We start from the raw sequence: 277,616 nt of genomic DNA, 5'->3' as shown, positions 1-277,616 counted from the left end.
GTAAATCAACAGAACAGAGGGGGTTTTGCAGTGTAGGTATTCCTCTTTCTACGAGGAATAACTTCTTTTTGCGCAAGAGTGCTTTTTGCGCAAAAAGAGCCAATCGAAAAAAGCACAGGTGCTCTGGTGCCTATTCTGTGAATAGTAATCAGAGCTTTCTTTCAAGAGAGCGTCCATGCATGTGGACAGTCTCTTGCACAAAAGCGCATCACTTTTGCAATGCGCTTTTGTAGAGGGGACATGCTGTTGCGCAAGTAGTTTTTGCAGAAGATCTCTTCCGCAAAAATCTTCTTGCGCAAGAAGCCTGCAGTGTAGACATAGCCCAAGTAAAACCATAGGAACAGTGCATAGGGGCTCTAAGGGTATGTCTACACTACAGGCTTCTTGCGCAAGAAGCCTTTTGCGCAAAAGTTTTTGCACAAAATCTTCTTGCGCAAGAGCACATCCACACCTCAAAGCACATCGCAAAAGCCACGTGCTTTTGCACAAGAGAGTGTCCACACTGCATGGACACTCTTGCGCAAGAAAGCTCTGATGGCCATTCACAGAATGGCCATCAGAGCACCTGTGTTTTTTTGGATAGGGGTTTCTTGTGCAAGGGGTTTCCTCTGGAGCATCCACACTTGCCTTCTCGCACAATAGCTGTAGCACTAAAAGCAGTTATGCCTCAGAAAAGGAGGTTTACCTACTGCAGAAAAAGCCCTCCGTTCTGCCATTTAACTGCCCATTTAATTGCGCAAGAGCTCATTTGAGGTGTGGACGCTCCACAGGTTTTTGTGGAAGAACATCTGTTTTTGCACAAAAACCTTGTACTGTAGACTTAGCCTAAAAGTCCCAGTACAGAAATTGAAGGAAACAACCACAGGCTGTTCTTCAAAGATCCACTCATAAGGCATATATGTTTAGGGGCTATGGGCCTGAAGGTAGTGTCAGGGAAAGGCCACAGCATTTGCTGAAAAGATTCTGGGCAGTGCTGGTGCCATAGTTAAACAACAAACTGTTTTGAGGTTATGTCTAAATTATGCGGGAGGCTGTTCTGGCTCTCAGGCTATGTCTAGACTATAGGCTTCTTGCGCAAGAAGCCTTTTGCGGATGATCTCTTCCGCAAAAACTTCTTGCAATAGAGGGCGTCCACACTGCAAAAGCACATCGAAAAAGCAATGCACTTTTGCGCAGGAGAGCATCCAGACTGCCTGGATGGCTCTCTTGCAAGTAAGCAGTGATTGCTATGAACAGAATGGCCACCAGGGCACATGTGCTTTTTCCTCTTCCCTCTTCTTGCACAAAAACCCCCTCTTGCCCATTCACACACACCTTTTTGCAAAATAACTTTCGCAAAAAGCAGTTATTCCTCATAGAATGAGGAATACTTACATGGGGGGAAAAACCCTCTGTTCTTTTGTTTTACTTGCATAAAAATGCGCTTGAGGCGTGGATGCTTAGCGAGCTTTTGCACAAAAACAACTGTTTTTGGACCAAAATTCTGTAGTGTAGACCTAGCCTCAGAGCAGCCCAGAGTTGGAGGGCACAAGAGTGGCTTAAGCCATCAGCTTCAAATTTTGATCTGTGCCTCAGAAATTTAGTCTCATCCCATGTGTTCTTTGCTGCCAATGATGCCTTGATTTAGAGTACTATTAAAAAATAAACTTACAAAGGGACATGTTTCCAACATTCTCAGATGCATGATCAGATGGAGGATTCAGCCTTCTTTCCTGCTACAGCACTCTACAGACAAGGGTGCTCTGTCTCCTAATTTCAGAAGTGTTATCCTGGGTACTGCTGTAAGCTCTCCAGTATAGTGGCTCTAAGTTGATGGGAGAGAGCTTTCCAGGGTCCACGTGGTGGTAGCCATTTTTGTGGGAGAAGCTTTCCCACCAATAAAGCACTGTGTACACCAGTGCTCAAGTTGGTGTAAGTATGTCACTTAGGCATGGCTAATTCACACCTCAGAGCAATAAACATCAGCTTAAGAAGCAATATATCCATGGTCTTACACTGTGTAGGACTCTGGAAACTGGTTTATTCCTACCTCAATCACTGGTCTGCTGAATGACCGGGAGCAAGTTTTTTTTTCTTCTCTCTGTGCCTCAGCTTCTATATCTGTAAAATGGGGATGATGAAACCAGTCAACTGAATGTTATAAAGTGCTTTGAAATCTACTCATAAAACATGCCATGTAAGAGCTAGGTATTATGATATAGCATCAGGAGTTCTCTTGGGCTATTCTCTTCTACTTTTGTGCCAAGTGTGAGCTGTTCTTAAGTAAAAGAAGAGGGTTGTGGGTTTTTTCTAATTTCCATCTTTACAAACTCATAGTCCAATTCTGTGGCTACGGAGGTTTTACTTCACTTTTGTATCTTGACTCTGGGCTGCTCCAGGGACAGAAACAAGCCCTACTATATGTTAGAGCAGTCTCTGAATCACTGCAGAACTGCATTACTAGCCTGCTCTCACCACTCCAGCCCCTTGCTCCCAACAGTGCCGGTAGAAATGGGCGGGGGGGAGGTAGTATAGGGTGACTGACAGTAGCCCTATACTTTAACTATGCTAAGGGAATTCCTCCCCCAACCAGCTGTGCGATTGCTATTTGCAGCCAGAACAGCATGTAAGGGCCACCTCCCGAGTGAAAATGTCCCCTGGTCTGAGATTCAAGCTGAGTTTTTTCCATCTAGTGCCTCACCTCCCCTAAATATTCATTTTCTAGTGTAAATTGGTCCCTCTGTTTCCAAGTGGCTCCAGCACAACCCATGCAAGATGGAAGAAGGGGTTTACCCCGAGGTCACCCCAGTCCTCGGATTATGCAGTGGTGCAAGGCATTCCACAGTAGCCGTTCCTGCAATTTGCAAGTCCCACCTGACCCTGGGGAACAAGTCATCAAAAAAGGAAGTGGTGAGGCACCCAAGGCCATGGGCTGCTCCTTCCAACCAACATTAGCCTGAACAGTGAAGCCCATGCAGGTGAGTGGGCCCTGGCTTTCTAATGCATGGCGCAGATTGTGCATCCCACCTCGTCAGTGCATGCAACGCATTCGTATGCAACTAATCTGGAATGTAGACAATGAACATTTAGCCAAATGACAGATTGTGCATTCATGATTATTTACATTGTCCCAACCCATCCCACTAGCAACCATGTAATATTCTTGCCCTTGTTCTCCACGAGATGGCACTAGCGTCTATGTGACAGCTATAGTTATAAAACTATGCCCGCACATTTTATTTTATTCAGCCAAATGCATATAGCGCATTATTTTCAAAGGGAGTGGACTGCTAATTGCTAAAAACGTAACTGTCCAGCCCAAATAATTAGTACTAACATTGCATTCCTACATGCACTAGGTATGAACAAACCAGTCACATTAATCCAGCAGGGAGTCCTCTCCTTGCTCCTGAATTTAGTGTTCACAGTCTAATGTTTCTTTTCAGTTTTTTCATACTCTGCTGTCTGTTTTCGTTGCCATGCAACTGCCATCATATTGTTGTGCATGCTTATTAGCCATTAACTGTCTTTTTTTTTTTAATGAGAACATGGCAGTGGCCCTAAATGCCGCTTTCTCACAAAGAGCTACATGAACAGAGAAGGTTGTGGATTGCTTCTCTGTGTCAAATTGGTGAATCACAACATGGCTTAATAGGCATGTGTAAGCAAACAATACAAAGGATGATACATTAGCATTCACCCAGAGAGTCACCTAAAACCACTACAGACATGTTACTCGCAAAGAAGCTTCATGTGTGATGGGACAGTCAGTCACTGCATTCTCTTCTTCCATAATGAGTCACTCAGTCAAGCAGCAATTCTGCAATATATTTTTAATCTGCAGGAATGTGGAAAACTTGCTACATTTGTTAATTCAGTTAAAAATCTTTTCTCTTAATGATTAGTTTTCCATTTTTTCAATTGCAAAAGAACAAGCTGACTGCTTGATCTGCAGCAGGGTCTTGCTATCATTAATGTCAATGGGAATTTTGCCATTGATTTCAGTTGGTGCAAAATTGGGACTCCAGCATTTATGGGCATGTGACTAGTAGCCTACATTGGGAACAAATGTTTGTAGTATGCAATAAAGCTGTGAATTACGACTGACTGTACAAAGCAAAAATTACTACTAGTTCTCCCTGTGGATTCAATAACGTATTTTTTTCCTGTGTCCTTACCAGTTTTAATTTTTTTTTTAATTGAAAAAGATTAAAAGTTTAACAAGATTGCATGTGTTGCGAGGAACATTAATGCTGGTCCAGCTCCACTACAAGGAACTGAGTTTTAGTTTTTGTATGAAAATGCAGAACTGTGCTTTTAACTCTGTTTTCCGAGTTGAAAAAGAAGTTAGAGCAGGAAGGGTAAATATTCCCTGGTTTAGCTCTTTTAATGGAAAAATTTAAAACAGCATCTTTGTGAATAAAAGTCCAGAAGGCCCCACGTCTGGGCTGCGCAGCGCAGAGCAGACTGAAAGTAATACTGTTATGGTGAAAGGTGTTGTTGGCTGCCATCCTATGCATCTGAGCTATAGGCCACCACAGCCTGCACTAAAACTTATGTGCAAGCCACCCTTCATTCAGCCTAAATGGAAGAAAGAATTAATTCCTGCTATGGCAGAGGTCCTTCAACTGTGAGACATGCCCCCATAGGGAGATGCAGAGGAACGTTCGGGGGACACACTGAGGTCAGGGCCAGCCCCAATGAGGTACAGGGAGAGCACCACCCACTCTGCTCCTAACCCCAGGCCTCTAGCTGGGACCCCAGCTGCCGGCTTCATCCCCCACCTAAGGCTCCATTCCCAGCCCTCTCCCTGTCCCCTACGGTGGCCTAGCCTCAGCTCCCCTCACCCCCCTCATCCATATGAACTTCCTCTTGCAGTCCCTGGCTCTATTGAGTGGGGGGTACAGAGAGGGATAAAGGGGAGCACAAGGTAACAACTTTGGGGACCACTGCTTATGGATTAAGATAGCTGAAGCCAGTCAAGGCATTGGGCCACCTAGGAAAGCTGGCACACGAAGTAACTGAGGAGGAATCAGAGGATGTCTCTGGGCAGATTGCAGAGGCTGGGACTGAGACTTTGCTTGTTTGCAGATATGTTTGTGTGGGTGGCAGAGGGAGCAAAGCAACCAGAAAGCCTAAGAGGCGAGTGTGAGCACAGCCTGGCAGGCGAACAGAGTGGGACAGCTCCTTGAGGTGCAGGACTGGTGGAAAGGCAGACTTGGGGATCTCTGAGCAAGGAAACTGCAGGATAGTGCCTGTTCCAACATTGTTTAGTGACATGGGACTCTCTCTGAAAACAAACAGGATTACACCAACTTAGAAAATAAATTTCTTGTCCTAACAGAACAATGCAGCAAGGCCCCAAATATTTGCTAACATTTGAGCTAAAGAGACAATAGATATTAAAAAAAAAAACCTAGTAGAACGGTATTTTCATTGAAAAATGTATCAAAATTAAAAGAAAAGAAACAGAACTACAATACTACAAACACAATGGGCTAAATTCAGCCCTGGTGAAACTCTATTGTGAAATGTGAGCTGGTGCAAGGCTCTGGTGGCATTATATATGAAGGGCCTGATTGTCTTCTCATCTACAGTGGCGTAACTCCTCTCCCTTTAGCTTACCATCCAAGTGCCTGATGCAAGGCCTGTTGAAGTTGATGGAATGAATCCCATTGATTTTGATGTGCATTGAATCAGGCCCCCAAAAGCCTCAGATATGATCCTGTTCCCAACAGGAGTCGATGGGAGTTCTGTGGGGGATTGAGTTGCTAGTTTGGTCTCACTGAGCCAGGTCCTCAGAAACATCTTTCTGGGCAGGACCATCCTTAAGATTTATGGTGGCCTAAGCTGGACAGGTGGGAGGAGAGGAGGCAATGGGGCAGGTGACTGCTTTGCGGGAGGAGGGGCTGTCCTCAGGGCTGTGGAAGCCGGAGCAGAGCAGTGAGGCACGGGAATTAGAGAGGGTGCTGTAGCATCCCCACATTTTACTGGTTCCCCACTGCCACCAGTCCCCAACCAGGATCCTGGTCCCTCGCACTGTCCAGGTCCCTCCCTCCCAGAGACATGGCCCTGCTCCTGGTCCCAGCAAGGAGAAACAGGTGAACAACAGCTGGACACAGTCCATGGAGGCTCTGGGACATGATGTTGGCTGCTAGAACTGGTGCTGCCCTTACATTGCAGTCCTGTCTTGGCGAATGTGACCCTAAGCACAGGCAGCACATAACCACCTAGGGCATCATTACATTTGGGGCACCAGCTGTGTATTCTGCATATGCCTAAGGAAGGCCCTGCTTCTGTGCCTGACATTGCCAAAGTGGGCTTCGAGCCACTTTGACTTTCCTCTGCTCTCCTCGCTCCCATGCTGGGATTGTTGGCTTTTCCTGGAGTGTAACTTATTTAGATCACTTACATTGGCTGGTAATGGCAACTAAGAGGCATCCAGGAACTGGTCAGACATCATGGCTTCCTGGCTATGTCCCCATCCCAACGACCAGCAAATAAAAGAGATCGAAACCGCTTCCCCAGTCCTCCACCACCAGGCGAACCCTCAGCCACATATGAGCCAGACCAGAATCTTTACGTTACTGTCTCACTGATGAAGTCCATTAGGGTGTAATGCACCTTCAGTGAAGTCCCAGTCAGAAGTGGAGGGGCATTGGGATTTTTAAAATGCTGATGCTAGTCTTTAGGATGGAATGGAGGCAGATCTAATGTGGTAACTCCTGACCTCCTTGTGTCCCAACCATAAAGCTATCCCCTCACTGTTTCTCAAAGCCTGGTAGGGGGAGTATAAACAGATACTTGGTTATAGCTGTCGCCTCACCAATCACTCTGGAATGGCTATTGCCTCAGTCATTCATGATCATATTTTGATTTCTCTTTCAAATTAAACAGGTTATGTGGAACTTGGTTTTAGCATTTGTTAAATGGAAGCTTGATGACTGTACTACTGTTCAGATGGTCAATCAGGAAAAAGTCCTGCACAGACTGTGGCTACCATTCTCAGTTCAGTGTCATACTGGATATATGAGGTTGGTTTGCATACATGTCAAATGCCAATGATGTCTTAATACCACACTGTTCCACTACAGTTATATGTCACCTTGTCAAAATACTATTGGATTATTTCTTGTACATGTCTACTTGTGCTCAAGTGTCTTTGTAACCCTGAGTCTAACTGTACAGGGTGTCAGAAGGAAAAAATATAAGATCTCAGCAGCCTGGGACTCACTTCTGATTTCTGTCTTATGTGCCTAAAAGCTCATGGTTCGGGGTTTCAGCCAGTCACTTGCAGGGGTCAGATTTACTGCCCCTTCCTGAATATTTATATATAACATCTCCACCCTCTGCAGCGTCAAGGAAGTCCACATCTGGAGATGGGATGTGACACAGATGGGCCAGGGCTCTGAGAGGGCTCCAAGCACATTCTCTCTTTCAGATGCTTGGCTGGCTGGGTCTTGCTCCCATGGTCAGGATCCAACTACGGTTCCCTTTCCCCCTCCCCAGGTCAGATTAGCAGTGATCTTGGGAGTGGAGGTTGTCCTCCTATGTAGCGTGTGCCAGGGTTATATGGGTATAGCTCAGTCACTTCCCTGACATTGTGCAGGCCTTGGACATGGATGCACCTCAGACTCTCCTATTCTCTGCCTGTGGCACATAACAGTCTAGTCTCTTGTGGGCTGTAAGACTTTGGGTAATATCACTTGCTGAGTTTAGTGTGTGAATGCTGGTGTTGGTGGTTAGCTTAGCTGATCTGATGGCCCCTTTTGGCCTTAAACTCTATAACATGATAGATTTAAAAACCTCCAAAAGCACCAAAAGAGCTTTTCTATATGTGATGTCTTGTCTTCAAAGTTTGGCAGCTCAGGACCGTCTGGTGCTTTGTCTTCCCTTGGGAAACTGAGTAGTCACTTTCCAAATGTATAAAGCCTCCATTTAGGAGTAACAGTTAATTCGAGGGAAGGGTTTTGTATCGGACTACCGAGCCTACACACGGCAAGTTAAATTGGGCGACCAGCATTTTTAAATGGCGACTGACCGCAAATATGCTAATCAAGCGCGGGATATTTAAATCCCACGCTTCATTAGCAACTTTGGTATGCTTCATTTGCCTCCCTAGTCCGAATTAGGGGGCAAGTGTAGACATATCCTTAGGGTTTGCATAGCTAGGAGACTTAGTGGGACTGCAGACTGCAGGTAAGGCAGTTAAAGGTACTGTAATTTTCTACAACAGAATGCAACCAATACATCCATTGCAATGGGAATATTTTGGACATGATTAGCACCGTAGGGCTATGGTCCAAAGCCAGTGAAGTCAATGGGAATCTTTCCATTGACTTCAATGGGTTTTGGATCAAGCCCTAGATGAAGGGGAAGAGTTTGGGGATTGTAAACATGACGTGTGGCTATAAAGATTTGCCTCCACGAAACTGAATTGATTAGCAGAAGAATAGATACTTCTTGTTTGCTTCCCATCTTGTTCACTCTTCATCTCTTATTGGAAGAGTGGCATTACCATGCCATATTCTTTTTATTGTGTCACAGCCCAACTGATAGCCCAACAATGTGTGGTTTAATGACCCTATTGCCCTCTACTGGTTTTGTTAACTGGTAACGATTATTTGATGCTATAAGCATATGAGTGTGCTTGAAATGCAAAGTGGCTAATAAATGTGGCATATACACAGAAACTTTTTTGGCCAAGAATAATTTCAAATCAGGACCTGCTTGCATGGTGCAAACAAGATGACATAGCTCCGATGAATATGAAAAGACACTGGAGATGGATTGGGCACATGCTCAGAAAAGATGGAAGCTCCATCACAAAGATTGCTGTACACTGAACCCCTGAAGGGAAGCGGAAACAAGAATGACCCCAGACAACATGGCTCCTGACCATTGAAGTAGAAATGAAGAGCATGAATTACACTTGGGGCACTATTGAGAGGCTGGCCAGAGACAGACAGAAGTGGAGGACTTTTGTTGCTGCCCTATACACCAGTGGACGTGGAGAGCAATGATGATGATACACAGAAACTGAAATCTTGTGAAGGATTTGAATTTACAGGATGAATGAAGGGGATTCATTCGCCTCCCATTTTCATCAGTGTAACTTATTATTGTGGCGGGATCATTCTCAGCTTACATGGGTGTGAGAGCTGAATCAGACCCAGGCTTTCTTAGTTGGAAGCCATCCTTTGGATCTTGTGTACACTAAAGATTTTATCAGTATCCAAGCAGGCTAGTTATCATAGTTGTAAAAGCACTGTCATCTGAACTACATTAGAAAAACACAACAAGGAAACATTGACACTTTAAAGACCAACACATTTATTAGGGTATGAGGGCATAAGCTTTCATGAGCTACAACTCACTTCCTCAGGTACTAAAAAGAAAACAGAAAAGGAAGGGATACTGAGATCTACATTAGGGCACCCATATGGCTCCTGGGTTGTAAACATGGCTTAGGAGTGAAAACACTCGGGTCCAGATTCTCTTCTTACACCAGTTTTACATTAGTGTAACCCTAATCATTTGAATGGAGTTACAACAGACCAGTGACAGTGTGAGGAGCTTCTGGCTACTTTGATTTATTCCAACACTGCTCCCAATATACTATGACACCGGGGAGGGAAAAGGAGGGGGAAATCACTCTGTAGCCATCTGTACAATACTTACAATAATTAACTTATCATGCTTTTCTATCTCACAAGTCTTCTGACATTTATTAATGCTGTGAAGGACCTAGAGACCTTCAGCTGAGACGTGTGCATACAGTTAATGAAAAGTATTACTCCCATTCCTTTAATATATTAGCACTCAATCTGAACTTGCCTGACTTACCAGTTCCTTTCCTCCTGTTACCTGCAAGTAGCAGACGAAGTTATGAAAGCATGACAGTTTCAACCAACCTGCAATAAAATAAAAATCGACTTTATTTCAGCACATATCTGGGAATCTTGGAATAACCTTATCATACTGGTTGACCATTCGTGTATCATCGATTTTTAATGTAAGTTTCCTCTTGAAACGTAGGAAGTTGAAATCAGATGAATTGGAACTCATTAGTTCTAACAGATACCTGCAAAATAAGATGCATTAGATACAAGATTACTGAAAGAAAGTGAGGAAGCAAAAGCTCTTGCCGCCTTCCCAATGTACAAAAGTTAGGAAGGAAATTCATTTCAGGCTCAGTCACGGAGTTTATTTTTAACACTGAGAACCCAGCCAGAATAGAGGAGCTATGGAATATGGCAAGTATCCTCTCTCAGGCCAAAAAACAAAAAGCCTACAATAGCAGTGGGGCTATTCAAGTGGCTTCTGCTTCCTAATAGCCTCCACAGCCTGACAGATAGACTCAAACAGAGTCTAAACCTTTTCAGTCTCTTTCTACAGAAGTCTATCATGCCTCTAATTGTTCTCCTCGCTTATGTCTGAAGCCACTTTCTTTCTCTTTCAGAGCCTTTTTGAGCTCAGGTGACCTGAACTGACCCCATCAAAACACTATTGGGCTCTCAAACCTTTCAAGTCTACCTAGGCCCCGAGATGAGCAAAGCTACACTGATTTATGGGTTTGCACAAAAACCTGGTGAACTTTGCAGTCTAATGTGATAGCAGGTCACTTGCCATTTCCCCAGTTTCACTTTGAATCAGGGAAGGTGGGGGAAAACTGATCATTGACTGAAAGGGAAAGAGAGGATGAAGTGACAAGAGGTGCAAGTCAAAAACAAAGACGATATCCATGCAAATCCATGTGCATGGAATACCTGGGATCCTGCTGCTCTAGGTAAAAACCAGAACACAAATACAGGTTGAGCCTCTCTACTCCAGCACCCTCGGGACCTGACCAGTTCTGAACAAGAGAATTTGCTGAACCACAGGAGGTTAATATTGTCTAGCAGCATTACCAACACTTCCACTGTTTACTAGACTGTTAGACAACATTTAGAATTAAATTAGAGCTAAATAACAGCACAGAACACTGAGAGCTAGGACTGTAAACAAACTTTATGAGACTGCAGGAAACTTGTCCACCCCGATAAAAAGTGGACATTCAGCTAACTAAAATCATTCCAGACAACGGGGCTACGTCTAGACTGGCATGATTTTCCGGAAATGCTTTTAACAGAAAAGTTTTCCGTTAAAAGCATTTTCGGAAAAGAGCGTTTAGATTGGCACGGACGCTTTTCCGCAAAAGCACTTTTTGCGGAAAAGCATCCATGCCAATCTAAACGCGCTTTTGCGCAAAAAAGCCCCGATCGCCATTTTAGCCATTGGGGCTTTTTTGCACAAAACAAATCTCAGCTGTCTACACTGGCCCTCTTGCACAAATGATTTGCGCAAGAGGGCTTTTGCCCGAATGAGAGCAGCATAGTATTTCCGCAAGAACACTGACAATCTTACATGAGATCGTCAGTGTTCTTGCGGAAATTCAAGCGGCCAGTGTAGACAGCTGGCAAGTTTTTCCACAAAAGCAGCTGATTTTGCAGAAAAACTGGCCAGTCTAGACACAGCCCAGATGTTTCTGGATGGGAGAGTTCTGGATTAGAGAGGGTCAACCTGTAGCAGTTCCAGGAAACCAGCTCTCCAGTGGAGGGAAGGGTTAAATAATATCTGAAGAAGCTAAAGCTCTAAATTTTGGTGTGAAGTATAGAGTTGCATCATAAGGCAATGAGATACCCAGATAGTCTAGTGCAGTGATGTGACTGGTATAAATGATTAGACACATTGGACACCTATAGTGGGGCTGATCCCCAGAAGGTATAAATTGTCCTAACTCCATTGTTTTTCGTGGAGTTATGAGAATTTTCTCCAGAAGAGTAACTGTCCCGGAATTCTTGAAGTCCAGGTGACTACGGCACTAATGGGAATGGGTAGCGTAGGTACAGGAAGTGTTCACTATCACTCCCCTGCCGCCTTTCCCTTTATTGGACACAGTTTGTAGCTGTGTCCAGAGCCACCCTAGGAGTGAGGCTGCAGAGGCCCGCATCAGCAGTAGTGATGTCAGCAGCAAGAGACTTGTTGACAGGGCTCCATCTTGACTCCTTGCCTCTCGGTTAATATTCCCATGGGCATCACTAAGAGGTTGCAATGGGTAAGGCTGGTCGAATCAAGCCTCACTTAAAATAGTGAAACAGCCCTTACAGAGCTGGATCCTGCTCCCACTGACTTCACTGGGGCAGGAGCGAAGCCACAGTGAAATTCCATTGTACACAAAGCATTTCAGGCTGTAGCAACTCACTGATATGGGGGTTCCCGCATTCCTTACACAGTTTTGACACAGGCAAAACTCTCAGTGACTTCAGTGGGAACTCCAGATTTAGCTGATGGGGAAACAATGTGAGCTGGAGGGCACACTTTATTTTAAGAGGCTTTCACTTTATTTTAAATACTTGATTTTGCCAAGAAGAACTGAACTGGGATAATAATTTCTATGTTGCATTGTCCAAATATAAGTGACTAATTTAAAGTGACCAAAATCGACATATTTAATATGTGAAGACCTTCATGTAGCCATATTCGCCCATGAATACATGGCTGAATCACATTGTCAAAAGGACATTGGTTTGCTTTGTGCAGAGGTAGATTCTGAGATAGAGGGAGAATCTTAAAATGATTATTTAATCCAACAGGCAGATAATGAGTCTAAATGAATAATTATACCTCAATAATGAGGAAAAGACTGTGTGTGGGCCTGAATCTTCTTTAACATGTTACTTGAAAAATGACTGTATGTTCACATACAGCTATGTGGATTTACACTGAATTCCAGATTAAGACCATGACTTGCTGGGAAAAAGGACTGTTTAATGCCTCTCCCTGGCCAAAGGTAGACGAGATAAAATGGTTTGTCATAACTGGTTGACTACTTTTGTCTCCAAGTAATACTTGAAAACTAAAGACAACAGTGGTCGAATAGGAATCCAACAAAATAACAGCATCTTTCCTCCCCAATGATTTCATTATTTTATACACTGGATATATACAGCATCACTGAAATGCTACTACCTCTGGAATGGAGGACAGCAGCCAAGTGAACAACTAGTGGACAGCAAATGGCTTATTACAGGGAGTGTACAAGGGAAGTCTAAGCTAGTAACATTGATTCTTATGAATATTGTCACAGGACATTTAGGGTAGGTCTAGACTACAGGCTTTTGTCGACAGAGGCTTTGTCGACAGATACAAAGAGTGTCTAGACTACAGCTAGCTGCTTTGTCGACATGAGAGTATAGACACAAAGGACAGTGTAGATGCAATAACGCCTTCTGTCGACAGAACTCTGTCATAAAAAGGCGTTATTCCTCGTAGAACGAGGTTTACCACCGTCGACAAAACTGCCAAGTTCTGTCAACGTTATGTAGACGCAGGTATAGTTTTGTCGACAAAAATCTGCTTTTGTCGACAATACCCTGTAGTCTAGACACACCTTTAGGGCTATGTCTACACTCGCAGCTTCTTGCACGAGTAATATGCAAATGAGGCTAAGCATGGAATATCGCCGAGCCTCATTTGCATACCTAATGAGCCACCATTTTTTTCAGAAGAGGCTCTTGCATCTACACTGCCCCTTCTTGTGCAAGAAAAACCCTCTTGCGCAATGTCGTTCTTCCTGAAAAGTAATAGGTGTAACGGCACCGTAAAGAGCTCCACTGTCTAAGAGTAGCCAGGTGGATGGACAGACAGATACATATTTCTAAAATATATAGTAAGGATGTATCTACCTCAGGCAGTAGGAGTTCAGGCTGTTCTCTGTGTTATTTAGAGTGGATTTACTGAGGAATTCATGCAATAGAATAATTAAGAAGCCATTTCTAGGCTGTGATAATTTTGCATCTTGTAATGAATGGAAACTCTGCATCCACACCATAAAGCATTTGGGAGTAAGGCAATCTGGGCTGCAGTAGACCCTAATTATCTCTTTTACAGTGTTCTCATTAAAAGAGATACTTTGGCATCCAAGAACAGTGCATAAAGTAATGCAATATATTGCAAATGAAAACCTCTGTCTTGTCAGCCCTGATTCTGAGAGAACTGCTGGATAGTATATGGCAGAAAAATGCATAAGGGTGACTCCTATAAAGAAGCAGCAACTTCAGAGGTCTTATAAAACTCTTTTAAATACACACATGTATCTAGGTGGTGATTGGTGCCATGAGGGGCTCTGATCTTTTCCAGCCTGGCTTAAGATCACAAACAGCTTTGCTTCCTCCTGCATTGAGCCCGAGCTTCTAGTTTAGCTCTGAGGTAACGTCTGATGGGCAGGTCACTCTTATCCTTGCCACTGTCCTTACTAACCTTAATAATAATGAATGTCTCTCTTCTTCCCTCTGTCTTTTTAAGGGCAACAGCACAGGAGCAGATGCAGAAATCCTATTGAATCCTTACTTGCCTTGTGGGGAAAGCAGAAAAACATACAAACATGGAAAAAGAGGCAGAATGGCAAAGGAACAAGCAGAGGGGATTGAAGAGGGCAGTAAAATGGCAATTTTTATAGATTTGTGCAGCTTAAATGTGGATTCAGCCTATATCTTGGCCAAACAATGTACATAGCCACATAAATTCACTAGCATTAGACTATGCCTGATGCTAACCACTTTACAATAGTACAGGTGACTCCTAGTACCCCTAGGGCCAGATGGGGGCTGTGCCGGGGACAGGCGGTGGCCGGAGCAAGGCGATCGTAAGTGCAGGGGGTTGTAGGTCGGGCGGTTGTAAATCGGGGGTCACTTGTATCTGGTTCAGTTCCTGGATCCAGTCTTAAAACCCAGTGTCAATTATAATAAATTTATGCCAAGCATGGACATGATGAAGACCATTTAGCTAAGACCATCATATCTTTTTGTAAGGAGCATGGCATCAAAATCACTAATCACAAGGCCAGGAATATAATAATACAGGTAATATTTGGCTTCTAGGCAAGTTTTGTGTCATAAATCCACTGGCTCAATTCATTCCATGTTCAGTTTACCCAAGGCAGCAGAATCCAAAGGGGGCAGCCATGGAGTCCAGTGGCTACCACACTAGGCTATGGGTTCAAGAGACCTGGGACCTCCTCTCAGCTTCCTAAAAAATGTGCTGCATGACTTTGGGTAAATCACTTAAGACAAGATTTTTGAAAGTTATTACATGTTGAATCTCTCTAGGCCAGCACCCTCAAGACCTGGCAGGTGCTGAACTAGAGAATTTACCGGACCACAGGAGGTCAATATTGTCTAGCAGCATTTCCTAGACTTTCACTGCTAACTGGGCTCTTAGAATACATTTAAGGGTAAATTAGAACTAAATAACAGCATAGAACATTGAAAGCCAGGACTGGTGGTGGTAAACAAACTTTACGGGACCACAGGAGACTTGGCCACACCCATGAAAAGTGGCCATCCAGCTAACTAAAATCATGCCGGACCATATATATTGCCGGATCAGAGAGTGTCGGACTAGTGTTTTTGAATCTTTCAATTTTGGGGTATCCAAGGTGAGATACCTTCAGAGGCCAGATTTTCAGAAAGTCCTGGAGCGCCCACCTCTCAAAGGCAGCCCCATTAAAGGGGACTTACTTTGGGCACTCAAAAATGCAGGCTCCCAAAATCATGAGCGACTTAAAATCTTGGCACATACCACTTTGAGTCAATTTCCACATCTGCAGTAAGGAGCTAAGGAAGATAATGATCCAGTTTATAAAGTGCTTTAAGAATTATGGGATGAGAGCACTGCCTATATGCTAATTATTAGCTGGTATGTTTTGACACTGTTTCAGTTTTCTATGTCCTTCATACTCTCTATAATGTTTTTTCCCTTTATTTACTCACCAACGCAGGTGCTTTTTAAACCAGCTTGGCAAACTGTTTGGGAAACAAACACTTTTTAAACAAGGTGGTGCACTGAAAATGATGTCATGAGGTGGGAGATACATGTACAGGCAGTCCCCGGGTTACGTACAAGATAGGGACTGTAGGTTTGTTCTTAAGTTGAATTTGTATGTAAGTCGGAACTGGTACATATTGTAGGGGAAACTCTAGCCAAACATTTCTCCAGAGCTCAGTTTTATTCTCCCACACCTCACTTCCCTCAGGGTACGTCTACACTACAGCGCTAGTTCGAACTAACTTAGTTCGAATTAGTTAATTCGAACTAAGCTAATTCGAACTAACGCGTCTAGAACTAAAAACTAGTTCGAATTAGCGTTTTGCTAATTCGAACTAGCAAGTCCACATTGAGTGGACTCTGAACCGGGGTTAAGGATGGCCGGAAGCAGTGCCGGCAGGGCATAAGAGGAGGACTTAGAGCGTGGAGATGCTGTCTCAGACTAGCTGAGGGCTGTGCTTAAAGGGTCCCGACCTCCACCCCGGACAGACAGTTCTAAGGGGTGCCCCGCTTGCAAAGCAGTCCTGGCTTGGATTGCCCGGAGTACCCACACTGGGCACATCACACCACTCGGCCATCAGACCGGCTGCACTTGCCGCAGGCTGCCATCTGGGGAGAGGGGGTAATTGGGGGGCTGCAGGAGAGCTTCCACCCCCAGAAGCCCGCAGAGCCAGCCCAGTCCTCCCCATCGGGGGCTCGTACCCCATTCCTCCCTCACCTCCTTCCACTTACCCTTCCCTAGCCCCCCTTCTTATTGATGTACAAAATAAAGATAACGTTTCTTCCAACATTGACTCTGTCTTTATTGAAAAAAACTGGGGGAGACTGGGAAAAGGAGGTGGGAGAGGGGAAGAGAAAGGCTGGGAGAAGGGAGGGCAACTAACATGATCAGGGGTTGGGAACAGGTCCCAGATGAAGAAAGGCTACAGAGACTGGGACTGTTCAGCTTAGAAAAGAGGAGATGGAGGGGGGACAGGATAGAGGTCTCTAAAAGCAGGGGTTGGGTGGAGAGGGTGCATTCAGAAAAGTTCTTCATGAGTTCCCATAAAGAAGGACTAGAGGACACCAAAGGAAAGGAATGGGTAGCAGGCTTGAAACTAGTAAGAGAAAGTTGTTCTTGACAAAGCAAATAGTTAACCTGCGGAACTCCTTGCTGCAGGAGGCTGTGAAGGCTAGAATTAGAGCAGAGTTTTAAAGGAAGTGAGATCAAGTCATGGAGGTTGGGTCCATGGAGTGGTATTAGCCAGGGGGTAGGAGTGGTGTCCCTGCCCCAAGTTTGTGGAAGGCTGGAGAGGGATGGCACGAGACAAATGGCTTGGTCACTGTCTTTGGTCCATCCCCTCCAGGGTCCCTAGGGTTGGCCGCTGTCGGCAGACAGGCTACTGGGCTAGATGGACCTTTGGTCTGACTCAGGACGGCCATTGTAAGCTCAGGGCTCAGTGTCGGGGGTCTCAGTGGACCCCCTTGATTTTCATGCACACCTGGTCCTGGGTGGCCAGGCTGGCAGCTCTCCTGCCCTAGACGGCCACTTTCCTGTGCCTAGCGCGGAGATCGTGGACGAGGTCCACGATGTCCGCACAAGCCCAGGAAGGTGCCCGCCTCTTGCGGTCCAGGGCAAGCTCCCGGGAGCCGCCAGCCTGGTCCCGGCAAGAGGGGGTGGGCTGGGGGGCATCGGGTAGGTGGCTCTGTGCCGTGCCAGGTGCAGGGTCTGCTAGCTGGGTGGTGGCAGGCTTGCACCTGGCACGGGCACCGTAGCCAGCCCGTGCCCCTTTAAGGGGTCCGGGGCCGGGAGGGGGGCATAGAGTTTCCCTGGTGTTGGCCAGAGTGGCCACCAGGGAAACCTGGGGAGGGCTAGCCTCCCACTAGTTCGAACTAAAGGGCTACACAGCCCTTAGTTCGAACTAGCTAGTTCGAACTAGGCGTTAGTCCTCGTAAAATGAGGTTTACCTAGTTCGAACTAAGCGCTCCGCTAGTTCGATTCAAATTCGAACTAGCGGAGCGCTAGTGTAGCACCTATTAAAGTTAGTTCGAACTAACGTCCGTTAGTTCGAACTAACTTTGTAGTGTAGACATACCCTCAGTCCTTTATTCTCAAGCTGAGGTGTCTGCTAAGAAAAGCTGCTCCGCGTCTCCCTGGTCTGCTGGGGGGGTGGGCGCTAGCTTCGCGTCTCCCTGGTCTGCTGGGGGGAAACAGCTAGTGCGGGGTTGCCTCACCCCGTTTGTAAGTAGGGATCCGATGTAAGTCAGATCCATGTAACCCGGGGACTGCCTGTAGTTATAAAAGCCCCAGGAGTAATAATACAGAGTGCCAACAAGTCATCCTCCATCTGAGCCTGAATAAAAGCTTCACGTCATTCAAACCAAGGAAAGCATGAAAAAGCTGTGGTGTAAAACTGGAAATAAATTCTGCAAAGAATGCGCACTATCAGTAAAACACAGTAGTCAGGTACTGGGTATCTTGCGACAACTCAGTTCATTCAGGCCTCTGGATAATTACACTGTGATGAAGCACAGCAATCTGTTGATGATGACATGTAAATAGATATGTAAATGTTAGCAGCAGAACTGTAGTAAGGAGATTCTCGATGCTCGAAATAGCTTTGTCATTCACAGTAAGTATACAACAGGGCTAGCTCCTGGAGCATAAGTCCAATAAAGATAACATTTACATCAACTCAGGAGCTGGCATGACATATTGAACATGTCCCCAATTCATAGAGATAATATAAGATAAGAACACGTGGAGTCGCTATATGGTTTCATAACATGTTCATACACAGTGACAAAGATTATGATGCCCATTCCTACCAACAAATTGCAACCAAAATTTCCCAGCTCAGTCCCATTAAATGGGAGAGATTTTGCTACTCAAATCAACTGCATAAGCTGTTCCACCCCAGAAGTGGCCTGGGAGGCAGTGTGACTTCTCAAGCACAGCCCTCTGAGACACATTTGGGAAGGCCAAGACTATAACAGGGTTCAAAGAAAAATTAAATAAATTCATGGAGGACAGGTCCATTAGCCAGAATGGGCAGGGATGGTGTCTCTAGCCTCTATTTGCCAGCAGCTGGGAATGAATGACAGGGGATGGATGGATCACTTGAGAATTAGCTGTCTGTTCATTCTCTCTAGGGGTACCTGGCATTGGCTACTGTTGAAAGACAGGATACTGGGCTAGCTGGAACTGTAGTTGGACCCAGTATAGCTGTTCTTATACCTAGGGAAAAAAAAGGTTAACAGTATGTAGCCATTAAATAAGCATCAGGAAGGCGGGGAATAGCAAGAGTGGTTCTTTAAAAGGAATCCTAGAATTTGGAGATGGAACCAATTTGTTAACCATCTAGCCTGTCCCTCTGCCAATCAGTGTATTTTCCAAAATAACTTCTGTGGGGCAAACCTCTACTTTTTAATAGAATCAAGAGAATTTATTCCAGCCTGGTCTCAGAAGCTTTTCTGTCTCATTTTAATTAAATGAATCAATTGTTACTGAAGGCCTTTGAACCTCTGCTTGCCTAAATAAAGAAATTTAATAATCATTTCTCCAAGTTATTAGTCCAGAGATTCCATTGACATTTCTAGATATAACATTTGCTGCTTTAGATGAAGTTATGAATTCTGTCAGCAGATTTCTATTTGAGAAGGATTGGAGTCTCTAAGTCTCAGGGCTCTACACACTTCAAGGTTATACAATGTGTGAAACAGCTACACGGCTGCGCAGAGTGTGCAAAGTAGCATAGAAATGAGTGGCAATATTTTAACCTGATTTAAATAGTGTTCGTGGATCTTTAGCATTTCCATTATAATCTTCTATTTGTAGAAGTCTCTAATTCAGCTGTATGAATTTCAGGTAGATTTTCAATGGAAAAAAATAGAGGGAATATTGGTCCTGGGTCCCGGAGTGGGGATCTGAACCGATAATGCTCAAAGTAGAGCTATACTGAAGTATAATTCGCTGGAAAGGTGCTACCATAGGGGCTAGCTCTGCCAAGCCTTGCCCAAGTGAATTATTCATTGTCTTAAAAGTAACGTCTACCTGCAAGGCGAGGAACATAATTTCCCTTGCTGATGTAGACATAGCCTAATTGTCCACAACCTCACAGCAGTGACAAAAGAACACGTATAACACAGGAGCATATGCAGGGGGGTTCAAAGGGTGCAAAAGCATCTGCCATGGTCCCCCAAGTAAGCATCCTCTGGCTGGCCAGGGGAAGGCAGGAGCAGCACTCTGTCTGAGCCTCCCTCTCCCATGCTCTGAACAGCCAGGGGAAGGCTGGGGCTGATTTTCCCACTTACTTGGGGGACCATAAAGGATGCATTCACACCCTTGTGGTCCACATTTACAAAAAAAAAGCCCTCCCCTCCCCCAGAAATTCCTGTGTACGGGCCTGCAACAAGGTGTTCCAGCTCAAGATCTCATTATGACCAACTGTTGACATTAAGAATGTGCAATGAGGTGCTTTGGACCTAAACCCAAATGATTTCTACTAGGTCATTTGTTTTATATGCAAAATGATTTGCTTCCCAGTTGAAGACTAAGGTATATTGTAGGGATGTTAAATATCAGTTAATTGAAAAGTCTATTTAATCGACTAATTGAATAGTCGATTAACCTCATGAATTCTTATCGGTTACTCAACTATTCTATAGTTGCTGCGGGTGGGGCTGGCAGCCAGTGTGCTCCGGCCCCACTTCAAAAAAGCCCCCTGCCACTCTGCACTGCTGCCTCTGTATCAGAAGCAGCAGTGTGGGGGTGCCCAGTGGGAGCTGGTTCGCAAAGGGAGCCAGTTTAAAAACCAACTCCCCTCGCAGACTGGCTATCGGTCTAGAGACAGAACTGAGCTCCCAAACCCGGTGTAAGCTAGAACTGAGCTATGCTGCCTGCCCACCTGGCTCCTAATACACTTTAAATGTGGAGCTGCAGCGGGGTAGGTCCTGGACCTGGTATGAGCCAGGACTGGGACCAGCTGCTGGCCAGCCTGCTAAGAAATTTACTGTTGAGGGGTGGGACTCATAGACTCTTTGGGCTCGTCTACACTGGCCCCTTTTCCGGAAGCGGCATGTTAATTTCAGAGGTCGTAATAGGGAAATCCGCGGGGGATTTAAATATCCCCCGCGGCATTTAAATAAAAATGTCCGCCGCTTTTTTCCGGCTTTTAGAAAAGCCGGAAAAGAGCGTCTACACTGGCCCCGATCCTCCGGAAAAAAAGCCCTTTTCTGGAGGATCTTATTCCTACTTCAAAGGAATAAGATCCTCCGGAAAAGGGCTTTTTTTCCGGAGGATCGGGGCCAGTGTAGAAGCTCTTTTCCGGCTTTTCTAAAAGCCGGAAAAAAGCGGCGGACATTTTTATTTAAATGCCGCGGGGGATATTTAAATCCCCCGCGGATTTCCCTATTACGACCTCTGAAATTAACATGCCCCTTCCGGAAAAGGGGCCAATGTAGACGTAGCCATAGACTTTAAGGTCAGAAGGGACCATTATGATCATCTAGTCTGACCCCCTGCACAGTGCAGGCCACAGAATCTCACCCACCCCTCTTAGAATAATCCTCTCACCTATATCTCAGATATTGAAGCCTTCAAATACTTTGAAGGCCCCAAGATGCAGAGAATCCTCCAGCTGTGATCTGTGCCCCATGCTACAGAGGAAGGTGAAAAACCTCCAGAGCCTCTGCCAATCTACCCTGGAGGAAAATTCCTTCCCGACCCCAAATATGGCGATCAGCTAAACCCTGAGCATGTGGGCAAGACTCCCCAGCCAGACACCCAGAAAGTTCTCTATAGAAACTCCTATCATCCCTCCATTGACCTATTTCCCACTGATAATGAATGGTCAATTAGTTACCAAGATCATGTTATCTCATCAAACCATCCCCTTATCATAGAATCATAGAACTGGAAGAGACACCAGAAGGTCATCAAGTCCAGCCCCCTGCTCTAGGCAGGACCAATCCCATCTAAATCAACCCGGCCAGGGCTTTGTCAAGCCGAGACTTAAACAACTCTAAGGATGGAGACTCCACTACTTCCCTAGGTAACCCATTGCAGTGCTTCACTACCCTCCTAGTGAAATAGTTTTTCCTAATATCCAACCTGGACCTCTCCCACCACAACTTGAGACCATTGCTCCTTGTTCTGCCATCTGTCACTACTGAAAACAGCCTCTCTCCATCCTCTTTGGAACCTCCCTTCAGGAAGTTGAAGGCTGCTATCAAATCCCCCCTCACTCTTCACTTCTGCAGACTAAACAGACCCAAATCCCTCAGTCTCTTCTCATAAGTCATATGCTCCAGCCCCCTAATCATTTTGGTTGCCCTCCGCTGGACCCTCTCCAATGCATGTAGTTTATAGCATTAACCTATAAGCTTTTGCTTATCAGTTAATCAGTTACTGGACTACACTGTTACGTCCCTGGTATATTGTGCTTTTAAGGCACAGGGGGTGGTGTGCGGGTGTGCCAACCCTACTGCCACGGCCTTGTGTCTGTTTTGAGAGCTGCAAGGAGTGCAGCGAGAGCATCGTCACTGCCATCCCCATAGCAAGAATGCAATCTGTACTGTGCACTGAGCTGGGCCATTTCCACTGGCAGGTTTGGGGAGGTACACAGCTCTGTGCCCTCCTGGCCTTTAGAAACAACAATTGTTACTAGCTTACCACAGCTCAGGGGAGTTTAAAGACAATGGTTGTGCCTAACCTCAGTGCAGAGTTACAGTGATACTTTATCCTCTCACCCCTTCCTACCTATCGCCCCCCACAATAGACTGGACCAGTTCATCCTAACACTTCATAACCATCATATGATACATATATTCCAGGAGCAATCAGCGACTTTGGCTTCCCCCATTATCTGAGAAACTGAATCCATGCATGATAAAACCCCAGAGGCCTTTTTCCTGTTGACAGCTGAAGCAGTATAAATGCCACAATCTTGGCAGATCTGCCAACTCTCCCCACATGAGCAGTGGCTGTATCAGAATGTAAACTGTCCCAACGAGCTCCAAGCTCTATAATAGTGGATATAGCACAGCAGCAGGGAGACACATGATTATTTCTCCTGTTTCAGTCATGCAAGAAATATACTATTGCTCACGTTGTCTGCATAATTTAAAATTCAATACATTTTTTTTAAATTATTTTCAGCTGCTGGGAATTTTGAGAGGCATTTTTCTTTATACCTCCTGACACTTTTTCCATTATACGATCAGTCTCCAAAGAACTGAAATAAATAGTCTCCACGCAGGGTAACTGATCATGTTTAAAATTCGCAGTACCTGGAAACAGATGCATTCTGAGGGCAGGGGACTGGAACTGATGATCTCTTGAGGTCCCTTCCAGTTATAGTATGCTATGTTTCAAAATATATAAAAATTGATCACACTTTCTCACCAGCTTTTAGGTCTGATCTCACTGTAACAACATAAAGACGGGTTAAAATATAGTTAGCCCGCATAATAAGCCAACCTTTTGTCCTTCCTTTTTTGTACCTGCACTAATGCCATTGATGTAATTTAGTTGTCTGTCTATCTGATATGTTATCATCTCGTAGTGAGATGCCTAAATGACTGCACCTGCAGATAATTGCACCCACCAGACTGTGCCTTCAGTTATTTGCATCAGCAAAATGAAGGTGCAAATGAAGAGGTCATTTTGAGACTGGGAGAAAGCTCAAACCCTTTGTCTTCCACCACATACCTTCTGAAAATTTTTCTGCAAGATGCATGACATATTAAGAATAGTTAATGGAAAAGCATATCAATACATATTATGATGTAGCTCATTTGATGCTGGACTTCAAAAAAAATCAACATCACCTGATAACACCTGAATAAATGAGCAGCCCTTCTCTAGACAACTCCTCCCTCTTGAAAAGGAAAAATGTTCCAAAGATGTGCTAAGATCTGTTCCTATAGATGTTAGAATTTATTATTTGTATTGTACAGGCATTCCAGAGTCCCTACAGATATGGAGCCACATTGCCTCTACAAACACAGGCCCTATTCTGAAGAGCTTACATGCTAATAAAAACAAAAACAAAAATGAGTAGTCCTGTAGCACCCTAGAGACTAACAAAAATATACATGTAGTATCATGAGCTTTCGTGGGCACAACCCACTTTTATATGCTAATGCAGTGGTCCCCAACACGTTGTCCGTGGGCAGCACGGCTCCCACTGGGGCATTTATGTGTGCCCGCCGAATGATCTGGGCCGGCCCTGCCCTTGGCACCCAGCGCATGCGTGGTGCCGGCCCCAGGCGCACGACGCATAGGCGGCCACTGCCCCCAGCACACGGCACATGCGCGGTGCCAGCCACGGGTCCATGGCGCATGGGCGGCCCCACTCCTGTGAGCACAGCGCATGCGTGGCCCCGCTCCCTGACGCACAGCGCATGAGCGGCCCCACCCCCGGGCACCAGGCAGCCCCGAAAGGTTGGGGACCACATCTAATGTAAGTCATAGTGAATGTTATGTGGTCAGGAGGAAAGGGAGCGCATCAGTAAAATCATGATATGACATAAGCTAATGTAGCACTGGAATTAGAATTTTGCAACTAAGTCAGTTATAATAAATGTATGTTATAGCAAAAGGTATGGATTAAACTTAAACACAAGATGTAGGCCTCAGACAGGCCAGGCAGCTTTGTTAACTTAGCTCCAGCTCTGTTTGAAGTTAGCATTTTGAAGTGAAGAGATGGAATATTGTAATACATAGTGTCTGCGTCTAGACTGGCATGATTTTGCGGAAATACTTTTAACAGAAAAGTTTTTCCGTTAAAAATATTTCCACAAAAGCGCGTCTAGATTTGCATGGATGCTTTTGCACAAAAAGTGCTTTTGCGCAAAAGCATCCGTGGCCAGTCTAGACGTGATTTTACGCAAGAAAGCCCCGATGGCCATTTTATTTTAGCCATCGTGGCTTTTTTGTGCAAAACAGTTCTTGCCCGTGTCAGCCGATGGTCAGAGCAGTGTGTGTGTGTGTGTGTGTGTGTGTTACACCCAAGTCTTCAACTGCTGGGACACAAGGTCCCATTGCAGCAGGCAGCCTTAGGGAAGACCGACGGGTGCCCCACGAAGTTTAACATCCGTGTCTTTGACTGCTAGGACCGGGGTCCCTTCGCGGTGGGCAGCCAACAGGCTGACAGATGCCCCAGAGTTTACAGGGAGCGCTTATTACATCTCAGACTTTGACTGCTAGGATACATGATCCCTTCGCAGTGGGCAGCCTAGGGAAGGCTGAGAGATGCCCCTACGGATCTGTCCTCTGGAAGCGACACGATCCAAATGCCCAGCTCTGCCTGTATCTGTCCCTTATGACCAGCTGGAGTTCTTTTAAATTGTGCTTGGTTCTGTTACAGCAACTGAAGGAGTCAGGTTAAAGCTTAAACAGTTACAGGTTTATTAAAGAAGCTTATAATCATATGGTTACAATGGCTATTGCTCTATTTCTTAACTGCTAGCAAATATAGATCTTTAAAAACTGGTTACAAAGAAAATAAAGATAGAAAATAGAAGTAATGGTACCAAGTGACAGCTTAATCTTTAAAGAGCTCTAAATCTATGTGTACACTTAAGACAAAGGACACGTACAGGTACAATTTTTACCCCCTTCTGTGCCTCTCGACTCCAGCGTATCAGGCCAGGGCCTGTCCCTCAATTCCTAGGAAAGACGAATACAAGGTGGGTGTCCCCGTGGAACCTTGAGAGGCCAATCACCTAACCTGACCAGCAGATAGATGGTAGATTGACACTCAGAGTAAATGTCCTGCTGGACCCATCTTTATGCCCATAGTGGCCCGTATCCTCTTTCTTATCTAAGATGCCAAATTGTGTTGGTCCGTCTTTGTGACGCCAGTTCTTACAAGGGAGTTTCAACTTAATTTACACTTGTAAGAGAAATAACTAAATTGTGAGTACTGGACATTCTTTATTGGGCAGGAGATTCCTCCCCCCAGACGAGTGTGTGTTCGTATCAATATGGGTTTCAGTCAAGGGCACTCCTCTGCAGCCTCTGGGCCTCCTGTCAAGACTTCAAAGACTATGCTGATTGTACTGCTCTCTCTATGCCCTGTATGCTCCAGGCACCTAAGAGAGGGGCAAGCAAGATGGATGTTGCAAGGGGGGGGGTACCTGTCTGGCTACACCCTGTCTACACTGGCCCTCTTGTGCAAGTATTCTAGAAGGAAGTTTAATGTTTGAAAGACTTTGTAACTTTGATAAAGTGACTAGAAGTACCTCTTTGTTCCATGCTGCAATTGTGTAAATGTATTGTTTGTGTGAATGAAAGAGAGAATGTTTTAGGAGAGATAAGTGTGAAGGCTACTGCCTGCTCAGATGATCAGAGGAAGGGGCCGGAGACTCAGAAGAACCAAATAATCATCAACTAAGTGAAAGCACACTGAAGACGCAGATCGATGAACCCTGAAATTAGTGGCAAGCACCCCTTGATAGGGAACTGATAACAACTTTCGCCGGAAGGACAACACCCCCGAGAGGTCATCATCATATGGATATCAAATGACCGTGAGAACAATTTCTCCCCAATAAGCATATGTCGTAGGAAAATTGATTGTAATGCCGAGTGACTGATAAAGGCCTGACAAGGCAAAATGCTTAGACTTGCATGGAAGGAAAATCCTATAAAGGATGGGATGTCTTGTATGGTTCTTCGGGTTCTGTCCTGCTAAGAGGAGCAGGACAGTCCTGACTGACAAGAACCTGGCTCTTTTCCTTGCGCCTGACCTATCTGGCCAATCGTTTGGGTTGAGCAACAGACTGGTAACTATTCCATCAACTGGACATGTGTGTGTGTGTGTGTGTGTGTGTGTATGTGTGTAAATGCATATGCTACTTTATTATATTATCAATAAATGCAGCATGTTGTCTTATCCCCCTGAAAAAGGTTCCATGTGCTTCTTTTAAGCATAACACTAATAACATGCACAGCTTGATGCTTCAAGATCACTTCAACTGTTTCTTTTGTGTGAAAACATAAATAATTACGAGCAGTCCTTGCCAATCGTTCAATATACTAGTGCAAGACCAAACAATACAAAAGGCATGCAAGTAGCTCTGTCATCTTGGAATGTTACTAACCATACAGATTAATAAACACAACATTTGTAGAAGTAGAAAGAAAACTCAGGAGGTAAAACCTGACACTGCTGTCCTGTTATAATCGAGGTGGGACAGGAGGAAATTTCTTACAGTCCCTTGGAGCTGCTAACCCGAAGATAAAGCGATACACTTCTGGGATGGACTTTGAAAAAGATTCCACCGTTGAAACCATTCCAAAGGCAGAAACACTCTGATGCAAAATCAGTTTAATTAAATCTGGATTTAAGTATGAATTCATTGTAATTGTAGTCATTGTGTGGCCTCACTATAGGGCGGCACTAAGGTTGATTTGGTGCCTTAACTGTGCATTTCCAGGTTTTAAATGATTGTTTGGAGGGAGGGGAGGATAAGTTACACATTTCTTGCATTTTTTTTAAATCCCAGATCTGTGCTCTCATCTTTCACTTTAGCCTAGTATAGTTTATTTGTCCGGGATTAAATGAGTGGGATTTGGTGATTCTGAGGGAGGGCTAACAATCACCCTGTCAAGTCTGGCACAATCAGAATGAGGCTGGCTGTGTCTAGACTGCAGACTTCTTTCGGAAAAAGCATTTCCAGAAGAGATCTTCCAAAAAAACTTCTTCTGAAAGAGAGCGTACACACAACAAAAGCGCATCAAAAAAGCGATCTGCTTTTTCAAAAGGTAGCATCCACACTGAATGGACACTCTCTCACATTTCAGCTGTGATTACTATGGACGGATTGGCCACCAGGACACCTGTGCTCTTTTCTCTTTCCTCTTCTTTTGAAAGAACTCCCTCTTCCCTGTCCGCACATGCCTTTTTCCGAAAGAGCTCTTTCAGAAAAAGGCTTCTTCCTCATAGAAAGAAGTTTACCAATATCGGAAAAAACCCCTTTGTTCTTTCAGAGTTTTTTTGAAAGAACGTGATTGCAGTGTGAACATAAGTGACTTTTTATGGAAAAATGGCCGTTTTTCTGAAAAAACTGCATTGCAGACATACTCTGAGAAGGGTAGACTGGGGGCAGCAAGAACTAGAAGAGAACTTCCAGGGAAGAGAGAACCATGTTCATGCTGATTCTGAGATCTTTGGCAGGACTTTTCTCTGTGGGGTCAGGATGGAAGAAAGGCAGATGTGAAAGAACAAGGAGAGAAATAGAACAGTGATGAGTTTGTGATGTTGGCACATTCCCAGAGGGGATTTTGTGTATTTCTTGTAGGCTACATCTAGACTGGCCCCTAATTCCGGAAAAGTCATGCAAAGCAGGTAAGTCAGAATAGGGAAATCCGCGGGGGATTTAAATATCCCCCGTGGATTTAAACAAACATGTCCGCCGCTTTTTTTCCGGCTTGGGGAAAAGCCGGAAAAAAGCATCTAGATTGGCGTGATCCTCCGGAATAAAGCCCTTTTCCGGAGGATCTCTTATTCCTACTTGAAAGCTCAAGGCCCCCTGGCGGGGGGATCCTGGCCAGGAGGCCTGCATGTGGCAAAGCCCCACTGAGCACTGACACGCAGAAGCTTTTCCACTCGTCAGCTAAGCTCTGAAGTGATGGGAAGGAAGCTATTTCCAGCCTGTTTGCACCTCAGCCCTGCAGGCTCCACAGCAGCCCCCTGGGCATGGGTTTAGCACCCACTTCACACACCACCCCTATCCTAGATCCTGACTCCAAGAAGTGTGGTGCTGCCCTAGGCACTCTCCTCTGCCAAGCCACCTCTCTGGCTGGGGTCTCTGAAGCCCCTTCAGTCAGCTTCAATGGGCCCTGGAACACAAGGCACCCTTAGGGCTTAACCCCTCCCCTAGGCCAGCAGGTTCCCACCCCCAAAGGAGATGGCTGTGTAATGTGGGTGGCCAGCAGCAAATTGGAAATGCTAGCTGCCTTTCTATGGGCATGAAAGAAGAAGCTGCTTCTAGTCGCAAGGGAGCGGCGTGGGAGGGGACAGGCGCATGGGTGGTTGGTGAAGATAGGGCTGGGGGAGGGAAGCTCCTAGACCCACTCCCAGCCCTGCCCCTTCCACTGAGTCCCCGCCCCCACAAGAGCCAAGCTGCCTCCTCCTCACCATGGGGATCGTGGGCAGCATGCGTTCCTAGCCTCCCCGGCCCAGAGCACGGGGAAGGTGGGTTGTGCATGACACCAGCCTCCTAGTCTCCTAGGCTCTGGAGCACAGGGAGGGTGGGCACTAGGGGCAGCAACACTCTGCCTCCAGGATGCCTACAATTGGTGTTCTGGGGGCGGAGTGTGGGCAGGGCCAGGCTGGCAGTTTGGGAAGGCAGTGCCTTGCCTCGCCTAGGATACCTGATGCCCCTGGGCAGGAGGGAAGAGATGATCTCTGCAAAGACACTGACCAGTCATTCCTACCATCCACCCCCAGTCCCTGCAGCTGGAAGCAGCCTCCATCCCTGCAGGGAGAAGCTGCTTTTAGCCACAGGGAAGCAGAGTGGGATAAGGCAGGAGCATGGGTGGTTGGTGAAGGCAGCTGATGGCCTTGTTCTGCTTTGAACCCTGACAGAAATCTGGGGAGGAGGAGGGGCTGTGACACTTATATGCCCCCCACATGTTGCCTCGAGAAGATGTGGCATCAGGTACCAGGAGAGATGGGTTCATCCCAGGGGTCTAGCCAAGCATGGATGGTGGAGAGCACTGGGCAGGGAGGGTTGGATCAAGTTGGTCAGTCACTCTCATCCTCATGTGAGAGGGGTGTACGGGAGTGTGTCTGTGTCACTTCTCCCCATGCAAACCTTACAGATAAGAAGGCAAACAAAGACACACCAGCTATGCAGTGTTTTGTTTTTTACGAATGCCTCTGCCAAGTTGATGTTAATTTGAATGTTTGTACTGCATAGTTCCAATTGATTGCCATTGAATTCACTTGATTATGAATAATGTTACCAGGTGTCTTGTATTCAGCATAGAGAAATACGATCACTCTAGTCTAAAGCAGAATCTCAGTTAGTGGTAACAGAGCATACACACAGAGATTTCATCTCTTAGGATACGTCTAGACTACAGGGTTTTGTCGACAGAAGTTTTGTCGACAGATACTGTCGACAAAGCTTCTGTTGACAAAGAGCGTCTAGACTACATTCAGTTCTGTCGACAAAGCAAGCTGCTTTGTCGACAAAACCCTGTAGTCTGGACACAACCCTAGGGTACGTCTAGACTACATGCCTCTGTCTCCAGAGCCATGTAGATTAGGCTACCAGACATAGGAAAATGAAGCGGCGATTTAAATAATCGCCGCTTCATTTAAATTTACATGGCTGCCGCGCTGAGCCGACAAACAGCAGATCAGCTGTTTGTCGGCTCAGCGCGATAGTCTGGACGCGCGGGTGTCGACATCAAAGGTATTTGTCGACCACCCAGGTATGCCTCCTGGGATGAGGTATACCTGGGTGGTCGACAAATACTTTTGATGTCCCCACCCGCGCGTCCAGACTATCGCGCTGAGCCGACAAACAGCTAATCAGCTGTTTGTCGGCTCAGCGCGGCAGCCATGTAAATTTAAATGAAGCGGCGATTATTTAAATCGCCGCTTCATTTTCCTATGTCTGGTAGCCTAATCTACATGGCTCTGGAGACAGAGGCATGTAGTCTAGATGTACCCCTAGATGCAATAACACCTTCTGTCGACAGAAATCTGTCGACAAAAGGTGTTATGCCTCGTAAAATGAGGTTTACCAGCATCGACAAAACTGCTGAGTTCTGTCGACGTTATGTCGACAGAACTCAGCGGTAGTGTAGACGCAGGTATAGTTTTGTCGACAAAAGTCCACTTTTGTCGACAAAACTCTGTAGTCTAGACACACCCTTAGAGGGCAGTGGAACATCAGCGAGAATAAATGGATGCAGCTCATCAAATACTAAGAACACTGAGCCTTTAGTGGGAGCAGAACTACAGCTTGTTACAGGAGAAATTCAGGACAATGCTGACAGAGCAAAGAGGTATGAAAACCAAAGAAAAAGTCTCATATGGAGAATATGGATTTCTCCTGGGGGATGGAGGGAGATGTGAGAGAGGAAACAAAACTTGTCTACAACTCCCCTTGTTTTGTTCTGTCATTCTACCTTATCAACACCCAGAAGGGGGGACTCAAACTGATGCAGATGAGGGGCAGGAAGACCCCTGAATAAAGAGGAGCCCTCAGCTGCAGGCAAACATGCTGGAAGCTGGCTGTGGAAGTCATTGTGTCAGACAGAACACCATTGGGAAGAGCATGTGGTTGCAGGTACAGGTCAGAGAAGTCACCAAGCTGGTGGCAAGTTGATCACCACACAGTGTTTCCCCAGACTGAAAGTCATGCCTGAGAGTCTGCAAACACAATTAAAACCAAATAGAGTGGGGCGTGTTTGTGTGCCCTCCAAACACAGGTACAAACTATGTCCCAAATATGGTAAGAATTATTGCCATGCAGCGGCTGGGGCAGGGGATCTATAGCATGAATTCTGCACAGGCATAGTTATTAGAAAGCTAAAAAATCTCCAAAATGAATGTAGCAGGAAGAGTGTTAGAGACATGCTAGCTCCTCCCAAATAGGAAGTGATTGGCAAGCATGAACTGAGGCTGGGTGCAAGCGATCACCACTATTGGCAGCAATTGGAGTCTCTGGTCTTGTTTTCCTCTTTCAGCTGTTTTTTCTCTTCTGCTGTACTTCTCTCTGCCCCTGCCTGGCCCACAGAGAGGAAGAAGACAGAGGGGGAAAGACCCATCACACCATCTGGCCGTTCAGCCAGTGCAGTATTGTAACCTACAGTCTATCCCCAGCAATGGTTCAGTCATGTTTTAAATCACCCACATTAGGGGTTCCATGTATGCCACTGGCACACCGTGCCACAGTATCAGAGAGGCCACTGAAGTCAATGAGACACAATTCAACTAACTTCAATAGGAGTTGGCCTGGGCCAAGATACTTCATCTTTTTCAGCAGGATTTTCCTGGTATTTATCCTCAGTTGTTATTAATGTTCATTATGTCCAATATCCCACTAATTAATTCCCCTCCTTCATTCATATTACACCCATCAGAGATCTGCAGCCAAGCAGAACAGTGGTGGGCAACCAGTAGCCTGAGGGTCACATGTGGCCGATCAGGGTTCTACGTGTGGCCCACAAGACATTTTGTTTACTGTTGCCCATGGCATAGGATTCTGCTGGGGTCTGTCCATGGAGGCTACGTCTACACTGCGCATTGTTGTGCAAGAAAATATGCAAATGAGGCATGACGTTGAATATTGTCGCACCTCATTTGCATACCTAATGACTAGCCATTTTACAGAAGGGGCTTTTGCACAAGAAGGAGCTGACTACACTGCTCCTTCTTGCACAAAAAAACCCCTCTTCTGCAGCAGCCGTTCTGCCGCTTATTTTCAGGAAAGAACGGCTCCTGCGCAAGAGGGTTTTTTTGCGCAAGAAGGAGTAGTGTAGACAGCTCCTCTTGCGCAAAAGCCCCTTCCGCAAAATGGCGGCTCATTAGGTATGCAAATGAGGTACGGCCATAGTCATCGCCGCACCTCATTTGCATATCTGTTTGTGCAACAATTCACAGTGTAGATGTAGCCATAGGGTTTTTTTCTTACCAGTATTGTTGAAGCGACACACAGATAAAGCAAGGGTATGTGAAGTGAGGTGCATGCTGATTGCACAAAACACTGACTGTGAAAGCCATCTTCAGCCAATCAAAGTGATGCTGGCACACCTTGCCAATTCTAGGTACACAAGTGCCATTAGCAAAACTAGCCTGCCCCAGGAGATCATGTCGGTTACAACGATCTTGCAGCCCACTGAGATGAAGGAGGATCACTCATGTGGCCCACTTTCTAGCCTAGGTTGCCCATTGCTGAGGTAGAGTGTCCTCTCCTGGTCATCTCTTAGTTCTTTTGATCTTGTCTCATAAATTAATCCCTTCAGCTCATCATTGCTACAGCAGTCAGCCCTAAGGTGGGGTAGGAGGGGGAAGCAGGGAGCAGGTGGTGGTATTATAGCTTACCCTTCCCCTGTACCCTCTCTCCAAGTCTCTAACAGCTTTAGCGTCCAACCAGGGCTACACTCTCTACTGGCAGAGGCTGTCTGGGAATTCAGCACATCCTCTGCCCAGCCCCATCCTTGTCTTACAGCCTCATCTGGGGCTGTCCCAGATGGTTCTAAATCCCACCATGAGGAACCTCCATAACTGGTGCCAGTAGTGCAACCCACATGAGCCTGGTTCCTGTTTTCCCCGGAGCTTCTCCCGTCATCATGTTACTGGGCTCCAGCCCCAGCCAAGATCCTGCCAATCATAAAAAAATTGCAGAAGTTGGCAACACTCTTCACATTCTTTGATTTTTAAAAAAAATCTGAATGACCTGTCCTAGGCAATCCATGTATGGGACATAGTGACAACATTCTGGTACACCTTAATATTATACATCAATAATTTAACTCCGGCTTCAGAAGTCTCTGGTCTAGGAATATGTTGTTAATCAGCCCAGCCTCGCTGACAAGTGCTCTCATCTGGTAAACTTTTACACTGTTTCAATTTAACAATTAAGCTTTGCTGTAACAATGGTACCATAATACAATGTTTGCTTTCCATTCAGCAACAGTGAGATCAGAGAAGAGTCTGCTCAGCTTCAGTTGGCTGTGAACTAATGAACACAGACCATAATGATTATCCTGCAGGATCTATTTATCTATATCTGTGAATGGAATGCAGAGTGCAGGAGACAATGAGTTTGCAAGAAGCCAGGAAGCTGGCGAACTAATAATTACGGGAAACGAAACTCATTCACAATCAGGAGTGGCCCTAGACTAGCTGCCAGCAACTGGTGCCCTCGGCAAACCATGCAAACAGCGCCCCCACCTCCAAACCCTTCAACAATATTGCACCACCATTTGGTGCCCCATTGCGCCCCATTTAATTTGGCACCCTAGGTGACCGCCTAGTTTGCCTATATGGACGGGCCACCCCTGTTCGCAATCCTAACATGATCATTCAGTAACTAAACCTTGTGGAAGATCATTCAAACAATGGAGTAATATATTCTCCGTTGCAGTCTTAGAAGTCTTTAGAAATTAAAGTATCTTAAACTCTTAATATGAATCTGAGTCAAACCCTGAAGTCCTTATGAACTATTATTAATTATTATTATTATTAGTAGTAGTAGTAGTAATAATAATAATAATAATCTATGCACAATTTAGAATGAAGTCTGCCCCTTCCCTAGGAGTTCATTCCTTACACAGCAAAACTCTTTTTGGCTTCAAATTATTCCTTAGAAATACACGCACAGAAGGAAAAGAACTTGTGCAAATATGAAACAAAAATACCTTGGACCCACATTTCATAGGATAGCAGACACTGAGACGTGTATGGGAATGCAGGGCTCTTCTGCTGAGTCAGCTTGTACTCAAATGATACAATCCTGCTTTAAGAGTCAGTGTAGTTGGGCTGACTAATACTAGCAGATAGGTCCAGTGATCTCCAACCTGGCTATAAAAGAGAATACCTCTTTAGGCTAGAGTGGGAAGTAGAGAGCTAAGAACTGAAGAAGTCTTGGTAGGAAACTATTGGAACAACCAAACTCAAAGGGGGTACTTAGATTAAGTTTATGTTGTGTTAGGATTTTTGAGTTTCCTTCCAAAGGGCCAACTTTGATATGATCAGGGTCTGTGTGGTCTGTTGAGGATGGAGCAGGGATCCAGCACGTTCACACAGAAAAAAGGAGAAGCTGCTTTCAGCCAAAGCAAACCACCACCAAAGTCAAGCCTCAAAACCTGTAGAGAACAGAGACACCCCTGAATCTGGGGTGAGGGATGATGCTGGATCAAAGAAGCTCCACTGTCTTACCCCCCACGCCCCACCTCTCAAGTTCTGCGGGGACTTCCTGTGGAAGATGATGCTGACCCTCTCTGCCTCAGCTTTGTGCAGAATCCCCAACCACGGTAATGAAAACATCCTCACCAAAGAGTTTTCAAGCCAAGTACCAGCTATGCCTAGGCAGCACAACGGACAGAATTAAGCTCTCTTGGAGGTTAAAGAGTAACTCACAATTTGCCCTGTTTGTGCCCTACCTCAGTGGCTATGTGAACTTGCCTCCAGCACCTCTTATGATCCCATGTTTGCCTCTTTGTGTAGTTTGTACCTCTTATAATAGCTTGTTTGCCTCTCCTTCCACACATCTTTAGATTTCTTCTTGTTTGCCTCTCCTTCCACACCTCTTTCTGTGACCCTCTTCTGATATCTTGACCCCCATAAGAAGGTCAGGCCCCAGTTACTAGTGGGGTAAATATGTAGAAAACTGTAGTTACATTTTTTTAGACAATTCCATGCTGTATTTTTAGCTGGGCACTCTGGGGCTCATTTTGGATGTCTTGATGCAAGCCTGGCTGAAATTGCTGGAGACTGCCTGGCAGCATCTGTTGCAGCCCAACCCCCAGGCCCTCTTCCGGACCCCATTGGGGGTTGGGGAGGAGCAGCAGCAGCGCCCGGATGCCAGCGTGCCCCGCCGCATCTGGTGTCTGGACACCAGCAGCGACTGGTGGGACCACATCATCCTGGAACGCTGGGGAGACCAACAATGGACCCAGAACTTCAAGATGAAGAAGGACACCTTCCTCGAGCTCTGTGAGTGGCTCGCTCATGCTCTGCAGCGACGGGACATGCACATGAGGCCCGCCATTCCCCTCCAGAAGCATATGGCCATCGCCCTCTGGAAGCTCTCCATGCCAGATAGCTACCAATCCATGGCGAACCAGCTCAGCGTGGGAAGATCCACCATCGGAGCAGTGCTCATGCAGGTATGGCAGTCTCCGGCCATTGTGCCAGGAGGAAGGGGTGCAAAGAGGGGATGGGATGCCCTAGGGAAAAGGGAGGGGGGTGCAAGTCCCCTCCCTGGGAGGGTTTGTTCTGACCAGCCGCACTACGGACTGCCCTCAGAAGCCAGGATTGCAGGGTGGGGGTGGACTTGGAGAGTGGGGACATGGGGCAATGGCGGGGAAGAAGCACTGTCAGCCACCCTGGCACCCCAGTGACTCTCCGTTTTGTGTGTCTCTCTGCAGGTGGTCAAGGCCATCAATAGAGTGCTGCTTCGCAGAGTCATCCACCTCACAGATTTGGACACAGTCATCAGGGGGTTCGGCGCCCCGGGCTTCCCCAACTGTGAGGGGGCAACCGATGGGCCGCACATCCCCATCCATGCCCCGGAACACCAGGCCTCCCTGTACATTAACTGGAAGGGATATTTCTCTGTCATCCTGTAGGCTATGTCTGACCACCGGGGCCAGTTTATAGATATCAATGTGGGCTGGTCCGGCAAAGCACACGATGTGTGGGTTTACCGCAACTCCTCCAAGTGCCAAAGGCTGCACACCAAGACTTTCTTCCCCGACCACCCCATCAGGATGTGCCTGTGTGCCTGGTAGGGGATACGGCCTATCCCCTACAACCCTGGCTGATGAAACCCTACACAGGACACCTCAACCCCTCCCAACAGGCCCTTAATGCCAACCTCAGCAGGGCCCGCATTGTGATGGAGGGGGCGTTTGGTCAGTTTAATGCCTGTTTTAGATGCCTTCTCACCCTCCTGGACCTATCCGAGCGGAATATTCCGCACATGGTGGCAGCGAGCCGTGCACTGCATAATTTGTGCAAGAGGAAGGGGGAGGCTTTCCTGCCAGCCTGGATGGCAGAGGCCGACCACTTGGATGGCTTCTATGCACAGCCGGGAGGCCCATCAGTGGGCTGTCTGTATCCAGGAGGCCCTGTGGGAGAGCTTCCACTCGGAGGAGGAGTAGATTCTCCCTGGCGTGTCCCACTGGGGCTTTGTGCCTTATTCCACCCTCACGTCCTTCCACTTTACCCTCCCTAACTCCCCCTTCCTGATGTCAAATAAAAGTATGTGTTGTCAAAAAAAAATTTTTTTAATGACCATAACTGGGGTGAGGGGGGGAATAAGGGTGGAAGAGGGGAGGGGGAAACCTGGGAGAAGGGAGCTAGAATTTGTTACTGCTTCCTTTTCACTGGGGAGCCCTACTGGTCACAAATTAGACTGCAGCATAAATCATGTTGGTGCATTCGGCTGAAAGCTCTAACAGACATTCATAATAATACCTGCCAATGGCTTCCTGAGATTCAGCACAAGATAAATGTATCTGTTTCAAGCTTATTTCATTTTAATAGTTGCTCCCAGTTCTAAATAGGGTTTTGCTGTTTGTTTGGAAATGAGGTGCTCTAGATTACATGACTCATTCCTGATAGAAAAGATCATTTTATAGATGCCTTGAGTGACAAACCATGCTGAAGCCTGCACAGCTTTCCAGTTGCCATGTACAGCACTGTAAAAAGAAATCAGATAATTCATTGTTTTAATTAATTACATTAATTACTAACAGGAATTAGGTAATAGCTGACACTGGAATGACAGTGGCCATTCTGGAGATTTATTGAAGTCATTAAATAATAGATAACAATCAAGCCTAGAGGTTGCACTGGTGGCTCTGAATGCTGTATTCTGCGGGGTGGTTATGGTTACAATAAACCCTACTGAGCAGTATGTTCCTAAATGATGGGTTGCCCTCCTAATCCCATAAAATGAAATGTCATTGAAGTAACAAGAACACTTACATCTTCAAAGCACTTTACAAACATTAACTGATTAATCTCACATCCCTAGGAGGGTGATATCAGTAGCTTCCTTTTTATAGATAGGGAAGTTGAAGCAGAAGGGTTAAGTAATTTACACTAGGCCTCAGAAGGAGTCCATGTTAACTGAGATTAGCACTCAGAAGTTTATGGTACTGACTTGAGTGTTCGCTAGACCATATGTCCTTCAAGTGGGGGCAGTATATTTTAAATACTTACCTGAAGAACTATAATGTCCAATCTTCTTTCTGGCCTGCATTTTTACAGCAATCATCCAAAACAGTTTTAGCAGCTGTGACACGTTCTGTCCTGTGAAGAAATGTTCATTGAACACATGCAGGGGCACCTCTGCCTCCTCTTGTCAACATCTGCCACTACATTGTTTTCTTCTTGTGTCAGGTCATGAGGAAAGATGGGGAGGGCTCAGATCATTTCCCAGTGATTCTAGCACAACTGGGCTGATGTCCATTGAACGTTGTGCAAGATGAATAGGGAAATACCCTGAGAACCTGTATCTCTCATAATTACTGAAACTTCAGAGCTAACTGTTCTGGAGTGATTTTCAAGAAGGAGCTGCTGGGAGTTTAAAAATGCCTTGGCTGCCCTCCAAATTCACTGTAAGGAACAGTCCTGCATTTGTAGGGAAATGAACTCACTAGGCCACATTCACAGGGGTGTTTAACCATTAGGAGGAAACATTAATCAGTGTAATTTATATCTTCTTCCAGCCCCTTCAATGTGCATATTACCCTGTCTTAGAGCCCTTCAATACACAGATATCTCGTTTTATATCTGTGGGTCTCTGCAGATGCATATGTGGATGCAGATACCTGTGGCTCATTTTGTGGATATGGATGCAGATACCAATTTTGTACCCAGAACCCTGAAAATCTGTGGATATCCACTGTATATCCATAGGTATCTGCATCCATAGATGTGGATTGGATATCCATGGATGGTTTTTGCATATGCAGAGGTAATACCAATTTTGCATCTGCTCAGAGCTCTACTTAGATTCCTTTACACACACACACACACACACACACACACACACACACACACACACACACGTGTCATTTATCCCTCCCCCTCTCACTTCATCTCTGAATTTGTCCCTTTGAGTTTAAATTGATGTAACATATATACTAACAGGCTGGATGACAAAAAGAAAGGAAGGAAAGTTACTAACAGGGAGTTGTGAGAACATCTAAGTTATAGCAGGCCACTCCCTACTTTAATTTACACCACTTTACATCATGTCCCAGCTCCTTAGCATGTAGGTTACATGCTACTTGGAGTCCCTGCCCAGCACACATTTGTAAGCAAGTATCAGAGGGGTAGCTGTGTTAGTCTGAATCTGCAAAAGCGACGAGGAGTCCTGTGACACCTTATAGACTAACTGATTTATTGGAGCATAAGCTTTCATGGGCAAAAGTGAAGTGGGTCTTTGCCCACAAAAGCTTATGCTCCAATAAATCTGTTAGTCTGTAAGAGTATGTCTACACTGCCACCCTAGTTCGAACTAAGGTGGCTAATGTAGGCATTCGAACTTTCAATGAAGCCCAGGATTTAAATATCCTGGGGCTTCATTTGCATGTTCCTGGGCGGGTGCCATTTTTAAATGCCCATAGTTCGAACTACAGGCAGTCCCCGAGTTACGCGGATCCGACTTATGTCGGATCCGCAGTTACGAACAGGGATTTCTCGCCCCGGAGGACTGGAGCGGTGGGACACCTGGTCCCGCCGCCCGCCTCCTCCGGGGCGAGAAAAGCTGCTCCCCGTCTCCCTGGTCTGCTGGGGGAGCCAGCAGACCAGGGAGACGGGGAGCAAAGCGGCGGAGGACCCGGGGCCGGACCCGCGGCTGCTTCCAGATCAGCTGGAAGCGCCGCGGGTCCGGCTGGGTCCTCAGCGGCTTTGCTCAGCGTCTCCCTGGTCTGCTTCCAGCTGATCTGGAAGCGGCCGCGGGTCCGGCCCCGGGTCCTCCGCCGCTTTGCTCCGCGTCTCCCTGGTCTGCTGGGGGGGACGCAGCTAGTGCCCCCCCCCCCCCAGCAGACCAGGGAGACGTGGAGCAAAGCCGGGGGCCTGTGGTAGAGCAGGTGGGGCACTGCCGGTTGGTCCTGCAGCACCGCTCCTTGGCGCTACTGAACCAACCCGGCAGCACCCCAGCTGCTCTGCCCCAGACATCCTGATTCAGCCGCTGCTGATCAGTTTCAACAGTGGCTGAATCAGGATGCCTGGGGCAGAGCAGCTGGGGTGCTGCTGGGTTGGTCCAGTAGCGCCGAGGAGCGGCCGCGCTACTGGACCAACCCAGCAGCACCCGAGCTGCTCTGCCCCAGGCGTCCCCAAGTCAGCCGCTGCTGAAACTGACCAGCGGCTGACTACAGGAAGCCCGAGGCAGAGTTGCTCTGCCCTGGGCTTCCTGGAATCAGCTGCTGATCAGTTTCAGCAGCGGCTGAATCTGGATGCCAGTTCCGACTTACATACAGATTCAACTTAAGAACAAACCTACAGTCCCTATCTTGCACGTAACCCGGGGACTGCCTGTACCTGCCCACGGCTACATGCAGCACGGACTAGGTAGTTCAAATTAAAGCTCCTAATTCGAATTAAAGCTCCTTGCAGGAGGAATAACGGTAGTTCGAATTAGAAGCTTTAATTCGAACGTCCTAGTCCGTAGGTACTAACACAATGTAAACATGTATAACTTTTATCTCTGACCTTGGCCTCACACAATTTCTGTGGTTCAGAATTTCCTCCTTTCTTAAAAAAAAAGTAAAAGCTGCATGTTGTCCTTAAGAATAGGTGTTATCATGATGTGAAGCCATTCATACCAAAAGGAAAGGGAAGAATACGTCCATCTTATTTTCACTTGCCATCATTTAATTTGTCAATAAGGTTTTTCTATCCTCTACAAACCGATGCACTGCTTTTGTATTTTGTCACACCTAGCTTTTGCTCTTTACATGACAAATCTACTTCAGACACCGTAACAACAAGAAAAATGACTTTGAATAGGTGCAAAATAGCACAAGACTTCTCCTGGAAACAAAAGAGAGGTCGATCTACCTACCTGAAACATCTTTAAGCAATTGAGGTGGTTGAAATAATTCTTACAGGTTTTTTCTGAATTGCATTCCCATGTGTTCACTTCTTAGTGTTGACCACAAAGCAGGAAGAGAAAGAGGAAAATCATGCCAGAAAAAGAACTTTTCTTTCAGGAAAGAAAACTAACTTGGTGGTTTTTATTCTGAGGCAACTTCCTGAACAGCAATATAGCCTTTCCAACACAAGTCTTTTCATTAGCTTCAGTGGGCACTGGATCAGGCCTATGATAGATAAAAAAACAAACCCTTGCTCAGTTTATTGATCCAAATAATCCCATTTAAAGACATTGTGGAGTATACGTGCCAGTAAGGAAAGTAACATTTGACCCACAGCTGTACACTATTTTAAAATATTTGGACCATTAAGTGAAAAAGGTCTCTATGTTTTTTCTATATTCTTGACAGAAAGTGGAAAAAACTGCATAAAATATTGCTGGTGTATTTTAAAATCATAACAGTAAAACTCATGGTCATTTTCATGCAGCAGAAAAGGGTCTTCTAGATATGAGTACTATAGCAGTGAGATGCTTAATTCTAAATTGTATGCCATTGACTTTCAGTTTGATAGAAACATTATTGAATTTATAATATAGCACTTCACAGCAATGCGGTTCTGTTTGAAAGCAGTTTTTAACACCTCAGTTATTTTAGATATCAGCATTATCATGGGTCATGTCTCCCAAATACGTTTCAGTGCATTCCATCTCAGACACTGCATACTGGGAATTAAAAAAGTGTTCACATGAAGGAGCAGCTACAGGATCGTCCTTAAGGTTTTTGGTGCCCTATACAGCCCGAGCACCCGCACCTTCCATCCCCTTTGGGGGGCAGCCACTTCTGTGGGGCACGAACTGTGGGGAGTGGTGGGAAGAAAGTAGGGAGGCTGAAAGTGGAGCTAGCAGACTGAGTGGCATAGCTGGATGGAGCTTCAGGCTGGCAGAAGAAGGGGAATTCAGGTTTGGGGCTGGGAGACCAGGGTCCGGAGGACTGGGTCCGACAGAGCTCAGAAGTAGAGCAGGGGGCAATGGGACTGGGTCGGGATGTGGAGCAGGGGGCAGGAGGCCAGAGGATTTGTCCAACAGGGTTGAGAAGTGGAGTAGTGGGCAGAGGGCCACATGATTGGTCCAAAGAGGCTGATAGGCAGTGCAAGGGGCTCCACTGGTGCTCCAAATGTAGTGGTGCCCTACGCAGCTGTGTGTGCTGCATATGCCTAAGGATGGTTCTGAGCAGCTGTCATGCCTGGAGGATAGAGAAGTAAGCAGGGATTGGGAGTACTTGTAACTTAGGCTAAGTCTATACTGCTTCCTTCTTGCGCCAAAACCTATGCAAATGAAGCACAGATTAACATATTGCCATGCTTCATTTGCATAATTAATTAGGGGCTGTTTTTGCACAAGAGGCTTTTACACAAAAAGGAGCTGTGTAGATGGCTCCTTTCTGCGCAAAAACTCCCTCTTGCACAAGAGCCGTTCTTCCTCATTTTTTCAGGAAGAGCGGCTCTTGCACAAGAGGGGGTTTTTGCACAAAAAGGAGCCATCTACACAGCTCCTTTTTGAGCCAAAACCTCTTGCACAAAACTGCCTCTAATTAATTATGCAAATGAAGCACAGCAATATGCTAATCTGCGCTTCATTTGCATAGGCTTTTGCACAATAAGAAAGCAGTATAGACATAGTTTAGAGATAACTTCATAATGGTTAATCTGACTCTTAATTGGTGACTTTTTGTCTACATTCTGTCCAGTTCTGTGAAACAAACTATATTCTTGTAAAAATTTATGGCAAAATGTCCGAATGAGCAAAACACAAAAGTCAGCAGTAAATGATCAACGTATTAAAAGTTCATTGTAGGTTATACTTTGCAGTGTGAGAAATAACATATGAGTTGACCCTGCAGTCATTTTACAAAGCAAAACACCTGAGCTTTTTTCCTGAGCAAGGATTGCAAGAGCAGTACTACAGTTCTTTGTTTCAAAAGCCTGGTTATTTAGCACTCAGTCTTTCTTGTTATGATCCAATCTGGGACAACTTTAATAAGAACAGCATTGGGGTATCCAGCTCTGCAAGCATTCTGAACCTGTATTATCATTTATTAGATGGGAAAACTGACTTTGTTTATTGCAGCAGACTGCAAATCTCTAGAATTATTTTGGAAACATGGTGATACAGCCATTGTATGTCAGGAGTAGCAAGATCCCAGTTCAGTAGCAAGATCCCAGTTCTCTTTGCCTTTCTGATGTCTGTTTCTTTTGAAGTTGTTAGCTTCTGATGAGCTGTTCACTTGTTATTCAATTCTAATACCTTCAAGACTCCCAATACTGTACTGGTATTGTACAGTAGTTAGGAGATTGGCAGTAAGGATGCCTGGATTTAATTTGCAGCTATCCCACAGACTCACAGTTTCTCCATTTCATTGTCTTTGGCGTAGCTGCTGCCCACATGTCATACCTATTATGCAAGGCACAAAACATCAGAAGATGCCAATACATTACAGTATGCACCATTTGCAAATAGAGTCACCAAGGTGTTTGAGCACTGTGAAGAACAGCCCAGCTGGTCAAGCACACTTTACAAGAGATATCCTCATCTTCTAAAAATAAGTAAAATCAGGCTTTTCTTCAAAAACTAACTGCTGTCTATCAGATAAGAAGAACTAGGAATACCAGTTACCATAGTAGCATGTAACAGAGGGAACCATTTTACTATTCTGTGGTTTTTCAGGACCTAGCACGGGCGAGGGGAGCGGGGAGGCTACCCTATGACTAGGAATTCTAGACATGACAATAATACAAATGTTAAAAAATGATTAAAGGTAATGCTTGAAATGAAAATTCACATGGTACACAGATTTAGCAGAAAGGCTCTGTACATCTGGGTTCATGTTTGGATTATGTGAAATTAAAATGTCTTGCTTAGAATGTCACATGATACATACAGTGCACAGTCGGCATTAATCCAGATTTATATGTGGAAGTTCAGTGATACAATTTAAGGAATAGTGAATAAGTGTAGGGGTACATCACCCATCAGAAGGTTTACAGAGTTAGTTGTGGACAGCAGATATGCTAAGAAGTGGAGATTGCCCCTCAATCCATTGGGTTTTGGGGGTAGGCTCTCTGCAGGAAAATAGTCTGTTAATGAAGAATTAGGGCTACTTCCCTGTGTTCCACTCCTAGTGACTCCTAAACATTTCTCAAAGGCTTAGAGTGAACTTTCAAAAGGTGTTGCATAACCTATTATGTAACCTTTCTCCTGGGTAGCCTTGGTGGTTGTAGGAACAGTTACAATGTTGTCTTGAGATTTCAAAAATGCTTATCTTGAGTTTCCACCTAAAACTTTATCTTCTCCCTCATTGTAGGAACTTTTTACCCCCAATCACAGTAACAGATGTTTGCTCCCACTTGCAAGCACTCAGGAGTCTCTTGGAGGACTGTGAAATCATAAATCATTTCTATTCAGAAAAACAAGATACACATCTATTTATATATTTTAAAAATGAAATGAGTAAAACCCACACAGTATATGGGCCGGGCCAACCCCACAGTCCCAGGTATTAACTGCCTGGCTTGTCGGAACCCACAATTCTCATTCACAGTACAATCCCTACCCATCTCAGCTGCATTCCTAAATATCCAGTTAAACTGAATGGTGAGCAAATGGGAACCAGGAGGCAGCACTCCCTACTCTGCTGCCCTCAGTCTATAGAAGTCTGCACCATCAAGTCACACTCAAGTCAGTTGCTGCCATGTTAGTTCCATGCAATCAGCTTCTCCAGGCTCATTGCTTTTGGTCTGGGTTCTGTGGCGCCAGCTCCCTCGGGCCTGCTATCCGAAAGCACTTGATAATACATGCCCCAAAGAATGTTTTTTTTTCCTAACTGCTAGGTCACTTTACAGCAACCACACAACTGATTTCTATTATTCTGGATAAATGTTAAATTAGAGTTCTATTTCTAGTCCTTTAATTCAAAAGCTGTACCTCTCCCAAGTGGTCACAAGTGAAAATTCATAGTTAACATGATTGAGTCTGCGCAGTCTGTCTAAATTAAGTTACCATGCTATTCAATGTAATGAAGTCACTGGGAATTTTAGATATATAAGCAATTGCAGGGCAGGGGCCCCTGAAAGTATTTCACTAAAAGAAAAAGTGCTAAATGCAGTCAAATGTTAATTAGCAAAAGTGCCTACATTTTTAACGGTTTTAAAACTTGCTTTTTTGTTTAAATGAATGGATAAAAGAGACACCAAAAGGATTTCCTATCACCAAACCTATAGTATTATAGAAAGTCAGTACAAGTTTTGGTAAAAAGAAAAGAAGGAGACTGGCATTTTGTGTGTTCTCTAATCTTCAGAAAGAGTGTGGGTGAGTGAAACAAAAGCCAATGTGCATTTTGACATCAGAGCAGGAAAATCTTTTGTAGGTGACAGCACCTTCAATTCAGAGAAACAACACCCCTGGGCTATGTCTACACTGGTGGGTTGTCGCACCAGAAATATGCAAATGAGGCTAAGCATGGAATATCGCCAAGCCTCATTTGCATACCTAATGAGCCACCATTTTTGTGGAAGAGGCTCTTGTGCCAGAAGGAGCATCTACACTGCCCTTCCTGCACAAGAAAAACCTTCTTGCGCAATGCCGTTATTCCTGAAAATAATCAGCGTAGCCTCGAGGTTTACCAAAGCAGTCGACAAAAGCTTCCCTTGTCAACTGCAGCACGTCTAGACTGCCCCGCTGTGCCGGATCAGCTGATCGTTGGCACAGCACAGTGGCCATTTTTATTTTAATGAAGTGGGGATTATTTAAATCCCCGCTTCTTTGCCTATGCCGAATAAACTATTTTACATGGCTCCGTCGACGGAGCCATGTAGTCTAGACATAGCCTATCACTGACTGTAATGTAGTTTCTATTATTGCGCTTTGCACTACAAAACATTAGTTTAGGCCCAGCCAGTCAGTTTGAAGATATAGGGGAAAATAGCATGATGTAAGGTTAAATACCCACAAAACTGACTTTCAGGGTCTGCATTCATAACTTCGGGCTTTAGCCCTTTCTCTGAATTTATGAGGGATAAAGTACCCTCGTTCACACACATTTATACAATGATCAAATGAACTGTTGAGCCAACATGCTGGAAAATGTTCTGATACCTAGAGACTAAGCTGCTGTTGAGACTGAAGTTCAGATGCTGTTGAGATATTCAGGAACTGGAACTATTGTTGCGCCCTTTCCTCTGCCTCAAAATCTGTTCAGTCATGGGAACACACACCTTCCCTTTTAAACATATTCCGTCTTTCATATAAACAAACCCATTCCTCCTCCCTCCTGAACAAGTAATGCTTGCTTTCTTCTTCCCATCCATTTTTCTCTTTATCATGCCCCTCCCAGGCTGCCCATTTTTTTTTTCTGGAAGACAGAAATCAGACTGGAAAGTTAGACCAAACTACACCTGGATACCAGGAGCAATATGTTTTAATTGAAGTAAAGAGTGAAAAAATGATAGGGCAGTGTTTCTCAATGTTTTTTTTTTTTATAAAGAACCCCTGTGGCGGGTTTTAAGGGTGCGAGCCTCGCACCCCCGAATCCCCCCGGACTGAGCCGGCGGGCTGGAGTGGGGCTCCGCGAACCCACCGCCTTCCAAATGCCCAGTTGTCCCGCCCCCGGGGGTTCGCGGGCAAGTCCGGCCCCGGGTGCGATCACCCCTCGCCCCAAGTAGGGCCGAGGGGGTTCAGCGGACCCGGACCTGTAACGTCCCGGGCGGCCCCCGGCCGGGGGCCCGACCGGGGCTCTTGAGCCGTCCCTCTACTCTTTGTCCCCTTGCTTTGTTGCCCCTCTCCGCGGGGAAGGGGAGGGGTGTTGTGTTCGACCGTCGCTGCCTTTTGGGCTTGCGCCGAGGTCGGGGTGTGGGGGGGGGGGGGAGTGGGGGACCCGGGCCCGCCCTCACCACCGGGTCCCAGCCCGAGGCCCTAAGTGAGGTGGGTGCTTTAAGGCGCTCCCCTCACGGCAGGCGGGGCAGCCGCCCGAAACTCGCCTGCCCACGGGCGCCAAAACGGCCCCGCCTCGGACTCCTTCCACCCCCGATGCTCCGGCCCCCTGGGCCGGTGCAGAGTCGAGTCGCTTACCCCGTCGTAGCCGCCGGGTTCGTCCCAAAGCGAGCCTCCAACTGCCGGGGTCGTCTCCCTTGGTCGCCCGGAAGGCCGGGTGCTTGGGGTGCCGGGAAGCCAGGGTGGCTGCCCGCTCGCTTCCCCCTTCTTGGGCGTCCCGGTGCCCTTGTTATGGGCGCAGCCGGGTGACGTCGGAGCCGTCAGCCCCGCCCCCTCCGGCGGATCCCCGCGCGGCTCCGGCCGGAGCGTGCCCGCGGCTCCTGCCCGGGGCGCGAACCGAGGCGCCCGCGCCGGACGTCTCCCGGGCCCCCGGTGCTTCCCCCGTCCCCTCCGGCGCGCGCCCGCCCCCGCCTTTAGCCGCTGCGGGGCCGGCGGCGCCGCGCCGAGCGGCTTCTGGCCGTCCTTGGCCGCCGCTTCCTGTCGGAGCGGGGGGCCCTCCCCCGCTCCTAGTGCGGACCCTGCCGGGTCCGTCACACACCTCCCCCCTTTGGAAGGGTCGCCGTCCGGGGGGGGTCCTCCTATCCGGGAAAAGAAGTCTGCGTTAAGGTGGGTGGCCCCGGGTCGGTGCACTATTTCAAAGCAATAGGGCTGCAGGGCCAGGTACCACCGCATAATCCGCGCATTGGTCTCTTTCATGGAGTTAAGCCAGACCAGTGGAGCGTGGTCCGTCACTAATTTGAATTTATTCCCCCACAAATAGTATCGCAAGGAGTCCACCGCCCATTTTACCGCCAATGCCTCCTTCTCAATGGTTGCGTAAGCTCGCTCCCGGGGCAGCAACTTGCGGCTAAGGTATAAGATGGGGTGGTCCCCATCTGGTCCCTCCTGCGTCAGTACGGCGCCAAGTCCCACCTCGGAGGCATCTGTATAAAGAATGAAGGGTTCATCAAAGTCTGGCTGCCTTAACACGGGGGCGGCGGCTAGTTTTTCTTTTAGCGTATAAAAAGCCCGCTCCGCCTGCGGGTTCCAACGTACTTTGGTGGGCTCTGAATTTCGTATCAGTTCAGTTAGGGGGGTCGCCACCGACGCGAACTGAGGTACGAACTTTCTGTAATACCCCGCGAGTCCCAAGAACTGGCGGACCTGTTTCTTGGTCGCCGGGATGGGGTATTCCCTCAGTGCCTGCACTTTGCTGAAGATAGGTTTTAGCCTCCCCCTCCCCACCGTATACCCCAGGTAAGAAACCTCATGCTGCGCGAAGCGGCATTTTTTTGGGTTGGCCGTGAGGCCGGCCTTCTGTAAGGCTGACAATACCGTTCGTAAATGTCCCAGGTGCTCTTCCCACGTCCGACTATAGATGACGATATCGTCGATGTAGGCGGCGGTGAACTCGGCGTAGGGGGCCAACACCCGGTCCATCACTCTTTGGAAGGTCGCCGCTGCCCCGTGGAGTCCGAACGGCATCGTCCGGAACTGGAACAAGCCGAACGGAGTCGAAAAGGCGGTCTTCTCTTGGGCCTGGGGGTCTAACGGAATTTGCCAATACCCCTTAGACAAGTCCAGGGTCGATATGTAGACCGCTTGTCCCAGCCGTTCTAACAGTTCGTCCACCCTTGGCATGGGGTACGCGTCGAACCGGGATATAGCGTTGACCTTCCGGAAGTCTATGCAGAAGCGTGTGGAGCCATCCGCCTTGGGGACTAATACGATGGGACTGCGCCACTCGCTCACCGATTCCTCTATAACTCCCCATTGCCGCATCAACTGAATTTCCCGCCTTACGGTGTCCCACGCCTTTCGGGGGAGAGGGCGCAGAGGTTCCCGCACGGTTCGGCCTACCTCTGTGACGATCTGATGGACCCCCATCATGGTTCGGCCCGGGCGCGACGTGAGCGTCTCCTGGTACTGGTGGAGGAGGCTCCGCAGTTGCCCCTGCTGGGCAGGAGTCAGTTCGGGGTTCAGGCTAGCCTCTACGGGCCCCGTCTCGGTTCCTCCCCATGGTCCTAGGTCCTCCTCCTCGGACGGGGGTGCGATCAGCAGGGTGTCCCGGGGTACCCATTTCTTCAATAGATTAACATGAAAGAGTTGGGTCCCCTGGCGTCGGCCCGACAGTCTGATCTCGTAATCGACCTCCCCCACTTTCTTGATAACCTCAAAGGGGCCTTGCCATTGCGCCAGGAGCTTCGACTCTTTTGTGGGTAAGAGTAGCATAACCCGGTCCCCCGGTTGGAACTCCCGACGTCGCGCGTTAGCGTCGTAGTACCTGGCTTGGCGATGTTGGGCGTCTTCCAGGTTCCGTCGGGCGTACTCCCCCAGCCGGCTCAGCTTCTCCCGGAGCTGCGTAATGTACTGCACTGTCCCTCGTCCGGTAGAAGCTTGGTTCTCCCATCCTTCCTTCAGGAGGTCCAGAATCCCGCGGCACCGACGGCCGTACAGCAGCTCAAAGGGGGAGAAACCCGTGGAGGCTTGCGGGACCTCCCGCACTGCAAACATCAGGCTAGGTAACATCAAATCCCACCCCCGGGGGTCTTCCAGCACGAATCGGCGTAGCATTTCCTTGAGCGTTTTGTTGAACCGCTCAACTAATCCATCGGTTTGGGGGTGGTAGACTGAGGTCCTCAGCCGGTGGATTTTTAACATCTTGCACAACTCCTTAATGACCCTGGAGGTTACATTCGGGCCCTGGTCCGTAAGGATGGCCTGGGGTAGCCCTACCCTAGAGAAGATCCGGAGCAGTTCCCGCGCTAACGTCGGGGCTTTTGTGTTCCTTAACGGGATCGCCTCGGGGTACCGGGTGGCGTAATCGACAACTACCATAATGTAACGGTGCCCCCGCCCCGAGGGTTCCAGTGGCCCTACCAGGTCCATGGCAATCCGTTCAAACGGTACCGCCACTATTGGCATGGGGACAAGGGGGGCTTTTGGTACTCTGGCTGGGGCCGTCCTCTGGCATTCCGGGCAGGAGTCACAAAAGTCTCGCACAGCCCTGAAAATGCCGGGCCAGAAGAACCGCTGCAGGACCCGGTCTAAAGTTTTCTCCCGGCCGAGATGCCCTGCCCATGGGACGGCGTGCCCCAATTCCAGGACTTCCCGACGGAAGCGGGTGGGGACCACGAGTTGTTTCCGTACCCCCCCTGCGGCCTCCCTCGTGACCCGGTATAGGCGGTCACCCCATACCTGGAACTGTGGTCCCTGCGGTGCCCTCTCTTCGCCCTGCCTTTGCTCGTCAGGGGCACCCGCTTGGTCCCAGGCATGTTGGAGGGTGGGGTCCATCCGTTGCTCGGTCAGGAAGTCCGGCGCTGTCTCGAGCTCCAGGCAGATCGCTCGCTCCTTCTCTGCTGCTGCCGGCGTCAAGTCGCCAGCCGCCCCCTCTCGGCCTCCTTCCTCCGCCGGAGGGTCCTGTCCTTTTAGGAATAGCTCGAACCCGGGCCAGTCGCGGCCGATGAGGACGGGGTACGGCAAGGTTTTGGCCTTCCCTATCGGCCAAACCCGGTCCTGTCCCCCCCCCGGTCAGGCGGAGTTGGACCGTGGGGTACGCCTTCACGTCCCCGTGGACGCACCTCATCCACACGGGCTCGCCTTCTGGGTGTCCAGGGGGGACGAGGTCAGCCCTCACGAGTGTGACGGTGGAGCCCGAATCCACCAATGCCTGAACGGGGCGGCCCTCGAGCCACACTCGATGGACCAAGGGACCCCCTCTGGTTCCCCCGTCCCCTCGGGGCTCGGCCGCCGTCCCCTGGCTTAGGGTGCAGTCCATTAGGGGACATTCCCGCTTAAAATGCCCCTCCTGCCCGCACTGGAAGCAGGGCCCTCTTCCTCCTGGACGGACCTCCCGTGGCCCCCCTTCGGGTCGCCGTTCCGCGTCTGTTCTCTCGAGTGGGGGCCGGGGCCAGACCGGGGCCAACCGGGGGGGGGTATCGCGTCCCCTGCGCCCCCCTGATGAGGGTTCTCCCCCTGGAGGCTTCCCCTGGGGCCGGGACCCCCCTACCTTCGGGGTGGGCGGGTTGGCCCGTCCGGCGCCGCCCTCTTCCCTCTCCGCGAGGAGATGGGCTTCCATCAGCGTGACGGCCTCATTGAGCGTTGCGGGCTGGTTCCGGCGGACCCACCTTTGTCCGTCCCTCGGTAAAATGTGGATGAATTGCTCCATCACCACCATTTCTGAGACCTGGCTGCCCGTCTTGTGCTCGGGCTCTAGCCACCGGTTGGCCCATTCTTTTAGTCGCTGGGCTACCGCCCGAGGCCGGTCGCCACCTCTAAACATCTCCTGCCGAAACTTCTGCCTGCAAGTCTCGGGAGAGTGCCCCACCTGATCTAGAATCGCCTCGCGGACCTTCGGATAGTTCAAGGCGTCCGCTACGGCCAGGCTGCGGTAGGCGAGTTGGGCGGGCCCGCTTAAGTAGGGGGCCAACAGCGTCGCCCATTGGTCCGGCGGCCACCGGGCGGCCGTCGCCACCCTTTCAAAAGTCGTTAAGAATGCTTCTGGGTCGTCCTGAGGTCCCAACTTCGTCAGGCGCAGGGGCAAGTTGGGTCCTTCGCCCGATGTCCCCGGGGCCCCGGCCGGGGTTCCCCATCGCCTCTCCACTGTCTGCCGCCACCGCTCCTGTTGGGCTGCTAATTCTTGGATCAGCAGCCTCTGGTGTTCCTGGAACTGCGTGGTCAGCTGTTGGACTAGTTGGGCCTGTTGTTCTTGCTGGGCCTGGCGTTGCTGCCGCTGGTCCTCACTGAACCATTCGAGGAACGGTCGAGGCTCCATCGGGTCGCCCGTTCCTTCTTCGCCCCACGCGGGCTCGGTCGGCCGGTTGGCCTGTTCACGTTCGTCTATGGGGAGGGAACTACCTCGCTGCCCACATTCTCCACCAGTGTGGCGGGTTTTAAGGGTGCGAGCCTCGCACCCCCGAATCCCCCCGGACTGAGCCGGCGGGCTGGAGTGGGGCTCCGCGAACCCACCGCCTTCCAAATGCCCAGTTGTCCCGCCCCCGGGGGTTCGCGGGCAAGTCCGGCCCCGGGTGCGATCACCCCTCGCCCCAAGTAGGGCCGAGGGGGTTCAGCGGACCCGGACCTGTAACGTCCCGGGCGGCCCCCGGCCGGGGGCCCGACCGGGGCTCTTGAGCCGTCCCTCTACTCTTTGTCCCCTTGCTTTGTTGCCCCTCTCCGCGGGGAAGGGGAGGGGTGTTGTGTTCGACCGTCGCTGCCTTTTGGGCTTGCGCCGAGGTCGGGGTGTGGGGGGGGGGGGGAGTGGGGGACCCGGGCCCGCCCTCACCACCGGGTCCCAGCCCGAGGCCCTAAGTGAGGTGGGTGCTTTAAGGCGCTCCCCTCACGGCAGGCGGGGCAGCCGCCCGAAACTCGCCTGCCCACGGGCGCCAAAACGGCCCCGCCTCGGACTCCTTCCACCCCCGATGCTCCGGCCCCCTGGGCCGGTGCAGAGTCGAGTCGCTTACCCCGTCGTAGCCGCCGGGTTCGTCCCAAAGCGAGCCTCCAACTGCCGGGGTCGTCTCCCTTGGTCGCCCGGAAGGCCGGGTGCTTGGGGTGCCGGGAAGCCAGGGTGGCTGCCCGCTCGCTTCCCCCTTCTTGGGCGTCCCGGTGCCCTTGTTATGGGCGCAGCCGGGTGACGTCGGAGCCGTCAGCCCCGCCCCCTCCGGCGGATCCCCGCGCGGCTCCGGCCGGAGCGTGCCCGCGGCTCCTGCCCGGGGCGCGAACCGAGGCGCCCGCGCCGGACGTCTCCCGGGCCCCCGGTGCTTCCCCCGTCCCCTCCGGCGCGCGCCCGCCCCCGCCTTTAGCCGCTGCGGGGCCGGCGGCGCCGCGCCGAGCGGCTTCTGGCCGTCCTTGGCCGCCGCTTCCTGTCGGAGCGGGGGGCCCTCCCCCGCTCCTAGTGCGGACCCTGCCGGGTCCGTCACAACCCCTTTTAAAAAAAATTATACATACCCCCAGTTCCTATAGTTTTCAGACAAACACATTTTTTCTACTATTGCAACGCATTTGTTTAAGCAACTTAATCGTAGTTGGGCAGGCGATGAAATCTTTGGGTGTAAAAAGTACAAAAATAATAAAATGCTGTAAAACTTAAAACAAAAATTCAGTTTTCTCCAAATTTCAGTTGTGTTGATGTACCCCCCAGACTTCTCTCGAGTACCCCTAAGGGTACTCGTACCACTAGTGGAGAAACACTGTGCTAGGATACTGGCATGCACTCCCAGCACAACAGCTCAGAATTCTGCTCCGGCCTTATTGTCAGCTGCTTTGCATTTTGTACAGACAGTAGACACATACCCCCGCGCGAAGTGCAAGGGGATGCAAAATGCTAACAAATGAAAACTATAGCATTTTGTATACTTCTTTCTTATTGCATACATGTAAATGATCACTCAAATGGCAGAACAAGAGAGAATCAGGCCCTTCATACTGTGCAAATGGAACTGAGCTACTTTGCAATCAGAAAATATAAATCGTACAACTGACAGGAAGTAATTGAAAAGAAAAGTGCACTGTACAGCATGGTAAGAGTGTCCAGGGCAGCCCAGAAACCAAGCCAGGTGAACAAAAGACTGATGTAATCACAAGTCAGGGTACATCAGGTACGTTCATATGTCCGAAAGTATGTGTTCTGTCAGCTTTTTAAAGTATGCATGTCCTTGAAGTATCAGTGATAAGCAGCTAATCTAGGTAGGTCAATCCTTTGCTTCCCCTGAATCTATCAAGATACAAAATACATTTTCCTTGGTGAACTTACTGGGGTGTACCCACTAAAGCTCATGACCTATTACATTTGTTAGTCTCTAGGGGTATGTCTACACTACCCTCCTAGTTCGAACTAGGAGGGTAATGTAGGCATACCGCACTTGCTAATGAAGCCCGGGATTTGAATTTCCCGGGCTTCATTAGCATAAGCGGGGAGCCGCCATTTTTAAATCCCCGCTGCTTCGACCCCCGTGTAGCGCGGCTACACGGGGCTCGAACTAGGTAGTTCGGACTAGGGTGCCTATTCCGAACTACCGGTACACCTCGTTTCACGAGGAGTAACGGTAGTTCGGAATAGGCACCCTAGTCCGAACTACCTAGTTCGAGCCCCGTGTAGCCGCGCTACACGGGGTTCGAAGCAGCGGGGATTTAAAAATGGCGGCTCCCCGCTTATGCTAATGAAGCCCGGGAAATTCAAATCCCAGGCTTCATTAGCAAGTGCGGTATGCCTACATTACCCCGCTAGTTCGAACTAGCGGGGTAGTGTAGACATACCCTAAGGTGCCACAGGATTGCGCATTGATTTTAAAGTTACAGATTAATACAAGTACCCCTTTGAGAATTCTCAAGTTAAGGTTTGAAAGAATTTATGTCCCTCAGAATTCACAAATTTATTCATAGAAATGATGGATTTTTACTGGAATAGAAAAGCCACCACCCTCCCAAGGGCTTACATTTGTCTTGCCTGCATTGGAACATCAGAATGCTGTTGCTCCCTTAAATAATGTCTCCTTCAGCTTTAAAGATCCTCTTCCTGTCTGTTTCATCAGTCAGAGTGATTTTAACAGAGCTGCCTTTGTTGGCCACCTTCATTATCTTTCACATAGTCAGAGATTCTGTAACACCTTTCAACAGAACCGGGGGTTTTTCTGTAATATCTAACTTCAGGAGTTTAGGTATCAGATTATCCATTAATAGCAGCAAGTCTCACATTCTTTACCATCTGGGATTCCTGGCACCCAATGATTTCTAGCTCTTTTCTTCTGTTGGTAATTAATGTGTTTATTATTCATAAGGCTATTATACATTTAAGTGCCTTCCTGGTATTTTCATTTGTCCAATGTCTTTAAATGCCCCTTTAATAACACCACTGTGTCTTCAAAGAAATTGATTCATTGTTGCAGCATATCTCATTTCTGAGCAAACAGTAAAGTTACATCTCTCAGACACTCATTTGGTTTCTCATTTCCCTCACCCAAGCTACATTTTGTGGTGTCCCATAAATGGGAGAAATTGGTACTACAGGCAGTCCCCGGCTTACATGGATCCGACTTACATCGGATCCCTACTTACAAACAGGGTGAGGCAACCCCGCACTAGCTGATTCCCCCCAGTAGACCAGGGAGATGCGAAGCTAGCGCCCACCCCCCCCAGCAGACCAGGGAGACACGGAGCGGCTTTTCTCAGCAGACACCTCAGCTTGAGAATAAAGGACTGAGGGAAGTGAGTTGTGGGAGAATAAAACTGAGCTCTGGAGAAATGTTTGGCTAGAGTTTCTCTACAATATGTACCAGTTCCGACTTACATACAAATTCAACTTCAGAACAAACCTACAGTCCCTATCTTGTACGTAACCCGGGGACTGCCTGTATAGGTTAAAGCTTAGTTAGATGGCTGTTGATTATCTTTGCCAAGTATCTTTCTAGGGAGATTTACTGCATTCAGCGGTTTTTGTCTGGTTGTTTTAGTACAGCCTTGCCAATAATAAGGATTGGCCCTAATTTTCACAATTAGGGTACATCTACACAGCAACATTATTTAAAAATAACTAGCGTTATTTCAAAATAACTTAGTCCACATCAACACAGCAAGCAGTTATTTCAAAAGAATGTCAAAATACTGTCAAGCTGGAGGACTTCTTACTCCGACTCCTGTGAGCCTCATTATACGAGGAAGAAGGAAAATCAGAAGAGTGCTCTATTTTGAAATAAGTGCTGTGTAGAGGCTCCCAATTTCAAAATAAGCTATTTTGAAATAAGTTACGCAATTGACATAGCTTGATTTGTATAGCTTATTTCGAATTAAGCCCTGCAGTGTAGACGCACCCTCAGTGGCCAGCAGCCAGTATAGTCACCCCAGTGTAAATCCTGAGCATCCACAAGACAAGCAGCTATATGCATCAGGAGAGCTTTCCTCTGATTGAAATTGGAATGGACTCCACCAGTGCAATTTTACAGATTTCTTGGCCTTTGCTATGTTCCCACTACACCTGCATGAATAGCTGGCCACCAACTGCTGTAATGGAGCTTGAACTCAGTTTAGACAAAGCTTTAGGACTGGTCTACACTCAGCAAGGTGACATCCACCGGAGCCCCAGGGGAGGCAATGTGGGGAAGCCCAGCTCCGTGCCCTCAGAAAAGGTGGAGCCTCAGGTGGAAGAGGCGGGGCTGAATGTAGTCAGTCCTTAGTACCACCCAGAGTGTAGCACTGGGCCCTCCTTCCAATGCTCAGAGCTGCATGGACTGACAGAGCAGCTCCTGTGGCAATTTAAAGGGGCCCGAGTCTCCAACCATCACTGCTGCCACAATAATGGCGGCTAGGAGCTCCAGGCCCCTTTGAAACGCTGGCCCCTTGTGGAATTGTCCCTTAACACCTCCCTCCCCCATTGCTGGGCCTGCCTGCACTAGAAATACTGGTATAGTTATATTGGCAAACCTGCCAATGTAGATCCAGCTTATATTGGTAAGAGTGGTTTTCCCAATATAGATTACACCAGTTCCTAACATAAAATAGCCAGCAAGAGCCATAACTGTGTCTATACTAGCACATTTGCTGGTATAGAAATGCCTCACAAAGAATATCACCCCCCTAACCAACATTACAATCCCAGAAAAAATGTCTAGTGTGGCCCTGGCCATAGTTTTCTGCATGCTGTGGCCATAGGCAAGTTACCATATATTTGCTCTGCTTGGTATTGAGCTCTTCGTCATAACATCATTTATATAATTGTTCATTTGTTATGGCTCTTTGAACTTTAAGAGAAATAAGGCATCATACGCCCATCCAAGAATTCATGCCCAGGCTACAGAATTCTGCTAGATTCTTCTCTATTTCTTCCTTACCAATTAAACTTTACTAGGATCTGTGGCTCAAGGATCATGGAAACATTGGAGGAGACATACTTGACAAGCAGATCACTCCCAAACGTGCATCCTTACCACAGAAGTAGAAGTTTAGCACCACCAGACCTACTCCAGCCAACATCAATGGCTATTTGTCAGGATGGGTAGGAATGGTGTCCCTAGCCTCTGTTTGTCTGGAGGTGGGTGACAGCAGAGGGATCATGTGAGAATTACCTGTTGTGTTCCCTCCCTCTGGGGTATCTGATATTGACCACTGTCAGCAGACAGGATGCTGGGCTAGATGGACCATTGGTCTGACCCAGTATGGCCGTTCTTATGTTCTTAACATTAGAACAACCTTGATAGATGCTTCTAGCCTTACCAGACACAGTATGTTACTAGGATGCACTGACTAAGGAGAATGAGGTAAAAGAAAAAAGGTTCTCTTCAAACCTCGCCCCCAAAATCATTCTCCAAAATCTTAAGGTTCTTTTGAACTCTGTATATGGCTATAATTCCCTGGAGTTGGATATTTAATGCAGGCCTACAATAAGGCACACTCCATTCCCACGTTGTGATTTCCCAGAAACCTCTCTGACTCTGTAAGGTAAGGAGCAGCTTCATGTGAATTTAAGTAATCAGTAATGTTGTATTACAACACTGTAGGGCCAGCTCTAGTGGCCACAAATTCAAGCTCAATAGATTGAAAGTCATATCTGCAACTTGCTTCAGATTTAGAGTCTCTAGAAGCACATGAAAGCTAAGGACAGTGACCATAAGAACATAACATAAGAACGGCCATACTGAGTCACACCAAAAGTCCATGTAGACCAGTGTTCTGTCTTCTGACAGTGACCAATGCTAGGTGCCCCCAGAGGGAATGAGCAGAACAAGGAATCATCAAGGGTATGTCTAGACTACGTGGCTCTGTTGATGGAGCCATGTAAATGAGTTTACTAGACATAGGACAATGAAGCGGTGATTTAAATAATTGCCACTTCATTTACATCAAAATGGCCATTGCGTTGTGCCAATCGGCTGTTTGGCGGCACAACAGAGCAGTCTGGACGCTCTGCAGTTGACAACGGAAGCCTTTGTCGACCGCTCCATTATGCCTCATGGAATGAGGTTTACCAGAGCGGTCAACAAAGACTTCCGTTGTCAACCACGGAGCGTCCAGACTGCCCCGCTGTGCCACCAAACAGCTGATCAGCACAGCGCGGTGGCCATTTTTATATAAATGAAGCAGCGTTTATTTAAATCACTGCTTCATTTTCCTATGTCTAGTAAACTCATCTACATAGCTCCATTGATGGAACCATGTAGTCTAGATATACCCCAAGTGATCCCACCCCTGTTGCCCATACCCAGCTGCACCACTCCTACCCATCTTGGCTAATAGTCATTGATAGACCTAACCTCAATGAATCGATCTGCCACACACATTTCACAAGTACATGGTCAAGTCTGTTTTACAAGTTTTATTAAAATTACAATTACCCAAATTCTATAAATTAGGATTACAGGAATATTATAAAGACCTATGCACTAGTTACAAATAGAGTGCTACTCACATCCTTAATGATATTCTTAATGTCTGATAGGTGCTTTTCCAGCTGATCATAAGCAGAAGGATAGTTCCTGCTGGAGTTTGTCAAAGGAAACTCAATTTTCCTAATCAGTGCATCCTCTTTTTGTAATGTGATTCTGAATATACCTCATTAGCATTAACATGCATAGTGCACCCCACAGTTAGTGCATGTATTAAAATATGCAACTACTGGGTATCTTATAAGCACAAAAATACTCTTACTGTTAATTATTCACAATATCACTCATTGGCAAATCTTTTCCTGTAATCTTATGACATAGGGTCATTCTTTTGTCACTTATGTATGTCAATATTTATGTCCCATACCAGGCCTACAATAGCTGCTTATCTACCAGCAGGCATCCGCTTTCCTTGGCACTTTGGATTCTTGTGAGGGCCTGGTATAGGGCATAGATGTTGACCAGACTGAAAATCAATCCCTTCACCCAGACCCATGGTGAATTTTAACGTGATCTTGGACATGCAGGACTTCCTCAGGACAGAGAAGAGTCAGGTTGCCTCAAATGTCCTCAAGGAGATTACTGACCATCACTCCCCAGTGGGCAATTGATGCAACCACTACGTGAATGAGTCCACCACCTTCACCTATGTCCAGAAGGAGGAGGACACTCAGTCATACTGCTTCCAATTGGACTACGTTTACATCTCCTGCTTTCACATCTTGCAGGTGCACTCCTCCAGCATTGGGCCAGCCCCATTCCCCATTGTCACTAACTGGTGACAAGGACAGCCTTGCTAATGCCTGATTCTCTGGGGCCAGCCTACGGGCAGTTCAGTGACAGTCCCCTGGAGGATATGGGCATTGTGGCATTCTTCCAAGTGTTCTGGCTGGCCTGGCAGAGGCTTGCCCTTCCTTCGAGGCAGAAGTGTTGGGATATGGGGAAAGTCCATGGCCAGCTCTTCTGCCACAACTATAGCTGGTGGGTCAGGTGGAAGAGGGATGCAACAATAGAGCAGTTGAAAAGGGAGGTCTTGGAGCTAGGGATGTGCCTAGATGCTTGCCCTGGGGATCCATCCCTCTGCGGGGAGCTTCAGGATAAGCAGGACAACGTCTGGACACTGGACAGCCACTGAGCCCGGGGCACATCTAGCTCCCTCGGTAGATGGATTGTGGCTACTACCTCTTGCCCGGGGAAAAAAGGAGGGGGCCAAGAAACACATCACTCTGCCTCCTGGAAGAGAACAGCCCCCACCCTCTCCCCCTCACAGATCCAGTGGAGATGAGCAGAAAGGTCAGGGCCGCTGGGACAACCACCTTTCCCGACATCCAACTGATACTGATGGCTGTGAGGGCTAGACCATCACCATGAAGCCCATCCTCCATCTCCTCCACAAGAGGATGATGAGGTTGGTGCTTCAAGAGCCATACTTGCAGGTGGTCCTGTCAGGGCGTGGCAATGAAATGATCCTCATGGCCTACTACCTATCCACTTACCATCTAACAGACCTGGCATGGGCAGAGGACATCTCCACAGCAGCCTCCTCTGCCTGCATCAAGAACTCTGCCCAGGTGGTTAGGGACATGGCAGGTAAGCTCCCTTCCCCCTGTGCTCCAGGCCATCCAGTGAGGCAGAGGTCCATTGCTCTGTTTTTCCACTGCTCTATCTTTTAGGCCCACTGTCTCCTAGAAATGGCAATAGATGCACAGCCATGGCCTCTTCCAGCTCCTCTAGAACCTCATACTTCTTGGCTCCACTTCTCCTCATACCACTTGGTTTTCATATACCCTATCTGTAACCCCACAAAATCCTGAGCCATCCTCATCAGCCTGCTCTGGGCAATGGCCAAGATGACCATTTATCTCTCTATGAGGAAGCTGAATGGGGACAGTGCTCTGTGATTGTGGGGCCTCATTCCAGTCCCTAATTTTATCATGTATGCAGGCAGAGTTCCTCTGGGCAGTATTCACTGATTCCCTGGATGTTTTTGAGGACTAGTGGGCACTACCAGCGATTCTCTGCTCATTGTCCCCCTCTGGATCTCTGAGTACTTACCTCTGATCTCATTCCTTTTCATCTGTTACCCCCAAGAAATCAATGGAAACCTGGATTAGTGGCTCCTCCCCTTCAGCACAGCAGGGAAAGACTTCAGTTGTGGATGGATCTAGGGTCACCCAGACAAGTACTTCAAACAGTGTATAGCCATGGCCTAGTTGTGCCTGCTCCTTGTAGCGGCAGAAAGGGCCAGGCCACCCTAAAGGAGACAGGGAGCTGCTCATATAAGAACATAAGAACGGCCATACTGGGTCAGACCAAAGGTCCATCTAGCCCAGTATCCTGTCTGCCCACAGTGGCCAGTACCAGATGCCCCAGAGAGAATTAACAGTAGAGGCAACCATCAAGTGATCCATTCCTTGCCACTCATTCTCAGCTTCTAGCAGAGTCTTCTGGCAAGGAATTCCACAGGATGGCCGTGCACTGTGTGCGTGTGTATGTTTGAAGAAGTGTTTCCTTTTGTTTGTTTTAAACCTGCTACCTTTTAATTTATTTGATGACCCCTAACTCTTGTGTTCTGGGAAGGAGTAAATAACTTTTCGTTATTCACTTTCTCCACATCAGTCATGATTTTATATACCTCCATCATAACCCTCCTTAGCAGAGCTAAAAGTAAGCAGGTGGGCAGCTTTGGCAAGGGCTGGCTAAGCTGCAGCAAAAGCCAGCAGAAAGCTATTTAAAGAGCTGGCAGGGACCTGGGTTGCAATACGACAGTGCCTATAAGAAATTCTAAGTTACTTTCACTGCTGCCCTTTACTCATCTCTTTTCAAAACTGAAACTTCAGTCTTTTAAATCTCTCATTTGACAGCTGTTCCATCATTTCTGATGTCATTTGCTGTACTTTTTCCTATGCCAAAATATCTTTTTTGAGATGAAGCAACCACATCTGCATGCAATATTCAAGAGGTGCGTGTATCATGAATTTATATAGCAGCAATAAGATATTCTCAGTCCTAATATCTAACCCTTTCTTAATGATTCCTTACATTGTTTGCTTTTTTAACTGACATTGAGTCAAAGTTTTCAGAGAACTATTCACAATGACTCATGGGCTATGTCTACACAGCAGTGTTATTTTGAAATAACTGACATTATTTCAAAATAACAAAGAGCATGTCTATACTGCAAGCCATTATTTCAAAATAATGTCGATCTGGAGGACTTCTTACTCCGACTCCTGTAACTCTCATTTCATGAGGAGTAAGGGAAGTCGTCGGAAGAGTGTTCTTCAGTCGACTTCCTGCTGTGTAGACAGCTCTAAAAGCTGAATTAAGCTATTTAGACTTCAGCTACGCAAATGACATATCTCAAGTTGTGCAACTTAATTCAAGTTTTGCTCTGCTGTGTAGCTGTACCCCACGAGTTCTCTCTTGAGTTGTAATAACTAATTTAGCCCCCATCATTGTATACATATAGTTGGGATTATGTTTTCCAATTTGTATTGCATTGACTGACATTGAATTTCATCTGCCATTGTGTTACCCAGTCATCTAATTTTGTGAGATCCCTTTGAAGTTCTTCACAGGTTTGAACTTAACTACCTTGAGCAGTTTTGTATTGTCTGCAAATCTTACCACCTCATTGTTTATCTCTTTCTCCAGATGATTTATGAATATGTCACAACTTACTAAACCTTATTGCTTATTGATTACTACGTCTTCATGGCCTACTGTTTTCTGACTTGCTGTAGAGTGAATAAGGAAGGGCTAAATGCACTAAATCACTATATCACATATTTTTCAGTATGCAGACTACTTAACCATACAGCCATGCACCATGCAACCTGAGTTCCTTTAGGCAACAGGAGATATAAACAATTGTGCATACTGAAACTAATAACCAGACTTCACTGGAATGCTGAAAGGTCCCTGTCCTTAATGTCTATTTTCCTGTCAAATTTCAACTTGCTCCCTGCACCCATTGCAGCACAAGAGCTGTTCAGAATAGGGTTGCCAGATGGCTGAAAGAAAAATACCGAACACCCTCCTCCCCCCCCAAAAAACCCACTGGGAAAAAATGTTGTTGAAGGGAAAAACAAAGAGCGAGGGGGTGGGGGGGACCAAAGTTGTTGAGCAAAAAAACCTCTGAGAAACTGGATCACTGCTAGTGGTTACCAGATAATCATTTAAATAAAAATCCGGACACGCTTCATTGGGGCAGGGGAGGGGGCTGGTCAGGAAGGGAGCGGTGCTGGCTGGGAAGGGGGGGGCTGGAAACAGCTAGCGGGGGGGTGGCAACAGGGCTGGTCGAGGGAACTGGGGGGGCCAATGGGAAGCAGGGCTGGTCGTGGGGGGGGGGAGGTCAGGTAGAACAGGGCTGGCTGCAGGATATCAGGGGAGAGGGGACTGGCCAGAAGGAGGCACGGCTGGCCGGGAGTAAGGGGAGGCGGGAAGCACAGCTGGGTGGGATTGGGTGCCATGAGGGTGGCTGGGAGGAAAGGGGAGCGGGAAGTAGAGCTAGCGTGGGGCGTGGGGGGAGGGAGGGAGTGCAGCAGCGCTGGCCGGGAGGAAGGGGAAGCAGGAAGCAGAGCTGGCAGGGGTGGGGGAGGGTTGCAGCGGGCAGGGGCAGGAGGAAGGGGGAGCGGGAAGCAGAGCTGGTGGGGGTGGGGAGAGGTGCAGCGGCGCTGGCCAAGGGAGACAAGGAAGAGGAACGGGCCGGTGGGAAGCGGAGCTGGGGCAGGGTACAGGGGGGCTGGCCGGGGAAGATCAGGAGGGGAAGTAGGGGAGAACTCGCCGGCCAGGAAGGAGAGGGGTGAGCAAATTGGCCAGTGGGGAGCAGGACTGACCTGTGCACTTGCTGCCTGTCCCGTGCAGGGTCCCAGTGACGTACAAGCGAGGAGGAGGCTTCCCTGCCTCCTCACACTCAACCAATTGAGGGTTCCTGGCGGCAATCATGGCCCCGCCTCCCAGCTGGGACTCCCAGCCGCTACCCCGCCCACGCCAGGCTTCTGTCCGGTGCGCAGCTGGAAAACTCAGAAAATACCGGACATTGCACATGTCCAGTATTTTTCTTATTTTTTTTTACCGGACAGAGACCGCAAATACCGGACTGTCCAGTACAATACCGGACACCTGGCAACCCTATTTCAGAAAGATCTACAACTACAGGTTAAATCTCTCTAGTCTGGCACTCTCTGGTCTGAAAACATCAGTGGTCCAACATGATTTCAGTTAGTCAGATGCCCACTTATCATGGGTGTGGCCAAGTTTCCCACAGTCCCATAAAGTTTGTTTACAGCCACCAGTTCTGGCTCCCAGTGTTCTGAGCTGTTATTTAGCTCCAGTTTATCCCTAAAGGTCTTCTAAGAGCCCAATAAGCAGTGAAAGTGATGGTAATGCTGCCAGACAATATTAACCTCCCATGGTCTGGCACCAGTCAGGTCCTGAGGATGCTGGACTAGAGAGGTTCAACCTGCATTGCCTTTTCTTTTAAAATATAGGGGGTGAGCATTTTCCTAATCCTCATAAATAGCTGAGGCATTTTCACTTAAAATGTTCCAATGACATTTATCCTGGGGTAAGACTGGGTAAAGAAAAGCTCAGCAAACAGGTTGAAAGTTTCAGCAGGTAACACCTGAAAAAGGGGGTCTTTAAACAGAAATAGTTTAACTATCATACTTCCATCTAACACAAATGTATGCTACTAAGGATCTCAGTGGCAAGCTAGATGAAAAAGTTCTTATGTTAATGTTACTATATTGTGGTTACAAGTCTGAGGACCTGTAAATAAAATAGATCCAAATCTAGCAGTCCTAACTCTATCTTTGGGTATGTCTAGATTACAGGGGTTTTTTTTTTCAAAAAAAGTGGCCTTTTTTCAAAACAACTTCCCCTGCATCTAGACTGCTGCTGCATTCTTTCAAAAATAAATCGAAAGAACACGGAAGTTTTTTCAACCACGGAAAACCTCATTTTACGAGGAATAACGCCTTTTTTCAAAAGTGCTCTTTCAAAAAAAGGTGGTATGTAATGCAAACTGTGCTTATTCGAAAGAGAGCATCCAGACTTCCTGGGAGCTCTCTTTTGAAAAACCTGTTTGCTTTTTCAAAAGTACTGGTTGCAGTCTAGATGCTCTTTTTCAAAAGAGGCTTTTTCAAAAGTATCTTTCGAAAAAGCCTCTTTTGAAAGAGGCTTGCAGTCTAGATGTAGCCTTTGGTATTCACATGGCCTCCATTACTGTAGTATGTGTGTCCCCCACAATCTTGAATGTATTTACACCTATAGCCTTTTACTGGAGTGTTATTATCCCCAATTTACAGATAGGAAACAAAAACACAGAGACAGACACAAACTCTCTAACTCCCATTTAGGCACCTACATACTTTTGAGGCTATGGGCCTTCAAGTAACATGTGGAAGGTCACACAGGCTATGTCCACACTGCTGCTTTATATCTGCAAATTTTCTAAAGAGGCTTTTCTGAAATTTGGCCCATCTAAACTGGGTCAAATTTCAGGAAAACCTCCACCTTCAGAAAAGCCCTTCTTCTTCATGGCACGAGGAAGACAGGGCTTCTGAAAGAGCAAAAAATGTCAGAAGAGCAAGCACCCTGGACGGGGCGGAGTTTTTCTGGAATACCTCCAGTATCCTGAAAAAACTCCGTAGTCTAGAAATAGCCACAGAAAATTAGAGAGAAAAAGAATCTGCCTGGACCCTCATAGATTTCAATGGGAACCTACTCATTTTCAGGAAGCCAAGAGATGAGCGGTACTACCATACCAAATGAAGTCCCAAGTAAACAATTGCAGGTGTAATGCATTACAACCTGATGCGATATCTACCTGATGGAAAGCTTACACTTATGCTGTGATGTAAAATTTCATATGGATTCTTCTGAACCCCCTTTTTTATTCTGTTCCCCTACCAAAAATGAAACTTGTCTTCTTGAAGATTTATCTTCTTCTCTTTAATGAATAAACTTTAGTCATTCCTCAGACTTTCACAGTATGTGTGTGTGCATATAAACAGTACATATACAGATTTGAATAGAAAGAATACTACAGGTATTGGAACTCAGCCCATAGAAACGTCAAAGATTTACTGCTAGTGATGGTACTTGAATTACACCTTAAGTCTCCAATGCACAAAAAGGTCCCTTTTGTTAGAGTATTTAATGATTGCTTAGATTCATCAGCAAAGGTAATTTTGGCCTAATTAGCCTTCTAATTTATATGTTATCCCTTGTAGAAATATTCCCTCAGAAATTAATAAAAAGGCTTATAATATATGCTAATCACCATAATCTGATTTGTCTATAATTATATAAGTGATGGTAGAATCTAATTGGAAAATAAGAGTATTCTGGAAGGGCCAAACATATGTAAATTAGTACAAGAACAGCAGAAACAAAGAAAAAATTAAAGTAGATTTTTGAGTTAATGGAAGAATAGCAGCTTAGTGAAGAAGGAATATCAGGGTACTCAAATTCTTCTCAAGTTTTATACTTTTAGCAAAACTGATTCATAAATGTAATAATTCCAGTGCTGTCATTACAAATTATGAGTCTTGCAGCACATACCAGCACTGCAATTGAAAATTTCATTTTAATAGATGGCCAAAAGTATCGGAATGTTATTCACAAACAGCGGGGGGTGTAGCTGCATTGTTTTTACTTAGAAATTTCTATCCTGTTTTCAAATAAAGTCTTTCTGGTTTTAGAATTTCCCAGTGGCAAGAGTCATCTCACCACATCCTGAGGTTTCCTTTCACTTTTGAAAAATAGCCTGGGCTGATAGCTGATACAACACCACATATATTCTTATTTGCAATGGTTTCTTTTCCTCTCTATGATCTTAACCAAAATGACAGAAAAATAGCAATTTCCTATGCATTTATTCTTCCTTCCCTTGAAAAATGTATCTTGCAAAAACTCATGTCAAAATCTATCTGTGTTTCAAATATTGTGGTGTAATGTGATTTTTTACTGGGCAGATAGAAGGCAAAGCGGGAGGGAGTGCAGCTCCCAGACTCCCTCCCTGGAGCACCAGGGAAGCCGCGAGGCTGCCACCCCATCCCCTGGAGCTCCAAGGAGACCGTGTGGCTGCCACCTGCCCCAATACCAGGGAGGCTGGGGCCCTCAGTACTAGTAAGGGAGGGAGGAAGGAGGCTGGGTAGCTGAGGGGGGAGGGACTGTGGGATACAGAGAGACGTGATGACATCACTCTGTCATCCTGCTGGAAAAACTTTTTTGGATATAACAATAAGAATCCAGGAAACTAGTCAGTTTAACTTCTGTGCCAGGGAAAACAATGGAACGAGTAATTAAAGTAAATTAATTAAAGTAATTAATGCATTCATCTGCAAACAACTGGAAGATAACAAGTGATAGGTACAAGCCAGCATGGACTTGTAAAGAACAAATCATGTCAAACCAATCTGATAGCTTTTTTTGATAGGATAATAAGTCTTGTGGATAAAGGAGAAGTGGTGGACATGGTATACCTAGACTTTTGTAAAGCATTTGTTACGCTCTCACATGACCTTATCAATGATCTGGGGAAATACAACCTAGATGGTACCACAATAAGGTGGGTGTATAACTGGCTGGATAACCATTCTCAGAGAGTAGTTATTAATGGTTCACAAACCTGCCAGAAGGGCATAACAAGTGGGGTTCAACAGGAGTCTGTTTTGGGACTGGTTCTGTTCAATATCTTCATTAATTATTTAGATGATGGCATAGAGAGTACGCTTATTAAGTTTGCAGATTATACCAAGCTGGGAAGGGTTGCAACTGTTTTGGAGGATAGGGTCATAATTCAAAATGATCTGGACAAACTGGAGAAATGGTCTGAGATAAATAGGATGAAGTTTAATAAGAAGAAATGCAAAGTGCTCCACTTAGGAAGGAACAATCAGTTTCACACATACAGAATGGGAAGTGACTGTCTAGGAAGAAGTACTGCAAAAAGAGTTCTAGGGTTTCATAATGAACCACAAGCTAAATATGAGTCAATAGTGTGACAACTATTGCAAAAAAAGCAAATATGATGTGGAGGATGCATTAACAGGAGTGTTGTGAGCAAGACACAAGAGTCATTCTTCCACTCTACTCTGTATTGATAAGGCCTCAGTTGGAGTAGTGTCCTTGTGTCCAGTTCCGGGCAGCACATTTCAAGAAAGATGTAGAAAAATTGGAGGAGGCCCAGGGAAGAGCAACACAAATGATAAAGGGTCCAGAAAATATGACTTATGGGGCTGAAGCTGTGAGCATCACAGGGAGGAAGCCCTGAACCTTGATGTTTTCATGCACACACAGAGGAGTTGAATGTTTGTGGCTCACCATTGATGTTTTCAGTGAGTCAATGGCCCCAATACAAAAAAGGTTCCCTAGTCCTGCTATAAGGTCCTGTCTTCACTAGGGATGGCATTCTGTAGTTGTTGACAACTACACAATTAATTAATAGGCCTGGATATACTGATTAATCTTGTCACACGCATTCCTCCCACCGTGTATCAGAGGCAGCAAAGGGAGGGAGCAGGAGCTGGTGTCTGTGAGGACCTGGCTTAAAAAGCCAGCTCCCCATGAGCACTGGATCTGCCTGCCCCCCATCCATCATGGCACTGCTGCCTCTGATACAGAGGCTGTAGTGCAGAGTGTGAGGACAGTAGGCTGGAGCCAATACCCATGGGGAGTGGCTTTCAAGCAGGCTCCCTTCCCATGCCGACTCCATGCATCCACTTGCCCTCCCTCCCTTTGCTGCCTCATACAGAGGCAGGCAGAAGCCAGTGCTGGGGGGATACTGGGCTAGATGGACCATTGGTCTGACCCAGTATGGCCGTTCTTCTGTTCTTCTGTTCAGTGCCGGGGGGGAAAAGGGGTCAGGGGAGAATGGCACAAAGCAGCCTCCGTCCATGGTGTTACCAGATTTGCCCAATACTCTGGGGTATGCTCATCTATCAGGGTTACCCTTATGGGACTGGGGGCAGGTTAACAGTTCTATCAGTGTGCTGTTGGTGCTTACTTGGGGTCTCATATGGAGCAGAATTCTCCCTGCTGCCAATTCCCCCTCCCACTGGAGCTCTCCTGCAGGAACTAGGTTCCTCAGGATGGGGTTCTTACCACCTTGGCAACACACACAGACACTCACACCCACTAACAGAGCACGTCTGAGAGGACTGGGTACTCAGCACTCACAAGCTGACCCCCTCATATGTCCCTGGACTCAGCTGGCTGGGTTCACAGCAATGCCACACTGCACCCTCACGTGCCTTTGGACTCCGTGGGCCGGATTAAACAGCACTTTAAGCTGCCATCCTCATAAGCCCCCAGGTTCAGCACCCCCTATCCCCACTTTCACACCACAGTCATTCACTGGTAAACCACACGATGAGCAAACCCCACAGGATTTTGGGCACTACAGGGATCTTTTGCTTGGGTACAAGAAGCGTTGTTGCAGAGCGAATGGGGAAGCCAAAACAGCACCCCTTAAGGAAGAGTGAGCAAAAGAGAAAGAAAGAGAGAGAAGCAACCAGTTTAACAATGAAAGTGATTTATTTCTGAGTAGTGAATAGATATCAAAAGTTACAATATTAAAGCTAACAATTACAATATTAAATCTAAATTGAAGCTGATTACAAATGTTAGGTAACCATATAACAGTTTACACAGGGCAGGGTCAGGAGGCTATGCTTAGAGAGATAGTTGAGAGAGAGAAAGAGAGAGAGAGACCTCACCACTCCATGGAGCTTGCACTGAACGGGGTTCCCAGATGATGATGGTAGCCGGGGGTCCAGAGGGCAGGAGAAAAGCAGGACAGAGTCCCCAGCACGATCAGACAGGAGATGAGGAAGTCTCAATGGAACTGATGCAGTTTAAGTTCAGGTATCAGAACAATTTTCTTGGGGCAAGGATAGGAGTTTTATAGAGATAGTTCAAAGAGAAAGAGGAGAGACAATAGAGACTGATCACCCCTGGTTATGGGTGATGTTCCTTGAACGAGCTCACAATGCAACTTGGCAGTTTCAGTATTTTAGGTGTCAATAGGATCGTTACTAGAATTGGTCTGATAATGACTAATTTGGGTGTGAGCAGGCCTAGGTTCATTAGCATCTGGAGCAGGGATTTCCCATCAGGCAGTGCTTCTCTGCTTTCGGTGTCCCATAGTTCAGTACGGTTCCTGCCTTGGAAGAGCTGCTCTCCATTCTGTATGCTAATGAGATGTCCCTCTGTTCCATCTTTAATGCAAATGAGGCTGGGGTGTTTCCTTAATTATATCACCCTTGTCTGAAGCAGTTTAGGTGTGTCTTCCCCGGCCTTTTCATTGCTTTGTCTTTGATTCTAGCAGAGGCCTGAGGGAGGGGAAGGGTTTTCCATGAATGTCACTCCCTGACTCCCCAAGAGCACAAGGCTGACAGGTGACCATGTTCTGGTTCCCCAATAATCACAGAGCTGGTGGGTAACAATGGCAGGCCTGAGCTCCCCGCAGACAGAGGCTGTTCCATGCCAGAACAGCCTCTGTCCACGGGGAATTTGGACTCTCACGGACAGGATCTGCTGCCGCCCCACATTGCTGTCTCGTACCAAGGCAGCAGTGCAGGACAGTAGGCAGTTGGTCTGTGCAGGGAGCTCGTTTTTAAACTGGCTCCCCACATGGACCAGCTCCGCCGGCTACCCATGCTGCAGCCTCTGATAGAGTGACAGGGGGCTCCCTGGGAAATGGGCCAGGAGTGCACTGGCTGCCAGCCCCGCCCCCGAGGACTATCAAATAGTTGTGTAACCACTAAAATTTCATGCGGTTCCATGACTATTCAATTACATGCTATCTAATATCCCTAGTCTTCACTATTGCACTGGCACATCAGGGGTACGTCTAGACTACAGGCTTTTGTCCACAGAAGTTTTGTCGACAGATACTGTCGACAAAACTTCTGTCGACAAAGAGCGTCTACACTACATTCAGTTCTGTCGACAAAGCAAGCTGCTTTGTCGACATGGTAGTGTAGACGCAAAGGACAGTTTACATGCAATAACACCTTCTGTCGACAGAAAGTCTGTCGACAGAAGGCGTTATGCCTCGTAAAATGAGGTTTACCAGCGTTGACAAAACTGCTGAGTTCTGTCGACGTTATGTCGACAGAACTCAGTGGTAGTGTAGACGCAGGTATAGTTTTGTCGACAAAACTCTGTAGTCTAGACACACCCCTGGTGTAGACATGCTGTGCCGACAGGAGAGTGCTCTCTTGTCAACATAATGACTCTACCTCAATGAGAGGCACAAGGTATGTCAATGGGGAAATGTCTCCGGGCAATTTAGCTTGTTGTGGATAGAGCTTTAAGTTAAATGTAGCTTACATCACTTGGGGGGTGCCTTTTCCATGCCCCGAGCAAAGTTAGTTACATTGATTTAAGAGTAGTGCAGACAAGTCCTAAAGTAATATGTATATATTATATATACACATTGGTAGTCCATGGCTGACAATGCTGATGAGCCAATATAACTGCCTTCATGGAAGTAGAATCACCAATTGATTTCCTCTGCCCAGGCCACTTGAACAGTCTTTGCATGCTCACCAGGGCAAAAGGCTCATCAGCTGGTTTGGTCTGCTCACTGAAGCTGTTTCCCAGAGCAAGGCCACTGTTGCATGCAAATAGCAACTTGGAGTCACAGGTGATAGCTGGGTGTAACTGTCGATCAAAGTGGATGAACTACTTCCAATGGGTGCAACACAGATAGTGCTTGCTACTATTCCTCCAGCAGAGGTACGGCTTACACCCCATAGATCCCAAAGTAATATGCAAGTGTTACATAGGTATGAAATGTTGGGTCAGTTACATAGTTTACAACAAACAAGAAAAAGTGCAAAATGCTAAATGGCAAGAGTAATACCTTTGGGTATGTCTACACTACAAAGTTAACTCAAACTAACAGCCGTTAGTTTGAATTAACTTTCATAGCAGCTATACATACAAACCACTAGTTCAAATTTAAATCGAACTAGCGGAGCGCTTAATTCGAATTAGGTAAACCTCATTCTACGAGGAGTAACGCCTAGTTCGAATTAAGTAGTTCGAATTAAGGGCTGTGTAGCCACTTAATTTGAACTAGTTGGAGGCTAGCCCTTCCCAGGTTGCCCTAGTGGTCACTCTAGGCCAAACCAGGGAAACTTTTCTGCCCCCCTTCCTGCCCCGGAGCCCTTAAAGGGGCATGGTCTGGCTACAGTGCTTGTGCCAGTTGCAAGCCTGCCAGCACCCAGCCAGCAGACCCTGCACTTGGCACAGCATGAGCCAGTCACCCGCTGCCACCCAGCTCGCCACCTCTTCCCAGGACCAGGCTGGCGGATCACAGGAGCCTGCCCAGGGTTGCAAGAGGCAGGCGCCCGACTAGTGTAGTGCAGAGATCGTGGACCTCATCGATGTTTGGGGGAAGGCCTCCAACGTGCACGACCTCCACACTAGGCACAGGAATGCGGCCATCTAGGGCAGGATAGCAGCCAGCCTGGCTTCCAAAGGTCACATGCGAACCCAGGAGCAGGTTTGCATGAAAATTAAGTTGGTCCAATGAGACCCCCGACCCTGAGCCCTGAGATTAGAACATAAGAATGGCTGTACTGGGTCAGACCAAAGGTCCATCTAGCCCAGTAGCCTGTCTGCCGACAGTGGCCAGCACCAGGTACCCTTGAGGGGATGGACCGAAGACAATGATTTGTCTCGTGCCATCCATCTCCAGCCTTCCACAAACAGAGGCCAGGGACACCATTCCTACCCCCTGGCTAATAGCACTCCATGGACCCAACCTCCATGACTTTATCTAACTTCTCTTTAAACTCTGTTATAGTTCTAGCCTTCACAGCCTCCTGTGGCAAGGAGTTCCACAGGTTGACTATGTGCTGTGTGAAGAAGAACTTTTGCTTATTAGTTTTAAACCTGCTGTCCATTCATTTCATTTGGTGTCCTCTAGTCCTTCTATTATGGGAACTAATGAAGAACTTTTCTTTTTTCACCCTCTCCACACCACTCATGATTTTATAGACCTCTATCATATCCTCCCTCAGTCTCCTCTTTTCTAAGCTGAAATGTCCCAGTTTCTTTAGCCTCTCTTCATATGGGACCTGTTCCAAACCCCTAATCATTGTAGTTGCCCTTTTCTGAACCCTTTCCAAGGCCAAAATATCTTTTTTGAGGTGAGGAGACCACATTTGTACACAGTACTGAAGATATGGCGTACCATAGTTTTATATTTCCCTCCTCCTTCTTCCCCTGGCTTCCCCCTTTCAGCTCCCTCCTCTCAGGTTTCCCCCACCCCTCACCCACCCTCTCTCTTCCCCTCTCCCACCTCCTTTTCCCAGTCTCCCCAGAGGTTAATACCCCCCCCCCCCCAGTTTTGTTAAATAAAGAGAGTTTCTATTTTTGAACACACATGTCCTTTATTTTTTACATCAGGAAGGGGGGCTAGGGAGGGATAAGCAGAAGTAGGTGAGGGAGGAATGGGGCACGAGCCCCCGATGGGGAGGACTGGGGTGGCTCTGCGGGCTCCTCGGGGTGGAAGCTCTCCTGCAGGGCTGCCTGGATCCTGACAGCCCCCCGATTGACCCCCCCCCGGATGGCAGCCTGCAGCAAGTGCAGATGGGCTGATGGCCGAGTGCTGTGATGGGCCGAGTGTGGGCACTCAGGGCACTCCAAGACAGGACTGGTTTGCTGTCCCTCACTGAGGTAGACAAGCAAGCGGGGAACCCTGAGAACTGTCTGTCCAGGGTAGGGGTCGGGGTCGGGTCCCTTTAAGCACAGCCCTCAGCTAGCCTGAGACAGCAGCTCCACACTCTAAGTCCTAACCTGATGCCCTGCCGGCACTGGTTCCGGCCATCCTTAACTTCGGTTCAGGGTCCACTCAATGTGGACATGCTATTTTAAATTAGCAAAACACTAATTCAAATTAGTTTTTAGGTCTAGATGCACTAATTCGAATTAGCTTAATTCGAATTAACTAATTCGAATTAAGTTAGTTCGAATTAGTGCTGTAGTGTAGATATACCCTTTCATAGTGACTCAGAAAGAACTAAGAAAAATAAATGGGACATTGTGTGACACCACAATACAAAAACTTTACTAATTGCCTCTGTGTGCTCATGAAGAGGCTACAAGCAGAAGGCCTCATCCCATCAAGTTGATTTCTGGAAGAAGGAAATAAAAATAGTTAATGAAAAAAAATCATCTCTTTTGCTGTTTGAACTCTGACTGGGCTAAAGCTGTGTTACAGAAGCAGAGATCCCAGGGTCAACGACATCCAGTGCCGAAAGATTACCAGAACTCTCTCACCTTTTAAAACCATATGTAGTAAGTCATTTGTGTACATAGGTTTGCTTACTTTAACCTTGTAATAACTCTCATTTCTTTTCTTACTTAATAAATTCTTAGTTGTTTTACTGTTGGATTGACTATAAGCATTGATTTTGATGTGGGATCAAATTGACCTGAACAAATTAACCTGAAATAAGTGATTGGAAGCAATCTGAATCTTTTGTAATCTTTGGTGTGTAGTAAACACATTCCAATCTGTCTATGACTTCATGGTAAGATTGTTACAGTGTTTCAGGAGATCACCTTGGTTACTGGTTTGGTGAGAGCTAATCATTGGGCATACAACCAGTATGGGATCTCACCTTCCCTTCTTAATCTGTTCTCGGAGGTTGGCACTCAGAGCCGTAAGCCACTCAAGACAGTGTGACAAGCATCTTAACAGAAACTAGTTGCAACCCTAGCCCTGAAGAGACACTACAGCAGCAGCATAATATTGTTAGCAAAGATTATGTAGGTATCAAAGATTACTAAGATTTAATATTTTTGTAATTTGTTTTCATATGGTTGATCATAGCTGGTTTTTTGGCTTTGAAATAAGAACTGGGAATAAACTTAAAAGATAACAAATAGTCTTGCAGTACCTTGGAGACTAACAACATTTGTAAATGGTATCATGAGCTTTCGTGGGCACAACCCACTTCGTCAGATAAAACTGGGAATAAAGGAGTCTCATCTGTAAGATCTTTAAATTCCCAGAGGGTCAATTTCATCCCTCTTGTAATTCTACTTATTTCTGTGGAGTTACATAAGGGATTAATTTGGTCCAATGTATATCATGCTCTGATGTCTCCTACATTATGCAACTGCAAAACACCAATAGTTTTATTTTGAAGTTATTTCTGTTGATTAGCATGCTTGGATGAATCCAGACTTACAGACATTGACAATTGTCATTCCAAACAGGTTCAGAAGCAGAGTGGAGAAACATCTGCTAATCTTCGTAAGAGAATTGACAGCACAGCAAGGAGGGACTGGAAATTTGTTCTTGATCCTTTTTTAACCTACTGTGGCAGGCCCCGCCCGCCTGAGTCCCCCAACACCCTTGTAAGACAGTTTATAACTGGCCCTTTAAGCAGGGCTAAGGCCCTCCGGCCTGAGTCCACACAGTAGTTTATAACTGGCCCTTTAAGCAGGGCTAAGGCCCTCTGGCCCAAGTCCACGCAGTAGTTTATCGTTGTAGTGGGGACACACCCCAGGTAGGGGGACCCAGGCCCACCCTACTCCACCGGGTCCCAGCCCAGGGCCCTGTGAGCGACCAGGTAGTGGGTCACTCTCTCGGCGGGGCCATCCAGCCAAAACACACCGAGGTTCTCGGGCCGGGAGAGGTGGCTCCAGCTCCTGCCCTGGGCCACTTCCTACCTGGATCCCCGGGCTTCCTTCCCCTGGACTTGCCCAGCTGGCTGCGATCTCCAGACCAGCGTCCCCTCGGCAGGCAGTCTCCGGGTTGCACCACCTCGCCTCCGCATCCCGTCCGGCCTCTCCTGGAGTCCCTGGTCACAGCTGAGTGGGAGCTCCCTTCTCCAGTCCTTCTCCTTCGGCTGTCTCCTCAGACTGAGTCCTGGCCCAGGCTTTTATAGCCCTACTGCAGCCCGGGCATGTTTGGTAGGGCTGTGGGGGAGGGGCCTCTGCAGCCAGGTAACCCTGGCTGGGCCCTGTAGGTTCAGTGCAGGGCTGCCTTGCCCCCTCACACCTACATAGGGAACTTGAGAATCCTAAGACATTCATTCATTTGTTTCTTTCTCCATCAACAGGGAAAAAATGCACCATCGCAAAAAATTAAACATGAGCTGGTTAATTATTTGTTTTGAATAATTTAATTACAAATTCAGACCTTTTTTCATAAGCAAATCCATCCACAAGCTGCTCCTAGGTCTTCCCTGATATTTTTGTTATTTGTAAGTATTTGCAGAACAATGTGACAAATCCGTTTTAGCTAAAGAATTATTTGAAAACTTTTTGCTACAGTAATTTGCTATTCTTTTTGTGTGGTTGATCACCTAAGTTACATGGTATTGGTTTCTGCTCTCTGACTGAATGATTGGAACTTTTTAGAATAGGAGAAGAGCAGAATAGCAAAAAAACAGTAGAACCTCTAAGTTATGTGCACCAAATTTATGAACTGACTGGTGAACCACATGCCAACCAGGGATACAAAAATCAGGCAGCAGCAAGGATTCCCCCACCTCCTCCCCCCCCCCCCAAAAAAGCAAATATAGTATAGTACTGTGCTAAATGCAAGCTGTTTCCAAAAACAGAGAAAGTAAGAAAAATGATTTTGACAAAGTAAAGAAACTCTTCCATGTTTGTTTCATTTAAATTAAGATGGTTAAAAGCAGCATTTTTCTTCTTCATAGAAATATTTCAAGGCTATATTAAATCAAGATTTAGTTGTAAACTTTTTGTGAGAATAACCATAAGGTTTTGCTCAGAGATATGAACATTCCAGAATTACAAATAACCTCCATTCCCAAGGTGTTCATAACTCTGAAGTTTTACTGTATGTCCAGTACACATTTTCAGACAAATGAAAATTCATGGTGACATTCATGAAACTTATCAAACATTTTCATAAGCAGCTGGCATCCGTCAGAATACTGACAAATATTAGAAACAGGACCACAGCTAACCAAATGTATCACTTTTATTGATTGAGCATATTTCTAAACCATTTTTTTTAAAAAAAACCATACACTTCAAACAGCTCTGAAAAATATAGTATGATCCAAAACCCCTTGAAGAAAATGGAGAGATTCCCACTGACTTTGATGGGCTTTGAATCAGGCTCTTAATAATCTTATGGAGCCTTAATCCAAAGTAGCAAGAAACCTTTATGCACTTCAGTGAGGGTATGCCTACACTACAGCGCTATTTTGAATTAACTTATTTTGAATTAGTTAATTCTAAATAAGCTAATTCAAAATAACGCATCTAGACCCAAAAACTAATTCGAAATAGCGTTTTCTAATTCGAAATAGCGCGCCCACACTGATTGGATGCTGGATCGCATTTAAGGGCAGCTGAAACTGGTTCCAGCAGGGCATCAGGTCAGTAGTTGCTTTGTGTGGCTGCTGTCTGAGGCTATCTGAGGCTTGTGCTTAAAGGGACCCCCCTGGACAGCTGGTTCTCAGCTTTCCCACTTTCTTGCCTACCTCACTGAGACACAGCAAAGCACTTTCCTCTCCGCCTGCTTCGGTCGCTCTCCTTTGGGACACCGCAGCACTCGGCACCATGGAGCCAGAGCCGCCCCTGGGCACTCTGGTGCTCATGTTGAATGTCTTGCTGCAAGCCTGGAAGTAATTGCTGGAGGCTGCCTGACACCTTCTGCTTCAGCCCAGTCATCCACCTCACCGACCCGGACGCGGTCATCCAGGGGTTCGGCGCCCTCGGCTTCTCCAACTGCCGGGGGGAGGGCAATCGATGGGACGCACATCCCCATCCGTGCCCCGAACCACCAGGCCTCCCTCTACATTAACCGCAAGGGGTACTTCTCCATGATCCTGCAGGCTATGTCTGACCACCGGGGCCAGTTCACGGACATCAATGTGGGCTGGTCCAGCAAGGCACATGACGCGCGGGTGTTCCGCAACTCCTTTGTGTGCCAGAGGCTGCACTCCGGGACTTTCTTCCCCAACCGCCACATCAGGGTCATGGACATGGACATGCCAGTGTGCTGATGGGGGATGTGGCCTACCCCCTACAGCCCTGGCTCATGAAGCCCTACACAGGACACCCCAGCCTCTCCTGGCAGGCCTTCAATGCCAATATCAGCAAAGCCTGCATTGTGGTCGAGGGGGCCTTCGGCCAACTGAAAGCATGGTTTAGATGTCTCCTCACCTGCCTCGACCTCTTCCAGCACAATATTTCACACGTGGTTTACATCTAGACTACCAGGCATAGAAAAATAAAACGGCGATTTAAATAATCGCCGCTTCATTTAAATTTACATGGCTGCCACGCTGAGCCGATCAGCTGTTTGTCGGCTCAGCGCGGTAGTCTGGATGCACGGGGGTCGACATCAAAGGCATTTGTCGACCTCCCAGGTATGCCTCCTGGGATGAGGTTTACCCCCACGCATCCAGACTACCACTGGGGCCTGGGGTCTTACATTCCTCCCCCACCTCCATCCCCTTTCCCCTCCCTAACCCCCCTTCCTGATCTACAATAAAAACACCTGTGTGGCCACAAAAAAAGTCTTTATTTCACATAACTGGGATGGGGGGAGGGAAGGAATTAGGGTGGGAGAGGGGAAGGGGGAAACCTGGGAGGAGGGAGCTGGAAGGGGGAGGCAAGGGGAGTAAGGGGGAGGGGAAGCTCAGGGTTGGGGGTCTTGCTGGCTCTCCCATCTTGCAGCACTGTGGGTGTGGGAGTATCGGGGGGAGTGGGTGTGGAGGGTGGGGCAGGATGGACAGGGGGGTGCGGAAGAAGCGGGAGGGGGAATAGGGGTGCGAGGAGAAGTGATAGGTGGGACGGCCGCCGGGGCTGGAACAGCAGGAGGCAGCAATCAGTCAGTCGGGGCCTGCAGGTGCTCATGGAGGGCATGGCCCTGCTCCCGGAGCTCCCTCAAGCTCTCCCACCACAGCTGCAGGTCCTCTTGCACCCACTGCTCCTGGCTGTGGACCTGCCGTCCCTGCAACCGCAGCTGCTGCCTCTGGAACTCCTCTTGGTTGCGGGTGCGCCTGCTGGCCTGAGTTCGGGTGGAGGGTCCAGGTGGGGTGGTGAGTCCTGCACTCACAGGTGCTGCAGCTGTGGTGAAACAAGAGAAGTGGTCAGTTCTCCTTGAGGACACAATGGGTGAAACCCAGCCCCCCTCTGCAAGGCGAGGACGGCAGGTGTCCACATCATCACATACTGCTATCCCCGGGAGTGTGAGCTGGCCCAGGATTGCACCCCAGCCCCTTTGCTGCCTGCAGTGTGGTGGGGAGGGGGAGAAGGGAGATGTGCCCTGCCTCTGTGTAGAGGAGGCATCTGGAGGGAGGGCAGCGTGCAGTGTCTCTCTCCAGGGTAAGGTCCCTGGGCTCCTCCCTCCTGCCCCACCCTGCATAAGGGGACCGTGATGTCACTCACATGTGGAGGCCTCCCCGGCCTTGGATGAGGCTGCTGACGGGCTCTCCAGTTTGGCTCAGGGTTCCTGGGTGCAAGGCAGGCTCCCTGCAGGACAGGCTACTGTCGTCCTCCTCCTCCTCCTCTTCTGTGTGTCAGGGGCAGGGCCCTCTGCCCTGGGGTCAATGACAACCAGGGGAGCACGGACCATCTGACCCCCCAGGATATGGTCCAGGGCCTCAAAGTGAGGGCAGGCCTCTGGGTCAGCCCCTGGTTGGGAGGCCCTGGCATAGGCCTGCCGCAGCTCTTTAATTTTGCAGCACACCAGCTCTTGGGTCCGCATGTGGCCTCTGGTGGCCAGGCTGGCAGCCATGAGGCTGTAGACGGCCGCATTCCTGTGCCTAGTGCGGAGATCATGGGCACTGGAGGCCTCCCCCCAAATCTCAATGATGCCCACGATCTCTGCACTTGACCAGGAAGGCGCCTGCCTTTTGCAGCCCCTGGCAGGCTCCTAGGAGCCACCAGCCTGGTCCTGGGGAGTGGTGGAGGGCTGGGTGGCAGCGGGTGGCTGGCTCATGTTGTGCCAGGTGCACAGTCTGCTGGCTGGGTGCTGGCAGGCTTGCAACTGGCACAGGCACTGTGGCCAGAGTCTGCCCCTTTAAGGGCTCCGGAGTTTGGGGTGGAGCAGACGAGTTCTCCTGGTTGTGCCCAGAGTGGCCACCAGGGCTCCCTGGGAAGGGCTGGAGGCCCCCTAATTCAAAATAAGTGTCTACACAGCACTGATTTCGAATTAGCTATTTCAAATTTGGCGTATTCTTCGTAGAATGAGGTTTACCAAATTCGAAATAATGGCTCCGCTATTTCGAATTAAATTTGAAATAGCAGCTTGTATGTGTAGACAGCTATTAAAGTTAATTCAAAATAACATCTGTTATTTCTAATTAACTCTGTAGTGTAGACATACCCTGAGAGTTTTGCCTGAACAAAATCCGCACAATTAGGGCTCAATTTTTTTTATTTTTTTTTTAAACAGATTCATTTAAAGATCTAGAAATACATTAAGGCTGTATAAATAAAACATTATTAATAATGATATTTCATTATTAAATTCAAATGCTGCCTTTAGCAATCTCATCAGTGAAGACAATAAATATCTTTTGAAGTTAAGCATTTTTTTTTTTTGCTGTTGCAATCTGCTTTACCACTGAAACCTCAACCATGAAGGTAGCTGTGTATTTTTTTAAGACAAGTATGAAGTAAAATTTTCATTTCTTCAAAGACTAATCACACATCCCTAGGGATTCAATTGAATTGAATCTTATAAGCCTACAAAAACACCACACAGGGAGCCCAAACTTTGACATGCACCACAATTATAAAAATCTTCCTTGTGTCAGTCCCATCAAAGGAGGTCCACTCTATAAGTCCTTTCCCTTCAACATTATGAAAATGCAGACACAAAAGAGGCAGTGAAGTGACAGATCATGTGGGCAACTTTGGATGGCATTTGACATAGCTATTAATGGTCACATTGTTCTCCGTTTTACTGAACATTACCAGTCAGTCTCTGGAAAACATGCGCTGTTGGGAATCTGTTCAAAGCTTTTATCAAAGCCATCTTACAATGTGTGTTTGTTCCTTTGGAATTCGTTGTCACAAGCCCACCTTGAACAGCATCTCACATTCATGTGACTATGATGTACAGTTTCATGAGACATCTTTTTAAATAGTGAATGCAACAGTAAAGTATTTGTATGGCAAGCAATAGTGTTAAAGCTTGCACCCATAAACAATGTTTTCATCATGAAAGGACTTTCCAAACATTAACCAATGAATTGTCACATGACAGCTTGTGCAGTACCTATGTAAGTAGTTTATCTCTGTAACTAAATTTGTACCAGCAGTTAATCTACTAATCTTAATGCTCTTGAGTCACATTGTGATAAGATTTCCTCTCTGCAATCAGCACGCCAGGTCAGCAGCACAGGGCCCCAGCGCTGGCATGCTGCAGTGGTATGGAAGTGCTCCAGTGTTAGCACGCAGGAACAGTTGGGCAAGGCTCCAATACCAAGAAGCAGTAGTGGGCTGGGAAGGCTCCAGCAATGACGTGCAGGAAGAGGAGGGCATAGCTCCAGAGGGCAAGACTTCCAGTGCTGGCATGCAAAAGTAGTGGGCCAGAGCTCCAGCAATAGGGCCGTGAACACCCTGCTCCCACCTTGGGAGCAGCCACACAGCTGCCCCACAGATGGAACAGTGGAGTTAAGGCTGTGAACAGAAATCCTTGCCTCATTGAATGGTTCCTTTGCCTTTGTTTAAGTAGCAAGTCATCGTAGGTGATTTAGATATGGCCTAGTCAATCATAGGTGAAAATATTTTATTCCAGTAGCCTGCACTTCAATAAATTTTTTCCTCCAAGTGCTTTTCACTAAATAATCCTGACAATGGCCCTTTGAGATTCGTATTAGTATCCCCTCTCTGCAAAACTGAAATAGGGATTTTGAGCTGCTCGGCGTCAGAGCACAGATTAGGATTTAGAAGTTTGGCCCAGATCCACAAAGGCATTTAAGAATTAACAGAAGTTAGGAGCCTAAATCCCTTTGTGGATCTGTGCCTTTCTGCCCAGCTGTTTGTAGGCATGATGCTAGAAAACACCTCTCTTTCTCTCTCAATAAGGCTACGTCTAGACTGCAAGCTTCTTTTGGAAGAAGCTTTTCCAGAAGAGAACTTCCAGAAAAACCTTTTTCAAAAGAGAGCATCTACACAGCAAAAGCACAATGAAAAAGTGATCTGCTTTTTCAAAAGATAGCATCCACATTGATTGGACGCTATCTCACATTTCAGTTGTGATTACTGTGGATTGAGTGGCCACCAGGGCACCTGTGCTTTTTCCTGGAGGCCTCTTCTTTCAAAAAAAACCACTCTCTTCCACGCCTTTTTCCAAAAAAGCTTTTTTGGAAATCGACTTCTTCCTTGTAGAAAGAGGTTTACTGCTGTCGGAAAACCCCCTCCGTTCTTTTGACTTTCTGTCAAAGGAACGCAATAGCAGTGTGGACGTAAGTATAGTTTTTCTGGAAAACTAAGTGATTTCTGTGCTACCCCTTTACTTCACACTCCATAAGAGACCTGATCTTGATTTTTCAGGTCTGGCCTCTCAAAATTGAGCAAGCAGAGCCTAGGAAAGCCATAGACACAATACTGTTGATTTTGGGGTCTGGCCAAGCTACGATTGGTGCAGAATCCTACAAAGGACAGAGGTTGCTTTTACATCACCTTTGCAGCTCTGAAGTTCTGGGACCAGTGTAAATGAGAGCAGCTCAAAGAAAGGGCTCTCTTAACTTATAGTCATCTGACTGTGTTCCCACAGGGCCATTCTAACAGATAGAGTGTGGAAAAACTGCCTGACCCTCATTTCTCCCAGCTATGTCCATGTACTGGAAGGGAATTGTCAGCTGGCCAGATCCTCTTGCTCTCGGTCGCCTTTGTGTAACTGTCATAGCGAAAAAGGGCTGGAGTGGAACTCAGGGAATTGGGATTGTATTCCCAGATAACTGGAAGACAGGAAATATCTTATATCACTTAGCACCATGCCCTTATCTGTTTCCCAAATGGAACTGAGGGGCTCCAAAACATCTCTTCAATAGAAAGTTAGGTTACTAGCATACAGGGCTTTGAGGAAAAGATGAAGTTTATATAACTCTTAATAGGTATGATCTTCATTGACCTGAACAAGCACACAGATGACTGATCCCTGGGGGAAATACTGTGCCTAATATAATTTCTTCTTTAAACATGTGTCTAGCTTTATTAAGAACAATTTAATTCTTAGTATCAGAGCATGAGAAAATATCATAATCATCAATACAAAGTGCAAAATACTTGACAGCAATTTATTCTACAAACTTTTGATTTTCCTGTGGACCAGCCAGAGTGAAGCAGATACAATTTTTAAAAGACATCAAGATTTTCCTAATATTTATTCATAGAATAAATTACATATACTGCTGCCTTTAAGACTGCCAGTAATTTGATTAATGAAGACTTTACAGAGGTTGTGAATGTAGCCTGGAACTCTTGATTAGCAATCACTGCTACCCAAAGTTAATGATTGCTAATGATTTATGAGCAACTACTGCTAACCCAAAATGAGTTCCTGTAGCAACTGGATGAAATTATATAGGAAATTACTGTGCCGTGGTACACTAGATAAATTATTCCCCAAGTGCATATTTATAAAAGTAAACTGCACAAAGAAAGCAGCATAAACAGTTACCAGAACTAATCACTCCTGGAAATGGCAATCTTGTTTACATTTCATTCTGGGCTGTGAAAAGGATCGACATAATATCTCTGGGAAGCAGCATTCTGTTTAGTAGCAAGACTCGGCATTTGATAATTGGGGGTTAGTTTAGCACACTGTCTCTTGACTAGAAAAATGTACTTTTCATGTTACCCAATGATCTTCTAGTTCAGGGGTGGCCAAACTGACTGGCCCTAGAAGCCAAATATGATCATCTTCAGAAGTTTGAGAGCCAGAGCACTCTGAAGCCTGAGAACTAGCACAGCTAAAGCCCTGAGATGTGAGACCTTCCTCCCAACCAGACAGAAGCTTCTAGCTTACCACGCTAGTGCATGACAGAAGTTCAGATCTCTCTCCTCCACCTCAGTCTGGTAGGCAGAGAATGGGGGGGCTTGTGAGCTGCAGTTTAATAGTAAAAGAGTCACACTATGCTCTAGTTTTAAGGCATAACAGACTTCTGGTAACAAACAATTCTGTATTTTTCAGTTATAAAAGCAAGGGAATGGGAATAATTAATTTATCTTTCAGAACCTTATCCTGCAACAAGATGCAGGCAGATTAGCTTCATGTCCACCCGTGTGAAATGAGTCCTCATATTAAGATTGACTTGCTTTTAGCTCATTGTAGGATTGGGGCCTTTGACATTTATTCTATTTCAGCATTTTTGCACTAGCATGAGGTAGGAATGGCCTTATTTTACATCTTAAAGAAAAAACATTGTGTATGCAGGAAAAAATGAAGTAATCATAAATTAGAAAGGTAAAACTAATAACATGTTAACAGTAAAAGATGCGGTACTATTTTATGAAACACAAACCTACCACAAACATGTAAAGCTTTTTGTTATGTGGCTAGATTCTGTTTAACAGCAGAATTTTATTCCTGAGTGAATGGATGATTCACACGGAAAAAAATGTTCTAAATAGTTAGCATCTGCAGGCAAGCATTGTTACAACATGTACATTGTGGTTTCAGTGAAAGCAATTTGGCTTTGAAGTTGAAAGTGGGATTTGGTGAAAAAAAATCCCCTGTACTACTAAAATATTAGTCAATGTTTCAGAAATTAAATCTTGTTCAAAGAAGAAATATGGTCACTAGTTTCTTGGTTTCTTCTGACAGAGCCCTACAAAGTTTACTACATTGTGGCAGCATGTTATAACATAGTATTCTAGTTTCTGACTGTCTAATAATACAACACAGTTTGGGCTTGTCTATGTAAGCACATCTAAATTATAACAACCAGACTATTGTCCGTTCCACAACCCTGATGTCCTGGTAAGATTGGGTCCTGTTCAAACTATCAAAACAAAATTGTCCTTTAGCACAGTTCTACTACAGTGTTATAATAATTTGTCCCATCACAATAAATGTAATAGTGTAGCCTGTTGCAAAGTGGCTGTAAATAGCTCCATAAGTCATAAAACTGCAGTCATAGAGAAACACCAGATCACACAGAAGTTCAATTTATCATGTGGGTTTAGAACGCCCAGCTTCAACTGACATAATGCTTCTTTTCTTCTTTGTCCACAATATTAAGTTATTCAACACAGAAAGCTCAATCCAAATATGGTGCTGACTCAAACTTCAAAAACCAAGAACATATTTTGCTAATGGAAAGAATTTTAAGAAGCTTCTAAAAGGAAGAAGCCTTTTTCCAAAAAAGCTTTTCTGGAAAAAGGCATGTGTGGACACAGAAGAGGGAGTTCTTTTGAAAGAAAGAAGAGGCCTCCAGAAAATAACACGAGTGCGAGATAGTATCCAATCAATGTGGATGCTATCTTTCAAAAAAGTACATTGCTTTTTCATTGCGCTTTTGCTGTGTGGACATTCTCTTTCTAAATAAGCTTTTCTGGAGGATCTTCTCTGAAAAAAGCTTGCAGTCTAGACATAGCCTTAGAAGGCAAGAGGCGGAAACTAAAATCTGCTCCATTCATTATGGAACAAAGGGAATTTAAGGAAGCAGCATCTCTATGCTTCACTCATGACTTCCTGAGAAGCAATGTTTGTGGCCAGCACAAAGATGGGAATGTTCACAAACCTCTCACCCTTATCTCGAATGTAAGGTAACTCTCATTTCAGTCCAGCAAAAATTAGTTACTGGGAAATCTTGAATATAGGAGCCAACAGTTATTAACAGGTCTTTACTGGTAGCATATTTCTCCCTTTAGGGTATATAAAGCATCTACATAATCTATATCTTTGCACTTTCTGATATACTTTAACTGTATTACCAAATTTGTACTGCTACGTACCCATCAACGCCTCCTCCCCCACAAAAAAAGAACCAGACTCACCTGAAATGGTTTTGTTTGATAACAACCAAGATGTAAACACAATGTACAGATTTTCAGCACACAGGTGAAAGAACTTACGTCATTTTTCTGGTTAGTAACAAAGAAAGAACAGAGTTGCATGATAAAGGAGGAAAACAGCAGAAAACAGTGACTCATTAAGACCCTGACCACATGGTGCACAGAACCTGCCAACACAGTCAATTATAACTGATGGTTTACCAGCAGAATTGTAGCACAGAATATGATCAAATGTAGCTAGCAACTGTTTTTATCCTTATATGGATAGGTCCAGCAATGCTGCTTGTATAAACCCTTGAGAATCACTAAACCTGACACAAATACCAATGTGAATAAAGGTACTTTGACAAAGCCACAATCTCAGCCCCCAACTCTGGTAAGTGATGTATACTGTCTGGAGAGACTAGTATTTTGACATTTTTGGCTAGTATTTCTTTTGGCTGTATCCCAAATTAGGATTTAATCGTGTGCATTGCTGAATGCCTCCGATGAGATGTCAAGTGCCCTCAACTCCCAGTGATTCAAAGCTCCCTTTCTGGGCTTAAATACATGAAGATGTATTTAAGATGAAGGAAATACAGGTCCTCTTACCATTGTTCTTGTGGGAGTCTTTCCAAGTTTGAGCAAATCCAGATCAGACCTAAAACTAACAAGCCGACTCATGCTGATAGGAAAAATCCTGATTGCATGAAAATGGAAGTTGCATGCAATTCCCTCAACACCAGAATGGCTAAGTCAATTAAGGAAATGGCCTTAATTGGGATCCAGTCTTTGAACATGCCAGAGAATTAGGTAAAATTGGCAAGTCTGCAGTGACAACTATCATGGAAATAACTACAGAACAGAGCCAACAACAAGCCAGCCAAATGACTGAGCCACGAAGAAACATGATCTGAGCCTATTATTTTAACATTTATTTTGTACGCTCTACTAGAACTAACTGACTTTCATCTAGTGTATCCCGTATGCTTAAGACTTTTCCTCCCTACCACTTCCTGCTTAGGTCTCCCATGCCCCCACCCTCTTCCCCTTAAAACTGTCAGATATTTAAGCCCTAGTCTTCCCTGCATAAAGTGTCAAATACTCCATTTAGGCTGAATCCATAATCAGGTAACTCTCTAAAGTTAGTGGGAGGTTTGACTGACTACAAATGGTGTAAGGATCTTAGGATTTGGTCCAGTAATAGTATGTGCTCATATTTTACTAATATTCGGTTGTGCGTTAATAACCAGAACATTCACATGAAATCATTGCTAGACCCCTTTTTCAGCCTTCTCTATCCCCTGTGGGTCCTCTCTCCTCAGACTACATCTTACTTTGGATTATAAATTAATCAGGTCAACTTTTCCACCCACAAAGGGGGCCCTGCACTGCAGATCTCTTCCAGACAATACTGGGGGAGCACTGGCTGTCACTACGCATTTTTGGCTCTCGTCTCATGGGGGTCCTTAAAGGATGAAGAATCTTTGCACAAGGGTGACAGGTGCACTGTATACATATATGCTATGAGCACTATCCACATCCTCCTATCACCAATCCTGCCTAGCTGCAGATTTGTTAAGGAACGGGGTGAGAAACAGGCATCCAAGAACTGGTGTATAGGCTCGAAGAGAAAACTGATTGTGGATTGTAGGGGTTAGCCCCTCATTTCAAGCTGAGAAGATGGCTTCTTTCCTCAGTTCCAAACACACTTCACATAAGTTGCAGCAGATCCGATGATCAAAGCTTATCCTTTTCCTGAAATTTGGTTTTATTTGCAAAATAAATTCTCAGCTTTCTCCACAAGACAGAGAGAGAGAGAGAGAGAGAGAGAGAGAGCTAGAGAGAGAGATGGCCACTTGCACTTCCCTTAATGAACACTGGCAACACAGGCCAGTAAGGATCAACGACAACAACAAAAAAGTCTTTTAGAGGCAGCAGCATGGAGGGGAACAGGGAAGGTGGCTGCAAAGCAGCCTCTGTCCACAGCAGCCCCGTGCTAGCTGTGGACAGAGACTGCTCCGCAGCAGCAGGCCCTGTCTGCGAGGGATCCAACCTCCCCACAGACAGGGGCTGCTGCCATGGAGCAGCCTCTGTCCACTGGGAGCTCGTACTCCCCCCAAAGACAGGGACTGCTGCCACCCTCTGCTGCTGCCTCTAATAGAGGGGGGTTCCCTGAGAGTGAGGCTGTGAGCACACTGGCTGCTGGCCCCACCTCTGGGGACTATCAAATAGCCATATAACTGATACGATTAATGGGTTAATGGGTAGCAGGTTTAAAACTAATAAAAGAAAGTTCTTCTTCACACAGCATGTAGTCAACCTTTGGAACTTCTTGCCAGAGGAGGCGGTGAAGGCTAGGACTATAACAGAGTTTAAAGAGAAGCTAGATAATTTCATGGAGGTTAGGTCCATAAAAGGCTATTAGCCAGGGGATAGAATTGGTGTCCCTGGCCTCTGTTTGTCAGAGGCTGGAGAAGGATGGCAGGAGACAAATCGCTTGATCATTGTCTTCGGTCCACCCCCTTTGGGGCACCTGGTTACTGGCCACTGTTGGCAGAGAGGATACTGGACTAGATGGACCTTTGGTCTGACCCAGTACAGCCGTTCTTATGTTCTTATGATTTTTTGCAGTTACATGACTATTCAATTACACACAATCTAACATCCCTACTGTGTTGGACACCTGAAAATTTGGGGTACAACTGGGTCTTAATGTCCATCCACCTGCCTTTTCCTATAATTGTTCTGTGACTCTGCCTCCTCCAGAGAGGATCTAGTTAACTTAAAAGTGTAAAAGCCCACCAAACCTATAGCAAAATATTGAACCTGTGAAAGAGCCATTCTTGTGGCCATTTGCCAGGCATTTGTCATCCCTAGTAATATACTGTCTGTTTCTGAATGTACTGTGTTAGTCTACAGGACCTTAGTTTAAAGTGTGCTTTAAAAATATTTCATTGGTGTGTTGCTGAAGATTATAAAAATCACATCTCTAAAAAATCATCCCTTCATGGGCTGCCATCAGCATTGGGGCACCAGTTTTATAGAACTGCATAGAGCCCCATAAATCCTAAGCATAGCCCTGCTGAGAATTCTCTGAGGTATAGATGGGAACAGGAGATAAAGTTTCCTCCCTCTACTAGGTCAAATCCTGAGCTCCTGTCTCAGAATGCAATTGTGCAACGCTAACGAATGCGAGGAAGCAATTCAGTAATGAGAGAATCAGGACCTCAAACTGTGGGCCCAATTCAGCAAACCAGTTAAGCATGTTGCTAACTTTAAGCACTGGCTTAAATCTCATTCAAGTTAATGGGATTCAAGTATATGCTGAATTGGGGCCTTACTTTATCCCTACTCAAACAAACTCACAAGAACATCAATGGGAATTGTCCAGAATCACAAAAGCATAAACACTGAGATACTAGCATAGCAAGTTGTAGGCAGACAACCCATCTCCTCCCCCCCCCCCACACACACTCATACACACACACACACACACACACACACCCCTCAGAGTCTCAATGACCTGGGGCTTACCTAGGCACCAAAATCCATCCATAAGGAGTGTCTTGCTAGATAGGGCCTATAGATTTAGGAATCAAGTTCTTTATACTTATACCTTACACACTACTTAGACAATGGAACATAACATTCATCAGTGACAAAAGAAAGCCACAATTGAGACATTGTGTGTTATATGAAAATTAATATTTGCTATCTAGTGAATAGCAACAACAATGGAAGACACTGATTTTGGAACAAATGATAAATGCTGACATTGCAATGAAGCAGATACATTACTGCGCATGACCTGTAAATGCCATCCCTTCCCTTGCAAAAAAATTAAACCCTCTGGGAAGACATCCAAGAAAGATTACCCCTACTATTAGGGATTAATGTCAACAGAAAATCTAAATCATAACAAAGCAAAATGTTTTTTAAAAGCTATGAGTGCCAAAAAACTAAATGAAAGACTTTATCTTTTCCCAAAATAACAAACTAGTCTAATACCATAAATGGTTTAACAGTTCTGGAAATAATATTATTTAATGCCAATAATAATAGACATTTTTAATCAAATATGATCTGCTTACTGTAATTTACTATATATGACTAAGACAAAATTTAGTAAATCAAAAATGCCTGTGTCTAATCTACACATTCAATTATTTATAAGAATATTTTAAGAATACATAACAGTAATACCCTGCATCACTGTTTTCCATGATATGTTTATTCTTCCAATAGCTCTTTCTTTCTAAAACATGAATAAAGAATTAAACTGCAAAAATGGAATAGAAAAAGTGCTACTGAGGCAAATGAGAAAAAGCGAGACTTTATCTGAGTTATTCAAAAAGTTCAATGCCGTTAGATCTGTGGTATTTGGAGAAAAGGGGTTATTTGAAATTGTGAAAGTGATGAAAAGGATTATGTTCTAGAGCAGTGGTCACCAGCCAGTAGATCGGGATCTATCGGTAGATCTTGGAGCCTCTGACAGGTGATCAAGACTGATTTGACCAAGAGGCTCTCAAGTGCTGGTACTTCAGCTGCCCCTCCCCCCACTGCGGCACACCTCTTGTCCTTTGCCTGGGAGCTTCCTCCCACCCCGGGGAGCCTCCTGTTTGTGGTGCAGAGCAGGGAAGGGAGAGAAGGGGGCGCTGTCAGGGTGCCCCCACTTCCACCCTGTATTCTATCTCCACAGAACGGGGAGAGGGGCACAACGGAGCCTGGGATGGGGGGAGTTTGCTGACTGCTTTGGAGAGTGGTGCAGGGCCAGGGCAGGGGTGAGCCTACCTTAGCCCCACTGCACCACCAACCAGGAGCCACCTGTGGTAAGCAGTGTCCAGCTGGAGCCAGCTCCAAACCCCTGCCCCAGTCATGTACCCGCCTCTACACCCCAAACCCCTACTCCTGAGTCCCCCCAGACCCAAATTCCCTTACAGAGTCTGCACCCTGAACCTCTTCCTGTACCCCAACTCCCTGCCCCAGGCTCAGCTCAGAGCCTCTCACACTCCAAATCCCTTACCTAAGACCAGAGCCTGTGCCCCAACCCTCTGCCCCTGCCTGGTGAAAGGGAGGGAGTATGGGAGGACAGAGTGAGCAGGGGCAGGGCCTCGAAGAAGGGGCGGGAAGGAGGCGGGGGAAGGGTATTTGGGTTTGAGGTAGATCCTGGATTGCACTTAAATTCAAAAAGTGATCTTGTGCTTAAAAAGGTTGGAGACCCCTGGAGTAAGGGCTGGGGATAGCAAGTGATGAAGAAGAGGGGAAACAGAGAGGGCAGGGCCTCAAGGAAGAGGTGGGGTCTTGGGGAAGGGATAGGGTAGATCTTGTCTTGTCCTGACATTTAAAAAGTGATCTTGGGTGTAAAAAGGTCGGAGACCACCGTGCTAGATAGAGAGTGACGATCTAGTGCTCACTACAAGAATAAGAGGACGCAAACAAACTTAGACTAGGTCAGGCTCTGAATCTAGAGGCATCTCATTAAATACAATAAAAATGAATAAATTACAAAGGAGATGGAAAGCAACAGGAACAACGTATTAACAATTTAGATATTCATTAATGGATTTCAATTTCAAATTCAAAGGCGGGACCATACCTTTCCTGACCATTTTGATCTCTATACTACTTCTTTTTCTTTTAACGTGTGTTCTGAGATTACATTTGGCACTAGATAAGTGCTGTTTTAAAGCACTAGGGATATGTCTACACTACAGCGCTAATTCGAACTAACTTAGTTCGAATTAGTTAATTCGAAATAAGCTAATTCGAACTAACGGATCCAGACTAAAAAACTAGTTCGAATTGGCATTTTGCTAATTCGAACTAGCATGTCCACATTAAGTGGACCCTGAACCGGGGTTAAGGATGGCCGGAAGAAGTGCCGGCAGGGCATCAGATGAGGACTTAGAGCGTGGAGCTGCTGCCTCAGGCTAGCCGAGGGCTGTGCTTAAAGGGACCTGACCCCCACCCCGGACAGACAGTTCTCAGGGGTGCCCCACTTGCAAAGCAGTCCTGGCTTGGATTGCCCGGAGTACCCACACTGGGCACATCACACCACTTGGCCATCAGACCGGCTGCACTTGCCACAGGCTGCCATCTGGGGAAAGGAGGCAATTGGGGGGCTGCAGGAGAACTTCCACCCCCAGAAGCCCACAGAGCCAGCCCAGTCCTCCCCATCGGGGGCTCGTACCCCATTCCTCCCTCACCTCCTTCCACTTACCCCTCCCTAGCCCCCCTTCCTGATGTACTAAATAAAGGACAATTGTGTTCAAAAATAGAATCTCTCTTTATTGAACAAAACTGGGGGAGACTGGGAAAAGGAGGTGGGAGAGGGGAAGAGAGAGGCTGGGAGAGGGGAGGCCAACTACAATGATGAGGGGTTTGGAACAGGTCCCATATGAAGAGAGGCTAAACAGACTGGGACTTTTCAGCTTAGAAAAGAGGAGATGGAGGGGGGATATGATAGAGGTCTATAAAAGCATGAGTGGGGTGGAGAGGATGCATCAAGAAAAGTTCTTCATTAGTTCCCATAATAGAAGGACTAGAGGACACCAAAGGAAAGGAATGGGTAGCAGGCTTCAAACTAGTAACAGAAAGTTGTTCTTCACAAAGCAAAGAGTCAACCTGTGGAACTCCTTGCCACAGGAGGCTGTGAAGGCTAGAACTAAAACAGAGTTTAAAGAGAAGTGAGATAAAGTGATGAAGATTGGGTCCATGGAGTGGTATTAGCCAGGGGGTAGGAGTGGTGTCCCTGCCCAAAGTTTGTGGCAGGCTGGAGAGGGATGGCACAAGACAAATGGCTTGGTCACTGTCTTCGGTCCATCCCCTCCAGGGTTCCTAGGGTTGGCCGCTGTTGGCAGACAGGCTACTGGGCTAGATGGACCTTTGGTCTGACCCAGTACAGCCATTGTACAGCCCAGTACAGCTCAGGGCTCAGGGTCGGGGGTCTCTGTGGACCACCTTGATTTTCATGCACACCTGCTCCTGGGTGGGCAGGCTGGCAGCTCTCCTGCCCTAGACGGCCACTTTCCTGTGCCTAGTGCGGAGGTCGTGGACAAAGTCCACGATGTCCACACTAGACCAGGCGGGTGCCCGCCTCTTGTGGTCCCAGGTAAGCTCCCGGGAGCCAACAGCCTGGTCCCGGGAAGAGGGGGAGGGCTGGGGGGCAGGTGGCTGGCTCGAGCTGTGCCAGGTGCAGGGTCTGCTAGCTGGGTGCTGGCAGGCTTGCACCTGGCACGGGCACCGTAGCCAGACCGTGCCCCTTTAAGGGGTCTGGGGCCGGGAGGGGGGCAATAGAGTTTCCCTGGTGTTGGCCAGAGTGGCCACCAGGGAAAGCTGGGGAGGGCTAGCCTCCCACTAGTTCGAATTAAGGGGCTACACACCCCTTAATTCGAACTAGTAAGTTCGAACTAGGCTTAGTCCTCATAGAATGAGGTTTACCTAGTTCGAACTAAGCGCTCCGCTAGTTCGAATTAAGTTCGAACTAGTGGAGCACTTGTGTAGCGCCTATCAAAGTTAATTCGAACTAACATTCGTTAGTTCGAATTAACTTTGTAGTGTAGACATACCCTAGGTGAAGCATGTGCCGTGCTGTAGAGATTCATGCTGCCCCAACAGCCCATATGAAATGCTGAACACGGTACATCCGGCACGGAGTTATCATTTCATCTCAAACTGGGAATAGCAAAAATAGAAAAGAGCCAAAGAAGGGCAGAAAGGTGCGTGAGTAAGGCAGTGGTTGAACTCCCACACGAAGAGGGATTTAAAAGATAATGCGCTATAATGTGCCCTGCACTTCCCATAATGCAAGGACAATAGAGTGTTGGATGGAATTAAAAGAGAAATTGCGTAAAATGGATAAAAGATCATACTTTTATAAGTAAATACTGTATTGAATTACCCTTGACATTACAGTGGCAATTACGTAGTAAGAGGCAGGAAAAGGTTTACACTTATCTGAATATAAATGATAGCTGAAGGTAACGTTGCTAGAACCATTACAAAAAGCTACCACCTCTCCTCCTTCAACATCACCCACTGGAGTCAAGATGAATTTTGTCCCACCATATGCTGTTGTGCAATCATGCAACAGATTGAGACAGGAAAGTATTGATTCTGGTGATGCTAGGACAATTCACACCAGTAAAGAATTCGCCCCAGGATGCTGGACTCTCAGCCATTGGTCTGTTCTGGTCTTTTTATAAGAGCTAAACTCACAAAGGGGCATTAGCATTGCAATGCTGAGTGTTGCAGTGATTAACTTTTAGGCAACCCAGGGTATGACTACACTACATCAGACCCATGCCAGCTGACTTAGAATAAGATAAGAGGCTATTTAATTGTGGTGTAGATGTTTGGGCTTGGGCTACTGTCCGAGCTGTAGGACCCTTCTACCTCTCAGTACCCTAGAGTCTGGGCTCCAGCCTGAGCCAAAATGGCTGCATCACAAATAAACAGTCTCATAGCCCAAGCCTAAGAGCCTCAGTCAGGTGACTCATGCTAGCCACAGGTCTTCAATTGCAGTGTACACATATCCTAGAAAGTCATGGGGGTTCACAAAGCCTGAGTTAGGTGTTTATGCTTCCTGTACAATGAATGGTAATAGGTGCCTAAAAGGAGACTCTCAAAAACCCAGCATGTGTAGCCACTTAAACTATCCAGTGGGAGGGGTGTGTCCTAAGACCCACTCCATTCGGGAAGTGCAGCACCTAATCCTAGCCTGAAGGGAGGTGCTTATCGCTGTTTGGGATTTGTAGCTGAGAACTCTCTCAGGCAGAGGCAAAACAGGGGCCTTCATCATAACTTTAGGCCCAGAGGTCAGAGCCCTCATCTGGGATGTGAGACACCAAGGATCTAGTCCCTGCTCTGCTGTAGGACAGGGGATTTGCCACCTCTCAGCTGATGCACCCTAAACAGTGAGCTATAGGATACTGTGATGTTGGGAGTACCTTAGTCTGTCCCGTTAAAGATGTTTCACACTGGGTAACTAAATAGTCACTGTAACAGAGGGACTGGATCGTCCACTCCACCAATGAGTGACCTACCAATCAGGCTAGAGAGTCACTCTCTTTATGTCCCTCTGATAATTTATTTATCCCTCCAAGCAGAACTGCTGCAAGAGGAGAGATTCAGGACCTAGCCCAATCCAGAGCCCAGTGGCTCAGCCACTCACACAAGAGTCAAGTTCAATCCCCATTTACCTACTACCAGAGTGGTTATTGAAACCTGTGGTCTCCCACAGCCCAGATGAATAGTTTAACTGCACTAAAAGAAAAGGTCTTTCCCCCCTTCTCATCAGCTGCTTCGTGTGGAGTTAGATGGCCTCTGCATAAGCTTACTGGGTAAGACCTTGCAAGTAAGATAGGTGAAGGATCCCCTCTCCCCCATGTTTGTGAATTGCGCTAGGGCTCAGGCTTCAAGATACCTAGACTGAGGCAACAGTGTGCATGATCATAGACACAGAGAACTTTTACTGCAAAAACATAGGCACCTAGGGTACATCTACACAGTAGGGCTAAAGCTGAAATAAGCTACGCAACTTGAGCTATGTCAATTGCGTCGCGTAAGTCTAAATAGCTTATTTTGGCTTTTGGCACTGTCTACATAGCAGGAAGTCCGAGAAAGAGCACTCTTCCTCCGACTTCCTTTACTCCTCGTAAAATGAGGGTTACAGGAGTCAGAGTAAGTAGTCCTCCAGCTCAACATTATTTTGACATTATGTCAAAATAACTGCTTTTAGTGTAGACGTGGACTATGTTATTTCGGAATAACATCAGTTATTCTGAAGTAACACGGCTGTGTAGCTGTACCATAAGTGAATTAAGGCATAAAGTGCCTCTCCCCACCTAATACTGGGTTTCTAGCCTCTGTAGTAGGAGTGACATCTCCACAAGTGAATACAAAGAATATAACATAAGGATAAGAAATAAGAACAGCCATACTGAGTCAGATCAAAGGTCTGCCTAGCCCAACTGTTGGAAGTAACTAGTCAGTACTTGGTCCTGCCATAAGGGCAGGGGACAAGTCTCGATGACCTCTCGAGGTCCCTTCCAGTCCTAGTATTCTATGATTCTATGAAAATCATGAGTGGTGTGGAGAAAGTGAATAAGGAAAAGTTATTTACTTGTTCCCATAATACAAGAACTAGGGCCCACCAAATGAAATTAATGGGCAGCAGGGGAGTGCCCAGAACAGGTAATGGCAGTGAACAGAACAGGGAGTGAACAGAACAGGTAATCATCAAGTGATCACTCTCTTATCATCCATTTCTACCGTTTGATAAACAAAGGCCAGGGACACCATTCCTACCCATCCTGGCTAATAGCCATTGATAGACCTATCCACCATTAATTTTTCTAGCTCTTTTTTTAACCCTGTTCAAGTCCTGGTCTTTACAACATCCTCTGGCAAGGAGTTCCACAGGATGACTATGCGCTGCATGAAGAAAAACTTCCTTTTGTTTGTTTTAAGCCTACTATCTATTAATTTCATATGGTGATCCCTAGTAAGAACATAAGAACAGCCATACTGGGTCAGACCAAAGATCCATCCAGCCCAATACCCTATCTGCCAACAGTGGCCAATGCCAGGTGTCCCAGAGGGATTGAATTGAACAGGTAATGATCAAGCGATCTCTCTCCTGCCATCCATCTCCACCCTCTGACAAACAGAAGCTGAGGACACCATTCCTTACCCATACTGGCTAATAGCCATTTATTGACTTAACCTCCATGAATTTATCTAGTTCTCTCTTGAACCCTGTTATAGTCCTAGCCTCCTCAGGCAAGAAGTTCCACAGTTTGACTATGCGCTGTGTGAAGAAGAACTTCCTTTTATTTGTTTTAAACCTGCTGCCCATTAATTTCATGTGGTGGCCCCTCGTTCTTGTATTATGGGAACAAGTAAATAACTTTTCCTTATTCACTTTCTCCACACCACTCGTGATTTTCATAGAATCATAGAATACTAGGACTGGAAGGGACCTCGAGAGGTCATCGAGACTTGTCCCCTGCCCTTATGGCAGGACCAAGTACTGACTAGACTATCCCGGATAGACATTTATCTAACCTACTCTTAAATATCTCCAGAGATGAAGACTCCACAACCTCTCTGGGCAATTTATTACAGTATTTGACCACCGTGACAGTTAGGAACTTTTTCCTAATGTCCAACCTAAACCTCCCTTGCTGCAGTTTAAGCCCATTGCTTCTTGTTCTATCCTCAGAGGTCAAGATGAACAAGTTTTCTCCCTCCTCCTCATGACACCCTTTTAGATACCTGAAAACTGCTATCATGTCCCCCCTCAATCTTCTCTTTTCTAAACTAAACATACCCAATTCTTTCAGCCTTCCTTGATAGGTCATCTTCTCTAGACCTTTAATCATTCTTGTTGCTCTTCTCTAGACCCTCTCCAATTTCTCCACATCTTTCTTGAAATGCAGTGCCCAGAACTGGACACAATACTCCAACTGAGGCCTATTTTATATACCACTATCATATCCCCCCCCCTTAGTCTCCTCTTTTCCAAGCTGAAAAGTCCCAGTCTCTTTAATCTCTCCTCATATGGGACCCGTTCCAAATCCCTAATCATTTTAGTTGCCCTTCTCTAATGCCAGTATATCTTTTTTTGAGATGAGGAGACCACATCTGTACGCAGTATTCCAGATGTGGGTGGACCATGGATTTATATAAGGGCAATAAGATATTCTCCATCTTATTCTCTATCCCTTTTTTCATGATTCCTAACATCCTGTTTGCTTTTTTGACTGCCACTGCACACTGCGTGGATGTCTTCAGAGAACTATCCACGATGACTCCAAGATCTCTTTCCTGATTAGTTGTAGCTAAATTAGCCCCCATCGTATTGTATGTATAGTTGGGGTTATTTTTTCCAATGCTCATTACTTTACATTTATCCACATTCAATTTCACTTGCCATTTTGTTGCCCAGTTACTTAGTTTGGTGAGATCTTTTTGAAGCTCTTCACAGTCTGCTTTGGTCTTAACTACCTTGAGCAGTTTAGTATCGTCTGCAAACTTTGCCACCTCACTGTTTACCCCTTTTTCCAGATCAGTTATGAATATGTTGAATAGGATTGGTCCTAAGACTGACCCTTGGGGAATACCACTAGTTACCCCTCCCAATTCTGAAAATTTACCATTTATTCCTACCCTTTGTTTCCTGTCTTTTAACTAGTTCCCAGTCCATGAAGGGATCTTCCTTCTTATCCCATGATAACTTAATTTACAACTTAGTTCTTATGTTATAGGAAGGAGTAAATAACTTTTCCTGATATACTTTCTCCATACTCATCATGATTTTATAGACCACTATAATATCCCTCCTTAGTCTCCTCTTTTCTATGCTATAAAGTCCCAGTCTCTTTAATCTCTCTTTCTATGGCATGTATTCCAACCCCCTAGTCATTTTTGTTGCCCTTTTTCTGAACCTGAAAGGTTGCTTGAACACATACAATCCAACTACCAAGACAGAAGCACAAGAAAAACTGGTAGGTGAGCATGCTGGGAAAAACAGAATCATAGAATACTAGAACAGGAAGGGACCTCAAGAGGTCATCAAGTCCAGTTCCCTGAACTCGTGGCAGGACCAAGCACCATCTAGATCAATCTTGGTAGCTGTTTATCTAACCTGCTCTTAAAATATCTCCTGTGACGGAGATTCCACAACCTTCCTAGGCAACTTATTCCAGTGCTTAATTACCCTTTTCGGTACTTAAAAGCAGTTATGTCCTCAGTTAGTCTTCTCTTTTCCAAACTAAACAAATACAGTTCTTTCAGTCTTCTCTCATAGTTCATGTTTTCTAGACCTTTAATCATTCTTGTTGCTCTTCTCTGGACCTTCTCCAATTTCTCCATCCTTCCGGAAATGTGGTACCCAGAACTGGACACAGCATTCCAACTGAGGCCTAATCAGCACAGAGTAGAGAGGAAGAATTACTTCTTGTGTCTTGCTTGCAACAACCCTGGTAATGCATCCCAGAACAATGTTCACTTTTTTGCAACACTGTCACATTGTTGACTCATATTTAGCTTGTGATCCACCATGCAAGCCTGTGGCCTCATTGCCAAACTTTGATACTTAGTTGGATTTTCAAGAGTGCTTGAGAAGTTAGGCAACTCATTCCCATAGCACCCACTTGGAGCTAGGCAGCTAATGGACTTCTGAAAATCTAGAAAGGCACCAATCTGTATCTTTCAACACTTAAATACTTCCAGAATTCTGGGACTTGAGCTCTGCAGTGCCTGCCCCATTTGACAATGGGACTTAAGTTCTAAGTCTGTTAGGCACTTTTGAAAATTTTACCCAATATGCAGAACAGGAAGGATGAACCACATAATGTTGAAAGAGCAGTTGATCAGTACATCAGAGGTTCTATTGCAGAGCACCTGGATTGGCAGAATTCCTGTTTGAACTCAGAGATTGCACAAGTGAATAGCTACTTCTTGTATTTATCAACAAAAACAGTATCACCAACAATTAAAGTGCTTATCTTTTGGATGATTTTCCCAGTTTATATAGGGCCTGATCCTAAGTCCAGTGAAATTAGTTTCAGAAACCTTTGGTCCACAGAAAGTATAAACAATAAAAAGTCATTTTAGTCCATCTTGTTTTTATTTGCAATAAAAAAAATCATTGTACTTTGTATTATATTTCATAGAAAATGTCTGTGATTTAGCCAGAGCAGCTCAGTTTTGATTTTGCTACATGTTTGGCTAATTAAATAATACTGAATTGAAAAAGATATCTGACTGCAAGACAAAATAAAAGCAAAGTACATGTAAATAAATAAAAATAATTTAAACCTTGAATTTCAGAAACAGATAACTATTTGCTTAACATTCAAAGTTAATTATGTCAGAAGATCCGCAGTGACTGACAGATGTAAAATGGAGTATTACCGTCATAAGAGCAGTCTTGGAATGAAAGTTCCTGTATTATGTACAATGAAATTCATATGTTAAATTTAAGGATGTAAAAATAATACAAAATAGACTTTAATATTACAAAATCCTTTTTGATGGTTATAATTTTGCTCTTTCGCTGTTGATATAATATGCTGCAGTTTGTTCACATATTCCAGGTTTGTTAAATTCTCAATGTTGTCCATATAGCCAGTGGAGGAAAAATATCTGAAACTGCAGATGAGAAATAAAAACCAAAAAGCCGCTTGCTAAAGGAATGGAACTATAAGAATAACCGTTAGCACTTTATATCTTCAAAGTACCTTTCTGCATATGGATTTCATGATCTGGCCTTTCTTACTTAGGACTCCCATGGCCTCCTGTGAAGTTGGTTATTATTAGTCCCACTTTTACAGATAGGGAAACTGACAAAGAAATGGATTCAGGAATGTCCAAAACTCTCAGAAATCATTGAGAGTCTTCTGATTTTCTTCACTGGGTTTTGAATTAGACCCTGTGTTCTTGTTTATGCTAGGGTTTAAAGATATGTAGTGTTAGAACATGTTAGCTGAGCCATTACATTGGCTGAGCTAAAGCCTAGGCTTTTCGTTAAGCTTTAACTTGACTGGTTAAGCATGTGCCCTTTTCTACTCACAAAGTCATTTCTCTGCTCTACTCTGCGCTGGTTAGGCTGGTTAGTGAATGCTAGTAGGAAGGGGGAAGCTGTTCTAGATTTGATCCTAGCAAATAGGGAGGAACTAGTTGAGAATTTGAAAGTGGAAGGCAGCTTTGGTGAAAGTGATCATGAAATCATAGAGTTCACAATTCTAAGGAAGGGTAGAAGGGAGAACAGCAAAATAGAGACAATGGATTTCAGGAAGGCGGATTTTGGTAAGCTCAGAGAGCTGATACATAAGGTCCCATGGGAATCGAGACTGAGGGGAAAAACAACTGAGGAGAGTTGGCAGTTTTTCAAGGGACATTGTTAAGGGCCCAAAAGCAAGCTATTCCGATGTGTTGGAAAGATAGAAAATATGGCAAAAGACCACCTTGGCTTAACCATGAGATCTTGCATGATCTAAAAATAAAAAAAGGAGTCACATAAAAAATGGAAAGTAGGACAAATTACAAAGGATGAATATAGGCAAACAGCAGGGGCAAGATTAGAAAGGGAAAGGCACAGAATGAGCTCAAACTAGCTACCGGAATAAAGGGAAACAAGAAGACTTTTTATAAATACATTAGAAGCAAGAGGAAGACCAAGGAGAGGGTAGGCCCACTGGTCAGTGAGGAGGGAGAAATAGTAACAGGAAACTTGGAAATGGCAGAGATGCTCAATGACTTCTTTATTTCGGTCTTCACCAAGAAATCTGAAGGAACGCCTAACGTAGTGAATACTAGTGGGAAAGGGGTAGTTTTAGAAGGTAAAATTAAAAAAGAACAAGTTAAAAATCACCTAGAAAAGTTAGATGCCTGCAAGTCACCAGGGCCTGATGAAATGCATCCTAGAATACTCGAGCTGACAGAGGAGGTATCTGAGCCTCTAGCTATCATCTTTGGAAAATCATGGGAGACAGGAGAGATTCCAGAGGACTGGAAAAGGGCAAATATAGTGCCCATCTATAAAAAGGAAAATAAGAACAAACCAGGAAACTATAGACCAGTTAGTTTGACTTCTGTGCCAGGGAAGATAATGGAGCAAGCAGTTAAGGAAATCATCTGTACACACTTGGAAAGTGGCAAGGTCATAGGGAACAGCCAACATGGATTTGTAAAGAACAAATCGTGTCAAACCAATCTGATAGCTTTCTATAATAGGATAACGAGTCTTGTGGATAAGGGAGAAGCAGTGGATGTGGTATACCTAGACTTTAGTAAGGCGTTTGATACGGTTTCGCATGATATTCTTATCAATAAACTAGGTAAATACAACTTAGATGGGGCTACTATAAGGTGGGTGCATAACTGGCTGGATAACCATACTCAGAGACTAGTTATTAATGGTTCACAATCCTGCTGGAAAGGCATAACAAGAGGGGTTCCGCAGGGCTCTGTTTTGGGACCGGCTCTGTTCAATATCTTCATCAGTGATTTAGATATTGGTATAGAAAGTACGCTTATTAAGTTTGCAGATGATACCATGCTGGGAGGGGTTGCGACTGATCTGCAGGAAAGGGTCATAATTCAAAATGACCTGGACAAATTGGAGAAATGGTCTGAGGTAAATAGAATGAAGTTTAATAAAGACAAATGCAAAGTGCTCCACTTAGGAAGGAACAATCAGTTTCACACATATAGAATGGGAAGCGACTGTCTAGGAAGGAGTACGGCAGAAAGGGATCTAGGGGTTATAGTGGACCACAAGTTGAATATGAGTCAGCAGTGTGATGACGTTGCAAAGAAAGCAAACATGATTCTGGGATGCAATAACAGGTGTGTTGTGAGCAAGATACAAGAAGTCATTCTTCCGCTCTACTCTGCGCTGGTTAGGCCTCAATTGGAGTATTGTGTTCAGTTCTGGGCATCACATTTCAAGAAAGATTTGGAGATGGTCCAGAGAAGAGCAACGAGAATGATTAAAGGTCTAGAGAACATGACCTATGAGGGAAGGCTGAAGGAATTAGGTTTGTTTAGTTTAGAAAAGAGAAGATTGAGGGGGGACATGATAGCAGTTTTCAGGTATCTAAAAGGGTATCATAAGGAGGAGGGAGAAAACTTGTTCATCTTGGCCTCTGGGGATAGAGCAAGAAGCAATGGGCTTAAACTGCAGCAAGGGAGGTTTAGGTTGGACATTAGGAAAAAGATCCTAACTGTCAGAGTAGTCAAACACCCTGGATAAATTGCCCAGGGAGGTTGTGGAATCTCCGTCTCTGGAGATATTTAAGAGTAGGTTAAATAAATGTCTATCAGGGATGGTCTAGACAATATTTGGTCCTGCCATGAGGGCAGGGGACTGGACTCGACAACCTCTCCAGGTCCCTTCCAATCCTAGTATTTTATGATTCGATTTATTCTATGATTCTAATTTTTCAAATATGCTAGCCAACATATGCTAGGTAGCACAGTCCAGCGATGAATTTGTACTTGGAGTAGTAATGAATCAGTAAGTAAAAGTGGGAAAGAAAACACTAATAAAAGATACAGAAGATACAACGGGAAATATTGCAGGCCATAATTTTATACTGTAGCCAAAAAAGAACTGCAGTTTAGAGAAGAAAAGTAATGGGGAAAAATAGATAAAATCTCAGAAAAAAAAAGTTTAGTGGCACTAGTTCTATTTCTATTGGATTGGGTTAGAAAGAGACAGTTTTCACTCAAATGGCTCACATCTGTTTCAACTAAAGTGTGCTGGGCAGAATAAATAACACTGTGTGTGACTATAGTGAATGAGATTTCATTATGGATATACCAAATCCTACTTAAAATTCTACCAGCTAAGTCAATCTCTATAAACTTTATTTTTATACAAATTACTTTCACATTCAGGAGATAAACTTTTGGGAGGTGAGTGAAGAAAAGTAATGGTTGAGGGTAACAGAGTATAAATCAGTTGGCTGTTTATTAAGAATACAGGTAATGCACTTCTAGGACACATTAAGAGAAGCAGAGTACTGGGAGAATTATTCTATCCACACAAACAGCATTCAGTACCCCTGAGGAATATAGAAAATGCCTGTGCTGTACAGAAAATGTTTATACTTACTGACGCCAGGCAGCTGAGGTATAAAATTAGGTTTCATTTTCCACATAAAGGGTTTTTTAAAGCTACTATTAATAGAAGTATGGATTATTTCTTTTTATTATGTCCACAATATACTATTATCTTACTGTTCCTACTACTAAAATTCTCATCAATGGTTTTGTCATTGTCAATACACTGATCATCATAACCTTCCCCTGGTCAGCCTTCCTGCTTCTTACTGTGTCAAATTTAGGCTCCTTGTCCTCATCAACTAGGCCCTACATTCTCTTTCCATTACATATTTCTCTAATCTTATCTCCACACACACACCCATCTTGCTTCTTTCTACCACTTATGCTCCTCTGTAGTAGTCTTACATTTTTGCTTTTTTCTGTCTCCTTTTGCCACTCTTGCCTTTATACCATTTACTGTGCCTATAATATTCCCCCAGTTTTTATCCAACAAGCACCTTTCCTCATCACTTTGAGTCCCCTTTAAATTCAGTCTTTTCAAGCAATACTCCCTATAGTCACCTTGTCCTGAACACCTGTCTTTGTGTCTTATTTTATTTATACTATAACTTTTTGGGGGGAAGCAAGTGTCTCTACATGTGTAAAAGGCCATCTACTTTATGAGGAAATAAACTTTAATAAAATAAATAATAATAATAGTAATAATAATAGGATCCTATCAGTCCCAACCAAGACTAATACCCCATTGTGTGAGGCATTGCAATTAATTATTTTCGTGCACTTGAAAAATTGCCCCCCAGAATTACGTTTGTTAAACTAACTCTTCCCCTAGAGTGTTGGAAAAGCAAATACTACAGCTCTGTACTGATGCATGACAACCAAAATGATAAGCTAACTTTCAACAGAGGGAGAAATCGATCAGAAGCACCACAGCGTAGGCTCATGCTCCAAGCCCAATGAAATATCAAAAGCAAACCAACAACACAAAATAATAATTAATTCAAAAAAACATTTCAGTCTCAATAGTCAAAGATGCTGTTAGTAAGACAGGTGAGGGCAACCTTGTAGCTTGTATGGTTCTTATCTGAGGAATTTCTCTTTAGCTGAAGAGTCTTTATATCACTTGAAAAAACATTCTGAAGAAATCTTTTTAATGCTTTCCTCTCTTTTCTGCACTAGAGTTTTGTAGCTAGAGGCAAATGTACTGGACATGTTCTCTTTTGTCTTAAAAAATGAGGTTTGTGCACTGTTACACAGTGAATGTTATGTAACTAGGTCATTCAAAGTGGAGTGAATTGCTAAAGACAATTAATAAGCAAAGGCTTGAAAACAACTTGTCAACAGCACAGAGAAGTGGCCCTGAATGCCCTCATAGCTGTACTATTGCTGTGCCTGTGCTCATGTGCCAAGATGTGATGGTCATTGCCAAAGATTGTGCAGTGATGAGTGACCATAGCTTTCAGTACTCTTCTTTGATGCACAAGTAGCTTTTCTCAATATGTAAGATAGGGAGTGATATAAATTGTCATCCAAAGAAACCACACAAGAGAAGAGTGCAGCATGATGCAACTACTCAGTGGTACACAATCCATGGTGCATGCCTCCGATTAGGTGCACAGCTCCTACTGACAAAAAAAAAAAAAAAAAAAATTTCACTGTGGATTATATTGGCCTATATGTCAACATTAGCTAATTAACACACTGTGACATCTGCAAGCATTCAGTCTTGACATACTTTTCCTGTTGAAACCTGCTTCCTCCCTCCCCCACACAATATTAATGTTTCCATGGTACATTTAATTATTTGCACCATTAAAATAGATAATTAATTTGTAAAATAAGCAATTAAAATATCTTCAATTGTTATAATTATAATCTGTGTAACCCTTCTGCCAGTCAGAGTTGGTAGCAACAAGAGCCGGGTTCAGTCTTCAAGGGTACTTTTTCAACAATACAACACAAAACCAGCTCAAACTCCCACCCAGTGACCTGGGACAATTACATATCCTGCCCAGGTGCCTCTAAGAGGCAATACTTCCCCTCTCACAAGCACAGAGTGTGAGCGTAACCAAAAACTTTTAATAAAAGGAGGGAAGTAACTCAGCATTAATTTGAGAAAATACTGAGCATGGGTTCATAAACATAACCCATGAGCAAAAGATCCATCCCCAAGAAAACTGAGCAGTTTCCTTTTCCTTCAAGTTCTTAAGTCCAGCCACCCAAAAGTCCTCTTAACATTCCTGTCCCTTCTCTGCACCCCATTCACAGCCCAAGTTCAGACATTCATCTTCAGAGCTCACCTGGATGGAAGTGGGAGAATTAAGGAAGCACCTTACATGTTCCATTGCTCGGGCACTTGTTTGCCGCCCCACAGGCTGATTGGAGGATTCCACTCTGGCCCTCTCCACCAGCCACCTTGCTGACTATGCCTCTCTGCCAGCCACACTACTGGCCACTCCTCACTGCCAGCTGCCCTGCTGACCATTGGCCATCCTCTCCACCAGCCCCACTGCTGGCCATGTCTCTCCAGTTGCTGCATTGCTGGCATCTGGCCCCTCCTTTCTACCAATCATCCTACTGGCTGCACTTCTCCACCAGTCACCATGCTGGCCATTCACTGAGATGTCTTCAGCTCTCTTCCCGCTCCCGCTCTTAGTTCACAGTGATTTCAGCTATTAGTAAGGGACCCTCACTGCTGGCACATCAGAGACACTGTCCCAAAATAGGTCTAATACTTAGACCAATGATAGGCAACCAAGGCTAGTGAGTGGGCGGCATGAGTTTCCCTCCTTCATCTGAGAGGGCCACAAGACTGAAATCGGGCATGTGCACAAACCATGACCCCAAAAATAAGATTAAATACATTGCACTTGATTCTCCTTCTTTATCGTGCCTTTTCAACAGAAACTGATCCATTATTAGGGACAAATTCAATCATCAACAAAAGGAACATCAAGAAGGGGAGATAGTACATGGCTCTCACAATATTGTGTGTAATCAGCATGCACCTCACACATGCCTTTGCTTTAAATCCATGTCACTTCTCACATTGCCAGGGGCTGTAGAGCCCTCCCCTCTGTTCCAAGCCCCGCCCCCACTCCACCCTGAAACCCTCTCTTGGCCTCTTCCCTGCCTCCTCCCCCATCCCTTTTCCTTCCCCTCCATGCCAGCACATGTGGAGCACCAAGAATGACCGATTCATGCCCCTTACTGCTTCTCCCCCTCCCTCTCAGAGCTTGAATGCCATGAATCAGCTGATTTGTAGCATGCAGGCTCTGGGAAGAAGATAGAAGAGCAGGAAACAGGCATGAATAAGATTTATACAGTGCTCCAGAAGTGTGTAAGTAGGTAGGTCAGTGCCGGCCCCCCACCACATGTGAGAAGCACAGAGGGAGGAGATAGAGAGGGATGCACAAGCCATGCATAGAACCCCAGTGGGTAATATGGCCATCAGGTTGCTCACCACTGATTTAAGTATCAGTGAATTCAGCTCTACAGCCTTTAACAAGACTCTCAATTGAATCTAAATTAGCTCTTTTATTATACCAGAGAGAAAGGGTCAAATAATAACCACTGCCCAATACAAACACCTGTGTTCTTTCTCTCCCCTTCATTGGGATTTGGAACCCATGTTCCCCACCCAGAAAGTTCCATTTAGTTGAAGGTGAGTCTCTGCATTGGGGTATGCCGGGTATAGGTCTTCTGCCCTGGAGTCACACCACAACGATAACAACTTTTTATAACTCTAGTCCTAATAACAATTAGACTGATTTTGAAACCAGCCAAAAGCAATCATTTGGACAAGCAATCCCATCATGCTGAGCATCAAGGCAGGGTGGGTGTGCCCATGCAAATAAGCTCCTGAAATCCTCTTCCACAGCTCACCACTAGATGTCAGGGGAGAGCTCATTCAGGGTCTGCTTATACATATATGTAAGGCTTTAGCTATAGCAGGGAAATACAGTTATATGGTATATGATGCCATGGTACCATCATATGGTAGTTGCCACTAACCCTGCACACCAACTATACATGTCAGACAGCACAGACAGAGAAAGGGGACTGCTCCTCTAGTACAATCTTCTCCCATAGTAGTGGGATTTATGCCAAATTAGCAGCAGAGGCTAATGCTTCTTCAGTCAGCTTCCTGTGTGTGTATCATGTCTCCCCTATCAGCAGAGCCCCAAGAATGCAGTCATACCAGAGGACTAACAGAAGCATGACTACTGAGCCTGCTGTGCCATCAGGAAGCCAGAGAGAAGCAGAAGCGCAGCTGCTATGCACATAAAGTCTGATCTCCACTGAATCTGAATAATTCTTAGCCACATGCCCTCAATAAATATGGAGACCATGACCCCAGCCCTTGTTATATATGGATGCGGGGTGCAGCTGCAGAGACCAAAAGTCATCTTCCATTTTGGCCATCCCAGACATCAGGAGACAGAAAAGACAATAGCAGGCTCAGGTCATGGTTACTGTTTGATAACATTTACAAAAAAATGGAATTGTTAAATACATGCTCTCCAGGCTAATAAGAAGCACAAGAAAGCCCTTTCTGCATTGCCACCTATTCGGCTTTCCCAGGTAATTAAAGGCAGCACAGTTCTAGCCCATCAGCAGCCCTTGCATCTTTCAGCATACTGTAAAATCTCAATAATAATGCACTTTTTTCTGGGTTTTTTTAGCATCAAAGTCAGGGTGCGCATTATCTATAGGAGTTTTATTTTTTAAAATTTTAAACTCACCCTTGGCAAGCATGAGCTGGGCGGGCGGGGGAGGAGGGGCCGGTAGGCGCAAGCTTGGCACGCGGACAGCTGGGTGGGGGAGGTTCCCCCGGCAGGCGCGAGCTCGGCGTGCTGGCAGCAGAGTGGGGGATGCTCCCCCGGCAGGTGCAAGCTTGGTTTGTGTTTGCAGTTGTGCCTTTGAGTTGTGAGGAGCTTTCTAATCTGACTTTGTAGATTTGTTGTGCTTTGGAGTTGCTTATATGGTGTTAGAAGTATTAGCAGGAGGAATATAGGGGCAAATAGGATACTGTAAAATCTCGAATACAATGGGGATGTGCGTTATAGATAAGATTAGTTTATTCAAGAATTCTGATGTTTAAAAGGCAGGTGCGCATGGTACTCAAGATTTTACGTAAGTGTTCTCCTTCAGTGGGTTTTGACAGAATGGAGAATGTCCACCCTTCAATATTTTGTTACTATAAACTGAAAATTAAGGATTCCTATGGTCTACCTTTACATTCTGCTATGACATGTGTTCTTCATACAAATGTTATAGTAAGTTACCAACTATGGCTCTGATGTGCCTTCTCAAAGATTGAAGAGACAAGACAGTAGGTGATTCCACTAAGCTCCTCTATAGAAACTCCATGCTATTAAAACCCTATGATTACGAGAAGCCATGCTAGGGGAGAAAGGAGCTACAAAGCAGCCACTTACTTCAGTTTAGTCCCTTAGGGCCTGGCAGATTTCCTGCCAGAAATCCAGTTAGGGAAATAGTGCCACTCCCTTTCCATTACATCTCCTTAGACAGGAGAGGTAAGGGTGTGGTAATTGTGGAGGAAAGATAATGGCCTTATGGATTATAAGCAAGCCATGCTGCCAAAGAGGGAGGCTAAAGGAACAGGGTGGAGACGCCAAAATCCACAGAGATGAGGTATGATTTTCCAATTAAGTTTAGATTACAGTCCCCTGGCTTCTTCTGTGAGGTCCAGAGTCCCTCTCCTTTAATGGAAAAATGCAAAGGAAATTCCATTAGGAGAATCTCATGGAATTTAGAATGGAACTTGTGCTGCTTCCCAGGAGCACCTAGAGTTGGGAGGCACCTCACTACCATCTGCCCCTAGCATGAGGAAGCCTGTCTATGCTTCTGTAGTCAGCTCTCCAGCTCCACTGGAAACTATGACAACACTATTTGCTCTCCTCTAGGCCTCACAGGCCCCTTTGTCACAATACAGTTCAGCAATTGGCACACCCCAGTCCTTGGGCCCTCTGAGGGACTGCCAGGAGTGTCCAGCCTGTGGTCCACTGGACACTCAGATTCCCTGCTTCCACAGAAGTAATGCAGTCCAGCTTACCAGTTTCACCTCAGATCAACCCTCTGCTTAACTCACAGGACTTAGATATGTCTGTTGCAAAATGAAGTATAAGTTGAGCAAACAACGTGTAGCGATTCAAGTAGAAGCAAATACAAATGGTGGAAACAAATAGTTATAAAATAAAATAACATGCTTTCTAGAGCCTACACTTAATTTACAGGATACTCTCACATCTGTAGAGTATTGCTCACCCAAGATCTTTCCAGTGCTTTACAGCCAGGCTGGCTGTGACCCTCCTTTCGTGTGGTAAGCACACTGTCAGTATGCCTAGCAGGGTTGCCAGGTGTTTCATTTTCAGCTAGAATGCCCAATCCAAAAGGAATGCCAGTAGCTCCAGTTAGCACTACCTTGAGCTCCCCCAAACCCTTTACTCTTGGCCTTACCCCAGAGCCTGTATTCCCCAGCCAGAGCCCTCACCCTCTCATCACCCCTACCTCCTCCCCCAGTCTGGAGCCTCTTCCACACCCGTAACCCTTCATTTCTGGCCCCATCTGCAGCTCCATCTAGAACCCTCGCTCCACCTGCACCATAACCCCTACCCCAGCATGGTGAAGGTGAGTGGAGGGAGGGAACAAGGAGCAGGTCTCAGAGAAAGGGCAGCTGTAGGGCCTCAGGGAAGGGGCAGGGAAGGGTGCGACAGGTGTGTTCAGTTTTGTGTGATTAGGAAGTTGGCAAGCCTAATTCCTGCCAAGTGTAGCATTCAATGTCTCTCTCTCCTTGTAGTCCCAGATATACCAGACTAATCCTTTATCTTTATTCATGAACAGGGAACAATCCGCTGTTCATTTAGTCCCGTAAATTACCTCTCTTGAAGATCTCTTAGTATTTCTTTCATTCAGGCTCTGTCTCAGTATGCAAATAGGCACACAGTGTGAGATATACAAATGGCCACACTGGGGCTGTGTCTACACAGGTGCGTTCTTGCCCGAAAATGGCTGCTCTTGCGCAAAAACATGCTGCCTGTCTACACTGGCCGCGCATTCTTGCGCAAGTAAACTGACGGTGTACTGTAGGAAATCAGGGCTCCTTGCGTGAGAACTCTGACGCTCCCTCTCAGGAAGAAGCTCTCTTACGCAAGAGCTCTTCCAGAAGAGGCCAGTGTAGACAGGCAACATGAATTTCTTGCGCAAGAAGCCCCTATGGTTAAAATGGCCATCAGAGCTTTCTTGCGCAAGAGGGTGTCTACACTGCCATGGATGCTCTTGCGCAAAAGCACATCTCTTGAGCAAAAGCACATGGCAGTGTAGACGCTCTCTTGTGGAAGAGTTTTTGCACAAGAAGAGTTCTTGCACAAGATGCTGCCAGTGTAGATGTAGCCTGGGAGACTGTTACCTTCTGCCCGAAAAAAACATTTCCAAGGTACATTACCTCCAGGTGACCAGCCTTAACTCTAAGACAGTAACAACATACTTTTCAGTATAGCTACATAACTTCTTAAATATTATCCATTTACACATTTCACAATGAATATGAGGACCAGTGGGGTGCTAGGTCTCAGTACGGAACTCACATGCCTCCCTTTCATGAACTATTATGCAGATAGCTAACCTTGGGGATTCCTGTAAAACCCTAAGTACTCCTTCTGCCCTTTACTAGTTGGCACCAAGAGGGCCCCCCTCTCCTTTCCTACAAAAGCTTACAGTGGGTAGGTCACCTGCATCTCAAGGTCAGCCAAGGAAATTAGATCGGAAGTGGGTATGAGAGGAACTGGTTGCTAGCAAAAGAAGGGTAACACAACAGGCCTGAATTGGCTAGCAAAGAGATAATGAAACAACAAACACTTGGGATGTGCCCATGAAAGCTCATGATACCATCTACATGTTTGATTAGTCTTTAAAGTGCTACTAGTCTATTTGTTGTTTTTTAAGTTTTTCCTGTTACAGACTAACTCGGCTACCCCTCTGAACCCCTTCCCTGAGTTACTTTCTTTTATGTTTTCTGCTCTTACCAGGAGATGATACTAAAGGCAATGATGTTGCAGGGTTTGGACACGATATGAGGTGCTCAGATGGAGTGAGAGTGATGTCAGAAATAAATCTCATTGATATATTTTAGTTTGTCTTCTGATTTTTCATCTCATGCTAATCAGAACCATGTCAGACACTATTGTGTCACCAGGCTGGGCCCATCTCCAGCAAATCTCTCAGCTGTCATGCCACATTCTAGCAAACCTAGACCATTTCACCTTGATAGCTACTCTGTGTCTGCCATTGAAGAGCACTTCCCTGCTCTCCTAAAAGGGAGTCACATGCAGCATTATTGAAACAAGCTGTTTGGGACCTCAGCTTTAGTTCCACACTAATGAAATTTTGTCAGACAGTGACAGATCCTGTAAATCTCTGAAACCAGTTAAGCCCTCACCCACAGGTTTTTCCATGGCACAATCTGGCCCTGTGAGTAAGTCAACCTGTATTAAGAAAACCAAAGCTTTCAACCAAAATTGTGTTCCCTGCCAGGAGAGTGACGTCATTACTATTACAGGTATTAGCATTCTGCTGAGCTGGCACCTTAAATAGAGTTCAAGTTTTGCTAAGCTTTTCACAGATCTCTCTGAAAACCTCAGAACTTGCATATAATAATTTCAATATTTTGTTCAGCTTCTAAAGCACAATGACCCTGATAACATCAGCACCAGCGGTCTGCCTAGCACATTACTTCCCTAAATGTATTTAAGATTAGATACAAATTGTATGTTTCTTTCATCTTCTTTGTGGGTTTTTGATAAGTCTATAGAAACCTCAACCAGGATTTAAGCATTGGGTAGAAAAAACAAAATAAATATAAGACATCTGTCTTTCCAAGCAATGTATTATAAAGAGTTGCTTAAACAAGGAATTTCCCTCCACTCATGCTTCCTTACTAAGGAACTGAGCAATTCACAAGAATGTAATTCCTTCACAGCCCTGATCAAACTTAGATTAAAATGTTTTGAAACCTCACATCTAAGGATTGTAAAACAGTACCACCTATTTGCAGGCATGATTGAGAAAAATGGAGTCCTTGTGACAGCAGGTTTGTGCAGGGCCCTGCATGCATCAGGAGGTCACCATTTAAGTCAATGGGACTCCACCAAGGCATGAGGGCCACTGAGGAAAACAGTCTGCTGAATTGGATTCTGAGAATCTGATCCAAAAGTTTAAAAATGCCTCTTGATTTCTATGGGCTTTAGATCAGGCCATGCGCACAGATGTAGGTGAGCATTCGTTATCATTTAGAACAGGGCTACTCAACAAGCGGCCTGTTTGTCTGCAGCCCACGGTACGGTTTGGGTTTATGCAGGGCTCAACATGTGGCCCACAGGTGGGATCCTTTGAACATGGCCTCCACTGCGAACATGCTCCACAAAGGCGAGGCGTTCTCCAGGCAAGGTGAGCATTGAAAGATGCAAGCAGATAGGCTGGCTGGAACAGACCGGTACAGGCTGACAGTGTTTCTAGCGCCCCGGAAGGGAGTGTTGGGGCATTGTGGGAAGTGCTTTGTATTCATGTCTGTCACTGTGAAAGAAGCTATTTGTATAGATTTGTATATATATTTGCATGTATATGTAGCCATACTTAATTTGCGGCCCTTGGCATGTGTTCTGAGTATCATTGTGGCCCCCATGGCTTCCAAAGTTGAATAGCCATGATTTAAAACAAAGTTCACTCTTAAAAATAACCTTTTATAAGGAAAAAAATTTCAGCAAGAGTCAATGTGTGAATAACAAACTCCTCTGAAACTATTCGGCGTTGATTGTCATGCTGTATGTCATTCCCAAGGTCACTTTGCATAGACTTGAAATAAGGTCACAAATCTGACATGCCTTAGATGTTGAGAAGCATCAATGATCGTCATGTTGGTAATATACAGACCACAATAGAATTGTTTGCAGATTTGATAGAATTGTACTAGTTTGGGAATAGAAGATCATGTAACTCAGTAATCATTAAAAAGGTAAAAATGCTTGTCACTCAGTTATAATGATTTTCATGTAGGTGAAAGATATGTTAACAAACCAAGCTTATTACTCTCTAATTAGGAAAATTACATTTAAAAATGTAATTTACTTATACAGAAGCTTCCTTAGACCTATGTCTCTCACTAAATGTGTATTTTGCAACTTAACAGTTCATTCAAAAGTCACAAAAAAGGTAAACTCTATAATTATAGTGCCTATGCTTCCTTCGTGGTGTATTTGTGCAAATTTTGTGGCTCTATCATACTTTTGTTCTATAAATGAAACAGCTGGTTGAGACTTATGACTGAAAGGAGTCATGTAAAGAAAACATAATTAAAATGTATTCAAATGTTGAGAAGGAAAAAGCATTTCTGTTGAGGGGCAAATAAGGGTGACACAGCATAAATGGCTTTCTCCTTGCTTTCTCATAAATGCTGTGTAGAACTTCTTTGACAATCCCCCTTTGCTATGACCAGGTTTTGAGAAATTGAGATACTGACGATAACACTGAAAATTACTTGGCCTTTAAGGTTAATAGCAATGAAAAGCTCTACCTTTAGCTTTAAAATAATATTTCATATTAAGCAGGGAAAATGACTTACAAATGTTGTTATTGTTGTTTTACTGACTACAGTATTTCAGTATACACAATACTAACACAATACTACTTACATCAATAGTTCAAGATGCTTTGAATGATAACCAGCTCAGGTATAAAAATTAAAGGCTCATTCAGATCTAAAAAGAGAGAACCAGAATATCCTCCCCCCAGAAAAAAATAATAACAAGGAGCAGCAATAGAACAGCAAATTGACATTTTACATTACAGGCGGTCCCCGGGTTACGTACAAGATAGGGACTGTAGGTTTGTTCTTCAGTTGAATTTGTATGTAAGTCAGAACTGGCGTCCAGATTCAGCTGCTGCTGAAACTGACCAGTGGCTGACTACAGGAAGCCCGAGGCAGAGTTGCTCTGCCCTGGGCTTCCTGGAATCAGCCGCTGATCAGTTTCAACAGCAGCTGAATCTGGACGCCTGGAACAGAGCAGCTGGGGCGCTGCCGGGTAGGTCCCCGCAGTGCCGCACCTCGGCGCTGTGGAGACCAACCCGGCAGCACCCCAGCTGCTCTACTGCAGGTGTCCCCAAGTCAGCCGCTGCTGAAACTGATCAGCAGCTGATTCCAGGAAGCCCAGGGCAGACAACTCTGCCTCGGGCTTCCTGTAGTCAGCCGCTGGTCAGTTTCAGCAGCGGCTGACTTGGGGACGCCTGGGGCAGAGCAGCTGAGGTGCTGCCGGGTTGGTCCAGTAGCGCCGAGGAGTGGTGCTGCGGGACCAACCTGGCAGCGCCCCAGCTGCTCTACCCCAGGCGTCGGCGGCGAGAAAAGCCTGGTCTGCTGGGGGGGGCACACTAGCTGTGCCCCCACCCCCCAGCAGACCAGGGAGACATGGAGCAAAGCCGAGGAGGACGTGGGCAGCGGGACCGCGGCGCGTCTGGGCTGTCCCACTGCCGGCGTCCTCCGAGGCTTTGCTTTGAAGTAGGAATAAGACCCTCCGGAAAAGGGCACTTTTTCCGGAGGATCGGGGCCAGTCTAGACGCTCTTTTCCGGCTTTTTTAAAAGCCGGAAAAAAGCGGCGGACATTTTTATTTAAATGCCGCGGGGGATATTTAAATCCCCCCCGGATTTCCCTACGACGACTAGTGAAATTTACATGCCCCTTCCGGAAAAGGGGCCAGTGTAGACGTAGCCTATAAGCTTGGGCCAAGCATCGGCAGGATCCAATGTTATCCAGACTCAGGGTATGTCTTCACTATGCAGTGTTTACTGATAATGGTGTGAAGGCTGTGCCAACACATCCTTGTCACTAAAAATCAGCTTGTCTGAATGCTCTTTGTCCACACTTTTGAAGATCAAGGCCTCCTACAAGGAGGGTTTGTTTTGTAGACAAGAGAGCACTCCTGCTCATAAAGCAGCATTCACACTTTCACTTGCCTCAGCAAAACTTTGTTTATTATTGGGATGGAGGAGTTAAGCACCCGTGACAAACAAAAGTTTTGTCGATCAAGTGCAAGTGTACACCTACCCTGAGTGTCAGGGAAATAATAAAGCTCCCTTTGCATAAAAGCAAACAAACAACCCCTTTTCAAAGCAAATGAAAAAACCCCAACCAGCAACAGCAACAACTCACCATCCCAAACCTGCCTTTCACATATAAAATATTAACTTATAGGAGGTGGACAAAGCAAAATGGCACAGAAGCCAATTATGATTTTATCGTTACTTATAATACTGTAGCGACTGGAGGCCCTAAAAATGGTGTAGCCTGCCCCCAGTGTTGGGTGCTGTACACACATATAATTAAAAAGGCAGTTTCTTCTTTAAAAAGTTTTCCGCCTGCAAAGAACTCACAACTTAGCATAGGGTGTAAAAAATGGAGATGGCAAACAAACATAGAGGAGCACAATCACATTTATTCATATGAGCGGTCATGGGAGGGAATGAGGTTTGGCTGGGGAGATTCAAAGGAGTCAGGAAGGGAGGTGTCAATGATTGAGACAATGGAAGAAAGGGAAGAGAAGGAAGGAAGGAAGAGAGGTCCTAGAGCAGAAGAGTAGTCATTGTCATTGATAGTCTGGAAGTCACAGAAGGACTAGAAGACGGGATAGATGAGCAATCTTGAAGAGAGGTGGTCAGTCAGAAAATTCAGTACAGTAATTAAGAGAGTAGGAGACCTGAGCAGGGTTGCAGGTTAAACAAGGTGGAGAAGATTATGAGACAAGGTGCTAGGAGACCAGATGCCATTTTTAGCTGTACAAAGTTCTGAATTATACAATTTGCTGCTCCCTTTATATGACCTTTGATAATACAGAAAATCTCCATTTTTGGTCACTTGACTGGAAATTTTATGTCTCTCAACAGGAACAGCCAGAATCAACACAAATGTATTAAGTGGTGAGAAGTAAAACACAAGCAAAATGGGTTTTGATTCTGGTTTTCAGACAGTGATTCTACAAAATACAATGAATGCAGAGCTATACAAAATTCTCAGATATATAATACTGTTAATTTTTTTCTCTTGAGGATTTTCCTAGGTGTCAATATAGTCACTGATGTGTCGGACTTATGATTGTCTCCCTTTGCCCCATAGGTATGGCCCTATATTACATAATGACAAAAGATCAAAAGTGGGGAAACTTAGTATTGGAATTAAGACCATCAGCTAATGTACTCACTCCACTGTGCCTAGTTATTGTACAGGTCTCAGCATTTAGTCACAATAAGAGAAGTTATTAAAAACAGTGCCAGCTGGTTTCTGAATTTCCTTCTGCTAAGTAGTTTCAAAGACTCTTAACAGAACTTGTAATGTCATTTGATTCTAATTTAGATTTCCTTTGTTTATATGTATAATGGTCTTTAGAAAATTTTATCAAAAGAAAAAATGTCTTAGCATCTGGAGGAGACCCATGGAGAAGAGATAAATATCCTAACTACAAGCTAGCTTATGGTGGGATTGGGAGAGGGATTGGTCAGATCAGGGGAAATGTGTATTAGACATGATAAACAGAGTCGGCAGTAGCCAAGCTTCTGGCTCTGTCCCACCCCTCTTCTGGAGGAGATCCTTTCTCTTATTGCAGTCTCAAAGGAAGGGCATGAACGTCAGCTAAAAATTGTTTGTCTTTGTTTTTCCTTTTTTTCCCGAAAGCCTGTAGGGCCTCTAGTAACATGAATTCTTGCCTTTTTTTTTTTTTTTTTTTTTTTTTTGCTGCATATCTCTGTGGTAAATCACTGTGAGTGAGTCACACTACCATCTTTATTTAAAGTGAGAAACCTTACTTCATCAGGGAATAAGCAGTGAGTTTGATCATGGAGTAAACTACTAAGGAGTGCATGAGTAAGGTAGCAGAGTGTGTTGGGTCCTTCATCATTCATTGCAAGTGAGAACAAAAAATAATAACTGGAAAGGAAAATATCTGCAAGTCACCATCATAAACACAGGCAGCAACTTCTAAACACTCAGGCTACGTCTAGACTGGCATGATTTTGCGGAAATACTTTTATCAGAAAAGTTTTTCCGTTAAAAGTATTTCTGCAAAAGAGCGTCTAGATTGGCAAGGATGCTTTTGTGCAAAAAGTGCTTTTGCGCAAAAGCATCTGTGCCAATCTAAACGCACTTTTGCACAAGAAAGCTCCGATGGCCATTTTAGCCATCGGGCTTTCTTGCGCAAAAAAATAAGGTGCCTGTCTACACTGGCCCTCTTGCACAAGTATTCTTGCGCAAGAGGGCTTATCCCTGAGTGGGAGTATGAAAGTATTTGCGCAAGAAGCACTGATTTTGTACATTACAGTACAAAGTCAGTGCTCTTGCGCAAATTCAAGCGGCCAGTGTAGACAGCTGGCAAGTTTTTGTGCAAAAGCAACTGCTTTTGCACAAAATCTTGCCAGTCTAGATGCACCATCAGTGTTCTAGTTATCTCATTCTAATGGGAGAAGCCAGCTAGCATTTGTTCTCATTCATATGCCTGATGTTCATGTAATTTTTAATCTTATAATATGGACAATTTGTGGTCTCTGAACTTGCAGCAGGTGTTGTGCTTCAGGGCTTACACAAAATGGTGCTATCTGGGTTAATGCCAGTATCAAAAATGCCAATTCACTTTAGAATAATTATATTTAGTGTTTTGTAAGAAAATACCCACACATAAGAGCTTACTGAGAAAGTACTCCCTGTTCTGAAATAAGATAAAGAGCCCCTTTGTCTGAATACTCAGCCTGATTTGATGCTTTGTTAGTAAACAGAGCGCCGGGCAGGAGGTAAACCTGCTTCTTCCTGATCAGAGAAAACTCTACAGACAGGAATCAAAAACAATCAGCAGCCTAGATCCTGTTGATACTAAAGAAGAGACCATGTTTAAAACAACATTAAAACACAGTTCAAGCATGGCTGCCAGAGAACTGTTCTCTAAGGCTCAGTTTCCTCAAATAGCTATTTTGTGTCTTTTGAGTGCACCCGTTATTTCAAAATATAACAGGTTCACTGCAATCCCTCTAAACCTAATTCCATGAGGAGTAAGGGATGTTTCGGAATAGCGATTTATTTAGAAATAAGTGCTGTATAGACAGCGTCAAATTTTGAAATAAGCTATTTCAAAATAAAACTGAAATAAGATACAGAATTTGCGTAGCTCAAATGGCATATCTTATTTCGACCCACGGTGCAGTGTATACGCACCCTAACAGTTTAGTGTGGTGAGAGTGGTGTGGACAAGATTAAATACTACTAAAATAATATTCAAACCCTATTTCTACACTGATCAATATGGAACTACTAATTTAGCATGATATTTTGGGTTGCTGTGCTGAGAGGCACCATCCTTCAGATCCAATATAAGTAGGAAACTATGTCCACTTGTGGTCATTAAAAATCCTTTCGCATTTGTGCAAGAGTTTGTTTTTTTAGCTATGGTTAAGTTGTAACTTGGATATGTACTTTTCTATATAATTATTGCAGAGGATTTTTCACTTCTAGTCCATCCTGTAACTCAGAGGCTACATTCTGCTCCAGAAGTGACTGCATTTCAAAAGGTGGGTGAAGTGATCCGTGGCCATATGCATTTTATAAAACACCTTTGGATCCTTTCCGATGAAAGGTGTAGTAGAAATGTAAGCTTCTTTGTTTTATTAGAAAACTCTCTTCAGTAACAAGAGGGTATAGAAACAAAAGACAGGACTATGTAGCACTTTAAAGACTAACAAGATGGTTTATTGGATGATGAGCTTTCTTATAGGATACTGACTTCCAAGTGCAGAAAAGTGCTGCTCACACAATTATTTTCTCCCTAAAAACACATATATTTCTCAAAATAAATAAATAGGGGTTTTCTGCTAGACAGATTGTCTGCGTTCAGGCTCTTTTTAGATGTCCACTATCTTACTACCACCATCCTCTGAAGTGGGTGCTGAAGGATCAGTTCTAACGGCGCCCGAAACACTTTCTCCAGATGCTTACAATGGAGAAAGAAAAGCAGAGCGAAACGTGCAATCTGACATTGGTTTATTGTGGTCACTCCGATTTGCACTTGTAGGCGACAGTCAGTCTCAGACCAGCTAGTCATGCTCAGCTGTCTGGCACAGCCCTGGGGTGGGAGTGGGGAGAAAAGGGAAGGGGGAGGAAGGCGGGGAATCAAGGCCCCTCTCCAAAGCTACCTACACCCGCGCCATGCGCTGCCTTACAATACAACACAACCGTAGCCGGGCTGCTGAGGTTTGAGATCTAGCTCCCCCGCCGGCACTGCCTGCCCGGCCTCCAGGCTTCTGCCCCACCTCGGGGGTTGAGCTGAAACCTCGGGTTTCAAATAGTGCTGCTGGCTGGGAGCGGGGGCTGGCCGGGGCGGCGTGTGGGGCCGGGCTCCCCGCTCTAGCTCCGCCCCGGCCGCGCTGGGACCTTTAAACAGGCGCCGGGGCCGCCCTAGCGGCTGCTGCGAGCGAGTCTGGCCGCGTCCCTTGAGCGGAGAGTGCCCTGCGCCGCGGTGAGTCTCCGGGGCCCCGCCGAGCGGGGAGATGCGCTGGCCCCGGGCGCTGCGCGGGGCATGTGGCGGGTTTCCCGCGCACTCCCGGGCGGCGAGCAGGAGCCCAGGCGCGTCGCGGCGTTAATCCCGCCCGCTGCAGTCTGCCCCGGCTCCGCGCCCAGTCAGGGGCTGGGCGTGCAGGGCAAGGCTGCGGCTACCGGTCTGGGGGGGGGGGAAGCGTCAGGGCTCACACGAAAGTAGCCGCACCGTGTACGGGCCCTGCCTGCTCCCATCCGGGCGGGCTGTGGGGCTGTCCGCGGGACGCTGCTGCCTCTTGGCTGCGGTGTCTCCTTGGGGTGGTGCGTCCGGGGGGGGGGGGGGGAGCCGGCATCCAGCCCCCCAGCACAGGCACCTGGAGTGATTAGGCAGGGCGCTAAACTGGCAGTGAGTGTGTGACGTGACCTTCTCCGCCTAATGCTGCCACAGTAGCACCTGCACCTGGGGGTGGCTGGGTGGGTGCTGTTGTCTCAAAGGACTCTTGAGTAAGTGTCTTCCCTCCGCGCCCCCCCCCCCCGTTTCTACCATCGCCATTGGCTTAACTAGGAAAAGATGCATTTATTTGTCTCCTCCGCCAAATTAATTTCCTGACTATTGGTTCAATAATGGAGCTGTCTGTACATGCTTGGCTAATTAGTAGCTTGCTAGAAACGCCTTGAGCCTGATGCATGTCTTTTTGGATCGACTAGATGGCTACTTTTCGATGCTTTAAGTATTAATCCTATATGCCATTTAATTAGCTACATTAATTAGCTGGCAGTTTCTGTTGGAAGTAATGGTAGTGTTGTAAATGCAGAATCAGTGCCCACCTTGCTTGCAGGAGTAGTCCATCTGGAGGGTTTACATTTTGAAGCTTGAGATAACTGAAGAGATGAGTGGGCTAACATACCTAAGTTCCAAACACAAGCGTATGAATTAATTCATTTGCTATCTGTGGAAAAGAAGCTTAGGCAGCAGAATCTGTTACGAATGCCTTGGGAATGGAGGTTGTTGGTAACGCTGAACAAAACATTATGGCGTGTTTGAAAGTTTACAACTGATCGTTGACTTAAATACAGCTTGGAAACGTCACCATGCAGAAGAGAAAAGCTGCTTTTAACCATCTCACTTTAAACAAAACAAGCATAAAAGTTTCTTTATGTTAATATTTAAGTCTCCCTCTTTTCCCCCACCCCTTTTTTGTTGTTTGCTTAACACAGTGCTGTTCACTTCCCCCACTCTTGGTCTCCGCTGCTGCCTCACGGAGGACTTTCAGTTCCAAATGAGGTGTGTGGTTGACCGGTCAGGTCGTGACTTCAGGTTCTGCTAGAGTGAATGAGCGTGCACTAGCATTTGCAGCTTGCTTCTTTATGTTCCTTGCCAAAACTTTCATTTTCAGTGGATCTCTTTGTGACAATGGTTACACAGTACCCAATTTTGGAAAGGCTTGGTGTGGTCTCTCATTAAAGCCACTAGGAAAGTTAGTCCAGTAGGATTAGTATCTTGAAAGATGTTTTCAAATTAGCTGTCTTCATAAGCAAGGGCTCACTTCTCTGAAAAAGGTTTACTTCCAGAAATTAAAGTACACAGCAGGCAAAACTTGATTATGTAATTATTAATGCTGACCGTGCTGAGCAAGACTGTTCCTGCTCTAAAGAACTTGTGTGTTTGTTTTTTGTTTGTTTTTTTTGGGGGGGGGGGGGCAGAGAAGAGAGATAGGCATCTCATGCTAGAGCAGCTTTCCAGTGGAAACTGTAAATACAAAACACTTCTAAACACTAAGTAGTAAACAATTATTTCCCTATTCTAGGTTGCCATTCTATAAAAGCATCAGTGCTTTTTTTTTTTTTGTCGTTTTAAAAAAAAAAAGTGCTGGTACTCCAGGGGAAAAGGTGTTGAGCTCTGACTGGAGGTGCCGGTATTGCATACCAGGCTGTACAATACCAGGCTGTATGTCACAAAACAAGCCCTGGAAAGCACCATACAATTAGTTTTTTCCTGATGCTTTAAAAAAAAAATCTAAAAGCAGTACAACTTTTTTCAGGATCAAAGGTGAGACAGCTTTTTGAGACAGTGTAGTTAAGCTTTTGTGTCCCCCAAGTGTCAAAATCTGCCAGTCTGAAATGGGTTGTGCCCATGAAAGCTCATGATACAGCTATATTTTTTGTTAGTCTCTAAGATGCTACAGGACTGTTTGCTGTTTTCTGAAGGTGTCTTTTTGTTTTTGTTTCCCCCCCCCCCCAAGTTACAGACTAACATGGCTACCCCCCTGAAACTTTTGCCAATTTGTTAGGTTCCATGACAATGGTTGAACCAGCTCCTTGTGCTCAGTGAAAATATTTGCAGGGCTTGGGCAGAAGACAGTGCTCTTGTCCTGTAGAATGATAGAGAATGTTGTGAACCCACAGTTACTTGCATTATGGAGCGTATGATGGGTGAATCTCCATTAGTTCAGAGAGCATGCTAATTTTGCCATGCTTTTCTCAACAGGATTCCAAACAGCTATTGACCATTATCTGTTTACTAGTTAGCACGTTCGTTGGGTGTGCCATGGGGAGCTTGTACTAGTGCAATGGTTCCCAGCCTTTTTGAGCATACAGCCAGCCCCCTTTTTAATCTACTAGAATTTTAGACCCCCCCAAACAGTATAGCTATTTTCAAACATTCCATTACTTGATAATCATTTGCAATGTATAATCATGTTATCTAAACAAATATTGTAGTATTGAGAGAATGCAGAATGTCCAAGTTGAAATGTAACTTTGAGGTGCTAGATATTTACCAAACAAAATTGTATTGGATCCGCCAATCCATTTTTGCTAGTGGCCCAACTAAACCCTTCCCACCACTCTCATAGCTTTTGGATGGTTAGAGCTGGGTGACGTATTCATGTAACGTGATCATTTTAAAAAAAGAAAAAATGGTAAAAAGTGACTGACGCATTTATAAGCCGACTCCAGAGGATAGTCACAGCTTGCCAGCTTCAGCACAGGCTGAGGAATGTGCAGACTGCAGGGCATGGAGCCTCTCCGCTCCCAATGGCGGCTGTTGTTCCCAGCCAATGGGCACGGAGAGGCTCTGTGTCAGCAAGCAAACTCAGACTCTGCAAGCAAACAAATGTCCCAGCAGAGTCTGCAACACTTCCCAGGGTCACTTTCTAGCCCAGCAGGGCCAGCTACTGGAACTTTTTATCCACATGGAGTGTCTGCAGACTTGGAACCTGTCAGCTCCCAGTCCCTGCATTTGCCGTTCTGGGTCAAATGAAGCAGTGGCCAGCACATCCCTTGGCCTGAGCTGCTTCCTCAGCTCCTGCCCCCTCTATCCTCCTGCCTATCCATGGAGGATACAGCGAAGGGGGGCTCTTGCGGCCCAGCTTCTGCACCAGCACTCTACCGTTGGATGGGCATGGAGACTTAAGAGAAAAGGAAAAGAAAAGGATCGGCCCACCACAGCACTGGGAGGGGGAGAGGGCTGGAGCATAAACAGCAGCACAGCTGGTGGCAAGAGGATGGATGTTCATGAACTGCGAGCCTGGGCGAGAATCACCTGGCGGAAAGACCCAGTCCCACATCAGCCTGATAGTTACTTTTAAACTTTCCATGGACTCCCGCCCCTCCTCCTACAGTACCATTGTGGACCACCAGGGGTCCACAGATCACAGGTTGGGTACACTGTACTAGTTCATGCTTACAGGGCAGTATTGTGGTGATCATGCTAGTGTCTACATGCTTGTTAACCCAACTAGTTTGAGAAGTGGGGCAAATATTCAAAGGGAAAATATTGGGGGGAGAGGAGGGAGGGAGCACAGCTAAGCAAAAGAAACTAAAGTATAGAAATGTTGCATTTTCCTGGGGACCAGGACTCCAAAACCCAGCAACAGTTAGCTTGCAGTTAGGTTGTGAAAATAACTTGGTCACGAACAGTTCCATTAAGAGAACATTTCATGCTGTTCTATGTAAAATATTAAGTGCATGGGAATAGCTTCACTCCGTAAGTTCCTGTTGCTTTAATTTTATAGCTTCTCTGCTTCTGGCTGGCTCTTAAACATTGGCGTTTTGATTCTATTCTGTGGAAACTCCAACGGTTACTTTTAATGTGTAGATGATGTATAAGGTTCCTGGATGAGGAACTGTCTGGGAGGCATCACTCTATGCAGGTACTTCCTGTTGAGTGTACCCGCTTTTGATAGCAAAGAGGGTGTGGCACCTAAATGCAGGGTGCCCCAGATGTTTGAGGCAGCCCCACTGTATTGATCCCTTTGCATTGCATGGGAATATGGCTTAGCACTTTTCCACATGTTTAACATATTGCCTATTCACCATTCTAGCTAAAAAAAGTCTATAGATTTTTTTTTTTTTTTTTACCTCCTATGTCCTTCACTAGCTACATTGAGCCCTTACCATGGCTGAAGCTTTTGAAGTGTGAAAGTTGGCGTCCCCTCCCCCCCCAGACTGTCCCTTAGGCAATATGCCCTTTATGTGACTCCACACTGTGCATGTTTAAATGCAAAAAAACCCACAAGTCTAGTCTTCAATAAGAACCAAAGCTGTAAGGTTAGGTGCCTACGGAACTCTTGCCCAACACTAGGACAGCTGGTTCCTAGAACAATCACTGAGCAAGGGCAAACAATTCTTTTTAAAACCTTATTTTAAAAAGTAGAATGAAACCTCTCAAAACACTTGCATTATATTTATTAAAAAAAAAAACAAACACTTTCTGAATACTAGCAAATGCTGTCTGAACACTGTGTTCCCGTAATACAGAACTGGGGAATAGGAGGGATGTAGTATAGTGATGGCTTTCAATGTGGAGTAAATAACCACACCATTCTGACCAGAAGTGCAGGGTAGGGATGTAACATCTCATTTAATTGGTTAACCAGTAAAATGTAGTGTTTAACCAATTAAAGGAGAGGCTAGAGCAGGGGTCTCCAAACTACAGCCCGCGGGCCGGATGCGGCCCGCGAGGCCCTCTCATCCGGCCCGTGGAGACCTTTTTGTCTACGGAAAAAACTTTTGCATCAAGGTACCTTTCAATCTTTGGAACAACATACCTGTGTGAAAAAACATTTTCAAGAATGAAATACGTGAAGAACAATTTGAGAACAAACTTGTCCGATGATAATCTCAGGTCACTGTTGAGTTAGGGACAACAAATCTAAAGCCAGAAATGTCTGCTATTTTGGCATCCAGGAAACAATTTCACCATTCACACTAATACAGGTGTTCATGTGTAGTGTATCAATGTGTTATTAAATAATAACTGAATAAAATAATATTAAATAAATAATTAAAAACAACATTCATGTTTTGATTGTTTTTTATTTGGACCTCAAGTGTGTAGTCGGCCCCCGAACTGCTGTTTGATAGTTAATGCGGCCCTCGGGCTGAAAAGTTTGGAGACCCCTGGGCTAGAGTATGGCTGGGCTGGAGATAGGGTTGCCAGATGGTTGAAACAAAAATATTGAGGGCCCCCCAAAAAAAACCTGGGAAAAAATTGTTGAAGAGAAAAAAGGGGGGATTGTTGAGCAAAATAAAAGGGACTCCAAGACTTAAGCAAAAATAAAAATAAAACAGCATGTCCCCTCCTTTAAGAGTGAGTGCAGGGATAGGAACAGGGCAGCGGTTGAGCACTAAGACCCAGGGGAGTCATTGCTTCCCCTTGGTCTTTTTTGCTGGCAGCCATTTTGTGCCGGCAGCCTTGCGGAACAAGGTAAGCATGGGGTCGGGAGGCCAGGTGCTGAGTGTTTGTAGGGTTACCAGGTGCCTGGCATTTTCGCTTCCTGGCTGGGGAAAAAAATCGGAAAATACCGGACATCTTAGGTGTCCAGTATTTTCTGAATTTTACCGGACAGGAGGCAAAAATACCAGACTGTCTGGGTGAATGCCGGACACCTGGAAACCCTAATCTCTAAGCTGGAGAGGCCATTGTCTGCTGCATGCTTGGGCCTGCCACAAACAGAGGCTGCTCTGGCCAGGCTGGAGCACTCCATCGATCAGGGAGCTTTTGGGGCTGGAGCAACCCCCTTACCGCAGCTGGTGGGAAGGTGCTCAGACCCCCACCAGTTAACCAGAAACAGTTACTCTTTCACATCCCTAGTGCAGGGCATAGCACTGAGTACCTCTTGGCAATCACTTGCTGGAAGTTCAGGTATACACTTCTCTAATGTGGCTGCCAAGAACTCATGAAAACAAAATAGTTCAAAATTATAGGGTACCAATGGTACAAATCTCTGGAAAACTTAGTACCACATCAGTGGCTCTTGATTTCATTAGAGGCCTGCCTGAGCTAGCAGGAGGCTTATCAAGTTCTCTAAGCAGCTTTCATGAACCAGTGCGTCCTCAGTACCCTTCTAAGAACTGAAATCAGAACCCTTGTTTTTTTTACCTGTGGGGTTCTAATACGTAGTACTGCTCCTATTGGAACAGTGTAGATAGAACACATACTATCTTCCTTCTTAAGAAGGAGAGAATTGATCTTTAGGGCAGGATGACTTAGTGTTCTCCAGCTATCTGACCACACTTTGGTACTATATGAAGAACTGATCACCAGACTGCTTCTCGCTGACGTCTGTGGTCTGATCTCCATTGCAAGGGAATGACTTGTGAGGATAGCTCAAGGAATGTTGCTATTGCTGCTGTAGAAGCTCCTATGGAAATGTTAAAGGGAAGGACACTTGGTCTTTATTTCCTCGGGGCACCCACCTTCTTGAAGCACTACCTTTACTGAAGTTTGAAAGGCATTAGGGCTGCAGGGGGCAACCTAGACTAGTGAGTGGGCCCTCCTTCATATCAGTCAGCCACAAGATTGTCGTAACCAAGGGGGACTCCCAGAAGAGGGCAGTTCTGTTAACTGCGTTTGCAAACCTAGAATTTGTGGGATGTGCTGATTGAACCATAGTGGTGCTTTGGATGCAAAAGGAGTACACAGCTCTCGCAGTCAATGTGTGCAATCAGCATGCACCTCACTTCACATGTCCTTGATTTGTGTTACTTTAGTATTACTGGTGAGGAGAAAACTACGCAGATGGAAACCAAAAGAATCTGGCCACCTTGCATGTGGGCAACAGTTAACAAAATATCTTGTGGGTCAGATGTGGAACCCTGATGGGCTGCAGGTTGCCCACAGCTACCTTAGTCAACATCAAATTGTGACTTCATTTAAATTCAGTCCAGGTACTTATATGGCCTTTATGAAAGTACGGTAAAACCTGTGCTATCCGGCACTTAAATTGGCCAGAAAACTTTAGAAACCAGCATATTTCTAAGTTTGGGGGTGAGGGGGGGAAGAAGAGGGAAGGAAACTGGTGCTTTAAGCCAGATGTGCAGCACGTACTTGGGGGAGGGATGAACAGCTGCTCCGGCTGCCCCCACCATCTCTGCCCCCCAGCTTCCACCCACCTCACCAGGCTGTATCCTAACCTGCCACAGGGCTCATGGCCCTCCCTAACAGGCCACATCCTGGCCCACACAACACTGCTCCCCCTGGTAGGCCCTGTATGGCTTCCGTCCCCTTCTTCCCCTGATATCCCCATGCATACTGGATTAGGTCGTGCCAGTTTTCTGAAAATTCTGGATAACACAGGTTTTACTGTAGTATCTGTATCTTGTAATTCACAATAGATTATATCCTCTCAGTGACTCTGAGGAATGTCAGTGCTATCCCTATTTTACAAATGGGGAACAAAGAGATGGGGCAGATTAATCAGCTCTCCCAGGAAGGTTATGAACCTAGTTTACAATCCCTGTACCCCATCACTGAGGCTGTCCTTTTTACAAGAAGGAAGGAAGGAATATGCAATTAAATGGGTATATACAAGGGTTGAAATGTGAAAAGCAAAAGGCCGGTCAGGGCCCCACAGGGGTTTGGCACGGTTACAAGGCACAAGAAAGAAGCTTATTTAATAAACACAATTTTGACTTGCTCTGTTCTGAAGGCATATGAAGTGGGAAGGAGTCCCCTCCTTCACTCTGCAGTTAGTGCACAAGAGTTTGGAAGAGGAATGCAGCCTATATCCATCTTTCAGAGGACTCAGTTTGCCATGATTGATGTCAGCTGCTGTGTGGTAGCACAGCCAAGCACTCGAATAAAAGAAATGGAATCTTAATTTGTAGACTCCACAGTAATGCCAAGAATGACAAACAGTGGTGTCATAAAACAAATCTTACTAGCCTGCTTAGAATATTAGTTATTGCCATCCCATTGAGAAGTAATAGTGCCAAGCTCTTGGAAAAGTTGCACAAAGAAATATTTCTGGAATTAAATTAATGTGTCTCTCACCACCATAAATGGAACAGGTACTAAGCCACTTCTCTGTTAAATGGAACTGTTCTGTAAACCTCTGCTTAGGAATTCACTTAAAGTGACCCAATTTGAGTTAATCAGTTAATCTTGTTTTCCCACATTCCACTAGTAGCTGGGATTTTTTTCCTCTCTTGAGCAAAGGTCTCTTAGCAGTTCCTTAGCAACATTCCTTTGAGGGGCACAGTGTCACCATTTCAGGGTAACAGCACCTGTATTTCCTTTCTGTGATCCCTCCCAAGAGCACCCATTTAAAGGTTCCCACCTCCCAGCCCTTCTCTCTCCTGGGCAGAGACCTGCATCTCTGTCCTGTCTGGATTTATTTATTTTTGTAGACTGCACAGCTCTCTGATCAACACACTGAGCTCCCAAGCAAGCCAGCATGCCTAAAAGGCCAGTGCTTGTTCTTGGCATTCTCTGAGGACTGTGAACACTGTATATCCAGAGGTGATCTGTTACCACACAGCTTCTTCTCAGCAAGCCCACTTGCTCTTTTAGTAAAAACCTTAGCAAAAGCATATAATAATCTAAACTCGTGTTAAAGCCTACCAAAGGTCATCCCCATGTCTGTCTGGGACTCTTGTTAGGTATCAGTCCTTCAAAGCCCACCACTGGGTTTTCCGCACAGTTAAAGTTCTGATCTGGTCTGTAGATCAGGAACCAAAATAAAGACCCTGGGTCAGTGCAGGCTCAGTCCATTTTATCCTAAAGAAGGGATGTGGCAGTATAACCATGTTATTGGTTAAGTATTTAACCTGGACTTACTGGTTAATGTTCACGGTTACACAAAGGCTCCTGCCCTGCTCCTGGGGAGCCTCCCTGCTACTCTGCGCTGCTGCCTATGTATCAGGGGCAGCAGTCAGCTCCCTGGGAGCGGGCTTGCAGGCAGGAGACAATGCACTCTGGAAGCCAGCTTAAAAGCTTTCTCCGGATGAGTATTGGCTCCTGGGAAGCCAGCTGCTGCCCTGTGCTGCTGGTGCAAGTAGCTGTGACTAGGGATGTGAACGACTAGTCGACAATTAAATGCTTATCGTATAGTCGACAGGATAGTTGACTAGTCACCTCCTCTTCTTTCTCCCCCCCCCCCCCTTGCTGCCTCTATCAGAAAGAGGCAGCGGGGGGAGGGAGAGAGGGAGTGCTTCAAAGTGGCAGCACGGTGTGGAGTCCAGGGCCATATCCCGGAGTCCACATGTTGCTGCTGCTTTGAAATGCTGTGTGCAGCCTGGGACCAGATGGGAACTCCCAGCTGGCCCAGGTTGCACTTGGCATTTCAAAGCGGCAGCACTGTGTGGACTAGGGATGTTAAATCTCAGTTAATTGAGTAGTCAAGTAGCCTCATGAATTTTTATCGGTTAGTTGACTATTCTATAGTCCCCAGGGGTGGGGCCAGCAGCCAGTGCACTGCTTCACTCCCGAGGAGCCTCGTGCCACTCCTGCCAGGCAAGAGATGGTCTGTGAGGGGAGTCAGTTTAAAAACCAGTTCCCCTTGCAGACAGGCTGCCTGTTGCCCAGTGCTGCTGCCTCTGATAAAGAAGCAGCAGTGCGGGTGGCAGCATCCTGTCTAGGGGAACACCTGAGCTCCCAGAATCAGCATGAGCCGGAACTGAGCTTGGCTGCCTGCCCATGTGGCTCCTAATACTCTTTAAATGTAAAGTTGCAGCAGGGTAGGTTCTAGACTCAGCATGAGCCAGGAGTGAGCCAGGCTGCTGGCCAGCCTACACTAAAAATTACTGGTGGGGCAGAGGGGGAAATACGTGTAGTCTATAGCATTAACCTATCCGCTCTTGCTAATTGATTAATCAACTACACTATTACATCCCTAGCTTGGACCCTGAAGTCAGCTGGGAACTTCCCCACTGATCCCAGGCTCCATGCAGCACTGCTTCTTTGAAACACCCTAGGGAGCATGGAGCAGTGGGGGACTGCTTGAGTCCTCTGCTGGCCCCTGTGCTCCCACAACACTTTTTGCATTTGAAATGTAGCAACAGCCCTGGGGCTATTGCTACACTTCAAAGGTGGAAGCACCCTTCTCAACTAATAGAATAGTGGACGTAACTTGCATTGACTTCGATTAGCCAATGAATCGAAATTTAACATCCATAACTGACTACTGAGATTTTCAGCAGTTACATGCAGGGTGACAGGCAGCTCCTCCTGGCCCCTTCACTGCTGCCTCTGCATCACAGGCAGCAGCGTGGGTGGGGTGGGCGCAGGGTAAAATCCAGCTTCCCATGCATACCGGGAGCCTGCATGTAACTGAAGATTAACCAATGAGCTCAGGCTCATTGGTTAACTGTGTACACAGTTAACTTCACATCCCTATTTATAACCTCTGTGCAATCATCCCCACCATTCCCTGCATTGTTTTCAGTTTCTGAAGGGGCTGTGATAATCCTGACCACAGGGAAAGTCTGCAGTCCTTTGTCTACAAAGATATGTAAGCCATGCATATGTTTGATACAATATGGTCTCCCAAAGATAGTGACTCTGGCCAAGTCTGCACTGGTACTTTATAGCATGCACTGTGTGGCTCAGGTATGAAAAACACCTAATTTCTCCCCCCCCCCTTTTCCTTCCCCCTCCATGTCTATTTCTGAGTAGCACAGAACTTTTCAAAGGCTTCAGGAGTAGTTAGGTAGCCCTTGTGACTCTGTAAATGTTCCATATTGGTGCTGCAATATTTACACACAGCTAACATCCTTGTTGCAAAATTACAACATTGGTGGAATTCTGACTCTGCATTTAAAAAACTACTGGGACTCCATTGTGTTAGTCAGTATACAGTTATGGTCCCTGTCCCAAAGAGCTTGCAATCTAACTTTGGCTCTTGTTCAAAAAATGATAGTGAGGGAAGAGGCACAATGAAACAGCTGATTGTTTTATCTTAACCTGACTTTAACTCTGCTTTCTAAAGTGCTACTGTAGTGAGAGAATTAACAATGTCTTGATTACGAGTATCTTGATTAAATGTAATTTTCCAGACAACAGTCTCATTTGAGGAAACAATATCCATTTGTTCCACAGGTCTCCAACTGTCTCCCTTAGTCGCAGTGCTCTTCTGTCTCAATGAGAAATGTTTTCAGCAGTTAGCTTTTGGCATTCCTAGAAGTGCCATCCTAGCAGCACTAACTTACCTCTTTATGGCTGTAAGGGGTGGAGGTGGAGTCTCTAACAAATATTTAAGTATCAAACAAGTAACTGCAATGATGTTCCTACATTTTACTACAGCTTAGAACAGGACAAGAGAACACTATATGCTTGTCCTATTGGAGTTTGGGAGGTGGGCTGGTGTAAGCATGCCCACATCTAAAGGACCTCCTCCCCTCCCCCCAGCCTATGGGGAGGACCCACAGAAACCAAAATACCAAATGTTTACAGGGGACAAATTAAGGGGAGGGAAAAGGGGCAGGTGTGGAGGTTGAAGGGCTACAACAAGGGAACTGGACGGGGACATGAAGCAGAGAATCCTGGACAGCACCCACTGTCCCTCAGAGGGTTTGAGGGCCAGTGGATGCCGCCAGTGGAACTCTGCCTGGATGTGTGAACCAATACAGGAACAGAAATAGGCCCCACAGTCGCAGGCCCCTCCTTCAGCCAGCCTCTTTTCCCTGGTCTTCTAAATGGTTATACCCAGGAGCATGTTAACAAGGAGGTCCCATGACTCTGTGGGGCCATGATGGTGTGTGCATGAATTGATAGGTGAGGGGAGAAGTGCAGCCAGAACCTAACCAGAGGTTCTGGAGGAGCCAAAAGAGTAAGCTGGCACAATCGAGATAGACGTGCACCAGGGTCTCCCTCCTGCCACAGAAGGGGCAAGTGTTGGGAACGGGGTGAACCGTGCCGAATACATGCCTGTGCTCAAAGCACCATGGAGGATTCTTCAGCTAATGTCTCCAGCAGGCTGCAGAACCAAGGTGGAGTAAGGACTGGCCCACTGGGGCCTATATGCTTGGGATTGTCAGCCATTTTCTTACACATAATTCCCACTTTGAATAGTTAGGCTCACTACACATACCTGTTGGGTGAAGTTGAGATCTTGTGTCATGAAGATGCCTCCGAAACAAACCTCAGTAACCACTCAACTTCAGAAAAATATGGCCCTTAGCATAGGGAATTGCTCTCTAGTGAGGCAATTTGTGGCCTATGCCTTGGAAAATGGCATAGTCTCTGCAGAAAAACAAAATCCCACTGTTGGCACAATTGCTTGGCTTCCATCAGAGGAGAGGCACAAGATTAATGAAGCATAGAAACTGAAATTACATCCATCTGGGAGGGTGTTCATTCAAGGTACAGTAAAGCCATTATCCATGCAACTTTGTGCGTATCAAATTCATGCAACTTGAAGAATCCTGAACAGGGAATGTAAAATAAGGTTTTGGGAAGACAAATATGTTCTTTCCATGTCTTCGGTTAATGCACCAAACCATCATGTATACAACAATAGGAACCCAAATCTTCTAAAGATCTCTTGCCCTAAGTTTTACTCCTGCAGCATTAGAGATGAGCATGTGAACTATTTGATCCCATGAATCCCATCTGGGATGTAGAATGTGTTGTCACAATCTGACTACTTTGCTTTTTTTTTTTTAAATAGAGCTAGACTCAAAACAGCCAAAAATGAGGCAGAACAATAGCATTGTAGTAAATAGGCGACTACAGTTCCTAGCTCACAGGCTTCTTTGTTGTTGACTCTTTGCTCACAGAATTGTTAACAGGTGCAGTTCTCAATCTCTGTCTCTAACTGCTGTCTCTGTCTCTAACTGCTGTCTCTAACTGCTAGTGTATCTTCTACAGAGTCAAGATGCCGAACTGGGGAGGAGGTAACAAATGTGGTGCCTGTGGACGAATAGTCTACCATGCTGAGGAGGTTCAATGTGATGGGAGGAGCTTCCACAGATGCTGCTTTCTCTGCAGTAAGAATTCCTCATACGTTGCTTTTTGTGTAATGCAAACTCTCTTCAAAAAAGCATTCGTGGCTCTATTGCATGTCACACCTTACAATGGAAGAGCAAGGTGCTCTTCTACAAACTTCTCCCAAGGAGTTGCATAATAGAAACTCTGAACTGGCATTTGGGAAGCTGAATGGCAGTGCAAGCTGCCAGATTGCAGCCTAGTTTTGGGGTGCCCTAGGAATGCTATGAATGCTGTCAGACTTGGGTTAACTTGTCACACTTTCCCTTGTGCTTCCTGAGCATTTCTGTTAGTAGAGGGAGAGCTCATCAGAACCACTGAGGAAAATTGTCCCCCTCTGGCAGATACACTGGCATGGGAGAGTTCCTAAAGAGACTTGTTACACGGAGCCTAGGTCTCCTTTGCAACTGTAAGTCTGTAAAAGGCAATGAGCATGTTCAGGAATCAAACTTAAACTTGTATTCTGTTCAAACAGGTAAATGCACAGCAAGAAGGCTGGATTTATTTATTTATTTAATTGGGGGGGGGGGGGGGGAGATGCCGCTATGCAGAGCCAAGCTTCTGCCCAGAATCCGTTGGAAAGTAGAATGAGGCCTAAAGGAATACTCAAAGGACTTCTCCTTTGAAAGGCTCTTTAACCCAGGGCCATGTAGATTGTATAGCATATTAAAACATCAGTAGTCTGTCTGACTTTCTCACTAATACATGTAGCAGAGCTAAAATCCTTGGCCTAGGAGCTGTGGATTATTTCAGATGAATAGTGTTCCAAGTTATTCAGGCATCAAAACTAACTTTTTTTTTTTTCTCCAGATGGAAAGATTGTTTAGTTTGGGGGGGGGAGGGAGAGAGGTCATCATCTTAAACTCTCAAGCTGCCAGTCTAACACAATCAAAGTACTTATTGCAGATATGCAGTGTTACTACCCAGCTTTCTGGCCTTGACTTTCTGGGGTCAGAATTAGAGTTCAGATGTGGTTTATAGGAAACTACAGTTACAAACTGGAAGATTTCCAAATTAGCTTGCCACTAATAGTTGCAACATCCCATCTGTGTGTGATGGGATAGAGGTGTGTTTATGTTCCTTTTCCTGGTACTCTACAGCAGTTACAGCCAGTTATTTGGCTGTGGCTCAATTGGCTTAAATTCAGTTTTTACAGAAGTTTCTTCTATTAACGTGGCTGGTTTAGAAGTCACTCTTGAGTGAAGCCAAGGTAATGTTGAGTTTTTTGAGCTTAAACATAAAGGCTTAGTGTATTTAAAACTGATTAATTACTTCTAATGATTATAAAATGCCATGTATCAACTGTCTACTGACTGAATCAATGCGATAAACAAAGGTTTCTGTGAACTTTGAAGCTCTTGCAGTTTTTTCAAACTTAGGCTTTGTTTACGCTTAAAAGGCAGTGGCAGTACTTTAAACCACATGCTCTCCCAGCACTCTATGTAAACCACCTCCACGAGGGATGTAGCTAACAGCGCTGGGAGTGCAGCTCTCCACATTGAAGTCTGGCTCACACTGGCACTTTGTAGCATGGTAACTTGCTGCTCTTGGGGGGGGGGAGGGGGGAAATACTTGTTTTCACATCCCTGAGCCAGACCGTTACAGCGCTGTCCAGTGCCAGTGTGGATTTAGCCTCTGTCTTAGAAAACTGGATTGTAAGTTGGACTGTCAGTCCAACCCATACAGACATCAAAATGCTATGACCGAACAAAGAGCATTTGTCTCTTAACTAAGTGTAGTGTTTAGAAAAGGGAAGCAGAAATAGCTTCATTCCTTACTGATGTAACCTTGGACAAGTCTCTTAATTTTTGTCCCCAGATGTATCTGCATAATACATCTAACTTTTTTTCTTGCCTGGTAAAATGTTACTGTTTTTCCAGCAGAAATGAAGGCTAGGATGAAGTTCTGCATTCTTCAGAAAAGTAGGCTCCACCACTTGCAACAGAAAGATACCCAATAATTACATCATCAGCTACTGAAAGCAATCTGGTTCCTGGTTTTACAGTTCTAGCGTGGCATTTATAAAGAGTCAACAGAACCCCAGTATTACTAGTAGCATTACAAAAACATTAATCCACCTTGGATAAATGGGCAACCAGAAGAAGCTGTGAGGAAGCAGATTGTCCATGTTAACAGAGGGCTAGGAACTGTCAGACAATTAAATGGTTCTGCGCTGATACAGATGCTTGTTTTCATGTAACTTGAAGGAAGAAAGGAAACTGCTGACTTTAGTATCTGGTTTTTTTATAGCCTCATTAATCAAACTACAGCGAGTTTCCATTCTTTAAATGTCAGCACCATGAGGGTGGGAGAGAATAGAGCCTCTTTATGAAGCTACACATAATTCACCAATTCAAAAGAGAAGCTGCCTCCCTCTAATTTTCAGCAATTCCACAGTTCATTAGAAAGAACTGTGGCCAGGGAAACTCAGGACATCTGGCATTTGACATTTCTTGGTTTACTGCATGTGCTAGGGCTGAAAATGATCCCTTCAAACTTTCCTCCCCCCAGTGGTTTGTCGGAAAAACTTAGACAGCACAACTGTAGCAATTCATGACGATGAGGTTTACTGCAAGTCCTGCTATGGAAAAAAATATGGTCCTAAAGGCTATGGCTATGGCCAAGGAGCAGGCACACTCAACATGGACAGAGGCGAGAGACTGGGCATTAAGCATGACAAGTAAGTTCTGCTCTTCACTATCTGTAACTGCAAGATGCACAGGTGGTATGTGATCTTCATGTTATGCTAAAGATTCTTCATGCAGGATGTAAAAGGCCAAATGCATTTGTAGCTATGTGTTTGCTCCAAACACCCATCAAAATGCCAGTGTATTCTAGAACAGAATATTGATGTAGAGCCACTGTGCAGATCAAAGATGCACAGAACCCATGATGCCTGTTCTGCTGTCGTCCTCATGTAGCTTCCACTGATCTCCGTGGCAGTTACCTGTGGGCAAGGGCTTTAGGATCAAGTTTTTAATCTCTGGATTATTAAAAATCCTGTTGTGCTGTTACTGGCTCTATGCAAGTGTAAAGAATACTAAACATGGCTTGTGTAGTATTCAAATCCTACTTACTAGCTAATAGGCTCATACACTAAGCTTTGACAAGGTTGTGTTCTAGTTATGATTTAAAATAAAGGAGGATTTGCAGTTGTATAGAGATTTAATGTCTATATGGAAAACTTAATCCTGCTCTAAATTGAAGTGCCTCACTGCATTTCAGTCCGTCAGGTATAGCAACCAGTAGTAAGTGTGATAGAATTGGTTCTTTAAAGCAGGCCAGGTAAAAGTACTTAAAGATGTTAGAACCTGCTCAGAGTAGGAGTTTAGTATCCAAACAGCAAATACATAATTAGTATACACTTCTGATGATGTCATGAAATTCTTACCTCTGACATCCACTTCCACTAAAGTTCAACTGTTAACAGCTCAGTCTTTCTAAAATTCCAGCTTCTAGATCTTAAGAGTTGAGATGTAAATTCTCCAGAGGTTGTTCAGTGAGTCTAAAATTAAGTTCAGAGAGAAACTGGCATACTGATGCAGGCAGTTGTTCATCAAATCAATGTCCAGTATTAGACACCACTTTGTGGTCTTGATATCTTCTGGATAACTGGGAAGCACTATGATATGGAGGAAACTTAACATCATGCGGCCATTAACTAAATACAAGGGTCAGGGAGGCAAATGCCAATTAGGATGCAAAATTCCCTTTAAAATAGCAGCTTCTCAGCATGGAAAATACCATTGACCAAACCACTTCAGCCTCTCTTAAATCAAGATTAAATGTGAAGGTGGATTTTAAAGACAAATGTGTGAGGCTAGGTCTGCAGTCACTACAGATACACACACTTAGGTTACACTTGTGTATTGTGTGTTCAGATATTCCTGCCTCTTCTCCCCCCCACCCCCATTCTCTTCCTTTTTTGAACAATGGTCCCCCAAACTGGGGTTGTGCCACCAGGGAAGTCTGGAAGGACATTCGGGGGTGGGGAGGGAGTGCCACACAGCCTGGCTCTGCCCTCAGCTTGACCTAGCCCTTGACTCCTAGCCCTGACTGCAGCCCCCAGTTCACTTTGCTCTTGCCTCCACCCCACTGCTGCTGCCCCAAAACCATGGTTGGGAGACAGAGGAGTGACATGAGAAGTTTCAGGACAGCTGAGGATAAATAGGAGTACAAGACTGACTGTACATCTGACCTGTTTATTCTAGCACACCATCTCCTCACAGACCTACAACAAGTCCAAATACTTCAAAATTTGCTCAGAAATTTGGAGGTGCAGAGAAATGCTCCAGATGTGGGGATTCTGTTTATGCTGCTGAGAAAGTAATAGGAGCTGGAAAGGTAAAGTAGGATTTTGATAAACGAATTGTGTGTCCCCTCCCTACTCCACCAAGCAAGGGCTGGCTGAAAACAAAACTGTTTTGAGCATATTTAGCCAAAAAGTCAAGCCAAATGCTATGGTGCAAAATTCTTAGAATAGCAGCTTCTCAACATGGAAAACACCATTAATCAAACTAGTTCAATGTCTTAAACCAAGATAAAGATGAAGGAGGGTTTAAAGGGAAATGCATGTGACTGGAGCTGCAGTCATAAATTCTGGCAAAAGCTCAATGTATTGTTTTAGGCAAATCTTAATATTTCTTTGCTAATTTGCATCTGAAACCATCTACAGTCTAAGAGCTGGTCTCTATCCCTAATGTCACTCTATTATTATTATTTATTATTATTAGAGTGAGAAACAGAAAAGCCATAGGCTATGTCTATACTGGCAGCTTCTTGCAGAAGAGTGCAAAAACTCTTCCAGAAGAGAGCATCTACACTGGCATGTGCTTTTGCGCAAGAGCATCCATGCCAGTGTAGACACTCTCTTGCGCAAAAAAGCTCTGATGGCCATTTTAACCATAGGGCTTTCTTGTGCAAGAAATTCAACACTGGCCTCTTGCACAAGAACAGTTGCACAAAAGGGCTTATTCCTGAGTGGGAGCGTCAGTTCTGGCGCAAGAAGCCCTGATTTCATACATTAGAACGTCAGTTTACTTGCGCAAGAACACGCGGCCAGTGTAGACAGGCAGCAAGTTTTTGCGCAAGAGCGGTTGCTTTTGCAAGTCATAGAGTAGCATCCTTGTGTGCTTTACATATAAATATTCTGGTAGCTTTTCACTATTTACATTGCACAACACTATCTCATTGTGCCTAATGTACTTGGTAAATACCATAACTTATGTTCTCTGTTTCTCTTAGCCATGGCACAAAAACTGTTTCCGGTGTGCCAAGTGTGGGAAGAGTCTAGAATCTACAACCCTGACAGAGAAAGAAGGTGAAATTTACTGTAAAGGTAAGTAGAAACAGACCTGATATTCCTTACTGATGTTTTTCTGTTTGAAGAATAGTTCAGTGGCACTCAATGCTCTGTTAATCTAGCATCCTTCCATCAGTACTGCATTGGAGTGGGCAGATGGCAGAGCAGTCCTGTACAATAGATCAGGAAGTCAAGTACCTTGAAGGCACCCTCGCATGTCCTTCTGAAAATGTTGCGCTTTTTTTTCTTTTTTTCAGGCTGCTATGCAAAGAACTTTGGCCCCAAAGGCTTTGGATATGGCCAGGGAGCAGGTGCTCTAGTCCATGCTCAGTGAAGGAGTTAAACGGAAGATTAGCATGATTCACTGAGATTCTTCCTCTGCAACAAGGCGCAGCTTAAGTGTTACTAATTACTGTGAAACTGACACTAGTGTGTTATAATATTGCTTAGATCAAGCTTTTACCAAATACTAAAGCATTACATGTTTCTCTTGTACACCACATTTCCACTATATTAGCACTGTTGTCTATCTCAATAAAGCTTTGCATATTGTCTTTTTGGTTAGTCTATCTTTAAATGATCAGAACTGCTCACCCTCTGACACACCAGTGTAAAGAGCTTGAGACCAGTGCTGAATTAATGTACTTGGCCCTCACAGCCCAGCACCTGGAGCAGGTGATGATCAGTCTAAACTTAAAACACCATCTAGGCCATGTGAGGGCAAGAGAGGCTGAAACAGGTATGAATTGCCTTGTGTATGCCAATGGGGATGTTTAATTCAGGGACCTGCTGCACAGTGGCTCCCTTGGTAATACCTCAGCAGAGGACTGAGCCATGAGAAGGGGGGCAGTGGGCCCTACTCATTTGCCCAAACAGCTATGTTCCAGTTGTGTGGGTGAAGTACTGAGGAGGGAGGAGAGAGAGAGAACTATTGCTAGGGGCAGAGTTTGGGGGTATGTGCGAGTGTACCTCTGGCATTGGGTGTACCTTAATTTAGTCAGCCTCAGAGTACTTCTGCCTGCTGCCCACTCTAGAAATAGTAGGGGAAATCCTGTCCCCTGCCTTGAAGTCTGACAAACCTCCTAGTAACATCGGGGGGCAGGATTTTACTAGTAGAGCCTACACTAATAGGGCTGAAGCATTCCTGGAGAACTAGTGATGCAGTAAAAGATGAAAAACCTGGAGACAGTCAGTATTTCTGCCACAGTTGTAAAGACAACAGTCTCCTGAAACAACTAAAAAGTGGAGACAGTGTGATTTAATGAGCTGAAAGCATGTCTCTATAGCTGGAGTGCCAGATGCTCTGTAGTTGTAGGGTAAGGGTAGGGAACTGCAGGCAAACTGGGAGTTGCATCCAGCCCCTGAGGCTCAGGGCTCCTCCCAGCATTGGGGAGCCTCATGCTGGCACTCGAGCCTCTCGTCTCTCCCTCTCTCCCCACCCTTCCAACCTCCCGGTGAGTCTGGAGAACACAATCTACTAGCCAAGGCCCCACTAGGCTCTGGTGTGAGGAGGGAATGTGGGGAGTGTCTTTCCTTCTCAGTTGGAGTGAGGATTTGTTGTGGCTTTTTTTGCTTCACTTGCACATGGCCCCCGACTGACTTTTTTTTTTCTTTTATCTTCTCTGATTCAGTGGCCCTAACCTGAAAGGTTCCCCTCCTGTGCTATACAGTGTTACATACTGAGACCCGCTACAGCTTGGGCACAGAAAAAAGGACATAATCCAGACACTATAATACAGAGGTTCTCATACTTCATTGCACTATGACCCTTTTTTTATGACAAAGTACCATGTGACCCCAGCAAGGGTGACTGAAGTCTGAACCCAAGTGTTGTGGGGGAGGATGGGTGGTTAAAAAATCAGACTTACAGCCCCAGGAAGTGAGGGCAAGATCAGCACCAGGTGGGGAGATGACAACCTGAATCCTGCCACCTAGCACTGAAGCCTGAGCCACTGCCCAGAACTTCATCTTAATGAAGAGGAAGATAAACTCAGACTTAGCATCTCCCTTTCTATCATTTTATAAGTTCCAAATTGATGCCCAGGATTAGACTGGCATGGAGCCCCTGATTAGGGATGTTAAATTTTCTATTAACTGGCTAATTGAATAGTCAATGCCATTTGCATTAACTATATTTGATTAGTCAATAAGCCTGCCTCCGCCAGGGCTGTTGCTACACTGTGAAAGTGCTGTGGGGTGCTCAAGTAGTTCCCTGCTAGCCCTGTGGCATTTCAAAGCAGCAGTGCCACATGGAGCCCAGAGTCAGCTGGGTACTCACAATCCCCAGCTGACCCCAGGCTCCATGTGGCACTGCCACTCTGAAATGCCACATGCAACTCAGGGCCACCTGGGAGTATAGTCCCGGGCTGCACATGGCATTTCAAAGTAGCAGCACCACGTGAAGCCCAGGGTCTGTCTCCAGGCTTCATGTAGTGCTGCCACTTTGAAGCCACCCTTTCTTTCCCCCAACCGTCTCTGCCTCTCTGATAAAGGCGGGGGGGGGGGGGGAAAGGAGTGACTAGTAGAGCAGTGTGTCGACTATCGAATAAGCATTTGCTTATTGGATAGTTGACCACATCCCTACCCCTGAAGCCCAAGTGAAGTGACTCCAAACCCTTAACACCTGAGGCAGACAGGGTATTCTCTTCTGAACGTTGTCTCTCCTTTTCTGCGGGGGAGGAGACATCTCTTGGCAACGTGTGAGCACCTGAGCTGGCTAAAGGGAAAGACACTTGCTTGGGATCCTATTTTGGTAGTGACAAAAGGGAAAATAGAATGTTTTGTTTGAAGTAAAATGTTTGATAGTCTAGGTGAAGATTCATTTTTCACTAACCTCTTAGAATCTTCTGGACCTTTGGGAAGGTTCTGTGAGATTTAAGAAACTTCTGGAAGAGTTTAACAAATGAGATGAGAGTGCCATTTGATCAGGAGAAGCAAGTGTCAAACAAGAGCTTAGTGTAGATAATAGAAATCCCAATCTCTGCACACACATCTAACCTATTCTTAGCAGTCGTTTTCTTTTAAGTTTCGAGGACAATATTTATGCTAGTTAAAAGAAAAAGCCTCTTATAGGTAGAGAATGTAAAGGGGTGGATGAGACTGAGCGTTATCCCAGACAGCTCTTTTCTCCAATAGCTGGGACATGGCTATCTTGATCACACCAAGGTATCAGCATAAATAGAATAGTGCAAACTGCTTACTATTACCAAATAACAAGTAGTTCCTTAAGATGTCAGTAGAGCTATTTCAGCACTGTGTGAGTGTGGGGTTTGTGGGAGGAAGAAGGTGAGACTTACCTCTCATCTTTCTTTATTCCTGCAGAAGAAATCTCCAATTACTAGTAAGAACTAACATTTTAGAGTTTAGAAAACCTGTTGCTAGAAGCCTCCTAAATTATGTCCTAGGGAACACTGCAGTCTAGTCTAATGCTTAAAAAGCAGAAAATGGGTTGGAAACACAGTCTAGACTTGAACTAAGTGGGAAAGTGAACTTTTCAAAGAACCTCTCCTTTTTTGGTTTTGAGGAAATTAATGTATATAGTCCCAGAAATCCTGCAGCTCTATCAACTGTTACAAACTCAAAGCTTGGGCTACAGCTTCTTCCCTATTCTACACAACTAGGCTACACTTACACTGTAGACAGCCCTCACTAACAAGTAATAATGATGGAACGTCTTAGTACATAGAGAAGATAAACAAGGCACATTATGCCTGTATTATTTGTGTAGGCAAAAATGCTCTGTGCTGCTGCCACCAAAACCTTAACTTTCATTAGTGTTGCTACAACTAATGACCATTGATGTTTCCATTCAGCCATGCTACCATTGTCTCTCACTCTAATGTCTTAGGTTACCAAGCTGAAGTCCAACCCTTTCCTTCTTATAGGTATATAGGTAGTCAGTCCAGAAAGGCCCTTGTAGGTTTTTCTAACTTACTTTCAAATGAAATGAAGTGCTTGCTCGCTTTCTAAACATGGTATAGAAAGAAAGGATAAAATATAGATGGCTTATTTTTAGTTGACAATAGGTGATGCTAGCAATCCCAATTATTTTGTAGTGACTCTGACTGCTCCTGCTATGTGAAAGCACTCTGTTATTGAAGTCATGTCTCCAAATTCACAGGCCACAAGTACGGCCATTCTTGCGCAAGAACCTACAGATCATCCACACTGCCCACCTGCTCTTGCACAAGAAAATTTACAGTAAAGCATGGGAAGAGAGGGCTTCTTCCGCAAGAGCTACACCTTTTTCTCACAAGTGTGAGCTCTTGCGCAAGAGGGCAGTGTGAACATGCAGCAGGGATTTCTTCTGCAAGAAAGCCCTATGGCTAAAATGGCCATCAGAGCTTTCTTGTGCAAGAGAGCATCCACACTGCCATGGATGTGCTTGCACAAAAGCACGTGGTGGTGTGGACATGTTCTTGTGCAAGAGTTCTTGCACAAGAACCCATCAGTGTAGACATAGCCAGAGTGTGTGTGTTTCACAGCCCCAAGAGAAAGTTACAACACAGTGAAGTGGAAGCATAGACAAGCCAGAAGTGCTAGATTTATGCTGGGCCTTCCAAGAAGCTTTGTACACCAATTCAAACCCCACACACCAGCCCCATGAAAAGCTGGATGCCAGGTCAGCTTTTCAGACCAAAGTTTATTTAATTTCTGGGGATGAAGACAGCAGAGAGCACTCATGATTTGGGTTTTAGTAAGGAGGCTTGCAAATTCTCTGACTAGTTTTTTTTTTTTTTTTTTTTTTTTTTTACTGCTACCTCATTTCCTAGTGACAGTGCTATAGTTCAAAAATAAAATGTCACCAAGTTGCAGACAACCATAGTTAGTCAAGATTGTTCAACATGAAGGCTAGACAATACCCGCATCTGCTCGCTGGTTCTTGATTGGGATTTGGCTCCTACACTGAGTGGAGGCATATTTCTTGAGACAGTTCCGCTGTGCCCTCATCTGACCATTAAGTAAAATGCAAGGTACAACTCTAAATCAACCTCTGCCCCCACAAGGAGCAAACTGTGCACAGTTCTGTAGCCCACCCTTGCCACAAGTAAACCTGAGTCCTAGGATGATCATTTTTCTTTAACACACTTCTGATCCTGGCAGCACAATTTCACTTGAAAATTCCTAGAATGGGCTGAGCAGCCATTTAAGTTAGTTGGCTTAAGATGCACAGTGGTCATGGCCTATGTTTTCCCCAGTTTTCGGAAATAACTTATTCACACCCCCACACTCCAGATGTCTGTCAAATAGAAGCATAAGGTGGATTCATTATTTGATTAGATTTTCTTTTCTCTAAGGCAGGCTTCATTTTTAATCTTACTTTTTTTTTTTTTTTTTTTTTTTTTAAAGCAAGGCAAGACAGGACTCGCTGGTTTGTTCCTCTCTGGACAAACTATTTTAGGGTACGTCTACAGTGCACCATTATTTCAGGATACCTGAGTATCCTGAAATAGCTATCCCATGGCTTAACAAGGAGATCTTGCATGATCTAAAAATCAAAAAGGAGTCCTATAAAAAATGGAAACTAGGACAAATAACAAAGGATGAATATAGGCAAGCAACACGGGAATGCAGGGGCAAGATTAGAAAGGCAAAGGCACAAAATGAGATCAAACTAGCTACAGGCATAAAGGGAAACAAGAAGACCTTTTATACATACATTAAAAGCAAGAGGACGACCAAGGACAGGGTAGGCCCACTGCTCAGTGAGGAGGGAGAAGCAGTAACAGGAAACTTGGAAGTGGCGGAGATGCTCAATGACTTCTTTGTTTCGGTCTTCACCGAGAAGTCTGGAGGTATGCCTAACGTAGTGAATACAAGCAGAGAGAGGGTAAGTTTAGAAGATAGGATACTCAAAGAACAAGTTAAAAATCACTTAGGAAAGTTAGATGTCAGCAAGTCACCAGGTCCTGATGAAATGCATCCCAGGATACTCAAGGAGCTGATAGAGGAGGTATCTGAGCCTTTAGCTATGATGATTGAAAAATCATGGAAGACAGGGGAGATACCAGAAGACTGGAAAAGGGCAAATATTGTGCCCATCTATAAAAAGGGGAATAAGAACAACCCAGGAAACTACAGACCGGTCAGTTTAACGTCTGTCCCAGGGAAGATAATGGAGCAGGTAATTAAGGAAATCATATGCAAACACTTGGAAGGTAATAAAGTGATAGGGAATAGCCAGCATGGGTTTCTGAAGAACAAGTCATGCCAAACTAATCTGATAGCTTTCTTTGATAAGATAACGAGCCTTGTGGATAAGGGAGAAGCGGTGGATGTCATATACCTAGACTTTAGTAAGGCATTTGATACAGTCTCGCATGATATTCTTATTGATAAACTAGACAAATATAACTTAGATAGGGCCACGATAAGGTGGGTGCATAATTGGCTGGATAACCGTAGTCAGAGAGTTGTTGTTAACGGTGCTAAATCCTGCTGGAAAGGGATAACAAGTGGAGTTCCGCAAGGGTCTGTTTTGGGACCCATACTGTTCAATATCTTCATCAATGATGTAGATATTGGGATAGAGAGTACGCTTATTAAGTTTGCAGGTGATACCAAACTGGGTGGGGTTGCAACTTCTTTGGAGAATAGGGACATAATTCAAAATGACCTTAGCAAGTTAGAGAAATGGTCAGAGGTAAACAGGATGAAGTTTAATAAAGAGAAATGCAAAGTGCTCCACTTAGGAAGGAACAATCAGTTCCATACATACAAGATGGGAAGCGACTGTCTAGGAAGGAGCATGGCGGAAAGGGATCTAGGGGTCATAGTGGACCACAAGTTGAATACGAGTCAACAGTGTGATGCTGTTGCAAAAAAAGCAAATGTGATTCTAGGTTGTATCAACAGGTGTGTTGTAAGCAAAACTCGTGAAGTCATTCTGCCGCTCTACTCTGCACTAGTTAGGCCTCAGCTGGAGTACTGTGTCCAGTTCTGGGCGCCACATTTCAAGAAAGATGTGGAGAAATTGGAAAGGGTACAGAGAAGAGCGACAAGAATGATTAAAGGTGTGGAGAACATGACCTATGAAGCCAGGCTTCATGAATTGGGCTTTAGTTTGGAAAAAAGAAGATTAAGGGGGGACATGATAGCGGTTTTCAAATATCTAAAAGGGTGTCACAAGGAGGAAGGAGAAAATTTGTTCCTCTTGGTTTCTGAGGACAGGACAAGGAGTAACGGGCTTAAAGTGCAGCAGGGGAGGTTTAGATTGGACATTAGGAAAAAATTCCTAACTGTCAGGGTGGTCAAATATTGGAATAAATTGCCAAGGGAGGTGGTGGAATCTCCCTCTCTGGAGATATTTAAGAACAGGTTAGACAGACATCTGTCAGGGATGGTGTAGACGGAGCTTGGTCCTGCCTTGAGGGCGGGGGGCTGGACTCGATGACCTCTCGAGGTCCCTTCCAGTCCTATGATTCTTTGTCTTCACAGCAAGCCCGCTATCTCACTATTCCAATGTCCCTGCAAACCTCATTCTACAAGGAGTAAGGGGTGGTTCGGAATAGTGCTTTATTTTGAAATTTGACTTTATGTAGACAGCACCAAATGATGAAATAAGCTATTTTGAAATAGCATCAAAATAAGATATGCAATTTATGTAGCTCAAATTGCATATCTTATTTTGAGTTACAGTGCAGTGTAGCCGCACCCTTAAGTTCCCCAGGGTATGTCTACACTACCACCTTAGTTCGAACTAGGGTGGTTAATGTAGGCAACCGGAGTTGCAAATGAAGCCCGGGCTTCGAATTTCCCAGGCTTCATTTGCATATTTCCGGGCGCCGCCATTTTTAAATGTCCGCTAGTTCGGACTCCGTGCCTGCGGCTACACGCGGCACAAACTAGGTAGTTTGGATTAGGCTTCCTATTCCGAACTACTGGTACACCTCGTTTCACGAGGAGTAACAGTAGGAAATTCAAATCCCGGGCTTCACTTGCAACTCCAGTTGCCTACATTAACCACCCTAGTTCGAACTAGGGTGGTAGTGTAGACATACCCCCAGAGGGTAGGATGAGGAGAAACAATATTTACAAAACAGAACATAGGAGGTAGCTCTACAGTGGCTCAAAGCAGAATTCTGCCTCCTCCCACAGCCCCAGCTGGAAGTACTCTCTAAGACAAATGGACAGTGTTGGAAAAGACAGCTCTGGGGAAGTTTCTTCCTAACACAAGGTCATGAGTAGGTGGTTCATGCATGGGGATTTACATTCTCTCTACAGTTTTGCCCGTTACAAATATAACTATGGCTGATGCTGTTTAGAAGTGTCTAATCATTTTGTAGCTTGCTTATCTCTTGGCCTCAATAATAGCTGGTAGCAGTGCCCTAAAGTAAATTTGCATTCTGTGCAACAAGTGTTTTCTTACCCCTTTTTATGATAATTTCACTGGGTGTGGTCCAGCTCTAGCACTGTAAGAAACTGTTATTGTTACATGCTACAAACTCTTCCAGGGCATCAGTCAGTTTCATTAATTTGTCTAGTTATGTCTTTACTATTTAGGCACATCCCTCCCATGGAAATCAATGGGAGGTAGGTGCCCATATTTCTTTAGGGTTCTGGGCAATATTCCCTCTAATTTTTTCCATCCACGTGCTGAATAAATGTTGTGTGTACCAAGGCATGTGCAGATGTGCACCACCAGTAGAAACACATGGGCTGCGTCTAGATTGGCATGATTTTCCGGAAATGCTTTTAATGGAAAAGTTTTCTGTCAAAAGTATTTTTGGAACAGAGCCCCTAGATTGGTACGGACGCTTTTCCACAAAAGCACTTTTTGCGGAAAAGCGTCTGTGCCAATCTAGACGCGCTTTTCCGCAAAAAAGCCCCGATCGCCATTTTCGCGATCGGGGCTTTTTTGCGCAAAACAAATCTGAGCTGTCTACACTGGCCCTTTTGCTCAAAAGCTTTGTGCAAAAGGGACTTTTGCCTGAACGGGAGCAGAATAGTATTTCCACAAGAAGCACTGATTTCTTACAGTAGGAAGTCAGTGCTTTTGCGGAAATTCAAGTGGCTAGTGTAGACAGCTGGCAAGTTTTTCCGGAAAAGCGACTGATTTTCCAGAAAAACTGGCCAGTCTAGACACAGACATGCTGTTGGCTGTGGGAGGTTGTGGGTGCTCTGCAAATCATTTGGTGGCATTTGAATCTCTTTTGGGTGGCTGCCCAAGTGCTCATCTTATAGGGAACACTGGCTCTCGGCTACAGTATCCAATACTTCCCATCATATTGATAAATGGAACTCAAGAGCTGTTCATAGTCATGTTGAAGCATAATCTAGTCTAACAAATCAAAATATGCTGACAGTTTCACAAAAGCATGTTTCATTTGAGGATCATAGAGGGCTACTGTCCTCTGACAGTGTGGATTTATGGGATGCAATCTTCAAATCAGAAAAGAGAGAACTTAAAGTTTAGTCTTCCCTCATCATTAATTCTGTTCACAGTATCTAATACGTGAATCCTTTTATTTACCTACAAAGAATTGTGTGCATGTATACCATTTCCACAGTTGATGAATTCTTTGAGATTTCCTCTGTTAGTCCAGATGCTTGGGCATAATCCCTCCATTCTACAAGATGACAAAACCATTTTCAATTTTATGACACAAGCCTTTTACATCTCAGGATGGTTCAGTGGAAAGGGCAAAACAAGCAGAAATCACAGAACACTAGAACTGGAAGGGACCTAGAGCGATCATCAAGTCCAGTCCCCTGTCCTCACGGCAGGACCAAGCACCATCTAGATCATTCCTGATAGATGTCTATCCAACCTGCTCTTAAATATCTCCAGTGATGGAGATTCCACAACCTCCCTAGGCAATTTATTCCAGTGCTTAACCACCCTGACAGGAAGTTTTTCCTAATGTCCAACTTAAACCTCCCTTGCTGCAATTTAAGGAAACGTTGTCCACAAAAAGAACCCACTCCCTGACTGAAATCAAAACTGCTAATCTGAAAAACAGGAATATATAGAGACTTGTACAGAACACACTTTGTTCTTCAACTTTCTATATCAGATCTAAATGCAGCTTCTGTAATGCCAGCATCTCCAATTCTGAATTTATGCAGCAAGGCAGAGTCCCACTATTGATACTTTGTAAATGTATATTGATGGTTGCTTGTGTAGCGTTGACAGACCCTGGTCATCTGTGGGCTGAACTGAATCCGAGACCTCTGGAGCTTAGTGCGCGAGCTACTACTTCATGAGCTAAAAGCCAGCTGGCTCTCAGCTAAAATTGTAGAGCAGGCTCATTATTCTCTCTGTAAATGGTGTTGGTGCCATGAAATAAGATGATGTCCTATACCCGTAAGATGTGGACTTACTCATGCAAGTTGCACGGGAGAGAAAGAAAAGTTACTTGTTTCCATAACTGGTGTTTTTCGAGATGTGTTGCTCATGTCCATTCAACATAGGAGTGTGGGCTCACCACATGCACCAATGACAGAAGATTTTTCCCTCAGTAGCATAAGGGGAAACTGGCTCTACCCTCAGTCCCCTCTTGCCAGAAACTTCGACAGTGGGGAACGAGGGTGGGGTGTTGAATGGACATGAGCAACACATTTTGAAGAACACCAGTTTCAGAAACAGGCAACTGTCTTTTCCTCTTTGAGTGCTTGCTCATGTCTATTCACTGTAGATGACTGAGAGCCACGTCTCTGGAAGTGGGTAGGAGAAGTTTAAGGACATGTTGATTTCTACATGGCTCTGCCGAACCTGCATCCTCCTGGGCCTGTTGTGTGATGGCGTAATGAGTTGTGAAAGTGTGAATAGCGGATCAGGTTGCCACCTTGTAGATGTCCTGTGTTGAGATGTGAGCAAGGAAGGCTGCCAAAGAAGCTTGCACCCTGACCAGTGGTGGCAGCTGGACACCTACTAACTCGTAGCATATTCGGACACAAGAGGTTATCCAATTTGAGATCTTCTGTGTGAACACCAGGAGCCCCTTCATCCTCTTGGTATAAACCATGAAGAGCTGGACTGTCTTATGAAATGGCTACATCCATCCCAGGTAAAATGCAAGAGCCCTCCGGATGTCCAGAGCATTAAGTCACCTTTCTTCACTGGTCCTAGGCAGTTTAGAGGAGACCACCGGGACGAAAATGTCTTGACCCACGTGGAATGCAGAGACCACCTTGGGCAGGAAGGCCAGTTGGGGCCAGAGCTGAACCTTATTCTTAGAATAGGTAGTATATCGGGGCTCCAAAGTCAGGGCATGCAGCTGATGTGATAGTCACCAGGAAGGCTATCTTCCAAGACAGGTGCAGGAGGGAGCACGAGGCCATGGGCTTGAAGGGAGGTCCTGTAAGCATGGAGAGGACCAGCTTAAGGTCCCATTGAGGGACAGGAGGTTGAATGTGTGGATAAAACCTCAAGCCTCTCAAGAACTTGCCTGTCATGTTGTGGAAAAACACAAGCTGGCCTTGGATTGGCACATGGAAAGCTGAGATTGCTGCCAAGTGAACCTTAATAAAAGGCAAGACTCCAATGTGTCACATGGAAGAGATAATCTAAGATAGCTTGTCTGGAGCCCTCAGAAGGGGAAAGCCCCTTCTGCATGGCTCACAAGGAGAACCTAAATGCAGGACAATGTAGCACTTTAAAGACTAACAAGATGGTTTATTAGATGATGAGCTTTCGTGGGCCAGACCCACTTCCTCAGATCAAATAGTGGAAGAAAATAGTCACAACCATATATACCAAAGGATACAGTTAAAAAAAATGAACACACATGAAACACATAGGAGAACCTAGTCTCCTTCTCCATATATGTCTGGTTGTTGGGTTGAAGGACTCACTGCGTTCCCTCAGAGCAGGATTGCACCTCTGGATTTGGCCACAAAATAGCCATGCAGTGAAGTGGAGATGCGCTGGTTTGGGATGGAGCAGACAATCATGACCCTAGGGACATTAGGTTGAGGTGGATTTGACAGCGGCCATGGTGGGGGCACCATGAGGCTCATCAGGCTGCCAAACCAAAATTAATGGAGCCACCCAGGCGCAATGAGAATGACCTGAGCCTTGCCCCCACTTGACTTCATTAGGACTTTGGTGGTGAGAGGATTGGGGGAAAGGTGTAGAACAGCCCCCAAAACAGGATGTCTGAGAGAGGCATCTGACAGGTATCCTGCACTTGAGACTCACCTTGAGCAGAAACTATAGCACTCCATGTTCTGTCTGGTGGAGAACAGGTCCACCTAGGGTGTGCCCCACTTCTGGAAGTGTGTGTGTGTGTGTGTGTGTGTGTGTGGCAGATGCACAGAATGTGTGTGTGCTGCTGGGTAAGTTTCTGAGAGAAGCCACACACTGTCTCTAAGACAGATAAAGCTGTTCTGCTGTGTCTTCAACCTCCCCTGCTCTAGAGAGAGAGCACATAAGCACTGAACTTTTAAAAATAGTGCACTGCCTCTTAAGGCAGGCAGCTCCCTGTGAGTCACTTACCATCTGTGCTTCTGATTGGAGCAGCTCCGCTGTGCATCTCCCTCTCCCCGAGCCCTGCTCTGCAGAGATTGGGTACAGGGGTAGGGGGACACCCTGACTTTAGCACTCCCCTCTCCTCTCCACCCCCACTCTGCACAGCTAACAGGAGAATCCTGGGAGCAGCTGTGCTGCAGGACAGAGCAAGGTATGTGTGTGTGTGTGTGTGGGGGGGGGGGTCAGTTGAATATACCCTGCGAGCTGTGAGTATGCATGCTCTGATTATCAGCTAGGTGGGCCTGAGAGATATGCTTGGCGTCAGACCCGGCCCTGGACCTGATTTTGTTCTAGAGTGACATGAAGCAGCCTGAATATTCCTGAGGCTATGAACCCAAAAGGTTAATCGAGGTATCATTCTTAGTTTCCACCGGAGAGTTAACAACTCGGGCAATTTACCTCATTGGCAGACCTAAGCGAGCTAGACTGGTCAGGCTGAATGTAAGTACACTTGCACTATAAAATAGCTCCCTTGCGCAGAGAACCCATGAAGCTGTCTCTTCTAGTACCGTATTTATTTTAAACATGAACTTGACTGGGGAAGCAATAGTGTAGTTCCTAGGTTGGATTCATTCTTGCTCTCCAAATAATCTGTACCTAGAGTATTTGAGCACATAGATTAAATTTATTAACCATACATTACTTCTTTATACTCATACATGGAGTGAAACACTTCCCTTTGCAAGTCACGCTGAAATGCTGAATCTGAACTATATGCTACAGAAGAGTCAAAACAATATACTTAAATGCATGACAGACTAAACAGTGTCGTTCAAACATTCCTTATCGACTCCTTTTCATTATTTGTTGTAGCTACAGTAAGGAGACACAAGTACATACAGATAACAGCATCAGCAAAATTAGAGGATGTTTGAACTATATTTGCACAATTTGGCATATTGTGCATTGTTCATTTCACCATAAACAAACTGCGTTTAAGTCTTGGAAAGGAAATCAGAAATGATTTGCATTACTAAAATTGGGGGTTTTCTTGACATGCCTTCCAGAGAGTCACAGTGATTAGTCCTGGCTCCATTTTCCTCCTAGTCCCAAGGGCATTATGTTATTTAAACCACAGAAAAAGCAAGGAAGTAAACTATAACCGTAATGATCAAAATTATGCCTTTCACAACATAAAACAGACTACCATTGAAGTGACTTCATCCCTCTTCCACAGTTATTGCAAATGCTTCAACAGCAACAAAGTTTTTAAGAAATCACCCCACCTTACATCTGGAGTAGTCCCATTTACTTCAGTGGAGTTACTCTGGATCTATATTGGTGTAACTTTACTAAGGACTTTGCGTGAGAGAATTACAGGACACGAGCTAAAATAATTTAACTCCGAAAACTAACTAGCCATCTTGGACTAGACCCAACATTGCACTAAGCTGCAATGTCCACACTGCTATTTTTAACATAACTTGAGCCCCACCAGCACCAGTCTGTCTACCTGAGCTAGGAGAGACACTCCCATCTCCAAAGTAGGCATATTCTGGGTGGCAATCAATGGTGTATGCTAGTCAGAAAATGTGTGTGAATTATATTTGTATAACCAGGGCTAATTTGGCATGAGGTAAGCTAATGGGAAAGCAGCCTTTGGGAGGTTCCAATTGTAGACGATCTTTAGGGAGTAAGCAGAAGGTAGAGTTTATTCCAAATGACAGATGAACTACTCTCCAAGCCAGTGGTGGGCAACCCATGGCTCATCAGGGACCACCAGACAGATTGTTTACCTTGTGTCCACACGTACGGCTGCCTACACTCCCACTGACCAATGAGAGTGGCAGGAAGTGGCATGGGAAACAGGGACTTGCTAGCAGCCCTCAGCTGCCATTAGCCGGGAATGGTGAACCATGACAATGAGAGCTGCGGGTGGCTGTAACTGCAGACACAAGGTAAGCAACCTGTCTGGCAGCCTACCAGTGGCTCACCTTGATGAACTGCATGTGAACTGTCAGTTCAGAGGCTGCAGATTTCTCACTGCTGTGCCAAGCCCACAAAAGCCACCCTCTCCCCAGCAGTTCTCACTGCTTACACCTTGCTGACTTAGAACTACCCCACTGGCTACTCCCCTTTGATGGGACTTTCCATAACAGAGTACTCTCTGATAGGAAGGTCAAAGATGAAACACCTCCTCTCCCTGACCACAAGACAGGCTCTAGCCATGGCTTCAGCCAACTCACTTTTCTCTTAACTGGTCCAAGGAAAAGGGGGAAGAGCACCACCTTGGAGATACTGCCCCCTTCCCTCACTTCCCTGTGGGATGGGGAGATCAATGCAGAGGGTCTCTTCCATGTGCAGTTCTAAGGGGTCTGATCCAGCCTCGGGTATGTTAAATGTATAACACATGTAGGATGGCTGGAATAAGGTTGTATCAGAAACAGGAGGACAGAAAGTACAGCATGGTCCATCTACTCTGTTTCATGCCTTGTTTGTGCTGCTCCAGAGTGTAAATTATGTATATTTTGCCCATTTGCTAAAATGCCTAAACCTTATATTTTATTTTTGAGCAACTGACATCAGGTTTCAATTCTCATCTTGCATTAGTGTAAATTGGAACTAACTGCATTTCATTCAATGGGGCAGATGCTTGTCTGTGGCCATGAGCTCCCTTTGCACTGTGATGATTCCAAGGTCTATCCTGGCATCAATTTGGTCCCCAATATAAATGACATCACCTTGGGCAAATTTACTCTGGCCATCAAGAGCTCCAAAGGATGATTCTGTCAGCCCAGTACATAGCAGGCATAAGAAAGTTCTGATCATTCCCTCTTTTCTCCTCCATGTCTTCACACTCAGGAACAAGAGGAGATGTTTAATGTAATGCTCAACTTTGCACTTAAATTCCAGGGGCTGGCTAAACTGGCTTTTGGGCATCTTTATGCTAGGGAAGTGGCGCACATTTGCCCCAGTATGCATGTGAATCAGGCCCAATGGAGTGCAACTAATGTGACAAGAGACTTAAACCTTCACGAACTTCTGTGTCTCCTCAATTTGACAACACAGATGAAAACAAGTTATTGTATCTACCAGTGAGGCTGAATCAAAGATGTCCTTTAAAGTAGATTCCAGTCTTTGTTATTGCTGAAGCAAAAGAAGGGGAAAGTTTCTAATTTGCTTTCCTTTTCTTTTCAAACTTAAATTATTAAAATAAAGGAACCCAGTCCTTCCTAAAAACAGGAATGCTGTGTTGCCAGGATATTCCTCTTCAGAAAATAATACCATTCATTGGTGGATAATACTTATTTTAAAATACAGAGGAGATTTACATGTAATGCAACCCCGCTGAAGAAAAGAGAGGTGTGCCAATGTGTATCAACACAGAATTTGGCTCATACTTGCTGTAAAACACTGGGGAATATTTTTGGAAAGAGGCTACGAAAGTAAAGGTAATGTATTATTATGATATTGGTATTTTTTTCTTCAAAATACTGTAGAAAACAATTATATTCTTCCTACTTAGAATTACATTGGACAAAACAACATCTGGAAATGTGTTATGCTGCACAATAATTTATTTATACTCCGTCATAAGACAACTCTTCTTCCATATTATTGTTGATTGCGCTACACAGCTTACTGAATAAACTTAGTGTGCCACAAAAAGTCAAGACAAACACTGCAACTTAGAGTCAATATTTATTTGATTAATAACTTACAAAATTTTCACAGATTTAATTTATGTAAGGAGTGCTAATTTATTAAACATATACAGATTTCTGTTCACCATGTAATACATCAAGATCCTGACAGTAGTAAAATAATACTTGGCACAGTTATAAATAAAGAAAATACAAAAACAATGTATCCATAGCTTAAAATGTAATGATGTTGTTTTATGATTATTAATTTTCAAAAACAAAATCTGGTGGACACCAAAGAACACAGAAACCTGCAAAGAAACAGCACATGTTTAGGGCTGAGACAAAATTCCCATTTACTCAACCTATATCAGATAAAGCTGATCTGATTTCAGTCTGGATCAGTTTAATAAAGTTTTCAAAGTGATATAGTTTTGCTGTAATATGCAAATTTAAGTTGAATTGCTTACTTGAGAGAAAAATGATGCACAGATGGTATTTCCCATTCTGAAGGTTTCAGATCATAGGTCTCAATTTTATTCAAGTCAATTAACTCTTTGGGAAGCAATACTCCCACTACGGAGCTATGTTCAATTAATGACGGCAAAATTAACCTCATATTACCACCAAAGTCCACCTTTGTTTTGCAAACATTCCGGTATACAGACTTTGATAGTTAATTAAACAACTAAAATAAACAATGTATTTTACATAACAGATTACGGATGCCATGAAATATATTTACTAAAAACTGATCAATTGATTGAAGTTCTTTATGCCAACCAACCCCAAATATAAATGAAGAAAAAAGCTTTTCCATAGAGGTGCAACACATTATCTTTAACTGTAAAATAGGCAATGAAATTTTGAAGGTTTATTCATGCTTTTTCTATTTAGAAATTAAAAACAGGAATAATGGTGTCATTTGTTGTTAATGTTAACAAAATTGTTACAATTCTAGATTTTGAGAAAATGGCACAGACCTCATCACTCTTGTAACCAACTCTTCTCTCCCACCCAAATATGTCAAATATAGTGTTGATTTCCCCTCCCGTCCCCAGTATTAAACATTCAAGTACACTAACTTTATGTTTCTGTAAATCTTGATATCTGGTACTTAGAAACTGTGTGTCTTGTTATCAAAGAAACATCTAAAGAAAAAAATGTCTACTTGCAAATACTGAACATTACCTATTTACAGTTTCACTGCTCCTCTTACTAAGGCAAGGGGTGGGAATACCACTAGATTGCTTTAATACCTGTAATCTGCATATTACAGAGAATGCTAATTTTGCCAAGCATCAAACATGCAGTGAATTTGCAAGGTATAATGCCTATTAACAGCAATACTGAACATCACTAAAAGCTCATTAGATATTTTCCTACACTTTTTGGTTGATAAAATGAAATGAGCAATCTTAAATATACTACCACGCACTCACAAAGAGAAAACTATTTGATAAATTATTTATATACAGATACACATTCTTTACAGTGGTCTCTATCAACTGCTTCCAGGTCCTCTCCCCAAACTCCCTTCACAGATTTTTCGAACCACTAGGTTGCTACAGCACTTAAAAGAGAACTAATCCAAGACTCAGTCTCTCTGTAAACAATAGTTAAGAAAACAGTGAATAATTCACCATGGGTATAGGAAAACGCCAAAACAGAATCAGTGCATCATATTCAACAACAAAAAGCCCCTTTGGAATGAGATTTCAGATCATTCCTTACCTTTCAAACATATTTGCAGTATAAGAATTTAACAGAAAAAAAAAATCTCAAGGGTGATTTCCACTTGCTGACATACCATCTTCTTCGGAGTGTCCTATTAGATTTTCCATTCATGTGTGCTATTAACAGAGATCACACTTTACTTAAGCTTGGATTCAATCATTTTATGTGCAAACAAAATGAGTGTTTCAGTTAGTTTTCACTATTTGCTTTGCAATCACATAGAATTTAAAATGGTTATAAATCTTTCTTTTCTATTACTGAGATTTTGCAGACACATCTTTGGTCCCCCTATGCAACTTCCCTTCAAACCTTCATAGTCACTACGCAATATATTACATTGGATCACTCCTACTATTAAATTGCTTATACAATTTGTTCAATGATATCAAATTAAACTCTGTTTTTTTTCTGAATATCATATAGTATATATTGTGATCTATTTTTAAAAGGTATATCATGCACTTAAGCAGGGCTTCGACTTCAACAGAAGAGCTTTCCTTATTCGTGCAACTCTTTATTTTCAGACTATATAACCTCAAAACAAGTACTGGAAACAGATGGCTGTAACAGCTGAGAGCCATAAAATATAGGCAACACACTTAATTGTGAACATTATCCTCATGTGCTCTGCTTCAGCAGCATAACACATTACAGTGGATCCCCAATAAAACCACATGATTTTAATCACAGTATTGAAATGCACATTTTTCCATGTACATAATGCTATAGAAAAATCAATATAAAATCACACTACAGGAAATAAAATGCAGCAATCTTAATGAAGTCTGACTGCATTATGAAATTTAGTTTTAGACTTTTGCTCCAATGGAATTATTCAAATTGAGAAATGAATACTTCTGTTCAGCACAACATGACTAGGTATGTCAACACTTCAATAATCTCATGCACTATTGCAAAAGGTGTTAAATAAAAAAATCAAACAACAAATGCAGTGAATATGTTGTTGTGAATAATTCTCATGTTAAGAATGGTTAAAATCCCTTTTCAGTCTTCCTCCTCTTCCTTATCAGGATTGGCAGTTTATTCTGTCCATTTTTACTCATTAATAAATCTCTGATAAAGAGAAGGTACCATAAGATTCATTGTTAGCCCTACACATAGCATGCTACGGTTCAAAGGGTGTGGATTCAAGAGAGAGAGAGAGAGAGAGAGAGAGAAAATTTTCAGGCACCACTCAGATATGATATGCTCACAGGATGAAGGTGGTGCTACACTAGCTGGTAGCCTGCTCCCGAAGTTTGGTCATATTCTATTGTATACTGCCTTGTCCAGTCCACAATAACAGGACGAAAAAGACCACAGCATCTGAATTCAAAGAAGTCTATGATATTCCTTATACATCCATGGCTAAAAAAAAAGCAACCAAGATGACATACATTAGTAACATCACAATTCACTTACTACAGTACAAGCCTGGCTACCTCTCAATTTACCATGTCTGCTTGCTCACCTAAAAGTTCCCAAACACAGAACACACCAAGTGGATGCCCAATTTCTGAGAGCACAATTGACTCTTTGTGATGGAAGGGAGGGGCACTACCCTTTTCTAAACTAAAGGGTTAAACCCAAACCAGCAGGTATCCAGGAAGTGTTGGCAGGGAGCCAAGAGAGCCAATGGGAAGAAAGGAAAAAGATTCTTGAAATGAAACAAGTTTTGCCTGTTTCAGTTTCCTTTGCATAAGAATCAGAGCAGGAGCTGGGCAAAAAATGGACTAAGCAGTAATAAGGCATGGATTTTCATGCAATATCCCATCTAAGAAAAGAAAACCCAAACTCTGGAACAGCAGAAATGTAAGCAGAACAGGAAATGTTTATAGTTAGACACAATCAGATTACTTTCTTTGTTGTCTTGGTTTGTGAGAGACTTCTCTGTGCTACTTAAAAAAAACCATCTGTACACTGTAACTGCATCCCAGAGAAGCAATTTTCTGTGCTTCAATCTTTATTTTTAGTTGCTCTGTAACACTTAGCAATCAAGTATGTTTTACTAAATGTATCTTCGTTTTGTTAATAAAATCACCTTTTAAGACTATAATCTAATTCCTGTGTCCTAGAAGGCACAAGGGTCAGTGTCCATGTGCCTGAACTGAAGGTCAGCTATTAAGAAATTATGGTATTTCCAAGATGTCTCGTAAAGGAGTGTTAAAGAGCTTGGGATTTCCTCACAGGTAGAAGTTTCTATAAACCAAGAAAGCATCCAAATTCCTGAAAGGTCACAGAATAAGCAAATCAGTGTCGACACCTTTGCTCCATCTTGTAGTCAGTGCTTATTTAGTCAGGTCAGACACTTCTTTCATGGTTTAAAAAACCCACTTCTTTTAAAAGCTAATAAGCTGATGGGAATGGCTCCACAATGTGAGAAAGGCAACATAATGCATTTGTGCTGTGCACAGCCTTGTATTTCTCAGACAAAAAAAATTTGATGGTGGCTGTGCTGCAGCTATATAAAGATTGTGGCCACATTAAATCATATATTTACTCTTCTTTCTAATTTCTTTTGCATGGCAAGACTCTACGAATCACTTTTCATAATCAGATACACTGGTTTATGGTAAAAATAGCTATTCATATCCCACTTTTAAAAAATGAAATTCTGAGATCCTATCACCATCTGGAAGATAGTTTTCAGCCTTCAGCTCTGTTTTGTTGCATTCAGTTGTGAAGTTTATTTATGGGTTGGCTATACAAATGATAGAGTTTTACACATTTTTATAAACTTACTTGAATGGGCTTTCAATAGATGTTGTTGTGACTTTAAAGTGCTTGTATCGTCTTGCATTCATCCTTTCATTTGTAGTGATACCTAAACACGATATCTAGAAGAGATGGAAGATAAAGCAGGCAAACATTTAGAATCTCCAAAATTAAAAGCAAATTAGGAGAGAGAAAGGCTGGAAATCCCTGCCCCCAACACATACAAGCAGTCCCCGGGTTACGTACAAGATAGGGACTGTAGGTTTGTTCTTAAGTTGAATCTGTATGTAAGTCGGAACTGGCGTCCAGATTCAGCCGCTGCTGAAACTGACCAGCGGCTGACTACAGGAAGCCCGAGGCAGAGTTGCTCTGCCCCGGGCTTCCTGGAATCAGCCTCTGATCAGTTTCAACAGGCTGAATCTGGACGCCAGTTCCGACTTACATACAGATTCAACTTAAGAACCCCAGGCGTCCCCAAGTCAGCTGCTGCTGAAACTGATCAGCGGCTGATTCCAGGAAGCCCGGGGCAGAGCAACTCTGCCTCGGGCTTCTTGTAGTCAGCGCTGGTCAGTTTCAGCAGCGGCTGACTTGGGGACGCCTGGGGCAGAGCAGCTGGGGTGCTGCTGGGTTGCTCCAGTAGCGCCGCTCCTCGGCGCTACTGGACCAATCCACCAGCACCCCATCTGCTCTGCCCCAGGCGTCCTGATTCAGCCGCTGCTGAAACTGACCAGCAGCGGCTGAATCAGGACACCTGGGGCAGAGCAGCTGGGGTGCTGCCGGGTTGGTCCAGTAGCGCCCAGAGTGGCGCTGCGGGACCAACCGGCAGCGCCCCAGCTGCTCTACCACAGGCGTCCGGAGAAAAGCCTGGACTGCTGGGGGGGGAGCGTACTAGCTGCGCCCCCCCCCCCCTCCACCCAGTAGACCAGGGAGACGCGGGCGGAGGACCGAGACGCACTGATGTCCCGCCGTCCGGGTCCTCCGCGTCTTTGCTCCGCGTCTCCCTGGTCTGCTGGCCTCCAGCAGACCAGGGAGACGGGGAGCAAAGCCACGGAGCATGCCAGCATACTATAGTGTGTATAAGGCTGTAAACAAAAGTATTACAACTCCCTTAACAACTGGGTACTATCATAAGCTAAAACTTCAGAATTCTTGGTGTCAAATGGTAACCGAGCACCATGTTACAGGATGGCTGATAATCCTGAGCATTCAGGAAATTACACTCCAATTTACTTGCCTTTTCTGAATATATTGAAAGTTTGCCCTTTTAACAGACAGCCATCTAAAGAAAGAGGACATAATTTCAAAAAAATAAGACCCTATAGTTGGGCACCTATTGCCAGGTTCTGCAAAAAGAGATCTGATTTCAAATATGAATGGGAACTTCTGAGTACTCCTAATTACTTCTGAAAAATCAAGCTACTTAATTATGAATTTAACTTTAGGACACTTTAATATTCGCTATGGAGTAAGGAAGCAATCTGGAAGATAGGATAGACACGCAAACAATGACAGGCAAGAGTGAACCTATAAGAATGGTTTGTTAAGGGATAAGACAACTTTGCTATCAAAGACAGGAATCAAGAGAGGGGCTGTGGAGTTAAAAAGCAGAGAACAGAGCGCCAAGAAAAAAGCTGGATTAGGCTCTCTAAGAATAGATTTTGGCAAGACCTTTTAAATTAACTTATATCTTGCTACACACAATAATATAAATAATGATTTGGATAGATTTAATAGTTATTGCATGACATTTTTCATATTTCCTACATGGAATGTTATCTGCCTTTGAAACTGCATTGAATACTACAATTATAATTTTGCCTTCATCACAGTTAAGGGTGCAAAGCATTTCACAACATGCCACGAGGAAAGTGTTGTTCCAGGTTCCATAGAAATTGAAAACATATCTACCAGCCTAACGGAACTTATGTATAGATCCCAGGGTAGTTGGAGATTGGAAGGCACACTGGAAAGCTGCATGCTCGTATTGCTTTAGTTTTCTAATTCTTTATTTTGGTTTGGAAACTACATTGAATAGAGGTGGTCACCCTGGCTCATTTTTTTTGAACATGAAATCCCACTGGAAGGTAGCGTGGTGACCCTGGTGCACAAGTATAAACTTGGAATCTATATGGTGGCTGCTCTAAATCATTGTTACAGAAGAGAAGGAAAAAGCTGAGATGCCTGATGGTTTACTTCAAAGTTTGGAGTATGGATCTTATTTCCGATACAACTAGAAAGACTGAAGTGGTAATTAACCCCTTGTATAAATACTTGTGATAAGACTGTTCTTTATTCTTAGGATAAAAAAAGTGAAGTACAGGTTGGACCTCCCTGGTCCAGCACCCTCAGGACTTGAGTGGTCCCAAAGGAGGGATTTTTCCAGACCAGGGGAGGTCATTTCTGCCCCCTAGCCATTGGCTCCCCCAGCCCGGCTCTGCTCCTGGCATGGGCTCCTGGCGGGATTCCCACGTGTGACCAGCCCTGCTGCCCTGCCATGGCAGTCCATGGTCCTGCTCCTGGGGCTCTTTGCTTCACCGTGGCAAACCACTGCTCAGCTGCTAGTGCTCCCTGCCCCACCAGCCCGCAGTCCTGCCACCGGGACTCCCGCTACACTTCCCCGCTGGCATTCTGTCTGCCTTGCCACTGACTCAACCAGACTCCCACAGCAGGGCTCCCAGCCACAGGGAGGAGACTTTGTACACCGGCCCTGCCTCCAGCAACATTTATCAGCTCCTATTGGCCAGAAACTCTCCAGCATCCAGAGCAGAGAGCAGAAGCTGTTTAAAGCAGCTGAGCTGCTCTGTAGTAAGAGTCCTGGCGAGGTGGCCATGGGCCAGATCCAGACACCTGATGGGCCAGATTCAGCCCACTGGCTTCATCTTGCCCACCCCAATCTAGGGTTAGGTACTGTACACTGTGCTGCAAGCCAAATGCAATTTCTGTAGCAGAGCCCTTTACATGTGTGTGCTCCAATAAGACAAACTGAAAGTTCAGTAGCAGCTTCTGCTACACCAACGTTGAATGTTTTTACTAAATTAAGCTGGAATTGAACGATACAATTGGCACAGTATTACATTTATACTTTATTTTGGTATCAAATTAAATTTATTTTACTGCTCTATATTTTCCATGTGCCATAGGTTTTTGTAGGACAAAATACTGCATGGAAAAAGTGGTAAGAGGAAAAAGCTGAAAATTTGACATGGAACAGTTGGGGATTTCAGCACCTGGGAGGAGCCCAGTGGGAGTCGATTCAGCTGGGAGTTTCTGCTAAAGTCATTTACAATAAAAATCACTGTTAATATATAAACCATTGCACTGACTTTTTGAGACAGGACTATGCAGATGCAAATGACATATCGCATGCCAGCAGGATCTGTGTGGGGCAATTAGACCAGTGCTTTATAAATCACACCCTTCTATAGAGCTGTGCCATGCAATCTTGAGTTTCTGATGACTGTTCTACTAAGCACTAGGAGTGTCATTAAAGTAAAGGTAAAAGAGTATGAGCATTTACATCTCTGAGTGACATTTAATCCTGGTCTACACTAGGGAGTTGTTTCGAAATAACTCCCCTTATTTCGAAATAACAAGTGGAGCGTCCACACTATCAACCCTGTTATTTCGATATAACAGGCTGGTTATTCTGAAACTAACTCCTACTTGTCATGAGGAATAATGCTTATTTCAAAACAGTTATTTCAAAATAGCAGTAGTGTGGACGCTCCACTGCTGCTATTTCGAAATAACTATTCCCCAGAGTCATTCAAAGTAATTACTCCCCAGTGCTTCCTGGGGCTCTAAGTTGAGTTAGCTCATCCACATTAAAAGAGCCTGCCTCAGTCTAATTTTGAGGCTTCCTTCTAGTGTGGACATACTATTTTGAAATAGTTATTTTGGGAGTTATTTCGAAATACCTTATTTCAAAATAATTTCCTAGTGTAGACATGCCCTGAGAAGGACTAAGAATTGGCTACAGGGTTTCCCATACTAGGGGTAAACTTTTCAAAAGTACTGAAATGACCTCTGAGGAGCCTAAGTCCCATTTTGAATTGTGACTTAGAAGGCTCAAGGTCTGTCTACACCATGCAGTGTTTAGCAACAAGGTTGTGTCAACACAGTCTTGCTGCGAAAAGTGACCATGTGTGAATGCTATTTGTAGGCACTTTTGCCAATATTTCCACATCCAATGAGCGCAGTTTTTTAAGCACCCATGAACGACAAAAGTTTTGTCAATTAAGTACAAGTGTAGACATACCCTAAATCTCTTTGAAAGTGAATGGGACTTAGGAGCCTGAGTGCCTAAATTGCTCTTAAAAATGGTAGTTGGACATTTTTGAAAAAATTACACAAGGTTTCCAACCAAGAAAAATCAGCCAAAAGTGCCTGAACAAAGCTTTCTAATCTAATGCCATGTCTGCCCTACTTAAATTATGTTCATCTGTAAGGCTGTCAAGGAAGCTAATGAACAGAGGAAACTTCTGACCCATTTCACTCTTTTTAAAACAATCCTTTGTATAGATATACAAAGACCTTTAAACTCTTTAAGCTCCCAATAAGACTATCCCACATCCTCTCCTTGTTTTAAAGAAGGCAATCCCATAAGACTGACTGCACAATCAGCTTTCTAGTCTCTCTGCAAACCTTGTTTCTGTAATCACTGCAACATGTTTCATAACAAAGTTAAGTAAACTAAAAAAAGAATATCTGATGTAACAGGAATGCATATTTACTTTTAATATTCAGGGCTGACTATAAGAAGCAACACAAAGTGCATTTTCATACCTGATACATCTGACACATGAGTAACACAGCTACCCACATGAAATGAAACACACTATTTAGAAACATCCAAAACATCCAAGGTGAGCAGGTGGCAATTTGTGTAATGTAGGTCCACAATCCATCCTTTGTGTAAGTAGTCTCACAATGGATTCCCCAATCTGGAAGATATAAAAATTATAAAAAAAATCTCACATCAGACTTTATTCTGCATAATAATGTAGTATTTCAAGTTGAATTGTTCATAACAATGACAAAATGCAATTTTTATAAATATGGAAATAATTTACAAAAACATTCACAATTTCCCCCTTTTCTAACTAGCTATAATTTAAACTCACAGAGATGATGATAATTTAACGAAGGGCATGGGATAATAGTAACAAGAACTGTACAGCATTCTAAATCCAATATTTTTTTATAATAAATAGGTATTCTTCTATTCTAGAACACCTAATGTGGGCAGTTACAAAATCATACCTTAATTCCAATACAAAAAAGGTATCAAAACATAAGTTGCATTCACTTAGCAAACACTCAAATGAAATAGTGTACATAAAAGCAATTAAGAAAAAATTTACTCACAAGAAATACAGCCATAAATCATCCAACAGATCATAAAAAGTAAAAAGAACAGATATCCCATGAAATAGCGATGGTTCCCTGCTCCTAAAGATGAACACACACAACAGGAATTCATTACTTTCACCTTGAGGAAAAAGGTCAGTAATTGCTAGATGGTTCACTGACATGGGAATTCAATTCAAATTATTCTAAGACAACATTGCTAATTACTTTATATGGAAACATTACTCCCTGAAAACATTAAATTAGTCTTGTAAAATTAATATGACTTCTTAGAAGCTTGAAAATAGGTGTTTTTCCTCCCTTACAATTTTGCCCATTCTTAGGGCCTAATATTGTTTATTTTCCTGTCCTCTTACCATTCTGCAGCTCAAATGTACATGCGCTTGTTAAATTTAGAATCTGCTTTACTGACATCAACATCGCTTTGGGAACTGGTTAGCTAACAGCTGTTGCATAGCCAGGAAGTGCTCACAAAACTGTTTTGGTATCCTCAAAAATCACAGAATATTTCTTGGCAACAACTGGCAGGTATTTTTAATAAAACAGACAGAAAATAGAAATCTGGACAAAAAAAATCACATCCCCTTTTAACAACATAAGGTATAGGACAAGTTGGTGTTAAACTGCTTGAGAATCAACTGAACAAAATAGCCAATAATGGATGGATGGAGAATCATTTAGATAAACAAGGTCTTAAAAAAAACTAGTTAAATTAATGAATTAAACTTAAAAAAATAGTAATTTCATTTAAAATTGAATGACACATACCATAATAACATTTGCTCACAATGAAACCACTTTTGCCATACTTTAAGATATTCAACAAATGCATTTATAATATTGACACACATTTATTTGTGTATATATTACTTGGAACATATCTCAAGTTTCCCTCAATTTGTAGAAAACATTCACTAGCAGAGTACTCCAGTGGCCCTAGCATGTGCACTAACCACACAGACACAACACAAATGGTAATAGACTACAAAAGATGTGTCCCTTTTTATCTAAGCAGCAGAACACTTAATTGGTCACTTATGTCAAATGTTTTCCCTATTAAACCAAGATCTTCCTTCAGAGGCAAAAAATAATCAAGTGCTTTTAACAAGTGAAGTGAACAAATAAATAAGACAGAAACAGAAAACCCAAATATATCAGTTAGACTAACCACACAAGGCACTTCCATCCTCCAAAATCAAACAGCTTCCTTCAGTTGTAAAAATGCTCTAATGTAGCTTTTATAAACAAAGAATTTATGAAGACTGATGTTTGAAGTGCCTCAAGTAATATACTTCAACTTTCACCTTTAGGGTTTAGAAAGAAAAGTTACTCACCCTTTGGGTAAGAAGGAGGGATGGAGTCATAAAATAATATTGTGTTTCTGAAAGGTGGTATATGAAGGTGAGGCCAAGAGTCGCGAGTTCACTAACTCTCCTTGCAGACGCGATTGCCAGCAGGAACAGCGTTTTCATGGTGAGAAGGTAAGTGATGAAGTTGTTCTAAATCCCACATTGGAGGTAAGGGTCTACATGGTGGATGAAGGTTCTGCAGACCCTTTCAAAAACTTTTAGAAATGGGCTGGGCAAATATGGAGAACCCTTCTATTAGAGGGTGAAAGGCTGTGATCGCAGTCAGGTGAACTAGGAGTGATGAAAGTAATAAATTTTGTTGTTTCTGGTGCATGATCTATTCCAGGATCAAGTGAAGTGTAACCGTGGATGGTTGGACTCCCTTCTGAGTGCACCATGCCTTAAATTGTTGCCATTTGTATGGGTAAGTATTATGTGTAGTTTGTCTTCTGCGATGAAGTAGTGCAGTTTTTACTTGTTGTGAGCACTGTTGCTCTGCTTCCAAAAACCAGATAGGTAACATGCCCTCAGGTGCAGTGTTTGAGGCTGGGATGGAGGATCTCATCGGAAGGGGGTAGGGAGGTTGGTGAGACAGTTGATAGAGACATGGAAACCAGATCTGCCTGCCAAGGCCAAGCTGAGGCGATCAGAATTACATGGGCCCCATCTATCTGAATCTTCCGTAGGACTCTGGGCATCAGAGGGATAAAAGGAAAAGGTGTATAACAGGTGAATATTCCATTAGAAGAGCATAGCATTCCCCAATGAGTTGGGCCCTATGCTCGCTCTCAAAAGCATTGGAGGCATTTGGAATTTTGGCTGATTGCAAAGTGGTCTATCTGTGGTCAACCCCACTGCTGGAATAGGTCGTGGGTGACCTGACTGTGCAGTTACCATTCATGGTCTGTGACAAAGTAGAGGCTGAAGGTATTGGCCATGGTATTCTTGTTCCCAGGTAGGTATGACACCATGATGGTTATGTCGTGGTGGATACACCAATTCCAGAGCCGAATCGCCTCTGTGCGTAGGGATGGTGACCTGGCTCCCCCTTGGTGGTTGATGTACAACATCATGGTCATCCTGTCGGTGAGATTACGCATTGTGAAGCCCTGAATAAATGAAAGGAAGTGTCTGCACGCGTTGCGTCCTGTTCAAAGTTCGAGCAGGTTGATATGGAGCCTGGACTCGTTGGACCACTTCCCTTGCGCAAATTCTTGCTGGAAGTGGGAGTTCCAGCCTAGAAGTAAGGCATTCATTGTGATTTGTTTGGCTAGTTGGTCTTGATGGAAGGATACCCCGCTGCAGAGATAGTGCACCTGGGTCCATCATTGTAACAAGGATTTTGGGGGAGACAAGACGTGTCTGTGGATGTGGAGTTTGGTTGGAGTATACACAGAGGCAATCCAGTGTTGGAAGCATCGAATGCATAGCCAGGCATGTGGAACAACATATGTGGCAGCTGCCATATGACCCATGAGTTTGAGACTGATTAAAATGGGAAAGGTTGGGCTGGTAGTCATGACTGAAGCCAGGTTTTTTTATGGTCTGGAAGTGTTGACTGGGAAGGTAGACACATGCTGTCATGGAAACTACGTGAGTCCCTATAAACACCAGGATTTTGTGGGGCATAGAGACTGTAGGAAAGCCTTTGTGAATCTGATCATATCCATCGTGGCCTGTTGAGAGGGGCCCTGAATGAACAATTGTCCAAATAAGGAAAGATTGTGATGCCTCTTTGTCGAAGATGAGCCACTGCAACAGACAAGGTCTTGGAAAAGACTCTGGGGGCAGAGGAGAATATGAAGGGAGGACTCTCTATTGGAAATAGTCTGATCCTATTGTAAAGCGTAGAAAACGTCTGTGCACAGGATGTATTGTGATACGAAAGGATGCATTCTGGAGGTCGAGGGTTGCAAGCCAGTCTCCTTTGCCTAGCATTGGGTTAATCGTGGCGAGTGTAGCCATTTTGGAGCACTACTTGCAGAGGTATCTGTTCAGCTGGCGGAGGTCCAAGACAGGCCTCCAACCCCTGGTTTTCTTTTCGGCGAGAGAGTAGTTTGAGTAAAATCCTCTCCCTTGGTATTGTTTGGGTACCCATTCTACAGCTCCTATGTTGAGAAAGGGGTTAGACAGGGGTCTTGGCAGAGCAGCGTTCCATGAGATGAGTTCCTGAAAAGGGAGAATGTGGGTAGAAAGGTTGGGGGAATCAATGTGAAAGGGACAGCATACCCACAGCTGATAATTTCTAAAACCCACCCATCCCTGGTGACTGCTACCCACTGGTTGTTGAAAGGGCGTTAGCAGTGGTGGAAGATGTTGGACTCACCTGGCACTAGTGTGGAGGAGGGGTCGGGGCAGGCCCTCCACCAAATTTTCAAACGTGCTGCCTAGAAGCCTGAGCCATGGAAGAGCATGGGGCTGGGGCTTTTGCCGTTGGTTTTGTGGTCAGAAGCGACTTTGGTCAAACGGTCAATGTTGATGTTGTCTGCCAAAGGTTGTGTCCTTGTGTCTCTAGTAGGGCGTATAACGCTTCCTTCAGTAAGGGGGAGTGTACATCCCTAGGGTATACAAGATGGTGTGTTGAGTCTTTACTAGAATGCAAGGCCTCGTCAGTCTTGGTGGCAAATAATTTATCCTTGTCAAATGGTAGGTCTTCTCCCTTGGCTTGGAGATCCTTAGGGATTCCAGCTGCTTGAAGCCAGGATGAGCATATCATTACTATGGATGTCACCGTAGCTTTTGCCACGGTATCTGCTGTGTTGAGAGCCATATGTAGGGCTGTGTGAGATATGGTAAACCCCTCCTTGATGATGGCTTTCAAGATCGGCCTCTTATCTGGGAGGTGCATGAGTTCTGTTAGTTTCACATAGTTTTCAAAGTCGTGATTTGCAAGTAGGGCTGGGTAATTAGATATGCGTGGCTGAAGGGTTGAGGAGGAGTATATTTTCCTCCCAAACAAGTCCAGGCAACTATGGTCTTTGTATTGCATATTTGTTTTGTATTGAGGGTTTTATACTTTTCATTTGCAGCATCAACCACTAGAGAGTTGGGTTGAGGGTGCAAGAATAAAACGTCTATGCCTTTTGATGGAAAAAAGTATTTTCTATCAGCTCTTTTGTTAGTTAGGAGGGCTGTGGCTGGTGTTTGCCACGCTTTATCTGCTGCTTCCAATATCGTTTTATCCCAAGGAAGTACAATTTTGGATTTTGAGGAAGGCTGGAGGTTCTCTAAAAGCTTATGCTGTTTTTCCAGTACTTCTGATAGCACAACCTCCTGACTGACAGAAACCCTTTTGAATAGATCTTGAAACAGTTTTAGGTCATCACTAGGTAAGGGATCCTTTGGGATAACCGCTTCGTTAAGTGCAGAAGACGAGTTATCATTGGGTGGCATCTCCAATTATTAGATGCTTGGGTCATCCACAATCTGCCCCTCCTCAGGGTCCGTGTCCTCTGTTGGAGAGGGTGATAGATCTGAGTGTGAAGACAGCAGTGATCTCTGTGCAGGTGTGGAAGGGGCAGTGGAACTGTGTTGTGGTACCCAATAATGACAGGGGACCAGCAATTATGATGCTGAGGATAGTACGGCCTATCGGAGTGGGACAGAGGGTGTTAGTTGTGCCATAGTCGGTGTGCCCCGTATGATGCATGTGCTCTCTCTGGGGATGAATGTTGTGAGGAGAATATACTCCTTACATCCCCCTGCTAGCCACACTATATTACGATAAAGTAGGTGAACATGGTTAGGGAGGAAAACTCCTCATTGACGAGGGGGAGCAAAAGCTATGATATGCCAACGAATCGCCTGGGGATCTAGTTCTCGATCCCCTATCAGTTACTGATGTGGCGTGCATTTTGCTGCATGTTGGGGAGTGGTGATGGTTTGATGTTCTATGCCACGATGCTAAATCAGCCAGTGCCAGCAGTGGAGGCATCAGTGCTGTTGGAGGCCTGGGAGACCTGAGGCTAGTCTGTGCAGTCAGAAGGCAGGTGGAATTCACCCTGGCTTTCCCCAGTGCTGGAGGCGAACACTGTGCCAGGGGCTCGCAAGGTGCCAGAAGTGCCTTTGTGGTTTCGGGGCTATTGACAGGTTCCCTTTTTGGTCGCTGTGGGCTGTTTAGACCGTGATTTTGAGCCTGTTAGAGAGGAGGATCGAGAATTATCAACGCCCTAGGTGCCTGGGTCATCTCCCTTGCTAATTCACAGTGGGAGGGAGTGGGCTGGTGAAGATCTTTTGCAATAGAAGGCTTGAGAATTTCCTGAGGGGAAGTTGCATCAGAGCCATTATTGCCCTCTTTATCTGGGTGAGGGTCTAGTGCTTTATCAAATAGCAGCATTCACATTCTGAGCTCTCTATCCTTGCGAGCTCTTGCTGTAAGACTACGGCAATGAACGCATTTCTGGGTAATAGGTGTCTTGCCCAGACAGCATATACATTCACTATGGCTATCAGACACTGGCAGAGAATCCCGGAAGTTCCATATTTTTTGGAGCCAGGAGAGCCCGGTATTGCATGGGTTGGCGGGCTGCAGTTTGCCGCAGCTTGCCACTGAGGGGTTACGTGGCAATAAAACCTAATAGTCAAACTAATTATATACAAATCTGAAATAAAACTAACTGTCTCTCTCTTTTTTTTAAACTATTAACTGGTTAATAAATAAAGAAAACAGGAACGGGTAATGCTACTCTAACTAAAATTTCTTCACAGAAGTGACAGGAGGAGAAAGGTTGGAACTCTGTCCACAACCAAGGGTGTTGAAGGAGGAACTGAAAGGAGTCAGGCTGCGTGCGCTAACTTCAAAGGAGGGAACAACACATGGCTCTTGCGCATGCACAGCCCAACTAGACACTGCTGTAAAAGTCTCCCATCCGCAGCGCGACACCAATAGTGGAGCATCCACAGGGGCATCACTCGAAGAACTACTACTACTATCATAGTATAAACCTTTTCCTTGAAGGAGTTTAGAAGTCAGCCTACAAGGCATTAATGAAATAAATTCTCCCCTCAGCAACAATCTTGTTACTGCAATGAATTCAGGCCAATGTCTGCCCTTTGTTATGCCTGAACTCTATTGCTCTTGAAAAATCCTGTGCAATGTCAATGACAGATTGGGGCTCAAATGGTTCATACGAGAGCAGAATATGGCCCCTTCATCCTTAGCAGAATGCTGTGGAAAGATAAGTGATGGATACTCCATAATATCTGTCATTTGACACTGGAATGGAAACAACACCAAGGAATATGTTGTGGAGGACAAGTTTGCATTAACAGGGGCATGAACATTGATTTTCTGTGCTTCAAAGAGTCAACATAAAAGCATATTTTACACACATGAAGTGAATTTTTTTATTTTGGAGGAAGTATCAACTAATTTGTATTCTGTAGTTTAAGTTTTTATCTGTTCTTTTCACTCACCAAGGGAAAGTATGATTAAATGGACAAAACATTTAAAATCAATGACCTATTAAGTGAAATACTATTTACATGCAAAAGGTTACACTTTTTTACTTTAATATAAGAATAGTGACTCAGTGATTCTTCAGTTTAATGACAGAGATGTAACTAGGAACAGAATGAGATCACAGCTTCTTTCTTTTGAGACCACTTTTATTTCAAAACACAAAAATGATTCACACCCTGCCACCTAATTTAGTACGGTCATTTTTACAGTGAAAAATTGAGTTTCTGTGCAATATTCAAGAGTGGAGTGAAAAATGTTCATGTGAAAGGTAAAATACACACGAAATTTGGTCAATCAAGACAAACTATATGTGAGTTAGAAGAAAATAAAATAGCCCAAAACACTAAAAAGTTGGGTATTTAACATTTTCAATTAGTGTAATTTATATTGAACCAAATTTTTCAGAATGGTTAAAATACTTCACTTTAGGTAGGACCATTTATGGCAAGTTTTATCACAGAAAGAATTATTTCTGTAAAATATATAAATGTAATTTTACTACAACATGCCTTCCACCACATCTTCAGCAAAACTCTTGCTAATCTCTTCCTCATTTATTAAAAGGAAAACTGTAAGACCACACATCTCTCTTGAAATTTCACAATTCCAGACACATAACAGATGTTTTTCATTTCTGGTAAACACACTATGTACATGGATTTGAGAATGAGCTCTGTTCTGTAATGATGTACCTGGAGGCATTGACTGTGAATCACACATCAGGGAGAGTAAAGCCATGTTAGAGGTTCTTTATCATTACTTTGGTCAATTCAAGATTATTCCCTCTGATGCAATTACCAGTGCTTCGTAAGTCTACTTTTAAATGTCTAAATGTAGCTTTTGCCATTTCCTTTTGCCAACTAGTACAGTCCGGGAAAACTCATTTCTATGATTTTTTTAACTGGTTTTCATTTCTGAGTTTAAGCCCATTACTCATAATTATATTCTCTTGTACCACATAAAACATCTCTCTCCTTATTTGGTGTTTATGCCCTTCAAATAATTGTAGACTGTTACTGGGTCACTGTGTTATCCACTATAAGGAACAACGCTCACTAGTGTGAAGATCATGCATACAATATTTAATAATGTTTATGTAAATTTGTAAATTGCTGTTATAACATAATCTGTGAACTGCCACAAAACTGTGCTTCATAATCTGAGATTACTTTTAAAAATCTTTTGTATTCAATCCTTATGATTAAGAAGAAAGTTCTCAAAAACTGAGCTAAAAGTAACCCATGCAGTGCTGTCTACACAAGTCTGCAGGACATTTAAGTCTGAAAGAAATTTAAGAGAAATAACTCTTTGGATGGCAGGACTGTATTTATCTCTGTGGTATGTACCTGAAGTGAAACTATAATTTAAATGTCAATATTACTTCACTATTGATCAATTTTGCAGACACTTTAAACTAATGCACTTATGGATGTGTATTTGGACACAGTGGAGTACAGCCTCTCCCCGAGTTATGAATGAGTTATGAACCAAACACTTGGCCATAACTCAATTTGTTCGTAACTCGGACCCCATTGAGTTACACAGCGACCGCGCTATGTGTAAGCGCAGGTCGCATTCGTAACTCAGGGACTGCCTTTATGACTGCTCCATGGGAGCTTTGGTTGTAAATGTGAACGGTCATAACTCGACTGTTCACAACTCGGGGACAGGCTGTAGTTAGTTGCTATCAAGAACTGATAGCAAAGGGAATGAATAATTCAAACCCTACCTCCCAAAATATGAATTAATCTTTTCTTCCAAAGGCTAAAGATTAGAGGTAGCCCCTTCCCAATATCAAAAGACGCCAATGCCTCCCTGGACAGCATAGTTAATGACTGTACAAACTTCATAAATGGACTTGAGTCTATAGTTCAGACTCGTCAGATTTGATAGATATAGCAAAATCATTTCCAAAGCCTTCCGATCAAAAGCTCCAACACTGGGCTAAGTAAGGGGCTGTGTAGACATTGTAATTGTGTACAATAAAACAAAGATCTAGTGTACCACAAAGGACACTGAGACTTGTAATCTTAGTTTTTATCAAGCAATACACACTCCATTCTTTAATCTTTCATCATAACTAAGTCTCTTTGCCTCTTAATCAATTTTATCCCGGTTCTCTGAATTCCCTCTCATTTGTCTGTATTTTTCTATCTCTGGAGCATTAGCATCAAAACATAATTACAAGTTTGGCATCAATCTACTATACATTTGAGAGAATTTCTCTTGTCTTTTGGTCTGTCTGTTAAAGAACTTCTCCAAAACGGTAAGAGCTAGGATCACCAAATTCAATATACAGCTTCCTCTTATCATAACTTAAATTCTTAAAGCAAGGTTAGGGTTTGGTTGTGCCAGGAAAATCGGATGTGCTTGTAATGGGATTGCTTCTCATAAAAGCATACAGTAGAAAGACAGAATCACCAGGCAAGTGAAAGGGGCTGGCTGGGGCTGAGTCTTCCACACGCCTGGTGTCCTTTGGGGAGGAGGGAAGGACTGAAGCTCCCCCCACCATTTGTAGGGAAACACTGCTGTCTGTTTCACTTCATCAGTTACCTAAGGGAAAATACACAGTTCACTGCATTCCTCACTCTCCCGAGGGCTGGGTAGCACAGGCACAGATAAACCTGGACCTGCCCTAGTCAGGACACATGCACCCTCGCCCTGGGCTATGCCCACTGGAGCAGGAGTAGCCATGGAGAGGTGCTTTTCACCTGGCCCCAAGCTTCTGCGCTGAGATAGGGCCGGAGTAGTCCTCTATCCCTGGGACAGCTGGCATACTGAAAAGGTACAACCTATTCTGTAACTGATGTTCTTCGATATCTGTTGCTCATGTCCATTCTACATAGGTGTGCGTGCCTGCAACATGCACCAGCGCCAGAAATTTTTCGTTAAGCAGTAGGGAAAGGCCAAGTAGAAGACAAGGCACCCTGCACTCCCTGGAGTGGTGTGCACATTCTACGCTATATGGGACACTCCCTGGAGCTTCCCTCCTCAGTTCTTTCTTTCTGATAGTGACAAGTGCTTGGAACAGAGTGTTCCAGGCTTAGCTGCAGCTAGCATTCCCACTGCATTGTTGATTGTTCTAATCAAACTTACTAAGTACCTGTGAACTACTGGACTTTGATTCTCCAAAAGGACTTTGTCTGGGAGACAGGGCATGCCCTGCTCCCCTGGCTTCAAAATCTGTGCCGCATATCACAGGCTCATGCTAGTCAGCAATCTATTGCTTTAAAAAAAGAGGTGGACAAACTGACCTAACTGTATTTTTCCCATCTCTACTTGTTAAGATTCCATATTTGAGCAATCACTTACCTACGCAGTTACCCACCCATGGACAGTGGTGGTCAAACTTTGCTATACATCGATTGCACACGCCACAATGTTTGGACCTCACTGGCTTCCGTATCTGTTGGGCAGATATTTATGGACACACAATCACAAAAAGCTTTATAACTAAATGAAAGGAAAATTCTGAGACATTTATACCGGTGGGAAAAAACTCAAGAATTTTAATTATAATTAAAATACTTTGCAGCTGTTAATCTCTTAGGGTATGTCTACACAGCAACGTTATTTCGAAATAACAGCCCTTATTTCGAAATAACTTTCCTAGCATCTATACAGTCAAACCGCTATTTTAAAATAAATTCGGAGCGCTTATTTCAAATTTGGTAAACCTCATTCTATGAGGAATAATGCCAAATTGAAAATAGCTATTTGGAAATAAGTGCTGTGTAGACACTTATTTCAAAATAGGGGGCCTCCAGCCTTCCCAGGGTGCCCTGGTGGCCACTCCAGCCTCAAAAAAGGAACACTTCTCTCCCTCCCCCGCTCCCCGGAGCCCTTAAAGGGGTAGTCTCTAGCCACAGTGCCTGTGCCAACTCCAAGCCTGCCAGCCCAGAGCCAGCAGTCACTGCCCCTGACCCAGTGGTCCCAAAACAGGAGCCAGCAAGCCACTGGCAGCCAGCCCTCCACTGCTCCCCAGGAGCAGTCTGCCAGCTCCCAGGAGCCTGCCAGGGCCTGGTGAAGGCGGGCGCCTTCCTGGTCCAGGGTGGAGATCATGGACCTTATTCAGGTTTGGGGAGGATGTCAACATCCATCATCTCCACACTAGATGATGGAACGTAGCCGTCTATGGCAGGATAGCTGCCAGACTGGCCACTAAAGGCCACATGCGAACCCAGGAGCAGGTTTGCATGAAAATCAAGTTGCTCCAGCAAGACCTCTAACCCTGAGCTTCCCATCCCCGCAGAGACAAAACACTTTGCTGTCCCTCATAGAGGTAGGCAAGCAAGCAGGGAAACCTGAAAACTGGCTGTCGGGGGAGTGGAGGGAGGGGGAAAAGGAGGAGGGGGGAGGAGGGGTGAAGGGTGTCCCTTTAAGCACAGACTTCATATAGCTTCAGGCAGCAGCCCCACACAGTAAGTCCTGACCTGGTGCTCTGCTGGAACTGGTTCTGGCCAGCCTTAAATGTGATTCAGACTCCACGCAGTGTGGATGCGCTATTTCGAAATGCATTTTGTGTGAAGATGCGTTATTTTAAAATAAGATATTTCGAAATAAGATATTTTGAAACACTGTAGTGTAGACATACCCTTAGTTCAAGGTCAACAGGAATTTAAAAGCTTCATGGCTAATTCAGAGCCCCTTAAAATATTAGTGTCTTGAAATTCCATTACTGTATATGTCTGCTATAGTATGTATGGTACAAAAAAAAACTATTTAAAATATTTTCCCTTAAATACAAATTGTTTTTCATAAAAAAGATTAAATATTTATTTCTCTTTCCATTCACCTCAAAACCCTCACAATACCTAAGTTTTGGGTGCAGACTTCTTTTAGGTCAGTTATTAAATATTGACAGGGTATTTACATTATGATTCAAATGATATTTGGGCATAATTAATAAATTAACCCTTTTCCAAACAGAATGCCATTAATTAAGCCTATTTACCAAAAAGAAGAATATGAATTCAGAGATTTTCAATGGAACTTTTGCTCAAAAGTTCACTTCGAAAATTTTGAAAACAGTTCCAAATTGAATATAGTTTGTAAATTAAATATAAAATGGCTATGACAAATCAAGAACAAAATACCTGTATATGAACAAACCTTGAAATTACAACATATTTAACTTTAAAACTACATATTTCAAAAACAAATTCATTTTGATTTATCCCTTTAAATCTGATTTTAAAGTTCTGTATTTATTATATAAAATTAATAACACTATACATATTATAGAAAAAGTATTTTCATTAGGTGTTTGTAATGTTTTTTATTCTTGCATGGGAAATAAAATGAATATTTCAGCTCTTAGTAGGTAAGTGCGGGATGTAATTATTTTTCAACGCTTTATTTCAAAATGTAAATATAATTTGTCAGTCTAATCCACAGACGATTAGGAAATGTTAAACAGTTCAGGATTTAAATCAGCTTTCTACTTAATCTGGCAAATATCACAACCATTTTGACACAAAGCAAAAGATACTTTGTTTTCAAGCTCAACATGTCATTTAATCTACAGTTTGTTCTAGCCCGTTTTAAAATGAAATTCAGTTTTGAAAAGCATTGTGAAGCTTACTTTCCTCTTAAAAGCCTTCCCCAAATAGTACCACTACTATTAACTAATAATCTTAACCCCCATTTTAAGTGATTTCTCTTAGTAGCAGCAAAGGCCAACACTTGGCCATTTCGATTAATAAAACTGTAGTGTGTGTGTTCATATTTAAGAAGAATTGACAATTTTTTCAAAAGCTGGTATTTTGTTATTAATATTTCATCTCATGAAAAGCATGAATGTATTCGACAGGTTGAGCCTTTCTAGTCTAGGACCCTTGGGACCAGACCAGTGTCAAACAGAGAATTTGCCGAATCATGGGAAGTCAATATAATCTAGCAGTACTGCCAACTGAGCTCTTAGAAGATATTTGGGGGGTAATTAGAGCTAATAAGAAGTGGATATCTGGCTAACTAAAAACATGCGGGACCACGGATGTTGCCAGACCAGAGAGGTTCAACCTGTATTAGTAGCCTTTACAGTCTTTTATATTTGCAGATCACATTTTAAAAGGAAAGTGCATATTATGTTTTCTTGTGGAACTAGAGAGCTGACCCTGTTTTCCTGAAGCTGATTTTGTATTTTAAAATGTTTTGTGAGGGAGTGGGAAAAATAGTATTTTTCTTTTTAATATTACAGTCAAAATTTTAAAAGCACTGCTCACTTTTGAAAGAAACTATTTTCACTCTCTATAGGGGATTATTTTAGTTATGGCAATGCCAGATAGCATGTTGTTAAGCCCAATATCAGAAAAAAATGGACACATCAATATAAAATATTAAATTACTAGAAGAAAAAAAACAGTAATTAACGGTTCACAATCCTGCTGGAAGGGCATAACAAGTGGAGTTCCACAGGGGTATGTTTTTGGACCGGTTCTGTTCAATATCTTCATCAACAATTTAGATATTGGTATAGACAGTACGCTTATTAAGTTTGCAGATAATACTAAGGTGGGAGGGGTTGGAACTGCTTTGGAGGATAGGCTCATAATTCAAAAAGATCTAGAGAAATTGGAGAAAAGGTCTGAGGTAAATGGGATGAAGTTCAATAAGAACAAATGCAAAGTACTCCACTTAGGAAGGAACAATCATTTTCACACATACAGAATGGGAAGCAACTGTCTAGAAAGGAGTACTGCAGAAAGGGATCTAGGGGTCATAGTGGACCACAAGCCTAAATATGAGTCAACAGTGTGATGATGTTGTAAAAAAAAGCAAACATGATTCTGGGATGCATTAACAGGAGTGTTGTGAGTAAGACACAAAAAGTCATTCTTCCGTTCTATTCGGCGCTGATTAGGCCTCAATTGGAGTATTGTGTCCAGTTCTGGGCACCACATTTCAAGAAAGATGTGGAGAAACTGGAGAAGGTCCAAAGAAAAGCAACATGAATGATTAAAGGTCTAGAGAACATGACCTATGAAGGAAGACTGAAACAACCGAGCTTGTTTAGTTTGGAAAGGAGAAGACTGAGAGGGGACATGATAGTGGTTTTCAGGTATCTAAAAGGGTGTCTCAAGGAGGAGGGAGAAAAAAAAATTTCCTTTGCCTCTGAGGATGGGACAAGAAGCAACGGGCTTAAACTGCAGCAAGGAAGATTTATGTTGGACATTAAGAAAAGGTTCTTAATTGTCAGGGTGGTTAAACACTGGAATAAGTTGCCTTGGGAGGTTGTAGAATCTCCATCTCTGCAGATATTTAAGAGCAGGTTAGATAGACATCTATCAGGATAGTCTAGACGGTACTGGGTCCTGATGTGAGGACAGGGGACTGGACTGGATGACCTCTTGAGGTCCCTTCCAGTTCTAGTGTTCTATGATTCTATGATCTTTGATTTAAAAATATGCTCTTCCAAACAAGCACAAAAGGTTTTAAAAGCATACAGATGTCAAACAATAAGTAATCTAAAGTAATCCTAAAGTAATCTATAAGCATGTTTAGAAGTACAAAATATATTTGTTAGTACCATGGATTGATCAAAGCTCTCTCAACAGTGCATTAGCTAAACATTAGAAAAAATTAGATGAAAGTTTTCAACTGCAACCTAAAAACTGGATGTGTTTAATCCACTAGCAAAGTAGAAACATATTAAACTAAAATCTATGGCTAAATTTTTCAACTCAAAGCAATTAGGATACTGAAAAAAATTTAAACTACAAGATTGACCTATAGCATTTTAATTCATTAGCCTTACTGATATATCTCAAGTCAATTAATTTAGGAAATGAATTTAAATATATTGTCATCACAATGGATACATCCTTGCACATCTTAAAATTCAGTTAAAAAATTTACAACCCTTGCCCCCTTCACATGTAGAAGTGTTAATGGTTATTATATTTTTAGTGTTTGGACAATCTTAAACTATGTAAGCAAAAGACTAAAAGGCGGAAACGCTATTAATTTGAAGAAGGAAAAATGGGCCAATCTCTCTATATAAACTAAACAAGTTAGATGTGAGTCAATAAGATCAAATAATGGACTAAATTCTGCTCTCATTTCAGCAATCAGTATAATTCCACTTAGTTCAGAATGGTTAGACATGGACAGCAGAATTTCACTCCTCAATCTTCATAATACGCAGCATGCCTAAAAAATAATGTTTTGCTTAATAAAGTCACTTATTCTACCGTTGTGTGACCATTAACAAATACTCTGCATAAAGTCAAATTGTTTTCCCCCTGACATTACCATAATTCTTATGAATAGACTCACTTGAGTTATTTTGGAAAACAATGTTTTGATGTAAGTTTTTTAAATAATGTCCATCTGTGTAATAAAACAGAGAATGGGGGAAAGTCTCGTTTCTTTACTATATAAATATCCAGTTTTGCCCACAACACACAAAGGCCCCCCCACTCCGGCCAACTGATATTTACATTTCAATATATTGGAAACAAAAATAAAATAAAAAGCATACTAACCAAACAGGTACTGCAGAATATACTGAGGTCCAGACTTCCTGTCTCTGCAAGTTCGACTATTGTCTTCAGAAAAAACAAAACAAGAAATAAAATTAGTATTTAAACTTTTAAACACATACCCATCTATTTTCCAATGTTAAATAATTTCTGTAGCTCAGAATATCTCAGGCTTTGCCCACAAAGAGAATATTTAATTTAAGTAAGTTTAAAACCTATTTAGTTAGTTGGTTCAAAACCCTATGTAGACACTTACTTCCAATTTAAAATAATCTTTTTAGTTTATCTGAAGTCTTTTCTTAGTTGATTTAAGCTAAATAGTTATAAAGCAGGTTTAGACTGACTTAGAACAACCTCCCAGATTTTATTACACAGATTTCACTACACTGATTTGAAAATTGCACATTTAAACGTAACTGATTTACATTTTGATTAGCCCTCAAAGACTACCTTCCAGACAAGACCCCCAGCCCAGAAGGAGAAATTTAAGTTCAGTGCTATACAGTCCAAAATTTCAAAGCTGCAATTACCTACTCCATAGAAGGTTCATCTTGTAACCACAAAAGCAGTAATAAACGCCAAACCTCCAACCCACTATGCATCGTGCCATGCTTATGAATCAAGTGATATACAATGGTAGATTTCAGTTACAACATCCCAATTTCTTTATATTAAATTAGATAATTTCAATACATGTCCTTCCAGTATCTACTTTTTATTAGAATAGTGGTGACTTATTACTCTACGAAATGAAAACAGTCTGCATTTCCAACAATCTTTAAACATCAGCAGCTGAAGATTGTGCCACAAGAGGCGTCTATATAAAGGTTGCAATGTCTGGAAAATATATATTCACAGATTTCAGAAGAATTTTCCTGAAAATATCTTTTACCAAGGCTACTTTTCTTGGTCCAGGAAGAATTTACTCTGATTAGCATAATAGTTAAGGAATAAAATTGAAGACCAATATGGTTGTCTAATGTATACCTTCAGCCATAGTACACAAAATATATTTTAGCTATGGTTCTGGGTTTTAAGTTCCCTGTCTTGTTGGTTATCTTTGGATCCCTATAGTTTTGATTCCTCACCGCCTTTTCTGGTTAGAAAAGAAGTAGAAGATGTTTATGTCTACTCTGTTAGTGTAACAAGCCAAACAAAGGTGGTATGAAAGAAAGTTCTGCCTTTACTTCCTAGCTGAGGAATGGGCTTGAGTATCAGAAAATGACCATGGTAAAAGATTTGGTCATAAATTATATGAAAAGATCAATTACCTTCAAATGCTACTGAAAACTAATCACAGATATATATCAGAAATGAAGAAGCTTGACTCTAGGGATATAAAATCACGTTTAATTGGTTAACCAGTTAAACATGATGTTTAATCGGTTAAGCCGATTAAAAGGGAGGAGGGTGGGAGGGCTGCTCCAGCCCAGTCAGGCTAGAGCTGCCCTTCAGCCTATTGTAGTCAGGCTGGAACAACCCCTCCTGCTGCAGGCAGGGGCTGCTTCGGATATCGGGAGCAGCCCTGCCTGTAATGTACTTGGGCCCACCATGGACAGGAGCTGCTCCAGTTAAACTGGAGTGCCCGTCGACGGCAGGCCCAAAGGGATTGGAGCAGACCCCTGCTTGTGGCGGGCAGAGAGCTGTTCCAGCCCTCAACGGTTAATCTTTCCCATCCGCACTTGACTCCTAAACTGAACTCAATATTTTGTCAATAAAAGCTCTAGCTTTATTGGAATCGTATATTTAAATTAAAGTAACTTGAAATTTCATTTACTTTCAAAACAGAACTGGCAAAATCTTTAAGCAATGACATTTAAAGTGACAGCTAGTATTAACAAGACAAGGTGAGGTAATATCTTTTGTTGAACTAGCTACTGTTGGTGAGCGATAACATGCTTTCAAGCCTACACAGAACTCTTTTTCAGGTCTAGAAAATGTTTTCAGCGGGTACATCTACCATACAATCAGGCTCCTATGGTTTACCATTATCAGCTGACTCAGGCTCATGAGGCTCAAACTAAGGGGTTATTTAACTGTAGTGTAGATGTTTGGGGTTAGGATCGAGCCTGGGCTGTGAGAGGTGTGAGGATCTAGAATGGGGTGGGCAAGAGGTGGCTAGCGGGCTGGATCCAGCCCATGGCCACTTCACTGGGACCTTTACTACACAGTAGTTCATCCTACTTTAAACAGCTGGCTTCTAATTGCTCTGGATGATGGGGAGGGATGGGGAGGCTTTGCGCTGTGTTCCTGCCCCTAACAAAATCCCTCCGTTCCCACTGGATAGTTTCTGGCCAATAGGAGCTGAGAAATTTTGCTGGCAGCAGGGGCAGCAAGCAAAGCCTTATCACTCCCCCCTGCCATTCTAGAGCAGTCACATGGAGCAGCCAGCCCAGCAGACAAGCAGGGAGCCTGTCTCAGGTTCTACCTAGGTAAGTGCCTCCCAAGCCAGCACCTGCCTCTGGCACTCAACCCTCTCTCTCCCCGTAACATCCTGCCCCAGACCACCACCTGTGCTGCCTCAGGTCACCACCCTAATCCTCTGTATCCCTTCTCCTCACCTCCTCCAGGTTACAAGTCCCCCCCAGACTTGCACCCTCTCCTATACCCCTCCCTCAGGCCAGAATCCTCTGCTCCCTCCATACCCCCCTCTGGACCCTGCACCCTAAACCCCTGTCCCAGATCATAACCCCCTTCTTCACCTAAACTTCCTCTCAGACCCCACACCCTCTCCTGCACCCCAGTCCTCTATCCCAAGTTCCCTTCTACACCTCACCCGCCATCCCAGACCTCTCACTCCCTCCAAAGATGTGCAGCTCTTCAGCACTTACCAAAATCTTGAAGTGTCCCCCCCATTACAAATTATTGCCTGCTCCTGGTCTAAAAGCTTGGGCTTCAGCCTGAACACAAATGTCCACACCACAATTAAACTGCTATTTGTCTATGTCTATAATAGAAATCTTACAGCAGCACAGTCATACCACTGCAGCTGGGTCACTGTTATATCTCTCATGTAGCTGCTATATGGCATCCAGAGAAAACTCTTCCGTCAACATAATTAATCCACCTCCAATGAGTGGTAGTGACTATATCAGCAGGAGAAGCTCTCACTGACAGTGCTGTGCACACTACCACTTATGCTAGAGCAATCTGTCACCAAGGGGCATATTTTTCACACCCCCAGCAGCATACATTTTGCTGAGTTAAGCGCTGCTGTAGATATGGCTTTAGCCTTAGCCAAGTCAGCTGGGCCGGGCCAGGCCAGCCCTGGATGTCTAACTGCAGCATAGACAAGAATGTCACAACTAAATACAAGTGGAACAGATTGTTTAATATAAGCAGTTAAAACATATTTTAGGGGACTAAACAAATTGAAATGGTCAGTTAACACCTCTCCAATCAGAGGACGAAAGCAGGAGGGGAAAATACTAAGGGCAGTGGTAGTGGGTTATAGATTGCTGTAGTAAGTCATAAATCCAGTGTTTTTATCCAGTTCATGATTTTAGCGCCTAGCAAGGTTATGAATTTAACAGGGAATTCTTCTAGAGGTGCTGTGCTGGTTTATTTTGAGGATGGGGACTGAGAGGTCTAATACAGGGAGATCTCTGTGTAAAAACTTGTCATCCACAGCTGATAACAGTGATTTTGTCCCCTACAATAGTCCCTTGAAATATATGATAGCTACTTATGCTAAACAATGTTTCACCTTGTATTTAATTGTGACACTGAGTACATTTCTCAGACCTGAAGAGCTATGTAAGCATGAAAGCTAGTCTCTTTCACCAACAAAAACTGGTTCAACAAAAGATACTACCTCACCCCACTTCTCTCTTTCATATCCTGGGAACAACACTGTTACAACAACACTGTATACAGCTAATATTAAGTTAGTCTCATAATTTAGTACATTAGGCACTCAGGCACTACTAATATGAGAGATGTATAAGAATGTATGTAGAATAGAGCAGAGTTTTATGCTTCTATAAAACTATCTGGGGGATTACCTAATTTATCATCACTTTCAGTCTAATTTCATCACTTTTTGAACTTAATATAAATATTTACATACACTATAACATCATTAACTTTCAACTATAAATGTATTTTAATTAAAACATCATAAACGTTAAATTTTGACAGGAAGACACACACACTACTTACACATAAAACCAATGAAATATGTAAGATAAATACAGATATTAACCTTTTGATATTGCTATGTTTTTTCCCCTACAAGTTCCCCGTGCTAAACAGAAAGATACTCTACATTTAGAAACATATAGGGTAACTCATTCTCAAAAAAGGACATGGTATTTTTCTCCTATCACCCTTAAAAGTCTATAGTACTTTTTACCTTTTTCTTTTGTTCTTCTGTGGCTTTAATGATTCCTGGGTCTGATTTCCAGGATTTTCCAAAATTGTAGAAAAGTGCAACACTATTGGCAAGGAATGGAAGATGTATAAAAAGAAAACTGAGATGTGTTTAAAGTCAAGGAATCTAAAGATGTTCAAAATGAAAAAAAAAAATTACACAACAACCAAACTGGGCTGAATTAACATCTGTCAACTTGAAATTAAGACAAGCAAACATAATTTTGTTCTAAAAAGTTTCCAAAATCAACATGACACTTAAAATAACCACATAATATTATATCATAAGGACTTCTACTGTACTTGGTTCTGCACATTTTCTTCAGGCAGTCTGGCTGACTAACTCTTTTTAATGATTTATACTGTGTTAGAAATAACTAAACTATAATTCCGATTTTATTTGGTCATTGTTTAATTTGAATTCCATACAATATTGTCTCTTTAAAGTATTTCCTGATTTCACAGTGAAGATACAGAAGTTCTATTTATAAAACTTCATTTGACTGCTTATGTCTTAATTGTCTTAAAATTCCAGTTAAAACACCAAAAAGAATGCTATTGGCCATATAAGGGACTGTCTAACAGGGAATGATGTCACATGGCAATAATCCCTCAACTTTTGCTCATTTCTAACACTCTACTCAGAGTTCAGATACTAATTTGAAAGCTCTCTCAGTCTAAAGTAAATAACCAAAAAAGCCAAACTGTTTTTGGAGTGCTGTGTGAAACATGATTATCTTATAAGCAAATGAATCATATCTCAGACCAATGGAAGCCATTTTGAAATATATAATCCAATATATATAAAATACCAATTCTTAGTATTGCTGAAAATAATGATAAATTCAAGTACAATGTAAATACAAGAAATAACCACTCGTTTAAAAACGTTTCCCATGCTAAAATATACGAAGGTTTATAGTGGTTTAAATCACATAATTAATAAATTCCCTAGTAAAAGCCAATAACGAGCATGAAGTATAACCAGGGGCGGCCCCAGACTAGCTGCCAGCAACTGATGCCCTAGGTGAACCATGCAATTGGCGCCCCTACCTCCAAACCCTTCAATGATATTGCACCACCATTTGGTGTCCCATTTAACTTGGCGCCCTAGGCGACCACCTAGTTCGCCTATATGGACAGGCCCCAAAATCTAGCATTAGTGTGCCAATTCTACTAGCATGTACATGAGTGACTTTACTCATAGAGTAGTCCCACTGATTTCAGTTGTCATTGGGACTACTTACAGGAGTATGGTTTGTTATTTCTGTACATTTTTGCACCATCAAACCTTGAATATGGATTGATAAGTACAGAGTTTTATATAGCTTATGTACTATGTATATGAACATTTTATGCATTGATAATCTATAAAATGTATGCAATTTATGGGAAACAGTTCTGTTTATTATTAATAATAATTATTATTATTGTCATTTTTAATGGCATGGAAAACACAGATTTTGGAACCCCACAGCATGTAAGTGGATTATTAATGCTTAATATGACACTGCTTTTTAGAAGATAATCAACAAACAAGTAACATTATCTAAAACATTCCACAACAATATATAGACAATCAAAATGAAAATAAGAAAAATGATATGGAATCCGAATTTTCATTTTTCCTATACTGTCTTTATGCCATGCTGGCAACATATAGAGAGTCATTCAGTATAAATGTAATTAATACCTCTTTATACTAGTGGACACCATAAACTGCCAATATGTCTAACACTGCAATGGGACAGGCTTTTATATCTTATAATTTATTGTACCTCAACCAAACTTCCTTACTCTAATTCTGTTCTCTGAAGGAAAAAAAATAGATGTAGACTTCAACTGTAACTGAAAATGTTTGATAAGCTAATTTTAACTTTTTATAATGAATTATTAAAAAGCCTCTTAGCATTTTAGCTCACTAGAAATACTAGTTTTCTGAGAAGCTTAAATATAACAAGCTCTTTTCATTAACTTTATAAATTATATAGCCCCATGTACATCATAACCTAATATATGCCCTTCTACATTGGCTCTACTACTGATTAAAAGCTGAGTTTAATCTTTTTGTAACTCAGTTTCTTGCTAAATGCTTTTTTTTTTTTAACATTAGTTCCTGCCAAAAATAAGTTAACTTTATTTAAATAGCTTTAAAGGTTTACATTTTCTCTAAAATATTACTATTTACACTGATATTTGTGTCACAATAAAAACGTAGAAAAATGAGAGAAATATCTTTTAATTAAAATCCCGTAAGCAGATGTTCTGCTACGAACAATAAGATACAAAAGAAAAAAAGTTACCATTCATTCCAAATTACTTAACATCATGTCTAGACTGCTAAAGAGAAAAAAGGAACTAAGGCAATTTATTTTTTCACCAGTAAAATAGTTTTATGGCCCTCAGTTTGTTGCCTTACTTTTAATTCACTATATGAAATCTACTGTGTAAAATTTGGACAATATGATTCTATAATCAAGAAACTATTCATACTGCCACTTGGGCCTGGCTGTAACATGGAGAATTTTTTTTCTTTTGCATGTTCCTCTCATTCTGCACTCTTCACTCACACATATTATACTAAATTTTCCTGGTGTTTCTTGGGTCCTTAACACCCTCTCCCCCCCCCATTTAAGTCATTGATCTGGAGCAGGGCTAACGATGAGGGGTTCAACATGCATGCTGCCCTGGTAATAGAGCACTACCTCAGCCCCCTCTCACTGAAGCAGCTTGGGGCCAAGTGAGAAGCACCTTTTCATGGCCACTGAAGCTCCAGCAGGCATGGCTGGGGGAGGGGTGTATGTCACCTTGCTGGGGCAGGCCCAGGCTTACCAGCCAGTGAGAAATGCAGCAAATTGCGCACTTTCCCCTTGCTCCCTGATGAACAGTAACAGCCAGCAATTTCCCTGTAGGAATTGGGTGGGAGGATGCTTGACCCTCCCCCCACAAAGGGCACCTGACAAATGGGAGGCTCAGGACTGTAGCAGTCCCAAAAAGGGGATGAGGCACCCCTCCAGCCTCTTTTATCTGCCTGGTGTTTGTCTCTTTTCTGTATGGTTTTCTGAAAAGCAATCCCATTCAAGAAACACCCCATTTTCCTAGCAAGGTAAGGGTTTGGATGGGCTTTAAATTATGGCAAGAGGAAGCTGCATACAACATTTAGTGGTCCTAGCTATTACCATATAGGAGTTCTTGAACAGACACTCAAATATATAGTAGATGTACAGATCCTAAGGATATGTCTACGTTACAAGTTTATATCCACCTATATTACAGTAACATACTGCCTCCACAGTAATTAAATTGCTTGTGCCTCTAGAAAAACAATAGGTTGAGCGGAGGATCACAGTGAGCTTCTGAGGCAAACACCACCCCCCAGAACTGCAGGACCTTCAGGGCATGGCCAGAGCTTTGCCACAGTTAACTCCGCAGCATAGACCAGATATAAAAGCCATTAAATGAAATGGCAAAGTTCAGCCCCTCCCTTCTTACATTAGGAGGACTCCAGGAGATAAGTGTAGTATTGGCAGGGCCCTACCAAATTCATGGTCTATGTTGGTCAATTTTACACTTACAGGATTTTAAAAATAGTAAATTTTATTATTTCGGCTACTTAAATCTCAGATTTCAGTGCTGTGTAATTGTAGTGGTCCTGACCCAAAACGGTGTAGTGGAAGGGGGTCACAAATGCCCTGTTGGGAGGGTTGTGGTACTGCAACCCTTACTTCTGCACTGTTGTTGGTTGTGGCACTGCCTTCAAAGTTGGGGAGTCGTGGCTACTGGCTGGGAGCTCAGCTCTGAAGGCAGTCACCACCAGCAACAGCAATGCAGAAGTAAGGATGAAGTAAATGATACTGTCATCCTTACTTCTATACTGCTGCCTTCAGAGCTGGGCTCTCAGTCAGTAGCCACCGCTCTCCAGCCACCCAGATCTGAAGGTAATGCAGAAGTAAGAGTGGCAATACTGTGATATCCCTCCCAAAATAACCTCGGGACCCTTCCTGTAACTCCCATTTAGGTCAGGACCCCCAATTTGAGAAACACTGGTCTCTCCTTTAAAATCTGTTCAGTATAGGGTAAAAGCACACAAATAACCACATTTCATGGTCCATGACACTTTTTTCATAGCCATGAATTGAACAGGCCCTACATATTGGTAGGAAAATCATCCTCCTAAGGACATAAAATAGGCCATGTGGATGCTGAAACTGAAAGGAAGGCTAATGGGGATGCAGGATTATGGATGAATGATAAAATGAATGGGGCATCAAATCTCATGAAAATGAAAACGAGAAAATAAGTGAAGTACACAAATAAGAATCTGAGAGGGGGAACACTGTTCATTGTTCAACTCCATCCTGTAACTTTGACCTTGGGATTAGTGCTGTAGCCACACTGTGCTAAGGGACAGTGAGGAATGGAGCTTTTTCATTCTTTCCTCTTAAAGTGGTTTCATTTTTTTTAAATGAGCTTATGATGGAGGCCTCACCACCTCCATATTTATTTTTCCTTTTCTCAAGTACCTGGAAGTCTAAATTAAAGTATTCAGGTTAAAACTAAACATTTCCTTTTGACATTACCATAATGCTTTGTGTTGATTTTTTCATTTTGTTAACATTAAAAAATTGTGATTGTTAAAATTTCTTCAGATGGAAAAATGTGAACAACAATTTTTGGATCACAAGCTGACACTCTCTTACATGCAAGAGAGCGTTCATTCAGTCTGGACTCTCTCTATTAAAAAAGCAGATCGCTTTTACGATTCACTTTCGCAGTGTGGACACTCTCTTTTGGAAGAAGTTTTTCCAGATCTCTTCCGAAAAAAGCTTCTTCCGAAAGAAGCCTGTAGTCTAGACGTAGCCTGAGAAGGGAGAAACAATAAAAGGAAACTTGGAAATGACAGAGGTGCTTAATGACTTCTTTATTTCGGTCTTCACCAAGAAGTTTGATGATGACAGGATACCATAGAATTCCATAGTGAATGCTAGTGGAAATGTAGTAGGTTTAGAAGTTAAAAAAAGAACAAATTAAAAATTACTTAGAAAACTTAGATGTCTTCAAATCACCAGAGACTGATGAAATGCATCCTAGAATACTTAAGGCGCTGATGATAGAGGAGGTATCTGAGCCTTCAGCTACCATATCTGAAAAATCATGGAAGTCAGGAAAGAGTCTATAAGACTGGAAAGGGGCAAATATAGTGCCCATCTATACATGAACAACCCAGGAAACTACAGAACAGTCAATTTAATTTCTGTGCCAGGAAAAATAATGGAGCAAGTAATTAAAGAATTCAACTGCAAACATCTGGAAGAAAATGTGATAGGTAACAGCCAGCATGGATTTGTAAAGAACCATGCCAAACGAATCTGATAGCTTTCTTTGACAGGATAACATGTCTTGTGGATAAGGGAGAAGTGGTGGACGTGGTATACCTAGACTTTAGTAAGGCATTTGATACGATCTTGCCAGACCTTCTTATCAAACTAGAGAAATACAATTTAGATGGGGCTACTATAAGGTGGGTGCATAACTGGGTAGATAACAGTTCTCAGGGAGCAGTTATTAATGGTTCACTGTCATGATGGAAGGGCATAACAAATGAGGTTCTGCAGGGGTCTGTTTTGGAACCAGTTCTGTTAAATATCGTGATCAATTATTTAGATAATGACACAAACAGTATGCTTATAAAGTCTGCAGATTATACGAAGCGGGGAGGGGTTGCAACTGCTTTGGAGGATAGGGTCATAATTCAAAATAAAGAAATGGTCTGAGGTAAATAGGATGAAGTTTAATAAGGACATATGCAAAGCACCCCACTTTGGAAGGAACAATCACTTTTATACATACATAATGGGAAGTGACTGTCTAGGAAGGAATACTACAGAAAGGGATCTAGGGGTCATAGTGGATCACAAGTTAAATATGAGTCAACAGTGTGACACTTGGGGTAAGTCTATACTTGCTCCCTAGTTCAAGCTAGGGATGCAAATGTAGCCAACTGAAATTGCTAATGAAGCGGGGGTTTAAATATCTCACGCTTCAGTAGCATAATCTCACCCACGAGTTATTCCACTCAACAGCTGATTCAAACAAGGAAGTGCGCTCCGGGATGCGTTAGTTCGAATCAAACTCCTTGGTTAGAACTATCGTTACTCCTTATTTTTCATCAAAATCACTGCTGATGGACTGATCTCAGAGAATCCATCTACACTGTAGTGTAGAGGTAGCCTTATATCTTTACTTAGGAATTACACACTGAGTAATAAAATTCACTGGTAAATAAAAGTAGTAAACACAAGAAACTATATAGCATTACACTGATTTTTAAAGAGTCAAAACTGTAGATATTTAATGGGCATTTTGACATTTAAAGGTACATGCCTATAAACCTCCGAAATAGCCTCAGTGTATTCAAATGTGTCAGTGACAACTACATTATTAATGGTTTTTCATGGAGACAATGTTTTGTGACAAGCTCATTTAGAGACTTAGTTCTGTCATCTTTTATATTTTAAATGATCATTTTAAGTTGGAAATCTTTGTAATAAAATGCCAAAGTAATTGTAGTTCTTTTGGCAAACTGTCCTGTAACCTTAACAAGGAAAAAAAATCACGTCTGCTTTATTTTTTTAGCACAAGACAGAGAACTGTGGTCAGAGTAAAAATCTTTATATTTTTACAGCTTTATATGATTACTTAGAACAGAGCACAGTACTTCTTTATTCTCTGTAGTGTTGGTAAAGTGATATCTGATTAAATTCCTCTTTGTGGCAGTTTTTATTAAATGAATCTGGCAACTTATTTTACTCAAAATTAAAAACACTTTCAAAAGGATTCATTAAACATCAAGTTGCTTTATGAGGATTTTTAATGCAATAATATTAAGTAGGACTGTCAATCACAGTTAACTCACAGGATTAATCCAAAATTAATCACAATTAAAAAATAATTATGATTAATTGGGCTGTTAATAGAATGACAACTGAAATGTATTAAATATTTTCGATGTTTTTCTACATTTTCAAATACACTCATTTCTACAACACAGACTACAAAGTATACAATGCTCACTTTATAATTTTATTACAAATATTTGCACTGTAAAAATGGTAAGAGAAATAGTATTTTTCAATTCCCATCATATAAGCAGTGTAGTACAATTTCTTTATCATGAAAGCATAATTTAAATATGTAGGTAATTTTGTTGTTTAACTGCACTAAAAAAGTAAAACTTTAGAGCCTACAAGTCCATTCTGTCCTATTTCTTGTTCAGACAATCGTATTAAATTTGTGACTGAAATCTTTGGGGGAGAACTGTTTGTCTCTAATTGTTTTACTTGCATTTTGCCATATATTTCATGTTATAGCAGTCTCAGATGATGACCTATCACGTGCTATTTATTTAAAAAATACTTCCACTGCAGATTTGACAAAACACAAAGAGAGTACTAGTGTGAGATTTCTAAAAATAGTTAGAGAACTCATCGAGACGTTTTAGATGCTGAAGTGACAGCCAAAATCTGAGAATGAGGTGTGCAGCATAATTTCAGAAGTCTTCAGAGAGCAACACTGATGCAGAAACTACAGAATCTGAACAATCAAAAAAGAAAATCAAACTTCTGCTGGTGGCATCTGATTCAGATGATGAAAATAATTTATCAATCCATTCTGCTCTGGATAGTTATCGAGTGGAATCCATCAGCATAGATGTATACAGTATCTCCTTTTGGAATGGTGGTTGAAGCATGGCGGGCCATATGAAACTTTAGTGCTTCTGGCATGTACATATCTTGTGACGCCAGGTACAAGAGTGCCATGTGAACACCCATTGTCACTTTCAGGTGTCACTGTAAACAAGAAGCAGGCATCATTATCTCCTGCAAATTCTAACCAAACATGTTTAGCTGAGTGACTTGCTGAACAATAAATAGGACTGAGTAGACTTTAGACTCTAAAGTTTTACATTGTTTTATTTTTGAATGCAGTTATTTTTTGTACAGGATTCTGCATTTGTAGCTTCAACATCATTGATAAAGAAACTGCACTACAGTACTTGTATTAGTAAACTGAAAAACACTTTACAATGCAAACATCTGTAATAAAAGTAAATATAAAGTGAGCACTGTACACTTTTGTATTGTGTATTAATTGAAACAAAAATATTTTAAAATGTAAAAAACATCCAAAATATTGTAAATGATTTTCTCTTGTTTAACATCACAATTAATCATAACTTTTTAATCATATAAATAAATGTGATTTTTAAAATTCTGATATGTTAAAATACTTAGCATTTTCATATTGTCTTCTATCTAATGATCAAGATCTGTTCAATTTCTTTTTTTTATTTTTAAATTAAAGTTAATTGCTGAAAACGTTATCAAGTAATATTCCAGATGTTTTACAATAAGCCACAACAATTCAGTATATACAATTTAATGTCCAGTTAAGGTAATATAACTTTCTACTTGAGATGCCAGTGAGTCAAGGAAGAGGATAGAAAATGAATATCATGAAAACTATTTAAAACTTTAACAGCTGACTTGTGCAATTTTAGGGTGGTCACATGAAAAGTGAGGCAATTTAGCTTAACTGCCAAGATTCACACTTTTGGCTTTCTGTTCCAATCCCTGTGTGGTTCTATTAGTGGTGGGAGTAATCACACCATGGAATCAAAATCTGTTTATTTTGTGAATATGAACTAAAATAATTAATTTATCCCCACATTCCCACTGTGTCTTTGGGTTTAGAAGTGGAATTTCCCTCCATATTTACTGTAAAAATTCAGGACATACAGTAGCATATGAACTGTATAAATAATAAATCTGTTCATGAAATCTCTTCTCAAATACAGCTGAGCAAGACATTTGCAAGTAATCCCTAACAAATGTCAGAATGCTCTTTTATAGCAATAATTTTCCAGGATATCTGCATTGCATGTACTAAACTGTTCACAGTATCATTTTTCTCCATTTAGTCAAAGTGTGCAACTCATTTTAGGTATTTTCAATCCTCTTTTATACAATGCAAGATTTGTAACTTGAAGCAGATTACAGAATATGAGCCAAGTTAATTCCCAGCCCATAGAAGTTTGTGGTTAAATTTCTCCACTGATACGAGTAGGTATTCTCTTTTGCATATTTTAACCACACAAAGAAAGGGACTTGAAATTGACTGACTTTACAAAGAAAAGGGGAACAAAGACACTACATTCAGCATGTTATTTCATAAAGGTGTTTTTTTTAGAAATAGTGCTGAATGCAAGACTGTTCATCATGATTTTCAGATACAAACCAAAGACCTTTCTATAACTTATAGAGTATGCACTGTATTTAAAATTGTACTGTGTAGCCTTCAATCTTTTCCATATTGTATCTGGAAATAATAGATTGGCCCAATAAGAGGGTGTGCAAAAAGAGCAGCGGCAGCCAGAGCCCTAGGCTTTTTAAATCGCTGCTGACACCTTCACATGGTGTACTCTGGACAACTCAGAAGGCTTGTGCTGTTAGGGTGGCATTGGAGACTGGCTGCACCAGCCCTGCCTCTTCGGCCTGAAATCCAGCCCTTCTGGGAGCACAGAGCAACTCCCCCACCCCACATTTCGATGGGGCCAGCAATCCTGTTGGTCCCCTCTGATTATAGTCACCGAACTGCATAATGCAACATTATTCAGCTGATGGAATTTAATTTACAAGTAGTAAAAATAATTAATATTTTCGATTGCTATAGCATAGTAAAGTTCTATTTTAACAAAACCAATTAAGCATTAAGAATTTTAAATGGTTGTAGCTATTTTAAAATTACAATCCATTCTTTACTTCTGAGGTCATATTTAGAACTCAGCACTGATATTAAACGTATACAAATCACAAAAATGAAAAATTATATTACTGAAAACAAGAAAAAGGATATCATTCCAAAACCAGAAAAACCAGGTCACATACATCCAGAATTTAGTTGCCAAGTATATTCCAAGAGGCAGGGCACTATGCATTGAGTGATCAAAGAATGATCTGTAAAACAACAAAAGTGACATCACATAGTATGTTCTTTTATATGTCATTTAAATTCAGTATTACTATACATGAAAAAGCCTCTTTTTATGCAATACATCAAACAACAATATCTCCATATACTCTTTGCAAAAGATTTCGTTTCTGGAACTTTTCAGAGCCTGTAGAAGTCTAATTTTCAAACTTCCCTGATGCAGAAGGATGGATGAGAGTCAGTTAATGTCACTCCTCAGATGGTCAAAGGGATAACTATGGTATAATATAAGACAAAAAGGAAGCAGGGCTGACATGAATCTTTAACCAGAATATTATATTAATGTTTTATGCTATCTGCAGGCCAATATGTGAACTCTTACAAAAGCAATTTTAAACCTAGTCTACAAGATTTTAATGGTTGGATGCAATCTTCAGAATAAGTCTCAATTCATAAATGAATGGTCCCCGTTCTCTTTTATGTCTATAGACATCATATAATTTCATATTCATAGATTTCAAGATCGGAAGAGACCAATGTGATCTTTTAGTCTGATCTGCTTCATAACAGAGGGCATAAAACTTTTCCAAAATAGTTTGGGAACACATTTTTTAAAAAACGTTCAATCTTGATTTAAAAATTGTCAGTGACGGAGAATCCACCACAACTCTTGGTAAATTGTTCTAATCATTAATTATCCTCATGGTTAAAAAGCTACATCCTATTTTCGGTCTGAAGTTCCACCTATTGGATTGTTCTGTACCTTTCTCTGCTACAGGCAAGAGCACTTTATCAAATATTTTCCCCCGATATAGGTACTGATAGACTATGATCAAGTCATCCATTAGCCTTCTTGTTGTTAAGTTAAATACAGCTCTTGGGAAGTGCCTTACTGTAAAGCATGTTTTCTAATCTTAATCATTCTCATAGCTCTTTTCTCAAACTTCTTCAATTTATCACTTTCCTCCTTGAATTGTGGACACCAGAACTGTACACAATTTTTCAGCAGGGGTCCCACCAATAACAAATAACAGAAGTAAAATAACCTATGTTCCTAACTTAAGATTCTCCTGTTTATGCATCCAAAGACTGCATTAGCAGTTTTGGCCAGAGTATTGCACTGTGAGGGTATGTCTAGACTACATCCCTCTATCGCCAGAGGGATGTAAATTAGATATACCGATATTGCTAATGAAGCAGGGATTTAAATATCCGGCACTTCATTAGAATAAAAATGGCCGCAGCTTTTTGCTGACGCGGCACTTTGCCAGCAAAAAGCAGCAATCTAGACGGGGATCGGTTGACAAGGAAAGCCTTTTTCGACCAATCCCTTATGCATCGAGCAACAAGATTTACCGCATCGGTAGGAAAAGGATTTTCTTGTCAACCGATCCCCTTCTAGACTGCCGCTTTTTGCTGGCAAAGTGCTGCATCGGCAAAAAACGTCGGCCATTTTTATTAGCAATTTCGGTATGTCTAGTTTACATCCCTCTGGTGACAGAGGAACGTAGTCTAGACATACCCTGAATGTTTGTCTGAGTTCGCAAGTGTAATCAGCCATCTGTTCCTTCACTTTTTACCACAAAAACATTGGTAAGAAAATAAAGATGACTTCAGTCTTCTGTATCATTATAAAAAAAATCTGAGTGGATTATTCTGAAGTTGCTTACACAAGCATCATGCTGCCTTAATTAGTGAAAAATATTTTCATAGGATTCCACACTCTGGTTATAATACACTACAGGTTGAATCTCTCTAGTCCAGCACCTTCGGGACCTGATTGGTGCCAAACCAGAGAATCTGTCGTACCATAGCAGGTCAGGGAGGTCAGTATTGTCTAGCAGCATTACAAACAATTCCACTGCTTGCTGGGCTCTGAGAAGACATGGAGGGGTAAATTTAGAGCTAAATAACAGCACAGAACAGTCAGAGTCCAGATTGGTGGCTATAAACAAGCTTTATGGGACTTCACCACACCCATGATATGTCCATGCCAGACCAGAAAGTGCTGGATTAGTGAGGTTCAACCTGTACTTCATATGCCACTGACATAATGCCATTTTAGAACTATTGATGAAATGGAGAAGACTTAAATATTTACTCTGAAGCCATATGCTGACAGCAGTAAGGAATCATTGCTAAATGTTCACTCAGCAATATCCATATCACTGGTTATTTTAATAGAGTTTGAAATGAATTCATAGCCAAGAGCATGGACAGCAGTTGTGAATTACATTTACACAAGAGATTCCTATATAAGAGATATTCAAGAAACCCAAATAATAGCAAATAAAATTTTTAAAACTAAGAAAACTTACATATTCCTTGTTTTCCTTAGTCTATAGTTATAATAAAAATGTCTGTTTTGACTCTATCACTTTTCTCTCATTACAGCTTCAAGCAGAGATTCTTAACAGAGATATTATCAGAAGAAAAACAATTAAATCAGTTTTCCATTTCCTTTAGTTCACATATTTCTGACACAAAGCTAGCTCTTCAATTAAGCCAAAGAGAAATTATATAAGCCAGATAATTCTCAAGAGCTGTTGTGAGTTCCAGCTAAGAATACCTATAGCAACATACACCATAGAAAACATATTCCCATCTCTCTTTCTCTCTCCCCCACAATACACACACACACACACACACACACACACACACACACACACAAAATAAATAAAACGATGGCGTCTAAATCAGCTGCTACAACTAAGATCTTGAAGTCATTTTGGATGGTTCTCTGAAAAAACTCACTCACTGTGGAACAGCAGTCAAAAAAGCTCATTGAATTCTGGGGAATCATTAAAAAAGGGATAGATAAAAAGATAGAACCATATCACCACTATATAAATCCATGGTACACGTATATCTTGAATACTACATGCAGATGTGCTCACCGCATCTCAAAAAAGATATCCTGGAATTGGAAAAGATTCAGAAAAGGGGCAACAAAAATCATTGAAGGTACAGAACAGTTTCCATATGAAGAGCGATTAATAAGACTCTGCATCTTGGAAAAGAGACAACTAAGGGGGGGGATATGATAGATGTCTATAAAATCATGACTGGTATGGAGAAAGTAGTTAAGGAAGCAGGGATGTAAGTGAGTAGTCAAGTTGACTACTCAACTATTCGCATTCCTCCCCTACACCCCCTTGGACACACACACACCAAGGTTGGGGGAAAATGAGCCAGTGCTGGGGAGAGCTGGCTTAAAAGCCAGTTCCTCTCACACACCGTTTCTGAGGAGCTACCTCCCCTCTAAGCTGTTACCTCTAGCAGAGGCAGATGCGGAGGGTGTACGGGGGGTGTACAAACCAGCCTCTGCCTGTGGCCCCAACACAGACAGGGGCTGCTGGATGTAGTGCGAGCCAGGACTGAGCAAACTTCACACTGGGTCTGGGACCTACCCTCTGCAGTTGAAATATAGTAAGAGCTGGGAAGGCAGGCAGCCTGGCTCTGACTACATTTAAACTGCAAAGCCACAGAGGGGGCAGCTCCTGGACCCATGAGCCAGGACTGAGCGCCTTCCCTTATCAACTAATCATGTAGTCGATAAAAATGTTATCGGCTACACAATTAGTCAAATACCCTCTTCTTACCATCCCTATAAGGAAGTGTTATTTACTCCTCATAACAAAAGAACTAGAGGTCAACAACTGAAATGAATATGTAAGTAGGTTTAAAACAAACAAAATGAAGTATTTCTTCCTACAATGCACAGTCAACCTGTGAAACATTTTGCTAGTGGATGTTGTGAAGGCCAAGACTATAACAGGATTAAAAAAAAAAAATTAGAGGAGGTGAGGTCTATCAATGGCTATTAGCCAGGAAAGGCAGGGAGGGTGTCTCTAGTCTGTTTCCTAGGACCAGGGAAGAGACAACAGGTGATAGATACCTTGACAATTATCTGTTCTGTTCATTCCCTCTAAAGCACCTGGCATTAGCAACCATCAAAGATAGGATACTGAGTTAGATGGACCTTTGGTCTGACCCAAAATGCCAAGTCTTATGTTCTTATGAAAAAACGAACCTGTCACAGGAAAATGACCCATTAAAAGACACACCTAAAGGTTCCTGCACAATTGTTAACAAATTAAACAACCTTCCCACAGCTGACTCCCATCACTCCTACATAAAATTAACCTCATCCACATCACACATTTAAACAAAGGGAATGCCCTGGTATGGGCACCCATTTACAGAATAATCTTGTTTTATGATTAAAAGGAAAATTAGATTTTTAAAAAGTTTACTTCTGGTGTGCTTTATAATCAGCTAGAAGACTTACCCAGCATTGCCCAGTCCTGGCCGAGGGGGAGGGGAAAGAAAAGGGAATTCAAAATGCCCCGGGGATGGCCTGAGGGCAGTACAAACCTACCTCCAGTGCTCCCCCAGTCCAGGCCACTGGTAGGCCAAGCAGACCTCCTGCCGGTTCTCTCCGGGCCCAGGTCAGGACGGGGGGGCACGCAGGCCTCCCAGTAGTGCTCTCCAAGCCCAGCTCGGGGACAGAGGGAGGCCCACGCAGGCTGCCCACTGGCACTTCTCAGGGCTAGCCCAGGGACAGCGGGGATCATGCAGCTGCCAGCAGTTGCTTCCCAGGGTAGGCCATGTACTGCTGGCCAGCAGCTTGTGGTTGGGGGCTCTTGCTGCCACTTATGGCCTTTCCATAGTATAACAGTTCTTCCTGACTGTCCCCTCCTGTTCCATTTTATGAGAAACAACTGAATTCCAGGCACATCCCATTGTCCTGGCACAATGAAATCCTGGTCTTGCTTTAAATCAGGATAAAAAGAAGCTGCATAACAAATCCGATGGTCCTAGTTCTTATAGTTTAGGAGGAGTTCTTGAATAAATGGACTCATGGATGGACAAATGCACTTCTCAAATATATAGATAGATTTGTAAACTGCTCTGAAGTTTTCTTTTTGAAATGCAAATTCTAGCAGAAGCAAAAGAGACGCTAGACCTAGGAACTTTCTAACTCTCACGCGCCATTTTAGAGAACATCAGAAACATTATAACGACAAATGTAAAAAGTAAAAATTACTTTTTCATAAGTATTATATGAATGCTATATGTTTAGTACAGAATATGTTGTACAAACTACAGGACAGACCAAAAAGGGCTTCAAAACGTCTTTCTTAGGAAAATCAGCTACATATGGAATGCTAAATTTCCTGAATACTTACAGATTGAGTTCGGAGTTTGTTTTTAAGTTAAGAATTCAGTGTTATGTAAAAGTTCAACTACACACAAAGAAATCACCACCACAAGAAACAGATACATATTGTAGTAATAATATTATATTATGGCTATTCAATAAAAGATTCTTTCCTTAAAAATAAACAAGGAAACTTAAATACGAACAGGTTAATTTAATCACTTTACAGTTATAAAGTAAGGACTTCAAATTTAAAGATATTCTGTACTCCAACTTTACAATTTTCTATTGTAATTTTGTAATCTGTTTTTTGCTCTCTATAGGACGGAGACAAAAAAGATGTACCAAACCCTGTATTTAACCAGAAAACTAACAAAGTAATTAAAGTCTAAAGAAAAAACCCTCTTAAATTGTTTGGATTAATGCAAATATGCATGTATATCTTTACATCATTCTAGTTGTAAATTATGATCATTTTAAGTGCCTGTGAAACATATAGTACAGCAGCATTAATATTACAGAACAAATTAATATATCTTCTTACCAGTGGTGGTTATATACTGTAATTATGTAAAAGGCCAAAGAAAAAAGTAACAATAATAATTTGGTATACACTTGGCTTTAACTTTAACCCATATCCTTTCAACCTACACCATTCATAGATATATCAGCTTACTCCAAGCTCACATTCACCTGTTTACCAAGACATATAGTAATAACAATCTCAAGTTCTCTTCCACTATCTTATCACCAAAATGTTTGTGTCAGCTGTTAATACCCACCTTCTAAAGGCTAGGAGAATATTCTTTATTATATCATTTTTATCCAAAATGAGAAAAAGCACCTTGTACTACATCCTTGATTTATACAATTACATTTCTCTTCCAGTCAACTGTCACCTGTGTATTATCTTGCTCTTCTTCTCAGTTTGTCTCCTATTCTAACTAGAAATACGCAGTTGGCATGCGTTATCTTTTATTAGGAGACAAACTTTCACTTTTATCAAGAGAAGTGGTCCAATAAAATATATTACTTTAATCGTCCTTGTCTTTCTAATATCCATGTCTACAACAACACTGTTAACAATAATGAATCATATCCTCGCTGTTACTTAAGTTTGTTTTTAAAAAGAGAGGTTATTTACCAGTAACTGCTCTTCTTTGAGAGTATCACCTCTGTGTATTCACATTTGTAGGAATGGCACTTCAGTCCAATAGGGGAGTCTACCAATGTTACTAGATCTTTGCTGACCCTGAAGAAGAACTGGAAAAAATGGGTGTTGTTCTCGGTAATGGAGAGACCTAGTTAGGACTTATTCCCTTATATAATAAATACTTCCAGACTTATACCCAAGACATTTGTTCTTTTAGGGTACAAAGACTCAGTTCAAATCATCTGCCTCGACACAATTTTTCTTTGGTAAATAAGTTTTTGCCTTGAGCAAAGGCTAGGTGACCAGCTTTCAGCTCCAGAACCAGGATGTGTAGACAACACCTAGAGAATCCACAAACCTTGAAAAGACTGGAAAACAAGGAGAACATGTCAGCCCACTAAAAGTAAAGGTGGTGAGAAGAGAATCCCTCAATCTGTAGAGACCACAAATATCCACGGTCATTATTGTGAATAGGATGGGAATGCAGATACAAAATTTATATCTAGAACCCGGCAAATTTGTGGATATCAACTGGTTTCCGCATCAGCAGATGCCAATATCTGTCAATCATTTTTGCATTTGCACGTTAGTACCAATTTTGTATCTGCACAGAGCTTACTTATCAGCTCTGTTACTTTCACCTTTTGAATTCTGAGACATAAATGGTCAAGAGTAAGTAGAAGACAGAGCAGCATCTTCGCTATCAGTCTCATGGCGGTCCAAGTTCTAGCCTGGAACGCAGTATTACCGTTACATTGCTACAAACATATCTGTAGATCAAAATCTAGATATTGATGAAATAAGGGACTCATTGCTACTTACGCTCAAACCAAAGTATATCAAACCACTTCAGGTAAGAGGCTTACCAGAATCAATCATATTGAAAGCTCAACACCAGACTTAAGTGAACCTAAATTGATCTAAAGATGAAGTAGATCTTGAGATGGGGAAAACTGGAAGGTTGCCCTGTATGCCAACTTTAGGGGGCAATTTACCACTATGCCTGATCGCTTACATCCCTAGAAACAATTAGTCGAGTAGGCACTAGAGTAGTTGGTTCTCCTTTCCCCTCCCCCTCACTCCTTGCTGCCTCTATCACAGAAAGGCAACAAGGGGGGACACAAGCTAGTGCGGGGGGGGGGGGGGAGCTGGCTTAAATGCCAGTCTCCCCTCCCCCCAACACCGTCTTCATGGTGGGCAGAAGGCATCAGGGAAATGGTGCAAGAGTGTATTTGAACAGTCCCGCTCATTCTAGTCCCACTGCTGCTCCTCTCCCTTTGGAGAATACAAGAGGCGCCTAAAGCTCTTGTACATTTAAAAGGAATAGGCACAGAGGGAAACAAGAGCCATCACTGCTTTGCTCTCTGTTGGCACAGGTTTCCACTGCTTCTCTCCCTTCAAAATGTACAGGAGCTGCCGCGGCTCTTGTATATTTCAGGAGAGAGACGGGGGGGGGGGGGGGGGGTTAGTGACTGGATGACAGATTTAAAACAGAGTTAAAATATCTTACTTGATGTTTTACAATCATCTCTTCTGACCACAGCAATAATTCTTGGTGTATTCCATTTTGTATCAGTTTCTGAATGACTTTCTGAAGGTCTCATCATTTTAATTCTGAACAGTAATTTATTTTTATTAACCTATATTCAATTCCACCTTGCTGCTACTGTCCCCTTCTAAGAAAACTTTCTTCTTAACTATTCCCTTCACAGTTTACACTAGTGGTTTAAATAGACATCCAGTTCCCTTCTGCTGAAAACAAAATGTTTATCTGCTCCTAGCCATATTAACTCAGTGCCTTTCATTTAAAATTAATTCAAGGGCAACATTTCTGACATGACATAGCATTAGAAAGCCAAATCACATGGTCCTTTTTCTGAAATGTAATAGTGAGAAAAAAGAAGTTCTTGCTAAGAATGCTATATATCCAAAAGCCGTATAAAGATCTGTCAAAAAATCAAGTACAATTTTTATTAATTAAATGAACAAGCCATATCTTAAACATTTATCTAGGTGTACTAGATTGAAAAAAGTTGCCTGATAAAATACTTACTTTGAAAGAAACTGTACCATAGCCCATACACCACCATACATTAGCCCTTTAATGAGCCAAGAATCAACATCTAGGTCTGCTATAAACCCAACCAGCCAAATAACTAGGAATGGAGTTCCTAGCATCACCTTCTGACGAAATTCCTGCACAGAAACAAATATTTCAATAAGCCATTTAGATAATTTTAGAAACAGTTCTTGTAGGTAATTGTTACACAGTCTAACTTTAACAGTCATAACAATTCATTTAAGACTGAGAACCTTAGTAAGATAAGCAAGAAAAAGCTGATTTTCTAAATGTATTTTTTCTTTTTAGCATATTCATATTATGCAAATCATTTTTTTCTTCATGTAAACTAGAGATTTCTGACTAAAAGATGCCTTGATTTCTCTTCCAGTATCAATGATAAGTCAAACAATTTTCATATGTAAAATGTTATATTCAATTTGAGAGAGATTAATTAAAGAGAGAATTCAGAATATTTTGAGTAAGTCAGGTAACATGGTTGACCACTATAGATATTTGAGAGATGTATAAATTGGCAATTATATTTTACACATTAAGAAAAATATAAAAGCCATAATGCAATTAGGTTGGAAGTTAAGAGACAACTTGTAAGTTTTTTTTTTTTTTTTTTTTTTAAACATGACAGTTTGGAAAAATTTTGCAGCACTGCATATTGAAATCTAGGAAAGAACATATTGCTAAGTAAAGGGTAAAAGTAACTATAGTAAAGTGGAGTGGAAAATGGTTAAAAGCAGTAACACAAGGTTCCACCTTTGTGTCTCAATGACTTTCATAACAAAAGTACTAAGTTGATAACTAAAAAGATTTTGTAGTTGCCATAACTGTAAACTCACTCTGGGATATGAGTCAAATTACGTTCTTTCTGACTAGCACATAATCTCCTATAACCTTTACCCAACTAAAATATTTGACAGGTAGTATAGGAGCTATTGAGATGTATAGCTCTTAAATTCTGAGGTAAATATTCTCCAGAGGGAATTAGTTAACCATTCTACCAATCATACTCAAGTTGGAACAAAATCCAGTTCCCTATCGTAACTACAGTAGCTCTGCTGTGCTAACAGAACAGAAGAATAGAAACTTATTGTGTCAGTAAACTAATCAAACACATAGGAAGCAGGTTCGTGGGATGAAAAAGTGCTACCTTTACATCATCACATTTTTCCAATACTCTCTTTGTAATAACAGCCACAATTTAAAGCAAACCTTTATTTTAGTTATCCCAGTAGTGAAGAGCCAGTACAATGAAATTATATAAAGATACTCTAGTAAAGACACTTGGAAACAACTCTGCATTGTAATAGACCGGGGCGGTCAATCCATTTAACAAAGAGAGCCAAAACAGAAGCAGAAAAAATGCGAAGAGCTGCACCAGAATTGTCAAGAGGGGCAGGGGGAAAGCAAAGCCCCCCCAGAACAGAATTGTTGAGGAAAAACAAAAAAATTAAAAAAAAAAAAATTTTTTAAGGAAGCTGCCCCTTTAAGATGGCCGCCATCTTGGGTGCATTTTTAAAACCCTGCAGCTCTGACACAATAAGCACAGGAAAGCCTGGGGGGGAAGCCGTTTGGAAGGGGGGGCGGCGCGAGCGGCAGGTTGGCCATGGCTGTAATAGACAATGACATAAAGTACAAGTGACATGCTCAGTACCTATTACCTACAAGAGGCTTTATAACTAAGAACAGAATACAAATGATACTTTATCATGAAAGGGCACAGAGGTCAGTATATATGGTGAGAAAAGTAATAACTAAGTTTAAAAACAAAATAAAAAGATGAAAGTTGCTCATAATTCTACTTACATGGTAATTCTTAATGGTCTGACATATAAGCAAAGAGTAGGCACTAACAAATCAAGCAATTACCTTTTAAATACACAGTTCAGAGTACAAGCTACATTCAAGTTATAAAAAAAGTCAACTGAAATATTCAACTGCTATGTATTATATTGTAGATGCTATGAAGCTTGCAAAAAGTAAAACTGCTTACCTAATATTCATGTACCTTTGATTCCATATACAGGCAGTCCCCGGGTTACGTACAAGATAGGGACTGTAGGTTTGTTCTTAAGTTGAATCTGTATATAAGTCGGAACTGGCGTCCAGATTCAGCCGCTGCTGAAACTGACCGCCAGTTCTGACTTACATACAGAATCAACTTAAGAACCCCAGGCGTCCCCAAGTCAGCTGCTGCTGAAACTGATCAGCAGCTGATTCCAGGAAGCCCGGGGCAGAGCAACTCTGCCTCGGGCTTCCTGTACTCAGCGCTGGTCAGTTTCAGCAGAAGCTGACGCCTGGGGCAGAGCAGCTGGGGTGCTGCTGGGTTGCTCCAGTAGCGCCGCTCCTCGGTGCTACTGGACCAACCCAGCAGCACCCCATCTGCTCTGCCCAAGGCGTCCTGATTCAGCCGCTGTGAAACTGACCAGCGGGTGAATCAGGACCTGGGGCAGAGCAGCTGGGGTGCTGCCGGGTTGGTCCAGTAGTGCCCAGAGCGACGCTGCAGGACCAATCGGCAGCGCCCCAGCTGCTCTGCCCCAGGGTCCAAAACAAAAGCCTGGTCTGCTGGGGGGGGGGGGGCACACTAGCTGCGCCCCCCCCCCCCCAGCAGACCAGGGACACGGGGAGCAGAGCCGCAGCGGCAGCAAGGTGCCGCGCCTCTGAGGCTTTGCTCTGGCAAAGTCTCAGAGGCGCGGGACCCCGCCACGGCTGCAGCTTCAGTCCCGGTGCCTGTGGTCTGCTGGGGACGGTCTCCAGCAGACCAGGGGCACCGGAGCAGCTTACCAACGGGGCTTTCTCGCCCCGGAGCTCGCAGGTAGCAATCCGCCACCTCAACCTCCGGGGTGAGAAAGCCCCGTTCGTAAGTGCGGATCCGACATAAGTCGGATCCGCGTAAGTCGAGGACTGCCTGTAGTTATATCGTAAGCATTTGGGTTTAACGACCCATCTTTTTGTCATGTGTATGTATATTGCTGAGCACAGTGGGGACCAATTATTGATTGATATACCAATACTTAATTGGAGCCTCTAGGCACTATCACAATATGAATAAAGAGTAATAATGTAAGTATTTACAAATGTTGACTTAAAAATGACTGAGAACAGACTGTCCTTGAAGACTACAGCTAAAGTTTTCATTACCAAGATACACTATTTCTGAGCTAAAACAATAATTTCAACCCTCATGTGCAACATTTAGAGAATAACTGTCATCAAAGCCATCTCACTGACAAATAAAAATTACTTCTGTATGGAAATCCTATGTATGTATTTATGACAGACATTTCTCTTAGACACTTCCATTTCCCTGTCCTCCTCAAAGGTTCTATCATGTATTCCATCCATTCTCCCTATACATTAAGATTTATTAATACCACTCAGCTCAGGCCATGGGTAGCGCTCCAATATTCCTCCTGTGCACAGAGTACACCTTGCTTTTAAATTGTCATTCAGTAGGAAACAAAACATTAAAATGTCATTAGCCCACCAAGCCAATGCACTATAAGTGATTTTTAAAAGCAGTTTATTTTTGTATAAAATGTATGTTTTTGTTAAATTGAGCTGTGCTTTTTTTTTTTAAGTTGACAGATGAATTGTTTATCCATCAAACCAGTGCCAAGGTTATATATTCCAATAGGATTCTACCTAATAAAAGGCCTTTGAAATAAAAGGCCTTTGAAAACTGGAGAAGGTTCATACGCCACCATTATAGTGTCATGTTCAGCCTCCATGTTGCTTCACTTTGTCATATAAAACTCACCAGCAGTTACACAAGAGAGTGAAGTTTAGGAAATAGACTGAAATTTTGATTTTCTGAGTTTGATTGAGGATTACATTTGTCAAAGTATCTTGATTTTCCACAAGAAGAGAACTACACTGTTCCTATGGTACTCTCCCTTCTGCTCAGACAAGGAACAGCATTGTCACTGACCCTTGGAAGAAACTATGTTCCTATACTTTTTATCCCAAGGAAAGGTTGCAATGGCAGTGATTCAGAAGCTAGATATAGCATGACAATATGAGATAATTCCAGAACTGAAATATGGGGAAAAGTTCTTGTTAATATCTATATACATGAGCTCTGGTGACATGCTGTACTCTGTAATGTTGAAGACCTATTTTGAAAAGGGAGGAACATGACAAAAACATGTTTTTATATCATGAAAAACGAGAGATTTCTTCTCACCTTATCAGCCTTTAGCTTTCTCAGAAATGATGGATTGTCATATCCCTTTGCCTGTCTCGCTTCTTGTAAGTGGTTGATCATCCAAACATTTTTTCTCTGTTTTGCCAAATCAAGTGGTGATTCTCCCTGCCAGGAGTTTGAAAAATAGGAGAAATTTAATTTAAAATATTTTTAAAAGTATTTTGAACACGTCTACTTTTAAAATAGTAAATCACCCACATAAAATTATTAAACTGAAAAAACATTAAATAATATTCTGGTATAATTTTACTCTGATGCTTGCTTTGACGCCAACAAGACGATTCATTCCCTCCAGTCTTTTTCTTTTCACTTTTTTTTTTTTTTTTATAAGTGCCTCAGTGATGAGCACAGTATTAAATCCACGTTCATGACATAATTTCTGTGCCTCAAATGTGGCTACAACTATTGCCTTTAGGGATCCTCTGTCATAACAAATCTGTGTTTAAATATCCTGAACAGACGTCTTATCTGTTCCCCCCTCCTCTCTAAACTATTGACAGTCAGCAGAAACCAACCAAACAAAAAAAGCATCTGTTGCTCACTGGATCATGGAAATTCTCCACTGCATAGGATTACTCCTTAGTTACATCTATGCCACAAGGAAGAGATCACCAGAAATCACTAGTACTGTACTACAAAATGTTTTCCGTGAGAAAAGTTTCTCACATTTTAATATTACTATGTTAGCCTCAGCCTTTGTGTTCTTAGGAAGAAAATGGAAAAGGACAGAAAGTGTAACGATTGCTGGCACCCAGTTTATCCTACCATTATGAGGTCCTTATGCTTGGTGTGTGCCAGGTTTTTCACTTATCTTGAAGGATCCCAAGGCAGTAACAACATTGTCCTAGTTCATCTCTCACTGCACACTCAGGAGGGGAGACAGAGAGAGAGAAAGACAGAGGACTAAACGGATTTCCATCTACAGAGATTTATATCTGTTTTCTACTCCAAGAAAAAGAGCTAAGTGAAAGTTTGTGACTAGGGTCTTGTGTTATAGCGGAGGCAAGGGATAACCAACTGCAGGTACCTCCAGCTCCAGTTTCGCATTTGACTCCTCCTCTCTTCTACTGGAGTTAATTCCCCTCCTAAACAAAGCATTCATGGAGGCTTGAAAAATAGCTGAATCCTCCATCATTCGGCCATGCCTAAAAAAAAATGAGACAGGTACCAGAAACTGAGGTTACCCAGAAAGGGCACAGTGTACTAGCAACTGGGGAGTAGGGGAGGGAGTTTTTCAAAGGCACAAAGAACAGCTAGTCATCTAACTACCACTGAAATTCAGAGGGAGTTGGATGCCCCCATTTGGGCCTTTGAAAGTCTCATCCTGAGTCTGTTAAGGGATTAAGTAGTACATAATGGAAAACCTAAGATGGATTTTGTGGCTTTTCAGGGAGTTTCCTTCCACTTCCTATGTATGAGGTGTTGAGCAAGCCTAATTCATCAGAAAATTTAGACCAAAAGTTATCCTTATCCTCTATGTCATTCAACCAGAGCATTAAAATATAAGTTAAGATATAAATATAGGTTAAGATATAGGCTCATCCCTCTGAGGTAACAAAAAAAATGTGGGACTCTGCCATAGCGAATACCCTGTCTATTCACATATCTACTGGTTTCTTGTATCACTAATCTCTGGAAAATCTGAGGCACTGGTATTTTTACATATCCAAACTATAAAGATTATCTGCGGACAAGTAATAACCTCTGGAAGTTTTTCTCCAACATAAAACCTGCTATTGTCTTTGGATGCAACTGAGCATCTCCTCTACTAGAGGGCTATATGACACCTTGGGACTGTCTAGATAAAAAGATTGCAGGAGTGTTAAATAAATCTTAAAAAAAAAATCTGATCAACTAGCCATGCCTTTTATTAATATGGAGGCATGACTTATTTATTAAATACATTTTAATATTTATAACAAACATCAGGGATCTCAATCCTGGACTATTAATACACTAATCTCCAAGTCAGATAGTAATAAATATTTAGCTTGATATGTTTCACCATGTGTGATCTTAATAATAATAAAAAAAATAGGCTAGGCACTTGAACTGGGGATATTCACAATCAAGCCTTTAAAAGACATGACTGAAATTTCCTGACAAGAAACCACATCAAGGATCTAATCCAAGATTTACTAGCAGATTCAAATCATTCCCCATTAAGTAAATACTCTCCTTATTTTAGAAATTCATGATTAGACAGTGTAATTAGCCTTTTCCTCCTTCCTTTGGAAACAGAAGACATCACAAGTATTCAAATAAAATTTCCATGTATTTATTCTTATAAAATAGTTCTCATCTATGAGACCACCCCAGTCCATTCAATAAATTATGGGTAAAAATATGGGTATGAAAGAATCATAACAAAATGGGATTACTGCCTAAGATTTAATACTTCTCTCAGTAATGAAAATCATTCTACCTCCATTCCAATCCAAACCTCAAAGAAAAGAATATAATTTTACCACCAAGAAAAGGTGTTTATCTTCTTGTTTTTATAGTTCAAAACAGTTGGAATGGACAACCCCATATTAATTAAATTAGAAATGGCAATTAATATGCAGACAGCAGGTACTTCAATACTTCGTATGATATTAATCCAGGATACCACCTAACTGTCATCAGATCTTCAACATATGTATCTTCATATCAAGATGATCAAATTTATTCTAGAAGCTTTTCCATTTCAGTACAGAGCACTGTTTTTTCCTACTGCCTCTTGATAATTAACCAAAATCCTGGAAACAGTGTTTTAATTCAAAAGAAAATCAGTGCCTTACTTGGATGACTAGTAATGACCTGGGTCAACTCCCTCAAAAAAGCTTGTGTGATGTAATTTACTAACAATAGCACCTAGAACTGACTTCACCCTTTTAAAAAGCTTTAGCTCACCTGTAGCATTTCAGTCTCTAACTAATCTGGAAGTAAATGGATTTTCCATCCAAAAGATCCAAAAAATAGTTAAGCTAGACAACATTTTTAGTTATTTCCAAGAAGCTCTCTGCAGAAAGGACCTTACTAGGCAAGGTTATAGATACGTCCAAATCACCATCTGTTCCACATCAAAAGTTCAGAACTGACAAGAGGTCTCAAAAAAATTCAAAACCTGATTTACAGATAACTAGCTATAATTAAAATAGCAGAAGAATCTAAATTTGGAACATTAATCAACAGAAAACATGAGAACAAAATAAGGCTGATTGTAGAACAATGTTTTTTCTATTATGGACAGCATCAGCTTACGTTAAGCCTGGTTTTTATAAACAAAATTTTATTTTGAAAAATTCCTATAACAAAAAGCCAGATTTTTGTAACCCTCAAACTCAATAAGGGGTACCTAGAACTGTAAAAGAAAAAGAACACTTATTTGCTTTACAATAACTGTTGTCCTTTGAAATGGTGTAGTCAGTGTGTATCTTCACACAGGTATTTACATGTTTTCTGTACAATACTAGATTCTTTAGAATAGTATATGTTGAAACCATATACAAGCATATATCTCTTTTTACTCCCATGCAAAGGCATCAAAGATGAAGTGTCTGCAACCCCTTCTCAATTCCTTTGTAATTCAAATTCTGTGGTAGCTGAGGACTCCGAAAAAGGGGAAGAAAGGAAGGTTGTAAAGTCCTAACTGCCATCTCTAAGAACCATAGTTACTATAAGATTAAGTAACTATTCTTTCTTTCTTAAGAACAAGTCAGCATAGATTCCACTATTTGAGACTGGCAACCTTTTGGATTGGTGAAATGAAAATTGTCAGCTGCATCCAACCATTGTTTTATCATATTTGGTATCTGCTCTGGTAGTTATGTCTGACCCATATTGCCTGTTAAAAGTCAATAGATACTGGAAACGCACATATTCCTGAAGCAGGTGGAGGATGTTGCTCAATTCTTAATGTTTAGTAGGAGAGATCTACCAGCTAATTTGTAAGAGTGAGATGAAGTGCTATCCACTTACATATCCATTTTTTTGCAGTGAGATGGTCTGAAATTTAGACTGAATAATTACAGTCAGAAATAAATGGAAACAGCCTAGATGGTTTGATTCTGTCAATGTAATTAATCAAGTCTGGAAATGTCCAGCTAGCTTAACTTCCTTCTTTTCACCAAGAGAGATTTCAGAAAAAAGACAGGTAAGATAACTGATTGAATCAGATGGAATTCTGAGAGTACACTAGGGATGAACCTGGGTGAGGTTTGAGCACAACCACTGCCCCTATGAAATGCCATAAAGAGAGAATCAGCTGTAAGTGCTTGGAGTTCTCTCACTCTCCTGTATGAAGTCACTGTAATTAGGAAAATAATTTTCAGAGTGAGATAAACTAAAGAACATTCTGAAAAGGGATTAAAGGAAGCCCAATGGACCTCAAGATGTCAATGTTAAGGTTCCAGGCAGGAGCAGATTCTTTGACTGGAGAAACTTTATAACTTTTTTAAAAATCTTAAAATGTTAAATGAACCAAAATGTTCCACAGAATCTCTACAGATAGTAATTCCATGCTCTAATAATAACAATATAGCAGTAGGGATATATTATCGACCACCTAACTAGGATAGTGACTATGAAATGAGAAGGGACATTAGCGAGGCTATCAACATTTTTTAAAAAACCTCAATAATGGAGAATTTCAAGTATTCCCATACTCACTGGGTATACATCACCTCAGGACAGGATTCAGAGATAAAATGTCTTGATACCTTAACTGACTGCTTCTTGGGGTATGTCTACACTACCCTCCTAATTCGAAATAGGAGGGTAATGTAGTCATACCGCAATTGCAAATGAAGCCCGGGATTTGAATTTCCCGGGCTTCATTTGCATAAAGCCTGACGGCGCCATTTTTAAATGCCGGCAGTTCGAACCCCGTGCCGCGCGGCTACACGCGGCACGGAGTAGCTAGTTCGGATTAGGCTTCCTAATCCGAACTAGCTGTACTCCTCATTCCACGAGGAGTACAGCTAGTTCGGATTAGGAAGCCTAATGCGAACTAGCTACTCCGTGCCGCGTGTAGCCGCGCGGCACGGGGTTCGAACTGCCGGCATTTAAAAATGGCGCCGTCCGGCTTTATGCAAATGAAGCCCGGGAAATTCAAATCCCGGGCTTCATTTGCAATTGCGGTATGACTACATTACCCTCCTATTTCGAATTAGGAGGGTAGTGTAGACATACCCTTGGAGAGCTAGTTCTAGATCCCACAAGGGAAGAGGAAATTACTGACTTAGTCCTACGTGGAGCACAGGATCTGTTCCCAGAGGTGAATATAACTGGATCGCTTTGAAAAAGTGACCATAATGTAAATAAAACATCCCTGTGATGGGAAAAATACCTCAGCAGCCCAACACTGTGGCATTTAACTTCAGAAAGGGAAACTACACAAAAATGAGGAAGTTAAACAAACAGAAATTAAAAGACAGTGACAAAAGTTAAATCTCTGCAAGCTGCATGGAAACTTTTCAAAAGACACTATAATAGAGGCCCAACTTAAATGTATACCACAAATTAAAAAACACAGCCAGAGAACCAAAAAGTGCCACAGTGACTTCATAACAAAGTACAAGATGTAGTGAGAGAAAAAGAGGCATTGTTTAAAAAGTGGAAGTTAAAACCTTGTCAGGAAAAAAAAAAAAGGAACATAAACTTTGTCAAATTAAGCGTAAAAATATAGTAAAAAAAGCCAAAAGGGAGTTTGAAGAGCAACTAGCCAAAAACTCAGAAAGTAATAACAAAATGTTTTTTAAGTACATCAGAAGCAGGAAGCCTGCTAAACAACCAGTGGGGCCTCTGGATGATCAAGATGCGAAAGAAGCACTCAAAGATGATACGGTCATTGCAGAGAAACTAAATGAATTCTTTCCTTCAGTCTTCATGGCTGAGGATATTAGGGAGATTCCCAAACCTGAGCCATTCTTCTTAGGTGACAAATCTGAGGAATTGTCATTAGAGGTGGTTTTGGAACAAATTGATAAACTTACAGTAACAAGTTACTGGGACCAGATGGCATCCACCCAAGAGTTCTGAAAGAATTCAGATGTGAAATTGCAGAACTATTAAGTGTAGTTTTTAACCTATCCTTTAAAAAAAAAAACAGCTTCTGTACCCAATGACTGGAAGAGATAGCTAGTGTGATGCCAATGTTTAAAAAAGGCTCTAGAGGTGATTCTGGCAATTAGAGACTGGTAAGTCTAATGTCAGTAGTGGGTAAATTAGTTGAAACTATAGTAAAGAATAAAATTGTCAGACACATAAATGAACATAATTTGTTGGGGAAAAGTCAACATGGTTTCTGTAATGGGAAATCATGACTTACTAATCTAGTAGATTTCCAGAAAGCCTTTGACAAGATCCCTCACCAAAGGCTCTTAAGTAAAGTAAGAGCCATGGGATAAGAGGGAATGTCTTCTCATGGATTGATAATTGGTTAAAAGACAGAAAACAAAGGGTAGGAATAAATGGTAAATTTTCAGAATGGAAAGAGGTAATTAGGGGTGTCCCCCAAGGGTTCATATTGGGACCAATACTATTCAACCTATTTATAAATGATCTGGAGAAAGGGGTAAACAGTGAGGTGGCAAAATTTGTAGATATTACATTGCTCAAGATAGTTAAGACCAAAGCAGACTGAAGTACAGATGTAAGCGACTAGTCGACTATCCGATAAGCAAAAGACTACTGGATCATCGAGGGACTAGTTCACTACTCGCTTCTACTCCCTCCCCAACCCTTCCCACTTGGTGCCTCCAATAGAGGCAGCAAAGGGGAAGAGCAGGCTTAAAAGTCAGTTCCCCCCAGCACTGTCTCCATGGGGAGCAGAGGAGGCAGAGGGTGTAGCAGGGACCGGGCACGAGCCTAGTCCCAGATGCACCTCTGCTTTTTAAATGTATTAAGAGCCAATAGGCGCAGCAGGGAGACCCAGCATGAGATGGAACAGCTGATTCCCAGCTCCTGCAGGTTTCCCTCCTCCCCCCGCTGTACAAAATCCTTTTAAATGGATTAAGAGATATCAGCTCTTAATCCATTTAAAAGGCAGAGCCACAGCAGGATTAGCTCCCAGGTGGGATATAGCCCACTGCAGCTTCCCATTGTCTGCTAATCAACTAGTTGATGGAAAATCCATCAACTATTGAATCAGTTGATTAAACTAAATTTATCATCATCACTGTGAAGAGCTTCAAAAAGATCTCCCAAACTAAGTGACTGGGAAACAAAATGACAAATGGTAAAGTAATGCACACTGGAAAAAACAATCCCAACTATACATACAATATGATTGGGACTTATTTAGCTATAACTTCTCAAGAGAGATCTTGGAGTCATTGTGGATATTTCTCTGAAAACATCCACTCAACGTGCAGTGGCAGTCAAAAAGCAAACAGAACTTTAGGAATTGTTAAAAAAGGAATCTAGAACAAGACAGTGAGTATCTTATTGCCTCTATATAATACCATGGTATGCCCACATATTGAATAATGTGTACAGATGTGATCACCTCACCTCAAAAAGGATATACTGGCATTCAAAAAGGTTCAGAAAAGCGCAACAAAAATGATTAGCGGATTGGAAGGGGATTCATATGAAGAGAGCTTAAAAAGACTGGGATTTATCATTTTGGGAAAGAGGAGACTCGGTATGTCTAGACTACATGCCTCTGTCGCCAGAGGCATGTAGATTAGGCTACCAGACATAGTAAAATGAAGCGGCGATTTAAATAATCGCCGCTTCATTTAAATTTACATGGCTGCCGCGCTGAGCCGACAAACAGCTGATCAGCTGTTGTCGGCTCAGCGCGATAGTCTGGACGCGCGGGTGTCGACATCAAAGGTATTTGTCGACCACCCAGGTATACCTCATCCCAGGAGGTATACCTGGGTGATCGACAAATACCTTTGATGTCCCCACCCGCGCGTCCAGACTATCGCGCTGAGCCGACAAACAGCTGATCTGCTGTTTGTCGGCTCAGCGCGGCAGCCATGTAAATTTAAATGAAGCGGCGATTATTTAAATCGCCGCTTCATTTTACTATGTCTGGTAGCCTAATCTACATGCCTCTGGCGACAGAGGCATGTAGTCTAGACGTACCCTAAGAGGGGATATGATAGAGGTCTATAAAATCATGACTGTAATGGAAAAAGTGAATAAGGAAAAGTTATTTGCTTGCTTCCATAATATAAGTACTAGGGGACATCAAATGAAATTAATAGGTAGCAAGTTTAAAACAAACAAAAGGAAGTTTTTCTTCACACAGTATAGTCAGCCTGTGGAACTCCCTGATGTTGTGAAGACCAAGTAACAGAGTTTAAAAAAGAACTAGATAAATTCATGGATGTCCATCAATGGCTATTAGTCAGGATGGGTAGGAATGGTGTCCCTAGCCTCTGTTTGTCACAGACTGGAAATGGATGACAGGAAAAGGATCATGTGATGATTACCTGTTCTGTTCACCCAATCTGGGGCATCTGGCTTTGGCCACTGTTGGAAGACAGGATACTGGGCTAGAAGGACCTTTGGTCTGACCTAGTGGGGCCATTCTTATGTTCTAATACTGAACACAGAGTATATTCTAATACTGAACACAGGACAATGGCAAACTAAGACTGCTGCAAGATGAGGCTTAATAAACAGAAGGGAGAGATAGCTCAGTGGTTTGAGGCTCAGCCTGCTAAACCCAGGGTTGCGAGCTCAATCCTTGAGGGGGCCATTTAGGGATCTGGGGCAAATCTATCAGGGATGGTACTTGGTCCTGCTGTGAGGGCAAGGGGACAGGACGTGATGACCTCTCAAGGTCCCTTCCAGCTCTATGAAAGAGGTATAGGTGTGACTCAACCCAGTGGTATACATAGCCTCAAGAGAAGTCAATGTACATCAATACAAATGAAATTTGGAGGAAACTGAATTTTTGTTTAAATTTTTCACCCAAATATGTCATCGCCCACCTGGCTACAATTAAGTTCTTTAAATAAATGTGTTGCAATGGTAGAACAACATTTTGTGTCTGAAAACTGTAGGTACTGGGGGTACTTATACTTTTTTTTAAAGGGTACTTTATTAAAAAAAAAAAGGTGAGAAACACTGGGCTAGAGGAATTATAAATGCAGAAAATAGTCAAAGATCTGAAGTCTGCAACTGAGAGTCTCTTCCATTTTGATAAATAAGTGGTTCTGATGGATGTCTTCTTTGTGCTCTGAATCAGAATTTCCTCGACATGTTCAAAGCCAGTGGCGGATATAGGGCAGGGTGAGCGGGGCGACTGCCCCAGGCTCTGCGCTTCAATAGGCCCCATGCTAAGCCGCTGCATGGGAGCAAGCGGTGGCGCAAGCGGCTGTTTGTGCCCTGTGCTCCCCGAGGCCCAAATGGACACTTGCTCCCACACGGCAGCCCAGCTGAGTGGCGCAGAACTCAGCTGAGCGTCACGGTGGGAGGCAAAAGGCATGACAGAGACTAAGTCCCGCCCCCTGGCCGTGTATGTCACCGCCCCACCCTCCTTCGCCTCCTGCCTTGGCGCTCAGCTGAGTTCTGCACCGCTCAGCTGGGCCGCCATGCGGGAGCAAGCAGTGCAAACAGCCATTTGGGCTCCACGAGTGAGAGGCAGTTGGAGGGGAAGAGAAAAAGTGAGAGAGAGGCAGGAAGGGGAGGAGAAGAGAAAGAGAGAGTGAGAGGCAGGACGAGAAGAGAAAGAGATGGAGAGAGGGGCAGGAGGCGGAGGAGAGCTGGGGGGGGTTGTTAGAGACAGCAGGAGGAGGATAAAGAGAAAGAGAGAGATGTGGAGGAGAGACATGGAAATCCCATCTTATGACGGGCTATTGGCTAGGTTTTTTAATAACGAACATTTAATATTGATATGTGAAACACGTAATGAAGTAATATGAATACGCAGCGGGCGACAGATTGAAACTGATTTGCACACGTGCTATTACCTGTGTCGGCTGTGGCCGTGGCGCATGCACCACGTCACCCACTCCGTTTTTTACAGATAAATAACAATTTTATAACTGTAAATTTGCCGACAACCCCAAATTATAAAATGACTAGCAGAGCAAGAGACGCAGGTAGAAAATATATGGCGGGAAGCCAGAAATTAAAGGAAAAAAGAAAACTTGAAGAATGTAATCTCAGTTTAAAAGGTACTATGGAAAAATTGAAACTAATAAAGAATTACTTAAGATCTACTATGAGCCAGGAGCGTTTTGTAGGACTTTCAATTATATCGATTGAAATCGACCTGTGTAAAGAAATGGACTTTAATGACATAATTGAAGAATGTGCTGCCAAAAGAGCTAGACAGCTATAATAGACTTAAATACAAATGAAAATTTGTAATTATTAATGTAGAATTTTGTTTAAGAATGACGTACAATATAATTAAAATAAAAATTATCCAATTAAATTAAGTTTCTATCAAATTTACCCAATTCACATTTAATATGAAAATAGCCATTAATTTGCGCATTTGATGCCTTTTTTCTCCAAAGGGGGGCCCCGCGAAAATGTGCTGCCCGGGGCCCTGCAGAACTCTCATCAGCCCCTGTTCAAAGTAGTCCCTATCTGTGGTATTTAAATGACCGGCGTCTGGAGCACCAAGTGCAAAGTGTTCAGGTTTGGATGGTGAACCTGACCACACTACAGTAAGATCAGATCCAGGCAGTCTTGGATCTGTATTAGTAATTGAATGTACATCTAGGGCAGGTCTGTCAGCCAAACTATCTTAGCTAGTAGAGAACTACAAGAGAGATTGTGCTTTTTCCTTTTATTTTTGGAAGGCACCATAGGGATCAGGAAAATAGGTGGAAAACATAAAGGAGACCTAGGTTCCACTGCAGAAAGAAGGTAACAAACCTGACTTGAGGCTTCTCCTGGAGCTGAAATTCTGATATTTATACTTCTCCTATGTGACACAAAGATTTATTATGAGAATCCTCAATGATGAGATATATGCTTTGTGATGGACCGCCTCAGGGACCACTCATGATTGCTACTGAACTATCTGTTTTGGAAGTCTGTCAGGTAGCTGCTCATTCCCAGAAAATATAGAAGACTGGTGAGCAACCTTTAACCCATGGGCCACATGCGGCCCATCAGGGTAATCTGACTGCAGGCCGGGAGACATTTTGCTGACACTGGCTGACTTCAGGCATGTCCCCATGCAGCTTCCAGTGGCCTCAGTTTGCTGTTTTTAGCAAATGGGACCTGTGGAAGTGGAGCTCGTAGATGGAGCGGTTCCAGGGGTGTGCTGACCACTGCATCCCACAGCTCCCTTTGGCCAGGAACCGAGAACCACTGCCACTGGAAGTTGTGAATGGTCAATGTCATCAAAATATTTCATGGCTCCCAATCAAGATTACTCTGATAGGCTGCATGTGGTTTGTGGGCCAAAGATTGCCTACCACATGTGTAAAGACATTAGGTATGCTTACACTGCAATGAAAAACCTGTGGCTGGCCTGTGCCAGCTGACTTGGGCTTGCTGGGCTCAGGCTGTGGAGTTGTTTCACTGTAGTACAGAGTTTGAGACTGGGGGCTGGAGCCCAGGCTCTAGGACCCTGCAAAGTTGGGGGTCCCAGAACTCAAGCAGCTGCACAAACCCAGAAGTCTACACTCCAATGAAACAACCCAAGCCATGCAATCTCATGTTGTGGCTGGCATGGACCAGCCACAGGTGTATATTTGCAGTGCAGACATAGCCATTTGGGTATGACTATTTATGACAAAAAAAAGTTCCTTGTCTGATTTCCATTAGAATTCATTAGGTGAAAGAAAAAGGAGAGACTTCTGAAGACGAGATATTCACATGGACACAGTATTATGATCTCTCTCGCGCCATTATTTTATTTAGTAATACAGACCGGGGCTTTTGCTTTAAGACTTGGACAGCCAATGTGACTGTTCAAAATCTACCTATGTTATCCACAGGGACCACAGAATTTCACATTAGTGAACGAAGTGTGCAGTAAAAGCCATGACCATTTGTTTTATGAATCATTCAAATGGTTTAAGCAACGAGGAGTCCTGTGGCATCTTATAGACTAACAGATTTATTGGATCATAAGCTTTTGTGGGCAAAGGCCCACTTTGTCAGATGCATGTAGTGGAAATTCCAGAGGAGAATACCTGCCTGTGGAATTTGCATTACATGCATCTGACGAAGTGGGTCTTTGCCCACGAAAGCTTATGCGCCAATAAAACTGTTAGTTTATAAGGTGCCACAGGACTCCTTGTTGCCTTTGCAGATTCAGACTAACATGGCTACCCCTCTGATACTCAAATAGTTTAGAGCTTATTTATTAGAAAGAGAATGTAGCTGTTTTATTACATAACCATTTATCTGGCTTTTTAGGTCAGTGGTTAAACATTTTCTTCTATCCATTTGTAGTTCCCGTCTATTCTTGACTTAGAAAATCGTGGATTAGAGAATAAGCATGTGTGATAGAGATAGAATGTCTGTGGAGAACAAACCATGATCCAGCACTCTAAAAGTCTATTTTCTGTCTCACTGCTGCTGCCTGCCAATAACTGAAGAGAGGATAAATATACTGTTCCAGACTAAAGGATATCCCTTTATGATAAGCAATATTTTAGGTGAGGTGATTTTTTATATATATATATATTACTACATACATGGTCACTTTATAATTAATAGTTGAAGAGATGCCACATGTAGTCGAGGCTGAAAATATAACACATCCGTGGTTAACTATACAGGTAATTATAGTCATGCAAGTAAATGTGTGAGCCTAGATTCTAGGGTTCAAAGCATGGAGAAAGTTATGTGGACTTCGTTAGGAGTTTTAATTCAAGAGCACCAAGATTTGTTACAGTCTAGAATACAGTAACAGCTTCAATTGGTGTGAACTTATGTTGCACTTACTTGTGGCTCTGACCCACACTGACCAAGAAAATGGATACTGTTAACAGTGCTGTGTGAGTTCAAATAAAATATACACAATAAAGTTCATAAGTTCATTGCTTCTGGGGCTGACAACATAAGACAATGCCTTGACCACCTCAAGTGAACCCTCTAGGAAAAAAATATTGTGAAATGCTAGATTAACTGACCTATACCACATGCAGTACATTATAATGGCAAATATTGGGGTGGGTTCTCCAGTATGTCCACCCTTATTGTGCCACTCAGGATTGTGACTATAAATGGCCACTGGAGAATCCCACACCTCTGGCATTCACAAGCAAATAGTCAATTGAGGCTGTATGCTCGAGTTGTGCCAACTGCCACAATTTTAGCATACGGCATGTGCTGGTAAATGGCTGAGGTATTGCAAACTAAAGCTCTATTATTCCAATTATTTACTGGCAGATGGTCTCTTGGAGTACAATAAAAAAAACCCTGGTAGCACAGAGTCTCAGAGCCCAGGTTAGCTGACTTGGGTTTGCAGAGCTCAGGCTGCAGGATTAAAAACAGCAATGCAGATGTTCAGGCTCAGGCTAAAATCTGGACTCCGAATCCCACACCTCATCAAGGGGGTCTTGGAGGCCACGCTGAAGCCTGAGCCTAAACAGTTATATCACAGTTATACAGCCCTGGAACTTGAGTCCAAGTCTGCTGACCCAGGCCAGCCACGACTATGGCATAAGTCTTTTATTGCGGTGTAGACATAGGGACTTTGTGCCAAAGGCATAAGTTGGAGCTAATGTTGAACCATAGAAACTCAATTGGTTCCCTGATAAACTCCATTCCATCCCCTCCCATAAAACAAAATTTAGTCACGTGGGAAAAGTGGAACAATTATTTTGCTGTAACCAGTATTCTGTAGTTATGGTTCATTTTGATTGCCCTGAAAATGGTGGTAAATTGGAGTTTGTCCCCTCTTTTCAGAAAACAACAAACATCCTACACTTCGAAACATTCAAACTTTAGCAAAATTAAATTTTCAGTCAGTTTTTCAATTTTATACTCACAAGTATGTGCTCCTACAAAAACTGATGTACACGTGTTTGAGTGCACAAAATAATTGCTTTTATGTTTTTGCAGAAACACTTTTTCACAAATGTAATTTTGCAGGTACAGAATTAGAGGATATGGGCCACTCTTGATGGAAAATAGTCCCCAAATTCATTGCATAGTTTGCTCAACATGGCCAGACACCACCTCCTAGGAATTATCAAACGTTTAGTAATAATCAAGATTCAGATTTTAACAATTATTTCTGTACAACATTGTAATAAATGATTAAAGTATTAAAATGTTTACCTTGATATTTTGGGCATCAACATTAGCTCCAGCTTCTAGTAGAAGACTAATGACTGTAGTGTTTCCCGCTAACACAGCCCAATGTAATGCTGTATTTTTGTGGTATTTGTCCCCAAGATTAACGGAAACATTAAAAGTAAGCAGCAATCGAGTTGGATCCACACTAGAAAAATAAAAGCTAGGTTAGATCCATAAAGAATTTTAAAAATCACAAGGCACTTTGTCCATGAGTTTGGCCTACTTAAGCACCTTAATGTATCAACTCAGACATTACAAATTATAATAGTCCTTTTTTCTAGTGGTAAGCATTAATGGTCATATTTGCTGTCTCTGAAAAAAAAAATCTTTTGAATTGCATGGAATCTGCACAGGGCTATCTAACAATGTCTTGTATATGATAGTAGATCACATATTTTCAAATAAATTCTTATTTTCCCATGTATCACAGAAAAAATGACAGTATCATTACAAACATGTAATATCATGCAAATGCTTATGTATTTGATGCACAACAGTAAGGGTACCAAACATTTCTCACCCTTCATCATACAACTCTTTTAGAAGGAGAAGCAGAGGAGGGAGAAGAAAACATAGTAATACTGTTAGGCAAATAATGTCCTGTCTTCTTCATTAATTATAATAAATCAGACAGATTATTGCATGTTTGATGGCACTATGGGAATAATTTAGCTAGCTAAAGATAGTGACTTGTGTGTCCTTCTATGTTATATTGTTTGAGCAAGGCTAAGTGCTTTGAACAAGTCTGTATTAGGAGTTAATTACCTATGTGTTCTGTAAGCTGCCCACATTAAAGGTGTCATTCCATTTTGATCCATCATATCTACATCCTGACAAAAAGAAAAGCATTACTCAGATAAGTAAAAAATACTTAAGTTTCACTATATAATAAGAATACAGCATCTGCCATGCTGGATCAGATACTAGTCATTTAAATTTGATATCCAATCCACATAACCCCATAGACAGGACACCAGTGATATGAACTGCAGTGTGCACCAAAGTGTTGTGCAATAATTGCCCCACATAAACTCTGCTAGTGCAAACAAAACAATACCTAAGTTTCCATTAGGAATTTTAAAAAGCGTTTCAATAGCCATGTAAGCATTGAAAATTTCAGCAGTTACACAAGTAGCAGCAGCAGCGCCAGCCTTAGGCCGATGAGCCTGAATTGGGCCCTGTGCCTAATGGGGACCCACATCCTGAAGCCAGAAGTATGCTGGGCATGCTGCGGGAGGGGGCGTTGGCCCCGGAGAAGGAGTGCAGCGGCTGGCTGTGCCGCAGGAGGTGTGAGTTGAGCACAGGGTTTGCCTATGCTGCGGTGTGTGTGTGTGTGTGCGCGTGTGTTCGCTACCTCCAGAGTTTGGCACAGGAGGTAGCTGTTGCTCAACCGAAATTGCTGCGAAATTGTTCGAATTGGGCCCCGCACTTCCTAAAGCCAGCCCTGAGCGGCAGTATCCTGTGCATACTGTGAGCCTGCGTATTAAGGATGTTAAGTAATGGTTAATTTGCTAGTTGAGTAGTCGATGGAATTTCCATTGACTACTCAACTAGTTGATAGGCACTTCCGCATTCCTCCTTTGAAATGTACAAGAGCTGTGCAGGGTAGTGGTGCCAACAGAGTCGATATATATAAAACAGTAAAGCACAAAGAGGAGCTTTCTGCCCCCCAGCAGACCAGGGAGACGCGGAGCAAAGCCACAGAGGACGCGGGCGGCGGGACAGTGGCGCGTCTCAGCGGTCCCGCCGCCCGCATCTCCCTGGTCTGCTGCGGGGGGGGGGGGGGAGGGCGCAGCTAGTGCGCGCCCCCCAGCAGACCAGGCTTTTCTCGCTGACGCCTGGGGTAGAGCAGCTGGGGGGCTGCCGGGTTGGTCCCACAGCGCAAAGGGTCGGCACTACCAGACCAACCCAGCAGCACTCCAGCTGCTCTGCCCCAGGCGTGTCCGATTCAGCCGCTGCTGGTCAGTTTCAACAGCGGCTGAATCTGGACGCCTAGGACAGAGCAGCTGGGGCGCTGCTGGGTTGGTCCCCACAGCGCCGCACCTCGGCACTGCGGGGACCAACCTGGCAGCACCCCAGCTGCTCTACCCCAGGTGTCTCCAAGTCAGCTGCTGCTGAAACTGTTCAGCGGCTGATTCCAGGAAGCCCGGGGCAAAGCAGCTCTGCCTTGGGCTTCCTGTAGTCAGCCGCTGGTCAGTTTCAGCAGTGGCTGAAACGGGGACACCCAGGGTACCCGACTTACGTACAAATTCAACTTAAGAACAAACGTACAGTCCCTATCTTGTACGTAATCCGGGGACTGCCTGTATGAAATAAACCTATATAGAAACATGAGCTTGAAGATACAATAGCGCCATCTGCTGTTCCATCTAAGCTACTTTATAAATAAACCAAATATGCAATATACTGCCAATTGTCCACATCGCATCAAGGACACAGATTTCCTCTGGATAAACTAGAGTGCAAATAATGGAAGGTAGAAGCCATCCAGCAGTGGGATAGTCTCCCCCTGCAACTAGCTGGAGTCTTGTCATCCTCCTCTGCACAGTCCTGGCCAGGAGCCTCTGCTCTGCTCCTCTTCACTCTCTCATTTCACTGACCTTGGGGCTGCAGAGAGTTACCTGAACTAGTGATGGCTGGATGACACTCAATCTCTGCAGGGACAAAGCCTCAACTCTGCTCTGCCCACCAATCTCTGCATTTTATGCCCTCAGGGATTGAGTGTCACTGACTCTGCAGTAGTGCAGGAGCCCTCTGCAGTTCTGATGTTATGGCCCTACTCACTCACTCCCATGGTAACAGGACTGAATGCGGTTCCCTATCTGCTGCAGAAGCCATTCAGCAGCAGTGTGGCCTCCCTCATGGCTGGGGACTCATCCCGAAACTTGCAGTCCAGTTCAGGAGTCTCTGCTCTATTAGCCAAACATCCACATTACCATTAGATGACTAGGAAGGAGTGCAAACAACACACAGGTTTGGATAATAGAGTTTTGGATAAACAGGAACACAGTATGTAAATTTATAAGGTGAAAGCAGTCAGAAAGCAAGAATAAAGTTATGCCTGGATAATCATTGACTACTACATACCATTTACCAGGAACATACTGTTTTTATTACACAGTATGCTAATTAGGCATGTTAAAATGCTGATTATTTTGTAATTTTTGGTAAAATATTGGTAAATTTTCAGTAGTTACATATTTACACATGGAGAGAGGGAGAGACTGACTCCTGTTGCTGGCCCCCCCCAATGTGGGGGACCAGCAGCAGCAATCCCGCACATGGGCAGGAGTGGAATCCTGCATAATACGTTAAACTGTTAAACCCAAGGTTTAAGCAGCTAACTTATTAACTGGGATTTTATATCCCATGAGCTGATACATGCCAAGCAGGAACGGGAAGATTGTTTTATTAATTGTTTGGCTGAGTTGTAGACTTAAAGATATACAGCGGTGGTGGACAATAAATTTCGACCGGGGGCCACTTCAAAAATTTCTGAAGTGGCCCTGGGCCATCCCAGAAGGGGCGGGGCCAGGACACTTCCATGCTTCCCCACCCACAGACCCTGAACAGGCACCTGTGCCCCTGGAAGTGGGAGGAGACTTCACGTGCTGTCCCCACGTCAATCAGGGCCTGGAGAGGGTGAGCAGTGACGTCTCTCGCTCCCTGCCCTCCCCATTTCCCCCAAGAGAGCACCACACTTAGAGCTGAGAAACAGCTGGCGGTAGACTTCAAGTGCTAAGCCCCTTGCAGAATGGGAGGAAACTTCACATGCTCCCCCTGCCCCCTGGCCAATCGGAGGGAGTGCGTGAAGTCTCCTCCCACCCTGCCTCCATCCTGCAAACAGCGTGCGGAGCTTAGAAGCACTGTGCCCCTTGCAGGGCGGGAGAAGACTTTGTGCGCGCCCCTCCACCTCTAGGCCAATCAGGGCTTAAGGGTGGGGGGAGCACACAAAGTCTCCTCCTACCCTGTCAGGAGCGCACAGTATTTCTAAGTGCCATGAACTCCTTGCAGGGTGACGACAGGGAGGGAGGAGACTTCTCGGGCTTCCCCCTGCCCCCAGGCCCTGATTAGTCTGGGGTGAGGGGAGCAGCAGGTCCTCTGCCAGCCAGATCAACTTGCTTGGCAGGCCGGATCCAGCCTGCAGAGGCCATTTTTCCCACCTCTGGCGTACAACGAGCTAACACAAAAATGTTTAGTCTCATATATCACCATGCCTCTTCTGTCTTGCTTGCTGTTACCATGAGGTTTCAATGATCTGGAGATTTGTGTCTGAACAATTAAAATATACTTGATTGGAATTGTATTCAATGAAAGTAAGAAAAGAAATGAATAAATACACTGACATTTACACATATTATATTGGCCATTAGACACATGTGAACTAAAGTCAAAGTATTCACACAATTGCTAACAGACATTAGATGCTTCAATTAAAATGCAGTCATCTAAAAATGCAACACACAACAATATAAAAAGATACGACAGTTTCCAAAATAACATAATATTAATTACTGAAATTATAAGCATAATTTGTAATTGTTTTCTTACTAATGAAATAATCTGTTTAGGAGCCTAAAATTACATGTTGTAATCAATACTTCAGTTTACCTGTCCCTTTGCTATCAGGTAAGCAACAATAGAAGTATGCCCGAACTGGGCAGCCAAGTGAATACAGCTGCATCCTTCCCCATCAATTAGTGACGGATCTGCACCATACTTCATCAGTTGTACAACCATGGATAAGTGACCCTGTCTAAACAGAACAGTGAACACAAATACAGCTAGTTAATTTTATATATATATATATATATATATATATATATATATATATATATATATATATATATATATAAATAAAAAACATTTGGTAACATATTTGGATAGGAAAAATGTTAAATTCAGACATTTTTAATTAAACAATTAAGACACGAATGATGCAATTCTAAAGCTTAAAACAGTATTTCCTTTGAAAATTGAAATTATGCATCTAATTCTGTAAATATTATGACCAATTAAATATGAGTTAATTTTATATTTTTGTTTTTTAAAAATTTTATACAGATTTTCTTTTTTACAGGGAGGAGATGCAATGTATCCTTCTAATGGGGGGAAGGGGAAATGTGCTACTTGGAAACGGATACTTTCCCATTTCTCACCATTTTTGTGATAAGGTGCCAAATATGCACAGTTGTCAATTTGTGCACAGCTATGACACCACAAAACAATCCTCTCTGGTTAATCAAAATATGGCTTTGGTCAACTGGCGTTCAAAATAATAGTCAAATATTCTCTGAACCTGAATTAATTTAGAACAGTAACAATCCGTTTAATTGTTTACCTTATAATACGTACATAGTCAAATATGCTCTTTAACCCAAAGGAATAAATTAGTTTTAATATTTAAAACTAAGCCTAACAGATTAGCCTAATGAGTGGTTTTTTCACTCTGAAGTAACAACATAATTTAATTACTTAAATGTTCCAAAGACCAGTATCCCAGGCCTCCTTTTTGCAGTGCACAATTATGAATATTAGTACATATACATTTCCTTCCCCGTTCATTTCTATTCTATTGTATCCAAGGAGTCTATCCTGTACTGTACACATGTGTATCCACCCCTTTTTTACTTTGACAATATCCTACATAATAATTTTGATCTCTCCTATCACCTGACTCATATCTTCCACTTCTGTATTTCTAGACCCTCCAATCCTGAAAGGCAAGATTCCCAGATCAATAGGAGAGAGAACTACAAAGCAACCACTGACTCCAATTTATGTAAAATGTATATACTTTCTTAACATAGTGATCAGCCTCATCTTCATCTGAAACTAGTAAACCGGCCAATAGATTAACTGTATGCCCATGTCCTTGTAGGCCAAACATATAATGTACAGGTTGTACCTACCTCTCTGATCCATTCCCCTCAAGACCTAACTCATCCTGAACCAGGATATATGCTGGAGGGAAGATCAATGTTGGCCCCTTTGCTGTCACCGGCTGCAGTGCTCCGCTCCAGTGGCAGTAGAAGGGCCGGCATTAACCAAGTGGGAACTGGTGACGGAGGGTGGCTCAGAAGAAGAGGCAGGGTGGCTGTGGCTAGGGGTCAGGAGTGGGTATGCACTGAGTTCCATGGCTGCTGGGCTGCACTCCCGGCTCTTGGGCTCCACAGCCACACTGCCTCTTCCCTGAAGTGTCCCTGCTTTTCCCCCCTCCCTCCCTGAGCTTGACTGCTGTAAATGAGATATCTGTGGTACTCTGGAAGCTCTGGGACGGTAGCAGAGGAATTGCTCAGCTTGGGGGTCCAGCTTTTCCCCATGAGCACTCCAGCCTGGAAGCATCCATAGGGCGCTGAAACAGAAATGTTGCCAGATTACCGAAATCTGGACTATAAAGGTCCTACCTGTACTCAGTTACGACCAGCAACCTAGTTTCTCAAGATCATTCTTGCATGAAAGCACCCCAAATTCCCATAATACAAACATATAAAGGAATTTCACTCCAATAAAGAAACTACTTTCTAATTAAACTGGGAGTAAAGAAAATGCAAAATTGTGTCCCCACCTTGTTGCCCAGTGAAGTGGGGTGGAATTTAAATCTCCTCCCAACTGATCAACAATAGCACCCTTTGATATGTAGAATCTAAAAACAAAATGAAACATATATTTAACCTAGATTCTTTAGATTACAATCATAAACATGAAATATAAGTGACAAATATTTAATTAAAAAGATATATTTAAGATGCTTTTTAAAAAAAATTCCAATTACCCTATAACAAATCTCCTCCTTGAAACTGCCAGTCTTACATTTTTGATGCACACAAGCTTTTTACTGGTCTAATTCCATTTTAACATTTTTATTAACAGAATGATTGCTAATTTAGCTATCACTATATTCACTTAAAAGATTTATATTATTAAAATTGAAAAATATTTTTCAACTAAGTTATTAGAAAGTAAATTTCATGGACTAAAGAACTTTTATGGAAAACAGACAAAAATATTTGCAGAATTTTAGTGCAGCTTAAATATAGTTTTAGACCATTCAATTTTGGAGCATGTTTTATCACTGGAATGTCCCTACAGAAATCACTGTTCCAAGAATGAATGTTTCTGTTATGCCTTTAACCAAGTGTAGAGACTTAACATGCTTCTCAATTACACTTATTAGACCAGGACAAATAACAGATACTTTAATTTCTATCCAGTCGTTTTTAATTTTTTGAAAAACATTTTCAAGAATACCAACCACCTGTAAGACAAATTGAATTATCCACATTTAATCTGTAGCAATTCATATTTATAACATATGTGCAGTTTTTGTGAGATGAGATAATTATTTTCTCTACTGAAGTATGCTTTTCCTTAAGAGATTAAATTGTAAAATGATGAAGTTAGCTAGCAAAAAAAAATTTTTAACACGTCTTGCCAGAAACCTTAATATAGTTTCTTCAATGCAGGTCAATGGAAATATCTGTAAATTAAGGCTGAATCTATATGCAAAATTTGGTCTCAGATCAAGATTTCAGGCACCCTAAAATGTGGAGGTGTTATATCCAAGTTTCTTAGCTCAGCCCAGTATATAGCAAGAAACCAGATGTTAAATTCAGATCTGTACTCCAAAACAACCCTCCAAACCATTATTAATATGGTAGATGTTCATTCTGGTTCATTACCATCTTACTTTTCAATAAATTATTTTGCTAGCATGTCGTGTATGAAGTAATCATATGATAAGAGCACAAAACACCAAGTTACACAAACATCTACAACAGAAGAAACATTAAGAATACTGAGTCTGTTTTAAATTCTAGATGCCAACAAAGAAGTTATATATCAGTAACTGTTTCCCTCTTTCACAGTGAGTAAGGCCTGAATGCAACCTTAGAAGTGACAATTACAGAGTTAACATTTGCTTTTAAGTTAATAAACGGGAGCAAATGCATAACCAAACTGAGTTTTTTATAGACAAGTTTGCAGGTGAATTTAGTGGGAGATGTGGGAGTTTCTAGAGCTTATGGAGGTGAGTGAATAATTACACTAGCCAGAAATTAGTTCTTACCTACATCACTTCTATACTTAAATCCCTCACAAGGGAACTATGACTACTTGGGGAGGAAAGAATAGTTCTGTTTCAGTGCTCATTCAGTCTTTGGACTCTATTAAGAATAGCGCCAATTGAGAGTGGAGTATTTGTAATACAAGCACGTCATTAAAGACATCAACCATGATCAACGCCTTGTATTTACTGAATGAATAAGAGAACACAAGTAAGATTACAAGATTACATTTTACCAACTGCTTTCACAAAACACTGTACCTTTTTAATGAAGAAATATAAATACCAGACAAGAATACATATATTTTAGTGATTTAAGTTGTTTAAAACATCTTTGACATTCCAGCCACTGCTATTGTCAGATAAGCCAGAAGGAGAAGGAAAATTAGAGGTATGAAGAAAGGAAGAAGAACAGGAAAAAGACAAAACTCTCACTCAGAGTTCTGATTGCCTGAAGAATCCATGTACCTTACATTTTGTTATCAACTGGGTACAGAGATGCTCCCTCAAAATGATAGGGAAAGGTGGACTACTGCCTGCCTTTTATCTAATAAAATGAAGATATCCATGTACTTGAATTTAGAGATATGGCCATAATCAATGTTATCCTTTTACACTTTTCTATGACAGTGTAAAAGGAGATTAGTTGCCTTTGCCAAGAGAACTGCAACACCACTTATTTTTCCTGTCTTGCAAGACTAATGACTAACATACTTCCATGTCTGTATGTCACCTTTAGTGGTTCTGCATAATGGAAAGCAAAATGAACTGCAATAAGAAAAGAGTGCCCTTAAAAAGCAAATAAAGGCAACCATCGTCGCCTGGGAATAGAAAACAACCAGGTCTGGTGGCCAAAGAACCTGTAATAACAGATGGGACCTAAAGACTAAAGACCTAGAGAACCTTTTTGTGCCTAATTTTTGTCTTTTCATATATGGTTGTGTAGTGGCTGCACATGCACTTTAGAAGTAGATCTACTTTGAAATCTGCACTCTGGGTCATTGAACTGGATTAAGTACTCTACCCCCACCTCCTCCTTTATAAGAAACCCCACCAAAATTGCCAGGGTTTTAAATCAAGATTCAATTTATATTATGTGAAAGGAAAGAGATTATAACATTACTTAGGCCATGTTTTCACTAGACATAAGATCCATCTTTCGGAGTTGGATTTAGCAATTCTAGATAAGACTCACTGAAATTGAACTCAGAGGGTGCCCTTTCTCGCTGCCAGTACTCCTGCTTGTGTGAGGAGTAAGGCTTCCAACTACGGGAACAGTGGAGCAACGCAAAACAAGGTACATCAACTCCAGCTACGTAATTAACATACCTGGAGTTGCATATCTTGATTCAACATTCCCTATGAGTATAGATCTGGCCTTACTGTAGTCTCTGTGGTTCAAAAAAATTTAAAGAATTTTTTATTTGGTCATCATTTCTTGTATTCCATAAGACAAAAAACCCTGTGAAAAGGGAATATTTAAGTTCTTTTTTTGTATTAGATCAAAGGGACTTTACCTTAGTTGCCTAGAAAATTCACTACCTTCTTCCATAAGATTCCTTTTTCTCATGGAGGAGAATTTAATATTCACAAAAGAATGAGATATTTCAAGGTCTCTGGCTGCATGATCTGTTCTTCTGTATCATCTTCCGAAAATTAGAAGTGCCATTCAGACCTGAGAATTTTGCAGTAGCCTTTCTGCATTTCAAATATTCCAGCTGAATACTGTTCTGAAAGGTTTAACTGACCTGAAACAGGCTTGGCCTTGCTGCTAGGCATTTAACAAGTCTTATTCTTGGACATTATAGCATCCCAGAGATTCTGCAAAATATCTAAATTGCAGTTTCTGGCTTTTATTTCCAATTTTAAGGCTAAAAAATTAGGTGGTTTAAAAAGGAACTGTAAAGACTATTTAGCATTATAAACACACACAGAAATTGCTTGCAGACATTACTGATGTTTAGCTATGCATTAACACATACTTCACCAGATCTATCCTGTTGTTGATTGCAGCCCAATGGAGAAGTGTAACATTTTCTTTGTCTGGCTGCCGTACATCATAACCTGCTTCCACCAATTCTCTACACCGTTCATATATTCCATACCTGGAAGAAGAAATAAAATTCCAATTGCAGGCAAAAAAATATCAATATGGAGGGAAACAATCAGGAACTCAGATACCACAGAGAGAAGCATAATACAAGAAACTTTCTTTGTGTGCTTAGATGTTCTGTTATTTCCATGTAGACTACCGAACTTTTAGCATATGGTAGCAGGGTACATGTGGAGAGTTAGCATGCTGTACATTTACACCCTGATTTTCCATACACTAAGTCACATGTATAGACAAGTCCAAAGTCCAAATAACCATGCTATGCAAGTGTATGTATGCAATTGTGTGTTACAGAAATCAGGAGAGCAGCACCTGTAACGCATCCAAGGCATACCATTGAATTCACCTTCGCTAGGGGATTGGGACCTAAATCCTCAGGCATAGGAATACATGTCAATGTATAAGCCTCTTTTGTACACAACCATTTTGATAATGTTTGAAAAAGAGATTGTTTGACTTTTGTATAAATCAACATAAAATACGAAAAGATTAGAAGAAATTCTAAATTGTTTAGTCCCATTGAAATAACTAAAGCCCTTTTTGCATTTAATATATGTAATCTATTTTCACCTGCATGTCCATGCAGTCTGATGGGAGGAAAAAGCGAGAGTACTGAATGATTCAGGTGAAACTCGGTCAATACTTTATGTATAAACCTGGGGTGGGGGACATAGCACAACCTTAACTTTATAGAATACCATAAATGGCAGGCCAGCCATTCAGTCTGCCAGTGCAGCCCATATAAAAGTACAATTCTGTTTCTGAATGCAGAACCCATGACATCAAAGATGGGATGAAACATCTCCTCTTCCATTACCAAGGGAATTTTAATAGTAGTTGTCATTCTGTCATCTATTTCATCTATTTCATAAAGTAATTCAGTGTTTCTCAAAGTGGGCTGTGGGCCTGCTCTGGGAAAGCCACTAGCAGGCTCACACTGTTTTGTTTAACTAAAGGGTCTGTAGCCACAGAGCCTTGCGGCTCCCATTGGCTCTGGTTCACCATTTCCAGCCATGAGGCAGCAGCAGCCCCTGTCTGCGGGGGAACTTGAGCTCCTCATGTACAGAGGCTGCTCCGACATGCCACGGAGCAGCCTCTATCTGCAGTGGAATACAGAAGCAGCAGCATGGGGGAGGGGAGAGGCAGCAAGAGGTGAGCAGTCATCTCAGAGGAGCCAGGATGCATGGAGAGCCAGCTTAAATTCTGGCTTCCTGCATGTAACGACTCCCACCTGTGCCCCTCATCCTCCAAGATGCTGCCTCTCTGTTAGAAGCAGCAGCGCAAAGGTGGGGGTATACAGTTCTGCGGGATCCAGTCCTCACGGGGAGCTGGCTGAAAGCTGGCTCCCCATGGACACCGTTTTCCCCAACTTGCTGCCTCTGTACAGGTGGAGAGGGAATGCGTGTAGTCATTTGGATAAAACAGTAAGCCCAGACTCATCAGTTAATCATTTAAGCAATTGTGTGCTAACATCCCTAGAAAGACTCACCATCACAACAGTGGGGTGGGTTTTTTTTGCAGTATAAATGTGTCCTATGTTAATTATATCTTATAAATATTGATCACTGAAAATTATATTGTGATTATCTGTAGGAAACCTATAGACATTATTCTGATGACGGTAACACTAATACAAGTTGTCAATGATGATTTTATCAGCAAGCCTAATACTAGTTAGAGACTAATCTGATAGATGTAATCCATGCAACATCATTTATTTGCCTACCATTCTGCAATTGCAGAATCTCTCTTCAGGCACTAAGTCCAGAAGCACAGATTTTCAGACTTCCACAACTATAAAATCACTAACTAGTCCAAGAATAAGGCAAATTAAAGGTTAAACCAGTCACAAAAAGAATAGTTTCAATACATTTACAATATCCAGTGAAGTCACAGATGATGGATGGATGATTGTGAAAACTGTAAGTCAGCCAGGCCTCAGGATGCTAAAGTTACATCTCCATATCAAAAGGATTTAAATTACAGCTGCAATCTATAGTAAAACAAGATGGTATTTTTAATCGTGAGCCTAGATTTATTGATTAATCCTAACGACTACATGCACAACAAAGGCAGCAAGGGTGGGGGAGACAGGAGCCAGTGCCCATGGCAAGCAGGCTTGAACCCTACAGAGCCACTTGCACCCCGCCTCCCACCTCTGCACTGCTACCTCTAATAGAGAGGCAGCAGTGCAGAGGGTGGGAGGAGCCAGGCAAGAGCCATTACACTTTTAAGCCAGCTCTCCACACATACTGGCTCCACAGAGACGCCTGCCCCCCTCTTTTACTCTCTCCCCCTCCCTGCCTCTATATCCCACCACAGACACAGGCTGCTCCATGGGATGGTGACGTAGCCACTATCCGCAGGGAGCTCAGGCCCCCATGTGGACAGGAACTGCTCTGCATGATCCCTTGCAGACAGGCTCCTGCTTGCCACCCTACTGCCACCTCTGATACAGAGACAGCAGCGTTGGGTAACAGGGGGCTCCCCAGGAGCGGTGCTGGGAGCACACTGGCTGCTGGCCCCAGCATGGGGGACTATCAAATAACTGTGTAAGATTCGATGAGATTACATGTTTATTTAAGAAATGCGTGATGAGGCTTTTTGGCCTCAACAGGCTGCAGGCAGCCAGCCGCCATCTTACCTCCCTGCACAGGCCCGGACAGCTCCCCTGCAGAACCCGGTAAGCACTAGGGTTGCCAAACTGCCTTCATATTGAGACGGACAGCCTGGGATTTTCACCTTCTGGCTGGGAAAAAAAAAATCAGAAAATACCGGACATTTTAGGTGTCCGGTATTTTCTGATTATTTTTTTTTTAACCAGACAGGAGGCAAAAATACCGGACTGTCCGGTTCAATACCGGACTCCTGGCAACCCTAGTATCCCCTCTCCCCAACCCATCCAGGTCACAGCTCCCTCCCAGACCCTGCACCTCCTCCTGTACCCCTCCCCCAGGCCAGAATCCTTTCCTATGCACATACCCCTCCCTGATCCTGCACCCCATTCTCCTGTCCCACATCACTACCCAAACCCTCTGAACCCCTTCCTCCAGGTCACAACTCCCTCCCAGATCCTGCACCCCCTCCTACACCACTCCCTCTCGCCAGAGTCTTCTTCGGGACCCTTCACCCAAAGACCCTACCCCACATCATAACCCTCTCCTTCACCTGAACTCCCTCTCAGACCCCACACTCCCTCCTGAATCTCAGTCCAGTCTATACCATGCTCCCTTCTACCCCACCTGCCAACCCAAACCTGTGCCCCCTCTACAGAAGTGAGGCCCCTAACCACTGTCCAAAATCTTGGAGTGGCCTTTCATTAAAAAAATATTGCCACCTCTGTCTCAGACCATTCACAAAACAATTTTATAATATGTCATTTGCACTCAGATATTATGGTTATGAAAGTCATATATACTCCTGAATTGCAGGAGGATCAATCAGCCTCTTCTGCTACTTTCTGAATTGCATATTAACATAAAATAAGAAACTGATTAATCTCTAAATTATCTTTATTTTATGTAAATTAACCCCTATATAAAATACACTTACCCCATTAGTACAATCACAATGATTAAGCTCTACTGTACCACTTATTTACAGTTCAGTGAAACTGTAGACTTAAGAGGTGATCAGGGGAATCCAATTTATGCACTCTAACTGTGCTCCAATGGTCTTAACACTTAAAATCAAATAAGCATTTTGTAACTGTGTGATCCAGCCCACACGGTAGTTTATTTGTATTTTAAAACATAAGGAACAGCCTTAACAGAAAGAAAAACTAATCTCAGAAAGCATTTAATCTCTTCTCTATCATCCACTCCAGCAATAATCTAAATCTCAATACTCTGCAGAAATATTTCTGTATATTTTCATAAAGCATAAATTTCCCTCCAAAGCATTTTAATTCAATTTTCAAATCCTATACTATAATCCATCAGCTGTTTCCGAGAACAAAAAACATAAATTATTCATTCAAAATATATGCAACTAAAAGAGATTTTCATTTTACCTTCATTCCAGTAGTGAGGATATTGACAAGTTTAAAACTACAAAAACAACACACTTACTGTGTCGCTTTGACAATGTCCCATGTGCTGTAATCATCAATGTGGCTTTTCCGTCCAAGAGAATCACTGTATCCAAGGTTATAATGGCCTTGGGGCTTGATTTCCTACAAAATGGAAATCTGCTATTAGGACATGAGATTCAGGTTTACTTCTAGAATTTTTAGAACATTAGTAACTGAACAGAATTTATTTAAAAATATTTTCATATGAATACAACAATATTATATCCAGTTGAACACAAAATAAAATAACTTAAATTTGACCAGGCTATATGGTCAAAACTGTTTAAATATTATGAAATATAGCATAGCATTCTTTAATAAATACATTTTCAACCCAAAGACGACAACATCTGTAACAACTGCCATATTTCACTCCACAGATGATGCCTATTATTTGTGTAGTAGTAAAGTGCTTTTGGGATACTATTATGGTGACTATAAGCTAGGGATGTTAAATATCAGTTAATTCAATAGTCAAGTAACCTCATGAAATTCTACCAGTTAGTCGATATTCTATAGATCCTGGGGGCAGCCACTGTATCAGAGGCAGCAGCACTGGGTGCCAGGCGAGAGTAGGTCTGCAAGGGGAGCCATTTAAAAAACCAGCTCCCCCTCACAGACCGGCTGCCTGTCACCCTGTGCTGCTGCTTCTGAGAAAGAGGCAGCAGCATAGGGTGGCAGTAGTTCCTGAGCTCCTGGACCCAGCATGAGCCAGGACTGAGCTGGGCTGCCTGTCCACCCAGCTCCTAATATACTTTAAATGCAGAGCCATAGTAGGGGTAGGTCCCAGACTCGTCACAAGCGAGGCTGCTGGTCAGCCTGCTAAAAAATTTACTGGCAGGGAGAGGGGGTGAGGGAAATGCACATAGTTTATAGCATTAACCTATAAAATACTGCTTATCAGTTAATCGAATATACTATTACATCCCTGCTATAAGCTAGTTTCCATAGCCTATAGCAACTCTCTGACCATAACTAGGAATTTATCAAATTGGCAATAATCAAGTTTCAAGATTCTGTGACACACAAAATACCCCATTAGCAACATTTTATTCTGAACACGTAATATGGAAAAGAAAAAATAAATCAAATTTCCTCACCTTACTTCAGTGGGGGGAGGCAGGAAAGATGGGGGTTGGGAGGGGTGCCTGAGTGCATAGGGGGCTGCAAGGAAGCAGAGCAATGCAGCGGCCTCTGTTCTGCTCCGCCACCATCTCCCAGGCCAACCTCATGACAGCAAAAAGCAGAGAGCCCCTGCCCAGACTTGCAGGCTCGCTTTGGAGATGGCGGTGGAGCAGAACAGTATGTTGCATTGTTCTACTTCTCCACAGCTTCTGTCGCTGCAATGAGTGTGAGGGCACCAAACAGTGTTCCCTCTAACATTTTCCATTCTTGAGTGATTGAATTGTCTTTTGGGTGGGGTGAAATTTTATTGTGCAACACCAATATTGAGGTAGTGTGTGGATACGCACAACTAGTACAAACAAAAAAATCTATATATACACTGTAAAACTCCAATTGTCCGGCATTCAGTGGTCCGGCACTCCTGATAGTTTGGTACCAACTGGACCCCCGGAAGAGCTCTGGCCAGACGGACAATTGGAGCTGCTCTGCCCCCGGCTTCCCCAAGTCCGCAGCTGGTCAGTTTCAGCAGCGGCTGACTTGGGGAAGCCGGGGGCAGAGCAGCTGGGGTGCTGCCGGGTTGGTCCCACAGCACCGCCCTCTCCCACGCTGCGCAGTTCCCCGCCAACCCCCTCCACCCCCACCCCAGACCCTCATAGCCCCCCTTCCGGTACTCCGGCATATCTGATAATCCGGCACCCCCTGGGTCCTAAAGGTGCCAGATTATCGGAAGTTTACTATAAATATATATTTGAAACAGTCCATAGGTGTAGAAGAAAATATATTAAAACAAGGGATAATTAACAAGGAGCAATGCTAATGATGTTTATTTAATATGAAATCAAATAAAAAGAAAATTAACACTATCCTTGGAGCATATGAATTATCATCCTAACAACTCAAGCTAGTAAACCCACCAAAATGCATATTATCCACACATAGCTCAGCTTTAAGATGCTAAACCAATCTATGAGTCAACAGTAATAGTCATGCTCTCCTTCCAAATATTAATACAATATTTTCCAACACTAAAAAAGTGAGTAAAAGGCATTCACTCAGACTTATACAGTTTCTATGGGGAAGGTATAGGATCCATATTATACAAATACAAGTGAAACAGACCTGTAAAAGTTTACAGAGAAAAGTTTTCCTGGTTTGAAACTTTCACCAATTCAAAGTTGTGTGTGTCACCAACTCAAAGAGTAGAAACCCCAGACCAAATTAACACATGGGTTCAGAGTTTGTAGACAGATCCATGTTTCAAAGAGCTTGCAAATAAGGTTTCACCCTATAAAACAACTAACATCACACCTGGTACTTGCTACTTCTGACTCCTTAGAGCCAGAACTCTACCAGATAGCAAAGATCTTGACTTAATATAATACTAATTAATACATGATAAATTGTAACACAAGATTCAAAAAATCATTAAGATCAGAGTTTTACATATCTACAACTCTCCAAAGAAATTCTGTTAAAATAATCCTTTTCTTTCTTACCGTAAGCCATTAACACCTAGGTAAACTTTGCTTGAAATGTAATCATGCAAATGTCCTGGAACGCGCACACACACAACAGACACCCCTCCCAGCCCAGGAGGCTGGAGGAAAGTGCTGGGTTTCTGTCTCTACCTCTTCCTCTCCCCCCCTCTCCAGGTTTCCCAGTCAGAAAATGGGACTCTCCAAACTCCCGTACCCTCTAACTCTCTCCAGCCACTTACTCCCACACTCCTCCTCATCTCCCCAAACTCCCCTACCCTACAACTCCCTTCCCCCACCACTTAATCCCTCCTTCCCTCCTCATCTCCCCTGCCTACCTGCTCTCGCAGCTCCTCCATTTCTTGCAGCAGCTGCTGCTGCTCAGCAAGATGGCCCTTCCCCCAGCCAGTTATCTGAGTTCCCTGTGCAAGAGCTCTCAGTCTCTGGGTGGGGCTCATTAAACAGCTGCAGAGCTGTGTGGCTTACAGAAAACCTTGGTGCCTGACCCACTGTCAGTCCCAGCCCACTCAGGGACCTGCAAGCTAACCTGAGTATGGAGGACCATTCCATTCATAGGATGGTTGGGACAGCCGTCATGGAGCCTCCCCAAAGTTCCAGGCCCAGGGTGGCCACGCTATGGTCAGGACAGCTCTGCACACACATTCGCCAGCAAGGGCACTGAGCTAGCAGCCAGAAGCCGCTCTAGCTGAGGGAGAGAGTAAATTGCCCTGTGTGGCAGACGGGGCCAGGGGACATGAGGGGCCCACTGGCCCACTAGGAGGATTTTAGAACTGGCACTGACCCTAAGGTAAATTGAGTTTGAGACCACCCGATTTAGCACATATGTTTAAGTCACGGACCATGTTTTTCCTCTAAGGTACAGTGCCCAAATTGTTAACATGCTAACAAACGTTAGCTGTAGACTGTCTCAACCATTAATCACTTCAGTTACATCATTATGGAACTTCTCTTTACATGAAGATTTTGTTCTCCCTCATCACTATAGTTCTTCAGGGTCATACATGAACTTATGCTCATCCTCATCAGCACATTAAACTTGAATAAGCAAAAATAATATTTAGTAGTCCAAACCAAACAAAAAGATTGCTTTTCTCTCTCTCAGTTATAAATTACGTAACATTTTAAAGGAAAGATTAAATGTCAGTTATCTCATTTAGAAATATAGTTTATTACAACTCACAGTGCAGTAAAAAGATTGCTGAACACCTAGATAATACAGAAGAAGTGATTCTTTTTAGCAAGTCTGCAGGTATAATGGGCTCAATGAAGCAAAAAACAAGTTTCATAAACACCTTCAACTATTTCCTATTTGGAGAAGAAAATATCTTCCCTTATAGCATCTTAGGAATGCTTTGTTTATAATTTTGCATCTGCTCCCTTTCTGAAGCAGAGTTTGAAATGGGTAATTGTTTGCTCACTCACCACATTTCAATAGGTCTCAACATCTTAGTATTCACAGCTAACTAAAGATTTTGGAAGTCAGTTAAATTAAGAAGGGAACTGTACCCTAGGGAAGTGAAAGGTTAACTGGTAAGCACCGCCCTTAAAGATTCTGGTTAACCATTAACCAGTGGGGGCTGCGGCAGCTCCCCAGCTGCCACAGGAAGGCATCTGCACCAACACCATGGAGGGAGACTACTATTTACAGGCCTGCTATGGTCATCTGGAGCAGCCCCTGTTCACGGTGGGGACGGGCACCCCATAGGCTCTGTTCATGGGGAATCTGGGTGACGTCCGGAGCCTAGGCAACCCACAAGCAGGGACTGTTCCATCCACACATAATATTTAACTGGTTAACCAATTAAACAGGATTTTACATCCCTACAAATGGTCAGTCGTAGCCCTACTTCCCTCCCAAAAAAGAATCAATGAGCTGAACCCATGTTAAAAAGAGCATGTCCAATCTGCTTTAATAAAAGTTTAACCATAAAAAGAAACCAGTATCTTCAGAAATAACAATTTCTGAATACTGAATGATAATATTTTTCCTCATTGTTAATTTAGTATCTAATGAAACAGGTTGGAAATGGATTATCAATCTCTTATAGTGAGTTTATGGGACAATGCTACAAATGCCATGGCAGCCACTAGCATCAGGCTCAATTACTCACATAGTTCTTTTAAACTTTTAAAACAAACAAAACATCCCAGTTTATTCTTGATAAATGTTCCTTTAGTCAGTGATCTTTCAGATTGTTGGGATGAATGAATGTGGTTGTACTTAACAGTGTTTTAATTAATATTAACACTTGCTTAACATAGTCACAACAGAATTTCACCCAGACATTCTGCATCAAGCCCAAAAACCTCATCTTGAACCAGAGCATATCTTTCAGAAGATAAATATCAGAAGAACTGGAGGGAAAACATGAAATAAATAAGTTCCTGATCCCACTTCTATGAAAATGTATCCATGTGTCCCACCACAAAAGCATAACACCTGCAGCAAATTTTGTTACTTTGCCTTGGTAGAAATAAGTCTCACCTTAGGTCACGGTCACCTAATTTACTCAACTACCTGGGATTGCCATGAAGCAAGATTTAGGCCACAATTTCTGGAAAAGCCATGCAAATCAGCTAAGTCAGGATAGGGAAATCCGCAGGGGATTTAAATATCCCCTGCGGATTTAAATAAACATGTCTGCTGCTTTTTTTCCGGCTTGGGGAAAAGCCGGAAAAAAAGCGTCTAGACTGGCGCGATCCTCCGGAATAAAGCCCTTTTCTGGAGGATCTCTTATGACTTTCCCTATCCTGACTTACCTGATTTGCATGGCTTTTCCGGAAATTGTGGCCAGTGTAGACGTAGCCAACGTGTCAATTCACCCTGTAGGCAGAAATTCTCTAGTTTTGCTCTCTTTCTGCAGGTGAATGATTTGGAAATTTTGAGCAAATTTTTTCCTCTCGCAACAGGATGGCAAACATTTTCCATTACAGAAATTATTGAAAGGGTTAAAAAAAAAAAACCACCACCAGCTCTAGCACTGAAACGATGGGAGATACAAAACTCAAATTTTACTTAGGGAGTTTCATAATAAAGATGAATACTTCTGAGTGAATTATTTAGTCACAAGCCACTAGAACAGTGGTCTCCAACCTTTTTATGCCCAAGATCACTTTTTAAATGTCAGAACAAGCCAAGATCTACCTCATCCTTCCCCCAAGACTCCATCCCTTCCTTGAAGCCCCGCCCTCTCTGTTCTCCTCCTCTCCATCATTTGCTGTCCCCAGCCCTTATACACTTTTAAGATACGGCTACACTGCCGCTTTTTTTTTCCCTCCAATTCTTCTGTAGGAAGAGGTTTTTCCAACATTGGGCCAAATGTCAGAAAAACTCCTTCTTTTGGAAGCCCGCTTATTCCTCGTGGAACAAGGAATACAGGGGTTGCCGAAAGAGCATGTTTGCTCTTTTGCTAAAAAAAAATCGGAAGAACAAACGCATCCCTGGACATGGAAGAGTTTTTCCAGGATAGCCCAGAAAAACTCATAGTCTAGCCGTACCCTCATTGGGTTGAGACAGAATCCCCTGGGTGTGGGAAGGGGTGAAAGGTGCAAGCTCTGGGAGGGAATCTGGATACAGGAGGATGTAGAGAAGGTGATGCTGGCTTGGGGAGGGGGCTCCAGGCTGGGGAATGTTTAGGTCAGGTGGAGGGTTGGGGTGCTGAGCAAGCCACAGGCTTATGGATGTGAGTGTGCAGGAGTTTGGGTTGAGGTGTGTGAGAGGCTAAGGGCAGGGAGTATGATGGGCTCAGGACCCAGATTTGCAGTGTGTGGATGATGCAGAAATGTTGTGGCAGAAGACTGAGGATGTGGGGGTGAAGAAGTCTGGGGATGAGAGGCGCTCAGGACAGGTGGTTCCAGTGTATGATAGGCTCAAATTTGAGGTCGGGGGGGGGGGGGTACAGGAGTGTTATGATGCTGCAGCCAGATGTGGGTTTGGCCCCAATTGGGGTTTGTTGGCCAGGCTTCATTTTTAAATAAAATTTTATGTCAAACACAAAAAGTTTCAGCATTGTCTTTATTTATGAGAAGGGTGGGGAACCTGTTTTGAAACAGGGGTCACTGACCCACAGAAAAGTCAGCTGGGGCCTCACAAGTGAGATGCAAAAACAAAAAAACAAAAACCGCCTCCAAAACCCTCCAAGCCTCACTAATGTGGCCCCAACTGTGCTGGTGGGAGCAGGGGACATGGTACTGGGGAAGGGTGCTAGTGGGTGCTGGGGTAAGGACAGGGTGCCAGTGGGGGCAGGGGACAGGTGATGGGGCAGGTAGCAGGCTGCCAGTGGGAGCTGAAGCAGGGAACAGGTTGTTGCAGGAGGGGAAAGGGTGCTGGTGGGGGCAGGAAATCCCCGGCACTCTCATCTTCCCGGGGCTCCTACCCTCTTCCCCCCTGCAAAGGAAGCACATCCTGGCACACGCTTCCTCCGGGGACTGCTACCCCCCCTCCCAGGGGAAGCACGTCCCAGTGCACGCCTCCTCCAGGGACTCCCAACCCTCCTACCTACCCTCAACTCCCCTCCCCCCCCCCCACGTGCAAGAAGTCCCTGGCATGCCACAGACCTGGGTTCTGGTGCTGTGCCAGTTGTTTGGGGGAGGGGGAACAGCCAGCGCACTTCCTGAAACCCCGGAAGTGGTGCGCAGCTGCCGGGCTTCTGTCCGCCCTGCAGGAAGCCGGCACTACTTCCATTGTCACTGAAGGTAGATAGTGGGGCTTCTTTGGGGTGGGGAAAAATGGGAGGGTCCCAAACACCTCACGATCTACTGGTCAGGTCCTCCCGATCGACCAGTCAATTGCGATCAACAGGTTGGTGACCACGTCACTAGAAAAAAATGTACTTTGCACATGCATGGTACAAGAGATACTACTTTTACCACACAATGAATATTCAGAGAAGCTGAATATACAGAACTTCTTAGCTTCCTGGATTATTCCAAAAACTGCCAAGGTAATTTTCAAAAGTTTTATGGTAATGCCAAACTGTGTTGCAATCTAGTAGATTATCAATCAAGCTGATAACAAAAGTCAGTATCAATTTGCCCCAGCTCTGAGCAAGGATTGCCAACTTTCTAATCATACCAAACCGTTGCCTCTCCCTCATCCTACCTTTTGCCCCATAATCTTCATCACCAGAAGTTACAGATCCAGCACCCAGGGTGGGGGCAGCGTACAGAGCTCCCTAACCCCTGTATCTAAAAGCCAGACCTGATGGCCACTTCCAGGAGTCATGTAGAACCAGGACAAGCAGGGAGTCTTCTGACTTAGCCTTGCTGCAGACCAACTAGACTTTAGTAGCCTGTTTAGTGGTGATGACTGGAGCAGCTAGTGCCCCTTTTTGATTGAGCACTCCAGGCAAAAACCATACACCTGCCAACCCTATTTTGGGCAATAAAGGTTAGTATAGGAGTTATTGTCCCAAAATGTACAGGACAAATACGGGAGTGTGATGGATCATCCAAAATAGACAAAGTTCAGAGGGGCCAAGCAGGCCATTTAACTTCCCAGGCTGCACCTGGAATAGGAGTCAGGGAGCAGGGAATTATTAAATGAAGCTCAGCTAGACAGAAATGCAGGAGGATGGTTTCTGTATAAAGCCCAGGAACTGAAAGCAGAAAGGGAGTTCAATGAAGTAGTCCCTGGGGGGGAAAGGAGATGGTTTTGGAGCTAGAGAGATAGGCTGCCTGCAATTACTCGCTGGAATGAGAGAGCTTGAACTGGCAAAGCCAAGAAATGGGGAGAGCTGGAAAGGCAGGAAACAAGAAAGGCAGCAAGGTGTGGGATACGGCAGACCCTGACTATTGGCCCAAATTCCTCTACCAGCCTTTGGGAAAGTGGTGCAGACCAGACAGCAGAGAGCAGGCTGACTTGAACACATCTCTTTAGAAGGCTTTGATACCTAGGAAGGGGAGAACCCCAATGACCTGGCCAGAGGCCCAAGTCACTAAGAGGAAGCTGCCAGTCCTGAAGCAAGAGGAGCTGCAGGATGAAAGAAGACAAGTTGAAAGACATATAGAAGGGCATAACACCTGGAACGAAATAAGCACCAATTGCATCCAAGAGAAAGCTTTAAGAGACACATAAGAGGCACTAAAAGACCGTATTTAAAACCGATACTTTAATAATTCATAAACCAAACCATATGAGATAAGGAAATTACTTACCTTGGTGTAGTAACGATGGTTCTTCGAGACGTATCCTCCCGTGGGTGCTCCACTGTAGCCGGGCACGTCCCGGCACCACTGATTGGAGTTTTGAGCAGCAGTAGTCAGCCGGACCACACACACGCATGGTCAGCGCCTCACAGAGTTCACGCCCTTTTGCACATGTGCACGGTCCGGCTCCCGCCAATTCCTCCTCCACCCAAGTGTCTGAAAAAGACTAAGAGGAAGAACAGGAGACTCCAGAGGGGGGAGGAGGACAGGTAGCAGAGCACCTATGGGGACATACATCTTGAAGAACCGTCATTTCTGCACTAAGGTAACTTCTTCCTCCTCTTCGAGTTATGTCTCCGTGGGTGCTCCACTGTAAGTGACCGTGTAGCAGTACTCAAGAATACCAGGGAGGTGGGTTCCGGAGTCATGGTCTATTTGATGTTGCTAAGGGTAGTGAAGTGTCCGCAGCCAACTGGTGCACAATTGCGTAGAGTTTCATGAAAGTGTCACTGTCTTTCCTATGGCTGGTCGAAATCATGTTTCTGTCGTCTATTGTACAGGTAGTCATGGCAGAAGGCAGTGGCCCCACGGTGATACAGAGGCAGGTGCATATCTGGGCGAGCTACAGCCAGAAGGAGACCATCGCCTAGAACGTGACTGTTGGTGACGATAATAGCTGGAGTAGTAAAGTGTACGGTTGCAATGATAACCGTATTGGTAATGTGATCTCCTAAGTGAGGAACATCTTGGAGAATATGCACCCCCTTGCTCTTCCCAATACGAAGCGTGCGGGGACAGTGTGAGTGAATGAGGAGGTATTACAGACTCTCTAGACGATGGTGGCGGGGAAAGAGAAAGGTGCTTCGTATGGTGACAAGAATCTCTTCAGGGTACCACAAGAAATGTGGATAGAGATCTTCAATGTGACAAGTATGGAAAAGCCTGCCATTCTGCTTGAAGGTGTGCAGGACCGGTGACCTCGGTGCCGGTGGAGGTGGTGTTGGTGCCGGTGAGAATGTAGGAGAAATGGAACTCGGGCTCCCATATCTGTTCATCTTTGCAGGGGCTTTCTTCGGTGCTGAGAAAGCATCAGTCCTCCCCGGTGTTGGGTTGCATTGTCACCTGTGCTCCAGAGCTGCAAGTGCCAGCGGTTCCACAGTGGCCGGTGCCGGGGTCTTGGCAAATGGGGCTGATGGAGCAGACATCGAACTTGGTACTGTCAGACCCTGTGGGGTCAGCACTGAAAGTGCTGTCTTTTTTGTTTTTTTGACTGGAACCACCTTTGAACGTGAAGAGGCAGTGTCAGGCATCCTGGGCTTCTCTCCGGTGCTTACCCTGCTCAGCGGGACTGGTTGGAAGGAACTTGCTGGCGAAGCCCATGTCTTTTTTGCTAGAGATGACCCTGGAGAGGACGCACTCCGTTTTTGTGTGGTAGCAGGGTCAGCGGGAGCCACGGACGCAGAGTCTGATGGCTGGAACACTTTGTCAAACAGAATCATCCGGAGGCGCATTTCTCTATCATGCTGGGCCCTCGCTGTTAATTTTGAACAGAGAGAGCATTTCTGAGGCACATGAGCCTCAACCACACAGCAAATACATGAAAAATGGCTGTCTGAGGCCGGCATGCGTTCACGACACGTGTCGCACTTCTTAAAACCAGGAGAACCTGACATCTTTAATTTGATCTTAAGTCTTTTCATTTTGGGAGTGATGGGGGGTTTGAGGCCTGAAAAGGGCCAGCAACAACGAAGAAGGTTTTAGTTGTTTTTTTTTTTTTTTAACGTGCTACGAACTAAGAACTATAACTATTAACTACAAACTGACTAGTATTAACTATAACAACTAACTAGTAACTCTGTTTTCCTGATTAGACAAAGTTGAAGAGAGGAGCTCGCTCCGTCTGCGGCCGAGAGGAACTGGCGGGAGCTGGATCACGTGAGCATGCAAAAGGGCATGAATGCTGCGAGGCGCCAGCTGACTACTGCTTCTCAAAACTCCAATCTGTGGCTCCGGGACGAGTCCAACACCTACAGTGGAGCACTAAGGGGACATCACTTGAAGAATTACTACACTTGTGTTTCCTATAGAACTTCCTTGTTCCACAGGGCAAACAGTCCAGAATGCTTGGGGGAGGGAAGGATAGGAAAAGAGTAAGAGCTTAGTCACTGTATTCTATGTCTAATGTTTTTTAAACTTTCCACATTGGTCAGAATGATAACATGACAAGAATACAATTCCTTGGTTCCTTCAACGCCATTCTGAAGACAAAGGATGTAAACTTATAAAGAATCTATGAAATAAAGTTGGCCTCATTTATAATGGTGGTATACATTAGCAAAGAACTTGTGCCCAAATCATCAACATGGAGCATGTTTTCCTATTTCATACTCACACTAACTTGTACATTGGTAGGCCTTTCAACATTCCATTAGCCAGAAAGTTAAGCAGGAAAATGATATCCTAGTGCTACTTTTCCATCTATGCAAGAGCCTTGTCCTAATAATAGCAGCATGACATATATTGCGAAAGCAAATGAGGATCAGGCATAGTAAAGCTGATGCTCTAGGAGTGTGGGAAGGGAGCTACATTACATCTGCAAAAGAGGAAGTACAGGCAGTCCCCGGGTTACGTACAAGATAGGGACTATAGGTTTGTTCTTAAGTTGAATTTGTATGTAAGTCGGAACTGGCTCCAGATTCAGCCGCTGCTGAAACTGATCAGTGGCTGACTACAGGAAGCCCTAGGCAGAGTTGCTCTGCCCCTGGCTTCCTGGAATCAGCCGCTGATCGGTTTCAACACCGGCTGAATCTGGACTCCTGGGACAGAACTGCTGGGGCACTGCCGGGTAGGTCCCCGCAGGACCAACCTGGCAGCACCCCAGCTGCTCTACCCCAGGCGTCCCGCAACAAAAGCCTGGTCTGCTGGGGGGGGGGCGCACTAGCTGCGCCCCCTACCCCCCAGCAGACCAGGGAGACCCAAGCAAAGCCGCGGAGGCGCAGAGGTCCCGCTGCCTCTGCGGCTTTGCTCCTGTCTCCCTGCTGTGCTGGGAGAGTCCTCCCCCAGCACAGCAGGGAGACCCGAGCAAAGCTGCACAGGCGGCGGGGTCCCCCGCCTCTGCGGCTTTGCTCCTGTCTCCCTGCTGTGCTGGGGGGGAGTGCTGGCAAAAGACCAGCTTGGCTTAACAAGGAGATCTTGCATGATCTCAAAATCAAAAAGGAGTCCTATAAAAAATGGAAACTAGGACAAATAACAAAGGATGAATATAGGCAAGCAACACGGGAATGCAGGGGCAAGATTAGAAAGGCAAAGGCACAAAATGAGATCAAACTAGCTACAGGCATAAAGGGAAACAAGAAGACCTTTTATAAATACATTAGAAGCAAGAGGAAGACCAAGGACAGGGTAGGCCCACTGCTCAGTGAGGAGGGAGAAGCAGTAACAGGAAACTTGGAAATGGCGGAGATGCTCAATGACTTCTTTGTTTCGGTCTTCACCGAGAAGTCTGGAGGTGTGCCTAATGTAGTGAATACAAGCAGAGAGAGGGTAAGTTTAGAAGATAGGATACACAAAGAACAAGTTAAAAATCACTTAGGAAAGTTAGATGTCAGCAACTCACCAGGTCCTGATGAAATGCATCCCAGGATACTCAATGAGCTCATAGAGGAGGTATCTGAGCCTTTAGCTATGATCTTTGAAAAATCATGGCAGACAGGGGAGATTCCAGAAGACTGGAAAAGGGCAAATATTGTGCCCATCTATAAAAAGGGGAATAAGAACAACCCGGGAAACTACAGACCGGTTAGTTTAACGTCTGTCCCAGGGAAGATAATGGAGCAGGTAATTAAGGAAATCATATGCAAACACTTGGAAGGTAATAAAGTGATAGGGAATAGCCAGCATGGGTTTGTGAAGAACAAGTCATGCCAAACTAATCTGATAGCTTTCTTTGATAGGATAACGAGCCTTGTGGATAACGGAGAAGCGGTGGATGTCATATACCTAGACTTTAGTAAGGCATTTGATACGGTCTCGCATGATATTCTTATTGATAAACTAGGCAAATATAACTTAGATAGGGCCACGATAAGGTGGGTGCATAATTGGCTGGATAACCGTAGTCAGAGAGTTGTTGTTAACGGTGCTAAATCCTGCTGGAAAGGGATAACAAGTGGAGTTCCGCAAGGGTCTGTTTTGGGACCCGTACTGTTCAATATCTTCATCAATGATGTAGATATTGGGATAGAGAGTACGCTTATTAAGTTTGCAGATGATACCAAACTGGGTGGGGTTGCAACTTCTTTGGAGGATAGGGACATAATTCAAAATGACCTTAGCAAGTTAGAGAAATGGTCAGAGGTAAACAGGATGAAGTTTAATAAAGAGAAATGCAAAGTGCTCCACTTAGGAAGGAACAATCAGTTCCATACATACAAGATGGGAAGCAACTGTCTAGGAAGGAGCATGGCGGAAAGGGATCTAGGGGTCATAGTGGACCACAAGTTGAATATGAGTCAACAGTGTGATGCTGCTGCAAAAAAAGCAAATATGATTCTAGGTTGTATCAACAGGTGTGTTGTAAGCAAAACTCGTGAAGTCATTCTGCCGCTCTACTCTGCACTAGTTAGGCCTCAGCTGGAGTACTGTGTCCAGTTCTGGGCGCCACATTTCAAGAAAGATGTGGAGAAATTGAAAAGGGTACAGAGAAGAGCGACAAAAATGATTAAAGGTGTGGAGAACATGACCTATGAAGCCAGGCTTCATGAACTGGGCTTGTTTAGTTTGGAAAAAAGAAGATTAAGGAGGGACATGATAGCGGATTTCAAATATCTAAAAGGGTGTCACAAGGAGGAAGGAGAAAATTTGTTCCTCTTGGTTTCTGAGGACAGGACAAGGAGTAACGGGCTTAAAGTGCAGCAAGGGAGGTTTAGATTGGACATTAGGAAAAAATTCCTAACTGTCAGGGTGGTCAAATATTGGAATAAATTGCCAAGGGAGGTGGTGGAATCTCCCTCTCGAGATATTTAATAACAGGTTAGACAGACATCTGTCAGGGATGGTGTAGACGGAGCTTGGTCCTGCCTTGAGGGCGGGGGTCTGGACTCGATGACCTCTCGAGGTCCCTTCCAGTCCTATGATTTTATGAAAGCCGCAGAGGCGGGGGACCCCGCCGCCTGTGCAGCTTTGCTCCGGGGCAAAGGAGCAAAGCTGCACGGGCAACGGGGTCCCGCCGCCTGTGTGGCTTTGCTCGGGTCTCCCTGCTGTGCTGGGGAGTCCCTCCCAGCACACCAGGGAGACCCAGAGCAGCTTTTCTCGCCCCGGAGGACGCGGTGGCGGGACCGCTGCGCTCTGGGCGGTCCCGCCACCCGCGAGCTCCGGGGCAAAAAAAGCCCCGTTCGTAAGTGCGGATCCGACATAAGTCGGATCCGCCTAAGTCGGGGACTGCCTGTAGCTTTTCAGAAACAATATCTTTTCAGTGTCAGGATAAATCAGGCTCTTATATGAAGGACTAGTGCTGATACAAAACCTAAATATATAAAGTTTTAAGATGCAAATTGAGGCATAAAATAAAGTATGACAAAGTCCAAACAAATACCTGAGGCCAGGTGTACACTAAAAGGCAACATTTTATCAAGATACACAATTCCAGCTATGTTAATTACATAGTTGGAGTTGACATACCTTGTTTCAAGTTTCCTGTCCATCCCAATACCAGGAAGCTGAAAAAAGCAAATTCTCCCATCAGCTTCCCTTACTCCACACAGCAGCAGGAGTACTGGTCACCAACAGGGGTGCCCGCTGAGTTTGATTTATTGATTCTAATTAAGGTTCGCTAAATTGAACACTGGAAAAATCAAACACAGCAGTGTTGATTTTCCATTTAGTGAAGACTTAGCCTGGATGTTGGCCCTTTTTTACTTTAAATTTGAAAAACAATGCCACGTAACGTTCTCTCAGTGCCAGTAACTGTATCTGTACAATTCACCCATAAAGAAAATCACACAGCCCCCTTATTGCATTCCAGTTCCCTGGTTCTCAGTCAGCACCTACGCCCGGTACAGTGACAAGTTATTTAAAAACTCTGCTCACTGTACAAAATATTCTTCTGGCCCAGAAGGGTCAGCCACATTACACAATCAGTATAAATACCATGTTTCCAGTAGGGATGTTCAAATGTGTTTATTAAAGTGAATGTGTAAGTGCTGAAAACTACAGCAGTTACAATTATACAGGGGAGGGGAGAAGGTTGGCTCCCCAGGAGCAAGTGTGTACAGGAAGCAGGCTTTTAAGCCAGCTTCCCATGAGCTCTAGCTCCCGCCTGCCCCCGCTCCACACACTGCTGCCTCAGACACAGAGGCAGCAGCTCAGGTGGGTGGGGGAGACCAGGAGGCTCCGCAAGAGCCAGTACATGCTGAGAGCCAGCTTAACAGCTGGTTCACTGCACACACCAGTTCCTCTCTGCCTTGCCAAATGCTGCTTCCTCTAATACAGAGGTAGCAGTGTAGGGGTGGGGGGGGGGGGGGCCTGCGTGTAACTATACACATTAAACTATGAGCCAAGGCTTATCGGTTGACCATATAAACCAGGGCTACTCAACTTTGGAAGCCCTGGGGGCCACAATGATACTCATAAGTTGCAGCCTTCGGCATGTGCTAAGTGTGGTTGTATATACATGCAAATATATATGCAAATATATGCAAACAGCTTCTTTCACACAATGCCCCGATGCTCCCAGCACCTCCTCCTTGGGGGCTAGAAAAGCCAACACCCTGTACCTGTCTGTTCCAGCCCATCCGTACGCTTGCGTCTTTCAATGCTCACCCTGCCTGGGAGACACCTCGCCATTGTGGAGCCTGTTCCCAGTGGAGGCCATGTTCAAAGGATCCCACCCACGCACTGTGTGTTGAGCCCCGCGTAAACCCAAACTGCACCACATGTTGCAAACAAACAGGCCACAGGCCGCTTGCGGCCCATGGGATGTGTATTGAGTAGCCCTGATGTAAACAATTAAACTTTCACATCTAGAGTTGCAAGCCAAATGTTTAGTGTGCAAAACTAAATGTTTATTATATAAAAAAAGAAAAACCAAGAATAGAGATGTTAAATGGTAAAACAGTCACACACACACATATCTAGATATCTATATATCTATATATATATATATATACACACACACACACACACACACACACTTAGAAGTCACTTAGAAGTCCATCAGGTTCCTAGCAGTACTGGTAGCACTAGTAGGGACTGGTAGCAATACTGACTTGAAAGTCCTTTTGGATCATAACCACAGTTTGGAAGAGGGATGCAGTCCTTTGTTCAGAGCTTTGTTTGTAGAAAGGTTACTCCAGAGGTAAGAAGCAGAACTGAAGACAAACTGCTGAAGCTGCCTTTTATTGCCTTTTGACATGCTGCTTGTGCTTCCACAAGCTGCCTAGCACATGGCCTGAGAGCCTTAGATTTCTGTCTGCAGGCATGCCCCTGCATTGCACAGTTGATGGCACTTGGTAGGCTGTCAAGCAAGGTAGGCAGTTCTGATGCAAACCACCTGGGGGTGTCACCCAGAAGCATAGCACAAGTTTTGTAAAAGAGATATACATACATATCTATAACCCAAAATACAAAGGTAATACCAACACATACATGAGATTATCATATGTGACAAACTGTAACATTTCTGCAGATATCTTAGATGGCACATATGCATAACTCATAGAAATGTTACAGTATTAATATTCATAATATCCTTAAGTGTTTCCTATGCAGCATGACACATGCAGTACTTGTTTGCTGGTGAGAGTGAAAATCTGTGAAAGAATCTAGAGGTGCATACCTCATCACAGCACTTGCTTCTTCAACCTTTTCCTGTAGCTCCTCATCTCCCTGTCAACTGTACACCGAAGTATTAAGCAATGCAACTCCAACCACAACTGACTTCAGAGGTGCTGCAGCAGGCAGCAGATGTGATGGTCTGAGGCACTCTATACCAACACTTCAAATGTGTGACTGATGATACTAGTTACATTTTCCCCCTTCCACTGGAAATATCCAGATTACTAGATACAGAGCAAGTTAAATGAAAACTGGGCATAATGTCCATCACATCCTGAGGCACTTGTCATTATCTCAACCAGAAACTGGAGAGCTCATGCCCAGGGAGAGAAAAACACAAAAGTCTTCTTTTACAATTGTATGTCTCCTAAGTGACACTAAGGGTACGTCTAGACTACCGCGTTTTGTCGACAGAAGTTTTGTCGACAGATACTGTCGACAAAACTTCCGTCGACAAAGAGCGTCCAGACACATTGAGTTCTGTCGACAAAGCAAGCTGCTTTGTCGACAGAACTCCGTAGTCTGGACGCAACGTTACAGGCAATAATACCTTCTGTCGACAGAGTTCTGTCGACAGAAGGTGTTATGCCTCGTAAAATGAGGTATACCAGCGTCGACAAAACTGCTGAGTTCTGTCGACGTTATGTCGACAGAACTCAGCGGTAGTGTAGACGCTGGTATAGTTTTGTCGACAAAAGTCCACTTTTGTCGACAAAACTAGGTAGTCTAGACACACCCTAAGAAAGAATGCATCAGAGGTCCACACTGCTTACAGACTTATCTCCAAACAAGTCTGTGAAAACAGTTTAAACACCAATGTCAAAATTAATCTCTACATTGACATCAGCAAATTTGTGCCCATTTATCAATTTGGCTCCATTACCACAGTCATTCTAAAACTGGAATGGAAAGATTTCTTCAGACATACTCAGGGTATAGTACTTGAATCCAACATCAAATGTTGTGTTTTGCTAAAGATTCCTAAAATACTTAGGTAAAAAATGCCTTTTTTGTATCCTTTAATTTAAAACCATGTGCAGTGTTTATACTGCAATATAAACACAAGAACTTCTGAACAAAGCAAGTGCTTTTGAAACATCTGTTGCTCAAAAGGAAACAAGAACCACAAATGTTTATTTCCTAACTTGTAACATGATGCAGAATTAACTAGCTGAATTACTCAGACATTATTTCCTTTTTCTGTAAATATTTCACCAAAAAATATGTTTTGTGGGTATGTACCACAATTATTTCAAAGAAAAAAACAGGAAAGCTGCAAAAGTATCTCTTTTTAATCTAAATATACTGGATTATCACAACTGCAACCTACACCTGGATAAGAATCATAAATATGAAAGCATAACTGTTGGACTCAAGGACTCTAGCATATAAAAGCTTATTACAGAGTCAGTAACAAGCATTCAGCAGTCATGGACTGATGACATTAAAAGTAATTTAAAATTATGACAAAGATAGCATAATCATCCCACTCTGCACCAAAAAAAAGGTATTTGGACAGGAATGAAAGATTAAAGCATATGAAAACACTGACTTCTTTCCATCCTGTTAACTTGAAAGACAAGTACCAATTTATAAACCCTACTCTGAGAATGTTTTTCCTACCATTATTAAAGGAATAAAGACAACAAATATTTTTTTAAAATCCTCCCCCACACACTTTATTGACTGGACATCTGATGGTACTTTGAGTATAGTCAGTTTTATCCCCCCCGCCCCCACTGTCACCATTTTCTGGCTTTATTTGTGTTCTTACTCAACAGCAGGAGATGTAATACGTGTTTTTAAATAGAAAAGATGGCTACAAACTTTCAAAAACTGGCAGGTATAGGGTTAGCAACAGAAACTACTTCGGGTTTTTTTTTTAATTGACTTGATTTCAAACTGATGGTGAGTCAACATCAGTCAAATTCTGATCCCTAATTTTGTCACACTCTTCACATATGGGTTCAGAAACTTTCCAACCTAAACCAAAGAAATATATGCTCAGTATTTTTCCACATCTAATGAGAAATACATTTTACTGCTGAGAATCATCTTTGAAATACAAACCCATTAAGAAACCAACAATTCTGAAGGCTACATCTACTGTACGCTATCAAGTTTTGTGGACGAAAACTGCCTTTGAGTAACAAAACAGTGAGAGCATACACATTGCTTTCAGTGACAACACATCCACCGCTACAAGACTTTTTTCTTTATTGTCAACAGAGATCCAGTGTAGATTTATATGTGGATGCATGAGTAACAGTGGATGGAAAAGATTTTTGGGATAAAGTGGAAAAAAGAGGTACGGTATAGGTAGATACTATGGAGAAAGCAAAAACAATAAGGGAGAACTGAGCACACAATTCAGAGAAAGGGATAAATAAAGTGTAGAAAGACAAAAGGAAATTTTACAACATGATCTAATATAGGAAAAAAAAGAAGGGGGGACAGAAAAAGAAAGGAAATATATGCAAAGAAGGAAGGAGGTAGTAAATAGCTGTAACTTAATATTTCAACTTTGATGGGAGCAAACTAGGATCAACAGGTTGCAGAGCCTAACCAAGTTCCTTTATAATTATTTTAAACAAATGTCTTTTTCTGAAGTGCGTCATAAGGTCTCTTCCAGCTCTATGAATCTATGATTCTATGCTGAGTCCGAACCTTTAAAGGTACGTCTACGCTGCAGCTACCTATGGCTGCCCCATCTCTGCTGACGTGGGCTTTCAGACTTCAACCTCAGGAGCTGTTGAATAGCAGTGCAGATATTCAGACTTGAGAATGTTATGAAAGGAAAAGGTTCAAGAACCCAGGCTCCAACTCAAGCCCAAATGTCTATACCACAGTTAAACAACCCTTAGCTTATTCCTGGCAAGCCCAAGTCAGTTGACATGGTGTAGCCACAGGTGTTGAACTGCAGTGGTGACATAAAAAAAAAAAAAAAACTTTGGGTGAGTATGAAGAAAATCACAAACCATTGATGAGTAGGATCAACTTAAGTGGAGATTTACTGAAATCTGTGGGTTTAAGCTTTTTCTTCCACACTTTCAACCATAACTCTGAATTAATTTTTATTGACACATTTTCTTTCAGAAACTAGTGATTGGCATTTTCAGATCAACCTTTCCTGCAAGAATACACAATGCACAAACAATCCCACCTGCCCACTTGTCAGTCCATCTAATAACAAATACAAATTTTTCACACCTTTTTCAGTCAATAGATGAGTAAGTGGGAGACATTTACTAAGTACATGTAGAAGAAGATCCATAGGAATTTTTTTTAAAGAAGTACTATGGTTGTGTGACTAAGTGGTCTAAGCATAGACTCCTAAAGCAGTAGCAACACCAAATTATACATAGCAAGAAAGAACATACAGGTCAACATGCCTGCTTAGACAGAAGGAGGGAAATGAAATACTGTTGCTTACAGCTGTTACATATGTTTGAGGAGGACAAAAGCAGATGGCTAGGTCTCTTGTGCCTTTCAAATGTTAAATAATATTGGCACCAAGAGGTAACACGATCAAATTTGTACAGCCAGAGTCTGATTTCTAATAGAAATAATAAATCAATGCTTTTCAAAGGAAATCCTAGCCAAAACAAAAATACCAACAAGGTACTAAAAATTTCTGTGAAAATGCAGAATAGCATATAAAGGCATTGTATGCAATAACTTGATGAAGCCCACCTTTAAGAAATCCAGGAAACAAAGAGAGATTGTGCTAATTTTTAGACTATCAGCTCTTCAGAGCAGTGATTATGCCAGATTATCTAGATACGACCATAATACGTATTAAACAGCGTAATAAATAAAATAAATAGCAGAACAAGCAATTAAAGAAGCATATTTTAGTTTGTTACAATTAATCTTTTTCCAAATTGTTACCTGAGAGGACTAAAGAGTGAAAAACATAAAATTGGATGTGCTCTAATCCTAGACAAATGAAAAATTCTCAAAGCTAAGTGACCTCAAGTACAGAGAAGCTAAATGCAACAGTTTTACCAAAAGGGTAGGAAAATATAATTTTTATGAATACAAGTGAGCCAAGACACTACAAACTCACAATTTATTTGCTTATCGTGGACCAAAACTACTGATAAAAAAAAACAGTAAAAATCTGCCTAAAATGCGTAAATAAAGCAATTAACTACATTGTAGCATGAACTATTGGAGATCTTGCAATTCTCCTAAATAACAATAGTTCCACCTCTCAAATCTGGTAGGATTTAGGAAAAGTTAATACAGAAATTTGCTTTGATTAGCTATTCTTTTGTTCTTACCTTTCATCCTTTTCTGTCCTATCCCACTCTCTGGTCCACTGATTGTTCCACAGTCTATAATACTTCAGAGCAGCGTTTTCCGAACTATGGGCTGCAGGAAAATACCAGGCCTCAAGGTGGCTGCCGGGAGGGGAGCAGAGCAGGGTGGGCTGGGAGAAGGTGTGGGGGGGAGGGGAGGGAACCAGCCGCCAGGAAGCAGGGTTGGGGGCAGCCCTGTGCCCTGCGGAGATCAGGGCGGGCAGGCGGGCGGCAGAAGCAGGTTTAGGGGTAGCGGGGCTGTTTGGCAGAGATCCGGGCAGGCGGGTGGATGGCGGAAGCAGGGTTGGGGGCAGCGGGACTGTCCCGCGGAGATCGGGGAGGGCGAGCAGCGGAACCAGGGCTGAACAGGGGGCAAGGGCGGGGGGGCTGGCCAGGGGAGATCACGAGGAGGACAACTGGAGAACCACCCTCTGGAAGCAAGGCTGGACAGGGGCAGCACGCTGGCCAGGGGACGGGGTGGGGGGAAAGGAAGGAGGCTGGACGGGGGAGAGCGGGAGGAGGAGGACGGGAGAACCAGCTGCCGGAAGCAGGGCTGGACGGGGGCAGCAGGGCTGGAATGGGGAGATCAGGAGGAGAAGGGGGGGGGGGAGCGGGACTGACCAGGGCACACAAGTGAGTGCAGCCCCAGGGATTCCATTTTGCCCTCCCTCGAGTAGTTGCGAACTGCCTGGCTGGTAAACACACTCATGCAGCCTGAGCACATCTACCAGCCAGGCAGTTCGCAGCTAAGGACTGAAACACCTAGTAGTAATAAAATTTACCTAATTAGAAAATACTGGACATTTTATATGTCCGGTACTTTCTCAATTTGTTTCCCAGACAGAAGCCTCAAATACCAGACTGTCCTGTACAAAATTGGACACCTGGCAACCCTACCGTTCCTTGCACCCTCCCTCCTAGCCAGATACTCTACCCCCAATCTGCTCCTGCTTCCTAGAGTGCCCATGGGGCGCCGGGTTCCCCAAGCCGTGGCCCAGGCTGGGCGAAGGATGCAGCCAGGTGAAACACTGAAAATTTATTCATTTTTAATTCTTTTTGATATGTGTTTATATTTGTGGGCTGCAAAAAACAGTACTGAAGAAAAAACGGGTTCCAACTAAAGTAAAAAGTTCTCTGGCCTTTACACCATGCCTGCAGTTGGAGCATGCCCAGCAAGGCCACGGAGGAGGAGCCTTCTCAGCCCATCAGGCCTGGTTAGCTTCCCCTCAGCTAGTGCGGGGCTGGGACTCCCTGTCATACAGGTTAATAAAACAAAAAAAACTTTATTATTACCACAATACTCCTGTTACAAGCACAGTAAAAATCCAATAGTCCGGCACTCCTGATAGTCCGGCATCAAAATGGCAAGAGCCTAGTGAGTGAGCTTCAGCAAAAAATGAGTCACAAGGTAACAGCGGCAGCAGCTGAACTGAGCAAAAAGGGTAGAAAAGGCTTTAAAAAACTAAAACATTACAGTATACTGTATACAGTATGTACAATAAAAAGGGTTAAGAACACTTTATATACAGTATATAATGTATACAGTATATATATATAACCAACTTATAGTACCTCCTGATAGTCCAGCATATCTGATAATCCGGCACCACTTAGGTCCCATAGGTTCCGGATTATCGTAAATCTACTGTATAATGACTAGATGGAAAAGTCACCAATTAGTATGCTCATGGGCAGGGCTCACCGAACCGCAGTGAGTCCCACTCGCCAGTCCGGCGATCTGCGCATGCGCAGATCGTTCTGCACAAGCACAGATCGCCCAAACCCGGCTCTTCCGGGTTGCAGTCTACTCGCCACAGGCGAGTAGACTGCATTATTTGTCGAGCCCTGCTCATGGGGGACCCCCATGGGCCAAAAGCTTTGTAGAATTGGCAGGTTATGGGCACAACACTGGATCAGTGGTTTTGCTTCCTGTGCCTTGTGGTAGGTGTTCTGCAGTTCTTTCCCTTTGACCCTGCAGTGTGTCTTGGTTATGGGCCCTTTTGGTCATGCATCTTGATATCTACCTGTAGGTATCATAATTCTTACAGCTGGAACTGGACAGCCTCTTCTTCCCAAATATTGATGAGGGTCCAGCACCTCAGCATTGTTCCAAATAGGGTATCATGTAATGCTCAGAGGAGGCATGGTCACCCATAAACAAGACTCACCAAACCGCAGCGAGCCCTGCTCGCCAGCCGCACTGTCCGGTGATCTGCACATACGCAGATCATTCTGCGCATGCGCAGATCACCCAAGCCCGGCTCTTCCGGGTTACAATCTACTTGCCATGGGAGAGTAGATTATATTATTTGTCGAGCCCTGCCCATAAAGATGTGCTGAGAGCACTTCACACATTGCTGAGCACACAGAAAGGGTTTTTTCCAAATTCCCAAGGAATGTAAAGGGTCGCTCTAAGGGTTGATCACCTGAAGGAAGAGCAGTAGAGTTGAAACCAATGACCAGAGAGGTGAGAGCAGGCATTGAGGGAGAGGTACTGGAGACCAGTACATCTGGCCGTCCACAGTAGTAGTGCCGCATTGTAGCTGTTGCACAGAAAGTTCTGACTCTCATTGAGGTAGTTTGTGTGCTTTAAGTGCCTTGTAGACACATTGGGGGTTACAGTGCTGGGAGATGATTTACTGCACTATAACTTGACCACACTGACAAGACCTTAATTTCTTCTTCTGCAGCTGTTTCACTATCTATAAATAGAGTAATCAGAGCAGAGGGAATGAGCCCTGGGTCTCCCAGGTAGCTGCCTAACAACTGGACCATAAAATTGTTTTATCTTCCTTATTCCTCTGAAGCAGGGGTTCCCAAACTTTTTGACACACGGACCAGTAAATCCTTTCACGAGCTTTTGGAGGACTGGTAACAGCCATTTGCATATTCATTAAGCAACTGATGAATATTCAGCTAAATAGTTTCTGGCCCTCCCAAAGCCCCCAGTGCCAGCATTAGCAAAGCTTTTGATACAGTCACCCACAATATTCTTGCCAGCAAGTTAAGGGAATATGGATTGGAAAAATGGACTGTAAGATGGACAGAAAGCTGGCTAATTCAGAAAGCTGGCGTGATTCAACAGGGCAGCTGCGGGGAGCCCGGGATCAGCTGGGGAGTCCCCTGCTGATCCCGGGCTCCATGGCTTTGAAATGCACAAGAGCCACAGCTGGGGACTCTTGTGCATTTCAAAGAAGGCACCAGCATGCCTTCCCACTGGCACCGAGCTGTATGTGGAGTTCCGCATTCCTCCTCTGAAATGTACAAGAGCCCCTGAGGCTCTTAGGCACTTCTGTATTCCTCCTTCGAAATGTACATCGACTAGTCAAAAAACTATCTGATAAGCAAATGCTTATCGGACAGTCGACTAGTCTTTAACATCGTTAGTCTGTGTATCTTATCTTTGAAAAGTTGTTGAGTGTATATTAGGTTTATCTGCTAAGTCTGACTTAAACATGAGCTTCTTCATAGCATAAATATTGGGTGAGTCATTTAGCATTTAAAGAAGTCATTGGGGTAGCTTTGGCTAAAACTCTACCAGATAAAACCCTGGCTTAAAGAGATACCAGGAACTTAGTGTGAATACACACACATTCACTGGGAATCTTTTTCCTACTGTATCACAATATTATTGCTGCTACAAGATGAGTAACACAAATGACAAAAAATAAATGTTCTCTGTCATTATTCAGTTTGTTTACTTTGTGCATTTGAAATCACTCTGGGTAAAGCCTATTTCCCTTTTACATTAGTTTATCTAATTGTGGGGGGGGGGGTCTCTCCGGAAAGAAAGAACACTTAAAAATCTGGAAAGGCTGATTGTAAACACAAATATTGCAGAGGAAGATTTTTTTATCCAAAACAAGTTTTTTTATTTTTTCTGAAAACTGCCAAAAGTTCAAATTGACAGCATTAGGGATGAGTTAGTATATACATTTAAATAGTTAACTGATGAGCCTGGGCAGAAACAGTTGCTGGGACCTGGCATGAGCTGGGACTAAGCAAACCAGCCTGCCTGCACACTGACTCCTAAAATGTATCTAATTCAGAGCCGCAGCAAGGGCTGATGCTGGGACGCAGCCCAAAGTAGCCTGTCGGCCAGCCTGCTAAAAAATTTACTTGCAGAGCTGCGGAGGATGAAGGGATGGAATTGTGTGTAGTCAATAGCATTATCTGACAAGCACCCACTTATTAGTTGACTACACTATTGTATCCCTAATTATTAATCCTGAACATTCCCAATGTGGATGCAATTTTTTTTTTTTTTTTTTTTTTTACACAAAGGAGTAGAAAAACCACTGTATTTGAAGGTCAGAAAAGTCAAGGGATTTCATGCACAGATGGGTAGGAATAAATCATGTTTGTTGAAAAGTGAAGGTCCTCTGAAAGACAGCAGCATAAGAACAGGCAGCTCTGCACAGCCAGCGCTCAGGGAGAGTAGGCTTTTCAGCCAGCTCCCCCCCAAGCACCAGCTCCTGTCTCCCACCCCTCCCCCACTGCCTCTGCAGGAGGCAGCAGCGGGGAGGGCAAGTGGGTCCATGGAGTCAACATCTGCAGAGGGCTAGCTTAAAAGCCAGCTCCTTGCATGTATCAGCTCCCCCCTTGTTGCCTCTGATGGGGGGAGGGGAGAGAGAAATGCATGTAGTCACCAGGATTAACTGATAAGACCAAGCTTATCGGTTGATCGTGTAGTCGTCTATACATGGACATCCCTACAGGAGAGTATCTCCTGCAGACAAAGCACAGTGTGGACACTGTTTTAAGCTGGTACAATTTACATCATCGACAGGGATGACACTCACACCTTTAAGATAACTAAGTTATACTGATTGGCTTAAGCAGTAGCGTACACAAATCCTGAATTGTCCAAAAGTGGACGATCTAGTCATTTGATGATTTAAAAAAAAACCTCTAAAAGGATAACATTCATTTTAATACATAAAAAAATTGAAAGGACATTTTAAAAAGACATTTCCAAAATATCCAATTCTTGAACACAGTCTATAATCTTGAGGTATTAAGATAAACATATGTACCCTGAAATTTTACAATTTAAAAAAAGATAGTACAAAGTTTGAACTATTTAAATTAGGAAGCAAGTTAAAGAATAAAGACAATGTTAAAACATTTTATAATAAATTAGTATTAATAAACTTTATTAACATTTACAATTATTTTGCAACAGAAGCTCTTTGTGTATTCATCTTCAAATGTTTAAGAAATATTTAATGAGTTTGAATTAATATATTTCTGTATGTGATTTACAGCTTTATTTATAACATTTAATGTCCAAATCCCCACTTAAATAGAACTGAATCAACCCCTTACTATGGCTGTATCATATCAAGATGTCTCCAAACTGTAATTTAAAGTTATCAAAATAGTGAGCCTGTCTACAATGTATGAGACTTGACAAAAAATAGTGTTAATAACTGAACTTTGTCAACTAGCGGTAGAAGCTTCTTCAGAAAGATATTGGTAGTGTGACTACTAGGCTAGTTTTAGTAAACAACAAAATACTATGGTGAAGCTGTGTCAGGCTGCACAGATTTTAAGGACAGTTGTAAGAATTCCCTCGGTACAAGTTATTTCTCCCCTCTCTCTCCTGGGATTATGATTCAATTATACAAATGGCAGATATCATCTGCTCAGCACCAAAAATACTGTAAATGAACTGATTACTTTTTTCTAACCCAATATTTTGCTTTACAGTAGAAAAACTTAAAATACTTTCTCTCCTTGTTTACAGGTGCCAACACCAATGCAGCTTTTTCCATTAGTTTGACAAATTTTGCTGAAATCTTCCCTTTAAAGACATCACTCTTCAACACTTCTTGTATCCGCAAGGTACATTTATATATTAAATACTCTCTCTGCTCTCCCAAAAATATAACTATGTAGACATCTTAATGGCTTCTAAGTGACAACCATGTAGTTACTTAAGATTTGCACAAAACCCAAACACTTAAAAGGATACGAATAGTTAAGGACAAAAAAGCCATTTCTATTAAAGCATAAAATATTCATAACAACCTTAAACTGTGATATCTGAATTACAGTGGGTTTGTTTAACGTATAGATACACATGCGCTCATACACACACACACACACACACACACACACACACACGTATCTGATATTAAAAATCAAAGTTTCTCTTTTAAAACAGTGCTTTCTAATTGACAACATTTTGCAGTTAAATCAACTAATTTTTTGGCAAAGTTCTTATTGCTGTTGCTTGAGAATAATCTTGAATAGGTAGGTATTCAGAAAAGCACATAACTTAATGTATATAAAATAATTTGCCCTATCAATTTATACCGTATATACTCGAGTATAAGCCGAGTTTTTCAGCACAGTTTTTGTGCTGAAAAATGCCCCCCTCGGCTTATACTCGAGTCAGCCTCCTGCTCGCGGGCGGGCTCAGCGCGTCTCTGCCGCCGGCCGGGTCTAGACGCGTGAGCCCGGAGCTCTGGCCCCCCAGCCCCTGCCCTCCTGACCCTCTCAGCCCCCGTCTCCTCGTCCCCCCCAGCCCCTGTCTCCTCGTCCCCCCCAGCCCCTGCCCTCCTGACCCTCCCGGCCCCCCTGTCCCCTTGTCCCCCCGCCCTCCTGGCCCACCCAGTCCCTGCCCCCTCGGCCCCCCAGCCCCTGCCCTCCTGGCTCTCCTGGCCCCCCAGCCCCTGCCTGCCCGGCACCATGGGCCCTTGCCACGTGGGAGGAAGGGCATTTGGGGTCGTTCGCCATGATGCTCGGGTGCAGCGCTGAGCTCGGGAACAGCTGGGCCAGGAGCCGACTCGGCACCGTGGGCGTCTGTTCTGGAAGCGCCCGGGAGCCCTGATCACGAGCTTGGGCCCGATTCTGGGGCAGGTGCACAAGGACCAGCCGCTGCTCCCTGCTCCCCCCCCCTCCCCTCCCCTCCCGTGGTAAAATCCAGCCAGCACCGGCACCCGCTCCCCCCGCTGGCTCACTGGCCCATCGATGCCCGGCTCTGGTCTCTCACAGCCCCCCCCCCCCCCGCTGCCTCGTTTAGAGGGGGCTTGTTGGCAGGCGAGGGGGCCGGAACGTGGGGGCTGCGGGACGGGGGCGGCGGGGGCTGAGCTGTGGCCGTGCCTGCAGAACCATATTGTTTTTGTTGACCCCCTTTTGCACTTACAGAGCTAGGTTATTGTTTTTCTTTGAAATAAATATTCATGTAATTTTATTGGTATCTATTTTCATTTTTTACATTTACCAGTAGCTGCCTCATTTCCTACCCTAGGCTTATACTCGAGTCAATATTTTTTCCCAGTTCTTTGGGGTAAAATTAGGTGCCTCGGCTTATATTCGGGTCGACTTATACTCGAGTATATACGGTATTAGTAATGTGTATGCATAGAGTTTTCAGTTTCTTTTTCAGGAAGACTGTGTGTTATGTTTTCATCAGTATCTTCAACATTTATTCTGGATCAGTGGTACTATGATGAAATATGATTAAAATTAATTGCTTATCAAGCTAAGAATGGCTTCTGAAAGAGAGCTTCATTCACTGCAAACCTAAAAAGATGCATACTTTCACTATATAGCTTCACCATATATTCATTAAACAGACTACTTTGACTTTAAGCAGTGATAGAAAGATTAAACCATGGAATACTACATCGCTCCTATGGCAGATATAAACTGACCTAAATAAATTAGGACAAAGCTGTCCAACCAAGCCATAAACCCTCTTTACTCCTGGGGAATCTGATTGGGGGAGAGAGAGAAAAAAATCAACTCTGCATATGCATAGTGCTTTTACATTTGAAGAGCTCAGGGCACCTTACAAGTGTAGATAAACATTATTAGTTTGATCTCAGAACTGCATAGGAAGCACTGTAGCATAATTGGGGCATTAGACATCAAGGTTGGTTTAGAACTCTTCCATAAACTCCTTTAGATCTTTGGAAAGTCACTTTTTCTTTTTTCAAACATTCATCTGTAAAACTTATGGAACTCCTCCCTCAGACCAGCAAGAAGTTTAAGTGAATGTGAGAGTGAGGAAATGTATCCTGTTTGTTTTAAGGTTTGTCTTGCTCTTCTTTTCAACGCAAATGTTAATGATGAAAATATCCGTCCTCAGACTATACTTCCCTTATCTGTCACATTCAATAACAGAAGGGTGTCTAGTTTTCAATAGGGATGTTAAAATGTGCTTATTTTTGTAAATCTGAACCGCTGGGAATTTCAGCAGTTAACACATTTACACCAGGGGAGGACGGGAGAGAGGTTTATATGGAGGTAGCAGCATGGGGAGGGGCAGCATATGTGAGGAGCCAGTTTGAAAGCCAGCTCCCCCACACGCATCGGCTCCAGTTTCCAGCCTCCTACCCCTTTCCGCATTCTGCTGCCTCCTGATACACAATACGCCCTCCCTCCCCACATCGATGCCTCTGTGAGGGTTAAACAATAAGCCATAGGTACAAGTTCGCATCCCTAGTTTTCAACCAACAGTAATCTTTAAAACATTGTACCATCTCTACTCTTTAAGAAACTAAATTGTGTTAAATTTTGCAGGATAATCTTATTTTATTGCAAAGACAGAGGAACAATAGGTAATACATATTTTACAAAAAAAACCAAAATTGATAAATTTTACTCACAAACAGTACTGACTCAATTTAATCATAATGTTCAAAACAAGTTATTCTGAACAATTCAAAATTATCAGAATTTCTCTCACATTTCTTGCATTTTCCTTTTGAGATTTTTTTTTAAAAATTATTATTAGGAAGATCACAATCAACCACAGTGAACATCTACATTTGTGCTAGGAGGTGCAATTCTCAACTCATGCAGACATATCCATGATGGCTCTCCTTGAGCCAATATGCTAAAAATATCAACAGCTAGCAACCCAAATGCATACCCCCCAGATCAGCTGTGAACATTAATGTCTTTGGAAACAATGCAATCCTGGACAGTCATTAAGCTGTACTTCCAAGTATCAAAGATACTATGTTACTCTAACAGCAAAAACAATGAGAAGTTTGTGGCACCTTAAAGTAGCCATGTGAAGGTTTTACTGGTTAAGATTGAACAGTTGGGCTGGAGCAGCTCCCTGTTTGCCACAGGCAGGGAGGGGGCTGCTCCAGCCTCACAGGTGGCTTGCTACAGGCAGAGGCTGCTCCAGCACAGCCCCTAGTGTCCTGGCCCACTGAAGCAGCTTCTGTCCACAGCAGGCCAAGGCATCCCACTGGCAGGGACTGCTCCGACTGAGGCTACATCTACGCTGCGGCAGTTTTTCGGAAAAGGAAATGCAAATCTCGTTTCCAAATCTCATGCTCTCATTTGCATATTCTCTTCCGATCCTTTTTGCGGAAAAGCCCTGTGTGGGTGGACAGGGCCATTTGTCAGAAAAATCCCGTTTTACGCAAGATCCCTTATTCCTCAAAAAATGAGGTTTACAGGATCTTGTGCAAAACGGGATTTTTCCAACAAATGGCCCCGTCTACATAAGGCTTATCACAAAAACCTCTTCTGCAAAAAGGATCGGAAGAGAACATGCAAATGAGCGCACGATTTGCAAATGAGTGCTCCATTTACATTTCCTCTTCCGAAAAATTGCCGCAGTGTAGACGTAGCATGAGCAGCCCCCGCTTGCAGGGCGCCCGTGACTGCTGCAGGCAGCAGCTGCTCTGGCATCTCAGATGATACAAACCCTGCTACAAGGCAGGGGCTGCTCTGGCTGGGCTGGAGCAATCCCTCCCTGCATAGGGAAGAAAGGAGCATTCCAGCCTAGCAGCCGGGGGTTCCAGCTGGGCAGGAGAGCCTTTCCCTTGCTCACCCCTTTTTAATCAGTTAACCAATCAACCCATTAGCAATTAATGGGATTTTACATCTCTACCTTATAGACAAACATGTGTATTTGGGTATAATGCTTTTGTAGGCAAAGAACACTTCAAATCTGACAATGGGTTTTTTACCCTTTAAAGCTTTATGCCCAAATAAACCTGTTAATCTTTAAGGTGCCACAGGATTCCTTGTTGGTTTTTCTGTACTTCAGATAATTTTATTATCCAATCCATTAAGAATTGTTTCATGTAATAAGCAATGGCAAAAAATTGCACTCCTAAAAAAATGCCAAGTACTGGAAAATTATTTAGAAATAAAAACCAAATCCAACTGCTAACAAACTAATTTAAGATGTATGTGAGGAGGGAGGGAAGAGAAGTATTTATTGTTAGAAACAGTTTGTTATATTTCAATACTTGAAAGCATTTTTTTGCTATTTGCTGCTTCATCATTAGCAATGTGGCAACAAACCAGTGAGGCGTCCCCAACATTTCTACAGTAAAGCAGTGCATACTGTCCTGTGCAGAACTGAGTATGGTGTCAACCCTAAAAGAGTAACCGAATAATATGATTAATATATCCTATCCTATCAGACATAAATGAAATGCTTGTATATGAGCATTTTCCCTACAATTATTTAGTGTAGATTCTAAGGATGTAAGAGTGTTACCATTTAAATGGGTAACAGCCAATTACCCACATTTTAACATCGGTAGTAGATTCACATTTTTTTTAATATCTGAGAAGCCTTAGTCATGAACCAGGATCCCATTGTGCTAGGCACTGTAGGAACACAGAACAAAAAGGGGGGTCCCTGCCCCCCAAAAATAATCAGTGCATATTTCCAGCATACTTCTCCATCTCATTCCCTCTTGCCAAAACTCATTATTTATCTTTTGTTTTGCTGCTAAGCCTCTCAACACAAAAAAATTAACTTTTGTCACTTGGACAGGTATTGATGTCCTTCAATTTTTTCTGTAACCTTAATATTGAGCTGGCAGCATTGATGTCTGACATACTGCAGAGCCATAAGGTAACTGAACAAAGCACTGAAATCAACACACACACACACACACACACGACTGAATTCTTTTTAAAAAATATATTGAAGACCCTTCCTGGAAATCAATGACTAACAGGAAAATATATGCACCAAAACAGGAAAGGATCATACTCATTCGCTCAAAAATAACCTTATCTTTATACAATAAAAAAAAACTTGATTACAAAGTGCATATGTACTTAACTATTTGTGTTCTAAAGACCTGGAGTCAATGGTTCCATAAAGTACATAGGGATATGAGTATTTTAGCCACTTGCCTTCAAACACTGAACTCAGGTGTACAATTTTGCTCACAACTAGTCCCACTGACTTCAATAAGATTAGTTGCAAAGTTCTATACAGGCATAAGGGTTCAGAGAACTGGTGAGTGCAACTCCAAATTGACTCTCTTTCAACTCCAAAAACTTCATGCATATTAATATCTCTTTTGCTTTAAAAGCCATCTCTACTCATGATCTCAGGACCTGATCCAGTACCCAGTGAAATTAGTGAAAAGACTACAAGATGACAAAGAGAGAGAGGCAAAAATTCAATCCTCTGGTTGAAATCTAACTATGCAAAGTAATACTGGACTGTCATTTTCTTCTTTGGATTAAACTGAAGTCTCCTTCAGTAACATTTTGCTTTGGGCGGAGGTTAGGAGGAAGAGCATAGTTACTGTTTATGCTACTTACCGGTATTCTATCATTGTAAATTATTCAGTTTCAGATGTCAAATAGTATCTGATTTATCACCACCACTTTGGCATGTAAAACAAATACGTAAAAATGTTGATAATACCACTGTTTATAGTACTATGAACTCAGCAAATATATTTATTCCAATATAGAAAACATTAATTTTCAGTACAGGCAGTCCCTGGGTTACGTACAAGATAGGGACTGTAGGTTTGTTCTTAAGTTGAATCTGTATGTAAGTCGGAACTGGCGTCAGCCGCTACTGAAACTGATCAGTTTCAAGCGCGGCTGAATCTGGACGCCAGTTCTGACTTACATACAGATTCAACTTAAGAAACCCAGGCGTCCCCAAGTCAGCTGCTGCTGAAACTGATCAGCAGATGATTCCAGGAAGCCTGGGACAGAGCAACTCTGCCTCGGGCTTCCTGTAGTCAGCCGCTGGTCAATTTCAGCAGCAGCTGACTTGGGGACACCTGGGGCAGAGCAGCTGGGGTGCTGCTGGGTTGCTCCAGTAGCGCGGCTCCTCGGCGCTACTGGAGCAACCCAGCAGCACCCCAGCTGCTCTGCCTCAGGCATCCTGATTCAGCAGCTGCTGAAACTGACCAGCAGCGGCTGAATAAGGACTCCTGGGGCAGAGCAGCTGGGGTGCTGCCGGGTTGGTCCGGAGCGGCGCTGCGGGACCAACCCGGCAGCCCCCAGCTGCTCTACCCCAGGGGTAGGCAAGAAAAGCCTGGTCTGCTGGGGGGGGGGGGGGGCACTAGCTGCACCCCCCACCCCAGCAGACCAGGGAGACGGGGTGGGGACGCCCAAGACCTCCACGGCTTTGCTCCGTCTCCCTGGTCTGCTGACCTGGGAGACACGGAGCAAAGCCGCAGAGCACACGGGCAGAGGGTCAGACCAGGGAGACAGGGAGCAAAGCCTTGGAGCACGCCTGCAGCGGGACAGCTCAAGCGCGCCTGGGCTGCCTGGCTGCCCGAGCCCCTCCGCGACTTTGCTCCGTGTCTTCCTGGTCTGCAGACCAGGGAGACGCGAAGCAGCTTTTCTCGCCCCGGAGTACACGGGCGGCGGGACCGCGAGGTCCCGCAGTCCATGTCCTCCGGGGCGAGAAAAGCCGCGTTCGTAACTGTGGATCCAACATAAGTCGGATCCGCGTAAGTCGGGGACTGCCTGTAATACATTTTCAGTTCACAATGATTTTCCTAACAGTTTGTACACACTTCATTTTTTGTTCCTTCATACACTATCAAGCTGTACATTAAGGCTGCATCTAGACTGGCATGATTTTACGCAAATACTTTTAACAGAAAAGTTTTTCCGTCAAAAGTATTTGTGCAAGAACCACTGATTTTGTACATTACAAAGTCAGTGTTCTTGCGCAAATACTCGCGGCCAGTGTAGACAGGCGGCAAGACTTTGCGCAAAAGTGGCCACTTTTGCACAAAATCATGCCAGTCTAGACACAGCCTAAGATTCTGACCTTGCAACACAATCGGCACAGGCACATATCTGAAACTTTTGGGGGATTAATCTTTTTCTTCAATTTTTAGAACATTTGACCAATTTTCTCCCTTACATCTCACTCCAAAGAAGAAAATATCAGCAACAGAAGAAGATTACATAAACAGGGCTCAACAAAGTATTGAATCTACTCGCCCATGGGCGAGTAGATTTCAGCCGGGCGCCCTGTTCATTTGTAGCACGCACATGTGCAATGCGGGTCTTGCGCATGCACAGTGCGGGAGTGGTGAGCAGCTTTCGCCGCCGTTCGTCAAGCCCTGTAGATAAATACTGTAGTCCAATTAAGAAAAAGTCCACCATTCATAAAAAGACAATGTAAAACTTCAGACACCAAGTATTTATTCAGTTAGAAAGAAGGTAACCATCTAGCGTATACACCAAAAAGAAACATTCATCATGTTTACTTACCTAAAGAATGTTCAGAGTCGGGTACTCTACTAATCATATAATCGATAACATTTTTATGAACTATTCGATTGGTCAATAAAGGAAGGCTTCCTCAGTCCCAGATTGGGCCGAGTCCAGGAGCTATCCCCTGCGGCGGCTCTGCAGTTTAAATGTGGTAAGAGCCAGGCGTGCAAGTAGCCCAGCTCCTGGTACATTTGAACTGCAGAGGTACAGCAGGGATAGATTCTGGCCCTAGCACCAGCCGAGACTGAGCAAGCCCGGCTCAGCCCTAACACGCACCAGGTCCCGGATCTAACTGCGCTGCGCCTCTGCAGTTTAAATGTAGTAAGAGCCTGGCATGCTGGGACCCCCCCTCCCCACACACACACAGGGGCTGTTGCTGGAGCAGTTTCTGCCCATGTTGGGCCTGGGCCTGGGCCTGCTGCAGGCAGAGGCTGCTCCACAACAGTATCCCCTCTTCCTTCTCCCTCACCTGCCATGCTGCTGCCTCTAGTAGAGGCAGCAGCATGGGAGGGGGAGGGTTGGGCAGCACCACGGAGACAGTGCTGGTGGGAACCAGCTTTTAAGTCAGCTCTCCCCAGCACCGCCTCCTACTTCCTCACCCCCTTTGCTGCATCTGATATAGAGGCAGCAAGTGGGGGGGCAGGGAGTGAGTAGTCGAGTGGACTACTCCATAAGCCTAAGATTACTGGATAGTCAACTACTCACTCACATCCCTGACTTGCACTCCACCTAACCTGCCACCAAAGGACCTTTTGGCAGATCACTGTGTGATCTAGGCCCAGATTTTTTAAAGACATTTAAGCTTTGCAATGTCTGATTTGAGACCTTAGAGCTAATTTTAAATGAAATGTAGGCATTTAGCAGTATACTCCTATTGACTGAGTGGTTCCTACACGTCAAACTCCTGTACGAAAAGTATAAGAGCAAACAGTCACATTTAGCACTGTCACGTCTCTTTAGCTATTAATAAACCTAAAAGTATCTTTAAAATATTGGCATGGAAGAGTAATACCATCTGTTTGACTAAGTCTGCTAGCAATCACACCTACTTATTTTCATAGGCTTACAATATTAGATAAGAGTTCACATACAAAACTTTTGTTTATACTGTTTACAACATCCTCCAAAACCATCAGAGGGCATAAGGAGAATGTTTATAGAGAGTTGAGACAAAGACAAATAATCTGTTTTTGGATGGAACATTACTTAAAATGACCTCTAAATGCTATCAACTGACATTACTCCATAAACAACAAGTCCTGTGGCACCTTACAGACGAACAGATTTATTGGAGCATAAGTTTTCATAGGCAAAGACCCATTTGTCAGATGCAACTGACGAAAATGCATCTGACAAAGTGGGTCTTTGACCACAAAAGCTTATGCTCTAATAAATATGTTAATCTATAAGGTGCCAGGGGACTTCTAATTGTTTATGCAGATTCAGAATAACATGGCAACCCCTCTGATACTTGACATTACTCCAGCACTTGTCCACTATACTGGAAGGATGGGGGGGAAGAGGTGGCAATGAGAAGGACAAACACAAGATGCCAGCAAGTCAGAATTGGACAGAGTCGGACCAGGCGCAGTTTCTTAGGGGTGAACTGAAGCTCAAGAACAGCAGACCGTGACGGGAATCATTTATTCCAAGTCTGAGCCGTTTGCCACCAGTAGCGAGCCCTGCGTTGGCACGGATGGTGCAGCTCCGCCAGGCAGTGAGCGATGCTCTACGGAGCCATGTGCATTGCGGAGTCTCCCACGGGGCCTTGCAGGGCTGTGCCCGAAGCGCGAGGCGCTCACCGGAGGAGCGGGCAGCGACGGGACGCTCTGACCCTGTCCCCTCAGTCACCCGGGCCGGGAGCAGACAAGCGCGCCGCTCGCGGGGCCTCTCGCCGCCCCGCACGCACTCGGGGGTGGGATCCCCGCGCTGCCCCCCGGCGGGGCGGACCCTCCCCCTGGGCGTCCCGAAGCGGCGACAGGGCGCTTCGCCCGGCAGAGCCCCGGGGCCAGGGAAGCTGCGGCCTCTTCCCTCAGCGCAGCCGCCCCCGCCCAGCCCGGCCCCCAGGCCAAGGCAGCCGCAGCCAGCGCCCTCCGCCCCCGCGGCCCCGCCCAGCAGCCGCCCAAGCCGGGGGCGGAGAACGGGCGGCGGCGGCGCGAGCCAGAGCCCGCCCGGCGGCGCGAGCCCAGCAGCGCGGCGGCCTCACCTCGGGGTGCAGGATGGGGACGCAGCCCGCTTCTTTCTCGTACTCATCCAGAGGCGCCGCCATCTTGGTGCGAGCCCGCCGCCCGCTGCATGCTGGGTAGCGCTCCCCCCGCGCTGGGCAGAGCGAGGGGGAGGCCCGGCGGGGATTAGGGGGCGGGGCAGCCGCAAGGGGGATGCTGCGCGGGAGGGGCCGGGACAGACTCACTGTCACAGGAGCGCAGTTGGTGACCCCGGCCTCGCACGCGCCCCCCCCCGCAAGCTCGGGACCCCGGGGGTGGGGGCTGCTGGGGAACGCGCCCCGCAAGGACCCGCCCGGTCCGCGCCCTGCGGCCCCCACCCCCGCCGCGGCAGCAGCGCCCCCGCAGCAGCGGGACTGAGCGGGAGGGGGACTCTCGCCTCGTGCGTGCAGGGTCTGGGGAGCCCAGCGGCAGGGGCACGAGCAGGGGCGCGGCCTGTGCCAGGGCAGGGCAGTGTCGCAGCGAATTAGATTGTGTCTATACTGCGAGGATAGGTCGATTTAGGCAAGGTCGACTTACAGCCATGCGCAGTGCTGGAGTCAGTGGGCAGCGGGAAACTGATAAGAAAGACCATCCACAGTCACCCAATGGGACCGTGTGTACACAATCCGTGCATGCCCCACACTACAGCCACTTATGCCTCTGGCTGAGCTGGTTTTATTATAGCAGCGGAACAGAGAATTACATCCGCAGAAGGAGAATCTCAGTGCTGAGTCTAGACTGGCAAGTTTTTCCACAAAAGCAGCCACTTTTCTGGAAAAACTTGCCAGTTGTCTACACTGGCCGCTTGCATTTCCACAAGAACACTGACGATCTCATGTAAAATTGTCAGTGTTCTTGCGGAAATGTTATGCTGCTCCCTTTCGGGCAAAAGTCCTCTTACGCAAATGCTTTTGCGCAAGAGGGCCAGTGTAGACAACGCGGTATTGTTTTGCGCAAAAAAGCCCCGATCGTGAAAATGGCGATCGGGGCTTTTTTGCGCAAAACCGTGTCTAGATTGGCACGGACGCTTTTCCGCAAAAAGTGCTTTTGCACAGAAGCGTCTGTGCCAATCTAGACATTCTTTTCCGCAAATGCTTTTAATGGAAAAACTTTTCCGTTACAAGCATTTGCGGAAAATCATGCCAGTCTAGACGTAGCCAGTGTGTACTTCTCCACTGTTTTGCCCACAAAATAGTGTAGTATTAGAGTAATGTTCTAATACCTCCTCACAGCCTGATAGGGCTGAGGGATGGGGAAACAATTGTACAGTATTGCAGGCCTACACTTATGCCCCTGACCCCTCCCCCCTGACACACACACACACACACACACACATACACACACTTCCCCATTTTGTAGTCTCTGTGTAACTAAAACAAAATGAGAGTTGGAGCACAATGAATATGTAATACCAGGGCTTCAAATTTCTCTCTGGGGACTGGCAACCTGGTCAAACACCCAATATTGTAACTGGCATGCATGTTGGCATTCTCAGCATACCAACCAAGCACTGAAGAGGTGCAAGATGTTGACTTTCTCCTCTCAGCCTGAGGCAAGTTGACACTCAGGTATGGTAGCTTGCACTACAATTATTCATTTCCAGAGGTTCTAGGTTTCTTATAGGGGATATCTAAAGTAAGTGGACATTTTTGAAAAATTATGTCCTATTTTTCTGTTTCTAAAATCTTATTTTATAATACAAGGAGAGGTTTTTAATGCTCAAGATGAATTGGAAAGTAAAAGGCCTGTACAGCTAGAAAGAAAGAAAGAAAACACACATAACTTCTTTCTTTCCTTCCTTCCTTTCACTTAGAATTATACTTCCCTGAGGTATAAACTACCTTTTGCTAACTAAATATATTAATACTGTCATCTGTCAAGACAGAAGAGGATATAAGACTTAAAAACAGCAATTTGAGAAGTTGACAAAAACCAAAGGCATGAAGTCTTGAATTAAAGAAATGGCAGAAACACAGCACCAGACTTGTTAGAGAATCCTCTGAACTGTCATTCATGCTTAAATTCGACACTTTATGCCTAGGTCTAAACAAAGACATTAATTACCTTACCCATTACAAAGATAGCTTCCCCAATTATCACCTCTAATATCATTAGCTCACAGACATTTACCTCCCCCCCTCATCCCCCTTCTGTTCTGAAATTTGATTTGTCCTTTTCATATATGTTCATTTTTTTTATTGTATCCTTTGGTATATATGGTTGTGGCAATTTTCTTCCACTATTTGATCTGAGGAAGTGAGTCTGGCCTACGAAAGCTCATCACCTAATAAACCATCTTGTTAGTCTTTTAAGTGCTACATAGTCCTGTTTTTTGTTTCAGAACAAGATAGGTAGTTGTTGGGGCATCTGAAGCAGTGAACAAGATATACCACATGGTGTGATACTCTGGAAACCCATGAGTCTTAAAGGGTATATGATGGGTGGTAGTGATCATTGTTGCAGTGTAGCTATGTCTGTAGGTTTTGCATCTTTTGTTGTGACTGGCTCTGGCACCACTTCGAGTTGGTGGGTTCTGCTCTGTGGTTAGCTTGCTTCTAATGAGTTTGGTAGGGTTGCAACATTTGTGGCAAAGCCAAAAGAGGGGTTTAGGACCGATTTCTTTCAGGATGTAGTTCCTGCCAAATAGGAATTATAATTGTTTGATGTTGTTGTACCAAATAAAAGCAAGCAGGATCTTATGAGGGGGATAAGGCAAAAAGCCACATTTATTGTAAAGATAATAATAAAAAATAAAGAAAAGATAGAAGCAAACAACGTTGTTTAACTACTTATTCCTAACACTACTTAACCCTTATACACTTGTATGTATATTATATATATATATATAACCATTCATTCATACATCCATTCATTCAAGTTCTGTGTATAGTTACCAGCCTGGAAGTTGCTTGTGACAGGATACTGGCCAGGTACTCTGTACACAAGTGATGGTAGTGGGGAGCGAAGTCCTGATCAGATGCGCATCTGAAGCTCCTGGTGGGCTGGCAGCAGAACCTTGGACTCTGATTCCATAGTTTTTTAGTCCAGTTCTTATAGGAATTTTTTCCTATGCCAGTCTATGGAAATTGCTGTATCATGCTGATGTCTCCAGGGTGGCTGCCAGGTGCTCATCAGTGATCTCATCGGGTGGACCTCCAGTTTCTCCACTTGACACCTTTTGGTTGCACTGGCACCTGACGCCTTCTTCAGCCCTTTGTTGCTGTATTCTCAGGCTGGCACCTCTCAGAGCCATTCATTCATCATCCAAGCACTCTCTCATACATTCATACAGTATTTTGTATAATAATAAAAGTTGTAGTTACAGAAAGTTTCTGGGTGGTATTGCTTAAAACATTCTCTGACTGCTAAGTAAAGTTAACAATGCCCTTAGACAATTACAGGGCTTGGTTCCCATAGCAGAGTTAGTGGCTTGACAATGCATTGTTACAATGTATCTCTGCAATGTCAATTTCAAGCAGCCCCTTGCACAAGCTTGAGCATGCCCTGGAGCACAGAGGGGGGGGGGCTGTTTCTGGTTACATAGGATTATATTCTTAACAGTTAGGATTATATTTTTAACAGTTCTAAGTTACATGACCTAATATATTATATTCTAAAGGGGCAATAATAATCATAAATCTAAACATTTAACAATCTTAACAAATAATAATAATAAGAAGAAGAATCCTAATAAATCTAAACACTTTAAGTTGTGGGGAACAAATTATGGGGAGTCACTTCCATTTGGGGGAATCACATTTTTAATACATTAATATGTTATCCCTACAATGTTACCCTATATGGGTTCCAATGTGGGGTAGCAAGCATTGAATAGGGGTGTGCAGCCAGTAGAGTTTCTTTTTCCTGTATTGAAGCTGACTAGGTATTTTGGTGGCCCATTCCATGCTACAATCTGCTTCTCTGGTGGAGTATCCTTTTTTAGAGAAAAGAAGTTTTAAGTGTGTATCTTGGACTTTGTCACCGGAGAAAATTCTGTGATATCTAGGTACCTGTCTATAGATAACAGATTTCTTTGTGTGTTTCAGAGGTTTACTGGATCTGTGGAGATAAGTGTGGTGATTTGTGGTTTATATATGACTGTATGTAAGCTGATTGTGGTGTCCACAAAGTTAATGCTGGTGTGGAAGAAATAGTTAATTCCCTAACTATGGTTCTTAGAAATGTGATGCAGAGGTGTATTCAGGCAAGTGTTATGTGTATCCCACCACATGCCAGAGCCAGAGACTTTTGCCGTTTCCGTAGATGAGCAGTGCTTGTATCTCATACTTGTATCCCAATGAGGAGCAACCTACGCTAGTGAATGGGCTGCATGAGCGGTGCATCTTTATCTCGGAGGGCCTCATGATTGTTATAACCAGTGTTTCTCTACCAGTGGTACGAGTACCCTTGGGGTACTTGAGAGAAGTCGGGGGGGGGGGGGGGTTCAACACAACTGAAATTTGGAGAAAACTGAATTTTTGTTTTAAGTTTTACAGCATTTTATTATACTTTTTATACCCAAAAATTTCATCGCCTGCCCAGCTATGATTAAGTTGTTTAACCAAATGTGTTGCAATGGTAGAAAAACATTTTGTGAGTCTGAAAACTGTAGGTACTGGGGGTACTTTTTTTTTTTTACTATTTTAAAAAGGAGTACTTCATAAAAAAAAAAGGTTGAAAAACACTGGTTATAACCATGGGAGCCTGCCTTCGCCCCGCTGCATCATAAAGTGATAATTCCATGTGCTGGATTAAAAGCCCTGAGGGTCCAGATGTGACCCATGGCATATAATTTGCTCTCCCCTGGGCTATGGTCTCAGGAGATTTGCGATGGGCTCCAATGAACTCCAGCTCTTGCCCTGAAAATAGTGGAAATAAAATGCCCTTCCTCTGTGCCTTGCTGGAATGGGTTCCACTGCTCCTAAATGTATGAGGTAGATTACCTCCTGATGCAGTAGAAGCTTGTGAGAGGGAGTCACTGAAGGAGGGATAGGGAGGGAGGAAGGGAGAGTAGGGGGCTAACAAAGAAAGGGGATGGAGTAATCAGAGTGTACAGTTTCTAGAACTTATCTGTTGTATGTAATGATTTTTCATACTGGATCAAATGGAACTAGGTGTTCTTCCAAATGATCAGGAGAGAATCGACATTTTCAGCACTGAAAAACGTGGGGCTCTCGGGCCCTCAACCTAGGCTTCAAATTTATTGCCTGGATGTCAGTAGCTGTGATGCAAGTGCTGGAGGACTTGGCTGCTATCTCCTTGAGGGTCTCTGTTTGTGATCCTGTGACTCATACTGTTGTAGTTCTTGTGAATACGGAGTGTGGCGGTAGCGTTGAGGGGCATAGAAACTTCTCTTTCTTGGGTCTAGGTGTATAAATCCACAAGAATTGGAATGTCACCTGTGAAGTTTTGAACCTAGGCAGAGAGTCATCCATCTTGGTGGCAAATAGTTTGGGTCTATCAAAGGGCAAGTCTTTGACTATGGATTGCACTTCTCTCATTCATCACTCACTGATCTTAGAGCTGTGTCTGCAGAGTCTAGTACAGCTTAGGGCTGTCTCTCTGCTACAAGTGCAGTAAATTGTTCTTTTTTTATCTTCAGAAATAGAGTCAATGAATTCAGAAAACGTTGCACAGTTGTTGTAATCACACTTAGCCAATTGTGAGGCCTTGTTGGCAATCTGGAGATGTACTGTAGCCAAAGAATAAGTCTTGCAGGTAAAAAGATTGAGCCATTTCCAATCCTTATCATAAGGTATGTTCTTGGGCTCCTGTTGTGTAGTAAATGGGCTAAAAAGAACTAAGTAGCAAGGTGCTTCTAAGTGCTATGATTTGAAGCCAAAGGACGTAGATGAGGATCAGAGTGGGGGTTGGTCGCACAGTGCCTGTTCACTGGGCATTGATATGACAAATCTCCTATTATGAGCACAGGGCACACAAACACCTAAAAAGTGGAACACCCATAGGAATAGCACTTGAAGAATTACAGACCTCTTAGCATATAACCAAAAAATTCTTGATTTACCCTTAGGATTCACTAAAGCACACAGATTGTATCTACATATCAGAGGTGTTTAGGGAATGCAGAGCGAATTGAAAAATGAGACTATTACTTGTATGTGGCTACAAATTATTTTATTTTAAAAAACTATATGTAACCCCCAAGGAGATTACCTAGATTCCTGGTATTCTGTCTGCTGGCAGCTCAGTTAGTGACACACTGTCCCTGGTAGGGAGGGGGAGCCAAGGCAAACTCAGAGTCAGCCCGGCAACCAACAGGGAGTAAGATGCCACTCCCAGGGAGTTCAGGAAAGGGGAGAGGCCATTGTTTTTTATGAGTGAGTCTGGAGCCAGCCAGGGCAAGGGCTAGGGTTGCCACGTGTCTGGTTTTCTACCGGACAGTCCGTTTTTTGGGGCCTCTGTCCAGTAAAAAAAATCCAGAAAATACTGGACATTTGCAATGTCCGGTATTTCCTGGTTTTCGGGCTGGGCACCAGACAGAAGCCTGACGGGGGCAGGGGGAGTGATTGGGAGACAGGCCGTGATCAGCGATGGGAGCCCTGGTAGCATGTGAGGAGGAGGGGCAGCCCGGACTATGCTCCTGCGTACTGGTCAAGCGCGTGGTGGAGCCGCAGCCAGACTGATTTGCGCGGGACGGGAGCGCCCTAGGATTTGCACAGCCTGGGTCAGTCCTGCTCCCCGCCGGCTGATTCGCTCCCCTGCCCCCTCCGCCAGCTCTGCGTCCCGCTGGC

The 277,616-nt window shown here is 43.8% G+C and overlaps 2 protein-coding genes and 1 long non-coding RNA gene across 7 annotated transcripts; 2 read left to right on the top strand and 1 right to left on the bottom strand.

The window, feature by feature from the left end:
• Positions 1-118,979: 118,979 nt before the first annotated feature.
• CSRP2 (cysteine and glycine rich protein 2) lies at positions 118,980-138,224 on the top strand. Of its 2 annotated transcripts, none has more exons than XM_006118497.5 (6): positions 118,980-119,122; positions 132,252-132,370; positions 134,880-135,048; positions 136,580-136,712; positions 137,613-137,706; positions 137,928-138,224. In XM_006118497.5, exons 2-6 carry the CDS (start codon positions 132,259-132,261, stop codon positions 138,002-138,004), a joined length of 585 nt encoding a protein of 194 aa, XP_006118559.1. In that variant the 5' UTR covers positions 118,980-119,122; positions 132,252-132,258; the 3' UTR covers positions 138,005-138,224. The 2 variants fall into 2 exon arrangements, with proteins under 2 accessions (XP_006118559.1, XP_006118560.1); XM_006118498.5 differs by having other exon boundaries at positions 118,986-119,141.
• A 9,326-nt stretch (positions 138,225-147,550) lies between these two features.
• Positions 147,551-271,023, bottom strand: ZDHHC17 (zDHHC palmitoyltransferase 17). Of its 4 annotated transcripts, XR_012904822.2 has the most exons (19): positions 270,867-271,023; positions 234,272-234,375; positions 230,071-230,193; positions 226,592-226,669; positions 224,635-224,779; positions 220,789-220,853; positions 220,006-220,168; positions 205,780-205,905; positions 201,573-201,715; positions 193,128-193,228; positions 183,196-183,320; positions 178,845-178,907; positions 173,671-173,764; positions 163,546-163,629; positions 162,964-163,121; positions 158,206-158,300; positions 156,678-156,831; positions 155,461-155,579; positions 147,551-154,037 (listed from the first exon to the last, which is right to left on the bottom strand). XR_012904822.2 is itself a non-coding variant. In XM_075932176.2 (18 exons), exons 1-17 carry the CDS (start codon positions 270,927-270,929, stop codon positions 156,693-156,695), a joined length of 1,869 nt encoding a protein of 622 aa, XP_075788291.1. In that variant the 5' UTR covers positions 270,930-271,023; the 3' UTR covers positions 147,551-155,579; positions 156,678-156,692. The 4 variants fall into 4 exon arrangements, 2 of the variants coding, with proteins under 2 accessions (XP_075788291.1, XP_075788287.1); XR_012904821.2 differs by having other exon boundaries at positions 155,461-156,831; XM_075932176.2 differs by having other exon boundaries at positions 147,551-155,579.
• On the top strand, positions 150,183-173,676 carry LOC142829909 (uncharacterized). Its single transcript, XR_012904823.2, has 4 exons — positions 150,183-150,293; positions 164,937-165,029; positions 165,244-165,321; positions 169,605-173,676. It is a non-coding gene; the product is annotated as an uncharacterized LOC142829909 (long non-coding RNA).
• Positions 271,024-277,616: the final 6,593 nt, after the last annotated feature.

This window comes from Pelodiscus sinensis, chromosome 1 (genome assembly GCF_052426305.1).
Source record: "Pelodiscus sinensis isolate ZL-2025 chromosome 1, ASM5242630v1, whole genome shotgun sequence".
In the NCBI taxonomy this organism is placed as follows: domain Eukaryota; kingdom Metazoa; phylum Chordata; order Testudines; family Trionychidae; genus Pelodiscus; species Pelodiscus sinensis.
The sequence above is the reverse complement of the archived record's forward strand: the minus strand, read 5'-3'. Positions and strand labels throughout refer to the sequence as shown.

Excerpts from the sequence above, each read along its gene's own strand:
- ZDHHC17 (XM_075932172.2), bottom strand. The coding sequence starts at position 270,929 with ATGGCGGCGCCTCTGGATGAGTACGAGAAAGAAGCGGGCTGCGTCCCC. Across the intron at positions 183,321-193,127 it reads GTTTTTCTGGTTTTGGAATG|ATCTCAGTTTTCTTTTTATA; the intron begins ATATCCTTTTTC and ends GACTTTAAACAC. Across the intron at positions 156,832-158,205 it reads TCTATTGAAAGCCCATTCAA|CCATGGATGTATAAGGAATA; the intron begins GTAAGTTTATAA and ends CTTTTTTTTTAG.
- CSRP2 (XM_006118497.5), top strand. The coding sequence starts at position 132,259 with ATGCCGAACTGGGGAGGAGGTAACAAATGTGGTGCCTGTGGACGAATA. Across the intron at positions 132,371-134,879 it reads CAGATGCTGCTTTCTCTGCA|TGGTTTGTCGGAAAAACTTA; the intron begins GTAAGAATTCCT and ends TCCTCCCCCCAG. Across the intron at positions 135,049-136,579 it reads CTGGGCATTAAGCATGACAA|CACACCATCTCCTCACAGAC; the intron begins GTAAGTTCTGCT and ends TGTTTATTCTAG.